This window comes from Pezoporus occidentalis, unplaced genomic scaffold (assembly GCF_034315485.1).
Source record: "Pezoporus occidentalis ecotype Australia unplaced genomic scaffold, CSIRO_AGI_Poc_V1 ctg52, whole genome shotgun sequence".
NCBI classification, from domain to species: Eukaryota; Metazoa; Chordata; class Aves; order Psittaciformes; family Psittacidae; genus Pezoporus; species Pezoporus occidentalis.
This window is the reverse complement of record NW_026915858.1, coordinates 1,562,911-1,782,830: the sequence shown is the minus strand read 5'-3', so window position 1 is coordinate 1,782,830 and position 219,920 is coordinate 1,562,911. Positions and strand designations below refer to the sequence as shown.

The 219,920-nt window shown below is 37.2% G+C and overlaps 2 protein-coding genes across 5 annotated transcripts; one reads left to right on the top strand and one right to left on the bottom strand.

Annotated features, from left to right (window-relative positions):
• The first annotated feature begins 2,239 nt into the window (after positions 1 to 2,239).
• Positions 2,240 to 163,420, top strand: FMN2 (formin 2). Of its 2 annotated transcripts, XM_062637366.1 has the most exons (20): positions 2,240 to 2,258; positions 5,207 to 7,209; positions 24,358 to 24,524; positions 36,554 to 36,701; positions 43,045 to 43,106; positions 56,334 to 56,366; positions 59,495 to 61,320; positions 62,360 to 62,504; positions 74,702 to 74,789; positions 95,820 to 95,881; positions 102,573 to 102,664; positions 102,817 to 102,946; positions 103,881 to 104,027; positions 106,473 to 106,532; positions 106,731 to 106,851; positions 117,635 to 117,727; positions 130,582 to 130,633; positions 146,634 to 146,783; positions 160,123 to 160,204; positions 161,591 to 163,420. In XM_062637366.1, the coding sequence occupies exons 2-20, from the start codon at positions 5,265 to 5,267 to the stop codon at positions 161,615 to 161,617; spliced, it is 5,430 nt and encodes a 1,809-aa protein (XP_062493350.1). In that variant the 5' UTR covers positions 2,240 to 2,258; positions 5,207 to 5,264; the 3' UTR covers positions 161,618 to 163,420. The 2 variants fall into 2 exon arrangements, with proteins under 2 accessions (XP_062493350.1, XP_062493351.1); XM_062637367.1 differs by lacking the exon at positions 56,334 to 56,366.
• A 3,353-nt stretch (positions 163,421 to 166,773) lies between these two features.
• GREM2 (gremlin 2, DAN family BMP antagonist) lies at positions 166,774 to 204,406 on the bottom strand. Of its 3 annotated transcripts, none has more exons than XM_062637363.1 (2): positions 204,018 to 204,406; positions 166,774 to 169,659 (listed from the first exon to the last, which is right to left on the bottom strand). In XM_062637363.1, the coding sequence occupies exon 2, from the start codon at positions 169,656 to 169,658 to the stop codon at positions 169,152 to 169,154; it is 507 nt and encodes a 168-aa protein (XP_062493347.1). In that variant the 5' UTR covers position 169,659; positions 204,018 to 204,406; the 3' UTR covers positions 166,774 to 169,151. The 3 variants fall into 3 exon arrangements, with proteins under 3 accessions (XP_062493347.1, XP_062493348.1, XP_062493349.1); XM_062637364.1 differs by lacking the exon at positions 204,018 to 204,406 and adding an exon at positions 203,565 to 203,843; XM_062637365.1 differs by lacking the exon at positions 204,018 to 204,406 and adding an exon at positions 202,056 to 202,078.
• Positions 204,407 to 219,920: the final 15,514 nt, after the last annotated feature.

Below are 219,920 nucleotides of genomic sequence, written 5' to 3'. Positions count from 1 at the left end.
TTGAAATGTTAGTTTTCACTAGACAGAAATTACACAGGAGAAGGTTCAGTAATACGTACCAGGCATTTGAAAAATTCTAGTCATTACTCTCTCGTGTACCTAATAAAAGCTCCTAGGTATGGTTAACACTTGCCTAGGATCATTGCTTGTTAGGTTCAAGCTCCTTATAAAAAAACCCTTTCAATAGGTAAAACAGGTTTCTCATCAGCTGGATCACCTCAATTTACTATAAATGCAATATATGAGGCATGATTTCATGCTGCTCAAACAAGTAGTAAAAGAAAAAGCAAAATCTCATATCCACTAGAAACTCAGGCAAGGGCAGGACCAACTTCATCCCTAGCCACTATGGTCTCTTAACCCACCTTATATTTTCTGATCTCCTGACTTGGCCCTTGCCAGTCAGAGAGGGGACAAGAGTCTGCTAGAGCTTGTCAGGTCACATAATCCTCCCTATTCTAGAGCTGAAAGATGTGGGGTGTGGGCACAAGAAATGATTTTCAACTGCTCAGAGCACAGTTTTGGCACTATAAAGGAGTATTTAATGGTAGCTGATTCCTTCTGAGGAGATAACTTTTCTGGCATGCTCAGAATGGCAGCTGGGGGAAGCTGGAACAGGGAACTGGTGTCAGCACCAGACTAGATGCGAATGAGCCCTTTGCTTGCTAATGAAAATTAAACATTAGTAACATATAGATGGCTAGGACTATCCTAGTCCTCTTAAATCTTTCTTTGTACCATCTGTATTACTTTATTACAATCAGTTAACTACCACCAGAGTACTTTAATACAACCCTGTTAATCTATGTGTCTTTATCTCCAACTCAAAACTAGGTACACTGAGACACTAACGAGGAAATAAATATCTGCAGGGTGTGTATGGCACATGTGAGGATCCTCTGGCCCATTCCTTCTCTCCCTCTCCAAGCAAGTAGCCCTGGTCTCTCAGGATGTGTGAAAGGATGGTGGAGGAGCCTCAGTGCTGGGGGGGTGGGCCCTGCAGTACAGTGATGTGGCTCACTCTCCTGCCATTGTACCCACAGCTCTCCTCTGCAAAGAGGCGAGGCATTATTGTCTTCACTCTCTATGGACTTGCTCAACGACTGCTATTGAGAGCAGGAAGAAATTATCACAATAATGGTGAAAATTTGTCCACCTCAAAAAAGCATTGTCTCCTCAGAGCAGGCTTCCCTACGCTCCCATCTTTTCCCCCAGGCAGCCCGTGTTTGCAATGGCCTCAAAATACCAGGATGTTGGACAGTCTTTTGCTACATGGTCTAGTGTGAGATGCCCCTGCCCATGGCAGGGGTTGGAATTAGATGACAGACCCACAGAATAGTTAGGGTTGGAAAGGACCTTGAGATATTCTAGTTCCAACCCCCTGCCATGGGCATGGACACCTCACACTAAACCATGTCACCCAAGGCTCTGTCCACCCTGGCCTTGAACTCCGCCAGGGATGGAGCATTCACAACTTCCCTGCGCAACCCATTCCAGTGCCTCACCACCCTTCCTTACAGTAAAGAACTTCTTCCTTATATCCAATCTAAACTTCCCCTGTTTAAGTTTTAACCTGTTACCCCTTGTTCTATCACTACAGTCCCTAACGAAGAGTCCCTCCCCAGCATCCTTACAGGCCCCCTTCAGATACTGGAAGGCTGCTATGAGGTCTCCACACAGCCTTCTCTTCTCCAGGCTGAACAGCCCCAACTTTCTCAGCCTCTTTTCATACAGGAGGTGCTCCAGTCCCCTGATCATCCTCGTGGCCCTTCTCTGGACTTGTTCCAACAGTTCCATGTCCTTTTTATGTCGAGGACACCAGAACTGTACACAATACTCCAAGTGAGGTGTCATGAGAGCAGAGCAGAGCAGAGTCCTTTCCAACCTTACTGGTCTATGATTCTGTCATAGGCTGTCCCCAGCCTTTCTGGGGGGAATTTGAGGGCAATGCTTCTCTCACTGTCCGAGCCTCACCTGGGACAGTACTGTGCCTTGGCTGCGCTCCAGGAGGCCGAGGCCTGCACCCAGGTGTAGGCAATCGGTGCTGCTGGCAGCCATTCCCCACCCAGCAGGGCAGGTGGGCAGGCAGTCAGGCAGGCAGTGCTGGGGAGATCAGGACATCTTTCTGGAGTGGCTGCAGTAAATGGTAACTGCCTTCTTGAAAATAATTATAATCTCATAACAGGGGCTTACTTTTCTAACAGGAATGTCTTACTGTGGAAATCTCTGGGAGTGCCAAGTTCAGTACATCTAGAGCTGTAAGTTTTGACTCTTCTGTGTGTTGCCATTTGTGACTCCTGAGCGTTTGAGGGAGGTGAGGGGTATCTCAGGGCTATGCCTGCAACCCTACCCCTTGGTAATTTTAGTGGACCACTGGCAAATATTAAATGAGGTAGGCAGGCAAGCTCAGTTATTTGTTAACAACTTATAGCAAGCTGAGTTACAGTTAAAAATGAAATACTCTTCTTGAGCATCTAAACCCCTCTCCTTGCCTCATTTAATTTCTGTTAAAAATGTCTTTTTTAGTGTAGAATAATGAACATATTCTTAGGTTTTAAGTGTAGCTTATACTGGTGCTAAAATGTTCTGATTTTTTGATGACTTTTAAGAACATGGTTTTTTTTTTCAGAAGCTAACAAGCTTCTGAGAATAAACAGCCCCCTAAGTATTAACAGTTGTTTTTATGTTTGGCTAATATTAACCTTTTGTACTTTACGAGAAATGCTGATTGAGAGTTGTATCTATCACTGTCACTTTGGGGTAATTTGTGTTCTGCCCCCATGCTCCCTTTTTTACTTTTATTTTCCTTTTTTTTTTTTTTTCTTTTAATGTACTTTCCATACCTTATGTGGTGGAATAACCAGAATAAATCCTTTGATGTTCACGTGCATACCTCTACTCAGATAAGTATGCCCATTTTAGTGATAATCTTTCCACAAATAGATCAGAAATTATGGTCAGAATCCATGAATGTTAGAATGCCACATTCAGAGGGACTATCTAGAAAATGGTTTGACATTTTTCTTATAGTTCTTTTAGGATTACAGCCTCGGGTTGAAAAAAATAGATATTTTTTAGTGTACTATATTTAAACTCGGGTCATATATATGTGTCTGTATACTTATGTGGTTTTTTGAAGAGTTTACTCATCAAGATGTGCTGTCTAAATACTTCAACGAAATAGGGCAGATACATTATTTAAACCATGATAAGTTTCTAGGTTGCAATTAAAAATCAAGATTATTCTTTAACTTGACTGTCTCATAACTCCGTCTTTGTCAACAGCTGGAGTTATAATTGGTTGTAATTGGATTTTGTTGAGTTTGTAATGCAAGTTTACAGAGAAGGAAGGAAAAAGAATGTTTCAGACCGTCACACTATTTTACATTACCCTTATTCAGTCCACAGTATATATTGCTTCTGCATTATGTTAATTTCTGGCAGATTTTAGTGCAAGAAGAGCTTTTAAATGGTGTTGGAAGCTACAAGTACTCCAGTTGTAGTCAAAGGTTAGGTCCTTGCCAGTTCTAGTCAGTGAAAATACCCCTCAAGGTACTATTCTACTACTACGTTTTTCTCAAACTGTGCCTTAAGTAATTCTTACCATGTATCTTCAGGGCTGAAATTACATACTTTGCAAGTATGTAATAAAGCTGTAAAAGCTAAAATACTGCAACAAGTTACAAACTAAGTAGGATAACAGAAAGCAAAAGCAGGAATGGGGTAAGAAAGCAAAATTGCTTCACATGCTCTTGCAGGCTTTGCTATACTAGCTCTTTCTTAGCTAGTATATTTATGAACACTGAATGCTAAAAATGAAAAAGAAAAAAACAACCAAAGCCCAAACAAACCAACCAAAGAAGAAAAAAAAACCCACAAACCCCCACCCCACCCCCCCCCCCGACACAATCCCCCCAAAACACTGAGAGTATGAAGTCATCTCACGTACTTAGAACACTTGAGTTCTTCTAGACAGAAGGCTTTTGGTGCCTTAGCCACAGGCCCCTCAGGACAAGACTTGCATCAGAGCAGTTTGCTACCAAGAAGAACAAATGAAAATGATGATAGTTGAAAATAATCTGATTGCATGTATTATAGACAATGCTATTCTATCCAGACTGAATTAACAACAATTTTTTAACAATGACCGCAGCCCAGGTTCATAAAGATATGAAGAGAATGACACCAAAATTAAGAGTTAGATAAACCAATAGGATGTATTTACCTAGAATACTGTATAGTTTTATGCAATCTCTGATGAAAAGGAAATTCATAGTACAGAAGCTCAGAGGAGGGAGGAATGTGTCTTTCACCGAAAATGCACCTCATAGACTAGGGAGTTTAGAGATGATAAATCATAAGCAGAAATATATCGAATTACTTCTTGGGTGGTATTGAGCCAAGGTATTGAACTGCTGAACTGATCCAACTTGGCAATTTGGCATTCTTATGCCCTTTTTTTTTCTACTCCAATTATTTTAAATCTAAATTTTAAAGTGGAAGGGATTACCTGTCTAGAAGTTCAGGAAATGTATTTATGAAGTATTGATGCTTATACAACTAAAGAAAAAAAGGAGGAGAAAGAGCAACTGATTAAACTGTTGCACAAGATTCCAAAATAGTTAGCAAGTGATAGTGTCTAAATTAATTATTAATTTTATAAGATGAAATAGTAATGCTTTACTGTATCATTTTCCTCAGTAGCATTTGAATACTGCTATTTTTCTTGTTTGTTTTATCTTGTTTCATGCCAGATGTTCTTACTGGGAAAAACAATGGTGGTGTGTTTTAATATTGATGAGTTGATTCTCCTGGGAATAATAGTTTATCTGCCTTCTCAGAATACAAATTGTAAGAGCTTTTTTTTTTAGTGTAATTACCATAATGCATTGCATTTTGAGTGCAACTCTTTTTAAACCTGTGGAAAGAACTTCTTGTTTATTATCTTTCTTTCTTCTATCTACTTTCAGAGTGACTTTCCTTTTAAAATTATGTATTGTATTTTGGTGGCCTTTAAAAAGTAAACATGTAAATCACCAGAGGTACTGTGTAATCTGTCAAAGTAGCATATGCTCAAGCACCTTATAAACTAGTAAATAATCATAATATTTCTCTTTCCAAGGTTATTAGTGTGTTAATTTAAACAATTGCAGAACAATTCAGGAGTAATTAAAGCACCTTGCCTTAACTTTTTTCTTTTTTACAGGCACTTGAACATTTAAGTCCTGAAAGTATAAATGATTTGATGACGAGCTGAGTTTGCAATGCAGGCAATAAAATCTGTGGAACAAGAAGTGATTTTTATAAAGGAAACACTTTTCACAGAATCCTTCCTCAAGAAACAGGAGTGCCGCAGAAACCCGGAGAGCAGGCAGCTCTGCGAACAGCAGCCATTGGAAGGAGCTGTCTGCAGCTCTCAGTGCTGTACTGAGCATGTCCCAGCGGAACCCAGCGCTAGCAGCACATTATGCGAAAAGGCAGCTCTAGCAGATGGGAGAGAGCCACAGCAAGCGTTTGCTTCACTTGCATCATCACCGCTTGAAAACAAACCTGGATCGCTAGAGGGGATCTCGCCGGCAGGCCAATGGAATGAAATCCGAGAGCATGGCTTGATTGCCGAAGGTGTTGCACTGCGAAAAATCATGGGGAATCAAGATGGGAAGCTAAAGAAAAACACAGGTGATGTGCATGAAGGAGGAGAGGATGCCTCTGGGCCTAAGGATGTGGATGCCACAAAGAAGGTATCGGGAAGCAGAAGGGGACTGGGGAAGCATGCAAAAGGAAGTGAATCTGGTAAGAAGAAGGGTAAATCAGACTCGAGGGCTTCAGTGTTTTCAAATCTGAGGATCAGAAAAAATCTGTCCAAGGCTAAAGATGGGAATAGTAGTTCACGGGAGGATGTTTTGGAAAGCCAGGCCTTGCAGGCTGGAGAGCTGGACAGTACTCATTCAATTGTTACCAAAACTCCTGATATAAGCATCTCTGCAGATGAAGGGGGTCTCTCAGACACAGATGTAGAACATTTTGAAATCAGGAATGAAACTGTTCCAGCTGCTGCAGAGACACAGGATGGACAAAGGACCAGCTCTGGCTCTGATACGGATATATACAGTTTCCATTCAGCCACAGAACAAGAGGATTTGCTTTCTGATATCCAGCAAGCTATTAGACTGCAGCAGCAGCAGCAGGGGGCAATTAACATTGGAACTGAGGACCTTGTCACCAAAACAATGGGCCGACACATGGCTAATTCGCAAGCAGCCCCCTTAGATTTTGAACGGTTTCTTTCACTGACTACCACCGACAAAGAGAGGAGCCCAGACACTGAGGGTGCTTTTCCAGCAGTATCTGAAACTGTGGAAAACATTCCCGTCTCCTGTGCAACTGAACGTGAAGGGAAGGAAGCAGTAAATGGCACAGGCTCTCCTGGTAACGGCTTATTTGAAACACAAGAACGTAAGCTATTGATTGAGAAACAGGAACAGCTTATTGCTGGAGTGGATGCTGTAGCTAATGAATTAGAAGATGATTTATATAGAACTGTGGTGGAAAACAGGTCTCGGACACACAGCTCCACACAACCTTTTCCAACCTCTGTAGCAGACACTGAGACTAAAATTGCTGAAGTGCAGGCCGTTGATTTGCAGGGCTCAGTAACAGAGGATGGTATTTCAGATGCAGGCCCTGATCATGCTGCTGAGACTCAGGAAGGGAAGCACACTCTGTCAGCCAGTCAAGAGGACCTGCATAATGGTTTATCCATGGAAATAAAAGATGGCATTTTGTCCTCCCAGGGGACAGCAGACAGTCCGATGCTTGGTTCCCGATGCTTTAAACCCTATCTTATTAATCCTTGTTACATCAAAACCACAACTAGACAACTGAGTTCTCCCAACCATTCACCTTCTCCCTCCCCATCCCAAAGCCCACTTTCTGTGAGGAGGCAGGAGTCCTTCCAGAAAGCAGAAAAAGTCTCAATCAAGAAGCAGAGGTCTGCTAGTTTGGCAGGTTTATTTAGTCGTTCTGCAGACTGGACAGAAGAGGTATCTAACCACAAATATGAGGTAACTCAGAAGGTGGGGTCTGCAGGCTACTTGGAGCACAAGGGGTTTAGAGAGAAGTTTCAAACAGAAAGAGTGCCTTTGACTCATTCAAGAAAGTCCTCAGGGGTGCAGGCTTCTACAGAGACATTTCCCAATGTCTTTTCAGGTGAGTGACATGTATTAAGTTGGTGTTAGCTATTTGTTTCCCAGAGTGTCTTTGAAAATATATTTAAGATACTTGAATTCAGTCCTTTGCATATAAAATTGTCTTTAGTTGTGCTGACAGTTCTAAAATTGAAGGCCTGATATTACAAACACAGTCACATTTCATTAATGAGCATAACCTCTCCATTCAGTGTCAGGCTGGCAGTACTGCCAGTAAAGGAAGTGTACAATTCTTTTGAAGTTTTTCTTTCTGTGTTTCTCCTTTGTCTAAATCCTGTAGGAAAAAGCTGGATGCCTTAAATTATTCAAAAAATGCTAAGAGCTGCACTGTTGTAGGCAGACCAGCTCTCTGCATAAAGAGATCTTTCATATGTGAAGCTTTTCGTAACTGTGATCCTGTTTGATGTTTTCTTGTGCTAGGCACTGTTCTGATGTACTGTAAATATTTGAGAGCTGCACCTGGTGTTAGACTGAGGCAGTGATGAAGATTTGCTTAGTACAAAAAGCAAAAAGCCATGCAAGCACAGATGGACAGCACTACAGAAAGGAGCTAATTTCCCCTTCAGAAGGGGGAAAGAGGAGAAGAAAAAAATGTTAATGACTTGAAAAGGCAGCATAAAATGGAGAAAGGAAACTGGGGGTAATACAGTTTGGTAGCTGTGACAGGCTGCTGCTCAGGCTACATAGGGTGACTCATTCAGGAAAGCATTCTTTCACCTTGCCTGTTAGGCATCTTACATCCTCTTATAAAGGCATAGGGATATAGAGTTTACAAATGAGATAACATGAATATCTATTCACACTCTATGGCTATATTTTCCTGCATTTTGAGCTGTTTTGGTTTTTTTTTTTCTCTTTTCTCTCCCACATCTGAAGTTTCTATATAAAGCTAATGTATTCACAAATAGAGAAGGCCTCTGTCACATAGGAGGTATGTATACAGAGGAAACTAAGCAACCTATTCCATTTATTTTTCACTTAAGAAAACTGTAGAACTAAGAATATGGAAAAAATGCCCTACGAGCATCTGTTACAAGATTAAAACAGCTGAATCTATGATCAGGTTTGTTTTGAATGTAAGTCTGTTCTAGATTCATGAGCATGGTAACCATGTATGTACCCGAGCTATTTGCGAAAAAATGGAGTGACAATATCTGTGCTTTTACAAAAACTAAACAAAATAGTATGGTTTATGAAGGGAACAATGATGTGATTTAATAACCACACATAAGAAAAAAGTTGAGCAATCAACAGCTTTTGCATAAGACTTATCTTGTTTTATAGATATTGAAAAATATAGAACTTGTAATCATTTGCGTTCATAGTTGCTTTCTTTGTGCACATTCTACTCTGTTTAACATTACAGTAATATTGGTGAATTAAATTGTCAGGAAACTAATTAATATTAGCGGCTTTTTTGCACAGCAGCCAACTCCAGGAGCTTGAAATACTCAGGTAAAGAATTAACATTATTTTCCAGATTCAGATCACATGAATACTTTAATTCTTCAGTAGCCTTGAATAGAAATCTCCAATTTCAGGCTTGCAAGTTAGAATTTAAGTTTTTAACACAAAAAAAAGCCAGCCCCCTCTGAAGGAGACCAGCCCCTGTGAAGTGAGCTGGATTTTTTGTTTGTGCTTTAAATCCCTTCCACTTGTTTTCTAAGATTTTGTTTCAGACATTCCTACCTAAAGCTTTACAATTTGAGGTGAACACTGTTTTCAGATTTATAGCATATAAAAAGCACTTTTTTTTTCTTTAGACATTTGACAGCTTATAAACAACTGTGGGAGCAAAGCTTTAAATTGCATCATCAGTAATTAGATTTTCTTTATGATGGTGCTGTGATTGAAATAAATTTTATGTGGCAAACTTCAAGAGCATGGAATTACATTTTAGAGTCCTATTTCTCAGGAAACAGACTTGTTCACGTTTCCTCTCAAGATTTTGATTTACTTATAATAATTTTTGTTTTATCGTGTTTTCCTACCACCACTTTAGACTTATTGTGAAGGGACCAATGCCCAATGCAACAGTGGTTCTGTCTCTTATGGAAATGATGGTGACCCTCATTTGCATGTACATACTAGCTGTCTTCATAGGCAGAGGACAATTATACCTTTCAGTTCCCACAGAAAAACTTGAAATGAGGCAACTGGAAGAGACTTGATAATGCTTCATCTCTCTTTGATCTTTCTTCTTTTTAAGAATGTACTTGCAAGCTGTAAATTATCAATAATATAAAAATAACTAGTGTACATAAAAAAGGGAAATTAAACTTGACATTAATATTCCCACAAACTGGCTGTCATTGCTGCAAGAGCAGAAAAGCCTCTTTATTTAAATCAGTCTGCACAGCAACAATTACAGAAATAATTTCCTTGTAATTTGAATTTTGCTTTTGACAAATGTTGTATTTTAATTGCATGCATGAGATGCATCAGTCTGGGGATTTGCCATCAGGCTTTTAGGGATAAAATTCTTCATAGTGGTTCACTCCTATCTTTAAAAAAAAAAAAAAAGCTTCTTGCCTAGAGCAAGTGACTGTTGTGTTGTTCTACATTTCTAACTAGAATCAAGTAAAATATTCCACAACAGTTTAGTCATCAGTTTTAATGACAGCAGGTTCTATGCAGATGACTGGCCTACTTTTGCAGTGTATTGTGGTCTGGCTGTATTCCATTTGGTTTTCACAATGATCAATATGAACTTTTTTAAGTCTGCTTTAATGTTAAAATGTAGATGGAAGCCAACAGCTTGAATGGTAGAGACTTTGTGTATTTAAATTTTGCTTTGTGTTAAAAATAAGCATGGTATTTAAAATTTGATACCTTGGCTAAGAATCTCGCATGAACAAAGTTATGGGCATTTTGTAATCCAGGCATCTATTTCTTTAATGATGAGGACAGCTGTATTTGAAATTGCAGTGACAGTAATTACAAGTTCTAGATTACCTGATGGACAGTGAAACCATGGCTTTTATGTTGTAGTCCCAGGAGGACAAGAGCTGAAGCTGAATGAATAGGATTGTCTCTCTAGCTTTAGTATGTGTCAATGAATGATTCACACTAACATTAAGAGAGTATCTTGGTGGGAAAATTAAATTGATGTTTCCAAATATTAACTGCAATGTAAAAGCTGATAGAACAAATTAATAAAAAGGAGTTTATCCTCACATTAATTTGAAGTGCAGGGACTGCAGAGGAGCTAGTAAGGGTGTCTGTTACATAAACTGAATGTGAAAGTCTCATCAGCTGCCCCAGATGGTTATTAAACTCTTCCAGACAAACCCAGGCCCTTTCTAATCTCTGTTGGCTAGCTGTAACACACTTGATGCATGCATCTCTTTCAAACAGATCATTTATCTTTTAATTTATCTTCAGAGATTTATATTTATCCTGCTGTAGCTGTAAACAGGTGACAAATAAAAAGTCCTGGTTACCATAAGACAGGACCTGTTAGTCCTGTGCTTGTGTGCTCACAGCTGCTTTTTGATTTCTATGGAGTGCCAGCCTATTTCTTATAAAGACCACTTTATTTCACCTCTGCACTGTGTGAATGTCATCTGCACTCACTTGCAGTTCAAGTACAGAGTGTGCAGGCATAAATGTCTCAGTATAGATAAGTATGTGAAAATTTGAAAAAAAATAGACGAAAATTTGCTTATAAGACAAAATAGATATTTCTAAAGGATTGTTTTGGGTTTGTTTTGGGGGTTGGTTGGTTTGTTTGTTTGTTTTTTCATTGTGATTCACGTGATAATGCCACGATATGGATTTGTATCTATTGGCTTCTGTAATATAGGAGACTTTTTATCACACAACTGTTATTTAAGACTACTTACGCTTTATTGTTTCACTGATGATGTTTGTTATCAGTAGTTGTAGAATCATAGAATGATTTGGGTTGGAAGGGACCTTAAAGGCCACCTAGTCCCAGCCTCCTTGCCATGGGCAGGGGCACCTTCCACTAGACCAGGTTGCTCAAAGCTTCATCCAACCTAGGCTTGAACACTTCTGTGCGTGGAGCAGCCACAGCTTCTTTGGGCAACTTGTTCCAGTGTCTTACCACCCTCACAGTAAAGAATTTCTTCCTAATGCCTAATCCAAATCTCCACTCTTTTAGCTTAAAGCCATTCCCTTTTGACCTGTCACTCCATGCCCTTGTAAAAAGTCTTTTCAGCTTTCTTGTAGGCTCCCTTTAGGTACTGGAATGCTGCTGTAAGGTCTCCCTGAATACAGATGTTTTTTTTTTTTTAATCAGATGGCAGTACAGACTCCTCTAGTGGAGCTGCCCAACAGCAACTCTTCATGTGATAGAATCACGCATTATATTGAGTGTTGCTAGTAAGCATCTGAAGGGAAAGATCTTCTTTTTGCCTTGTAAACCTAAATGGGGGAGAGGAGAGAGAGTAGGGCTGTAATACTGCAGTCCAACCACAGTAAAATGTGTTTGTAAATGGGCTGCTATATGTTCTTGAAAGACTGCTGAATGCTGGTAAGTTACTTTAAAGTGCTGCAATATGGGAATCAGAGCAATATGAATAATGTCATTGGAATGCAGTGCTGCCACAGGCTTGTTTTCATGGGGTCTCATGATTAATGCTTTGATCTTTATCTAGAACTTCACTGGGAGTAGCAGGTTTTGGTCGTGGGTTTGAGTGTTTGCATCTCAAACGCTCTCAGCAGCAACCCCATTCTGAGGTCTGACTGGCAGTCTGAATCATGTCTGGTTGTCTGCTAAACTCTTTTGGGATGGAAAAGGGGCAGCTTATAGCTGGAGGTCCATGCATCTCTTCTAGGGTCTGAGACATAGTCACAGTATAATATCCACACATGGGATCTGGGTAGAACCGGTTATTAAAGGACATTGTGTGCTTCAGTGATTTCATTTCTGTGAAAGAGCAGTGGATTATTCCAGAGGGAATAGCTTTGAGAAGCTGAAGTTTGAAAGTATTTCTTGGATCTAATTGTGCTTTATTATTTAAAAAAAATATTTATAAATCACTTAGTGGTTTGGGGGCTGGTTTGTCCAGTGGTTTTGGTTTGTGTTTTCGTTTTTTGTTTTTTTTTTCCTAAGCCGGGTAGACTACTTTGCAGAAAAAAAAAAATTATTTCTTGAAGCAGGCCTCATTTTTACTTCATGCTCTAAGAATATTTTCTTCTGCCTATATATGAGGGATCAAGTTCTAATGTGAATCATCCTGACAGAAAATTCGAAGATACTAATTGCCTAAGATATTTTGTTTGTGCTGTAGTTTAACCAGCCTCACTCAGAATATGGCCAAGTGCATTCGTTATAAACTACTCCTGCCAAAATTTGGACTTGCATAAGGAATAGTGGTGATGAAGCATATACGTGTAGGTGTTTCTGTGACTGGCTTTATTTATTTTTAGGTACATTTCAAAGCAGCATTCTGTAGCAGTTAGGTGGAATACAACAATTTCTGGAAACTTAGATGCATATGTTTTATCTTTTGGGGAGATGAGGTGTGTTGATACAAGGGTAACAGGGCAAATGCACTGAGAAGCAGTGAAAGGAAGGTGGTGGTAGGATGTTAGTACTTTACACTGTGTCACCTCCTCCTTTCCTCTTCATTTGACAAGGCTAGTTGCATTTCATTAAGTGCTTTGGAAAAGACATCAATGTGGGTTCAGGAGCTGTGTCACACTGTTGTTTCCTCTAAGCAGCAGCAACTTTCTGATTTGCTACATTGCAGTTCATGCAAAGGAACTTAGGGAAGTTGAGATGATCTGTGTTACATTGAGTACCAAATGACTATTCTTTATTTCTGTATTTTTCTGTCCTGAATAAGTTTCTTTCATGTTGATGGAAATAGTTAGGCTTTCTGCCCATGAAAAGGAAGTGGGTTATGTTTTCTGATGCAAAATCTTGCTTTATTGTCAGATAAATACAGAATATGACTTCTTTCATCTGCAGATTCATAGATGACAGAACTATTGTCACCTGTTTTGCAAAAGTAAGAAGCAGTGGTTATGAGGTAGTGTGTGTATATGTGTAAACAACATCACAGTTGTAAAAGTAATTCCTAACATACATAAAATTAAACATCTGCTAACATCCATGGAAGAAAAGGTGGTTTTCATTAAAAAAAAGGGTGTGTGTGTGGGAACAACAAAAAAACCCAACTAGAGCAAAACACTGCCTTCATAATAGAGGGTGTGTATCTAAACACTCTTCTGTCATGCAGAGACAATACAGTATGCTGAGAAATAGAGGGAAATATTTTATAAAATCAATGAAAGAATATGAAGGTCAAGCTACAGCAAGAGAGATATGCTTGGGCTTTATTGAGACGAAGTCTAGAGGAACATATCTGCACAAATATTTGGGTATGCATGTATTTTATTCTTTTTCATGAAATGCAGTTCTGATTTTCTGCTTTTCCCCTTTATCATACTGTTTTTTGTTTATGGATACAAAGATTAAAAGCTTTTGTACATCATGATAAAGATTAAAAAATCAGCAGTTATTAAAGTTGGAGGAGTTTCAGACTTTGTGTGCACAGGTCCTGGAGAGGAAGGAAATCTAAGGCATGCTGCAGCTCTAATAAATAGGCTGAAAGAAATTTGTTACTTGTCTCCCGCTTTAGAGGCTTCCTAGTTCAGTTCAGTTTCAGTTTGTGACCTGTGGCTGCTTGAGCAAATACTTGGATTTGCCTCTAAAGTAGAGGTGGGCCAGACTGTATTAAATGTCAAGTGAAATGGAGAACTATTGAGAATAAAGAAGTTTTACAAAACTGAATTATAAAGAAATGTGTACCAGTTTCAACTGACAAAAGTTGCTGTTAATAGTAGTTGCCCTAAAAGACGTCAGAGAAACTTCTTACTTTAAAGAGCTAGACAGAAAGAATTGTGGCTTTCCAGCAGTCTGTGAGAACCTGGCACAGTATACTGCCTTCACATTGCAAATCACCACAGAAACTAAAAGGGTAAAGATGGACAGAATTTAATACTTGCTGAGAGGAACCTAAGTACCTGGAAAACACAATATGGAATTTGCCAAAGACGCATATGGTGCCTAAAAGGTTTGGTAGACAGACACATATAGATGCTCTTTTATCATAAACCGCTATAATTGGGAAAATTTTAGGAATATACCTTTACAATCTGCTGTAATACTGCACTTGAACCTGAAGAGCATGCTGGAAAAGTTATCTCCTCGGAAAGCATCAACTACCATTAAATACTCTCTCTTCCTGAAGAGAAATCAAGGTGAAAGGAGGCATGCCATGCAGTGTTGTGGGAGCGTACATCTTATTTATATTTTTAGAAAAGTATTTTGTATCATGTACAACTGCTGTATCATATTTAGCAAATTGTTTGGTATTTCAAAACTTCAGCTTCTGAAGGATATTTAGTGACATGTGACATATAGTGAAATGTAAGAAGATATATATAGTCACATATACAGTGAAAAGTAGGGGTAAAAGCATAGTTTAATACTTTGTGTCAGCTTTTCCTGTTATACATATGTCATATATCAGAAAATTCAGTGTGGGGGAAAGGTGTAAAATCTTAGTCACTGTGAAAGCAAAATTTCAAGGAGTTTAATGTGCAAGTTAGGAAGACAGAGTGCGTCAGAGACTTGTTAATCTGCAAGTATTCTAGAAGAACTGTCACAGGCCATCACAAATATTTTAATATATTTTAAAGCTCTGGTGATAGCAAAGTTATAACATCTGCGTTAGAGAAAAAGTATTGTTGTTATTGCAAATGACTGAGGCAATTATCATCTTGATTTTGACTGCAACAACAAGCAAGGCTTTGGAATAAATCCTAAAGGAGGAAATTCTAAGATATAATTAGCTATTGGGTATATGATAAAAGGATGAAGAAAAATAGAACAAAATACAGCATGGTTTTAGCAAAAATCAATAAAACTACATTGATAACTTTTTATGTACAACTGCCTTCTAGACAATGCAAGAATGATAGGAAGGAATTCAGCTGGCTTTCCTTACAAAATGGAAATGCTGCAAATCGCTCAAAGAAAAAAATACTGGTGGTTTTGATAAGGGACTCTGTCATGTTACTTCACTGCCACCAGAGATGAACAGCTTCATTTTAGCCTACTTCTACTCCATCTGTTGTGATACATAGGCTCGTTCAAGCTGTGGAAATTCATTGCATAATTATTGCGAGAGTAGAGCTGAGCCTTAACCTTTGTCCTGATCATAGTGTTCGCAGGACAACATTTTCATTACCAAGTAAAATTTTTTGGTAAACTTTCATCTATCTGTATTACAACACAAATGTCAAAATTGGGAACTGGGCTGGCATTGGGAGTTCATTCATCAGGATGGAGGTCTGCATTGAATTTCAGCTTGGCTGCTTAGCTCTTTCCAACATGATTTGTGCAAATAAGGCATATGGTTAAGTAATCTTGTGACACAGCATTGGGTATATGCTGCAGTTGGTGATGCTGCCATGTCCCATAGCTAGCACAAGTGGAGCAAGCTGTTTTAAAACACATCCACTTGTTTTGATCAAGGGATACTATGGTTAAAGAGTGAGATGAGGTTTTTTGAAACCTCTCTGTAACATCCTTTTTGGAGTGGCTTTTTACTTCATTAAATCTGGGATCTTTTCTTGTCTTTTTTTTTTTTTTTTTGGAGAATCCCATTTTCAGGTTTTGCCAGATCTTCACTTTTTCCATGAGGGCATTCCTGGAAGAATTTCAGGAGTGTTTGTATGAGGTGCTACATTTGCCCTGAGTATATTGTGGTGGCCCTGGCAGCAATCAGCAGGGTTCTCTTGCCAGGGGCAGCTTGTACCCTTGCTTCCAAAAGGGAGCATATTAATGTGTGTTCCCTGGCTTTTCTGTGCTACTTAGGGCTGTTAGCATTATGTGATTCTCTTTCTTTAACTGTGTAATGGGTTGCTTGTTTAGCTGAGTAAGTCGAAATCTCAGTGATACAGTTATTCAAGCTTTCACAATCCAGAATCTGTTGAAATGATTAGTGATTATTGTGTGGCTAAAATGGATGGGGAGGGAAATAATTGAGTTACACAGGATCTGATATATTGTGGTTCTAACTTAGAGCTGGTCAAGAGATTTTGTGGAAATTTTTTAACAATCAAGAAGGGTACTAAGAGATGGGACAGCATGAAATTGAAGATTGAGATGCCAAGAGATCCAGACGGCTTGGCAAAAGTAACATGGTGTTTACTGTGATAATCAGCTACAGAAGTGATAGGTGTGAAATTAGTAACTGATAGTTTGATTCTATTTATTTGAAGAGTTTGTGAATGTAAGAAATCAATCAATACATTATCCACTGGAATTTGGTAAATATATATTTCTGACTTTGAAATTACAAGCATTACAAAAATTAACTGTGTGTAAGCAGGTGTAGAAAACTGAGGGACAGAGGGAGATAGTGTCAATATGTGTTTTTTTTAAAATTCTCTTGTTTAAATAGTCTTTCTGCTTTTGAATGAGATGGTACGTGGCTTCTGTTCCTACCATCCATGTGAACAGAGCCAGGAAATTTGAAGACAGAAAATCAGAGGACTCTGAGACACTTGCACATATCCCTAACTTCAGTAATGTTCTAAATACTAAAATATACAATATAAATATATATGAAGAATAAACTTATATATATATATAAATGCAATACAAATATGTGAAGAAATCAATATTTAATCTCTTGGGTTTTTTTTTCCTTAAAAAATATTTTTGTGTACAGGCAGTGAATGTAGATACTAGCTATTACGCTGATAGTAAGAACAAAAAGAAATATTTTTATGCCAGAATTATAGTAATTTGTACCATAACCCTAGACCTTGTCTAGTTTTATTATTTTTAAGGTTTATGTTGCCTGGAAATTAGACTTACAGAAACTAATTTGTGTTTATTTATAGTAGAAGGATTAGGTTATTTTCTTCTAGTTATGCAACCACATTGTGCGCACAGGCATGTTGCGTGGTCGGTTTTCCATGTTTTATGTAACCAAGCTGTGAGAAAGCTGTCAGGTGGTTTTATGAAAGTATCTGTCAATGAAAATTCAATCCCTTTAAAAAAAAACAAACCAAAATGCAAACAAAACAGCCAATGCAAGCTCACAATATGAGATATCTGGAAGAGTTTCCCAGTCTAAATCAGCAGAGTAGAAACTCTGCAGCAAAAAAAGAACCAGAAATGAATTTTCTAATCCTGGAATTTTGCTCATAATTTCCCAAGTTGTTCTTCAGGCAAGCAAGAGGCAAACTTGTTACTTTTTTAGTGCAAATTTATATTTAATATATCCAGGACTTGGGCTTGTCATTTGAAGAGATGACTAGAATACTGATTTCCAGTTCTGTTTCATTCCTGAAGTTCCATACACACCTTTAAAAAACACGTCTTTTTCAGCAGTCACGTGTTGCGCTTTATATCTAGGCAGACTGGTGTAGGTTAGCTGAAAAACTTGCGGTATGAAAAGTTTATGAAATTAAAGTAAAATATTAAAGAAATATAATACTTTTAATCCTTGAAATGTTAGTTTTATATGTGAAGTATTAGCTACTGAGTGCTTTGTATATTTGAGAACCAGGAAAGCACATTAAACTGCGGAAAGGTGAAAATGAAGTGTGATTGACTTGCCCCTAGGAAATGATTCAGCAAGCTTTTGCTGTATAGTTTGGGGAGATAAGATGAAAGACTAAAACTTGTGCTGCAAAGTATATAAGAAATTACATGTAGTTGCAATTACTAACTCATCTGTAAATACGGAAATCTTTACAGTATTTATGTGTCGCAGACATGTTTTCCCTCTTCTGGTATTTTGGGAAATGTTTGGTGCTGCGCAGTTCAGGTGCTTTGCCAGATTATTTAGGCTTCACTTAGCTGTGACCTTGATGGTGGTATATGTAGGAAAAAAAGGGAAAAATGGAAAGGAGGAATGATGTAGACATATATGGGGCAGCAAATATCTAAAGTACAGTGTTTCTTAACTTTTGAAAGCTGTAGAAATCAGATTTTCTTTTTCTCTACTTACTGTTCCTTTTGTTTTGTTCTGTTTTTTTTTTTTAAAGGATTATTTTAACAATTGTAATCCCTTCTAAATAAAAAAAAAAGACTATCTTTTCGTATTTTGTAAGACAAATAGAAAACATATTCTGAACAGAAATACACCATTTTGCCCATGTCTTCTTCCTTTTCCTTTTTTTCCTGCACTGCCTCCCAAAAATAAAGCAAGGCCTATGGTACTTATGGCTTCAAAGCTTATAAAATCTCTTTGCTGTGTGAGCATTTCTAATCTCACTAAACTGGAAAAAAAATAAGAGTAAAGTGGGGGGAAAAAAAAAGCAAGTCAATTTGAGCTTTTGAAGATGTAAGCAGTATGTGCATGAATCAAGTTACCCTTGATGTGACTCTGAATATGGTGTTCAGAGCTGGTGGTATACTGACTCTGTTCACTCTATATCAGGAAAAACTAAAATGGAAAGTCTGTCTCCAGTCTGTAAAGATGTGCTGATACAGCTGCTGTGCTAACGGTGAAAGTGTGGCATAGTGCTCTGGTTGTTAGAGGAGAGAATTGCAGGAGAAGAGCAGAAGGGAGAGCTTTCAGAGTATAACTCATTTTTATCATTAGTCTCAGCTTATGCTCACTGACAGCTGTGCTCCAGGCTTTTGCAAATGCAGTGTAAGGAGGATAGGAGACAGATTTTTAAAGATAAATGTGAGTTTATAACACCAGGATCCTTAGGGAAACATTATTGCAAGTTCTGCTGCAGTGCAGTGCCTCAGTGCATGTGTGTTTTTTTTTTAGTGTGACCGACTACTGTAGTTTTCTTCTGTTTCTCCTTTCTATTTGTACCTCTTTTTTTAATAATTAAGTAAATCCAAAGCCAGAAGCAACATGTTCATGATATTGCTAGTTCTTAAGGATTTTATTGCTTACCTCATAGCTTTTTGAAAGGTTGGTCTTCTAAGCAGATTGGACAGGAAAAGAGCTATAATGTGAATTCATTGAGTTGGGATTTGACTGTATTTCTCTGTGAAAAGTACTGTACATGCTTTCAACATTCAGTAATTCCATAGACAATAAAGTGTAAGGCAGACCTGCGTTTTGGAACAGTGTAAATGTTTATTTTTAGTGTCTGCTTGAGGAGAAAAAAGGTTGCCCTGGAATATGAGGTAATTGTAATAGACCAAATGTGCTTCCTGCTAAAATAGGCAACCTCTTCATCCAAAGTGACTCATAGTGCAGCTCATGACAGGCAAGTTGGTTCACATTACATTATCAGTATTGATAGCCAAGGTCTGTAGCAGTTGTTGCTGTATGTAAGGCAAGTTGGTTCACTTTATCTGTACTGATAGCCAAGGTCTGTAGCAGTTGTTGCTGTATGGAAAGAGGTGTAATACATACACACAGATACCTCTCCAGGCCAAGGCAGAACCTATGGCTGTGTCAGGGTGGTACCAAGTGGGATTCTTATATGAAATATGCATTTTATATAATAGTTGAGATTTTAAGTTTCATTATTTATTATATGAAATAATGTTTGTAAGAATGTCTTTTGGTAGGTTCTTTCTCCTTCCACCTTGCATTTGAGTAAATGCAGTTGCGGTAAATCTGAAGTTGAAAATGATCGGTCAAGAATACAATTATGTGTGTTTTTTTCAAAAAGTATGAATAGAAACCGTACTGGAACTTGTGAATTTTCATTCTGCAGTTAATAGCTTACATGTTCTACAGAGGAGGTTTGTATGAACAGTGTTACTGATAGGGATAGTATGAAGACCTGTAATGTCATACAGGAGAGAACAAGCTCAAAGTGCTTCATCTTCATAGGAATGGGAGGAAGTGACAATGACATGGAAGTGGAGAATATGGAATTTGGATGGTGAGCCAGGAGACCCAGACTGAGCCATGGCAACAAAAGTGTCACAGAATATCCACAGAAGGCCAGAGTACCCAAAATGTCCAAACTTATTTCATGTTTACGTTCTTTTAGTTTATTAATTGTATAATTCTTTGTAAGAAAAGAAAAATCTTTTTATCCCTCTCTGGGATTTAAGAAGTCATTCTAAGCTCCTAAAAAATAACTTAAGAGTTTATAGTCATAATTTACCAAGGGTTTTGTCAGGGTCTTCAGAATACTGATTTCATCTAAGGCTGAAATTTAGCTGCAGATGTTCTCTGATTCAGAACTTAATATGCCTCCTATCTGAAGCCAAACTAATACTTAGGAGGAAGGCAAGAATAGAGTTCAGGAGCTTCATGATCTGGGATTTCTAGGAAGAAGGGTTGTTTAAAATATAAAAAAGGGAAACTTAATCTGTTAGGGGAAAAAAATTGATCTGAGATATCTTTGTTCTTTACTATTTTTCGTAGCATGTAAAAGAAACCAAGAGAAATTGTTTTACCATTGCATTTAACCTGTAACAGAAATCAGCTTATTATTTGCTAATTCCGAAAACATTAATCATATAACTATCCTAGGTTATTTGCAGTCATCTTCCTATTGAAGGCGTTACCTCATGTAAGTTACAAACATGAGGTAATTAATGATGTCTGAGGAAAAAAAGCTGTTGTTGCTGCATTTTATTTATAAACCAAAGATGAAAAGGTCTAGCTCAGAATCTTGTGGTTGAAGTTGACAGGAATTTAACCTATGCATTACATACAGATATGGTTTTGGTTTTGCTGTTTAACAGATAGATGCAGGGGTTGACATTGTGCTGTCAATATATGATGCAGAATCATTTTAATTTGAATTAGTTCCAAGCATGTGTAGTGCAGACAGGATGCTGGAAAACTATTTCTGCTTCCAGGCAGAGGTAGTTACAAGCCTATGGAGTCCAGTGTTAAAGAGGTATTTCATTATACCAAAACAAAAATTTCACCTTTGTCTTGCCCTAAATCAAAAACATGATTTCTGCTGCTTCATGAAGATCGCTTTGACATCAAATGTAGTCAATAAGACGGGCTGATTCAGCTGCAGAGGACTTTGGAGCTGCAATGCTTCCACTGTAGTGACAACTGGCGTTTAGCTAAAAGTAGGTGGGGAAGAAAACATCAGATGCCCTTAACATGGGAGGAACTACTTCTTGGTAAGTGATGGCTTTCAAATGTTGTTTTCTCATGTAAAAAAGCTTCAGCCCTGTCTAGAACTGCAGTGCCATAATATTGGAAGGTTCATCATGGCTGGGTGTTATCTCAAGGAAATGAGTGATGTGTCTCAAGGAAATTAGACAGTACTGACACACTTTCTTTTGGTAGGGTTTACCTTCTCACTTCCCTTAAAGGAAAATATGTATTGTACCTTTCATAACTTTCATGGGAGATGGGTGGTTCTGACACTTGTAATAAACATTCAATTATATGATAAGCCCTAGCTGATTAGGTACAGAACTTCAGTGGCTTAACAGTCTGTTCTTAATATATTGCCCAGAAAGTGCTTTAAATATAATAACCCATTTACTATTGATACAGAGATATTTTTTTTTTCACAGCTGTTCCCTGTGAAGCTCTTTCTGTATACCTTGAAAATTAAATTTTTTTCCAGCTTGCGTTTGGTAAAATATGTTAACTGAACAGGCAAAATGTATTTCTGTAATTCAGATTTCTATGTCTGTCCTCATATCTCCATAGTAATTGGAAGGAACACACAAGCAGCTTTAGAACGCAGCTTTATCCGAACATGATTACCTTTGTGTGGAGAACCTTTATTTCTTTGACTCAACATATATTTGATGAAAAAGGACAGCTTACTGGTACTAAAGTTAGTCTGAATTAAACTGTTGATTCTTTCAAGTTAAAAGTACTAGCTAATATCGTTAAATAACTTTTACTACCCTATTTATTATAAGACTGCCAATACACTGGGGAGAATAATTCAGGTTTGATGGACAAAATGAAATGAGTAACACATGGTACAGTAAGAGAAATTAAGTTAATTTTTTTCATACATGTATACTTATATTATCTGAATGCTAAAGTGTGTTTAGACAATAGCTAATAATCACTAAGCAATGATAGTTAATAACAACTATACAAGTTAAATTGCAACTGAATAGCAACTAAGATTCTGATTCCATGTTCACCAAGACTGTTAAGAAGTGCTATGAAAATTAGCAAAAGAATGGGTGGATTAAGGGGGGGAAAAAAGGGGGAGGGGTGGTGTATTTCCTGTTTTGTCATTTATGGGTATTATTCCTGTTAATTAGGTTAAAGCAAAAGGAGGCAGGGGGAAGAGGGTGGGCTATTTTGCTTCTGTATGTGCAGAAGAGTCTAAGCATGACAGGATTATTTAAATGTTGAAATATACAGACAAAAAAAAAGATATTTCAAGTCTGACATTCAGAATTCATGGATAATATTTAAATTTTTAATGTAGCATAGAGAAAAGTGTAGTCCTGGTTTTGGTTTGTGTGTGAAGTGCTCTTTCTCTTGTGTATTTTTTCATTATTTTTTTCTTCTGTGCACTTCAGATAAGTGGGGAAGTCAATGCTTTAATGCTTATCCTCATCACTTGCAGTCTCTCATTTAACTAGACAACTTTCCATGTTGTTGAACTTAGTGAAGTAAGTTGGTATTATGGTAATACGGTGTTCTTTGCCCCAGAAGGGCTAGTGGAAGTGCCATCTATTGGTGCTCTAGTGTCAGTGTGATGCCAGTCTTATGTTCTTATTTTTCCTAAAATTTGCTTACATAGCTTAACCTCAATATTTATAGCTAGGAGTATCCATTTATTTCAGTAAGAGGGCAGTAGCTAGAGGTTTTTCAGTGTTCTTTTGCAACACTACTAAGCATTGGCAACTACAGCTCCAAAGAAACATTGCTGAAATCACAAAAATATCTGGTGGCAGATAGCTCCATATTTGTGCTTTATTTCCATGGTTTTGTACAGTTGCTTTTCTTCACGTAGGGAATTGCTGTACATTGCTGCAACTGTGGTATTTTGAATAAGCAGTTTTGTTAACGTCAACTCATATGTGGTGAAACGAAGCACCAGAGGCAAATTAATCAGCAAATGTAACAAAACCTGTATTTCTTACAAGTTTATTCCCTAGCTTATTCTCTTGAATGTACTGTATTGTGTCTAATAAAAAGCTAGGAAACTTGGACTAATAATTCAGGATTAGCAGATCTTTAGATGTGGAGAGGAAAATCTTAGAAATAACTTCTAACACTCTATAATGCATTGTTTATTTTAGGCTGTATTGCCACATGAAGTTAAAATAATACAGAAACTTTGAGCTAATGTCACAAGATCCTTTTTAAATTGGATCCAGATGTTTGAAAGAAAAATCTTTTTATGTTCAGAAAGCCTGGGAAGTTTTAGATTTTTAATAAAATCGACATTCAAACAGAAATCTTGCATTTTTATGTAAAATCCAGTAGTATTATTGTTACTGTTGTTATTACTACTTTAAATGACACTAAAATCCTTTTTAGTGTAGTACATTTTTTTGGAAAATACCTTTGGCTTCCAGTGAGTGGGTGGAAAAACAGGCTATAGAAACTGTTCTAGGTGAAAATTGTATTCACAGCTAGCCCACACTAAAACATGAAATTAACTTCATTACTCCATCTGCCTTTTCTCCTCCAGTAGATCTATTTCATATCTTTATCTATACTGATAAAAATCAGTAAATCTGAACTTTGACATATTAGAGCTTAATCAAGCAATTTAAAATTCTTGCAATGTAGATTTTACTGCAGCTTGTGTGTACAACTGATTTTTGTAGTCTCTTTCTGGCTAACTGCACACATCATAATGGTATTTCAAACCTCTGTCATTGTCTCCTGTAATATATTTTATAGCATAAGGCCTCCTTTCATGCTGAAGTGAGATAACAAAGAAAACACTTTGATCATGAAATCTGGCTCTATAATAGGAATAAGTCTCTTCTCACTCTTTAAGTTTTACTTCTCTGAATTGCTGCTTGTGGCACTGCGTTTTGGTTTGGATCACTCTGGTCCCCTAAAACTATATTAAATAAAGCTAATGCAGAATAGTTATCAGTGGCTTTTTGCTATTGTTCTTTTATTGAGGGTTTCCTCAAAGAAATTATGTCGTATTTTTACTTATACTAATTGAAATGCTTCATACACATTTGTAATGCCTAAATCTTTGTGTCCTGTAGATAGCTACAAATTCTTATTGATCTGTGCCATCACCTTGGCAGGGCGAACTCTGCTGGAAAAGCTCTTCAGCCAGCAGGAAAATGCACCACAAGAAGAAGCTGAAAAATTATGTTCTCGCATTATTGCAATGGGTCTTCTGCTTCCATTCACTGACTGCTTCAGAGAACCATGTAATCAGAGTGCCCAGCAAAGCACACCCACATTTGATGTAAGTACTGAAAATGTTATCTTTTGTCTCTTTTGCCAAGTAGGACATAATTTATCAATGGCTTATCATTCCTGAGAGAATTCTGTTAGTCCTTTTAATGAAAATTACCCTTATGAGAGTGGCCAACTATTTTTCTGAGCTCAGATGTGTACTTTAGATACTTTATTATCCTGGTAAGCATAAATTTCAAGATTCTCCCACAACCTGATTTCTTAACTTTTTAAATCATATCTTAGTCTGCTATACTATCCTTTATCTATTGTATCCATTATGTCTTTTTCTTTGAATCAAAGTACTCTATTTCAGTCCAACAGCTGCTTCACCAAAACGTAAGACTGCATGTCACAAAACTTTACAGAACTTAAAAAGGATGCCTATGATAGACAATTTTTCTCCTCTGAAAAGACTTTTGAAAAAATGCACAAATATTAACTAATCTACTTAATACCTTACTCATATAGTTAAGACCATCCTTATTCTACACATTAAGCTGAAGCTTGGTTAGAAATACTCAAAAAATGATTGGCATAGATATGAAAGAACATGAGTCTTTAACTCTTTGAATCTTTCTCATCTTTCCTGAAGAATAATTTAACACAACTGGGGAAGGAAAAATCAGTAGAATAAATTTATCCAATGAATTCTTAAAATAAACAACTTGCCTAGATAACTTAGCTTAGCTACAGAATGACTCCATAGTCCCTCTAAAAGTGTTCAATCTTTATGTTGTATTTTTGGGGTGGGGTTTTTTTGGTTTTGTTTTGTTTTTCAAGAAACAAATGTTTAAAACATTTTCAGACTCTTTTTGAAATTAATTGAAAAAATAGAGTGTGACTATAAAACAGGCTATTCAGTCAACCTAAATTCATACACTATGTGAAAGTTTTTATGGTTAAATCTAACCAAAGTGATTGGAAAATACATGTTTCTTGTTTTTCTGGCTGTTTAAAACAGTCTGTCAATGTTTTAAGTTCTCCTGGCTTTACCGTGTACTCAGCTAATCTCTTTAGAGTATTGAACACAATATTCTTTTTACAAATTTGATTCTCACTTATAAACAGATTTTACCAAAGTAACAGTTTGGAAAGAAGCAGAAGAGGCTCTTTTCCGAACTGGTATTCCATGCTTTGTCTGAATAAGAGAATTAATCTAGTTATCTTTCATTGACTATTTGACAGGATGGACTTCCTGAAAAGGAGCAGTAGCCTTGGGTAGTGTCATGTGAATGGTGTGTTAAAGGGAACAATATAAGATATTGCTGGTTTAGCAATAATCTTAATTTGGACTATCAATAAGAAACAAATGCTCTGTTACTCTTTTTATGTGTAAATCCCCTAAATAGATTATGCTCTGCAAAACAACGTCAGAAGTGGCGTATAGCCCTGTGCATGCAACTGGTAGCACATCTGCTTTAAAGGAGCATATATTGGTCTTAAACACTAAGATCTCAACAACTGAATTTTACATGTCACAAAGGCAAGAGCTGCTGCTATTGAGTTTGGGAATATGTTTCTGCTTCAGCCTTATTGACCACAGTAGAGGAACACCTACCTGTTTATTCATTACATGCCTTATGAGGGTGAAAACGTTTAGACCTCACAGTATAAACTCTAGTGGCTGAGAATTTCAAACTGGACTTCTCCTAGCTGATTTTGCTTCTTGGAGTAAATAAAATATCTTGCTGAATATAAATGGTAATGGTTAAGTAAAGAAATTAAACAATTAACAATTAGTATGGAAAAAACTTATGGTGATACTGTATATTACTTAGAACAGTACATTTAAGATCTGTGACTTGTCTCCCCTCGTGTCTCTCTTTGTCTCTGTGTTTTGCTTTTTTTCTTTAATTTTCTTTTTTTTTTATTGTTTACTTCATTTGAACAGAATTTTAATGTTGATCTGACCATTTATTTCAAAGACAGAGGACTCAGACTAGCCTTAAGTAATAGTTAGATTTCACCCATTTAGAATTAGGAGATTCATCATGTTTGACCTTACTCCAAAATTGGGAGCACAGCCAGTCCCATATTCTTCCTTCATCTCTGAGTTCATGAAATGTGCCTCTAGTTCATCCTGGATTGCCTCCAGTTTGGCTGCAGTCCTTTTACTCAGCTGAAACTGCGACCAACAAAGCTTCTGTAACCCCGTCCTTGTCCCAGGTTTGTCTGCCACCTTGCTGTCTGTCCTTTCTCCTACATCTTGTTCTGGTGCTTGCTTGTTCCTTAATGTTACTCATTTGGCTGTTTTGATTTTTATCTTAGTCTCTTAGATCACTCATGTAGTATGTTTTTTTTTTGCAGAATTGCCAACATTTTTTCCTTGAAATCCTTCCTTGAATCCCTTCTTTTCCCTTTTGTGACTGATCCCACGTATTTCTGAGCTTTAACTTACTTTTTTTTTTTTTTAATGTTGGATAAAATCCACAATTCCCCTTTTCCTTAACTGTGGTCCCACAGACTTTGTTTTTTTGAAGATGTTAAGTTACAGTTTATGAAAATAATTCAGTAAGCTTTGTTCACTCTATGATCTATTGCTCATGGCTTATGATGAATATAAACAGATTATTTAAAAGTCCTATTCCCTCACTCTGATCTCCTTTTCTGGATGTCCTCCAGTGAATTTAATTTAACATGGCTAATGCTGAACTCTGCTGTATTGAAATGTTTGCAGTTGCACACTGATTATATTCTTGTCATCTTTGTTACTCATGCCTGGTGGTAACCTTTAGTTCTCTCTGTCTTACATCTGTGTATCCAAATCTTTTGTCTGTTTTCTTCGTACCACAAGGGAGATCTGTTGTTTTTATATGTGTCCTGCAATGTTTCAGAATTCAGTGTGGGCTTGCACATCATGCCATTAAATAACTGTATACAGCCTCACTTTCTTTTCTCATTGGATCCTATTTCTTTCTCTTCCACGCTTTCTGACTGCAATTAGGCAATGCATTAAGAGTAAAGACAATTTTCACAGCTCTTAGTTTCTTGAGCTAGTATTATAGTGGCTCTTGGAAGAGAGTGTAAATTAAAATCTTAGACTTTTATTTCTGGTGTTTCACTTTGTGGATTGTGATGCTTACTTCTTTGTTAGTATATGATAAACATGAAGAAGCAACAAATACCCAATGAAAGCATAAATTTTCCAAGAACTATCAGCTGTCATCACATTTATGCTGAGGGTGGCATCTAGTTTTCAGAGGCTCATAACTTGGGTAGTTTTTTGATACATTTGATGATGATTGGAAATGGCATGTTCCTGAAGTATAGCAGAATTTTCTGTCAAATTTCAAGTCATAGCCCAAAGCACAGAAACTTCAAGGCTGTATTAAAAACTCATAAGAAAGCTTTTATCTTCTCCCTTGTCCTGTTTTATCAATTACTTCTTTCCAAACAGATTGTGGCAGATGACCAGAATAAAAGATTAGTCTGAAAAATGAAAGTTGACCAAAGATTTAGGAATAACAGAAGTAGACAGGGTTGTGATTTTTTTTTAAGGTATTTACTGTTAACAAAGCAGTAGAAGCTTTCATTATAGTTCTTCCTACCTATTCTTCTTAAAATGTAAAGAGTATCTTAAAGACTAAGTGAATGTAAATGGCAGATGCATTTTTTGGAAATATTAAGCCATTTTTACTAGTTTCTCATCTCCTGGAGAGACTGCTAGTTATTGCATCATGCATATCATGAGTTCTTACTTGTCAGGCTATCTTTACAGCCTTTCATTCTTCAGTTAGCATGTTATAAAAGAAAAAGAGGTTTAAAAAAGAATAAAATAATAAAAAAAGATGGCCAAGCAAGAAAATGGGCAACTTATTGAAGGATAGATTAGCAAAGGCCTGTTTAGAAAATGTTCTCTGAAAAATTACTTGCCTTTTGAATGACTATTGCCTGCTTGCCTTTTAAATGCTTCCATTTTTAATGGTTGTACATGCACAAGAGAACTTCTGTTTCCTATCAGTGCAAGGTAAATTCATTTAGTTATGTCATATTAAGAAATATTGACTGTACTTGGTGTTTGTATTTTATCCAGTAGTTGCACTTCCCATACACTGTGGATGTCCGGTCCCTAATTATGACTTCACATTCCAGATTTTCCAGTTTACACTCTGAAGTCTTGAGCTATGGGCATTTTTTTTTCTTTCTCGTAAGAGATTTCTGCTTTTTCTCTGACAAGCTTTCCAAGTAGTTTTGTGTGTTGTTTCTGAACATTAGATTTAAAACACTTAAATACTCTGTGAAAACTTCAATGATTTTGTGATAGTCTTTCTGTTGTGGTTTTGTAAGTTCTTTTGAGAGGAAAACTGAGCATACCTTTATATCCATATTACACTATTTTTCTGGGGGAACTTTATCCCTAATGTCTGCTGAAAGGTCCAACAACTATTTTTTTCATCTGGAACTAACAGTCAATATCCTCTTCCATGTGTCTCAAATGTATACTGAGCTTTCATCTTTTTTTATTTGTGGTGTCATTTGATTGGGCTAGCTCTCTTGGGATCTTTTTCAGTGCTTTTATTGAATGATGTTAATGTGTTGACTTAATGTTTTCTTGATTTATAAATTATTTCAGCACATTCTATAATGTAAGAGCTAAACTGCAGCATGTCTATCTTTACTGTGTTATGAAGTGATTTTATACATAAGCTTGTTTGACAGGTTGTGATAGGGACTGTCCCTTGTGCAGTTTGTAGCTACGATGACTGACTAGGTTATCATCATTTTCTGAAATAAAGCTCCCTCAAGAAAGCAGAGAGACAGCAAAAATGGGAAATGGTATAAAAATGGTTGTTTTTCTAATATCTCCTGGCCACCTGTGGTGATGCAAATGCTTTTTAAAAAAATGAAGATGCTCCCTTCTGTCTGCTGAGTGGTAGCAGATGGTGGGACTTTGCAGGTCAGATGGCAGATGAGTTAGTAACATGAAAACTTTACTTAAAGTTACCGTATTTGCACCATTTACACCAGTCTGAAAATTAGTAGTTAAACAGATTGCAGACTGACTCCTTTTTCAATTCAGAGAGCCAAATATCTGTTTGTAAAGAGCAACTTTCCCAAGACTTGACTTCAGCTAGAAGAACTTCTCTTCCAAACTGCAACACAAACCTGACAACAGCACAGAATTTTTTCAGGCGTTCTTGCAATGCTCTTGAGTAAAATGTGGAAGACTGAATGTAGTCCGTCTTATGAAATCTGTGAGGGCAGTATACTGGGGGTCAGTAGCTAGTAAAACTTTAAAAGTTAACAAGTGAAGATTGTGGAATACTGCAGAGAAAAGATTGTTAGTCAGCTCTCTTAATCTTTGTTTGTCATGTAATTTGCCATGGCAGTTGAGCTTGGCTCAAAACCCCCGTGTCTCCTCTTCCTTTTCCATTGCCCAATCACACTTGTAGCACTTTCTCTTTTGTGGTGAGCAACTCTGGATATTCCTGAGAGTAGTAAAATGGAAACAGATTATCACTGAGCTGAAGGATTCCTGTTACACTGTTTCCCCACTTCCTTTCTAAAAATTTTAATTGCATATTCATTTCATAGTTATTACATCTGGTCCTGTGGTTCCCTAGCTGTGTATTTTTCTCTTTTCTTGTTTCTGCTTACTTGTTGTAATGCTACTGTATACACTTTTGACTGCAGGATGTTGCTAAGTTTTTATGTTTCTTATTGCAAAGAACATTGCTTACGTGCTTGTTATTCCAAAGAACTGCTTCAAGAGGCACGTACTGATTAAGTTTACACCACCTGTTTGAAATGTTCACAATCATTGTGCCTAGGGTGAAGGTGGTGGTCGCCCTGCCACCTCAAGAGATCTTTATTTTATGGCTTCCTGTACGTTAGTTCTGTCGTGGTTTGAGCTCAGTCAGCCACGCAGCTGCTCGCTCACTCCCCCCCTCTTTCCTCCCCCTAGCTCCCGGAGGGATAGGGTGAAGAGTCAAAAGAATGTAACTCCCACAGGCTGAGATAAGAGCAGTCCAGTAACTAAGGTATAACACAAACCACTACTGCTACCACCAAGAATCATAATGGTAAGGGAAGAGAATACAACTGCTCACCACCTGCCGACCAATATCCAGCCCGACTGAGCAGTGATCTCACCCTTCTGGGTAACTGCCCTCAGTTTATATAGTGGGCATGATGTGCTGTGGTATGGAATACCTCCCTGGCCAGTTCGGGTCATGTGTCCTGTCTCTGCTTCCTCCCAGCTTCCCCTCCTCCCTGGCAGAGTATGAGACTTAGGAAGTCCTTGGTCAGAGTAAACATTACTGAGCAGCAACTAAAAACATGGGTGTTATCAGGCACTGTTCCCAGGCTGAAAGTCAAAACCACAGCACTGCACCAGCTACTAAAAAGGAGAAAAATGACTGCTACTGCTGAACCCAGAACAGTTCATGTAAGAATGACAGGTATATTACAATGCCTTTTTTTCTACCTAGGAATTGAAAATACAGTGACAGTTGAATTTGTGTATATTGCATGTCTCTTCAAGTGGAAGTTTTTACAGCAGTGATAATTACCTTTTCAAATGGAATAGAGGTGAAAGGAATGTTCTAATGAAACAGATTTCTTCAGAAAATTCTAATTTATCAGAATCCAAACTCATTGCGTAAGTGTGTCTGTACATAAAAACTCCTGCTGGAGAAGCTTCTTGCCTCAGCTTAGAATTTATGGAAAGGTTAATGCTAAAGGACACACCGTCAGGTGGTCTAAGTAGAAGCTGATAACCTAGAGGTCTTGGGATGTGGTCTTTCTAGAGGGAGTTCAAGTTGGATGTGTAAAGAGGCTAGATCTAGAGGTTCTTGCGTTTTATAGAAGGCTAGCCACCATTCCCTCTTCTAAGGACTGTTTGTTGTTAGCTCACCAGTTCAACCTGTTCAGCTATATTAAATGTAGAAGCTCTCAGAGAATAAAAAGACACAGAAAATAACTCTGGAACAGAATGAGAATAGATGTGGAAATCTGAAGTATAGTTTTCTGATTTCCTTTCCCCATGAGGGACCTAACTACAGAGCTATTGGCCTCTCATAACCCCCAGATATGATGTTGAATCCTAAGCAAAGTTTGATGGGATTAACCAAGAATGCTCTCTTTTGTTGAGAAGGTTTAAGTCATTTCATGGGAAAGAAAAGTTTCATGGTTTTTGATACTTGAAGTATTTTTAAATTAATGTTGAGACATATCAGTACTCTTAAAAAAAAAAACCACTGAAGTAAAATGCTGATGCATCAAATTTTGTTAATGAGGGTAAAGTGCTACTTCAGCCATATATTACAATATTATGACACATTAGCTGTGAGCACAGATGCCTTCCAAGGCTGAAAAAAGGCAAAAGGTAGTGCAAGCTGAGAGCCATGATCTGTCAGTGGTCTGTTACTGAAACTCTGTTCAAAAAGTAAATCGCTTTCCCCACTCTTGATAGTATTGATTTCTTTATTTTAAAAGCTGCTTAAAATAAAGCAGGCTCCTGCTGATACGAGCATTTTGAGGTAGTCTGGCTCTAATTTCTTGAACTAAAACCTTGCTTGTCCAATTAACTATTTATATACACTGGGAACATGAAATTGGCTTTCTTTCATTTTAGAGGTTGCATGCTAAGTATATTAGAATGATTAATCTTCCTGAATCAAAAAAACCCCACCACCAACCAATTAATTCCTCTGTGAGTTTACCTGGTTCCACCTTAAATGCAGTTATACTTTTTGCTCTCCCTCCTCCTCCAGCTCTTCCCATTGGAAGACTGTCCACATCCAGACTGATTTAATGAGTAGGCGCATTTATACCTGTCTGTGGATATGCCAATCCTTCTGTTGTCGCCTCCTCTTGATACCTTTGAACGTTTGGGATGCTAATGAAAAATTCTCCAAGTTTACTATTTGAAAATAAATGCTCTGCAAGAGAGGGAATTTAATACCAATTTATTCTAGTGTGAGGAAGTTTAAAGGTACTGCTAATGTGCTTCCCCCCTCTACTGCTGTTCTGAGCTGAAGAGGTTAATTGTGATAGCAGCATGCTTCTGTACTGCCCCACTTTTCCCATCCCACCACATGATCTGACTGTGATTTTTCTTTTTTTTTTTTTTTTATTTCTTTCTTAAGATTTCTTGACTTCTGGTCAGATTTTTATTTTCACCTTGCTAATTCATGCTTTTACAACTGGTTTGGGCTGATGTGTACATATTTATTGCTATTTCAATTCTGCCTCTTGTAACTCTTTTAAACGTTTCTCACAATGGCTCTCTTTGTCCTTTGAACTGGAAGCAGATGAACAGTTGATTAAAAACTGAAATGGTGTTGAACTGAATGTCATATTACCTGCATGTCTCCAGGAGTAATACAGCTGCCAAAGTATAGGTTTAAGGTTTACGTTATATTCCTGCAGTAGAATATACTAATCTCTGATTTTTGTCTGTGGTGCAGGGAACAAACCTGGTCTCTCTGTGTGAAAAATGTGTGACCCATTTTCTGAAAGCTCGAGCTCCACCAGTATGCCTTCTGATGATTGCTGCTGATCTAGCTCATGTCCCTAGTTCTGAGTCCACCAGCCTCTTTCTACATATCATTTGCTGTAGGCCCTTACTTTGAGTATCTTACAGTATTGCCTTCCATCTTAAAGATTAGCAAGCATGTCATTAGCTCAAGCAGTGAAGGAATATAATTAATATTTAATCTATTATGTACCTGAATTGTAACACTGTGGTACCCAAGAATGAAAATTTGTTACAAAAAGCCTTTCTTAGTGCCTACTGAAAGCTGGCTGGGAAGAGAGTGAGTTAAAATACAGACAGACCTGACTGTGACTCAGTTTTACATGCTAACATCTATAAGTGGTAAAATGTCTATTGATTAGGTACCATCAGATCCTGCAGGCACTTTGCCTCGCCCATGTTCAAGTGCACTGCAGTTTTAAGAGCCAGTGGAAAGTGCTGTGTAAGGATGTGTGGAAACAAGAATTCTTCTTGATATCATATTTAGTGCACTGGACTCAGACAGCTTTAAGCTTTCAATGTCCACTCAGAAATGAGTCCGAATACGTAAGACTGGGATCATTCATTGCAGGAAGATTATTTTTTTTTTTTCCCTCAAAAGAAGTGCTTAGTGGAGTCTAAGCAAGATGAAGTGGAAATTACAGATGTATTCAAAGCTTGATCACGGTAAGAGAATTAACTGACTGTACTTAAAACTATATCTAGTAAAAATTTCCTCTGGAAAGAGTAAAGGAGAAAAAGTTGGATGTGGAAATCCAGATTTGTGGAGGCCTGTATTGTAATTATTAATAATAAAAGAATCTATATTTTATTTGGATTATTCTGTTTCTTTTCTTGAATAATACTTTGACATCATAAAATTGCCTGCATATATCTTTTTTTCAAAATAGTCTAATAACCATGCACATTTATGGCATTACCAGATTTGTAAAAGGAGAAATGAGATGGGTTAGTATGTTAACTGACAAAGAGCTAAAGACAAAAGGTAAAGAGGTTTAGATTTTGGAAAGTAGCTTGAGTGGGTAAGAATTAATACGTTCAAATGATTCATCTCTTTTAAAGAGCAAGAAAGTGGAGACAGGGTTAATCTTTTCCCATTTCAAGTGCAGTTTATGGACTATCAACTTGGTGTCCAGACCTTCAGACTACCTTTATGTCATGTTGTTTTTTCATATTTTAAATTATGTTTATAAATTTGCAGGTAATCTAAATGTAGCTTTTGTTAAATACCTTGTTTATGTGTTGAATGCATTTTGGTTGTAGTGCAAGTCCCTTTCAAGTTTAGGTTTACCTCTGTAAATTTCTATTGCATTATCCTTCTCCATATTGAATAGTGAATGAAAAGAATCCCAAAACAAAAAAGACCACACAAACAAAAAACTACTGTCTTTTATACACACAAACAATGCTCCCATGTTGGGTTAGGAGTCAGTTATGAAGTTGTGAGGTGCCTTAATATGTAAGTGTTCATAGTTTATATGCTGGAAATGCTATCAGCAGGAACATAGGTACTTCATATTTTATTATCTTCATAATGCATCCCACCTGGACAATAATTCTGAGGCATACATCCTAGTTCATGTAGGTTAATCATACTTCAAAAATTTGTTATTAAAGGATTGTACTGTCTTTTAAGAACTGGCATGGGGAAATACTGCATCCAGGAACAGTTTAACTATTTATCTTCCTCATTCATGTTATGTCAATATCATCTACAGTCTGTTGTTTTCTGGTGTATAGTCATATAATCCTACATGTAATCTCAGCTAACCCTCTGTAGAGCTTGCTCTTTTCTATTTTCCCTGAAGTGTGTAAGGTAGTAAACTGTGCAAAAAGAGTTGTTCTGGGTTTCCCTTGATGGCTTTTTCGAATCTTAATTTCCCCTGTGTTTTTGAGATTTGGATGGTACAGAAACAAGACTAACAACAAAGTCCATCACTTTTTCTTTACAGTATGCACAGGTATGACTCTTTCTTTTACTCCCACAGTACTGGAAATTCGACAGAAACAAGAAAGAAAAATATCCTCTAAAACACTGGAGTTAGACAAAGGGAAAGTACTAAGTGACTGAAAAAACTGCATTAATCAAGCCTGTTTGCATGTTCAAATGCAGTAGCATATTAATGGGGAAAGGATAGGCTTTTCGAGAAACGCAATTTTTGTATTAAGCTTTTTACCTTTATTTGAGGTCTGTGTATAGGGTTGGATTTTTGTCATGTTTTTCATGCTAGAAAGATCTAATGAGTTTCCTTTGACCCTGACTGATTGAGGCATCCTCTGTAAACCAAAGCTTTTTACATTATAACTAGCATTTGTCTGTTCTTAGCACATTGCTCTCAATAGAGTGTTATCATTCTTATCACAACTTATTTTTAGGCAAGTAAAACCTTGCTCACATAGAGTAGAGATTATCCCAAAAAGGTGTTAAATTATCTTGTTCTTTCCTTTGGATGTCTCTTCAATGCTTATTATCTTTGTAAGAAGATACTACTGAATGATAATACTGTATTTTCATCCTGTGATTTGATTTTTTTTTTCCAGTTCTGTACTATAATATTTGCACTACAGTATTTGTATATTTACAGATTACTTACTAGATTACTCACTAGATTACTCATGGAGCTGCTGCAGTTGATCTCTCTAGAGGTTGATGCGTATTAGGAGTCACAAGAATAACTACTTGAATTATGGTCCATTTCTGTTGCCTTACAGCATAAGTTTGCCCTCCTTTTCATCAGACAGCCTGAGTGTCTCCTACTTTTAATAAGTGAATCAAACTCAAATCTCTTGAGTAATAAGTGTATAATCTAATCTAACCCAGAGGGTTTTGAATACTTTTATCTGTTGGGCTGGTTTGTTGTGTGTTGTTTTTTTTTTTTGTTTGTTTTTGTTTTATTTTTAATTTTATTTTGAAAGCAAACCAGGCTTTTTAGTCACCTGTCTACGAATGTGGAAACATAAATGACAAAAACAGGGTGGGGGTGGCAAAAAATAAATCTCAGTATAATTTATGCTGAAATAATTCTGTTTCTTTACTTTGCTTGTGCATTCAGTGTAAAAAGATTACACAGTGTGTGGACCAAAATGTTTTTATTCTAACCTATAAGCTAGCTATATGTAATGAAGTATAGTCATAGAATCAACTAGGCTGGAAAAGACCTTTAAGATTATCAAGTCCGATCTGTTATTTCTCTACGGAAAAAAGCAAATAGTTCCTTATGCTCAAAAATGTTCTGAACTGTATTCTGGCATCTCATTGTGCTGTAGTTAACTAAAACATTAGATTTTCTGTTGTTAATGTTTCAGTCTGGAATTATCTCTATTAAAAGCTTTTTAATATACATTTATGTTAAGTCTTTATCAGGAGATGAAGATCATAACAAGAAGTGTGCTTTGATATAGGTAGTGGATATTGAGCTATTTGTGTTGGAAACAAAAACTTTGATATTTTGGCTTGTCTTTCTATATGAACTTCTCAACTTTTTGCTTGTTTGTTTTTCTTTTTTTTTTATTTTTTGTTTGTTTGTTGTTTTTCTTTTTTTTTTTAATGACCACAGCAAGACCAGCTTTATACTTGGGCTGCAGTTAGCCAACCCACACATTCATCAGATTACATTGAAGGAAGCTTTCCAAGGAGAATTCCATCTGTGTGGCCCCCACCCAAACCTCCAGATGAAGAACGAAGAATCAGTATTACAGAAGAAGGTATAGTTCTTGGACACAGACAAGATATATATGTACAGCACGGGGGGAGCTGCTGTGTTTTAGAACCCAAGATATAAGCTTAATATTTTAACTCCTAACAAATATCTGATTTTTGAGGATACTGGATTAGCATCAGAAATAATGTTAGTTAGCATGAATCTAATAGAAAATGTTCAACAAAATGAATGCTTTTCATTAACAACCAAGATATGCACCTGCATCTGCTGACTAATGGATTTTACTAGGCGTTGTGACCTTTGTTCTTTTCCAGTTTACATTCCTTCAGATCCATGAAATATGGGTACTTTTCTCTTCTTAAAAATATGGAAAACTTCAGAGGGCCACTGGTGGTATACTGAAAGTTATTAGAGTGGTGTAAGGTATTCCTTTGTGGATTCAGCAGTCCCCTGCTGACAGAGAGGCAGGAAAAGTGTATCTGGGAAAAAAAAAATAAAAAAAAATGAGGTCTTGTTTACAAAGTCAGTTTATCTTAAAATTTGTGAGGTTACTCTGCCAGCCAAATTTCAGAAATCTTCTTCAGATATGTAAAAATACTATTTAAGATGAAAATTAAAGCAAAACAAAACCAACCAAACAAAAAACCCTCTTTCTGACAAAGAAATTTGGAAGAAAATTTTTAGCCTGTTTTCTGTTAGGAGTGTTGACGGGCAAATACCATAGGTTCTTGGAGGCTTAGCTTTCCTTTACTTAGTATTCAGTGGCACTCAACACTTTTAGGCTGCATTCATTCCCATGATCTCCACGAAGAGCTGCAGGGTGTTCTCAAATTTTCCATTTCCTACCACTCCTTTTTTTCATTGCTCAGATTTGAAAAATTGAGTCATAATTTCAGCAGATCTCTTTGTATTGCTTGTAGACTTTGGGTGGAGTTAAATTCAGATTTACTTCTCTTTGGGACTTTTCTACCACTTCCTCTGGAGCACAAGCAAAGTATTCCTTGGATGGACACCACTTATCATGGCAACACTTCACTTTTATTGGTGTCATAGCAAAATAAATGGTGCCAACAAAAATGCAATAGTACTATATTATTCTGTTTGTGCTGTGGCTTTTATCAAAGCAGTTCTATTAGAGGTTAAGAAAACATTTTTTCATCAACCTCATTGATTCAATTCAGAGTGTGGAAAGGTGCAGTCCCGTATTGTTGGTCTTGTCTATTTTTTGGCTAATAGCCTACTATTTCATGCTGTATTCAGTTAAAGGGCTGTCATGCACTAATACAATTCATTGCCCTGTATTCTTAGAGGACAGGTTGTGTTTCTCAGCTTGGAGGCTTGGGCAGTGGATGTGTGATCAGAGTATTCATGAACATATCCTGCATGCGAAAAACAAAGGGTGAATATTTTATTATTTTACTTGAAGGCTTAGCCCAGCAGAGGATTGTGTAAGTTAGCAAGAGTTTTGTTGCTCTAAAATGTAAAAGAACATTGATTACGTAAAACAATTTGAAATGTCAAGATTTGTATTGTTTTAACAAATTTCAAGAGTATTTCTACCAAAAGTATAATACTAAAAATTCAACAATGTATTTATTTTATTAATGGTGTGTTTCTATCCTGTGTTGTTCTATTTAGTATTATTCCTACATGGATGTAATGTGTACAGTACTTGTCTGTTCCTTATCTCAGCCACTGGCCTCTCATAACATGTAAAGATACTAAAAAAATAGAATTAGAAGTAAAATGGAAAGTTACATATTGTGATTATTTCTAAACGGAACATAAATAGTTCCAAAAATCTATCTACTTGAGGTGGTGACACTTAGAAATAGTATTGAAATTTTTGGTTTTGGTGTGAATTTGTAGTGCAGGGCATGGAGGGATGAGGAAAAATTATAACTCTTCTGAATGAAATTCAGGTAGATAAATAATTTTTTTTGGGGGGGTGTTTGCATGCTTGCCATGTGGAAGAATCTAGAGGTGAGTTTCATGTGAAGCCTGAAAGACAAATATTTTCCCCAATATTTTTAACTGAATTATTTTATATATACACGTTTGAAAAGTGGAGGTGTCAAGCATATTCAAAGACTTTAAATTACTCTGTGTAGAGTAGCTCTATTTCTCATTATATGTAATTATTGTTTTATGGATAAAACAGATACAATATTAACATTAGAGGCAACAGTTTTTGAACAAAAGCATCCATTTTAGACAAAATGTTGATCTGGAAAGGAGTGTAATGGGATTTTTTCAGAGCAAGAGTATTCATTTTCGTTACACATATTTTTAGCATGAGGACGATACTAGCCTCAAAGTTTTAGGTAAGGCAAGAGGAAATTCTGCAAGGTCTTAGGTAATTGTTCTTAAATTAGCAAAGTAGTTAATCATTTATTTAAGATAGTATTTATTAAACAGTTTTGCTCTGTGCTCTGTATCATGTGGAGCATTGTTGGATGTGAGGAAAGGGCTGTTTAGAGTGGTCAGGGGGTTTTGTGGAGTTTTGGTTGGTTTTGGCAGGGGTTGGTTTTTTGTTTTTTGTTTTTTTTTTTTTTTTTTTGTTTTTTTGTGTTTTTTTTTTTTTTTTTTTTTTTTTTCAGATTGGCCATTTATTAGAAAACTGAAGTTTGGAAATACCTAATAAGAATTGGGTTTCAAGTCAGCAGATGCTTATGCCAAAACCACTCTTCAGTTCTGGATTTGGAAAACTTTTTAGACAAAATTAATCAATATCACCAAAAATATCAGTGCAAATTCCACCAATTTTCCATTTGAATACCAAAATCTGTTTCTGTTACTTTTTACAGTATTTGACTTTACTACTCTCACACTCCAGCACATTACCTGATTCTAAGCACAAGATGATATTTGAAATTCAGTTGTTTTATTGTTTTGCTGATGGTGTTTTTCCACTTACCATCTAGGAAAAGACAACTTGCAGGCACTAGAGCCCCATCATCCTGTCTCCCATGTGACTGTCCTAACTGCTTGGGCAGAGACTCAAAATTTTGCAGCTTCTCCTGCAAAATGAAACAGTTCTAACACATTAAATCTGTGTGGGTTTACACCCTGAAATCTAAGTTACATCTTTAACAAACTGGTTTTGTCCAGACACTTATTTCCTCTTATGAAAAATGAAGAAAATAAAATATTTGGTTTGGGTTAAAGGGAAGGTTTCATTCATCATATTCATTGTACAGCACTTTTTCCCGTTCCTTAATTCCTTTTGCACTTTTGTGTGTGTGGTTTGGTTTAGTTTTTTGGTGGGTATTTTTGTTTGTTTTTTTTGTGTTTTTTTTTTTTTTTTATTATTTTTGCCTTTTTTAATTTATTTTTTTTTTTTTAGTGAAGAAAGATAAAACGCTGTTAGTTTCCTGCAGATAAATTGTATTTGGTGAATTTTGGCAAACTAACATTATCTGCTCGTGTCATCCTGAGCTCAGCTTATATTTAGAAAACTTTTTAGAACAAAACCTCCCTGAGGTCAAAATAAGCTAGACAATTCTATCAAATTGTTTAATATTGACAAATATATAGGAAGAATCTGTTCCTATTTTTCAAAGAACTTTTGAGGAAGGGAGGTAGTTTGTTCCAATTTGCATAATATGAAACATTACTTTCTAAGTTGTGTGTGTACCTGTCTTGTCTAGAATATTAGCAAAGAATAAAACCTGGCAAGGATCAAATTCACTTTAAAGTGTCTCTCAGCCTTGCAGAAATTTAAAGTCATGTACTACATGGGCCCTGGAGCGATCACCAATGCCCAAATACTAGTGAAGTTTTTCTAGCTTTGCAGATCAATTGAGGTAGGATTAGCCAACTATGTTCTTTTCCAGATAATTTGTAAAAACAGTATCTCACACCTGCTTAGTTTAAAAATATTAATACTTTTCCCTTCCTTCAGAAGAGACATTAATAGCTTTTACCAGAAAATCATCATTCACTGTTTCTGTGGGTTTTTTTTTTTGGTTGCAATGAGGAGTGAGTGTGGAATTCATTAGTAGCATTGTGAATTTTCTTCAGTAAATGGACTTATCTGAAAGTCAGCCACAAAGCATGATTTAATCATACTAAAAACTTGTCAAAGTGAGACATAATGAGTTATTTCCTGTTTTAGACAGCCTATCCTCACCCTCCTTTGACTGGACAAAATTCTGTCAGATGAGACTTGAAATGCTGTTTTAGTAAATAATTAAAAAAGTAAAAAAGGTTGAAGACTGTTAATTTGCAAGGGGTAGCCTTGCAGCATAACTGCCACTGGCAATGAAACTTCCCCCTTGTATGTCTCGCTTCCCAACATCTGGGATTGTCAGAAAGCTGTGAGGAGGCCAAATGTCTAGGAATTCTGAATGCAGAGGTTTTGGACCACAACAGTTTCACTGTTCCTGCAAATGGTCAACAGATTTGCCTGCTGTGTAGTGGTGCCCTTGAAAGATATAAGAAGGATGCAAGATGCATGTGTTTCTTGGCAGGTATAAGGAAAAAAAAAATCTTTCTAGTTCTGGCCTGTGTAAAAAAGCTAGGCTATGACCAGTTAAAGTGGCATCATTAGCAGTAGCTGCTAAGCTGATTAGAGATCTTTGCACTGTGTAGCTGCTGGCGTGGCGCTTTTTTTTCTTTCTCTCATTTTCCCACCATTCCACTGTCCCTCTCTCCCGCTGTTCCCCGCCACCTGGTTATTTCCTATCAGGCAAGGAAACTGAGGCATAGAGATGTTCTTTAAGGTCAGAAATCTGTGGAAAGGCCAGAACGGAAAACAGAGGTTTTAATTCAAGCGCTTATTATTTTTAATATTTAATATAGTTTTTAATAGTTTTAATATAGTTTTAAATTTATTTTATTTAAAAAATAGAAAATATTTAATATTAATTAAATCTGTGCTTTAACTACAAGACTCTTTCTCATAAATACATGAAAAATAAATCTTTGATATTCTCTGCAGTGGCTTACCAAAAGACTTTTGAGGGTCCTGAATGTGTATTGGGTTGCTAGATGCTTGTATCATTTCCAGCATAACCAAACCAGCAGCCAACCAAAATACAGCACTGTAGAAACAATGCAGGAATGTACAGTACATGTCTCTCACTGAAATAAATATTAGCACAATCAAAGTTTTGATGTAATTTCGTTTGTGCTCAGGTTTGGTTTAAATTGAAATGTTTTTATGAAAACAAAGATCTCAAAGCCAGTGTTTGTAGAATAATTGTTATCCAGGGCTTAAATTAAGAAAAGGAATCTAGTTACGGAGTAGAGGAGATTTCTTATGTTCAGATGCTCATTTTCCAGGTAAAATGTGCAGATAAAAGCTCTTAGACCCACTGCCATTATATTTTTCGTTGTCACAGCTGAAGATCTATAGTTCTCTTTAAAACCATTATTCTAAGACAAATAATTTTGTTTCTCCATTTAAAGATAGTCATTAAGCCAAAGAATGCAAAGATATTCATTAGGAGACTCGTTATTCCAAAGTAGAAAATAATGGAAGAAGATACAACTAGAATGAAGTTACTCATTTTCCAATGTAAATGAGTAACGTGTTCAGAATGCCAAAAGTCACATTAATGCTGGTATTTTGCCCAAAAGAGAGGGTGTAGAATTTAGTACAAAGGTGAAGAATTACTTTTGCATCCTCAGTTTGAATGTCCCCAGTTCTGGGAAGCATTGACTTAGACAGTAAGTGCATTGTCCTAAACTATTATCCCTTTGTAAGGCTGGGATGTTGTAGAAGGCAAATAATCAAGCTCGGATGAAACTGAGATTTCTCAAAATCTATTTGCAATAGTAAGGCCTGTTTTGTTCAAGCATTCTTTTTAAATTATGAGTTTAGGTCTGTATCACTATCTGTCTCACTATGGGCATTTCAAATTTTGATGGTAGGGCAGAGGGAGGGCTATTGGCCGATATGAAAAAGGCAATTCTGCTCATGAGTTCTTTTGGCCTTTTGTGAACAAACACAATCCACAGACCTTAAGGACAAAAATACTTCTTAATGAGATTGGATGGGAAGAACAATCATGAGAACCTTCCCCTGACCTTCTGTGGAATGTGCATGATAGAGGCATAAATAACTGTTTTTCTTTGAATCAGAAATTTTGGCAATTAAAATGGACTTATTTCAAATTTTAGATGATAGCATTTAATCTTGAGTCATAATATATACATTGTAAATTGAGATCAATATATACATTTGAGAATTGAGATTGGAATATATACATTGTAAATTGAGATTATGCATATGACCTGTTGGGTTAATTTTAGATTGGCAATTAACATTATTTTTCAACTCTACAAAGTGTTCATGAAATTTTTAATGTGTATTTCAAAAGATGAATAATTTATACAGATATATAAGACTTTTAAAATCTGTATCTTCTTTTCAAATTCAGAATTGAAATCTGCTGGCCTAGAAACTGAGAAACAAGGCGTAGATGGTGTTCAGCTGGTACAGGTAAGATTCTAACAGAAATGTTTATCAATTTGTAAAAAGGCCAGAAAAGCAGTACTTCAGACATTTTCGCAATAATTTTGTGTACTGAATGTTCTGAGTACAAATATTCTGAAGTGTGGTTTTGATTCTAAATTTTTATTTCAGAATACTTATATGCTCCATAATGTATCTAGTTACAGAGATTCAAGGTTCCTGCTGCTTAAGGTGATTCTTATTAGATGTTATTTCTCACTCGGAAGTAAGTTAACACTTGGTTCTGAAAGTCTGATAGCATTACTAAGGAATGGTTATAGAAGACCTGGTTATATCAACTGATCTTCAAAAGTTCGCGCTAATAGTTACAGATTTTTTTTTTCTTTCTCCACTGAAGCTTGTAGCAGTGTTAGTAAGAGAACAGATTTGCAGTACTTGACTTCAAAAGGTGATAATGTGTACTGGGACAGTGGAGACCTCGTCTGGGTTGGATTTGTTCAACATAAACACAGCCCTTTTTTCACCATTTGTGTTACATTCCTCATTAAATGTGGTGTAGTTTGATGGAGTTGGGGAGCTTCACATTATGTTTCCTCAAAAGGCTAGCTTATTTTCTGTGGAAGCACTCCAGTCACAGGTACCAAATTTATCTTGCTAATAAAAAAGGCTATTTAATTTCTCTGAAGGTCATGAAGAGGAAAACTAAGTCCTTAAATCTTGGTTTGAGCAAGGAATGCCCCAAAGTTCTTAATAGAATCATAGAATAGTTAGGGTTGGAAAGGACCTTAAGATCATCTAGTTCCAACACCCCTGCCACGTGCAGGGACACCTCACACTAAACCATGTCACCCAAGGCTCTGTCCAGCCTGGTCTTGTACACTGCCAGAGATGAAACATTCACAATTTCCTTGGGCAACCCATTCCAGTGCCTCACCACCTGCACAGTGAAGAACTTCTTCCTTCTAGCTAACCTGAACTTCCTCCTCTTCACTTTAAGCCCATCACCCCTTGTCCTTTCGCTACAGTCCCTGATCAAGAGTCCCTCCCCAGCATCCTAGTAGGCCCCCTTCAGATATGCAAGGCTGCTATGAGGTCTCCATGCAGCCTTCCCTTCTCCAAGCTGAACAGCCCCAGCTTCCTCAGCCTGTCTTCATACAGGAGCTGCTTCAACCCCCAGTGAGCAGCTGGTGCCTGAAGAACTACTGCGAGCCCACCGTCCCCAGGCATTCAGATTTGTTTGTTGTTTTTTTTTTAATTATCTTTCTTTTCTTTTTCTTTATTCTTTTTGGTGCAGTTTGTTTTTTGTGGCTTTGCTTTATTTGTTTTTTTGTTTTTTGTTTTTTTTAATGAGTAGATGGTTCTAGCATAACTGCATTGACCAGCGTTTGTGAAAATGGTCAGTGATATGCTTTTAAGGGAAAAAAAAAAGGAATGCCTGGTGAAAAGCATGCTACTGATCTTCAGACCCACAAATTTAATCCAGGTTCAACCAAGTGTTTCATGAGGATGAGTGGGGAGAATATGTTTATTAACTTTATGGCTCTTGTCTTGCCAAACAACATCAAAGGAGTTCTTGTCAGGTACCTGAACTTTTTCACCACCATAATTAAGAACATCTATAAACTAGATGCCATTAGTTAAAATATAACAAAATTATTCTACATTTCAATATCTGAAGTTTAAACTAAAATATATTTGTCCCATGCTATTTCTATATTTCAGCTACCCAGGTTTCAGTAGCAATGCTTTTTCGTATTTCTTGTGAAAATGAAGTTTTTCCTGTACTTCCAGAAAGGTATTGCATATAAGGACTATAATCTGTCTCTAGGATTTTATTTCATTGCAAGAAATAATCTATATAAAAGGGTTTGTTTTGTTTTTTTTTTTAATTAGAAATATAATTAATGGAAAACGTTCCATGAATACTTAGGTACTTTACCCGAGGAAAACCTGATTCTTTTGCTATGAGAATGAAGTTTAACCAGCAGCACTAGTGCGCTCTTCGGTAGCATGAACGAAATTTTACTTCAGATTGTGGGTTTTTTGTTATTTTAAAAATTAGCCTATTATGTTGTCCAATTACTGAATTACGATTGCTACTGTTGTTAGAGATCACCATTCCTCTTGCTCAGTGTTGATCTCTTATCACAGTAATATGAACTCGTTTCACTCTGTACTATTATTCATCAGTGAAGAACAGAAATATTTTGGACGCACGATGACCTCACTTGCAGAAAATAATCTCAAATTTTTGCTATGTCATCATCATTCTGGTTTATTTTGAAAGTCAGAGTGGAAGTTACTTCATTTAAGGAACTGTTTGTGGGTAAATATTTTCATGTATTCAAATTATTTCTGTATAGTCCCAAACAGTTGAGTATATTCTAGCTACCTATGTATATCAATCTTTACAATCCACCCATTAAACACATAGAAGGTAGAAGGATCATACTAACTTTTTGCATCATGTTTGTAGATTAATCATTTACTGCAATCAGATCATTCTTGGTGTTATTTGTACTTCAAAAAAAGTGATGAAATACTATGAAATATTTCTAGCAGACATCTAGCCTCTTTTATTCTTTGTCTAGTTTGTCCATAGTTTTTCTTTCTGAAGAAAGCAATCATTAGCTGAAGTTAGTCAAGTAGGAATTTTTTTTTTCTTTTGATACATGGCAAGGAAGACAGCCCTAGCATGTAATTTGAAACTGATCAACTCTACTTACAGACATCTTCCTTCTTCTTTCCCCAGGAAAAGACATTTTCCACATGCTATTAAAATAATTGGAGATGGTCAATATTGATATGGAAACAAACATAAATGTTACATGTTATTGACTAAAAGAGAATAATTCTAAATTAAAAGCAGAAGTAACACACTTACTTACTTAGAAGGTTGGATTCTACATTTTCTTGCCACTGGAAGAGGCTTATTTTATCCTCTTTGTTTTCTTACCTTTACAGTGTTAGACATAACCTTCCTATTTTGCAGCATAATTTCCTAAAGTTTTTAAAACAGTTTTTTTCAAGTCCAAGATAGCTGTTTTTTTAAAATAACAATAAAAAAAAAAAGGCTTTGTGGGTGTAATTGTTTTTAGTGCAGGAAGAAATCATAATAAAAACTGACAGCCATTTCAAGTCCTGGTTTTGAAATCCCAAAGAGGAGCAACAATGTCTGCTTAGTCTTCTCACTGTGAACAGAGAAAGCTCTGTTAGACCTAGCTCCTTTAGTGAAGGAAGAAGAGGAAAACTGAATGTTCTAATTTAGAAACTCCAGCTTCAAACCTGATGTTTAGATTTAATAGCAGTACTTTTGTGCAAGAGCCAGTTTCCTTTTGTTTCACGCCCCTGATCTTTTTTGCTACCCTTGTAATTTTCCCTACAGTCTAACTCAATTTTCAGGTTTCCTTGATTTTGTTTACATGATAGATAAAAACAGACTCATAGCAGAAAGAAGAAGAAAAAAAAAGGAAAAAAAATCCTATAATTGAAAATGAATACATGAAAGCTAGGCTTTGGTTAGTAGTGGGACATCACAGAACCAAAAAACAAAGTTGTTTGAAAGTCACTTATATTCTTTGTTTTCTTGAAATCCCCCCCCCCCCTTTTTTTTCCTCTTTTTTTTTTTTTCTAACAGTTTGTGAAAAGTGTCTATTCTGAGTATCACGCAGATTTAAAAAGAAAGCCCTTATTACATTTATTTAAAGGTCAGTATCCGGATGTAATGAATTCTTCATGCCATTGACTAAGCCTGGTCTCTAATCCTGTTTCAGGAGATGAAGTTTTGCCAGACTGCTCCAGTTTCTAGCAGTTTGGTTATGAGATAGTTTACACTGGGTATTTAACCTGTATTTACTGCAGAAAAGCTTGCCATCAAAAAATACTTATGCCTGTATCATTTCCAGGTCTGATGTTCACTTTGGTTTGGTTTACCCCATTTAAACCAATGAATAAACCCTCAACAAAAATTATGTTGTTTCCTTGAATGCCACGTACTTCAGCTGGTAGTAACAGCCAGACCAAATTTTGGCACTTCTCAGGAAATTAAGACAGATTTCTACTGCATGATCTATTGGTGCACTTTCCAACAATTTCTTAGGGAAATGATGCTACCCTTAAAAACCTTGAATTACAGGACAAGTTTTACCATGTTGAATATGCTTCCCATTTTGAAAACATTATAAATCTGGATCTTGGAATGTCTCCAAAGTATTCTCAACTACCACGCTTTGCTGGTAATCCCTCAGCCTTTCAGGCATTTGAAATGTTCTGATTTTGACTCTTAGCGATACAAGAAAAAAGGTGGCAAAATCCTGTAAGATAAATAAATAATGAGTCTAGGAAGAATAAACCACTGGTGAGATTGGGATTTACTTTTCATTATTATAAAATATCGTAGCTAGACTTTGTATAAGAAACAGGCACACTGATCAAAACTCTTCAATGAAATTTCAGGAAGATGATTCTTTACAGGTGAAGGTAAGAGAAGGAAGGTAAATGTAAGATTTTTCTGAAATGTGAAATAATTCTACTATACATACAAAAACAATAATATAAAAAAAGGAGATTTTTAAAACCTATTTTGGTATTACATAGCTTTCATCAAGGTAAAGTCTACGTGAGACTGATTAAAAATTGTGTTCAACTGAAGTTGGTGGAAAATAGGGAACTCTTCCTTTATGCACTCCTAAACCATTCTGTGGCTGTGGCTCTTTTTACACTGCTTCTTTCTATGTGTTCTTCCTTGAGATATCCATTGATAAGGAGCTAGTGATTCTGGGAACTTGGATCACTCCTCTTCCATCCCTTCATTACTTGGGTTACCTTCTGTAAGGGGGAAGAGAAGACTTGGAGAGGCAGTGAACAGTTCTAAAATAGTTCTTTTCCTACAAAACTATATTCAGGAAAGAAAGGAGCATTAAAAAAGCAAATTTTTTTTGAAAGTTTTCTAAATGAATCAAATGATAGTGAAGTCTGTACTTATTCCATTTTTCAAAGTAAATACTATAGCTAACTGATGATCTCTGTCTGACAAATAGGACTGGGTATATTGTTTTAAGGAGTATCAACGTAAGCTTCCTGCAACATCATGCCAGCATACCCCAATCTCAGAAAACACAAAGCTAAAAAACTGAGAGGTATAAATCTGTTTTGTCCTTATCTTGCAAAAAATAAAGCCAGGCTTGCAATTTGTGATGTGCAGGAGATCATGTTATAATTGTACATCTAACACGAGATATTAGAATTGAGTTATCTGAAAGTGGGTGAATGTTAGGAAGCACATGTAGGTATAGTGTTTTCTTGTTAGCCATGAGAATAAATTATACGTTATTAAAAATGAACAGAAAGGAAACAGAATTTGTGTGAAGCAAGAGATGATTGAAACCTGGCAGAATACTATACTGCTGGGGTAATATGAACTGCTGACATAGCGACTACTTTACTCAAGAAATAAAGGGGAGTCTAACTTTTGTCAGACTTCACTCCAGGCCATGATAACTTCAAGTCAGGTACGCTCAATTTCTTTATGTTCATATTCATGAAATATAGTTTTTACACAGAAGTTTCCAACTTTTTTGATATTTACACTTTTCAACTTAAACATAATGCAATTTTTAGTTTTTTTGAGGGGTTGTTTTTAGAAAGCCTAATAAGCATTAATAGATTTTTCATGTTCTAGAACTGTAGCAAATGAATTAATTGAACTTTTTACAGTATGAAGTTTTCCTAGTTGAGATCTCTACATAATTTAAACAGAGGTTGTTCTAGTCTGTTCTTCTTCCTGTATGACTAGTAATGGAACTTTGTTATTAAAACACTGTCTTATGAGTATGCTGGGATTCTTAGGCCTGAAGGAAGGCTGAGAATGCAAATAGAAATATTAGAAATGAGGGAAGAATTATTTAGTTGAGTCTGAAAAACACCATAGAGAAGTTGGCCTACTCAGCCACTAGATGGCAGTTAAGTATTTTTGAATGGTTTGTGTAAGTTTCTTGTGAACCACTGCAGCGGGGGGCCGGAGGGCGCGGGGGAGGAAGAGAGCGTGTGATCCTACAGATACCCTACAGTGAGAACATGAATTAATTATTTTTTTTAGTAAGTCAGAAAGTGGTGTCCTTCTGGTAGTTAATAAATGTATGCACACTGTTTAATCTGACCAAGGATAGTAATTGGAGCATCTCTCGGAGATACTGAAATGTGAATCAATGATTAAAAAAACCAAATAGAAATAGAGCAAAAATCTTGAAACAGTAGATTTTTAGATAGTTCTGTTCTGTCACTGTTTTTTTGGTTGTGGTTTTGTTTTTGTTGTTTTGGTTTGGGTTTTGTTTGTTTTTGTAAACAGTGAAAGGAACACATTTGATTTAATCTGTAAATGTCTGTAAAACTTCTGAATCACTGTAGTGATAATTTAAAAGTTACTGCTGAATTACTATCATTTAAATAGAGGTCGAATTTTTTTTTGGATATGAAATTAATTTCTTCAACCATAATCCCAAATCTTTTCCATTTAGTCCTGATGACAGAGAGATTAATAAAAGGGGGAAAAAAAAAAGAGGGGGATGAAACTGCATCAGACATAATTTTTATTGATTCATTGAGATGGAGTATAAATCATAGGCTCCATATTTAAATAAAAATCAAAAAAGGAGTATAGCATGTCAAGCCTGTGTGGTAGAAAAATAAAAGCAGTTAATTCTCAGAACAAATGTTAGTATTTTGTATTAAATTCAGACTTCACAATACTTGGATTGACTTCTGTTATTTTGCTTGAAGGCAGTATTTGCTTCTTTAAAAGGAACAATATGTTGGTATAATTTTCTTTGGAGTGACAATAGCACATTCTTGCACTCTTCCTCCTGGCCATTGTGAGACTAAAATTTATTTTGTTCTGATCTGTGTTCTTGATGGTAATGTCAAGATGAAGTTTAACCTACATGTTCATTTCAATTTGAAAGGCTCTTTATTGTGTTCTTCCACTTTGATATGTGGCATGATACCAAAATCATAGCTCTGGAATAACATAAAAATCATAGCATAATTTAGGGCTGAATAGACATCAGGAGGTCATGCTGTCCAATCACTTCTGTACCAGCACCCTTCTTCAAGCAAGGCTAGCTCGGATGTTTGCCTGGTTTTCTCAGGACTTTCCTCACCTTTGAGGATGGGTATGTGGTAATACTAATGCTAATTTTTGTTTTGCCTAGTTAGTGGTCAAATGATAAGTCTTGCTATGTTTCTGATGTGTTGTTTTGATAACAGCTTAGAGAGATAAAAATGCATGCTGTGAAGCCCATATATTTTCCATGAGTTGCCTCTAAGTCAAATACTGTATGTTTTCAAGCTTTGGTTAAAATTCTCAAGAATCTGCTCATTGGGTTCAAGTGATTTACCTAGTTTCACTACTTCTATATCACTAAATTTTATGAGAATGTGGCAGAGCATAATAAAATTTTTGCATCTTGTAAGTATAATGGATATTCTGCATTTTTCCATTTTCAACATGCTTTAAACTTGGACAAAACCATGCAGACTTTTTTGTCATTTTAGGTACAACAAGTAGCACCAACCTTCAGGTTCAGGCAATAATAATTCTCTTATGTCTGAACAGTGTGTTTGCAAATTCTGTGCAGTGGAAGCTAACTTAGGATTTACAGACTTCCCTTTCTTCTTTCTTTGATGGGAAAGCAAGGAGAAATGAGAGTAAAACTGAGGAATTTATTTATTTTAACCTGAATTACGTTCTGGTGGTACTTAAGATCTTGGCTATACTGTAAGAGACTTTCTCCTTTTTTTTTAGAAGATGAATTATTGTATGGGATAGGTCTTGGACAGGAAGAATTGCTTCTTTTCTGTCTGCACGTGTATGATTCTGAGCATTAGTATGTTTCTTGTCTTGCCTTTTACAGCAAACTTCTTATAAAATCCTAGTAGAGCACTGTAATTTCTCTGAGGGAGCAGTGAATAGAAATGCATGATAGGCATTTATTGAAAATACAGTTTTAAATTGTTTTCCATTTTCTCCTCTAACTCCTTGTTCTTTTTACTTGTCAAGATAGGTAAATTGAGATAGCGTTCATTTCATCTATGCGTTCCTGGTCAGAGCAAAATTCATAACAGATCTGTATTTATTAATTGTTAAAATACAGTTGATTTTCTTGAATTCTCTTTCTAAAATTGGCATAGTATTTCAGATGAAAATCTATAAATTCCTCTTCTTCCAAAATGTGGTTTAAATTGGAAATTTATTTACATATGTAATTCCTCTCACCTTTTGGAGAGAAGTGAAAACAAAGAGGTTTTGTGTACTCAGTGGTACCCTACTGCATTTGGATTATATAAAGTATTTTAGGTACTAAAGTATTTACCTACCTTCCAAACTTTTTAGAAGAACTCCATAGAAATTGAACAGATGAAGAAATCATGTTAAATACAAGAGAGCAGCATGCAAAAGTGTGTGTGCATGTATGTATATATATACAAACATACACATACAGATGCACATTCCATAAATGTATTCAAAGAATATCTGGTCATTGAAATAAAATTTCTTCTTGTGGCATTCCTAGCAGAACAACTGATCTCAATTGTCAAGTTGGGTTAGCCTATTTGAGAGATCTCATTCAGTCAAAAGTGAACCAAGTTGTAAAGATTAAATTATTTTATTTCTCTCGGCATTAAAGATCAGGTGCTACCTTACAGTGGTGTAGATTTTGAGAATTTCTACAGGCCCCTGTGTGTAGAAGAGATATAAGAAATGTTTTTCTCAGTAAAAAAATGAGAATTTCTTTGACTTAGAAATATCAAAAATTATTTTAAAAGAAAACCCGCACAAATCCAAACAAACCAAAATAAAGAAGAAACCCAACCATAAGCATAGAATCATAGAATAGGGTTGGAAAGGACCTTAAGATCATCTAGTGTCAACCTCCCCTGCCATGGGCAGGGACACCTCACATTAAACCATCTTACCTAAGGCACTGTCCAACCTGGCCTTGAACACCTCCAGGGATGGAACATTCACAACTTCCTTGGGCAACCTATTCCAGTGCCTCACCACCCTCACAGTAAAGAACTTCTCCCTTATATCCAATCTAAACTTCCCCTGTTTAAGTTTTAACCCGTTACCCCTTGTCCTATCACTACAGTCTCTAATGATGAGTCCCTCTCCAGCATCCTTCAGATACTGGAGGGCTGCTATGAGGTTTCCACGCAGCCTTCTCTTCTCCAGGATGAACAGCCCCAACTTTCTCAGCCTATCTTTATACAGGAGGTGCTCCAGTCCCCTGATCATCCTCGTGGCCCTCCTCTGGACTTGTTCCAACAGTTCCATTGTCATACCTGAATGAGAACTTAAAAGTAAAGCTGAGAAGAATTTCTTCTCTTTGGATACAAAACAGTCTAGCTGGTTTAACTTCTACTTACAATCAGATCAAAAGGCAGTTTTTACTATGCTGTCCATTTTACGTTGGTATAAGTAAAACCAATAAAACCATTTATTTTCTGTATTTTTAAGTACATGTTTTTCTTCTTATTTGTTTCTTACAGAATAAACACAAAACTACTGTCAAAAATTAGCTTTCATATTCCTGAATATTTAATTACTTTGTTTTCAATATTAAATTTCTCCTGAAGAGACAAATGATTTCTTTCTAATGTCCATGATACCAAAATTTTTACTTAACCTTTGAAAACATAAAACTCATCTTTGATGATTTGATTATGATTGGTTTTATTCAGTGTTCTCTCATGCAAAATGATACAGTTTTGCTTTTAATATAGCCTTCACACCTTCAAAGAATTTGAGAAGCTGACTGACCTCCAGCCCTTTGCTTTCAGCATGTTCATGGATATATTTGTGAAGTCTCTGATTCCATTTCTCTAAACTTTTTCTGTTGTGAGTAGTAGGCTCATATTTCAGGGCAGTGAAGACTATTCATCCTTTTCCACAAAGATTTATTCTTACTGTGGATATTTTTTTGCTGCTTATTCCCTGCTGGAAGCCTGAAATAAAAGGCAACATCTGAACCTCCCATTTTGTGGTCTGGCTGAACTCCTGGGTAAAAAGGGCAAGTACTGTGTAGAAACATCATACTCTGGACGGTTGCTTATCAGGATGTGTCAAAGTTCACCTGGAAACTCATTAGCTTTTTATGTTCTTCAGTACTGGAGATCAAAAGCATTACATGTCCTTCAAATTTAGATTATCAGTGTTGACATAGAATCCTTACTATTATTTCTAGCATAAAAATTAGTATAGTTTCTGTATATAAAGTACACAGAAATAATAATAGAATGAGACAGTTTACATGAGACTAATTCCCAGGATGCTGGTGAATCTCAAGTTGAATCAAAAATCAAGAAAAAGCTTGTTATGAAAAATTTCAACTCCTTCTCTTCAATATGTGAATGTAGTGATGTTCAGGATATACCAGGATTTATTTTGTGTTTTAACAGAATGAGAATCGTGCTTTGCCTTGGCCTAAAAAGAACACCTAAAGAGACATAAAAAATAGGCAGGATAAGGTTATATTAAATAAAGGTCAACCTCTTTTTTCTTTCTATGTCCATTCTCATTTACCTACTTGTTTTACACTGCGTGAATGATAGAACAGTTAACCACCTTCTTAGCCTAAATGAAATTATGTGATGGGATAAGCCTTTTTTGAAGTCTTTATTGTTTAATGTTGTACTGCTTCATGCTTCTCTAATAAGGTTATTTCTTTTATGCTAGGCGAGAAATCTTCAAAACTTGGGGGGGGGGGGAGGGGGCTGTTTGTTTTTTTTTTTTGTTGGTTGTATTGTTTTTTTTAAATAAAACAGGTCTAATATTTTGTGTCGGAAAAATGCTACTTGTGCAAGCTAAAAGTAATATACTATGTAAGACGACATGTAATTATAGTTGACTGTTGTGTAGCTTCTAGGGTGGTCAGTGGTTCTGTGAGAGTTTATTTTACCTTGTCTTGTTTGCAGTCTACAAAAATTCTTTTGAGCTCCCTATTGTAGCAGAACTTGGGGATAACCTGAGGTTATGTTTCAGCTCAATTAAGAGTCTTGCATCTCAGAGAGAAAACTTTCCATCTTTGATGTATCTCAGGTTGGTTTTTCATTTTTATTTTTTACTAAAATGGGAACTGTAAAAACCTGGGATCTTATCCTTTGAAAAGCTCTTAGCTCAGAGATAAAGTATTCAAAGTGTTTAGGAGCAGAAGTTTCAAGAAACTCAATCTGCTTTCTTCTGACTTCCAGTTTTACAAGCTGGCATTTGTAATGTGTGCAGTTTTCTTCAAAGGTCCATGCTCCCTGCTTATCCTATGTTTATTGGAACTATCTGGATTGCAATGATTATTGATGTCTGCAATTAGTGGGGCTTTTTCTGCTGTTGATTTAGTTTTGTTTGTTTTGTCAGCTATGATAGGTTATGGCAAAACCTCTTGGTGATTAGACTTGTCCTAGATCTTCAGCTTAGGAAGAGCTATATAGTCCCAGTGCCAGCACAGTGCAGGCTGGTGCAATACATCTGTTGTAGTATGTCACTGAGCAAGAGATTAGCTTGCATCCACTAAAACTGAGCTGATCACTTCAGGCAGAGCAGTGCACTGCGCTGTTTCTATTTCAGGGCTTGTTTGTTTAGTGCTATCCTGGGGAGCTTTGCATCATGTTTCCGTGTAATTGTAGGAAGAAACATGGACTGTTGCAAAAACCTATACCCATTGTCCCCATATATGCACCTGCAGTATAATAAAAGCTTTGATCTCATAATTTGAGGAAGAAACCAGTATCCAATGCTAGTTCTACTTCTCAAGCAGTTCTTCCTGGTATTATTGGCAAGCTTGTCAGGTTTTGATTCAGCTTCTGCTGCTGTAAAACTAAAATGCTGCAATAGCCTTTGAGGATTAAGTAAAATGTGAGAATTAATTAGATGGATACTATTTTGTTTGAATGCGAACCGAGTGTCCATCACTACATTAACAAATTGATATAGCACTAAAAATACCTATTAAAAAGTTGTCTCTCCTATTTTTAAGGCTGTTAAATGAGACAGCTTTAGAGAGAGAAACCTGAATAGAGATCCCATTTCTCTGACTGAATTAAATTCTTGCTGTGGCTCTATTTTGCACCATCCAGTGAACATGCTCATTCGAAAGTGTTTCACTTTGAGTAGAAGAGAGGCGTTTATTGGAGCAGTTGGAAAGACCATCCTTCCAAGTAGCTGATCTCTGCTAGTAGGTGTTGACTTACTAAGAGACCTGAGGGATCTTATCTTGCCATCTTAATCCTGTTTAATTGTATGCTTCTATTCCCTGTGTGTGCTTGCAGTCAGGTAGTAGCATAAACTGATTCATGACTGCTGATGTAGACACACTAAAAGGTTAAGTTTAAAAAAAAAACAACAACAAACCAAGAAATATAGTCCTGTCATCTAAATACAAATTCCATCCAGAGAGGAAACTTCATGACACTGACAACACTGAAAACAATCAAAATGCTGATGCAACTTGTTGGCTTGTAGTAGTATAAAGCATGACTTTCTAAAACTAAATTGTAATATGTCTTTATTTTTCAAGTGTTCCAGAATTACCAGTAAGAGCTGTCATTCTGTTTGTTTTCAGAAAAGACACGTTATAGCTGTTCGTAAAGCACAGAATAGTGGATACAAGTTAAGTTGAGTACAGATAAATATATAATATAGATACATATATGTGTATGTATATACATACAGACTAGGGATAGCTTTCACAGATGTGTGGTTTTTTTTTTTTACATGGAAATTTTCTTGTAAAACGGTCTGTAGGTTTCAGTCACTCATCTGAGAACTAGGATGTCAGACTTGGTAGAGAAGGTAGATGCAGTCTGAGTTTTTACATGTTTGAGGATCCTGGGCATGTTCTATCTATACAGATAAGCTTTATGCTGGACATCTGATGTGTTCATGTAGAAAATATGACAAGATTGGAATGAATTGGATGTAGTTTACAGGCTTTTGGTACGTGTGCAAATCCCAGTGTACAACCTTTACCCAGCAAAGCAAGTGTTCTCAGATCAGTTGGATACTGTACACATACAAGCCTATGAGAGCAACACAGGCCCTGATTGAGCACGGAGAACATGTAAAACATGTTTGAGAAATACTGGACACAGTTCTATAGCCACAGACATACGGATTTTTTTTTTTCCTACACGCATCTTTCACACTCAAGTCACCTGGATAAAGCAAGGCTTAAGCTTCCACCTTTCTTTCTTTCTTTACAGAAAGAAGACTGTTCCACAGTACCTGGGTCCTGGGTAAGAGCTCTAGACAAGACAGAGTTCCCTCATATCTCTTTTAAACCCTGTAGATTTCTGCTGTGGAATTGTCCTCTGGATTAAAAATGAACCTTCTTTTCATCATGTCAACTTTTCTTTAATCTGAGTCTTCTGGTTCTTATCAACAGCTTTTGACTGTCTTTTACATGTGTGAAAAACTTAAGTCTTCCCCTGCTTACTCTTCTAAGAAAACTGTCTAATTTTCATTTTGGATTGGACTTACATATTTTAGATTTGCTTCCTTGTTGAGGAGAGTGGAAATGTGCTGTGTCTTATGTTTGTTTGATACAGCCCTTTCTGATCTAGAGGAAGACTTTAAATTTCTTGCTAGGGTAAAGGCAGAAAGCTAGTTAAACTAGTCTGAGGACATCCTAGAAGTCAGAATAAAAAGTATCTAAAAAAATTACTGAAGCACATAAGTACAGAGGGGCTTTGGCTTGATTTTGGTTTATTTTAAAAATTAATTTTAAGTATGTAATTTCCTCTGGATAAATATGCTTGCATTCACAGCAAGTCTTATTTGTTCTTAATATGCTGTTTCGGTAAAATCCTGGACATATTTGTGAGATAGATATAGATAACAATAGCAAGTTATCAGGTTGTTTGAAAGGCATGTCTCAAGGACAGCAGAAAAATTGTTTCTTACAGCATGGGGTAAAAAGTCTCTTAATTCAATCAAGACATCTTTATTTTGTTGTCTGAAGTGTTTAATTAATCTTGATTGCCCATTCTAAACTTTAAAAAATGCAACTTCTTTTGAAATAAATTTTATGACCTTCAGGGTAAATTATTTTGTAAACCAGTAAATTCTGGGATTTTCCTGTAGTTCAGGTAGAAATTCAGGGCTCAAGGATTAACTTTTTCTTGTGAACAGTTGAATCCAGTCACCTGAGTAGGTGAATTTTTAAACAGTGAAATGTTCCATCATTAAAACAAATCTCTTCAGTACCATTTAATATTGTGTCTAATCCTGTTGGATTCAGTTTGTTTGTGTCAGGAATTAATTTTTCCATTCAGATACAACTGGTAACCTGTATCATAAAACCGTTGACAGTGTTCTTGCAGTGGGAGCTTAGGAAAGTTACAGTCTGGAGAGACTGGATTTGCTCTCAAATAACTGAAGACTGGTGTGTGACCATAATAACCCTCTGAACACATTTCCTTTGATAATGTTGCCTTTTGAAAAACTGATATGCCTTATTGTATTTGCAGGTGACTGGTAAGGGGATAAGAGCAGATGAAACAGGGATAATGGACAATAGAATAAGCTTTCTTCTTTATAATTAAGTTCTTCAACAAAACTGTTGTTGCTAGAAAGTATTGAGGTATTAAAGGAAAATGAGTGGACTGAAGCACCATGAGTAGCCTGTAATGCATATGTCTTTTTCAGCCCTTTTTCTTCATTATAATACTGTTTGTTAAAATATGTCTGCTGCGTTCATTCCTTCACTGTTCCCTGAAAAACATTTTTTCTTCAAAGTTTGGTAGGGAGACGTAGTTGTATTCCATAACTTTTGGTTCAAAGTGCTGTTCCAGAATGTTCAAACAACATAGGGGTTTGTAAGTTTTTATAAAGGTGAGAAAGCTAACAATATTTGGTTTAAATGTAGTAGTTGCTGGTTTACTTCTGGGATTGCTTTAGGACAGCTGGGAAACTCTAAAATAAAGACAAAATTGCATTTGAAAACCAACTGTATGCAGAAACAATTTTTAAAGTATTAATGAACATATATTTCATTAGTAGTCCCCAGCTGGAAGTTACAACTTCATTTTCCAGAAAGAAAAATGGCTTTTAAATGTTTCATGTGTCAAAGGATGAGATGAAAAACATCATCTTCCAGAAACAAATCAAGGCAATTAGTATATCAGGAGTTGTGTGTTTATTTGTAGGCTTCTTTACGAGACCTGTAAAATACGAATATTTGAAAGATTTCCAATGAGTTAAGCCTACAGTCTCATCCATGAAGCTTGTGAATTTACGAAATAGAACAAAAAGGCACTAAATTGTTTTGCTGTAACTTGGGAAGCATATTGCATGACAAAATTAGTCTCAATTCTTGAAGTGCTGACTAATATTTCAAATTTAAAGAAAAGAAGAAAAAAATACTAAAAAGTAAATGGGTGCAGCTATAAAATTATTTCTTTATTACAAGATTTTTGTATTGTAAAATCACATCTGGTCTTACCTTCTGTTCTCCTGGACTAGGTTGTTTTTTTTGGGGGTATCTTTTGATAAAAGTACAAGGCCATTACATTTAGTATAGTTTGCAACTGATATTTCTTTAAAAAACATGGAAATTACTGTACCATTTAAGCTTAATGGCTCCTCTACTCAGTCTGCAGCAGGCAGGATCAGATGCTTCAGAGAAAGATATAAATTTGTGGAAACCGTCAAATACGGAATAACCATTCCAGACAGGAAGCTTTTATAACGTTACTCACAGTCTGTCACTTGGCAGAGGAGTTGCAAATCTTGGGTGGGAGGAAAGTTCTCCCTCAATTTTGTCTTGCTTTTCCTTTTCAAGTGTGGTGGCTGGTGAAAAGCATTGCTGTGTTCTGAGATTAGCTGTTTTTTTGAGAAGTGAACATTTGTTACGTTCTGCATTCCTAATCTGAATTGTGTCATTAAGGTGTATTGAAACCCAGCAGTTAGTAGTAGTTGAGTCTCTTAATGCACAGTGCATCCTTTTGAAGAAACAACATATTTTCAGTTAAGAGAATTAAAGCAGTGCAGTGCCCTTCCCTCCGCCATGTCTACGTATCCATGTGTACAGAAACACTTGCAATACTTGTGCTCAGTGGTTGGTTGGTTTTCTTGGCCAGAGTATGTGGAGGAGGGGTTGCTGGTGATTTTTTGTTTTGCCAAATATGATTACAGTCTAAATCATCCTCATAGTGACTAAGGTAGCTCCATATTGAAGCTCATCGTTTTTCTAAGCTATCTTCTTCCTCTGTAAGATGCAGCTAGCCGAAACGATACTTCTGTCTTGTCATAACTGGGTTATTTCTGGACCTCTGGAATACCAATATTCTTGATCTAAATTTAAAATTTTTATATAGTGATGAATGTTACCTGGTTTATGCTTCTTATTTGTTTTCTTTATAAGGATGATTTTGACGTGAAATCTGAGGAGCGCGCCAGTGTTATCCAGCAACTTGAGCAAACTATTGAGGATCTGAGAACCAAAATTGCGGAACTAGAGAAGCAGTTCCCTGCTGCAGAGGTACAGACTGCTGGGAGGGAGCACGAAAAGGAGCACACACATGCAGTCTGCAGGGAACTCAGCAGCGTGACTCTTCAAACAAATGAAGAGGAGGTCTTACCCAGGACTGTGTCACAAGCAAGATCTGTACAGACGTCACCAACAGAGGATTATTTAACACACGCAATGCCTTCAGCCAATGCACTGCCCCAGCCACCCCTACCACCACACTTAGAAGGGGGCAAAAGTGAAGGGCCAGCTCAGAAACTGACAGCTCTAGAACTACAGCCCACATTTTGTTCTGAAATCTCCTTAATTCTGTCACCGAAGCTAATCTCGGTGCCACTGGATGCAAGCCAGTCGGTACAGAGTATGCCACAGTCACCTCTTCCAGGACCCAAAGTTAATTTGTCCCTCGCATTTAAAGGAGAGACTGAAATGCCAGCTTCCCATCAGCCTCTAAGTACTGTAGATGTGACTTGTAGTGAACATCCCCCTTCTCTGCCCCTGGAGCCCACATGTAGCATTCCCCTATCACTGCCAACACCTGAACCAGCTGTAACCCTGTCTGGAGCACATGGCCCTTCCCTTGCCACTTCCATGTCCATGGCAGGAGTACCACCCCCACCACCCCTGCCCGGCTCAGGACTCCTTCCTGCTGGCTCATCAGTGCCGCACCTGGACCACTCTCGGCCAGGCATGATGATGCCACCACCCCCGCCTCCTCCTCCACCTTTGCCAAGTGGGGAGATACCGATGCTGCCTCCAGCCCCTCCTCTCCCATGTGCTGGAGTCCCACCACCTCCACCACCACCTTTGCCTAGGGTCTCACCCCCTCTGCCTGGTTGGGGCATCCCACCTCCCCCTCCACCACCGCCACCTCTACCTGGGGCTGGTGTCCCTCCACCACCTCCTCCTCTGCCTGGCCTGGGAATGACATCCCCACCCCCAGCACCACCTCCCCCACCTCTGCCTGGAGGGGGTATCCTAGCCCCTCTTCCACCACCTCTGCCTGGTGCTGGTGTCCCTCCTCCTCCTCCTCCACCACCTCTGCCTGGTGCTGGTATCCCTCCTCCTCCTCCTCCACCACCTCTGCCTGGTGCAGGTGTCCCTCCTCCTCCTCCTCCACCACCTCTGCCTGGTGCTGGTGTCCCTCCTCCACCTCCTCCACCACCTCTGCCTGGTGCTGGTGTCCCTCCTCCACCACCTCTGCCTGGTGCTGGTGTCTCTCCTCCACCTCCTCCACCACCTCTGCCTGGTGCTGGTGTCCCTCCTCCACCACCTCTGCCTGGTGCAGGTGTCCCTCCTCCTCCTCCTCCACCACCTCTGCCCGGTGCTGGTGTCCCTCCTCCACCACCTCTGCCCGGTGCTGGTGTCCCTCCTCCACCACCACTGCCCGGTGCTGGTGTCCCTCCTCCACCACCACTGCCCGGTGCTGGTGTCCCTCCTCCACCACCACTGCCCGGTGCTGGTGTCCCTCCCCCACCCCCTCCATTGCCTGGGTTGGGGATGCCACCTCCAGCCCCACCGCCTTTACCTGGAGGAGCACCAGCCCAGGGCAGCACCTACCCAGCAGTCCCACAAGGCTGTGGGTTTCTTCCTCCTCTGTTACCATCTGGTTTATTTGCAATGGGGATGAATCAGGAGAAAGGGAGCAGGAAACATGTGATAGAGCCTTCTCGGCCAATGAAGCCTCTTTATTGGACAAGAATTCAGCTACACAGTAAAAGGTAAGTCACAGAGTTGTGTAGGGAGCGATGTTTTTAATTTATGGCTGTCCTGGTGGTGTTGTATGTTACAAGCAGGTCTTTATTTATTGCTAGGCAGGTCTTTAAGAGAACCTCAGTGCAAACAGGATTTTAGCTGTAGTTGGATATGTGAGTGGGATACCTGTTTTCGTTGCAATTCTGAGTAATATTATCTGTACATGAAAGCTCTTTCGAGGGTAGTGTTCTCAGCTGTCCTTTGGGGTTACATACCATGCATTGGTCAGAAACCCCGGGGTGAATGTGTACCATTAAGCGTTCCATGAGATGGTTTTTAAAAATGTCATATTTGTGTTTCCCTTCAAATTTCAAGATGCTGTTGGTCTCTCTCTGGAGCAGCTTGCAAGTTTTATAGCCTCTTCCCTCTAGATGAATGTATGCTGAATGCAGTTTGTCCTCCTCTTTCCTTTCTCCAGTGACCTAGAAATATTTTACTTTTTTTCCCCTTCATCTTGCACACTCAACAGACAGCTTCAAATGGCAATTTATTTTCATGGCAGCATAAAGCTATTCTTATAACCCTTACTTTGATATACTTTATTTTGGTTGTTGATGCTTTTTTGCTTGTAAAATATTGTCCTTGATCATGAAAAAAGGTTTCCTTCTTAATCTTTTCTTTATGTCTCTGAGTGCCGATTGTAAAACCATTCTGCTGTTCTCTAATGTTGAATTTCTCTTTCTTTCCAAGTTCTTGCCACTGTCACACAGGTGGCCTGCAGATACCTATTTCTAAATGTCTATGTTTCATAGCCTGTATACGGCCTATTTATATTCCTGTGTATGTAAAGTAGGTGAATATCAATGACCCTGACCACTGCCGCGTGTGAGTAAAGCATCAACAAAAGAAGTACGGGGGAGAATCAACAATATATCTTCTCAAAATGCTGCTAGTAGAAGTTAGGCAACAACTTTTAAATTGCCGCTATTTTATTTTTTTCATTCCTCCATTTATGACCTTATTTAGTTTGACATTGCCCTACATAGGTCTTTTGCTTAACTTTAGAGATTCTAGTGCTTCACTTGTGTGGGAAAAAATTGAAGAACCTTCCATAGATTATCATGAGTTTGAAGAACTGTTTTCTAAAACAGCTGTTAAAGAGAGGAAGAAACCCATTTCGGACACCATTACAAAAACGAAGACTAAACAAGTGAGTACTCATTTAATTTCAGATCTTTCCTAGGCTGGTTTTTACATAAGGACAGATTTTTGCATGCAGCTGAGATGAATTCTGCTTGGTGTGAAATTCTAAACATATATATATATATATACACACTACATAGAAATGTAAGAAAAGGAGAGAATGTAGGGTGGGTTTCAAAGCTACATGTGTTAAAGACTGAAGTTTTTCTTATAAATTACTTTTAAGTATAGATTCTCTTAAGAAAATCTTTGCTATATCGACTTTAAAATTAATAAAAAGAAAGCTAAAATAGGTGCATGTGACACTTTGAAATTGACTGTGCATGTGTGATGAGTAGTATGTAAATTATTCTGATTATAGAGTGGCGTATGAATTGCCATGAATATGAATGACTTCAGAGAAAAAAAAATATGCTTAAGAGCCGAAGTCCTAACCAGTTGTAACAGTTCTAAGTTTGTATTGTGTTTATATACATATATATAATGAATATGAAGTTTATGCATACAATAAAAGACAAGCACATTTTGGAAAATCCAGCATTAACCAAACTGCTTTCTTTTTCTTGAAATTGAATGGTGTACAATAAAATAAAAACAAGAAGCATATTTTAAATGTAGAAGATTAAACGCTGGGATAAGAGAATTGTGCCTGCATGTTTACATGACTAGAGAGCTATAATGTTCTTTGTCTGTGTGAAAATTGAACTGTGGTGTTGTGATAAGTAATTTGCAGTTAAACTTTCAGGCTATAGAGGAAAATGTTCTTATGTAGAATCCCAAACAGCAGTTAAAGTTGTTCATCTCATCTTCACATCCCTATACTTAGTTCAAGGCTAGGTTGTTCTTTGCATCATCTTTTAACATACAGGTTAATGCTATAAAAGGTTTTTATTTTTTTCTATGTTGGATATACAGTGGGACTCTTCAAGCCTCCACACAGGAGATGCTATGTTTTAGTATGACCTCTCCATCTAGTAGTTCTAGAGATCTTGCCCCCGCAGACACAATTTGATCAGTAATATAAACATGCAGGTGCTCTCTATTGTGCTGGCTACATGTTGCATGCAACAGAACTGGTAGTAAAGTTAGGATGATTATCCTAAGGTGTTGGATAAAACCTCTATTGGGCTGAAGGGGAAGGACAGTGCAGTCGCTTTTGTGGCTGTTTATCACATACATGTGTGCTGTGCTAGGCTGTACTTACTGGGATAGGAGAAAAGGTAACAGTGCTGCTCCTACCTTGCTGTCCTGTAATAAATGTGCAAGACATTTGTTCTTCTAGAAAAAGCCCCTTTTAATGGCTATTCTTAACTAAATAAGTGTGATAGTTCTTCAAGTAGAAAAAGGAGTGCAAAGGTATAGCTGATGCTTTGCCTATGAACTGTTGATCCCCTTGCATTTCATGAGGTTTGGCTGTGCAAGTGTCTAAACAGAGTAGAAATGACAGCTGTTTTATTTTGTAACATAAACAGTGGTTAAAGACAGGCAGTGATTATGAATAAACATTAGATGTGGATTTTAATACTAAGAGTATTTATTTTTCTTGCAGTGCCAAAAATTTAGATACATTGTCAATAAATAAATGTAGATAAAACTAAATGAAAATGATTGTTTTTAACTTCTTTGAAAAGAACAAGTTGTTTATGATAGAAATTTACATACAGAAGTTTAAGGCAATTTAAGTAGGTGCCATCATCTAGAACAAACATTCCTTTGGGCCACCTAAATTGACAGAAGAGAATCCCCTGTGTATTTCCCTCCCTCTGATCAAAGGAATGCACTGCTCTCCAAAAGAGAAATTGCGTAATGGAGAAGTCTGATTTGTTGAACTGTAGGATCTGGGGGGAAAAGATCAACAAAACAGATAATTGCCAACTTTCATTAGAACTGCAATGAGATATATCACATATTGCAGGTGTAAAAGTTAAATGTTCATGTGTGCAAATCTAGTTTGGGCTTTTCATGGTACTGATGTGAGACAACTGAAGTAGAACAGGTTCACAAATATGTTCTGTCTGTGCTCTCTCAGCGGTTTGGAATGCAGGCTTTCATTTTTTAAATTCTCCTCATTTATACCACAGTAAACACTTGGATAATAAAATCCATCCATATTTAGCAGAAGAACAGTTACTTGTGGAAAACATGGCTGTAATTCCACAAGTATGTTTTTATAGGAAGCACCAAGTGCTGTTTAAGTGGTTACTGACTTGCATGGCTTCAGTGATAGTAACGGGTGTTGTAAAGATCTTACAAATGGTGTTTTTGTAGTGATTTTTACAGGGATTTGTTATGCAAAGCAGATGTGTCCTGTCACCTGTTGATTGAGCTAAGGAACAACATTGTACAGAACAGAACAAGGACCTGCAAAGCTCATTCTGCTGCTTTCCAGAAATGCTTTAGTCCGGCAATTGGATTTCCTCCTTGCATTGATGTGCGGGTGTTCTGAGTGGATGTATTGTTTAGATGGATTGGATGTAAAATACTAGCTGCACTGGAAATAGTAGTCAGGAAAAAATGCTAAGATAACTTTCAAATGCATAAAATATTTAGTACTCTACATAAACATCTGATTTTAATAACACAATGTTTTTACTGTAACCTGAAATAAAAATGTATTTACAGAGGAGGCCATATGGCAGGGAGGGAAATTCTAGCTAATCTGAAGAAAGATTTGATAGTTTGGGATGTTTTGGTGGGTGAAAGATGAATTATTTTAGAGTACAATGCTGTTCTGCACACAGCTATTTATGCTATATGCCACAGAACATATGCATATGTTTGCTGGTATAGATATATATATATATAGATATGCATGATGTAATTCCTTCTAAATTATGACCCCTTTTTAAGTGGTAAAGTTACCTATATTATTTTGGGTTGCTTGGAGGGTAGGGGGTGTTGAGTTAACAACTGGGTAAATTTCACCCTACCCAAGTATTGGTTCAAATTGTTTTTCCCTTTGCGTGATCATCTGCAAATAACTTAATACAATATAAATCAATAACGGTTTAAAAAAGCAATCTATATTGCATCTAGAACTGATTGAGGGCCACATTAAAATACATCTCATAATTTTAAAGAAAGAGAAAAAATTAAGTGTTAATATCTGTTTGTGAATGCAGCTGATTTTATTCTTACTGTCATTGGCACTACAGCAAAAGCTGTGATTTATTTTGCTCTGTTAATATGTATATGTCAAATTCTCAGCTGCTCTAAATGTGTGCAGGCTCAGTCAATGAGAATGCCTACTAAATCTTCAAAGAAAATCCTTTATGGGCTATATTATAGGTGGGGCTGCCATTTCTACCTATTAAAGTGGTCTGGCTTTCATTATAACTAGCTGTTGTTATAACTTTGCCAAAATTTAGCTCTTTAGGCTGCAAGTTTTGTTGGGTTAGTTTCCTCCCTCAGCTCCCCCCAACATTGGGTGTCTCCTTCATTTTGCCAATGTTAATAAAGAAAACAAAGTCTGGTTTTGCTCATGTCCTTGTGGTTTCATGGATTTTAATTATGGAATTTTTTTTCAGATACATCTCTTGTTGGTTGTATAAAGGGTTTCTTAAATTTTGCCACTCTACAGGCTATATCTTAGTTCCTGTTCTTCAGGAGAGACTTCAGGTACAATTTATAGAATCATAGAATAGTTAGGGTTGGAAAGGACCTTAACATCATCTAGTTGCAACCCCCCTGTCATGGGCAAGGGACACCACTCACTAAATTCTAGTTCTGAAGATTTTTTTTCCTAGCCTTGTACTAGCAGGTTGGAAAACAGGGGCCAAGGGGAGAGAGGCAATGGAAGATCAAGATGAGTAACTGGGGAGGGAGTGAAGAACCGAGGAGATTTGACAGGTGGAAATACATAGCAAAATAGGTCTGATTTTGTGTCACCTATTATTCTGTCTAAAGTAATTCCTGTCAGAAACTTGTGCTCCTGTGGTATTCTTGACCTGGACCTTTCAACAAATAGTGGATCTCATAAAACCTACAGAGCTTGACTCAAGTAAAGGGTGAAAGCTCGCTTGTGGAGTGTCTTGCTCAGCCATGCCATGTAGTTTTGGTTATATGGCTGATAGTATTTTTCTTAGGACCCTTTCTGTAGCTAGCGTGGACTGTAAAATGAGCTAGTTAATAATGTTTATTTAGAAAATAAGCTGTTACCTGAGGGAAAAAAATACTTTTGTCCATTGTTGCATCACTTAAAAACTATGATTTCTGAAGCAGGAAGAAAAAGGCTGCTCTCAAGATTAAGGCCACATACTCAAGAATGAGAGTAAATGCAATATTAAAAATGTTACATAGCAGATATTAGCCAGTGTGTGCTGAATGAGTTCAATGGAAAGATGGTACATAGTCAGAAAATGTTTGTATTGTTGTCAGCATAATAAGTATACAGAAAGGGCTGAGCTGACTTGCATATATTTTTTTCCTAACTATTGAGCAATCATCTTAGAAGCCCTACTGATAATCTTCCAACTGTATTTTTGGAAAATAATATACATGTAGCTACAGTGAACTTTTCAAGAGTAGACCATGTGTTTATAATCTATCATGTAAACGAAATAGTAATGTTAAAAATATTCTCATATGGAAAGTCCCCTATTAATCTATCGACATTAAGATTTTAATCTCCCTCTTCCACCCCTGAAAATAAATAATAGGTTACTTAAATTTCATTTCAAAAGCCTTAGATGCAAACAAGATGTATCAGTAAAAGATTTTAGTTAATGATTTCAGCATTTTGAATTTTTAAGTTGAACATAAAGAAGATATAGCAATAGAATATCCCTAGAAATAAAATGCCACAGAAGTATAAATTGGTAAATAAGGTGAAAGTCATATTGAGTTAACAGATAAAAGTTTATTCATGTTTATTTGAATGAACAAGGAATGACATTCTGAAAACGAGGGTTTATTCCCTCTGTGAGCAGTGGAGACACTGTCTTAAGGAGCTTTCTCTACCCACTTTTGTTGATCTATTACCTGTGTCAGTGGCACAACCATTGCTGTGATTTTATGTACTGTACAGAGACACAGTTAGGGTTCTGCTGCCCCCCTTCCCTTTGGGATTTTAGAGGACTTATGCATTTCTTTTATTTATCTAAGCAAATTGTTAATAATGTCATGAAGCTATTTATGAAATTAAAATAATATCTAATGGCTTGTAAGAATAATTTTTTTAATGAGGTGCTGTGTGAATGTGATCTCTGGTTTTTACCTCTCATTTTCTTCCTTATATAGCATGTTTTTTTATTATATTTTTTGTTTTGTAGTTGTATCTGGGAAGTTCTCTTTGTTGCAAGCACAGTTTTACCTGACTGCATATATATATATGTCTCAAATATCTCTGTTTAAGTTTCCCACATTGATATCCTCTACTAATCACATGCATTTCTTTTCTTATTTCCTTCCTGCTTTCTTTTCTTCAGATCATGTATTTGCAAGTTTAAAAACAAACACAAGCTTGGCATCCAACAATCTTGCAAACTCATTTTGTGAACTAAGAGCTCTGTGGGTTTCCTTATTTTGTTCATGTATCCTCATTAGCACAGAAAGGCTCTGCTGATGTAACAGCTGGTTTTAGATGCTGCATCTGCTGCTTACAGATTCTGTATGGGCACGAGAGGTTATATTTGTTTCCTAACCAGAGGAGCTATGTGGAGCATCTAACGATGGCCTTATTGTTTCTCTGTTCTCTGAAAGACCTCTGGAGGGGAAGGTCCTACTGAAAGTTTGTTCAATTAAATTGAAAAATGGGCTTTGGAGGTGGACTGTGTTTGTTCTGTGAGGCAGTGGTGCAGGCTGGCCAGAGAAGTTGTGGCTGCCCCATCCTTGGCAATTTCAAGGCCATGCTGGATAGGGCAACCTGGTCTAGTGAAAGATGTCCCTGCACGGGAGGTTGGCAGGGGGGTTGAAACTACATGATCTTTAAGGTCCCTTCCAACCCTAACTGTTCCATGATTCTGTGGTACCTAAAAAGCAGAACCCAGATCTTAAATCCCAGCAGAAGGATAGCTGCCACTCTGGGCCGTGTGCAATGCTTGCTGTACTTGACAGCACTAAATAGATGTGTCTTAGTTACAGCCATCTTTCCAGGGAGGTTTGCAAGCTTGCATTTCCAGTAGGTCTACACCTTGCATATACTTCTCCATCTCTCCATGGTGCTTCTGACACTCAGTGTAACAGCTCAGAGCATTGGATATTGTAGCACTGGATGACACCAAGAAAAGAAGAAAGGAAAAAAATATGGAGATAGCAACACATATTTCTTCTCCCATCTCTCTGTCCACATTGATTTTGCTAAGGAGACAAGAATCATAGAATCAGCTAGGTTGGAGAAGACGTTTAAGGTCATCAAGTCCAACCATCTCCAGGACTGCCAAGACCACAACTATACCATATCACTGAAGGCCTCCCCTGCATGTTTTTTGAACACTTCCAGGGATGGTGTTTCCACTGCTTTGCTGGGAAGCCTGTTCCAGTACCCGATTACCTTCTCTCTGAATAAATTTTTCCTAATATCCAGTCTAAAACTCCCCGGCACAGCTTGAGGCCATTACTTTTTCGTACAGGAGGTTTTAAATCTGATCAGGAAAACTCAGTGCTTTTAGAATTAGATGTGCATATGGATTGAATTTGTTTCACCTAGAAATTAGGGTTTAGTACAGTGGTCATGTTGATTTAGTAAAAAATCACTGTCTGACTTATGTGTGAACACATTTGTATTACTGTCAGATCCTGAATTACGAGTTAAATAGACTTTTACTGTCAGCATGAAAATCACGGTTTTTAGATTAAGTTATTTCTTTATTTGTGGAAAAGTATTGATTTTTGCAGATTTTTCCTTATGGCTAGATTTTGTTATGTAGTACTGACTTCAGTACAAATGGCAAAACCAAAAAGAGTTCTTATATTTATTTGGAGTAGGTACTACTCCAATGCAAAGCAATGTCATACTTTTGACTCTAACCATATGTCCCTCTTAAAAAATAGGAACACTGAAACTTTTACAGAATGGGGGTTTTATTGTTGATATCTCCTACTAGATATCGTAGTGGGTTTGCACCTTTCTTTGAGATTTTTTTGGTTTTGTTTTCTTTCTTTACCCTTTCATACCCTCCCAACTTTTTCCATGTCTGTCTCCCTGATTTGATGTGCTAACTTTGTATGAATAACTACAACTGTTAATTTCAAATGTGTTTGGGCATGAAATGCATTTTGCAACAGTTTGCAAAAAATATGTCTAATTGCATGCCTGATTTGGATCCATAGCAGTAAGACTGCTCATAGCAGTTGGGTTTATCACCTGTGAAAACCACCTGCTGAATGCAATGCAAACCATGCATGAAAATTCTGGCTTTTATACAGAGTTTCTAAGGAAATTTTAGTTTTGGGGGGTTCCTGTTTTGAGAGTTGTATAGAAACTGAACTTTAGGTACCCTGATCCTTTAGCTGATGAAAGATGGAGTAACTGTAGTTGTAGTACATAATAATGACCTAAATTCTCCAAGAGGAGCTTTAGATATGGAAAAATAAAATCCTTGTGACCTATTTTTAAACTGAAGAATTTAAATTTTGGTTTTCATCTCCATCTCCAGTCCTTAAAGTTAGAATATGGTTATTTTTTTTATTAAGAGACCTTTTACCATTGTTTGGCCTCTTCTTGAAGAACATCATACTTATTTAACTTAGTACTGTATATCTGAATGTAAGCAATCAAAGAATTTTTTAGTGTAACATCATAATTGAGGAATATTAACTGGGGTAGCAGTCTTTTAGTAGAAGATTAGTTCTATAGTAATAGTTCTATGATACTCATTTCAAACACTACCATTTTAGTGATAAAAATATCATAAAAGGACATGAACTGTTTATCATCTGTACCATTAAAAGCTTTATTTATAAAAACACAGTAAAGTAATAATATGAATGAAAAGTAAATATTATGTATAATCTTTACACTCAAGCATAAAGTTACAGCATCCACAAACTGGCAAATGCGGCTGCTTGACTGCATTAATTTGTGTAACATGTCAACATCTTGCATCTAGAAGCTTGTGACAAAGAATTTTGAAACTGTGGGTGTATCCATAGAGATTATGAGAATCTTCAGTGGGGAAAGTAACCAGTTACTTTGCAGAACGGGTTCTAGGTTTGATTAGGTTAGAAGAGAGGAGGTGCTCAAAATTATGCTTTATGATTGACGTTCTGTGCTGAAAGTTGAGTTCGGTTAAATCATAATGTTCTTTCAACACAAATATGCTGTTTGACAGCCAGGACTGGGTGTTGGTTGTGGGGGCTTGGTTTTCCTTTTCTAAGTATTAAGTAGAAGTGTTTGATCTTCTGTTGTACCGAAATGACCTCACTACTTGAAGCAGTCCCTGTTTCAACTCCCACAATTGCCATTATGAGCCAGAAGTAATTTTTGATTTTACCTTTAACCACCTCCCCTCTCATTTAGTTAACGCAAAATTCCATGCATTAACTAAATATTATTCTGGGGAAAGGGAATCTTCATATTTTTGCTTCGGGGTTCCCATCAAACATGTGTTTTGCATTACCTTTCACTAAATATCTCTTCAACTGTTTTTGCTTGTGTTAAAAAATCGGGAACAAATTTGGCATGTAGTTTGTTTACTGCTTAACAATGAAGACCACTAAACAATTAGAAAGTTTGTCCTAGACTTCAGGCTGCAGATAATATCTCTAGTTTCCTTCTGATTTATTTTTTTTTAAATTTATTTAAAGCAGAGTTCCAGAACCCAAACTAAAAAAGAGCTGTCTATTGTGTCTGGGGCTTTAGATCTTGTAGAGATTGGATTTATCTAACTTTTGTTTTTCCGCTTTTAAATGGCGTCACTCGTCTGTAGCCTGTAGGCTCAGACTATGCAGCTGATTTACTGTTTTATTTTGAAATGTGGGAATTACGTTAGGCATTTATGTTAATAATCATATTTTCTGAATTAGGATTGTATTGTTACAGCCATTCTATTGGAGGAAACTATAGTGTTCATGCAGTTGACTGAAATGGGAATGAAATGCATAATAGAGATTATTATAAAACTTGACATAAAACCTAGATTTAAGTAAAGCCAGACAAAATCGGTAGCTGCTACATAAAAACAGTCTGTTGCTGTTCTGCACCCATTCACCTGACAGCCATGTTCTTCCATACACTTTTGATGGTATGGTTTGAAATTTTAACAGCAAAGAGATGTTATTTTTCACAGGGCAGTGCATTTTTTTATGGTTTTGTTTGTTTGTTTATGTTTTGGGTTTTGTTTGTTTTTCCTTCTCCCCTCTAATCACTTCCAAAATGTTGCCATTAGTAAATGATAATTCTCCTGTCCATCAACTCACTTTCAGAAAAAGCAGCTTCTTTTTCTTGCTTTTAGGCCACATTCCTTTTAGAGCATAGGACAGGGATATATTAGGCCACTAAACCTGGCTTATAGATTATAGACCTGATCTTGGTAGCTCTCTGAGCGTTATTGCTGATGGGCAGTAGAAATAACAATTTCACAGTCTGGAAAATATGGAAGTATATGGGTGCTGACACAATTAGAAATGGGGAGAGTACCTAGAACAGACTCCAGATCATTCTTGCTCTTCAGGCACTTAAGGGGGAACAGTTTAGTTCTTTTGGAAAGGTTAAGTTGTGGACCCTTCCTTGTTCCTAGATACATTCACACCTGAATGCAGTTGTAGCACTGTTTTGGGGAAGACCACTTAACAAAGCTACCTTATCCTATGTTTTCTTCTTTTGTTATGGCCAGTATAGTAGCCTGCATCAGTTAGTAGCCTGCATCCATTCCACTTCTTTGTATTTGCAGAGTAATGGGTGACAATAAATATGCAAGCTTACTCCGGATGAGCTCTTGCCACTTTGTGCAACTATTGTTTTTTTTCTTGTAGGACTTTTTAATGTTTTTTTTTGTTTGTTTGTTTGTTTTTTGGCCAATGTTGGGATATTGGGATAGTTTTCTTGTTAAAAAAGAAAAAGGCCACAAAGGACTCCCTCTATATATTGATGACAACAGCAAGCTTAAGTTATTCTATTATTGTGAAATGTTTCACACTTGAACAAAAGCAATAATGGTTGGGACTGGAATCGACAGTTTCCCCAACATTTTCCATACTGAATTCCGTCTTGTCAGTGTTGAAGCAAACAGCTTTAAGGAGAAGTTTTTGAACTTCTGGAGAGTTTTTTGAAGAGTTTACATTCTTTTTTAAATTTTCTACCTACTTTTTTTTTTAAGAATTTTTTTTTATAGAATGCAAGATATTTGTTTGGTGGTTACTAGAAATGTACATTGCACCATAATTGTTAGAAAGATCTGATCCATGTGTTGCTACCCAAGATCTATTTTACAAACCCTTTGTAGCTGCAAAGAAGTAAATAGAAAATAGCTTCTTTTTACAACACAAAAATCTACCTCAGGTTTATATCAGTTCCAGGTTTACGTGAACTTAATGTTCTATTTAAAAAACATTTAGAGTTATGATAGCCTATTAGAAAGATAGTGCAGGATACCCTAATTATATTTTCTGAATTAGGTTAGTTTTTCCATTGAATTCAGAAAATATGACTATCAAATGCTATTTCAGTCTACTTGACTTCAATTTGAAATTCTTCATAATGCATTACATGGATTAGACAATTGCATGGGTTTGGGTTTTTTTGCTAATTTTTGGCAGATAATGTCAATGGCTGTGCCCTGAATGTAGGTCTTTAACTTGGGAACAATAGTTATGACACACTTGGTTTCTAATGTTAAAATTTTCAATTCATGAGCAGAATGCTGTGTTTTCATCTTACTGTAACTAGGCATTTACAAGGAAAGAAGGATGAAATACCTTCATAATCAATGGTGCTAAAGGTTTAATGGGGGGAGAAGAATATCAATAAAACAGTTGACCAGCCAACCACAGTCCCAGTGGTGGAGTTCTGTGTCAGACTTTCACTATTTCTCTTCAGCTATTGCTCAAACGACAGTGTGCTAAACCTGTGTCCGAAACCGGAAATAAATCAAAAGTTGGCCCCAGGGCAAACGTCTTGTGGGTACTTTTTATGTTTGGTTGTTTTTTTTTTTTAAGATGTGACTTGTCATATTCTTTACTCTGGCTAAATTAATTCTGCTTTTTCTAGTCTCATTTCTACTAATTAATTTCTAAATCATTTTGCCAGGGGGGCTGTAGATAATACTGCACATTGGTGCTAAGATGTGACCTGTGTAACTTCCTAACTCCAATGTGAAAAGAACCTGAACTTAGTTCTAATTATCTGGATTTTCTTCTTTCCTCTAAACAACCCACAAAGGTTTTATTCAGTGTGTATTGTATAATATGAAATTCAGCAACATCAGTAGATTAAATATTAGCTTCTTCCATCTACATAATTGCTGTAGCCCTGCATTGAAAAGGGCTTCATGTAGAATCATGTTTTGCAGATAAGGGTCTTTGCCTGGCATTACTTGCTTCTCATACCAACTATACAAAGTTTACAAGTTTAATTCAAACAGCTTAGAGACTTGTGGAAGACAGTCTGAACTACTTGTTGCTTTTATGCCTGCAAAAGAAATATGTACAAAAGTTCACTTCAGTGGCTAAATTTACCCCCCTACAGCACGATGTTTTCATGGCTTGATTTTTATTTTTTTGTTTATTTTAAAAGCAAAAAAGCTTTGAGACCTTTTATATTCCTTAAAAAATGATCAAAGAACACCCCAATATGTACGTGGTTATTTTGCTTTTTAAATAAAATTCATCTTGGCGCCTACTACGTCAGACATTCAAATAAAATATGAATTCTCACAGTTTTAGCTTACATCGAGATGGAAATCATTGTGTGGTTTTGGAAACCAAAGCAATTCCAAGATAGACACAGTTGGAATTTTTTTTATGTGACAGCCTGTTTCATACACTTTGTAACATCAGTGTGAAGTTGAAACTGTGCATCTTACTGAAGAAGGAAGTCTACAGGAACTTTTACAGTGACTCTTTTTAGGATTAAGATTCAACTAGGTGACATAGTTACACTTGCAATGAACTTACGCAGCTGAAGCACACACAAAATAATAAAAATACTAATTTTTAGATGTGTATATAAACTACAAGATACTATTTCTTGAATTTGTCATTAGTAATGTGAAATATCTTCTGCATTTTCCTTCAGATTAATACTAATAGTTGGGTTTCTTTTGGCAGGTTGTCAAGTTGTTAAGTAACAAAAGATCTCAAGCTGTTGGAATATTAATGTCTAGCCTTCATTTAGACATGAGGGACATTCAGCATGGTAAGTCAAAAAACTATTGTTGATTCTAGCTGAGATCTCAACATTAACAATTTGGAAATGCTAGTTATTTCTATCTTTTGGTATGTAAAAATCAGTAAGACAGTTCTTTTACACTCTTATTTTTCTGAAAATAGCTTGTTATGGCAACTTTTTCCCCATTCTAGTAACATATCTGCCTTGTCCTGTATAGAAAATAAAACTATTTGCAGAATTGCCATTTACAGTTTTTGGCGTCAATTACCTAGGTGATATGAATTATACACACTTGGATTGTGGTGTTTCTGAGGAAGCATGATATGTTGTTTATTTTAATTCAGATAGCCTCAGAAAATACCCAGAAAAAATAATTATAACATTTAATTGATTTGTTATTTAAAATAGCACATACATTTGGGTTAGCACAAACTGCGCACTTCTTTCATCATGAACAGTAATTTCTATAAAGGCAGATTTTTGGGGTGTGTGTAATTCTTTTCACATTTATGCTAAGAGACAGTAGTGCAAAAAGGTGAAAAGTGGAATTGCATTTATGTTCAGAGCATCCCTTATGTTTCCCAAAGGCTTTGGATAGATTTGAAGCAGATTGAATTATCCTGTGAAGTGCCAGCCTATCTGTTAAATAAATGTGGTTTCAAGTATAACACAGACTTCATAAATCACAAAAAACATCTTGTGAACTTTCTAGGTTACATATTTACAGCCATGCATTCAGTTTACTATGATCTGCTTATTTTGTGAAATTATTCATAAATAGAACAAATTTCAGAGCACTCTGTCAACTAGTGAGTGACTCTTAATCACAGTTTTAAGTTTTTATTAAACTGTTTTGATGGTTACTAGACTTCCTCAAGCTGAAGCACTGAAGATGGTAGTCATAGAGCAAGGCGCCAGTACTGGCGCCAAGAAGTACTTGGTATTTCCAAAGCTGGCAGATGTAGTTCAGTTAAGTCATAGAGCAAAATCTGAAAACAATGATATGGTCCTTTCCTTCAGTCAAATATTCAGCTTGGTTTCAGTTAATAATGAGAACCTTATGAACAAAGGAGTCCGCCTAACATCTGTGTCTGTGGTAAAGCCAACACAAGTTCATTGAAAATTTGCTTGCTTAACATGCAACACTAACAATAACATGGCATGAATGTCAGTAGTTGAAGGGGTCAAACAATATTATGCTTAACCTTTATCCTATTACATTATTAAGCACACATGATCATCTAAAAGCTGTGTACAGATTTTGTATATTCCTCTCTCAATAGCTGTTTTCTAAAACCAAAATTCTTTGCAAAGGAGAATTTAGTACTGCTCTTACTACCTTGCTGTGCAGAAGTGATTGAACAAATACGAGAGAGTTATTGTGTGGTGGGGGAATTTGTGGAAATGGTTGGAAGATCCTCGTGTAAAAAAAAAAAAAAAGCACAGAGGAAAAACAGGAGCAGAAAATAAATTTGCATTGTGGAGGCAAGGAAAATAAAAGATCTCACTAAGGAGTATTTATGGCATCAGTAATTCCATGCAAAATTCTCTGATCTAACCAGAGACTGTGGAGAAAATATAAAACCACAAGCCCAAGTATTTAGCTTCACCTTTATGTATGCCCTATGTTTGCTTCGCTGTAGAAAGAAAGGGTTTTACATATTTCTGAGTTTTATAGCTGATTTATCTGCTGCAATTCGAACATACTTATGAGAAGGTACTATGAAAATTAAAATAATGTTAAAGAGTGCCTATATTAACAAAGTAGGCAGTTGATATATTTGCATTTTTATACATTAAGATTTAAGACTTGTAAGAGTAACTACAGAAAAAGTCATCAGCATTGTTTGTTTTCTCGCCCAGGGTTTTAGTGGTGGTCTTGAGTTTTTACCATGTTTAAAGTACAGTGATATGTATGTTTACTTGTATCTCATTCAGTACAACACATGCAATGCTTCTTCATTAATTCGAAAGGCAGCTTTTTTGCCCCCCACTGACAATTTGTGGTACTCAGCAACTTTATAGGCTTTCTTGTAAATAATCCCTATATTGTATAGAAAGCACATCTGTGGGATGCAGTATTCATGCAATTGCATGCACATTGATGCATGCAGAAGAATTGTAATTATTTTTTTTCTTATGTCTTTTTTCTATTGGCCATAGCAAAGCACCCAGAAAGAGGAACTTTCAATGCAGTGTGGTATTTGGTTAATTTATTGGCTTACATTCTCTTGTGTTTTATTTTTCTAACGGTTTAGACAAATTTTAAAGTGCTACAGGATCAGAAGGGAACGTAATTGTGCTGGGTATTAATTCACCTAGTAAATTTAGGATTTCAAGTTTTAATTCATATGGTGTTTAACTAAGAGCTTAAAATAACTTGAAACCTGGGTAAATGTATTTAATACCTTGTAACCTTTTGGGGGGAGGGACAGCACGGGAGAGGCTTGTTTGTTTTTTTTGTGGGGTATCTTTTTGTTTGCTTTTTAAGCTATAAACCAGTGGTGCAGTACTGTCTGCAAGAAGCAATCCTTGATGAAAGTTTGTTTTGGAAGCTCTAAAATTTGAGTCATTAATGATTTTTTTTTTTTTATTTTTTTTGGACCAATCTTGAACACTTGGCTACTTTTTCATGCATGTGTGATCATATGGCATTTAGTGGGAGATCTCAGAATATTGTAATATAAGCTAAATAGTTTTTTTGATAGATTTTTTTTCCTTGTTAAATGTGTGTTTGTAGAATTGCATTTGTCTGCTCCCAACTTTGAAATAGATTTAGTAAGACAAACTCCCAAACCCTGGCTACTTTTAAAATACTTTTACAGTTTGGAAGGAGTAGTTGCAATGATCTCCAGTATGTACTGAATTCTAGTATGGTTTTCTAGTAGTGCTTTAAAGGTTGATCTGTGCTGTTATGTTTGAGTAGATTCTAACTGCTAACAGAACTCCCAGCTATTTTATGCAGTCTAGGATAGAACTGTCAGGAATGTTGATCTCTTTAGTCGCAGTGCCATTTCTTTACATTACTAGTACAAAAATGAGTTCATTTCTCATGGTTTCTCTGGTTTCACACAAGATTTTACTGACGCCTATTTTTTTACAATCATCTATCAACTATGCAAAGCACTTTATCCAGGCGTTTAGCTTGGTTTTTTTATTTTTCTATACCACAAATATCCTTTATCCTGTATAATGTTCCCACTAGAAGTATAGCTGTATTTGGCTGCATGATAGAGCCAAGGCTTTAGAAATGCCTAACCAGTACTTCTTACATATTTTTTCTTTATAGCTCAGATTTTCTTCCTAAAGACAAGACTTTAGCTTTAACATTAGACTTCTGGGTTTTTTTCCTTAAGGTTTCAGAGATGCAATGTGTGCTTAAATTAGAGATCCAACAAGATTCCAGTTAACTGCATACAATAATCTATAATGAACACCCTACACATTAATATATAATTGCATGTTAGGCCTGTGTGTGCGTTTAGGGACTATGTCTGTTAAATGAGATATCTCTAATAAAATTGTCTGTCATCACATGAAATGTAACAACTGTTTGAAATTGTAACTGTTGCGGAGAATGTGGTTGTCAGTGCCTTCCCTAATCCCCTTTCTTATAAAGATACAGTGTATCCTTTTCTGTGTTTAAGCTTTTATGGCTGTTTACAAGTGCAGCAAGAATAGCAAAAAATTCTTGTGTTTAAAAACAGAAGGAAAAAATTGAACTGAAGATGTCATCTAGAAGAAAAGCAAATTTTATATTTCATGAAGATAAATATTACATTTAAAACAAAGATTTATATCTAGTATTTATTTCCAAAATTGAAATGAGTATTTTTTTTTGTTGTTGTTGTTGTCTTGTGTTGTTTTGTGGTTTTTTTTTCACCAAAATCTTCTTAGTCTGAGTGTGCCTTGTGAATGTTGAAAGTGGAAGTCTGGCAAAAACAGTACATGCAATTCTCTGTCTTTTGAAGTTGACTAATCTTTTCCAATTCAGTAACTTTCTCTTAATGTGGTTTATCATTTCAGGGACAATGTTACCCCTAGTGTGGCTGCAGTACTCTGAATATATTTCTGTGAGGTTTTGTGTAGCCTCTTGTGGTTGCCCTGGCTCCATCAGAAGTAGCTGGGAGGTTTCTGCCTCAGAATTTTGGGCCACCTTTCTTATGTCACTTTACACCACTATCCCCTACCCCCCTCCCCTGGGGAGCACTGGTAATCTACAAATAAGATCAGGGCCCTTTTTATTACAGCCCTCAATTTGTTGCTGGTCAGTAATATTGGGAAAGGAGGCTGTATGAAAGAATGTAGTAAGAAAAATAGCTATGGAAAGGGCAGGCAAATTTAACTGACAGCTGGTAAAGCCCAACCTTTTAATCTGGATTTGAGATTATTTTACTGAAAGTTGTATTTACAGCAGAGCTTGCTCTGCTAACAGAAGCATAACTTCGAACAACAGACACATCGCTGCCCTGAATTCAAGACAGATGTGCAGGAAGTGAATGCACTCTAAATGTTAGTGGGCAAAATAAATGTTTATTTGTTAATATTTGGCTATTGGTGACAAAGGAACATGAGAAGATCTTTGGTTTCTTACTTGACTGCATACACTGACACATAGAAATGATGAGCTAGAGAAACTCTCAAAGGTTTAACTGAATTATTTCACTGGAGCATAAAATTTCTCTTACGCTGCATTATTTAAATGTTCTGTACTGGAATTCTTGACGCATTGAAGTATCACGTAGCCTTAGTGCTCATAGGTCCAAGAGATACTCTAAATGGAAAGCAATCAGGAAAGAATGACTCAACATCTGGAAAATAAGACTTGTGATTAGTTTATGTTATGGGAGGTCCAGAGGTGATCTGAACATTATTTATTCTAATAACAATATATGTGCGTAAGCATAATTGTTTGAAACATACAATACTGAAATATTTGTCAAGAACGGGTATTTTCCCAAAAGACATTTTGCTCTTTAAACAAGGTATGAGGACAAACCATTACACAATATGTTCGAGTTCTTTGGACATTTTTTATACTGGAAGGTAAACCAGCTGCCCCAAAATATTATTTGTTTTGAACGCACAAAGATACAGAACAGTTTTTCTGTCAGGTGGCAAGCCTTTATTTCTTTGTTAAAGGCATGATCCCTAAAGCAACTGTAGTCAGTGCCAGTTAATTACAAAGTTTGAAACTTTTGCTGTTAGTTCTGGCTTATTAATTGAGAACTGAAATTTTCTAAACTTTTTTGTTTACCTTTGCTCAAATATTGTACATTCTGACACCTAAGAATTTAAAAGATTGTCACTTACTCTTGCCCTCTTACAGCCTTTCCAAATGTGTTTGTATTCTTCTGAAACACCAAGGAAGGATTACTTTGTTCAGCATTTTTCTGTCCTGTGAACTACTGCTTCCTCAGAACTTCACACCATAATCCTCAGTCTTATTCCTTTATTTCTTCTTAGCTTTATGCTACCATATTCATTACATTGTGCCTGCTGTTAGATTTCAAGCTCACACAGTTTGTTTATAATTATTTCACAAGCTCCTATTGTGAAATTATTGGTAAGGAAAACAATGGAATACACAAAATGGCTTTTATAAAAGACAGACTAGAGTTAAATTAGAGTGCAACACATATGTCTTGCTGCAAATGTTTCTATTGCTTTGATGCTATTAGTATGTGTACAGTATTCTGCGCTGAGCAGCCCAAAGCAAAACTGAAGCCCTCATCCGGCCAGATGAGGAGCCCTCACTCCTGCCAGAGACAGCTAGTGAGGAAGTACATTGAAGGTTTTTGGAGACAGCCTGGGTTTCTAATGGATGTGCCATAAACCCCAAAGCTCTGGGTAAAGGCCCTGAAAGCCAGTCTGGAATATTGGGAGTATGCCTTGAGTCCTCTTTCTAGCCTCTGAGTTTTTTTCTGAAGCTCAGTTCAGTGACCAGAGGCCAATCAAGCAATAACAGCAGTTGTTAAGGAAAAAAATACAACCTTGGTTATCATTTTTCTTTAACTATGCATGCAATGCATCAAGATAGTGAGAGACAGCAACATATCTTCTAGAAAGGAACTGGATGCTTTATGTGATACATGCTTTTAGAATTAAAAATAAATTTTTAGAATTAAAACAATTTTCTATAATGTAAAATACATTTTGAAGATTTTTTTTTTTATTTTAATGAGGAAAATCAAATTGAGGGGTATGTTTTGGTTTTTTTTTTCCCGATATTTGAATCAGCAGAGACTAATTACTACCACATTGGATAGCTTAGATAATTAAAGATTTTTGTTCTTAAGAACATATGAATGTAATTTAATTGAGAAGTTTGTAAGAAACTAATGCATTGTTTTTCTGTAGTTTCAGTTGAAACAGTTTGTTGTTGGGTTTGTGTTTTTTTTATTTGTTTTGGGTTTTTTTTGTTCTTCTTAGAAGATTAACTTCAAAATGTTGAGGGAGAAGTTTCAGGAAAGTTCCGTTCTCCCAAAAGAAGAAAAAAAAATGCAGTACTGTTATTTCTTACTCGTGTTCCGCATAGTCACGTCTAAGAGGGGTGATCAAAAAATCCTAAGTATAAAAGCAACAAAATATATGCCATTAGCAGCAGTACCATGCAAAAACTGGGGGGAAGAAGGAAGAGGGGAAAAAGAGCACTTGGTCTCCTTTCCATAGCAGAAATATTTTCCAGTGGTCATAGTTTTATACATTGCTGAACTACAAAGAGATTTTAGCATATGCAAATGAAGAAAAGCTTGTTAGTTGACTAAGACCTTCCAATAACAGAGTCACACATTTTTTCATTAAGTTAAAAGGTTTAGAAGAAAAGGATATTTGCCATAATAATCTGTGATGTGTTCATATTTGTTTTATTTGAACACATTTTATGCACAAAAAGAAATTAATTAACAGCACTTACATGTCTATAGCTGTTAAAATCTAATTTAAATACAAGGTAGTTGAATATTTAGTACAAACTTGCACAGTATATTCCTTTTTTTCTTTTTTTTTTTTTTCCTTTCACATTCAGTGTATCTATTTTTACTGAGTTTTTCTTATCATCCCTCTTTTAAGGAAGCAATTAAAATTACATGCTGTATTTGATCAAATGGAGATCTATCTAGCTTAGTATCCAATCTCCTGTGTGGATAACCAGAAGAAAAAGAAAACATAATAATAATAATAATAAAAAAGAGCTGCACTGACTGATCATTGTATAGCTTTTATAGATTTCTGTTTCATTTCATCTTTTGCAGTAGTTGTCTTTCTCCAAATTGAAAAGTTTGTTTGGAATGACTTTCATGCAAGTCTGTTCTTTTTATTTTTTTTTTTGTTGTTGTTGTTGTTGTTGTTTTCCTTTGTACCACCTACGATCCATAGTTCGGTGTCTTTCTTCTCTTTGCAAGTGAGGTGACCAGCCTTGTACAGTTTTCAAGATTTATATGCACCATATGCCTGTGCCATGGTATCGCGTCATCATCTATTTTAGGCTCATTTTTTTTCTGTTTTTTTTTTTTACTACCATTCTGTTTGCTTTTAACTGTTGCTAATTATCGATGTTATGTTTTCACAGAACTATGAAAACAATCTGAGTGTCTGTTTTGGAGCAGTAGTTGCTAATTTTGTATCTGTCAAAGCGTTTTTACAGTTTGGTTCCTTTGCCTCCCCCCCTTCCCTCCTCCCCTCCACCTACTTTGCATGTATTGACAGTGAATATCTAAGAGAACCTTTCGTAACTGTTTCTGGTCAGCTTTAAAGAGGCTAGCTTTTATTATCTGTCGACATTGCCACCTCACGTTCTTTAAACAGCATAGGAACCTGCAAACACGCTAGTAAGGCTTCACTGCTACAGCTCTGTACTTTGAAAACTGATCATTCATTTTTGTAATTGATATCGTGGGGGGGTTGGGGGTTTTGGGTTGTTCTTTTTTTTGTTGTTGTTGTTTTTTGTTTGTTTGTTTTTTTTCTGAGGAGTTTTTATTTTCACTCAGAATAGACCTTTCCTCTTATCCTTTGACAGCATGATTTTCTTCTGAAGCCTTAGGTAAGGATTGTGAGGAGTCTTTTTGCAAATCCAGTATCACTTTGATCATTCTTACCTGTGCCTTTGTTGTCTCCATTAAAGCAGTAGCATTTGATTTTTTGATCATGAGTGTCTACTATAAAATGACATGGTATGTTGCTTTCTGATTACATTAGTTTATCTGTATGTACTTCAAAAAAGCTGTTCTTACATATAAAACAGATGCTTTCCAGGCACAGAGGCCAGGCAAACTGGTTTGTAGTTTCCAGCATCATCTCGGGAATCCTCTTGCAATTTGTATTCACCTGTTCTGAAACTTGTTCGAGTTTGAGACAGTGTCCAAACCTTTATTGCTTGAGAGATATAGAACTTGTCTGAGAACCTGTTTGACCTTTTCTGTGGTTGTGAATCCTAACACAAATACTTTGTTTAACCTTTTCCGATTCTCTTTCTTTTGTGCTTGTTTTACAGTCAGATTATCTGAAAGCCCAACTGTTTCCTGTCAGGGTTCATACAGCTGATGTGTTTGAAAGCAGTTTTATTACTGGCTTTATGCATTTGGCAAGTTGGGTTTAGACCTTTTGGTGGTTCTCCAGTTTACATTGAACTAATGAGACTTTGCTTTTCTATTTTCTTTGGCTGATTAGCACTTTTTGAAGAGTATCCTTCATTTACAGATGTCCCCCATGCTCTCATGTTTAATCATATATGTGAGGTTTGAGGAGTAGGAATACTGGGGAAGTGAAAAGCCTAAAGGGAAAAGGGTGCTTTGAATTTTTCAGTTGACAATTTTTTATTTTTCCTCTGAACCTGTAATGGAAGCTTCCTTCTGACCTCTAAGCTTTTTTACCCATTTAACTGGCTTCTCATTTGCATTCTTTCTTGTAAAGTCTAATTTTATGGTGTTACTTTTAAAAATCTTTCCCTTGTCCTATAGTCATTTAAGAGTGTTATGGTGTCTCTTAACTGTTTTGTACGTTATTCAGAAGTAAATCTACCGTTGCTTCTCCTCTTTTGCTATTTCTTCCCAGTTGCTTTGAGCAATAATTACAATACCCTGAAATTTAGATTCTGCATGATGTCTCAAAAATATACTTAACAGATTAAACTTTTTGTTATGTTTTCTATGTTGCATATTATCTGACAGCTTTTACCATTTACAGGTCATGTTTAACATGCTTGTTGAGTGGTCTGTTCCAGGGCACTAACTGCTGTGTTTCTACTCGGGCATGAACTTCCGCTGTAATGAATGTGGTAGGTTTGTACAGACTCGTGCTTCCCTGGGTGTTCATTGCCACCCTTCTGCAGTAACGAATTATGGCACCATAAAGAACCTTATATTATTAGTGTCACTGATTATCTTCCTTCTGTTATGCTTAGAACAGCTATTAAATCTTTCAGTAAATATAAATTTGCCCATTGCCAGTGTTAGATGCCTGGAAAATATATAGGGTTACACCATACACACAGTATGGACTTCGTGTATTGACCGCTGTTTATCCGTGTCATTTTTCTGACTCGTCTCGCTTGGTTTACGCCCGGACTTTCTTCCTCTCCGCCACACCGCTTCCCCCTCCGGCCCGGCCAGGTGATGTGCCGCGCCGTCCCTGCCACCCTCCTCCGCGCGAGGTGGGCCTCACTTCTTGTCCTGCGCTGCCGGGCTCACTGCCCCAGGCGGCCCCGCGCCCGGGCCCGGCTCCCCTCTTCCAGCAGCAGGTGGCAACAGCGGCCCACGCTGCCGCCGCCGGCGGGAAGTTCCGCGGTCCGTCGCCGGGAGACGCTGGCCCGGGTTTATGAGCTACCTAGGTTTATCCTACCTTTAACCGTTCTTCCTCTAGTTTTGTCGTGATCCCTCAGCAAAGAAGGATCAAGGTTATTGCCGTTGTTCTGCTGTTCCACAGGAGACCTCCCCAAGCAATATGTGCTAGGCTCTGCTTCAGTAATTACTTTAGCTACCTGGACACAAAACAGAGCTCAAAGGTATTGAACTGAAGCATTACAGAGTGCCTCTTGTAATCTTAAAGTTCTCAGTAGGCTGAATCCAGTCATGATGCTGAAATAAATACACATCAGTGATTCCAAATAATAGTTGGTGGTTGTTGTTGTTGTTGTTTTTGGGGGGGTGTTTGGTGGTTCTTTTTTTTTTTTTGGGGGGGGGGGGTGTTGTTTGTTTTTTTTTTCTTAGAATGTATATGTTCTGTTTTTTCATGTATCTAGGAATTTGATTTTGTCGCAATCCCAGCCCTTATTTCCTTGAGTTATTAATACCAGCTTTTGAGAAGCACTTTGGAGCATGAAAAGAGATGGAACTTAAACCATAAACATGCATCCTTCTGCCCTCAGTTATCACAGTATTGTGATTTGAATTGTAAAGCTGTGTCATCTGTCATCTATCTAGCCAAAAATGTTGCGTTATTTTCATAATCCCACCACACTTAGAACATGGACTAAATATCACAAGATCATTACATCATTTTCTTAGCATCTGTAGCTCTTTAATACTATAACTTCAGAATATTTGATGAAAGGCTTAATGTGCATTAGTATGATACAATCCCTAATGCTTATCCACATATCAGACTGGGCAGACATATAGAATACCAGGCTACATCCAGTGTGTTCTCTGCTGTGCCAAATATAAAATTGAAATTTGGTTGGGAGAATAAATTGAGGGTATGTCATTTTAATTCAGTGAAATACAACCATCTGATAGAGGAAAAGGGACATTTGATTTTGAAATGAAACTTCTCAAATATTTTGTATTTCTGTATTTTGACTTGTGACTGTAAGAGTTGACTGTACTGCAGTTACAGATAAATGGCAACTTACTTTGCCTGATTTCTGAATCCCTTAAGTTTCCATGTAGTATTTTCTAACCAGCTGTAGTACTGTAGGTACTGATGATATAATACACAATTCACTAGCTTGAACCATTAAGCAGGGAAAGCTTGTTTCTGAATGATTCTGAATGCCTTCATGGGTAAAAGAACTTGCAGTACTTTCTGTTGTAAATCATTAAAAAGTAGCTACATTCTGTGCAGTCTATGTAAAATTATACTTGGCTTGTGGATGTTAGAGAAGACTAAGTAGAGAACTTTGGAGGGACTTCACAAAAGGCAAACACATAGCTCAACTCTGTATTTTAAAAAGAGCATTCTAGGCGCTTCGTCTGGCTGCTAAGGCAAGTCAGTAATATTGCCTGCTAATTTCTGCCTCAAGCTATTAGTCTGTATAAATACGAACATTTTAGCAGTATAAATTATCCTAAGTTTTAGCTGAAATTCTGACCCTTCAACCTTTGCTTTCTTTGAAGTCGCCGACCATTTTCTTATGGACTTTGGTGAGTCTAGGATTTCGTACTAATACTTTAAGTGATGGAGAAGTCAATATATCCCATGAAACATTGTTCAAAAGATTAATATCCCTCCTTTTAGCACTTAAAGTGTTCTTTCCATAGTGAGTTTGTCAGATTAATTTACAGACATCCTTCATTCTTTTCTGCTTTTGGTCTGTGAAATTATGGAGCCATCTACTTTTGGCTATCTTCTCATGCAGGTATATGTAAGAACTGTAATCAGATTGCTTCTTAACTTTCTTTTCTATAAGCTAAATAGATCAAGCAATTCCATAGAAAGACAATTCCTGAGGTTATTGAGGCTATTCCCTTTGTTGGTGTTCTTTGATGTTCCATCAGCTATAGCTCTAGTCCAAAGACTGTTTTGACTTCTAGTCACTTCTTGAGAGACAAGGGGTCTTACATTAGTTATTGATCATAATTACTGAGTGTAATCAAGATAGTTCTTTGAGTGACTTTGAGTCTGCTCAGAAAAGACCAGCTTTCTCATTGCTATTGCCAAATGGACTTCACTGAGGATTAATAACTATTTTTAATATCTTTCTTTTCTGTGTTGGTAAAGATGTATTTAATTGCAGTAAATTGAGAGCAGATTCCTATGGAAGCCAAAGATACTCTTCTTTCTGGTGGTGTTTCATGAGCCATTCAGTTTTCAGATCTATGAGTTATGCAGTTGTTAACTCCTGCACTCAAAACTAAATTACTTGAGTAATTTAAGTATTCTGAATTGCCAACACCAACACACTTGGAGCTCCATTAACTGTATACTAGCTGTGGGTAAATTGAGAGCACAAAAGCACAGATCTTAAGTTAGCTGCTTAATGTCGCGAATATTAAAAAAAAAAAAACAAACCAAAAAGTACATTTGGTATCTACCCTGCTAACTTCATCAAACAAATATGCAGAGTGCTATAAAACAGGTATATCCTTGCCATTATTATGATGGATTAATTATGGCCACTTTGTCTCAAACAAATACAATAGCAAAAAAATTGAGAGGTTCAGTAGTGGAGTAAAAGAATGATTGAAAAGTGGAATGCACATAAGGAGCATGGAAAGGCTGGGACTGTTCAGAGTTGCACAGGGTCATAGAGTAAGGCAAATAGTTCAGAGCCCCTATACAAAAAAGTTAGCATCCTCCTAGAGATTATGATGTTAGAACAACAAATAAATTATTCTTCCAATAGTTGCAATAATGTTAATCTACATCTATTCTTGAGTTTGCACTACTTTGAACCAGTGTTTCATCTTTGCCAGTGAACTACTGCATGATTCTAAATAAATCTCTTGGTCCTTCTCCTGCATTTTATTTATCTTTTGGTATCATTTAGAAAGAGTTCCATAAAGCATGAAAGAAAAATTTTCTTTTTTGCTTATGGACTGGGCTTATCAGAGTTAGCCATAGCTTTGTTACTTTGAGCCCCTCCAATGAAAATAGCTAATTTGGAATTAAACCAAACTCCAGGAAATTTGAATTCTGAAAAAAATCCACACATAATTTGTATTCCAAACAAGTCTTGCTAACTTCTTCAAGCAGCACTCAGTAAGAGATGCTACCTTGTTCTGCAAAGTTTGACTTGCATGCATCCTTTGACTGTCATGGGTACACCATCATTGTACCATCACTTGAACCACAGGTAACGTGGAAATCCAGACCTAATGTCATTGAAACAGAGATTGAAAAGCATTAGAGCCTATGTGGATCTGAAAGAAAAGTCAAAGACTAATGTGCAGGAAACCCAAATTTTATTTCTCTTGACTCATGAATACAAAGCTATAAATCGTATCTGTCTGCAGACAAATCAATACACAGTGTCAGGTCCACTGCTTATTTTGCCTTGCAGCTGATACATTTGTCCAGCTTGTTTTTATAACGTGCACTGTAAATACATACTGTCATGTAAACATCCAAAAACGTTTTCCTCAGGTATCCAGTACTAGTAGTCTCCCCAGCAAAAGTGGTATAGTTGATAGGTATGACAAGTTTTGTTTTGAGAACCTCTAAATGGAATGCCTGTGGCATGTTATACTACCTAACCAGTGGAAAAGCTTAGTATAAGCTGATACTGAAGTAAAAGCCAATAGCATTGTTTTTTATACCAGTAATTTTATTTTCTGTAACAGAACTTCTTACATGTAAAATATGTCCTTATGCCAATGATTAATTTTATACAAAATTCTTGTTCTTGAAACACTTTCAAAAATACATTTAAGGGTCAGGAATCTTGTCTAGAGAACAACCCCCTACTATAAGCTTAGAGTACTTTTTAAAAAAATTTATTTAAATGTGTTGTATCATTTGCATTTGTGTACTATGCTAAGCGTTAAGTAGCATTTTGGGAGTTATTATGGTAATTGTTTCCAGTCTATTGAAAATCTTGAATCCTGCCAGTCAATCTTGCAATCCAAATTCACTCCCCAAAGACTCTGGCAGGTTCATTGAGACTGTTTGCTTCTCTGTGCGTTATAGTTTAAAATAAGCTTAATCTGGTGAAATGCCAGCCTTTTCTCAACCTTCCTATATTCCACACCCATGTTTTTTTCACCTGCCAAATTCAAACAAATCTTATCTAAACAATTAAGATAAGCACTGAAGCACTCTCTATAGTCAAATCAGCAAACCTCTCAAAACCAGAATTGAAATACAATCTCTCTAAATTAAACAGTCTACAATGGCAATCATGTTTGTATTTAAACATTTTATTCTGAAAGGATTACAGCATCAGTCTCCATTTTTTTTTCCAGCCTAGACAAGAAGGCGACATAGTGAGTCAAACAAAATATATTTGTTCTTTAAGAACTGAACTTGCACACTTTTTATAAACAAACTGTATAGGTGTATGAAGTTAGACTTCACATAATCAGTAACTGCTGTTCTTAACATAGGAGTCAATTGTTTGAAATGTATGTAATGTAACTGTTTATATTAACAATGTATAGCTATATATAAAACCTAGTTATATATTTTGTTGAGTGTGTATATATATTTATATGTACATAAAAATCTCTATCGATACAATTTTGTTGCTGTAATGTAGGGGTACAACATTAAGGAATAGGAATTTTAAGGACAAATGTCTAAAAAACTGAATTGTGTTGGTAAGAGAAGACTCAGTACAAAAAGTGATACTAAATAGTCACTCTTTTCAATGAAGTCTTCTGCAAAATTTCAAACTTTGCAAACGCATCTTCTTGCCTTACTGCTTCCCAGAAACGTAAGTGCATGTTCTTGAAGGTATTTAATAATTTCAAGTCCTTTAAAAACAATCTGAAGCAACAGCTAAGCTCAGTCCATGGCTCCTGCTTGGAAATTTTGTATATTGTTCTGGTTTTATACATAAACTTTAGATCAAGGTGAATTACTGCCCCAGTAAAACTTTGTGCAAGCAGTTCTAATTGCTGTGTCTTGCCTCTGATTCATGCTGTATGTACTTAGGTTGAAGATCCAATCTCCATTGTGCTTTGTGCAATGAAAGTTTTGGTCCTGAGAAGGCTAGAGTATTTGCTAATAGATAAACATTATCACAAAGGTACTGAGGGCAAGCAGGTAGGTAATAATATGAAATTGTTTTCATTTATGTTAACTCTCCCTAGTTCAGCCATGCCTCTACCTACGCATTAGCAGCAGGGCTTTTTTAATGCAAGTTGTGTAAGACCTGTTTTAAAATTCTGTTCTTTCACTTTCTGAGAATTGTATAAAAATTCTACAGTCACTGTCATTTTGTGTTTTTTCCATATTTATGTAGACAAAACATTTATTTTGGAGGCCCATTTGGGGTTTAACTTTCTGCATTAGGGGATTCACATTTCTCTTTTTTGAGATAAAGAATAATCCCAAGAGAACAGGAGTAGTTGTCAAGTTGTTGGAAGTATCGCAGACAAAAACATGACCTTGTACAGTAGGCCTGTGTTAGATGAATGATGCCAATAAACTCACATGGGGAAGAAAAAAAGACAAAGGATAGCAATTTTTGAAGTCGTGGGTTTACTATGCAACTGAAAATAAGACTGCAAACTTTGTATCTTAATTGATTTTTTTAAATATAAATAGCAAGTTTGATTGAAATCTGGGTTTACTTTGCAAGCAGCTTGATATTGTATCATACCATAATCATTATAGTAGGAAAGGAAGCCAGTTCACTTTGATCTTCTTCTAAGGCTCTCTTGGTTCTTTTTTTTTGCTAAGAACATTGAGGCAGATATTGTTTCTTCTACTTCTGAATTGAGCAGTTCAGCTGTCAGTCATTCCAAGGAACTTGATGAAATTGTCTACTTTGAACCTTTCTTTTTTTTCTGGTTTGCTAGTATTTACATGTGTGGTGTTCTTGCATTTTCTTCCAAAGACATCTCTCAGTGAAGACTTCCATTCCGTATTCAGCAAACAAACATATTAGTTCTTTTTTTTCTAATTTGTTGTAAGCACCATTTCATAAGTTTATCAGGATATATATTGAGTTGTCTTCCTTGCAACAGAATTTTCCACTGTTTAAGCTTTACCAGTATGCTAGTTTCCTGATGATGCTGAATTTTGACTATTTGAAGTTTCCTACTTGTATGTTGTTCTTGGAGCAGGTGTGTGTTTGTTTTTTTGTTTTTTATTTGGTTTTGTAATTTACTCAGAAATAATCAGTCAAGGAAGATCATACAGTGTGCCACATTTGACCTATTCATGTAGTCCTGTGTGTTTTTTTCTTCCAAATATACTTTTTATATATATGAAAATGAATGTCTCATCAAATTTTCCAGTACAATTACTTGAAAAATTTTAGAAGGTTGAATGACTTTTAATGTTACCATTCTTCCTCAAAATCACGTAGTAATTTTGAGACTTTATTTATGCTTATGGTTTCTATATAATATACATACAGTTTCATGAGATCATTCAGTGAAGAAGAATCAGTGCCTTTGTAATTTGCTGAAGTGACTGTCTGTTGCTCCATTTGAGAGAGCAGAGGTGAAGTCTTGCAAAGACTTGGTGCTCTTCTGGAGAAAATGTAAGTGTGAAAGGGAAGAAGCAAAGAGAAGCAGCAAAGATGTTCAGGAGGAAAAAAGGAGTGGCCTCTTGGAGTGATACTGCTTGTTTTTTTGAGAGCCATGGAAAAGTCATTTGTGGTGGAAGTCAGCATTAAGAACTTGAGTGGGTAGCTTGCTTGTTGGTCTCCCTGAGACATGGATCTGAATATAGCAGGATTGGTTCAGAATTCCTTTTGCAAATTAGAAGTGGTTTTGCTTCAGCTACTGCTTCTTTTATGGGGAGTTAAACTGTAATCGGTTATTAATTAAGTTGGAAATTGCTCAGTCATTTTTGGGGGAGACAGCAGTGCTCCTAGGCGGTCTTCAAAGAGGACACTCACTTTTAGATGGAGACTGGAGACATAAAAGCTTAGGAAATGTACTTGGAAAGGCCAGAGAAATGTAGTGTGATTTGAAGCTTGCCCTGAGAAGAGGGAAGACATAAACCCAAGATTTGGACTGAAAACCAGCTTTCTGAAAGTCACCCTTCTGAAAGTATGGTTGTTCTAATGGGAGTTTTATGACATAAAAGTTGGACTAAAGGATGGAGTTGATAATTCCTTTTTTTTCCCCTGAAACTCTACTCAGTGTGAAATTCTGAATTTTGGCCACTTCATTTTAAAAGGAAATTCCAGAGGTTTGGACTTGCAAATAGAATAGAATTTCCAAGTACTAATGGTTTATGTAAGTGGTGCTATTAGATTCATAGCCTCAGGCAAGTGTAGGTTTGCTGTGTCTATATTGCCTATTTTGTTCTGTTGGTAGCTGGTAGTTCACAGTGTAGACAGATGAATAATTGACTATAATGATCTGTCTTACAATTAAAAAAAATGTAACTACTTCCATTTATAGTGTTCCTGAGAATACACTATATCCTCCAACTCTCTGCTGGTCTTTTCTCATGCCTTTTTTCTTCAGGATTATATTTACAGGGAAAAACTTTGATCTCATTGGTGGCTTGGTTACATACTGTGCTCTTCTGAAGATGTGGGTGATGATTATTCATTGTGTTGTGTTTATTTTTTTGTGGTGTTTGTTTGCTTTTTTTTTTTTTGGAGTCTGTGTTCTAAACTGGCTTCTATGTATGTGGGAGGAGGTCTGGTTGTCCTCAGAGTTTAAGTATGCCTCTGAAAATAGTTGTGTGCTTTACACTAATCCCACTTTTTTTAGCACCAGTGTTCTGCTTCTGTCAGGTGACCTATCTTCTCAGGTGCCTAGCCAGACTTGCAAATGACTTAGTATTACTAAGAATAGTAAGTCTTTGTCCCGCTGCATATATTTTATCATCCTTCCAGTTTGAAAATAATACCTAAGTTGGCTTTGTTATTGTGTGTTTGTGTAATTTATTTTTTCATTCAATTTATGTTGTAGAAACAAGGACAGAATGCAAACTCCTCCATTCTGCTAAATCTTCTATATTCTGCAGTAGCATAGAAAAAGATATCATTTCTGTCCCAAACATGCCAGTTTAAATTTCCATGTAGATTGTGATAAAAACAATGAAGGTGTCAAGAATATTTAAGACCAACAAGAGATTCCTGAACCTTTATTTTAGGTAGAAATCTTTTTAAATCCTTTCTCCCCCTCTGTCTTTTAAATTATCAAGAAATCATTTGTGATTGCTCTTCAAACCCCTCTTCTTACTGCGTGATTTTTTTTCTAATCATCTGTTGACTAGTGCTTAATTTAAAAAACAGGTCATTGCTTTGTAGTTCTTTTTATTTTTACCTGTGCATATTTGTGTGTCTAGACACACTTGGTTCAAATTTTATTTTATCATATCTATATATTTGTATCCATATACAGTTATGTACATGTACATCAAGTAATCTTATAGCATCAGGGCTTGAGATGGGGCTGGCTTGCTGGTTTTATTGGCAGCAGTGTCAATAGGAATGCAAGAAAGCAGCAGAACTATGAAATCTTGAAGGTAAGAGCTAAATGCCTGAGACTGATGTGATTAAAAGTAAGTTGTTCCTTTCAGGTATTCTTCACTGCTTTCTTACGAATGTATCAGGAAGGCTGGGTGATGGGCTGGCTATTAAAGATTGTTTCATAGTAGTCAAGACCAGGAAATGGCAATATCAACTTTGAAACAAGAAAATCGTTTTCTAAAATAGTGACATGAGCGAAAATATCCAGTGACTGCAAGACTATTATAAACCCTTCTCCAAAATTTTGCTTCAAAGTGTACTGGAATTGTAGCATAGCTCAAAATATTTTCATATGAGGAAATTAATGTTTGTCTGTATTTTTTGTCATTATTTTGCCACCACATGTGGAATCCTTTGGTTAGAAATTTGTGTAGTCATGCCGATTGTAGGGGGTGTCCATGTTTAGCCGTTGAGCTTGGCTACATAAAGAAACATCATTGTTTTTTATCAGTTCAAATTGTCTAGATAATTGAATTAGATGTGCAACAGTCATGATTTATTTTGCGAGCTATCGTGTTCTGTATGACAGTGCTGCAGTACTGCCAAGGAACAGAAGCTCATCTCCTGACTCCCCAGAGTGAGAGCAAACCTAGAGTGAACGTTAAAAATCCTAATGGGATACTAGAGTGCTATTTATGAACATATACATCTTTAGATGAAGTGTGTAGAAATATATTTTTCTTGGGAGGCAGGGATGTGAAACATATATACTAGGATCTAATTTCTTCAACTCTTTGTCTCAGAGTGATTTGTTTTAAGTAGCTCCCTGAAGTATGTACACTCTTCTGCATACCTGTTTTGTTGAAAGTACACAGACCTGGCACCATTGTGTTTGCCAGACATTCTCTTATCTCCTGCAAGCATTCAAACAAAAGTGTTCTATTGCTCCTTGAGTAATCCATGGGTGATCTTAATATTGAGCAAAAGTCAGAGCAGGAGCTTATGTCATATTTCTTAATGCAAGATTAGGCAGTCTCTGGAAGGAAGTGGAACAAGGAGAAGAGTCTCTGGAAGGGGGGTGCAGCAGGGAAAAGACAGCCACATCAAAATAAATAGTTGAAGGGTCGTGTGTTCATATATGAAATCATTGCATAAGCGCAAGAATGCTGAGATGTAGGGAAAATACAAACTGATATCCACAATCCTCGTTTTTATTAAGCTGTTTGTACACAGGCTTTGATATACATGTTTTTGTAAAGTCAAGCTCTCAAACCAATCTAGACCCATTTTCTATTTGTGTGTTAATTTTAGTCTCCAGTTCTACAAGGCAAATTTGGCATATTTTTAAGCATGCAGATAGTCCTACTGAGCAACAAGGATTATTAAATACAGCATATACTGCAGTACCTTGTTGGGAGGGCATCTTTAAGCAATAATTATTATGCTTGGGGGGGTGGTAATTATAAAATATATCAAATAAGTAGTAGCAGGTTTTTGCATATGCCTCTTCCCAGAAAAACAAAACAAACCCCATCATTTTCTAATATTGATATTATTTTCTAAATATGGATATTATTTCTGAATATTGAAGAAGTTCCTAATTAACTTTTAGTCAACCCTAGAATTTAGAGTTGTGTCATGCTTAGGGATACAGTATAGCCTGCTGAATTTAATCAAGATCAACACTACTGTCATTGTAATTTTGTTATATTGTAACTAAAACTATGTCTCAGGCCTGGAAAGTGGAACATGATGAGTCACCGGTTCAGACTGGTATTTTTAATTGCTATGGAGCAATCCGAAACACATGAGCTTGAATTCTATTGTCTGCAGTATAGGTATATACAAAGAATTTGTATTTAGAACAGAGATTCTAATGCAACATTCTAAATTTCTTGCAAAGTTTAAAACCTGGATGAGGTAATCTGGATTTATCTGGCTTTTAAATGAATGGTCAGTATGCTTGTAAAAACTATGTAAGAGGAAGACTAAAAAGTACTATTTGAAAAAGATTTTTTTTACTAACTGAGAATAATTCTTCACTAGATTCAAGAAACATTTCCTACATTCTATGAAATTTTCCTAATACAAGTCAGGAGTCAGGGATGTGTTCCTAAAAGTGTGTATCTCCTGATTTTTGGGTGTGTTTTTTGTTTTTGGTTTGTTTGTTTTGTTTTTTTGTCCAGGTTAGGTAGATGGAAATCGCTCTCTCTGTGCTGTTTAACTGATTTTTTGATGCTGAAAAAATACTGTATGTGTGTGGTGCCAGAATTGGTTGGGAACAGGAAAAGCGTATTTTGTATCTGTACTAAACATGTCGGCTTAGTGCATAGAAGACTTGACCCTTGTCAGGTGTTTTGAAGTTAACTGGCTGACTTACGGATTAATCAGTTTAAGACTGAAGCCAACAGTGACAGGAATGAGCTTTGTTGTGTGAATGTGTGTGTGGGGGGCTGTGGTGCAGATTTACAAATTTTTATAATGCTTTCAGTTGGACCATGAAAGTCTGATGTAGAGCTTATCTCTGATCTCTGGCTATGGCCATACTCATGGGATCATGTTTGTGTGTCTGGGGGGAGGAAGGTGAATTCTTTAACACTTGACACCTGGTTCTACCAGGTTTCTAGCCCATAGTCTTAGGAATGGCACTATTCAAGGCATAATAAAGTTAAAACCCTTAAGCTGTATGACCAGTAGGTCATAAAAACTGTTGCTGGGTATTGTGCTCAGACTTTCTTTCACAGCTGGATTATCATCCTGACAACTAATTCTTTTTTCTTTTGTCTTTTTAATAGCTGTTGTGAACTTGGACAACTCTGTAGTTGACCTAGAGACCCTCCAAGCCCTGTATGAGAATGTGAGTAATCAGAGGAAGTCCATATAATGTTGGAATACTGTAAGGCCATGTGAAGGTGTTTTTGGTTTGCATCAGTAATACTCAGCAAGCTTGTAAAACGTGTCTATTTTGAGTGACTTTATTTTCCCCAAAGCACTGAAAGCATTCAAGTTGTATTAATTATTCATTGTGTGTTTTGTACAAGTAACACAATCAGCTTCTAAATGACTAAACAGAAATTGGTTTTGCTCCTTTTTTATTCTTCTTTGGTGGGCAGTCATTGGTCAATAAGTATCAGACCTTGCATTTTGGGTCTTTGGCTTCACTTTGTAACTTCACTGAAATAACTATGCTGTTCAATACAAAAAATTGTTTTAATGACAGCAATCATGCCATTTGTGGGACTCTTTTATTTCAAGGATTCCTGCAAAATAATTTTAACTCTTCAAAAGGAAAAGGATTGCTTAAGTTAATGAAATGAAAAGCAGTACAAAGTGCCAGAGGCTTCATAAATGTCTGGTAATCATCAGAGAGTGTCTGACCACTAGGTATGCAAAATCAGGGATTCAGAATATACTCAGGCATGTTCTAAAACTTTAGAATGCCATTCATGCAAAATTCAAAAAAGTGGATCTCAGAAGCACATTTCTGCCTTCAGCTGCAGCCAGTGAGCATTACTCCCTTTTCCGAGCACATTATCTGTATACATGGAGTTCTGGCTAGGCCTATCTGGAAAGAGCAAGAGACCTTCTATTTACCCTTCAAAGAACCCAAAAATATGAAATGTAGATCTGTGAGCCACAGAATGGAATTGAAGGCCAGTGTATGCTATTGTACTGGATCATTTATTTCCTTCATGTTATAGTTTTGATATTATGTTAATTACTTCAATATTTTTCAGATTTTGGGGTTTAGAATCTAGGTTTTTTTTTTATAGCCTACATAGGAGTGTTTTGTTGATTTACAAAATTTGTCATAAATAATCCACTTTGGGACCTGAAAAGAGAGATAGTATGCTCTAGTCCACTTTATAGGAAAAAAAATCCAACCTAAACAAAATGAAAACCAAAACTCTAACAAGAACTAAGGAGCACTTCAGATCTTATTTCATCCCTGAAGAATTAACTTTCTCAACACTGCTTGGAAAATAATGGTCAAATGGGAAACCTGTTCTAACTACCGCAAAATTTTTATGTTTCAAGCACTTCTCATCCTTAACCCACTGCATTTCTGCTTTGGCCTGTGTTATTTTTATTTTACATTTATCTTTAATCTTCTCCCTTACATCTATATCCCATTCCATGCGTTCTTTAGCATGAAAAAAATTTCACTAAGTTTACATATTACATATGTGTGATTGCGAGAGATTGTGTTGTGGGAAGCACAGAATAAATATTGCCCTCATGATCATTTTTTGCATCCTTCCCTCTTTTTTTATTGCATAAGCCCTCCTATGTGGCCTGGTAGGGTAATTTTCAAATGTTTTCATAAAGTCACCTCTCATATACTTCAAAGATCTAGTATAATAAGTTACCTGCAAATTTGCAGTTCACCGAAATAACCAAATGCCATTGTCTTCCTTTCATCATTACCTTCACCAATTACCAAAAATGTCTGGGAAATATTATCCTGATTGAGGAAAATGTTATATGTTAATCTCAGGCAAGACTCAATTGAATGACTATAATAAATTTCTTTGCTTTGAATAGAAGACAGATCAGACCAGCTTTCTAACTATATTTGCTTGGGTAGAAGACAGAAGAAAACCAAACAAACACAACCAAAAAACAAAGAAAGAACAAAAAAACCACACCCAGTTTATTTTGGGAGAGCTTCACAAGGGGACCTGAATTTTAATTCTGGGTCCTTTATTTGATAAAGCTGTGTCTTGAAAGAAGCATTCTTTAAAATTTCATTTTATTTTCTGTTTTTACTACCGGTCTTTGATCAAAACACATCAGACTTTGCGCTTGCTTTCCTTAGTAGTTTCACTAATTATAACAGCGTTCAAATAAAAGTAAGCAATGTGTGGGTACCAGAAAGGCTAACATCTTTGACTCCTTCCTTATTTCTCAGCCTCATCTTGTAGTGTAAGTGGAGAAAACTTTGCCACATTTGGCTACTCTGTAGCCATTAACTTAAATTTTTATTTATTGGATTGGGATTTTTTGTCTGCATATTTAAATATTGCTGTACTGTTTGTCAGTCTTTATATTTGATCTCTACGGAACATATGGGAGCATTTGTTTTACAGTCTTCCCTCAGAATGTAATCATTTTTTCTGATTGCATATGTCTGGCATGGTGCTTTTCCTTCTTAAATGTGAATGAAATTTGGGCAGTCTCCAAACCTAAACACACCCTAATTTCAAAAGCCACATTCCTGAGGGCTCAATTCCTGTTTACTGAGGAATTAAAGTCTTGTTAAACCACAAAGTTACTGTATACATCTTAGTGACTTTTTATAAGTGGAAGAACCCACGCCCCACCAAAGACCCAAGCCCTCAATAATTTATTTAATAGTATTAAGTGGTATTGCATCAAATGAGAAGGGCTTTGTTACTACAGCACTGTATAGTACAGTCACATAATTCTTACACATGCTTGTATAGTATGCTTTATAAAAAGTTGTTTAAGCATGTGTAGATAATCAGCTATGTATTAAGATCTAGGCAATTTTAATAGCAGAATCTTAAAAGGTAAGACTACATGTGAAACAGTTAATTTAATATGCTTTTACAATTTCCCTAATAGCAGTGCTTTCAAGTGGCAGCTAAAAGTAGAGAGGGAAAAGGCAGATAAAATTCAGTAGAGTTGTCAATTTGCTGTATGTGGTTAGGCCATATTGGTTGTGATGAGAAATGTACTTATTTGCGAATAAGTGAATTTTTGTTTTGGAAACAGGCATCCTCTTAGCAGCTGAGGTTGTAGCTGAAGTATCACTGCTTGAAACAAGATAAGCCTGCTCCTGCTTATGTCTTCACTGTATTGTGAAACATAAGCTTATAAAAAATTGATTAAATTTTTAATCAAAGGATTATCTTTGATCTACAGATTTACCCTATTCAAATCTCTTTACATTACAAAATGCAACGTGTATACTTTCTTAATTTGATTCCTTGTAAATTGTCCACCCTGTATCTCTTTAAAATGCTTTCAAGTGCTTTCAAAAATCTCTAAGTGCCTTTTGCAAGAATGAAAGGCATCCAGAAGTCTGAAGCCCATGCTTCTGCTCTGTCACTGAGATTCAGACCTTCTTCTCAATTATTTCTTGTGATTTCTTTTAATGGCAATTACAATGCAATGTCTTACTTCTTTTATGCAAAAACTATAGATTGTACCTGACTTCAGATGCATGACCAAGCTTCAAAGCAATATGATAATTAATAATCTCTTTATCTCTGTTATAACTTAGTTTCAGTTACTTTTGACAATATTCTTAAGACAATTCACTTGATGCGTTTGAAGTCCGTTAAGATTATCTTTGAAAATCAAATTGACTAAAAAAGAAAAATTCACCCCAAGATTCAAAAAAAAATGCACATATTTAAACTGATCCAAATCAGAGCTAAGGTTCTGTTGCCAGGAAGATTGAAAATAATGAGGAAATGTAAAATTTGAGTTGAAAAATCACCCTTGTGAACTTTGGTAAGACCAAATATAGGATAAGTTTATGCTATGGCAAAAGGGGGGAAAGAGCTAAGCTGAATCAGTATTTTTTTTTAAATAATTTCTATCAGATTTATTCTGTCTCATTTCAGGTAGAGTTAATACAGAATCCTAGTACATGATACTATTTTGTTGCATTTACGATGCTATATAGTAGCTAAAATTCAAGGAAATAAGGAGCAGTGACTCCTGAGGTGCTGATGTAATCAGATTAATGATTTATGAGAAGTATCTATTGAACATGTCTTTTGACACAGATGTGGATAGTTATATAAAATATTTTGTTAACTATCCACCCGCAAATTAAGAATTAGGTAAACATTAACTGTAAAGCTAACTGGTAAAAATCCTGAGAAATAATCTGTAATACCTGTGCAGAAGGCATGTCAGTCTTATTGCTTTTGTATTGCAATTTAATATAGACATAAATCAGAATTCTGCATAGCTGAGCCAAAATTAGTGATTTGAAACTCAGGGTTCATTCTGAATTTGCACCATATACTTGGACCTCTTGATTTTGTGAAGAGAGTAAAACATATTGCTTGAGCTTCACTCAGCCTACCAATGAGTGGATTGTGCTTGGTCCTTGTATCTTTGCCAGTTGTTATTTCTTTGCCTACACAATCTGAGAATAATGGCTTAAATAAGGAATAGTGAGTCTGCCTAACCTTTGCCCTTGGGATTTGGTGGAGAAGCATTAACAGCTTGAACATGCATGTATATAATTGCTGTGTTAAGTGCTCTAATATTTCACCATATGTAGAAGGCCAGAAGAGAGAGTACTCTATTTATACTAAAGAATTTGCAAATAACCATTTAGGTTTATGCTCCTTGCTAAAATAATTTCTCCCCTTTAACTATTACACAAAAATTTCAAGTGATTTAATTTTTGTTTAACAGAAGAGAATATACTTTACAGATTGGCCAGAAAAAATAGAACATAATTTTAAAACTGTTGATGCAAGAACTTGTTTACTTTAAAAAAAAAAAAATTTACCATTTACAAGAGTAAATTGAATAAATGAGAAATTTCTGCCCTTAGTTGGAGTTTTCCTAGTCCTCACCCTGTGTCCAGATGTGTCTTAAAAAATTAAAATTGATACAATTTTCTGATCTTAGTATCTTGAAAATTTTCTTCTCATGATAGAATTATACAAGAAAAATTTACTTGACAGAACCTTTATGTAAAAGGTAGCTTTGGAGGATGAATCTCCAAGTTTCTTTTCTCACACTAAAGCGATACTGGGAAACTAGGTGTTACGGGTGGGTCAGTACCAGTATACCAAAATAGAAAACTAGTTTGTGTTAACCTAGCCCTTGTTAACTGAGAAAGACAGGTATGTATACACAAATAAATCAAAGAAGCATCAAGCAAGTCGAGGGAAATGATTGTTCTCCTCTTCTCAGCACTGGTGAGACCACATCTAAGGTGCTATGTCCAGTTCTGGCCTCTCTAGTGCAAGAGACATGGACTTATTGAAGTGGATCTAGCACAGAGCAACTTGCTCTAGCTGCCTCTGCTTGTGCCAGAGGTTTTGACTAGACAATCTCCAGAGGTTCCTTCGAACCTCAATTGTTCTATTAATCTGTGAAATGTGCAATACCACTAATAGAATTTCATACTGTCAAAAAAAAAGTTTACTTTGGGAGAAGAAAAAAGTTGTTTGCAAAATTTCCTATTAATAGATAAGATCAGAATACTTTAGAGAAGGTGACCCTTGAAGAACATCCACATAAATGCTGGCTAAATATTAGGATGTATACTATTCAAGACAGGTGGTCTTGCAGTCATTTCCAGACTTCTTGAAGTAATCAAAGGAACTCTGAAGTGCTTTTGCTCTGAGTCGCTCTTTAATCTCTTCATCTTTCTGTTTCATGTCAGTATTTTCTCCCTTTTCACATAGAAAGATGCTCAACAACCTCAGAAGGACTGTCCAAACCTGACTTTCTGCTTTAGATTGCTGATGGAGCTGTGTCAGTATGATTTGAGATAGTTCCATACCTCTTCTGCTAATCATGCAGAAGCATGCGAGAAAGAATGCAGATGCAGTCCATCTTTTGCTTTGCCGTTATTTAAGTAGTTTGAATGTAATTTAACTAATATAATGTTGTTTTCGAGTTCTGTAATGGAGTAAGTTTAACAATATGTGTGATGTTTTATTAAAGGAATAAAGGTAGCTATTTAATTCCTTTTTCATTTTTGCACAGATTCATGTTTTATTTTGAAAACCACTATGGATGTCAAAAGAAGGGTCAGAAATAGAAATTTCCATTCCACTTCTATTCCTTCCCATGCCATTCTGTTTTCCAGTACTGCAGTTGGAAAAAATAATTTCACTGTAGCATGGAGCACAGAAAGAAGTGAGGCTCTATTTCTTTTGATTGGAATACTGAAGAAAAGACCGCACAGTGTGCTACAGGGTTCTCCAAGAAACTAGGCACTTTACATGTAATTGTTTTGGCTTATTAAGATAAAAATGAAGATCACTGTGCACCAAATTAAATATGCAATAGTTCTTATGTATTATGGTATGCATGACAGTTCTATTATAAATCAACTTTGTTGTTGTTGTTCTATAGCGTTTTCCAAATACCAAATAAAATTTAAATTGCAAACCTATTTTCATTTAATTTAAAAAAGATACTACTTAAATATATATTTCAAGATCAGATTGCATTCAAATGTAACCCAACAGATTTGGAAAGAGAAATAGAACTCGGGAAGAGAGTTCTTTGATCCAAAGACTTTATAAATAACCAAAGAAATGGGATTGGGAATGAAGATTATTGTCTCAGTGCATGGTTGAATGAATAAATCTATTGCAGATTACTAGTAGTCAATAATATTATTTGGAAAATGTTATGTTTTCCATCAGATGTATTTATATATAAAATCTCTCTGTGGACTAAGTTGTTTTACCATAAGCAGATCTAAAGTAAAAGAAAAATCCATGAGCGTGATTTGTTCTAAGGTCATCTTTATATGTTTTTTGACTAAGTTTTTAATTAACTTTTTTTCAATTACTTTGTTTCCTTTATTCCAGAGAGCACAATCAGATGAATTAGAAAAAATAGAAAAGCATAGCAAGGCATCCAAGGAAAAAGAAAACGCCAAATCATTGGATAAGCCAGAACAGTAAGAACACACTTATGAAAAAACAGTTTTGCCCACTTCAGAAAACTTTCCCTCCTAGAGTAAACTATCTAGAGGTTTTATAAAAGAAGAATAAAACCAAACCTGTACCTACTAGCAGTGACTTACACAATTTTCTTGAATCGCCCCTACAGGTTCCTCTATGAACTCTCACTAATTCCCAACTTTTCTGAGCGTGTATTTTGCATCCTGTTCCAATCAACATTTTCAGAAAGCATTTGTTCAATCCATCGCAAACTTGAATTGTTACAGAAACTGTGCGAGGTAGGTGTGCTCTGTCAAAAGCTAGAGATAAATTTCTGTTATTTAGTCTTGTTCAGTTGTACTCATATTTCAAAAGTTTTTGTTTTATTTACTCTAAACACTCATTAGATCTGAAGGATAGCAGAATAGAATGTTTAATGATTGTACTTCAACATCAAAGTGTATTTTAAGATTAGCTCTTGATACTGAACTATGTCATGTTTTTGACATCAATATATATTTGTATCAATATAAAGCAAAATCTTCCCTTTTTATAGTCACCATTTCACTCCTTTCCAGATGAATGTAAGTTCAGTCCACCTTGTATTTCCTCAGATTTTGTAAGTGTGCAATTTGATAATATCTCTATCTGAAATCAGTTAGAGAGAGCAATGTTCTCTCTAGTTAGATTACTGGAATTTTGTGTTCCTATGTAAAACAAATACATAGCTTTGAAATACAAGCTTCATCAGTATTTTAATAACTGAAAATTATTTGAAATATTTAATTGTTTTACCATTTAATAGATGTTTATATTTTTTGTTTGATAGATTAAGTTTTAATTGTTCCATGGGGGGGGTGTTATTGACTTCTTGCAAAATTCTCTCCTAAATTAAATATAGCATTCATGGTATCAGCATCAGTTAAGGAATTACTATTTTGTTTTTCTCAACAGATCATCACTGATAATATTGTTTAAATTTCCCATTATTTTTAATAAGTATCCATTATGGGGAAAACATTCTCCATTCACAACAAATTACGTATTTTTATTTATATTTATATAATTATATTTTATATATAAATTATTCTACTTCTACATGTTGCAGAAGGTTACTTCCCTTTATTTGAGCCTTTATATAAGTATTATTTCTAAACACAGTGTCAGTAATACTGTTAACTGTAAATATTATTAGAGTTTGAACAAAAAACTGTTTGTCTTTCTGTTTTGTAGACACTGAAAAGTGGGTCAGGGGTTATGCAGGTCCTTGGTTTGGTTCTTGCCTTTGGAAATTACATGAATGGTGGAAACAGGACACGAGGACAGGCTGATGGCTTTGGACTAGATATCCTGCCAAAATTGAAAGATGTCAAGAGCAGTGTAAGTTGATTCTAGACTTGCTATAGGCCCAAGAATGTTAAATTCTCAGAAAATTACTTTGTCTCCATGTCTGAGTAAATGGTGTGAAATTTAGGAAGGCATGTCAGTGGGAACTGACATGTTGTTGTTGTCCTTATCTGATCATACTTCTAGAGTTGGGTGTATTTCTGTAGAAATATGAAAATTCTATAGAAAACAAAAATATGTTAAAAATATGTTAAATCTAATATATATTTAATTTTTGATAACTCTGCATATTTCTAACTTTTTCTGTATTCAGAAGCAGTGCTATTATCTTTACCCTTAAAATGTTTATTATGGAAGTGAAAAGAATTGTAAAAGAAAAGTTAACTGTGATTGGATGGTGATTCAAACTGTTGGGGGTTGGGAGGGAGGAAAGTCACTCCTAAAAATTATTGAATAGGCATTCTCAATGTTTGGGATAATCCAAAGTTCATTCTTTATATGCATCATGATTACAGAAAGTGCTTTTCACATTAGATCACAGAACCACCTGAGTAATCATAGCAAGTACATGTTGATTTAAGATTTGTCTGGTACAGTCATCTAAGTAAAGGAGAATGATAATTAGTTCTGTTTCTTGCTCAGTGCTAAACTGGAGCTTGTGTGTTACCAGCATTTTTTTGGTTTTGATTAATCAGATTGGAGTTGTATTCAAATATCTGCTTTTATTTACAAGGAAGCAATAATCTTTAAGTCTCTATGGCTATGATGAAAGACTCATCTCAATGTGGACAGTGTTATGAGAAAGATGTAGGGGCCAATTTAAAGTCTCAAGAATTACTGCTGTAACCTCTCTAGTGAGTCATTGTCAAGGTCTGCTATTCTGAAAGTGGCAGAAAGAGAAGAGTTTGTTTCTCTGCTTGATCACTTGCCAAATAAACGTCCTTTAGCTGCTGGGTTAGATAATGTAAGTGAACTTTTTTTATCCCGAGTTTAGATTAATTCACCCATTTGCCTTTAAAAGGGTGGAGGAAGTTAATTCCAGCCTTCTGGTTTCTTTGGATAGCCAAGGAAATTCTGAGGTGAATGAAGCCTTAGCACAATGTGTTTAGAGGAGCATATTTTAGCTGAACCTTTTGGTTGACTCTAGATATATGTCGTGTTTTAAACCCAGTCAGGTAACTCGTTCACTCACTCCCCCCCCTTCTTGCCCTCCCCCTACTCCCGGAGGGACGGAGAGAAGAATCAAAAAGAATGCAACTCCCACGGGTTGAGATAAGAACAGTTTAGTAACTAAGGTATAACACAGATCACTACTGCTACCACCAGTGATAATAATGATAAAGGAAATGACAAGGGAAGAGAGTACAACACCTCAGCACCAGCCGACCGATAACTTGCCCCCCTCAGCCCGACCAAGCACCGACCGATACCTCCTCCAACCCTGCAGTCTCCCAGCCCTTCCGGCTAGCTCCCAGTTACATCCTGGGCATGACGTGCTGTGGTATGGAATACCTCTTTGGTCAGTTTGGGTCAGGTGTCCTGTCTCTGCTTCCTCCCGTCTTCCCCTCCTCCCTGGCAGAGCATGAGGCTCACAAAGTCCTTGGCCAAACCAAAACATCGCTATCAGCTCTGTTCCCAGGCCGAAAGTCAAAACACTGCACTGCTGCCAAGAAGGAGAAAAATGACTGCTACTGCTGAACCCAGGACAATATATCACCAGTTTTGGAACTCAGCTCAGTAGAACATTTAGACACACTAAAGTGGTTTGGTAACTTGGGTATTTAGTATGTAATTTGCTGGAAACATTTTGACCCTGTTATTAACCTTGCAGTTACAAAGTACATCTTCAGTTTATTTGCTACTGATTAGTCAGGGAAGTCCTTACAAAACAATTGTTTGAAATTATTTGAAATGTAATTCTGTCAAAAATCCTCTTTAAATCGACGATTTTCTGCTGAAATTTCATTACAGAGATTACATATTGGTAACATGAGAAAGTTCACCTGAAGATTCCCAAAATTCCCAAAATTTCATTTAGAAGGATGACATTTTTAATTAAACTTTGCTTTGGTTGTAGTTATAGATTAATAAAATGTTCTGAATATTGCGAAAGAAGTTGCATACATCAACTCAGAAACAATTTCTCTTTTCCTTCTTGAGAAATTTCATAATGTAAGGGCTCATTTTACAATCAAATAAATTTCAAAAATAAGGATTGACTTACAGGAGTCTTGTAACATATCTTTCTAATATCTTTAATGATTAAATTATATTTCAGAGTTTGGAGGGGTTTTTTTGTTTGATTTTTTTTTTTATTTTTTAGTGAAGGCATCAAATCAGCAAAGTTTTTTTCTATACTTGACACTAAACATTTCACCTACTTGAATGATTTCTGAATTTGGTTTGGTTTTATTTGTTTTGTTTTGTTTTTTTTTTAGCGAGTTTCAGTAACAGCAAACTTTATTCTCTCCTATACAGGACAACAGTAGAAGTCTTCTATCTTACATTGTCTCATACTATTTACGTAATTTTGATCAGGTGAGTGGGAATTAATTTTGCTCAAGTTAATTTAAGTTATAAAAATCAACTTACTAAATTCATCCCACTTCTGGCTTAGATGACAAAATGTAAAAGAACACTCTTATTATTTCCACTTACATATTTTAGAATAGAAAAAGTAATGAACACTGTGACTGTTGTGTTTGTTTGTTTGTTTTTTTTCCCCTTTTTTGTCAGGATGCTGGAAAAGAACAGTGCATTTTTCCTCTTCCAGACCCACAAGATCTCTTCCAGGCTTCACAAATGAAGTTTGAAGACTTTCAAAAAGATCTCCGCAAAATGAAGAAAGATTTGAAAGGTACTGAAACTAGATTAAGTACTAAACATATGTTAAAAACATATCCCTGCTGTTATTGTTTACATAATTTCAAGAAACTGGATGACAGTGTAAAAATAGTTGTATATGTTTGAGATCTCAATTACTATTTTATTCCTTTAATTTGTTTTTTGCATGACCATTTAAGCAATAATTCATAATTTTCAGTAGATAATCTGGAAGAGGTTATTAAAATAAGCATCATCAAACCAGTTAGGTTAAATATTTTGTTTCAAAAACAAAAGAAAGAAAATTTTAAACAGAATTAAACAGTCTTTCACTATAAATTAAAATGCTGGATGATTTCCATGACAAAAAGGTCCATATTCAGGTCCAAATACCATTTAGCAGATAATACATATGACATGTTGTTCAAGACAGTTGAAATAACCTGTCTTTGTTAAAAAGTAACATGCAAAGAAAGTATTTTTTTTCTGATTATGGAATTATTTTTTAAAATGAATTTAGCAGGCTTAAAATAAGGTGTACTTGCTAGACTTTACTAAAGAACATGTATCACATAATACATTTCTTTTTAACACTGGGAACAAAGCATTGAGTTTAATTTAAGCTGGAGTAATTCGTACAAATTATAGCTAATATCATGATCTTACTATTTTTGCTACAAGCCTCTGCTGGACTAGCCAGTTATGTACCATTATGTTATATCTTGGAGAGAAGGATTCAAACCAAGGAATGAATATATCTTTATATTTCTGTTGCCTAGCTGATTTTGAATGCCATGCTTCTAGAAACCAGGGAATGGTTTAGTAAAACATTAGTCCCTGAACACCTGGAACACAAGTTTCTCTCTTAAAACAAAACATAACATAGCTACCAAATGTTCCTTCTTGCCTTTATCAAGCTTTCTGTTTGGATTTTTTAATTATTACCTCCAGAAGTTTAGAATAGATTTTAAAGGTTGTGTCAAGGTGATTTTTGTGATACTGAGGAGTGAACTGCAGCACCATTCGTTTCCTGCCCCAAAAAATCTATGAGGCAAAAATCCTCAAATTCGTATGAAAACTTGTTTCAATACTTACATCTTTCAGATAATCTGAGGGCTGATGTTATTTTCAGGCACTTGTTTATGAACATCCACGGGTGCACTTCACAAGTTCAACAAAAATGTTTTTATATTAATGAAAGGTTAAACATTTTTAGAAAAAGGTTGAAATTTTTGCACAGACATAAATCTTTTATGGAATAAATCCACACTGTGCAGTGATCAAAGCAGCGGTTCTGTAAAAATTGAAATTACACGCTTTGCTCTGCATCAGGCTGCAGTTGAATTCTTTCTGTGCTTCCAATCCAGCCTTACTGCTGGAGTCTCTGTCAGTCTGTTCTGTAGTTAATGACACTGAAGAATAACTGCAGACACCCTCATTCTTTTCCTATGCCCTTTGTTACAATTTTTTGGTGGACAGTGTCAGCTTCCTTACGCATCCTCTTCTGGATATGAAGTGACAATTTCAGTTCTAGTCTGTAATCTTATTCATGACTTCTTATCATCCCTGAGCGATGCAAAAATGCTTTGTGTTGGTTCTTTTTTCCAAAGAAAAGTGTCACTATAAACTAAAAATATTTTGTATTAAAAAATGTTATGAGTGCAAGAGCATTCACTAAAAATTCTGGGTATTCCAATAAGTTAATTGTTGCAATGCTTTCTGTGAAATAGAATAGCCAAGTTTCATGACAGTCTTTCTTAAACAGAGTGAAAGTTTTAGCTGAATGGATAAATGACTTTAAAGTGGGTTTCCTCCTTTAGTTTAAGTACGCTACCAGATTTGCTAATCTGGAACCTTATGAGTTACTAGAGTTAGCAAGAGCCTCATTAAATGGCTGAGAAGCTGTAAGATGCTGAGCAAATTCTAACAAAATCCTAAATATGATGTGAAGTCAGTGAGACTAAATGAGTATTGAGTATTCCTGGGAAATACTGACTTTAAAGCCATAGAAATAGCTGCCTATATGTGCATTTCAGTTTTATACTGAGATGCAGACTGTAACCTTGGACCTATTCTTATCAGAAATTAGAAGATTTCATGAGAGGATTTTACCATTTGGGTGGGGGGGTGGGTGTGTTTGCTTTGTTCTTTATTATGGAAAAAAGAAAATTGTACATAACATTGATGCAGGCAATACCACTGGTATAAGGGTAATCTGTCCATGTTGGTTTCAAATAACCTACAAAACAGTTACAGTGAGGTCATGCTCAGTACAATGGAGAAAGGGGGTATTGGTTCACCCAGGAAGAAAAGCTTCTGAATATGTTTTATTTCTGTCTTAAAAAACTTTCCATGATCGTTATTCAAAAGTAAACTTCTTCCTAGAAGAATTTTTATGGATAATTATGGAAAAAAAGCATTGAGAAAGGTCGTTATTATAAAAAAAAAAAAACAAGCTTTGTAACCATAACAATAGCAGTTCTTTCCAGCAATGCTGTATTTTTCCATCTAAATATGTCAGTACCATATACAGAGACATGTAGATATAAATAATCTTTATGGTTCTGTAAAATAATTCCGTTGTCATGCTCTTTCACAGTTCTGAGTTTGGCCTTATGTTTGGATTAAAGGAGCTGTTAAGCTGATTGCTTTTTTTTTAAAAAAAAAAAGCACTCATGGTGTTCAAATTTCTGTGCTTTTTTCCCCTGTGACTCAGGGCTCTTGTCCGTTTTTTATGAACTGTATTCCTTGAAGTTTGTACATGTTAGAAAATCTCTTCTAAGATTTCAGTTTAAAAAGTGTAAGTCCAAAAGACTTTCAGAAAATGTGCCGTGTGCCTGTTCCAAGATTAATAAGACAGAATTTATCAATTTTTTTTTTAATTAAAGGAAGAAAAAGTATCCCCAATATTACAGTGGAAGCTACCACTAGCCATCTAATATTGAACTTACAAATTGTTCAGTTTTGGATATATAGACCCCTTGGATAAAGTCTGTGTACTAGATTTACCCCTCTACCTTCTCCCAAGATAGAAGACCAAAGAACAGGTAGATCCTTTTACTAACAAACCAAGTGAGTTTGGCTCCATCTGTTGCTCCCAGATTTCACAGCTCTCCAGGATTCTTACTTTAGCCTTTTTGACTTCAATGACATCTATTTTGTCAAGCAACTTGATCTGCTTTTGATCTCTCCTGGCTGTCAGCAATGTTCCTTGATGCAGTCATGCCAAGCAATGAGCTCTGTTCCCATGTCATTCCACAGAAGAAACTTTAGCACTTGCCACATGACTTAAATCAACTCACCATGTAAAGAAAATTGGGCATCCAGGGTCAGAAGAGCAGTGTGTGACTCTTACTAGGACCTGTGTTGTGTATCTGTTATTAACAGTATATTTTTCTAGACACTTCAGAATGCTAAAGGTGGGGCAGCAAGATGTGGAAAACATGTATTGAATCAAGTTTTAATGCTCTCTGCTCTGACACTCTCTTGAGGTACAACTGTGGTTTAGGAAAATACTGGATTTGTGGCCCATGTAGTTCTTCAAGACGTGTGTTTAGTTTAGGAAATAACTAGGACACTAGAATGGCAGTGAGAGTTGCACTATGTCAAGTTCAAACTGTTTAGAAGCTGTTCTCTGGCTACACGTTAACGTTTTAGCTTTACAATAGCAAGTTTATTCTTGCAAATCAAAAACTAATGCATCATTTGTCATTTATGGCAAAACTTTCAGTGAAGCTCAGCTAAGAGGGAATTAAAAACAATGTCAGGCAGAAAATAAATCCAACTAGTAGAATGTTGAAGAGATGAATACCATATAATGCAGACTGTTATAAAATGAAGTTGAAATCAGTACTTGTTTATATGTTATGATGTCATATTTGATATCTTTGAAAAGTAATTACAAGTGATGGTTATGATAATATTATTTTTGTCGTGATATTTTCTTTTCCTGCTATGAATATTTGCAACTAATTGAAAAGCCTCAATCAATAAGAAACTAGGTTGTGTGGCCCAGCACATCTCTCTGATTTGGAATAAATGTGACTAAGAATGTTTATAAAGTGTTAAGCATTTGCAGAACACTTTGAATTTTAAAAAGTATGTTCCAAGAAAAGCCCCACAGTAATTTGGAAAAATACACATTTCTTATTTTTCTGTGCTTCTTAGAGTCACCTAAAATTATCCAGTCAGCTTAGATCTGCTAGTTGTAGAGTTGATATGTGCTCTCTGGTTTAACACCTGCTGTGTAAATCAGAGCGTTAGGAGAACCATCTTTTGCAATAGAAAAACTCTTAAGAGTTGCATTTGAGGTGGTGTCAATGTGTGACTGAGTGAGATGGGATAGTAGTAGGCATGCTATGGTTTGACCCCCTTACCTTTTTTTTTTTCCTCCTACCGTGTAACTATTTAGCTTTAGACAAATCTTTCCTCTTGCCTCAGTAACTATTGTCCCTAACACGGAGAAAGAGGGCCCAACCCTAAAAGTGCAGTTGGTGTGTAGTTTGAGATGGAATTTTCCTCTTTATGGCAAACTGGGGGGTGCATGGACTACTTAACAAAACAAGGCTGTAGCCACTGCTAATTCTTTCATTGGTAATATTAGTGTTTACAGGCTAAAAACAAAATGCACAATTCTATTTTCACATCATTCCCTCTCTCACACTCATACATCGACATATATTTTCATATTCACAGGACTCTGTTTCCGTCACAGTTCTGATGGTGGGGCTAAGACTTTGGCAACATTTCAGTGCCACTTCTTGATCAAGAACAGGAGGGGTATTAATTTAAACTTCAGTTAACAAAGTTAAGCAGCCTAAGACATTTAGGGTCTCGCTACAGGTGACAGAAAAGGAAAGGACTACTCTTCTAAAATTGTCCTCTCTTAAAATTAAGTGCTAAGGAAAGGTGTTGAGTCTAATCTGGTGATCTCTCTTTTAAATACTAAAGTTTGATGAAATTAAGTCCATCCTAAGAGGTTTCCCAAAAAACTAATATTTTTTTAATGTGTTTCTATGTTGGTACTCCAGGTTGTTTCAAGAGAAGAAGGCAGGGAGCTGGAGGGGAGAGAATTGGGGTAGAGGAAAAAATATATTTTTGGAGAGTTTGAATTCATTATTTCATCAAAAACTTTCTGGTTTAAGATACTTTGAAACGTCTGTGTTTATTATTCTCTGTTAATAGTTTTTATATAAATGGGAGTGAAGGTTTTTCATAATTAAGAAGTAGATCTTTTATTTTTCTTATATGATCCAGAGATCCGTATTTTGATGAAGATACACCTTCAGTCTTTTATAATAAAATGTCTGATCTCTCAAGGTACTTATTAACAAAACAATATAGAAACATTAGTGGGTTTGGTCAATCCTACAGTTATCTGTACAGTCCATCATTACAGAAACAGCTACTGTTTTAACTAATTCTTTACTTTTGCCTATTCATTAACAGCTGTACATCCACAAATTCTAGTTGTTTGTTCAGCTCTCACTGAAAGGGTTAATTGCTGCAGTCATGCAGCATGCAGACTCCTAAACCTAAACCAGATGTAAACTAAAGCCAGGCTTTCAGTCAATCTGTGAGTCATATTTTATTGTCCTTAAAACTCCAAACAAGGAGCTGTCAATGGAAGCCCTTGAAGACTCAGCAGTCCTTAGTGTAAGTCTTTACAACTCAAAAAAAAAAGGGGGAAAATTAAGAGCTCGTTCTGTACTTGTGGCTGAATTAATCAGAGTTTGTCTTTTGGTGAGACGATTATTGTTTCCTTTAGGTAAAGTCTAAGCTTTCTTTTAAAGTCACAGATTGCAGTTGTAAGGAATTCAGAAAGCGCTGAGGAAGTTGTGAAAAAAGGGGTTATGCTGTTATATGCTTTAGATGATCTTAAGGTCCTTTCCAACCCTAACTATTCTATGATTCTATTCCGTATCCATGGCAGGGGGGCTGGAACTAGATGATCTTAAGGTCCTTTCCAACCATAACTATTCTATGATTTATTTCATCTACTTTTCAGGAAAGTAGGAGGCAAGCATATCTTCTACAGGAATCTGAGTACTCAGAACCTCTAAAATTCAGGACATAATTTTAAAACTTCCTTAAAGATTTAAAAATAAATAGTCTATCAAATCTCAGTGCAGCTTGTGCTCTCAAGTCCCTTAAACAGTCTTGAAAATCCACATAAATTCTGTAGGACTTCTATAGATAAGTATGTGGTTTCAGAAGTGGTAAATTAAAACAGCCTAATGGACCTTTTAATTACACACACAAGATAATTGCCAGTGTTTTGGTGGGCTGGTTTGTTTGGTTTTTTTTCTTGTTGTTTTTGGTTTTATGTTTGAAGGGTGTTGAAAGAAAAATCATGCTACCCATTATTATCCTGACCAAAGACAATACAGTAAGCCTGGGAAGCAGCTGATCATCTGCTCACACATTTTGTTCAGAGACATATTTTGGGCTCAGAAGAGATATGTGCTCCCAAGGGCTAGAATTTAGTATCCAACAGAACTAGATGGAAAATGTGCAGTAAAGCGATATTCTGAATTTTGAAAACATTCTTTTTTCTCTTTATCAAAAAAAGAAAAGCAGCTATTTTTGATGAGACAGTGCATTTTGGATCACTTACCAGAACTGATTACTTGAAGTGTTAGTACAATGCACATAACATTTTATGACTTTTCATTTTCTGTATGGATGTCTCTTAATCAAGTGTTGTGAAATCTTAATGAAGGATGTTGTGAAACCTTTTATGGTTTTAATATATTGACCTAAAAAAAAAAAATGATATGAAAGCTAACACAGTACTTTGGAAAATGGCAATTAATTGTATTTTAATATAAAAATAGAGAATAAGGTTCTTGAGATATTTGATATGGCTGGAATAATAATTTTTTTTTTGAAATCTCTAAATTGGTTTTGAACATACATTTTTACATCAAATTCCAAATCAGGAGTCTTTGAGAGATATGGGCAGAAAGATACCAGTTTGAATTTCCCAAAATTTAGAAGGTACTCCCACAAGAATCCATTGCTTCTCTGGAAAATCATGTACAGTCCTCTGCAGCATGTATTAGAGAGAAGATTAAATAAGATGACCTATTGGTCTTCTCCATTGTTGAGATATTGCTTGTATGTTAAAATTGATTTAAAGGGTTAGAAAAGGAGTGTATCTGCCCACTCCAACTTCTGCTTAGGTTATGAGATCTGATAAAGGTAGATCAGTGTATGTAGACTGGGTATTCAGGACTACAGGGAGCTGAAACCTTCACCTTGCTGCAAGTTTTTCTCTTTCATTATTCCTGTTCAGGCAATTCCAGGTTGAAATAAGATTCTATGTAGTGCTTGGCTTTTGTGACTGCCTACATAACTCATTTGTGGTGCCTTGGATACCTTTCAGTTCTTTCATTATAAGAAAACTTTAAATCTGCTTAAAGTAAACTAAGCTTAGGAATACAATAGGTTTGTCTGAGTTTTTCAGTTGTGTGCACATCCCCCAAGATGACAGAATAACTGAATCTGTAACAAAAGGGATAACAGAGCAAACTTTAAGTCTGTTATCAAAAAAGATGCAAGCTTTTGTTTCAGACAAAACTTTTACAAACTCATCACATCCAACCCTTTGCCAACCTGTTCCTTTGATATCTGGGATATTTAGTTGGGCTGTTTCTTGGAGAGAAATTTGTTTGAGAAATGAAGCTGAGGAAAAAATATCAAATATAGAAGACTTAGTATGTCACATAGCTGGGATTTGAGGCTTGAGGGTTTTTTTGTTTGGTTGGTTTGGTTTTTTTTTATTTCTGTTTGGTTTTGGTTGGCATTTTTGGGGGGTAGGTTTGTTTTGTTTGTTTTGGTTTTTTTTTTGTTTGGGTTTGGTTTTTGTTTTTTAATTTTTCACATCCACTTTGCTTAGAAGTTATTAAATACTTTTCTGTCACAAGCATTCAATCTCATGCAAATAGCAGGGTTTTCTACTCTATGGACAAATTAAAGAACATGCTAAATGAGTGCCATATTCAACAGGTTCTGCAGGGAGACCACAGTTCCAGATTTGGTGCTCTGGAGGACTGTGAAACTTAAGAAGCGTTTACAGGCCTGTAAATTCTCTAATGAAGAAAGCATCTGATGAACTGGTTTGTTTTAAGCATCATAGCACTGATATATTAATATGATCATAATGACAGATTTTGTCCTGGTTTTAAAGGCTAGATGCTACATATGATACCCTACTTTTTGTAAAGAAGCAGAAAAGGATTTTTCCCTGTGTTTTGTTTTGTTTTTTAAACTACTTAGACATCATTTGCAATTCAGGAAAAGGGTCAAAAATGGACCTGAACTGTTGTTCTTCTGACCACCACTTAATTTAGTCTTTTAACAGGGGGAAGGAAGGAACAAACAAACAAAAAACCCACTCTACAAAAAACTGGAAAAAGAAAAATTTCATTAACTACACTCCTGCTCCCCCACCTCACAAACAAATCAACGAGGGAAGAGTTTCCAGTGTCTGACTGGTTAAAGAACAGACATTTCTTTCTGACAATATTACATGTTTCTCTTTTCCTAAGCAAGTTGAATATGAAGTATAGTGTATCCCTGGATTTCCTTATAGACTTTGAAAAGGGACTGCTTCAGGCTGTTGGCGTGGGTGTAGGCTAAGATTTTTGGTGAGTATATATCTTAAGATCTATATGTATCTCAAATCAGCTGAGGGATCAGGAGTTCATTGTGAGCTGCAGACATAAATTAGAGTATGATGTTGTACTACTGTGAAGAATGTAATCTGTATTCTGGAGAAAGGTATGGAATTTCAGTGATACGAAATGTTATTGTATGTTCTGCCCCTTATTTCTCAATAATAGAAAAGAATAATAGAAATTATATCATACACTCTAAGTAAAACTCATGGTCATTTGAATCCCCTCCCTTATTTCAGATATGTTGATGAACATTTGTTTAAAAATTACAGGCTTCTCAAGTGACTATTTGTGGGGTTTCTTCCCATTTATTGCTCATTTTCTGATTTTTTTTTTTTTTAGTATTGCTTCAGAAACAGGGTTACCTGTTTGTTAAAATATGCTATTTTTTTCTTCTAAAAATCTTCTGTTATTTATTTCTATTTTGCTCTAAGATTAAAAAAGTGATAATAAAAGGAAATTTAAATGATTACTGTCACCCTGGCTTTAGTGTACTTGTGTGGTGTTACCAGTTATTTGGGACAGTTTGCTTTTCAGTAGATGTGCATTTTTAAAATTGTTATCTCTAATTGTCATTAATATATTCACAACTATGAGAAAAATTATTAACCAGTCTCTATGATATCTAAAGTTGCATTCTTCAAAGATTTGCCCCAGGTATAGCAGGCCAGACAAATAGTAGAGTAAAGGTGAATCAATTTATATAGCAGTGATGTGACTACCATAATATACTTTCAGTTTCTTGTTGCTGTAGCTTGAATGACTAGGTAGAGATCTGTAGTGGGTTGGCAGACCAGCATTTGCCAAAATTAATGAACCTGTGGATCTTTGTCTTTAACTATGTTGTCCTTAATTGCTGTATCATGCCCTTTTGGATATGTTATTGGTTTCTTGCTGTAAACTAGAGACAGATTATAAATTTGTGCTTGATGAACAACAAGGTGACACTGATCTAAAATATTACAGAACCACATTTTTAGAGCAGATAATGGTGGTATATGAAAGGCTAATACCTGTTATTTCCAGTTTTCAAAAGCAGAGTATAATTCTCATCTGTAGATATTTTAATTTATGCAACTCAATTCATAATTTATATTTAAAGGAGATAATTAAGATAGTACATTTTACTGTTTAAAAATCTTTTATTAAATGCCTAACTAGTAACCTGTATTTAAAGACATAATGATAATCTTGTTTTTCTGAAAGAAGCTCTGAAGAGTAGACAAGGAAAATTTGGATTTTTTTTTTTTTTTTTTTTGTGTGTGTGTGTGTGCACTTGTGGAAATTTTGAGGCAGAATCAAGCAGGATTCATTTCCATTGAATGATGGGAAGTTACCACAGCCTAGAAAGATTTCTTCTATAGCAGAAACGAGAACTTAACATTCTCCTAAAGTAGTAGCATTAGGTCTGTTTTTTGCCCCAAACTAAATTAGCTTGAATAGTTGTGGAAGCACAGTGGTACTACCTCACCAATGACTAATCTGTCAGGTCTGCTTCTGGCTCCAGCTTCTCTCTCCTGGTCTCTAGTGCAATAAGAACAAAGTTGTCCTACAAGATCTGTCACTGAGCTCAAGCCATGATAACTGTACTCTTATAATCTTTCACTTTAATAATTTTGTGTTTTTACTTTTGAACAATGCAAGGAACTTCGCTACATCTGCAGTTTTATCAGGTGTCATGCCCTCATCTGGCCTTATTCACTAAATTAAGGTCCCTCCTACTATGTGGTTCAGCTTTTTCAACTGAACTTTTGGTTTGATTCAGTTACTGATACCTGGGGCTAGGTATATCAACACAGCCTGGGATCTGAATTTATAATTTAGTTCCTGTACGTTTAAGGTCCTTAAATTTGTCTTTCTCCTTCAACACAATTGAATACTTTTGTTAATTTTTGTTACTACTAACTTAAACTAAACACTGGCTGTAAGTTATCTGTATATTTTGGTCAAAAATATTTGACTGGGAATGTAACTATTCCTGAACATATTATCATAGTGTTTGTACTTGAAGCAGTGCATTTGAGGCACATATTCCAAGAGTTTCACTGGCTGTGCATGAAGTTGTGTCTTTTATTTGAGTATGCAGATCCATACTATGATGTGTCATCCTAAACTAATCTATTACTTCAATTTCAGTATGTGAGACAGAAGCAGCAAAAGTTTATCAGCTATCACTAGAAGAGCACCTCCAGCCTTTCAAAGACAGCATGGAGCAATTCATTAGTCAAGGTAAATAATGAAACGTAACTTAACCTTTTCATGACATTTCAAAGGAAAGTTATGGGAACAATGTTTATACGTTGTGGGAAAGGGACTGTTTATTTTGGCATTATAGAAAGATGTGGATTAGTTTAATCAGATGCCACACGGTTCTAAAAGATTTGCAAAATGATTCTGTTGTAGTGTAGGTGAGTCACTTTGTTTTGCATGACAGCAAAGACAAATGCCATTGGCTTGAGTGCATGATCTTCTGATAAGTTCAGCATTCCATTAGAAAACAATTTTACAACCTTTGTTCCTTGAAAAATTATTGAAGCTGGATCTGTTTCATTAACTTCTTTCCAAAGAGATGATTCTTTTTTATGTGCCAAAAATATGGAGTAAGCATAGAAGGAGTAGTTAAAGGTTTTCCAGATATAAGGCAAATCCATATGAAATATTTGGATGCGATTAGTGGAAAACACTGCAAGAGAAAATAGATTAGAAATACCCATGATGAACTAACAGCCTGATTGCTAGTAGGAAAACACTTTAAAAATGAGACTATGCTTTTAATGCTTTAATAGACCCTTCTTGTGCAAGACTATAGGAGGTATGGATAACTTTAATTTTTGACTAGTGGAATATCAGAGAATCTCCTGCAATGCTACTCTGAAGGAGTATACCTTACATTTATCACTTTTTGATACAAGTCAGAATCCAGTGCATCAGAGTGACAATGGATTCCTGTGCACACCAATGTAGTTTTAATTTTCTTGACCACTTTGTTGCTCCTTCTGCTTTGATATTGCATATTATTATAAGACACACCTGTTGTCTCCTGAACAGGTAAGTTATGTGAAAAATTGATATCTAGTGCTGATTTAATGGAGCTGTTTGTTAGCCTAGAGCTGTGATAATAAGCTATCGAGTATAGAAATCATGATTAACTAAATGTACATTATGTTTGAGAGGCCAGTCAGATATGCATTAATCTCTTGGTTAGAATACCCATGACCATCTATCCAAACGTTATAGGAAGTGAAGTACATATGTTATAGTATATACCTATCCATGCTACAGGACTCTCAATTACAATGACTAAACTGAGCAAAACAACCATTTTGAGCCATCAAATATGAATTGATGTTTTCTAAGACAAATGTCTATTAACCAAACCTAGTAAACTGGTTGTTGTCACCAACAGTAGTAGGTATGATGTAATTTAAAACTAGATTATGATTATGTACATGACATATTAAAGTTACAGTAGTGGCATGATTAAACATGTAGCAAATGTTTTAAGTTGGGTTTATAGTATTATTTATATAGAGAGATAGGAGACAATCACAAATTACAAATCAATCAGAGATCACTAGGTATACTGAAAATCATGGGTATATGCTTGCATATTAACCTTAATAACAGCAGGAAATACATGAGGATTATATTTCATCAGACTTCATCTGCTAAATGTCTTTCAATTCTTTTAGAAAACATACTTTTAGAAGTATCTGAATCTACACTTTAGATTGCTTCCTGATTCTGACTATAACTTCCAAAGCATAATTACATATAAACTATAGAGTAATTTGTTCTGTTTTTTAAGGAGATGGGATTTCCTTTCTTGATTATGTGCCTGTACTTTAGGAAAAGTGAGAAAAAAGAGGGAAAAACAAAAGAAATGCATCTCAGCTATTAATAACTTTACTGTGTTCCCTTTTTAACAGTGGATATTGTCAGGTAGTTGACAAAAGGAGAAACCCACAATGTCATGCAAAATATCACTGTTGCATTTTATTGAAAATAATTGGTAATGTGTATTGTGAGCCCAGTGGACTGTGACTGAACAATTTCTACATTTATTTAAAACTGTAAGGCCCATTTTGCAGAATTCTTTCCCAGTGTAAGAAAGACAAAAGGTTAACATATAGGAGAAAAGAATCCCTGGTTAAGTTCCAAAAATAAAGTAATTTTAAATACCTTTCATTATGAAATCCTTTGTTTTTACTTCATGGGATTGAATTCAGACTTGAAAGAGGCCATGTTTAAAGCAGGATTTCTCTTTCCTGTTCAGTGTTTGACAGGCTTTTGATCTAGATATTTTTTCTAAGGGCTTTTGTTGTTTATGTAGACATAATCGATGAGTCTTTTCAGCTAGACTGCACACATGATCATTTAGAAAAACAAAGGGACAATTCTTGGCACCTTTTGGGGATTTGTGTTTATATAACATATGCTTTGAGCAAAGAAAAATCAAGCTTTAAGTTTTTTATCTCTTCAGGTTCTAGTTTCTCTAAAGTCAGAAAGTTTTAACTTATAATTCAAATGAAAAGCATTTTTCATAAGGTTGAATAATTTGGCATGTTTATACGATGCCTTTTCAGAGTAGATAACTTGTGCCCATAAAGGAACCCAGAAGTTAAAAGCAGCTAGTTATTTACACCATATTCACTTCTACTTGTTAATAGCAGCTAAAATGGAAAGCTGTTTTCCCATAGGCAAGAAAACTTGGACGTCTAATTAAATATCCTTGGCAGGGGGTGAGAAAGGCACTGCTTTATAAGAATAGTTACTGTCTGGCACAGTTGTATAACTTTGAATTAAATTACTGTAACTAGTTGAGTTGTTTGTTACTATTGATGTATAAATAAAACCCCTTTTTTAACATTAACACTTTTGATTGATTCATCAAAGACATCAAAAAGCTTCTACATTACTAGCTTGTAAGGAGAATTTTATTTGAGCGATAAAGAAGAGGAAGAGGCAAGAATTTGCTCAGCTGTAATGTTTGAGATGAAAATGCTAGTGATATATATGACTGAGGCTGTTTAGCATTTGCCTTGCCAGCCTAGCCAGTAGGTGAAATAATTCATTAAAATATGCAAATTAGTGGAAGAATGTCAGTCCTTTTTCTGATGGACTTCGGGGTCATTATTAAAATGATCGTTCAACTTGACTCAAACTACCTACACTAGCTTAGCAGATATTTGCAAGCATGCTTGATCCTACGCATTTGATTTCTGAGGGTTTATTTGCCTCAAAACCTCCAACACAATCATCTCTGTTCACCCATGTTTTCCATTCTCTTTTTGGGAACATATACTGCAAATCATCAATCACAAAGTGTGGTTCCTTTATTTTCACAAATATTAAGACTTTTTTTTTTCCTGAAATTCTCCATAACCACAGTTTTTTTTTAAAAAAGAGCTACTTCAAACAAGGAGATGAGAGAAAAAATTTCATAGAATACAAGGCTTTAAAAATTGTATTATTTTGTTTGTTACATATTTCTAACCATTTCTTTAAGGGTTTCCAAAATTTGAGTGATATAAATATAAGCATGAAACCTGAATAATAGTCCTTTTCCAAAGAAAGGTTATTCAGACTGAACTGCAGGAATTTAAAAAGTACTCCCTGATATAAGGTATCTATTCCCTGAAGTTTCCTGTTCCTTGAGTTACTCCCTGCAAGTTATCACAATTTGAATAAGATAAATTGTGAAGAAGTGCACTATTTGGGAGCCTTGTCTCCCTTGTTCTATATGTGGTTGTGGGTAGATAGGGACACAAAGACATCAGAGATCACATTCACCAGTTTAGAAAGCTTCAGAAATAATTTCTTTTCCTGGGGGAAATGTCTCACACATGGGATGGTTAGGAAATACTGAGGGTGCTAATCATCATGCATTTTGTACAGGATTTTCATTAGCAGTTAGTAATCCTCTAACCTTGTCCCCATTTGATAGGATAGCCAGCTCATGTTGAAAGAATCGTGTGTGCATAAACCTCAAATGAGTCTCAGTCCCTTGGTCTTAACTGTAGTTAACTCTTCAGTGAAAAGCCATCTTTGGGTGTTTGCTGTTGGAATTCCAGTCAGGATGTGCAGTCCTGTCAGCCTGATAAGGCAGGAAACTTATGATAGGAGGCAGCAACCATCAGTCCCTCAGAAAACTAAATCTGGTTTGGGAACTGGGAAGAGGCAATATATTGGAATCATAGCTTTTCCACTGAGATTCTATAAATTGTGCAAATGTCACAGACTTCAAATCTGAGCAAGTAATTTGATACCATATCCAGAGGCCAAACCAACCTGATTGGTTTCAGACTTTAGAAACAGCTTTATGGTGTAGGAAATTTAAGCACTAGAATGCATTGTTTGTAGAAGTAAAAACATAATTTTGTGGTGTTTAGCTAGTTCATTTAAAAACATTGGGAATAATTCCAGTATGATTGTAAGTCTAGGGGTACAAGGGAACCATACAACCTTTGGCTCTTTCAAGTCTTATTTTACAAAATTCTGCAGTTCTGCTCTTGTTAGTAAATGCCAGCCCCAGGTTTCATTCTCCTGGACCCAAAAATACAGACCCAGATTCTCTTGATCTTGCACTGTAAAGATGCTAAATTTATCCTTTTGGGTGAACTGTGTGGAACCATCTCCCTCTCTTGCCAGGAAGAGCATTCAGGAATCCAGTTTCCAAACTGTTAGTAAATGAATGTATAAATCACAAAGTGTGTTGTGTTTATCGTTGTAGCTGCAACCAGAAAGTTGGCCGTGACTTTTTCTTTTAGGTCAAGCAGCAAAAGGCTGTGCATCGTCAAATGATGGATTGTGAATGAGCCTAAAGTATCAGACTGAATCTTGGATGGCTGGGCTCAGTTCCTGGCTCCAGAAATACTGTAGATGATTGCGAAATGAATGCTGCTAGGGTAATCTTAATTTTGGCTTTTTCTAACCTAGAATGATTGATTTTACAGATTCCATTTTCTTGAAATGTTGTTTTTATAATATGATTAATATAAGGGAAAGCATAGTGCCACTTCATATTTTTTCTAAAAATAATTTGAGGAAAATATGACTAAAACACCATTAGGAATATATATATATGTATGAATAAATGTTTTTCATTTTCTTTAAAAAATGCACAGAACTTTAAGGGGTTGGTTGTTGATAAACTTACGTGGAGACACTCATCTTAAATATTATTATTATAACAGCAAAAACATTCTCATTACTAAGTTTTTTTTAATTTATTTGTTTTTCATTTTATTAAAAAAAGTTGGAGGGTTATAAAAGGTGAGCAACATAAAGTCACTAGAACAAAAAGATGCTGGAATTCCCACTTAAACAATTCCATGATTGTTTACCTTTTTATGTTAGCATTCTTTTTGCTGGATTATTGAAAGACATTTTAAAACTTGTTGAGTGCTGAAAGTATTTTTTTAATCTCACAATGACATCTTAATGCTAGTAAATAGTTTAATGTCAGTATCGTATAAACTTGTCCCTACCTCAGATGTCAGCACCTCCACCAGTGTGCATTATTACATAAAAATCCTAATTCAGATTGTGTTGTATTTGTAGCACTAAACAGGCTTCACTGAATTAGCTGCACTTCACTTCGAAGTCCATGAAAGGCCAAACCTTTTGACTGCGGCTGGCAGCTTCTTGTGCCTTTGGCACAGGACCTTATTTAATCATTTTTGCAGGCATTAATATGATTTGCAGACCACACAGGAGTGGTAAAGTAAAAAAAGTATTTCGGCACCCCTTGAGGACAGATCAGTGCACAAGTGGTCACAATAGCATGATACAAGTCATCCACCTTAAAATGTTCTGAATAAATGCGTATTCAGAAATGGGTCATCCACAAGTTTTCTGGGCAACCTGTTCCAGTGCCTCACAACTCTCATAGTAAAGAATTTCTTCTTAATATCTAATCTAAATCTCCCTTCTTTTAGTTTCAGGCTGTTACCTCTTGTTTTATCCCTATGTGCCCTTGTAAAAAGTCCCTCTCCAGCTTCTTGTACGCCCCCTTTAAGTGCCGAAAGGCTGCTGTAAGGTCTCCCTGATGCTTTCTCTCCTCCAGACTGAGCAACCCTAGCTCTCAGCCTGTCTTCATAGGAGAGGTTCTCCAGCCCTTGCATCATCTTCATGGCACTCCTGTGGATTTGCTCAAACAGGTCCACCTCCTCTTGTGCTGGGAGTGCCAGAGCTGGATGCAGTATTCCAGGTAGGGTCTCATAAGAGCCGAGTAGAGGGGGAAAATCACCTCCTTTGACCTGCTGGTCACACTCCTCTTGATGAAACCCAGGAGACAACTGGCTTTGTGGGCTGCGAGTGGAAAGTGACAGGTCATGTTGAGCTTCTTATCAACCAACATCCCCAAGTCCTTCTCCTCAGGGCTGCTCTCAATCCATTCTCTGCCCAGCCTATATTTGTGCTTGAGATTACCTGATCCATTGGCCCACCTCTCAAGCATGTCCGGGTCCCTCTGAGTGGTATCCCTTCCCTTCAGCATGTAGACTGCACCACAGCTTGGTGCCATCAGCAGACTTGCTGAATGTGCTCTCAATCCTACTGTCCATGTCACCAACCAAGATGTTAAATGGCACTGGTCCTGATACTGGCACCCGAGGAACACCACTAATTGCTGATCTCCGCTTGGACATGGAGCTGTTCATCACAAATCTCTGACTACGACCATCTAGCCAATTCCTTATTCACTGAGTGGTCCATCTGTCAAATCCATGCCTCTCTAATTTAGAGAAACTTCATCCACCAGTTCCCTGAAGACTTGCGGATGCATCTCATCAGACCCCATGGATTTCTACACCTTCAGCTCCCTTGGTCTCAAACCTGATTTTCTCCTGCAGTGGGTGGTTCTTCATTCTCAGTCCCTGCCTTTGCCTTCTGTGACTTGGCCATTGTGGCTGAAGCACTTTCGGGTGAAGACTGAGGCAAAAACATCCCATCTTCTTACCAGACTACTGCCTAAGACGTATTAAAAACCAGTAAACAGCAAACACTGGGGAGAGTTCACATCTTGAAACACAACATGTATGAGATAGGACTTGCCCGGAGATTTTTTTGTTGTTACTAATTAATGTAGTTATTAATTTGAAGTCAGTCTCCTTTTACAGAGTTTGTTGTTAATTATTTTATTTTTTAACTTTCAACAAAGATCAGTTTTCAGTGCTCCTGTATTCACTGAGAGTTTAAGCTGTGGTTCCATAGATCCTGATCATAATCTATAGAACTAGCATATAATTTGAGTTGTTTCTGTTGTGTGAGAGTGTAAAGTCATTGGGAAAGTGTAGTTTGTTGGAGTCAGTACAGATTTTTATGTGTTTAATTTACCACAGGTGTTTAAAAAATGGAATAACATAATTAGGAAAATGTCCAGCGTATTAGATGCTCTATCCCCAGTTATCTTCAATAGATTGGGGCCAGAATGAAGTATTTAAATTGTTCTTTTTCTTATAGGTATGAAAATATTAGAAAATGAGGGAGATTGAGTGGGTATTCTTCATGCTTACAGCCTTCTATGACTTTGTCATAGGAAATACAGAAGGATGTAGGACTCTTTCTAGGATTCCCCAAAGAAATCCTACTTTCTTAGCATGAAAGTACCTGATAATAAACCATCCAAATGTACTTGGACCTTTGTTCCAAATGTTTACAAGTGTATATAAAACTTCCTAAAACTATAGCAACGTGCTTGAATGACTCATTGAAAAGGCACTGTATCTGTCAAAAAAAACAAAGCAACCCCAAACCAAAACAAAAAAAAGCCAACTGGCTCCACTTGAAAGATATTGGAAAGCACATTCATAGCTAATTATAAACAAATACTAGTTAACACTTTAAATTAAGAAAGAAGAAAATAGCTTGAAGATTCAGGACATAGACAAGCAGATGAAAGGATTCTTGTTGCCTTCCATCTGAGATTACTCAGATGTATTCCTGTATTCAATTACCTGAGAAGATGTGATATTCCCTTAAGAGAGATCAGGAGATCAGAAGAAGGCAGTTTCGTGCATCTTCTTACTCATAGCCCTTTGAAACTGGTTCAGCAGAAATAGCTTAACTTTCAACAGGGTTTGAGGCCAGATGTGACTACAGACAGTAATCTCTGGGTCAGGATAATACCACAAGCTAAAATAGCAAAACTTTCTGGTGGAACAAAACCTCTGAGAGTACATTTGAATCCTGCTTGAGTAGATCTGCAAGGTCTACTTGGATTGATTTCTGAATTGAAACAGAAGGGTCAACTTGTTTTGTGACTACTTTTACCCAGTACATTTGCACATAAAGTTTACTCATTCTTACTAAATTGTTCGCTTTGAGTCTTTTTTAAATGAAGCTCCTGCTGTTATTGCTTATTCAATTTTAAGCTTAAGTTTTAATGCTTTTAATTTATTATTTTTTTTTTACAAATCACTAAACATAAGCTGCTGTCATCATTTAAATATTAATGACCATCTAACTTTTCTGTAAAATATTCCTCAAAACCCACTTCCTTTTTGATAGTTTCCACCTAAGATGGCTACTTATTTCTTCCGATTGCTACTCATGTTCCCAGTCATGTTAGTCTTATTAAATAAAACATGCAAAGAGAACAAAGAACAGCAAAATCCAAAAACTGGGGCGAAGCACATTCAGAAGTATAAAAGGGGTTTTCTCAAGAGCTTTCTGCTGATCCTAGTGATTTGCTTATTCTGCTTTTGTATTTCAAGGTATTTAAAACCACAGTATTGAATAGTAAGCTGATTGCCAAATAACTGTAAGAATAGCTGTAAGTATTATTTTGGTGTCTTCTGGGGCATTTGAAAATACACATACTACCAAAGAGAATGGAGGAATTCTCTTAGGAGCATTGGCAGAAATCTTATAAACTTGAACCTTAGGCCCTAATAATACCAGTGTAATTATCTGCCCTTACTCATGGTGGTGGTTCATCCAGTATCCTCATGACCTTTGTCAGGCACCTCATGTCCCTCAGATCTTCATGGATCTGGGTAAGCAATTACAAATGAACCACCAGATGTTCCATACACTTTTAAAGAAAGTATGTCTTTTTTTTTTGTCTGCCAGAGATGATATTGGGTATATTTTCAAAGTCTCAGCTACTATTCACTAGCACCACTTTTTGATCAGGCAGTGTTTTTCAATATGACCTGAGGTTATTTTTCAACTATATGGTTCAAGTAGATTTTACAAATATATATGCCTTCAGGATTATGAAAGCTGCATATAAAGCCCTACAATATATTGAGTGTATGCAGGCAGAGACATAAAGCTAAGTTTTCCCTATGCTTACTGATGCCATACATGAAATATAAGGGCTAGTATTTCTGGGTATGATAGCAGAAAATGATCTGTCAGAAAAGTCTGCAAACAGTCACTGCTAGGGTCAGCTGTCAGATTCTGAATATAAATGAAAGTAGATGCGGCTACTGGATGACTGCAAGACATCTTTTGATGTTTTTCAAAGAAAATCAATAAGGCATTCTGAAGTAATTCTGCTTATTGAGGGTAGAGAGAAGTTTTAGTGGCTTAATGGAGTGTTCATATGTGCTCAGCTAACATGGCATCCCTGGAAATGTCCAGTTTTCCTGTATCAGCAATTGCTATAGTAGGATTGCTGTGGTGTGGTTAGGGATTTTCCCCTTTTTACTTCACCTGTTGAAGGAGTTCTTTTTTGTAAAAGGAAATCCACTTTTCTTTGAAGCCTGTTCTCCCAAGGTGGATACCTTGCAGCTGCTATTTAGCACTCAATTGATACAGGCTGCCAAGAAAGAAAAATGCCAAATCGGTGCCCTTCAGGTACTCTCTTTGCAATTACGATGAACTGTTTTGGAGGAAGAAGTGACAGTAAAGATGTATTATATTGAATTAAATGATAAAGTCTAATTCATTCTGGGACACTTCAACTAAATCTGCCATAAGTCTGATTTATTTTTTTTTTTTCCTCCCCTATTCCAACAGAAAAGATGGGTTGAAAGCATTTTATCAATGGGGTGATTAAGAGCCAAATGCAAGTAACCACTAATATCAAGTGATCCTATTACTGGTCAGTTCCAAAAGTTATAGGAACCTCCAGCTGCTTCAACGTTTATTACTTATCCCCTGCTTCAATGCTTAATACTTATTCCATTGTAACCAGGTAATAGTAGGAATTCCATGGTTTTGATAACAGGAAGCTTTCTTCCCTTGCTGGATAAATCTCAATGCATGTCTTTGACAAGCCATTGTCTACAGCTTTCAGATGTTTACTATGGACTGCAGTTATCTGAATATTTTCTTTGAAGAGAGATAGATCCCTGTGTGTACACACCATATTTTCTTCTTTCATTGGTGCCACCTGTCATCTTGTGAAAGCAGAATAGTTTTCATACTGTTCTTTAACTTTTTATGTCTAGAAAAATGAGACAGCAAATGGATTGCAAATCAGATTTATACTTGAATAATATCCTTCTGATAACATGCAAAAGATTTAGAAGTGTCATCACATATTTGGAACAGACTACAAGGGAATTCTCTGTTAGGGAAAGTTCTTCCCTTGCAAGACCGTTTAATGCCAATAGGTGATCTGATGCAGGATGAAATCTCTTTCTGTGGGTTACATTAGCTGCCTTATGCATATGTGCTTATTACTTTTTAAGAAAATGCTATTACATGCACCTGTATTATTCAGGGATTCTCAGGATTCTTTTTGTTGTATAATACCCATGATCTATGAAATGATTAAAAGTACAAATACCAGAAGTTTTGGTGTGTTGTTTCTTCTTTGGGTGTGGTTTTGTTCGTTTTGTTTTGTTTTGTGTTCCTCTTTGGACCATAGTAAGTTTCCTTTTTAATTGAAAGAAAACTTGCACTCTTTCAAAAGTAAATTGTGAATATTTACTCCTTGTTGGTAGGTAAATGTTTGTAAGCAGGTGCAGAACAGTTGAAATAAATAAGAAAAAAAAAAATCAAAACAAAACCAGAAAACTAGACAGCTTAGGTGGTGTTATATCCCATCAATTCGGGAAATTACAAAAAGAATTATATGCTATGAATATAATGTAGGTACTAAAAGACTGTCCTATGCTGGAACATGCTAGCCTCTATTTCCAAGCATTGTTTAATTGCAAGGGGTCAAAATTGCATTTTTCAAGAACAGAATTATTTATTTTAAAAGTTGTGTCTGCAGACACTTAGTGAAAGTGTTAATGCAGAATTAGATATTGGATCTCCCTTCTGCCAGGGAGCTTGCATGCAGTTTCTTCTCTCTTAAACCATATGGATTTATAAGTCATACCTTGACTTTCAGAATTGAGGTATGAAGAGAAAAAGAATAAATTAATGGAATTCTGTCAAAGCTGCCAGGTTTCACCTGGTTTCATATCCAAAGTAAGGCAAGGCTTTCAAAGAAAAATTCTAAGTCAGCTGAGATTCACTCAACACTGGGCTGAAGTTCACTCAAAAAGATTGTGAGCCTTCACAAACCTTTTGAAGAATCTGGGCTGAGTTTCAAGTCGGTATTGAAACCTGTAATCAGGCAGGCTTCACGTGCTCTTGAATTTCCCTGAGAACATTTACCCAGCTCTCCCTTAAGTTTTCTGTGGTTTGCTAGAATTATTTCACTTTCAGTATAACAGTGATGGAGCCTGAGTCTTCACGTTATGGTTAGTAGATACAATATCTGCTGCTGTAAACATTCAGGCACTGCTCACCCTGCTCAGCAGACTACAATACTACTAATAAAGAGAATCTGAAGCACCAGGCACAGCTCTGATCCTTGTTCTTATTGGGGAAAGAATATGGAAATTCCATTTGCTATAGATTTTGAGTATCTATTTTAGTGTTAGTGTATGGTTTTAAAAGTGCTGTTGGATGAAATATTGTAACAGAAAATAGTGGCTATTTTTGATCCCTGGTAATTCCACTGTTTTCCTCATTTTTGCCAAGTGTAAAATCAGGATTTCCTTTTTCAAAGGTTGTGTGTCTAAAATGTAGAAAAATAATTTTAATTAATTATTGTTGTAGAACTATGTAGGGAAAGTGAAATAAAAAAATAGATTTAAGGTTTTTCTTCTGTTTTTCGATTTCAATATGAATTCTGTACCACTGACACTTGATTCCAGAACAGTTCAGAATCTCTTCATATCCCAAACCCCACTGATTTTTGGGAGTCCTAAAACTCCTAGCAAATTAACAAGCCAGTAGTCCAGCAGAATGAAAAGCAGGGACAAGTTCCAAACTAAAAAGCTTTTGGCTGAAGTACGCAAATTTTAACTGGGATTTAAGTTGTGCAACCTGAATGAGTATATAAGTGTAAATCTCAGCTAAGCCCACATGCACAGAGCAGTTTGTACTATCTATTTGCACACTGGTGATGCCTAAGTTAATATGCGTGTTCTTACAGACTTTGTTCATCAGAATACCCACCTAAGTAAAATAGGTACAAAATAAAATATGAGTGAACACATGTTAAATAGATCAATGACAGTTTTGTACTTCAATCACCAAATATTAATTTCCTTTATATAAAAGCAGTCATGTTTTCGACATGGGCTCACTGTATCTGTAAGGCTTCACTAACTGATGTGTGTGTAGAGAGATGGTGAATGCAGGGAGAAGGAAGAGAGGTTTATTTGTAACTATCAAACAATTTTTAGAAAAGCTGAATCTTTCCTGATCTTCACTCAGCTTTTCTTGGTAGACCAGTTCCTGTATTTGTTAAGTTTTCACAATCATTTTTTAAGACCTGCTTTTAAATCGCTTTCATTACTTGGTTGTTGTTTATATTACTGTGAGATCTTCTTTTGGTTTTCAAAACTTGTTTAGAGTTTTCTGTTGTGTTTTTTTTTTTTGTTGGGGTTTTTGGTTGGTTTTTGTCTTTTTTCTTAATGGGGATATGCTATAAAAATTCATGTAGTTTTGTTTATGTTTTGTTGATGTTGGCAGTGGGATTTTTTTCTTTCAGAACTGATGCACATGAGTATATACTTGTGTGGTTTCTATTCACTTTTTACATTCAATATTTACCAGGAACACTACCTTGAAACAAAATTATCTTTTGCCTTGTAGTTAATTCTTTGATTGTATTTTTACAGCTAAAACAGACCAAGAAAATGAAGAAAAGTCACTGACAGAAGCGCATAAAAGGTAAGAAAGAACAATGTAGTAAAACCTTTCTTTGAAAAGTATGTTTTGGTAGATGTTGCTGTCTTGGCAGACAGCATTACTATATTTTTGAATAGTGAAAGAAATGCACTCAAAAATCCAAATGATATTTATTTATTTGTCAATTTGAATGTGATAATTAGGAAAAAAGAAATTGGAGGAATATAGGCATGCAGACTACCTTTAGAGAAATATTGCACATGACTTCTGTCTTTTGGAAAATGCATGTGCCTTACATAAGAATAAATTCAGAATATACTATTTGGAATGAGAGAAAACTGTTCATACTACAGCAGAATTGTGATAATTTGAGACACACATAGCATTTCCTATACAACTATTCATTAGGTACCGCTTTCTGCGCTTATAAAATGCTTCAAAATAATCTGGTTTTTAATATACTAAAGGTTTGTATAATTTAATGTGACTTCCTTTGTAGAATTGCTGTTAGATCTTCAAATATTTCTTTTGTGGCAAAAAGCAAAATACCTCATTAAATGTCATTACAGATGTGTGCAGTTGGGAGAGTTTTCAAAATTGGGAACTTCACTGCATTCCACAACTTGTGGTTTCTTCTGATTTTTGCAGTGTTCTCCAGAAACAGTGTTTAAATGGGACAGATTTTTATCTGTCGCAGCAGAAGACCTAAACATAACATGCACCATTTTTAGTCCAGATTTAGTGAAACTGACAGTCTGCATTTGTTTTCTTTTCATCAAAAATAACATTCTCTTTTTCTACTAGATACAACTGTCACTGAATATATGCTAATGAATATAATCTTTATATATGCCCAAGTCTGATAAGTCCCTCAATAGAATTCCTGTAAAATATACCGCTATAAAAGGTTCCAGTTTCTACTATAGTTCATTAGCCATGCTTTGGCCCTGATGCCCAAATTTGCTACCTGCTGTAATGCCACAATGCAGTTGATGTCTGTCATGGTATAGAACAACATTTTGTCTGTATTCCCTTTGGCCATGTACTAAAGATAGTACCTGAAAGGAAGCCAAGGGGAGAGTAGCTGTTCCTATGCCACAAGAACCTCCATGTTACTTGTAAAGAGACGTTAGGTCCTTGAGTGGTACATTGGTGATGCAGGGTCATGACAGAAAAAATGGAACAAAGGGAGTATTTCTTTGGCTTAATGTCATACCTCTTGCTCAAGTATATGAAAGGCATTCCTGACATTTCTTAGGTTTCTTTAACTGTGGAGTTACGGAAGTCTTATCCTTAAAAATCTGTTTCACAACAAAACTTTGAGAGAAGAAACTGCAGTTAGGAAAGATATTTTTGTGATCTCTGACTGCTCTTTTAAGGAAACTTTTGTCTGTGGAAAATGGATTAGCCTACATGTCCAAAACTGACTGGTAACTAAGGACAATGGGAATCTGCAGATTATTTAGAAGTCTTGCAACTTTTCACTGTCTTCTGGTGTCTAATTCACTCTCCATTCTTATTTTTTAACCCAACTGCACTGGAGCCATCATATCAAAAACTTCCTCTTGGTATATCTAGCATCTACAATGTGTGGAAGAAAGCAAACTGCTCCCTGCATTCTCATTCAGCTTGGTCTGCTTCTTCTGACTTGTCCTAATTCTTTCTTGTCCCCCTATGCTGAGCACAGCAGCTCCTTTGCCGTAGTAGTTTGTCAAAGAAAATTCAGCTTTGTTGTTCCTCCTTACTGTGAATATCTAGCAAGAGTAACATCCCATGCAAAACCTTTTATGGAGCACATGAGGAATTATGCTAAGACAACATTAGTGCGAAGTTCTGTTTTACTATTTCTGTATTTTACTATTTCTGTGTTACTATTAGGCTACATAGCTCTTTCTTTCTTCTTTCCACCTTTCCTGAAATTATCAATCCAGATTAATGGCATTTGTTACAATATTGAAAACAGCTTCATTGTATAGTTTTGGTATGTGTATTTATTTGATTAAGATCTTTAATTGGGCTTAGAAATAAAATGCTTGGGAACTTGTTTGGCAGGGGGTGGGTGAAAATGATGAGAGTTTAAAAAGCTAAATAAAAGATTAGTTACATTTGGTTAATCATAGGTAGAACAGCAATGCATAGGATAACTAGACAAGCAAGTAGTGAAAGGAAATGTGATGGGTTAGATGGAGCAAAATTAATGTGATTAATGCGCTTGGGTTTTCCTTTTTGAAGTGGATAACTTCAACCCATGTATAAGTTCAGGTCTACCTCATGATAGTATTACTTTAGCTTTCAGGGGAAACTACCTCTTTTTTTCTTTTTCCACAAAATATTAAAGCTGATATCTCTATAAAAATACAAAAGTCTGAAAGGAAAGCTCTTGCAGCAGTAACAACAAAAATGTTTCTAAAATGAATAATGATTTGGGAAAATGCAGCAATGTGTATTTTAGAAAAGCTCAATTGTGCAATAGAGGAGCTGAAATGGAAAGTTAATCTTCCACACAAAATAAAGACAAAGAAAATGGAATGTCTGCTCCAGGGACTCCATACAGTGTATAGCTGTTCATTTGTCACAAATGAGAAAATGTTTAATCGGTTTTGAAATGATGTATTCTCTCTTTATTTATCGTGTTTAGTGACTTTAAGAGTGTCAGTATGTAAAGTGTTTATCCAAGGAATGGATTTCTGGCACATGGATAAAATGAAAAGTGAAATGTTTAGCTCACAATAGGCATATGTTCCAAGATCTCTCTGAGTAAGTATCCTGAGATGAGAAGAAAGCATACAGGTCTGTGTTTATCTAGCTTACACAGGCAGACAAGGAAGGCTCCAGCCTGGTATTAACACTGAAGTGACATGGAATGTCTTCACCAAACCCCAAACAATTACATCATTCCCTGAACAATATTGATAAAGTGTAACAAAAAAGAACCTGGCACTTTCCAATTAGATCCTCATTGTTAAATACTTGAGAAACTGTGAAATACTTGACAAGTGAGAGTAAAAAACACAGGTTTAGGGGGAGAGGAAAGAAGTAAAACAGGAGAGGGAGAGGAGGAGGGAAAGAGATGCTTCTATACTTCTATATTTTAAGAATCCACAGTTTGGTGGCTGATTTCATTTTTTATTTTTTTTTTTAAATTTGTTTCATCTTATATCGTGTCTTCTGTCCCAAGATGCATAGTTGGATGATTAATTCACACAGTGGCATACAACATTTAAATAAATTTATAATTAAAATTTAGCATCTTTGAAAATTTAGAGTTACAGCACACTTTCTACCAAGCAAACAAATACATTCTCTGTTTTCTGATTTTCATTTACTTAAAGAAAAATTTATAAGCACTGTTGTTCCCAGTTATGCTTAACACAATTTTAGAATGAGATAGTTTGATCACAGTATCCACAGCAAACAGAAACCAGGAGTGCATAAAAGTTATTGTCAAAAGTAATATGATAGCCGATGTGTTGTTTACCATGGTAGGATAAAAAGCAATTACAGAAGCAGAAATATAGTCTTGCCCACTTATAATCAGAAATGAGATAGTTACTCCTCTTGCAGTTCATTCCTGAAGAAATAACAGCTGAACAACCTCACTAGAATTACTAGAAACAGCATTCACTGAAGGTGAAGGTCTGAATTCTCTGCTTTGCTAGCTCTCTTCAGCTGAATAGCTATGAAGGAAAAGTATGTAGCTTTATTACTTTTTTATAATACCTTATCCAGTGTTGGGTTCTGATCTCATTGAAAGGCTTCCAGATTAGGATCTTTTTTCAAGAAGAAAATAAATCCAGACTGTAATACTGATCTTTCTTCCACTGAAATAGTTAAGATTATCTTTTTCTTTTTTTTTTTTTTTCTCTACATGCAGTGACTTGTCTCTTCTTGGAATAACACCTCAGGAATCATTCATAAATTGAATTGGAGATGTTTGCTTTAGATCTGAAACACAGTCATCTTCAGTTCTTCCTGCTGTCTATCAGTCAAACAATGAAGCACTGGATTTTAAATTCAGTGCAGTAGCACTGAAAATTGCTATAGATCTTTTTCTTTCTGATAGTTCAAATACTGTAACCCTGTTTGAAGTGATAACATAGGTCACTAAGACAACAGTCCCATATAATGGTGGCTGGATTTGGGGTGAAACTGTTCACCTGTTTTTCCTGCTGCGATGGCTAATGACAGCTGGATAGACAACTGCCCCTCATCATGGCTTTGTGTACATCACTGATTTAAAAAAAAAAATCTGATAGTTTAATGTGTTTGTTAGTTAATCCCAATGCATTATATGAATATATATTTGTTTTATAAAAGGTTCAACACAGGACTTTCTGCCTTCTGACACAAGTATCAACTGGGGAATTTAGGATGTGTGTAGCTCAGTATGGAATAGTTACCTTCCCATGTCAGGATATTTTTATTTGGTTTATTTTATAATTTGCCCCCATTACTTGCACATTCCAGTGATTTTTAGGCTTTTAAGTGCTTGCTGAGTGCAGCCTCCCAGGCACCTCTTCTGTTTTCAGGACTTTTAATAATCCATTTAGCAATATGCTGTTGCTTTCTTTGCTGTAGCAACAAATTACATTAATTTTGAAGAGAAATGTTTACCTTTAAATTCCCTGCAAAAAGCCCTACTCCTGACACAACACTTTGCAGACTTCCATTGCCTTCACTGAACATGAGACCTGGGGAGGAACAACGCTTTACACCTGCTTAGGACCTGACAAGTTGATGACACTTAGAGAAATAGCAGACAGTATGGTACAATGGCACTGCTGAAAAGCAACACCTCGAAATGTAGCACCTAAGTCTGGTAATCCTTTAAAATAGTAAATGTTCTTCCTGCCTCACTACCCTCCACACAATAGTTTGGATTGTTTCCAAAAGTGAACTGTAAAGTTAAGTGAAAATTGAGTAAATGATTGAAATAAAGTGGTGAAAAGCTCAGAATGGAGAAAGGTATGTAGTTAAAAACTTTTAACTGAAAGGCAAGAATATGTTGTTGGACTCCATCTTTCACTACCCTTTGGCCATTCATCCTTTGTTGGTTCTTTACTGCTAGGTCTCTTTTCTCACTGTGTGGCTCCCAGCATACAGACTTGAAATGCTCATAGTAATACATTTCAGACTGTAGGTATACATTAGTTGGATCAGCAAAAAGTAAATACTTGGTGAGCAGAGGAAATGTGTATAGAAGAAGCTTACAGATTGTTAAACAGATTGGATAATTCTAGTTTAGTATCCTGCCTCTGACAAAATATCAGGGCCTGTAAATATGTAGTAATGGAAACTTAGCCAGCAGTTTAGTTATGTCAGAAAGTCTCTTCTGACATATGGGTAACTGGCTTTCCCTGGAAGACAAAGACACTGGCATTTTCAGAAAATATTTGCCAAATGACTGCAAGTTTGTAAGCATTTGTACAACTTTTGCGTAAGAGCATTTTCTTTTCAAGATATTGGGCTGCTTGCTTAAAAATAAATTGTTTTTTAATTAGTTTGCATTTAATGGCATTCAGTGCTAGTATGAACAAATTGTATCAGAGCTTTTAACAGACAAGGTACAATTCAGAGATCTAATATTCTGCAATATAAACTCATATTTATGCACCTTATTCTGCAGTTTATGTAGAGGCCATATTGTTGCATCTTACGCTAAAAGAGCAAAATATTAGTTTAAGACACACATACAGTTACACAGCTAAGTAGCACTGATAACAGTACAGCTAAGAAACACCCTGATAACAGTACAGTTAAAATAACTGGAGTCTGATCATAATGCTACAACATTAAATTCAGGATTAAAAACAAAAACAAAAAAACTAAGAGAAGAAACATGTAGTTAATAAAATTAATATCTTTAAATGTGGCACATTGTTTTGACCTCCAGTTTAGGTCCAGCAGGTGGTTTCACTGAGAAGTCTTCAAAAATTCATATTCCTCTTGAGCTGTTACAGCTGAAGTAAAATGCTTGTGTGTGTGTATACATGTAATTAGTTCCAATGCCTCTCCCTTGTGAATCAGTTTCTGATTATGTTCAGTAGGTTTTTTCTTTCATCATATTGTCTACCTGAGCTGCTTAGTTAAGATTGTTTCCTAAGAACCTCACCATATATTGTTCACATTTGCAGTGACTGTGACTTAAATGTGAATAACATTTCTGCATTTAGTCTTTTACTTTGATTTGCCACTGCAGTCGTTGCTTTCTTCCTTGTTGTATTTTAAGATTTACTTTAAGGATTATTATATTATATTACTATTGTCATGTATATGCAAATAGAAAAACAACTTCAGGGATGTGGTTTAATTAGGTCACAATTGCATTAACTCATCTGGGAACTATCCAGTAATAACTTGTACAATACAGGTCATTCCTGCAGTAATCATTGCCAGCTGATGGAAGGCTGCCGTCAGCCATCAGCCCTTCCACAGCATAGGGTTTGCCTCAGGCTACTGCTGAAACCCCAATGTGCTTATATGTGGAGATTATGTGACTAGCTAAAAAAGTTTTGCCTCTTTACTCTTGCTCAGTTTGTTCCTCAGCCTTGTTGTCTTGTTTCTTGTCTTTATTAACATGTTAGATCCCTTCTGCACTGTCTTAAATGAATGCTTTTCATGGGAGAACCTGCACCCACTTCTTTTCTTAACTGATGCCTGAAAGGTGGTTCTATCTTCATCAGTCTGTTGAGGAGGTAAAAGTACCTTCTCCATGCCAAAGAAAATAACTAGGGCAGCGGGCGCTCCAGACCTGAAACACCATGAAGCCTTTGTGTAGTCCTTGGAAGGCATGGGAAGAGCTCTTCCACACATGAGACTGTTCTTAAACCAAAGGAGCATGGTTTGCTTGGATGCGTGAATATTGGTGATTTGCATATCCAGAGTGATACGCTTATTTATTGCAATTATTTCATTAATTCCGATGGCTGCCATGTCTTCATTTAAACTTGATCCTTATAGAAAATGCTACCCATTTTTCTCTACTCATCTAAACAAAGATAACTGTCACTCTATGAAGAAAATATATTGGGATAAATTGGGAGTTTAGTCATAATTGCCTAATGTTTGAAAAATGCGTGTAAAAGCCTTTTCAGTCTGACGCTTCATCAACCTAGATGTTGAACCTAAACTTTCATGGGATTATGTTGAAATTGATTCTAAGAATATGAAACCCCTGTGAATATTTCTGTCTTCCCAGAGGCTAGATTTCTTCCGTTCATAGTTTGTTGGCTTTTGATGATATTAGGAAATCCTGTGTTCGTGAATGTTAACGGGAGAGCTCTTGCTCTTGTACACTGAATTAAAATGCTCTTCAGAGCAATCCTGAAGGGTTAAGGAGAAACTGCACCACAAAACATTTACAATACTAGCAGATTCTGTGATACTCAAGTATTTCAGAGCATTTTTTTATGCTATAATTTTCAATTAATAGAAACTGAAATCTAAGTTTGACTTGAGCACAAAAATAGGACGAACATATGACAATACTCCCCATCAGACCTGTAGATTCATTTCACCTGTTATTTCTGGAGTGTGTTTTTGTAAATGAACATGTATAAAATTTAATCTATGATGGGTTATATTCTTAGAGTGTGGGTTAATATTTTATATACCTGAAATCTGGTAAAGCATTTGTGTGTTTTTTGTCTAGATATATAATTAAACTCCTCTAGATTTATGGCAAATTACTTCTTATTTTGTTAGATAACTGACCTTGACCCTGCATGAATTTCAGTTATAAAAGTGAGCTATACCATGGGAGTAGGCAGAGTACAAGGCTGAGATTGAAATCAATAACTCAAAAAAAGCATAATAAAACTTCTAACACAAAAGTCAGTGCACAACGATTATACTACATATATAATATAACCACTTTAAGTAATAATGATTGCTCAAAAAGCCTCCATTGCACTAGACAGTGAAGATGAAGTGTGTTAATAGAAACGTCTGGAGACAGCTTGGGCTTTAACGTGACACATTTAGCTGTTTCTAACATCACTGAGATGAGCAGCTTGTGTGTCGGATCACTGCTGTTGAAATTCATTCTATCACTGTATTCTGTGTCTACTGGCACCTTATTATTTCTTAAAGCTCAGCTGGCCAAGGGTTATTTAATATGTTTGAAACTCATATATTAGTCTTTTCAAGAGAGAAAAATAGTTTTCTCTAGGATATGTTACTGGATCTGACTTTCCAGTACACACAATTACATGACATTGTTTTATGCATGCTCATATTGTGTATGCCCAGTTTAGTACAGAGCTATCCATGTGTCTACATAATAGCTTAGCTGGCATACCTTGGCATGATACACACTAAAATAAAGTTAAAAATATTAAACGCTGAGAAAGAGAACCTATGTCTTCATGCAAAGTATGCAGATTACAGTGGATTGCATCTATGGAATTGGAATTATCTCAAGCCAAATTTTTGAGACAAAGTTTGAACCTGTTTAAAACTGTCAATATAAAATGACAGGAGAAAGCACATTCAAATCAAAAATGCATTAGAAGAGTCATGCTAAACAATGCTTGCTGTTTTTTGTGTGTGACCTGTTAGAATACAATTGTCAGAGACAAAAAAACCCACAAGGTTAGCTGTTTCTAGTGCAGTATCTCAATTCATATTTTATTCTCAATAATACTCTTGAACAGAGACATAACCTTTAAAGGTGCATAACAGCATTGGGCTTCACATAAACCCCAGTTCCTAGGTGAGCTATGGCTGACAAATACTTTGTACATGATACAACAAAGTAGCAAAGATACCTCTAACCTCCACTTCCTGTGGAGGCTTTTTAAATACTTTTTTTTTTTTTGAATCATTATTAGAAAAGTTCTGTCTGCCAAGTTAGCGCCTAATCCGATACTGCCTCAGATAGAAGATGGCATTGTTACATCAGCAGAGCAATTGCTTACATCATAGTGTTTAAAAAAAATCCAACCCAAACCATACATATAGAGGACCCTAGTTGTAGCCTAGTGGTTTAGAGAAGAATGAGAATAAGAAAAAATAAATCATACAACCAAAGAAGGAAAATCTTGAAGAATGCTTTTAAGAGGTATTGTTAACTGTGATCCCTGATAACTTCAGGTTTCCAGAAGGTACAAGCAACAAGAAGTGATCTGGCAAATTTCTTCATTTTTCCCAACCAATGTACCTTAGACTGGACCTGATAAAATTAATGTTTAAAATAGACTGTGAAAATCTCAGTGCTCAAATTCACCTTCCAACAACACTATAAGTTAGTTATGGCCATATTATTTTGCTACCTCTATTATGAGGGACTTTGTTCCTGAAGGACAGGGCTAAAGCAATACTCACCTATTGAATGATGTAAGTACAAGGATCTGGAATAATAGTATGAGCTGAGCTTGAAATGGCAATCTAATATGTGAAGGTTTTATTAATTGTTAACTCCATGAGTTCATCAGTCCTCTAAAAATTTTTTGTTTTCCTAAAATACTTGTTTTAAGTGCAAGGTTGTATTTGCAATACCTACTGAATTCAACAGTCTGTGTCACAGTGTGTGCTGTGCTTCACTTACGGGCTCTAATCGATGTGCGCAGCTGATTGATCATTGTTGATGAATGCGAAAGCTGTAAATAATTCTAGTGTTAGGGGGATACAATAAAATTCCTTATGAAAAAGGCAGATTGGCTTGTCAAAACAGAATTTCCTATTCTTCACATTGGATGCTGCTTGTTGGGCTTTTGTTGTGGGGGGAAAAATGGTAGCACAAAGGTAGAAGATTTTTTTGGTTGGTTGGTTGTTTTTTTTTGGGGGGGGGTGGGGCGGTGGAGGTGGGTTTTTTTTGGTTTTGGTTTTTTTTTTTTTGTTTTTCTCGAAGTTGTTAATTTTAATCTAGTTGGAGCAATAAAACACTTCTCTGTTTAATATGAGTTTATAGGAGGCAAGAGACTAGAGTTGAGGGAGATGATTTAGGATTCAAAACATTGCATTTTTTAGAGGAAAGAAAAAAATCTCTTGAGACCTTTGTTTTCTAAGGAACAATGTTACAAAATCCACAGTTACACAATCTAAATTGGCAAGTGAAAGAAGAGATTAATGATTCTGGCAGCTGGCTTAAACTGGCATGTTATCTCAACTTTCTCTTTAACATAAGAAAGATACTTTTTTCCCTAAAAAAAAAAAAAGAGGGGGAGGGGGGGGAGGACCACAAGAAATTTCTTACCAACATTCCAACATTTAAGCACTGGGTATTTTGGATGAGCCTATGTTTATTTTTATATTTCTTCTAATTATGCAGGACAAGGGACAGCACTGAGGAGAGGCAATGATATTGACAAAAAAAAAAGAGAAAAAAAAGGGTGAAGTGATGTAAACTTCTGGTGCAGAGAGGATCTCAACAGAATATGCCAATAAAAAATGAGAGACTTCTTAAGATACTGAGCGTGTTAAGTTTGCTCACAGCTCTCTGCTATCACAATAACCAGGAGTTTGGTTCTGTTTCATTTTATATAATTTTGTGTGACCTTAATAAAGTGTTTTGTATTCTATCTTAAGACTAACTCTCGTTAATGCTTTCAGAGTTTGAAAACACAGACAAAATACGTACAGAGCCTTTTCCTCTTTGTAAAATAAGAATTGTATGACAATTCACATGATTAGCTTTTCCAGGAAGCAAGTACTGTTACCTGTGTACTGTAGTCATCTATACTATACTATATGTCCATATATATATGTATATAGTATATATAGAGTATATACTATCCTATATGTATACTATATTACTATTATACTATTATTACTATTATAATATTATACTATATTACTGTTATACTATAGTATATATATGTATATATAGTATAGTATATACTATGTGTATAGTATATACTATACTATATGTCCATCAATTCAGGATCAACACTCTGAACAGGCTTATATGCTTGCCAACTCAGTTTGGCTTTAAATATAACCCATGTCAGATTAAAAGTAGTAAGAGGCGCATATAGTCTTTCTCCCCTTTTTACTTCTTTTTTTTTTTTTTTTTTTTGCTAGACTATCCTCAGTTCTAAATTTTATTTGTGAGTTTAATCAAACTAAAATATACTTTAGCAGCTCCTGCCTGACTCAGAACTGCTTCTGAAACACAGCTGCTTCACAAAACTACCACGGTACCACCAACAATACTACCTGATCTTAATCTCAAATGTACATAAACAATGCTTAATAATTTATAAAGCCAAACCAAAGTACTGAAGAATATTCAATTTTGAACTTCAACCAAAAATATGTAATCTGTTAAACAGTACAGAATTTTTCTTGCAGAATAACAGAAACATCTTTTCTGCTTTTAAATTCACATTGAAACAAATCTTTACTCTTCCAGGTGAAATAGTTTGCTGTATGGGGAAACTAGATGAGTGTGTTTGTGCATGTCTTCAGCATTTCTGAGGTCTGCCAGGGCATGTCTGATCCTATGGTTACTTTGCTATTTGTTTGGACACAGTCAATGATGCTGAGGTGAAACTATTGCTGTCCATTGTTTACTACTGTTGATTTGTCTCCTTAATGTGTTTTTGTGGGTTTTTGGTTGGTTTTTGGTTGGTTTTTGGTTTGTGTTTTTTTTTTTTTTAGCAGGAGAATTATTTTTGTAGTTGCCAGCTGCTCTATCTCCTTTCTCCTTTTTTTGACATTCACATACGTACGTACATGCATGTGTACAAACTCACATACATATTTATAAACTGGCTAATGCATTGAATGCAGCAGACTTGAATCTGAATAATAGTCTGCAACTGCTTTCTAACTGGCTTCAGAATGGAATGGAAAAAACCTGAATAATCCATAGCTGCTCTTAAAATATTCCTGATGGATCAGATCTCTTAGCTAGAAATGCTGTCAGTGAGCCCTTTGCAATGTGAATGTCTTCTTTTCTTTCTTGTATGACTAAATTTGGTTTGGCTGTTAGTGCATCCATTCCTTCCTTCCCTCTAGATAGAAAAATCATTTACATAGTCTCATAGTTGTACACAAGAGAGCACACAGAAGAGTCCAGTGATTCATTCATCAAATTTCCACATTTGAGTAAGCACTGAGTTCACTCATCTCAGTTTGAAGTGATTTTTCTGAATTAAATAAACACTTGAACCAAGGAAATTAGAAGACGAGAAAGGAGAAAAGGAACGAAACATCCTTCTTGATTTTATTTCCTTTCTTACTTATTAGGGATGAGCATCTCTTCCATTGTTTTGAGAGAGTTGATGTTATTTAATTCTCTTTCAGGGCCAGCATGAAGGATATGAAACCCAGTCTCAAATCTTTCAAAGAATTCTGGGGTTTGACATGTCAGGATAAGACAGTGGTGTGAACATCACTGCTTAGAATCATGTTTGCAAAGTCAGGCTGTTTGAAGCAAAGCCAGTGACCTCCTTTACCTCTTTTCATCCCTGAAAATAACTTACATGCACTTCCTTCCCTCTTCCATGACTGCTCTCTCTTCTCCAATGCACGTTCTTTTATTTTAAGACATTTGCTGTGAGTATGAAAAAGTAAGAACCTTTTCATTTGAGAAATGGACACTAAATAGGATTTGCAATTCCTATTTGTAATAAATGTTTGATTTTGCAGATAGGTGAAATTAAATCTGGAGAGGTCAGATTAATTTCCCAAGGTTGTATGATGCAGAAATTAATTTGGATATAGGAACACTTCAGCTTTAAACTAAAAATTTAAACTTTAGCTTTTAAACTTTTAGTTTAAAAATACTTCTTAAGCTTTCTGAACTCCAGTCCCTTATTTGCTTCAAAATGTCTATGTGCCTACACATATAGTCAGGAACAGTATCAATGGTATTTGCAGATGTTTTGTTTCAAAATCTGGTGAAGGATCAACAGAAAAATTTGAATGGGCTGCCCCACTGAAAAGCACCAGAGAAAAGGTATTTGCTGCCTGGCTGAAGTATGAAAGGATGATATGCAGTCTTGGGGTTATGGCAATGTCATCTAAATTTCTCTTTGTATTTAAAATGCGTGTCCCCTCCTGGAATCAACTTTGAGATATGTCTAGTTTGACATATGTAAACATTTTCAAATCAAATCTTTAGAAAGTGCGATAATATAGAGGATTTATTGCTGTGCATGTTTTATTATTTGATGCATTTGGATTCACTTTGTTTTGTCTTTCATGTGTGAATTATGCCACTTTTTTACTACAAAAATGACAGCATCAAACGTATAGCAAGCAGGTTTCCATATGTCTTTTAAATGTACTCTAAGAGACTTAACTCCTAAATAAGGGTAGACCTCTCTGGTTGGAAAAAAAATGTAGTAAATGTCATGGCTGTTTGATCTGCATATTTACAAAAAATATTTGATTCATGGAGAATTGTGCCCTCAAGTCTTTCTTGATGTCTTGTGCATTGTTACTGGGCGTTAGAAAGGTGTGATGTATTAACAATGACAACCTGCTATGCTGCTGCTGTTTCACATTTCACAAACAGCTTATTTCCCGTACCTCTCAAAGTAACTGCCAGGGAAGCAAGAAATCTGGATGAGCATTTCTGTTCTCTCTATAAACCTAGAAAATAAGTTACAGCTCTTAGACACATTTGTATACATGTGTAAGGTTGTACTGGTTATTAAAGTGGTCCTCAGGGAGGTTTTCAGTCACTAGAAACAAAACTTTGGCTATCTCCTGCTCCCAGAGGATAGTTGGAATAATTGCAAAGTCTGTAAAAAAAGGTTAGTGCTGTTTTTCTGTACAGTATGAATTTCATTTTGTCTTGACTTGTTTTTTGGGATGTTTTTTTGTAAGGGAATTCTAGCTTGTTACCTCAAATTTAAAAGCATTGCTTAGGACAGCCATTCACTGTCAATTTCTTTTCACTTGTTGTCAATTGCAGAATGGTTTGAAGACACATTTCTCAGAACAAGGCTTCTTATTTTAACTTCTGATCTTTCTACGTTCTGTGAATCATTAGTGGCCTTCATTCAAAGAGCTTCCTTAAAAATAAGTCATTGACTCAGCTGATGCCTCCAGATTTCTTCATGTTCCTTCAAAAATGCTGCAAAGTTATTCTGAAAAATCAAATTCAGCTTTTATATAACTTGCAATGAGGGTGGTAAAATACTGGAACAGGTTGCTCAGAGAGGTGGTGCATGTGCCATCCCTGGACACATTCAGGGCCAGGCTGGATGTAGTTCTGAGCAACCTGATCTAGTTGAAGATGTCCCTGCTCATTGATGGGGGGTTGGACTAGATGACCTTTGAAGGTCCCTTCCAACCTAAACTATTCTATGATTCTAAAGTTCCCCACTAACCAGTTCTAGAGCTGTAAGTCTGGGGGAAGAGGCTGGGAAGAAAACCAAATGATCTCCCTGATGTATTTGCAGTTCAAATGAAAAGTTCAAAATATGTTGAAGTAGGTAAAAAGTTCAAAATATAGTGCAGATCACTAATGGCTGTCAGGGATATTATTTTTTATTCTATTTAATAACTAAGTGCTGGCTTATAGAACAGTGTGTCATGGTAAGCTGAGAGAGCTGAAGAAATGGTACACTCGGGTAAGGTGGCATTGGAGTATCAACACAGTGGGTTAAAAATGACAATTTTTTTGTCTTTTATATTTTTCTGCCTTACATCTTTGTTGCTTTACAGCTTAATTTTGCTTCAGCTAATGGAAAAATGAATTACACATTAAGAGGGAAAAGTGTGTAGAATTTGATTGGTAAACTGATGTTACATTTTTAAGCTGTAGGCTTTTTTATTCAGAAATAGGATAACTGATGTAGGCATTAGTTTTCATATTGGGGAAAGCGACTGGAGTATTTAGTATTTAGGACAAACAGTTTCACAGAGACTTTGTGAGATTAACCCTTCTGAATGGTTGAATCTTTGTATATTATTGTCACCATTAAATACTTCAAATTACAACAATTATCAAAACAGTCTATCTTCAGTTAGAAAAGGCCATGAATGAAGATACAACTTCTGTGACTAAAATAACATTTTCATTTTACTGGAGTTGCATTTAATTTCCCATAATTAAAGTGATCAAAGATGTGGTGTGTATTTCAGAGAAAATTATCATTGGAGTCAACAAGTAGTAATAGATCAGTGAGCAAGGCATCTACAGTCATATTTCAAGAGACAACTTTCCATAGAATTTTTCATAAAATAAACAGTTCTTCAGAGGTTTCCATGTTGAGCTTCACATGAGAAAAATGTTCTTAAAAGCTCCAGTATTTACAAAACATTAAGTCAGAAATCAAAATGGAATAATAGTTAATCAAGCAATTAATTTTTGAAATAATTCTTCCACAGCTTCCTGTAACTTTCCTACATATTTTAATATTTCAGATAAACCAGAAGCAGTTCAAACTTGGAAATTTGTAAAATTCAATTGCAGTCACAGTCCTCACTGAGTGTTGGAAATATAACCTTTGCGTTTCAGGATCAGTTCTTGTTTTTGATGTAGCTATTGTATTCAATACACTATTTTACTCTTGCTGTGCTGAAAAGGGGTTGTCAGTTCACTCTGATAGAGTCATGATGGGCACCTGTTTTCTAGCGCAGTTACTCCTGGCCCTGTTTTCTGTGGCATCATTTCTTGTTCAGTGCGTGACAGGTTTGAGGTTTACTGTTTCTGTGTGAGCTTCAGCCTAAGCCGTCTACCCTATTGTGCTATGTTACAGGTCTAACAGAACTTGAAGAACTTTATTTACAATCCTTTGACTCTGTGGTTTGAAAACAGCTTTAAACACAGCAGAAAAGCAGTATAAGGGCAGGTGTGGATATCCAGATTTGCAGGGCTGTGGACAGTGCATTCAATTTAGCTTTTGAAATGGAAAATACTTAGGTCAAGCCAGAACCTATGATAGATGCCAGACCTCCACTTTGCTAAAAATCATCTGACATTGTGTATCTGTACACGAAGAGCTCAGAACTGTTCTGTTGTTATATTCTTTTAGATCTGCTACCAAGAATAATTAAGTATTATGTGGGTATTAAGTAAGAAAAAAATAATGTTTGCATCAGTGGGTACTGAAACATTTGTCGTTTTTGCTTTTTTTGACAGCTTTTTGGAAACTGCAGCCTATTTCTGTATGAAAACGAAAATGGGAGAGAAAGAGGTTTCCCCACATTCCTTCTTCAGTATTTGGCACGAATTCAGTTCCGACTTCAAAGACTTCTGGAAGAAGGAAAACAAACTTATTCTTCAAGAAAGGTACATTTGTTTGTTTGTTTAAAGGCTTTTCTCAGATAATGTTATTGAGAGCAATCGCACAGAAACCAGTCAGCTTTACTTTGTTAGCACACAACCTATTGAATGCTTTTTGGAGTTTTTTTTTGGTTTTGTGTTTTGTTTTAACAGATTCCACCACACACCCCACGCAGTTGTCATGATTCTTGAATGGGACATTAATATGAATTTATGCTAAGTTTTTTTGAGACTGTTACTGGAACTGTGTTTTTATCAGAGCATGTAACCACTGTACCTATGAATTCAAGGTCTGAAAGTTGATTAAAGATTTACCATTACTATATTTAGTGAAAATAAGGCATCAAGGCATGATATATAGTAAACATTTGTCTAATGAAGCTAGGGAAAGGGGAAGGGAAGCAGGAATAAAGAAGGAATAAAGTCAACTGACCCCATGTTAAGAAAAGTCTGAGACTGAACCATATTGCAAATCACAGCCCATGGACATGAGCACGTATGGTATATATGGCACAAAGAAATTACACAGTAGTTTTGAAAAATTAGCTATAGTGTCTGGTCCATGTATTAGAAGAGCTATGAAGTTTGCTTTAATCTGCATGCAGATACTGCATTGTGGTTGCCCTTGTTTATAGAAGTCATGCCAAGAATTAATCAGTTGTTAAAAAAGTAATAGATGTCATAAAAGGACAAATTAAACAAATACAAACATGAAAACTGTAAACAGTTATATAATCCTACATCTGTTAGCAACTGGAGTGCCTTTGGGATACAGATAACGAAGCTACTTCTGAGCCTTAACATTAACAGGATAGAAGCTTTATGTTCATTAAACGATTGCTATCTGACAAAACCAAGCCTCTCTTTCAAGAATACTCACCCTATGTATTTGACACAGTCAGAAGATTACTTGTTTAGGAGTTTATGGAAAGCTTGCCCTAGATACCTATGTGACCAATATCATGTATACTATATGTATTTTGCGTAAGTGAGTACATTTTGGAACAAGTAGCCTTACGGTTAAGAAAACTATTGCAAGAGTGTGCTCCAAATGCTAACACAGTACAGCAGCTCTCCAGGGATCTATTTAACTTCACTGACTGATTTAATTTTACGTAATTAAGTATATCTCTTTGGAATTGAGTTGACAGTTAAATACTATCTTTGGTTTCCTATGCAGGGATTTAGCTACTAACTTAATACAGGTTAATTTAATCTGTTTTTTATAGAACAATATTTAAGAAAAATGTCCTTTCAGTTCAAAATAGTAGGCTATTTTTCTAATAACAGATCAACAAAAATCTTCCAGATGCTTCTCACTGTGAAATATTTTTCTTTAAAATACATTAACTAGAAAAAGCACAAATCCTTTTCCTCCTATTTTTCATATACATCCAAAGCTTAAAAGAATGGGATTGTGATACAATCATTTAATGTCATTTTAGTTCAGTATATGTGTATGCTTAGAGGATATGCTGAAGCAGCAGAGGAAGAAAGTGTCTGCCAACTGGGCCCTTCTAGGGCAAGGGTGTTTTTAGCCTGAATAGAATTGAGCATGTATAACTTACAAAATGTCTCTAGATACAGGATGTGACAGGGAAGGGAAATGACAGTGAAAAAGGGCCTGCAGTGGAGTGTATTTTGCCTTCAATCATAGTTCAGCCTAAAATCTGAAGTCGTTCTTCAGGCGTTTTTTTCTTGATTTTACATTTCCACTTTTCTTAGTAAAAGACAAGATGCTATGATGTGAGATATTGAGAAGTCAAAGGAGAAAAATCTTGACAGAAAAATAAGTGTTACTCAAAGGTGTAAGAATGTACAATGAGGTTTTCAAAATCTCAGCCTAGATCAATAGATCTGTAGGTGTCAGAAATACGGGATCTGCCTATTTCCACCAAAATAAAAGTTATTATTTCATGAAACTAGGTTTTCCTCTTTAGTTGGTGTTCTTCAAAGTTTTTATACTGCTAAATTTGAAAAGCAGGCTAGAATATTAATGGTCAAAGTAACTATAGTTTTCCATTGGTGGCAAAATCAAGTGACATACAGTGAAACTTCATTTTAAAGTATTACAGTATGCCACCTTTGGTAAATCCTTTACCTCATGCCTCATGAAGCATGTTTTAATTACTATAAGTATTTATTAAATGTATAACTTTTTTTTTTTCTTGGTTTGGTCATCTTGGTTTCTTACCCCTGATTGGTTTTGGTGGTTTTTTTTTGCCTTTTCCCATTACACCTTAGTGTTTATTTTAATAAACTCTTATGCTCAATGATTCTAAAATATTTTATATCCCAGTTTCCATATGGACTGTTAAGAGAGGCTGTTCCTCATTTAGTCTCTGCAAATATGAGTCACACGGTTTTACAGTAATTTATCCAAAGGCTTTTTTCATAAATGGTATTTCCTAAGGTGGTCCTACTTTTTGTTACTGATAGATTAAAAGTGTATGTTTTAAAGAAAGCAGTCAGCCAGTTCTTACTTTAAACACTTTTCACTTGGCATTTCAACTTGTATATTGGTTTGCCAGGAATTTATACGCTACAGATAAACACTGAAGTGTCAGGCTTCGAATTTCCTTACAAGAAGAGGAGAGGAAAAAAAAGAAGAGAAATGGTGCAAGGTTAAAAACAAATTAATTTTTCTGAAGTTTTTTACTGCTTTCACTCAGTTCTCTCACTTGAAATAAAGCAGAACTAGAAAATACCAGCTGTAGAGAAAATTATCCATGATAAACTGTTAAGTACAGTAGCAATAAAAAGAAAAAATGCACCTGAAAATTACAGTGAAAGCATAGGTCTGCCAAAAGGTTTTCTGGACAGCACTATTTTTTTATGGTCACGCTGCAGTCGAGGCTAACTGGAGCATTCCAATAGGAATGTTATCTGGGTTATTTATAAAGTTCTCAAAAATATTTTGTGGAGGTTGAAATTTCTGATGCTGTGTCTTCCATAAAGACATAATCATTTTAAGTGAAAATTTTCACTTAAAAAATCCTAACTAAACTTAACAGGACATGTTCTGAGTTTTAAAATGTTGCTGTTAGCATTTTCATTACATTATGTATTTAATGTATCATATGTAATCTATGCTTTGCATTCATTCTTTGAAAACTCTTCAAAGGTATCTATCAGTATAGCTTGCACTTTATGTGTGGTAAACAGGGAAGCCAAGAAGAGCTGAAATATTTTCCCTAATACTTTTTCAATGCTGTTTGAAAAAAGAAGTGTTATTTTGAATCTTGCAAGCCTCAGGTTCAGCATCCTTATTATCTATACATGTATTTTGCTTGCTGCATACTTTGAGATGCATGTTGCTCTCTGAATATGTACTGTCAGGTAATACACAGCTGCAGTGGCAGCTATGCAAAAGTGTCACCTTCTTAGGAAAACTCAGGGAATCACACCACCAATCTTCAAATGCCTTTCTTTCTCCTGTAGTGAGAGCAAGTCTCTTGTACAAACTGACATAAATATATTGACTCTTTTCTCATTAATCTCTGTCTTTAACTCACCCCCACCCCAGTTTCTTTATATTTTGGAGGTAGAGCTATCCAGTGTTATATGCACTATTCCAGTCTAGCAATTATGCGAAAGCAAGATGTATTTTAATTCTTCTTGATATTCAGCAGAGGTCTACAAAACTGTTGCGCTGACACTACTCTTTTCCTAGGAAACAGGAAAAGATAGCCTGTCTTAGGAATTTAAAGATAAAAAAGCTGATGAGGCAACATGTAATATAACCTACAGAGGGAAGTCTTGAAAAGTTATGATCAACGTAAAAAAAAAAGGGAGGGGGGGGGAGGGCAGAAGGGGGGAAAAGGAGCAACTGCTGGGCATGTCAATCAAATATGGAATTTGCGAATCCGTGGTAGCTAAAAATACAGTTATTTATCAGGAAATATCATATTGGTGTGGACAGCAACGATCCATCTTTAGGACTACAACTTCAGGTTTTCTTTATGGCCATGAAATACACTCTGGCTCATTGCAGTAACAAAAAGCAGTCCTTTAAGAAATTCTGTGTTTTAAAGAAATGTTCTGTTGCTGTCAAAAGTTAATACCTATATCATTAGACCTTAGATGCCAGTTCAGATCTTGCTAGCAACAGATCAATAATAAGACAGAAACATGTCTGTAGGGCCATAGCTCCACCTTTCCTTTCTCTGGGTACAAGTGAGGTATTGAATTTGTCCTCTCCAGCTCTGGACATGTTTCTATTTCTTCAGATTGTTTGCTGTTCCAGAAGGCTTGCAACCCTGCAAAGATACACCTAAAAAGGGGGAAGAAAGTTGCATTTTGGGGCAGGGGAAGAGAAAAAGGGAGAAAAAGAGAAAAAAGATACAAGTGCCCTCTAAGTGTGTACATAAGGCATATACTGCTCATAAGCTCAGTTTGGCCCTTGCATTTATGAAGAATCATGTTGCTGAACAAAGACTGTCAAGAATGCCAGCAGAGGAGAGTTCATAAACAGGATCAAGTCCCTGATATCTTTGCATCATACTAAGCTTGAGAATTTCTTTTGGCTGACTTTTTCGACCCTTTAACTCCCACGATAAATCTTTGACACATTCAAAATAATCTATAAACTCAAAAAAATGCACTCGTCTCTCAAATATAAAAGTTGCCCATTCCCATAAGAATAGCAGTTAAGCTGGCACCTGGTGTGTCACACTGTGTATATCTAGATGAAAGGGAGATTCCTGGCCAGCGTGTCTCCACAGCTCATTGATCTCCCTCTGCAAAAAGACTGGTATGTCTCCCTACAGACTCCTCGGCAGGATGATTTAAAACTTGCTGTTGAGCAATTTAAAGTCTGGCATTGGATATCTGTACATTGCACAGTGAGGAGCATATTGGTAAGCTGCCACTTCTGCTTGCAGAGGAGGGCATTAAATCCCATAGCACGAGCAATGTCCTCTTAGAATAATTTAAGGGATATTTTGTTAACGCTTATAATAGGAACCAGTGAGTCAGACTTGAGAGTGAGAAATCTGGGGACATGGGAGTGTGCACTTGCAAAGAAATGTGGAGATGGAAGGAAAGAAGAGAAGAATGTATATGGTGTGGCAACGTGAGAGGGAAACGATGAACATGGAGTATGTTTACTGGGATCACATTTTGCTTGGTGTATTGTTGCAATGCCAGCTGAAAGCTCTAAGCCTTATGTTCATAAGTGGTTATGGAAAGATACATTTTCTGACTTGGGAACTTTAATCTCAATGTCTTTATTGCTCTCTAATCAACTGAGTTACATGCCGGTAAGCTTGGTTTTACGACTAATAGTTATAATGACATTTCAACACAATGCAGCTTACATGATTTTTAGTTGAATAATTAAAAGGATCATCAGGTTTTGGGAGTATTCAAAAGATGTAACTTAAATAAATTAGCTTTCTGATCAGAAAATACTGTTAAAGGCATTGGAAAATCTACTTAAAAGAGACCTAAACACACCAAAGATTGAGAAGCTAGGAACAGTCCTTTGAGGCAATGCCTCACAAAGAGACAATTTGCTGTCCAGCTGAGGGAAATTGCTCAACATTTCAGTACTTTTTTTTTTTCCTTCCCTTGTGCACTTTCAGCAACTAGTCCTTTCTTCAGTGAAATCACCACCATTTCTTGGTTCAGGGAGGAGAGACATGACTTTAATTTTTAGCATTGCTTTTGAAGGAAAAGTTTGTAAAAAATAAGAGCATTTGGAGATAAGTTTCTCAATCTGGATCTTTGGTGAAAAATCTTTTAAATACCGCAGTTTAACATTTTTAAGTAATACTGTGTTTTGTAAGGCAGAAACAAATATTTCGCTTTGCAATTGCAACTGTAAGCGAACTGGTGCATACAAATAGTAAACTTGAAAAGAGTGAAAAATCTAGTAAAAACTTAATTAGAAATCTGTTATCTTTCCCATTTTTTGTGACTTGCATGAGGCCAAATTCCAGAATGCCCCACATAAACAGCAAAAGGACTTTTCAGCAGTCTTTATTTACTTGATGGTGTTGTAGTATGCTGGCATGTTACATTGCATCCTAATATGTGTGTTGTGCATAAAAGGAGATAGATACCAGTCATATCATTATGAATTTTGCAGGTTGTTCTCACGGCTGTAATGTCAGACTGGATGTGACATACAGGGATCTTTTCAGTTATTTTAACTCTTTCCTGTTCATCGCTTCTTGAAAAAAGAATGACATTTGCTTATGATAAAAATCAGCCCCACATACTCCATAGATATTTGCATACTGGTGAAAAATATGATACCACTAAATATTTTAGCCCCATTTTTTGACAAGAGGTTACACTTTCTATACTTGTGATGTTTTCATTCCCAGGCAAAGTGATCACTGGCACTTGAGGTGCAATAAAATATTACAATGTTTTACAAATGAGCAGCATTTGTCACTAGAATACTAGTTCCCAAAAGTTTGCAATGCTCACAAAGACTTAAAATTTACCAGCAACCAAGACTGGTCCTAAACTACCGAAGATGTTAGATTCTTTGGATACTGAGAGTTTGCTTAACCAGGGCATGGAGTTGGCATGATAATGGCAACATCCATTAAGTGTAAGTACATGGCTGTGTTCATGTTTTATGGTATGAGTACAGGGATAGTCTAATATCAGGGAGTTTTGTTTCACATTTTTGGGAAGAGCTTCACAATGTCTGCAGTCATTTTCAGTCATTACATGATTATGTATGGGCAACATTTAATATGATTATTTTCACCTGATGCAGCAAAGTTGGAAGCCTCTCATGTTCCCACCTCCTGCACTGCACTGCACGGCACTGCACTGGAGATCTCTAATTCTGTGGCTTTCTAGCTGACTATTACTTTTTTTCGTTTCTTTTTTTTTTTTTTCCCCAGTGATCTCTTTTATTCTCATCTTCGCTCGTACTGCCAGTCTTGTAGCTATAAATTATGCTATGTAGTAGCACCAGTATACCCAGTGTAGTAATTCAGCTATCCAGGGTATGCTTCCATATCTTCTTTATGGTAGTCGTCTCCTCCACATAGTCTGTTCATTGAGACTTTTTTCATTCTGTTTTGTGTACTGCATTTTTCCCTTCTTTTACTTCATCTGATGCTTAAAAATGTTTTGCAGCAAACTTAGTTTCACATTTCCGGTCACTCACAAGTTTCCATTCTTTTGCTTGCTGATTATGTTACCAGTTTTACTTCACCTCCAGTCTTGTTCCTTTCCCTTATCATTTCCTGTTGAATTTCCTAACCAAATAGCCCAAAATGCAGCCAGCTTCTTTGAGAGCTGGCTTCAGTTCCAAAAAAACAAAGGAAGGTGATGACTATCTTTTCTTAGAGCAACCTCAAGTTTCATATGCAAAGTCAGTATGAAAGTGATTTCCATCTTGCCTGAAGGTAGCCAGGTATAGCCTGAAATACCGATCACTTTGACAAGAAACAAATATGAATTCTTCAATGGCAGAAATCAAGGAATGCATTTAAGTGGGTATATGCACATCATAGTTTGTTTGAATCATAGCAACACTTAACAATTTAATTCTTTACATCATCATATTTTTGAGTTGAAATTTTCTTTAATGTTGGAGTTATCATTTTTAAAACATGTTTCAACAAACTGACATTTTTGTATTTATGCACATCTGTGTATCTCTGCACAGCTAAGAGTGGAATCCCTAGATCATCAAGAATATGATTACCAGATAGAACTGAGTGAAACTGAATACTTCTGAATTGAAATTCCTTCAGAGTATTTTTAAGTGTGTTATGGATTACAGTAAGACTGCAAGTGGGAAGACCTCATTTTCATTTCAGTTGACCTCAATTTCAGTTGGCCTTGAAACCTTATTTTAGGCCCACTTGACATAATGCATACTGAAGAAAATCTGAAATGTATTCCCCAGAGTGTACTCTACACTGTTGACAGAAGAGGGATCTTATTCAGGGTCCTGCTACAGGTTAGTCTCTGTGTTAAGTGGCCAGATTAAAACATTTAAATTTGATTTAATTTGATTTTAATTTCTCCTTGGTTCTCTGAGCCAAAGTATGATTAATCACTTCTTCTTTTGGGCAGCCATTGTCTGCTTCGTGTTCCTTGAAGTAAGCATGCAAGTAGCTGGCAGGGGTATCAAGGTAGTTTAATACGTATTCTCTTTGTTGGTAGGCAGTAGTTTCATCAGTCAGTTTGATGGGACTGTGTACATTACAGTGTGCTTCTTATCTGTATGAAGTCTTTGCAGTCAGTTACTGAATCAAATCTATGTCATCACTTTTTTTTTTTTGCTAAAAAGAAACTCATTTCAATATTTAGTAATTGGATCAAAGAATCTGGAGGAGTTTTCAAAGAAAGAGTTTTAGAATTTTATGCTCCTGAAGTCTTAAAGATGCCTGGCACTTGATACTTTTGCTGAGGATTTTTTAATTAATTTTTATTTGTGAAGGCACTGTAATTATTATATACAAATTACCACTAACCCAGGCAAAGCTAAATAAAATATTTGGCAACACCCCTTTTGGTCATCTGATAATAAGCACTTAGTAGCATAAAGAGTATTGCCTAAGCTTTGTTTTATGTTAGAAAATAGAGAATATCTGCAGAGAAATGTCTTTTGGGTTTCATGAGATACACTGTCAAACTGTAAAAGTAATGCCTGAGTTTATCATGGGAGTTTTTTAAATAGCAGAGCTGCTCACAGGAATATTATCTTCCAGTCTTCTCACTGTGCTTACATTTGTCATACTGTAGTGCTCACTAGTGAAGTGTAAGGCTACCAAGCCTAGATGGAGCCAGTAGGAAATGAATCTGTCTACCGCAGATACTTTGGACAAAATTATTAATGTTTAGTGGCAGCGAAGTGGCTCCTCTCCCCCCTCAATGGGTTGAATGATGACAGAAAGTTTCTAACCCTTGATAAGGTTGTGGCCAGGCTGGCTTTTGGTCTAGAAGGTAGTTAAAGATACTTCGTCTTTTGGGTTTGTAAGGATGTCTGCTTTCTTTTTCCTGTGTGTAAGCCAAAGTGTAACTTGCTTATTCATCTTACAGACTGTCTTCTAACTTAATCATAGGTTGAACATTTTTGTCTCACAATAAAGAGCGGTAGGAGGTGAAAGCGCCAGAGAAGTGTTTTTTTGTTATGATGGAAATAACAAACTATTTCTTTTGTTACAAGTGACAGTGATTAGACTCTGAATCTTAAGTAGCAGATTTTGAGACCTGAATTCTCGGGGGTGTGTAAGAGACCAGCTCTTCACTCACTTGTAGATTTTATTTTTTTTTTAAACTGATCTGTGGATTGTCCACTGTTATACATTCCCTACATGTTTTCTTATTGTTGGGGCTGTTTGAAAGTATATCCTTTCTGAAATAATGCAAGCAGTGCTTTAGCTGAATTCAATATTTAAGGACATATATTTGTCCAGATTCAAGTTACGAACACTTCCAGAAGTATTTATGGAATGTGCCCTGGGCCTGATGTTGAGTCCACTGCTGTTAATACCTTTGCTCTTCAGGTTACTGCAGTGAGAGTTAAATAACTCTCTGCTTGTCTAGGCTGACAACGCAGAGCAGCAGTGTCACTTTGGCCTGGAGCCTGGAAATAGGTCATTGTCTACAATTGCTTCCCCTTTTGTTTCTGCTAGGAGATTCACAAAAGCTTTTGTGTTGTTTTCTCTAAATATCCTCTTCCCTCCTCCCAGTATTGAATTAGATCCATTAATTTCTTCATTAAGCTCTAGCAGCTCACCATAGTTGAATAGTTAATCCAACCGTCCTGATATAAACACTAGTGTTCATATAGCTTTTGCACCTTTTGGTCCTAGATTATTATCTTGCAGCTCCACGCTGATCAGGGTCTCACTGAAGTCAGTGGGGAGTAGTGCAGGAAAAGCCTGAGCAAGGGGAAGGTATGTGGGAATTTACCACTGTGAAAAATACAACTTGAACCAGTCATGAACTGACAGAAGCAAAGTGGTTTTCCCTAAATCTTGTTAGTTTCATGGATGGGAAGATGAAGAAACATTCAGGGTCAGTGGAGAAAACCCAAGAGACTGACAAGAAATTGACAGTGGCAATTATTTTCTGATTGAATTAAGACTATTGTCCTTACTTCAGAGGTTACCTTTTGTCTGCTTTTCTAGATCTTGCAGCTTAGATGATTCTCTTCATATCAAAACTCATCCTTTTGCTCTTCCAGAAGAATTAGATTATTTTAATTGTATATTTAATAAAATCCTAATTTGGTTGAATGATCAACCTTCAGAAAATACACTTGCGCACTGCAGAAATTGATATCAGTTTTACTGCTTTAATATTTAGCCCTGTGGAAGGAGAATGATTGCCTTTATCTCTATATTTCACCAGTCTGACGACTTTTATAGATACAGCTGTAGATTTATACAGTTCTCCACACTTCCAGTTTTAATGCGATCATAAACTAAGTCTCCCAACAATGAGCCATTAGTGTGCTAGGTTGGACTTGATGATCTTAAAGATCTTTTCCAACCTAGTTGATTCTATGATTCTATCTTTCAACTTCTAATGACATTTCTTGGTGAAGACGTATACATGGCTTCAGTGAATCTTTGTCCAACCACTTCAGTCTTCCTGCACAGGGAACAGGATGGGGGCCAGGAGACAGCAAACTGTCCCAAACCCACACAGTGAGTCAGTGATATGGTTGGAACTGAGTGGCTGCTAGCTTTCAGCTTTAAGTGCATTAGGGAGTAATCCTTCTCATCTTCTGCATTCCCCTCGGTATGAATAAATAGGCTTAAACTCCAAGGAATTTTGCAAAAACTCCCAAAAACTTGAGGACAGCAACCATATAAGTGAGACAAGTACGTAATCCTAGAAAAATGGGTAGCACAAGCTTGATGTTGTCATTTATCAGTCTGGAGGTTGCGGATCACTTTTCAAGTGCAGTCTAAGGGAAACAGAAGTTCAGATGTCCTCTCTCACCTGACTTCCTCTCTCAGAGTGGAACTGTTGTTAACATTGTGCTGTTTCAAGCAGAGACAGCTTTTCTCCAAACAGCTTTGTCTCTAGAGAAGCTGAACATCTACAGATGTTATGCTTGCAGTAGCACTTAATGGGACCTGCTCTTTTAGAAAATAAGCCCTATCACTGCATTATCAACATTCACTTTCTGCATGAGGACTTCTGTTATGAATTAAAATTAGACACACAGAAATCTGTGCTGTTTTATGTCCTGGTATGTTAGACAAGCAGTGGATAATCTGTCCTGGAAGGGCATGTTTAAATGGGACAAAGACTGGAACTAAAGATTCCCTGACATTTCCTGAGAATAACATCTGGATCTGTCTGAACTGGTTTGGTAAATATTTTTGTGTGTTACGTATGCGGTCATGACGAGTAGTCTGAATACCTGCATATATTACGTTTCTTCTTTGACACAGTCATTTTGATAAACTTGATAGTACTCATACAGCCCCTGGGATTTGATACTAATTTACTCCCAATTAACATTTTCTTTTCTAATTTAAATTATTTCTGTCAGTGAAGGAAACGCTATAGCTGTATTGGGAAAAAAAAGGAAATTACATGATAGACATGATATTTTATATTTGTCTTTGTAAGAGTGGCTTCTGATGGGTTGGAATGTGTCTGACACCTCCTTTGGATGTAAGTAAACATGAAGCAGAAGAAAAGGTGGCATTTTAGGAATGAGAATGTGTCTTTGAATTTTACTGCATTTTGTATCATTTCCGTAAGCATCTATTTAAAGCTATCACCACATTTTGCCTGACACTTTTACTGGATCTATTTAAATACTTTTTAAAGGTGAATTACTTTGCTGTTTGATGGTTCTATTCTGTATTGTTCTGTATTATGCTGCAGCAGTCTATCTGATATGCACTCAGAAAATGTTACAGCTTCAAAATAATAGGTTTCAAAACCTTTTTTCCCCCACTTGTGCATGTAAAGATCTTCCTACATTAATAAAACATAGGGCCATCAAATGAAGAGAGCAGCTTGTTGGAAATGCTTGAAAAGAACTGATGTTTAAATTAATTTTTGAAAGTACAAAATTGAAACTTATAAAAAGAACGAGGTGTGTCTGGTGAAGTTGGATAAAGGAGAGATGAATGCAAAGGCGGGGTTTTTTTAATGTGCTTAGCAGACCCAGCTGGAGTCTTATTTTCAAAATCTGGTCCTTACCACGCACACAAAAAATTTTTAAGAATAATAATAACACAAAGTCAGATTCTCACGTTGCCCTGTGTAGCCTCAGTGAAATAGCAGACATGCAAGTGGTCTGGAGATGAACCGCAAGGAACCAGCCAAGGATATATCATTACTTCAATATCATTTTACTGTTATTTCTTTTTTTTTCCCACTGTTGGATAATGATGAAAAGGCAGAGTAAGTGCCATCTAAAGTCTATATTGTTGGCAAGAGCAAACCAATACAGGACTTACATTTTTATTTTCTACTTTCTTATTTATAAATAATATTCTCATCTGTCATAAACAAATACACATCTCACACCATTTAATGCTATCATATAAAAAAGTTTTTATGTAATTCTTTGAAGCTCAGAGAATTCATAACTTAAATCTGTATTATCAGTGTTTCAATAACCATGTCTGTTTGTAAGGTTGATCTATAAAATGAGTAAAGACGGTAAAGAAACATTTTACAGTGTGCCATAGAATACACCAGACTGACTCTGGCAGGCTGCCTTTCTGACTATAGCCCTTTGCTTTTCATAGTTTGTTCTCTATCTGCACGGCTAAAAGGACACGTATCAGAAATGTGGCATTTGCTGGCATTTTGCTAGGCCCTAATTTGGTACCGTTTGCCAAGACAGGAAGCTTGCTCACTTCTGGAACCTGCTGGTCTTTTTATATCCGAGCAGCCCAAGTGCATTTATCCCTAGTGGCCATGTAAGCCTTGCTGCTCACCCTCAGCTTTGGAAAGAAAGGGTTGTGTACAGTGGTGTGCACCACCTTGGTTGTAAATCGCATGTTACATGTTAATCTTCCATTTTTATTTTGAGTGAAGACTGGAAATTGCGGTTAAGGTATTTTGCCATTTAGCTGCAAGCAAAATTGAGTGAAAGGGAAGATAGGCTGGTGGGAAACTTTGTTTTAACTGTTGTTAAATTACTGAGGTAGGGAATGGATGAAGACTGTGCCATTGATTATGAATTTCCTTGTAAGTGCCAGACTCTGAAGGTATGGCAACAACAGCCAGAGTGCAGCCGCTATTTTATGGAGCATGCGAATGAAAATATGGGGAATAAAGTTACCCACTTGTGTCCTCAGGCCTGAACTTGTAAGCTGTATACTGTATTTGGAAATATTTTTGTTCTAAAGGAATATTTATAAGTTTTGTCTCTCTTCAGAGTTAAAGAAGCAGAGGAAGTCTGCAGACAGAAAAAGGGGAAGTCACTATACAATATAAGACCAAAACATGACTCTGGAATTGTAAGTAAAAATCATAGCAATGTTTCTGTTCCCATCACTTATGCTACCTTTCTCTCTTTGCATTTTATACGTATGTTACTCTTGATGTACCTTTTTGCTCTGAGGGGATTTTTCTTTTTTATTTTTTAATGTCTAAAATTTTTATAAAAGGGGTTAGACTAACAAACTAAAATGCTGTCTATAATGTTTACTCCACAAAATCAATGTAGCACAAGCAGGGTGAGCATGCTATCGTCCCCCTCTTCTCCCTCCCAGATCCCTCCCCACCAATCTATCTGCATCCCAGTATTGGTGTGAGATGCACCTAGAAGACAGAAAGGCAGCTCCAGTTTTCCAAGCTTATTCAGTCTGTATTCACTCTGTTTACAGTTATAAAATGTAAGGAAGAATTGTGATAGGTACACATTTTTCAAGTTAGATCCCTACATCAAATACTATTGGCTTCTCTTCCACTGATCTGGACTTGTTTGGAATAGAAATCCTAGAAAAAGATAATCCTGTGCTCTCACTGTTCTTCTGAAAACAGATACATAACTTTAATAATAGTAGAGGAGCAATTCTAGTCATTCTGTGAAACTTTCCCACTATTATTGTCTAAGTATTGCTAGGATCATAGCTGATTTTAGATAAAATATTCTTCCAGTAAAAAAATTAATCTGGCACTTCCTATTTAAATTGTACCAGTAGCAACTGCCATCAGTTAGATTTGTAAAATACTATAACAGAAGATTGTTTCATGTGTCAGTGTCCTTGTCTAACACCCCCAAGGCACTATTTAATTCTTTTGTGCTTTGTAGTCATGGCTCTATTACCGTGACACATCCTTGAAGTGAAACAGGTGGTAATTTACTATATTCTCACTAACATAATCTAACACAGGAAGAAATAATACTGCATTTATAGTTTCCTATTCTGAATACTTAGGGAGAGTTGGCTGTCTGTGGTTAGTGCCACAAGAAATGTATATAGAGGAGTAGCTTGGTTAGAAATGATAAACTAGATTTTATCAATTCTATTTGAAACCATATTAAGATGTCATTTTTAAAATAACAAAGCTAAAATTGATTTGGATTTCTCTATCTCACCTACATCTTGCCATATGTAAAGACACTGAGAGCTGGGGGTTTTCTTATGAAATAACTATATAATTTGACTGAAACTGGGACTATTATCGTTATTGAAAATTTGATAGAGTGAAAGTAAACAAATATATTTCACAAGCAGTATGTAGTTGCAGTCTACTTCATTTCCAGCTTCAAAGGAAATTTATTTGTGAAGTCAATTGTACAGTAAGTATAATTAAACACTAGCCTATATCTTTCTGTGCTTTCCACATTTTCAGAGGTGGTTTTATGTCTACTCATTTTTCTGCCTTTTTATTTTCAGAAAGCAAAGATAAGTATGAAAATCTGAGAGAAGAAAAGCAAAAGCCATTGTTACCTGGTTACCAAAACTCAACATGCCTGTGGGTGGGGAGCGAGGGGGAAGGAAACTACATCATCCTGATCATTTGCTTTCTTGACCTTTTTAAATTTGCTTTTTGTTCTCTAGAGTTTTCCACCAATTGATGTGTTATTGTACATTCATTCATGAATGTAATCACTTTAATGGAGTGCCCAGCAATAGGTATGGACTTGAAACACCTTCCCTGTACTCTGTATCTCTTTTGCCACTCAAAAATGATATTTTTGTAAAGTGTATGGTATATTACAAATAGGCCAAGTCAGCATGCATAAAAAGTGACATCTGCATCAATTCTGAACATGCTGAAGCATTACGTTGAACTTCATAAGAATGCTACATGATAACAGTAAAACATTTCCATTCCTAATGGCAACATCTGTCTAACACAAATACTTCATGGCACTGCACTTAGATTAGGAAAAGAAATGTTATTCCTAGTGAATTGTTTGTATCCGTTTCATGTTGGCATTTGTAGTTTGTATTTTGAATCGTTAAGTGCTGTTTATACAGTATAATCAATGCTTTCCCAACTTGTTTGGTTGCCCTCCATGACTAAATATTTGTGGAACAAGTTGTTTACTGTAACTATCTTTAAAATCGATAAGACAGCATACTTTTATTTCATCTTTTGCCAGATAGTGAATGCCAGGTGGTATGGGGGTCAGACATCCAGCATTTAGGAAAAAAAAGAAAAAGAGTGAGTGAAAAGCAGGAAAACACAGAAAAGCACAGAAGTATGATAGAGAGTATGAGAGAGAATTGTCTGTTACAGTTTGTTAATAAATAAAGCAGCTAATACTTTTACATGAACTTTAGAAGGTATAGTATAGTTTTAACTGCTGATCACTTAAGTCAGACAAGCTTTTGGCCACATGTACATGACTTCCCTTTTGAAATTAGCTTTACAGTAATTTAAAACTCCTTTAGAGAGCCATTAAAAGATGCACATGGGGACTGACATTTATGTAAAAGTAGCTGATTCTAGTGACAGAACATAAACTACCAACTAACTGACATCAGTTTCACACTTAACAGAATTGCAGACTTTTCCTCCAGGCTTTCAGTGTCCCTGACTAGGAGGTTAATGATTGAAATCTATGACTTAGGGCTTCCATTTTAGACCACATGCTTAATTCCTACTTGCAATCCTGAATTTACTGTATCACTTTTGACCTGCTCAACTGGTAACAATCCTTTCCTCCAATCCTAATTTAAGAGCCCCAAACCAATCTGCCCGATTGACAGTATTTTTCTTTCAAAGCGCACTTTTCCTGAAAGGGGGGGGGTGTGTGCATGCAACTGAATTGGACACGTGCTCACAACCTTGGAGCCTGAAAGACACTAGGGTAAGGCAAATGAGCTCTAATCTGCTTGGCTGCATTATTCCCTGTTTAATTCTAGCTCATCAAGAGTCATTCCTAGCTTTCCAGGGGCTAATATACCCTACAGGGTGTCGCAAAAGGAAGTGTGAAATATGACCTCAGGAATCTGTTATTCTTCACATATACCAAGCACTAGAAAAGATGTTTTTTTTCACTATGTGAAAAGCAAGTCTCCTGTTGCTGATAAAACTATGTGAAAATCTGTACTTGTAATAATTTCTAGCAGGGATATATATTACCAAGAATGGAGTTCTAAAATTTTGTGTTGATGGGAGTAACATTACTGTTTGGGGAAGTGAAGAGATTATTTGCTGTTACAAGTAACGTATGGAAAAAACTTTAAAAAATAAAGCTATTTTAATGGCACTGATTCAAATCCATGTTTGTATTTATGTAAACAATAGTCTTTTCCTCTTAACTTTGCTCCTAAGTGCAAGAATACAGTAGCATGTTTTCATTTGTAGCCTTCCGGTTTCCTTCAGTACCTGCAGTATGTATATTACGATACTAAATGAAGTAATAGATCATCTAACAAAGATCGCTATGTGCAATACTGTATTTAGTGTTTCTATTTCAATTTTTTTAGAATGTTAATTTATAAGAAAATAAAAGGAATAATACTGAAATAACTGCCTTCTCTCGTTACTATCAGGGTTTCCTAGCAACCATTTGCTCCCTAAGCACTGCATCCCATTCAAATTCCTGTGATTAAGGAAAAACTTCTGTGAAGGCAGTGGTGGAAACAGGGCTTCTCTTTCCTTGCCTTCTGAAAGCATAGTGACAGTAATTTCCAGTTATGTTGATATATTACCTTTTCCCCAGGTGGTGGTAGCGAGGAGTTTCAGAGTAATTCACCCAATCTTTCACTTGCTCCTCTGGCTTGTGCATTCCTTCCAGTAGTGCTTTTGGCTCAGGCTTGTAACTTGTCCCTACTAACACTGCCTAACGTAGCAGTCTCAAGGAATTGATACTAAGGCAGAAACATGCACTAAAAAAAGTATTATCTGCATATTATAATGTCTTTATATACATATATACATACACAGATCATTAAAGTGTTGTCCAGCAACCTGGCAGGACTGTCACATACAGACATACTGCCCTTTTCACTGCAGCATTGATGCTAAATGCTATTTGCAAACCCCTCTTCCTGAAGAACAGTGTCAAAGGCTGACTGCAGCTGGTGGTACTGTGTTACAATCTGAAGATACAAGCTGCTATACACGTTTCCTCTTTCATCTTATTAAGACTCAAGCTATTTGATTGAATGTCTCTTTTGCTCTCTTGTAGCTTTTCTCCAGCCTGTTATCAAACTTCCATACAGAGTAAAGTCACAGCACTAACGTTGACCTATGGCTCTCCCAGAGTGGATTCCCAGCATAAAAGATTCACCACTACTCTTTTTTCCAGTGGCACACTCATCTTTTTACAGAATTCGAGACTAATGTTCTTTTGTTTGATTTGGGTGTGTTTTAAAGAGGTTGAACACCCCATTGCTACCCTCTCCCCATTTACTGCAACATCAGGCATACTACACTTTTGAGTTGGCTGTAGCCCTACAGCAGTTCTCACAGACAAAATTCTGAACCTTTTCATCACCAACACCACGTATCACTCATCATTACTTAAACAGATGCAGCAGCTAAATAAGTACTTTCATACCTGAACAGCAGATATTACTTATGGAAAATAACAGTCTGGGGTTTTTATGAGGAGCTGAGAAGATTCATGTTGTTTTGCTTCCAAATTAAAGCCTTTCATAAGCATCGTACTTTGTCATGTGTCATGAGACAGTAGGGGTTAACTGCGTTTGTAGCACCTTTCATCATCCCAGAGCATTTCCAAAACTTGGAAGTATTAACCAACAGTGGCAGTGAGAATACAATTAGTGACAACTTCCGTAGACAGAGAGATTTTTTCTTGCGCAGTTTTTAAGTGATCAACTTAAAAAGTTGGAAGTAGTTACTAATTTCATTAAGAGAAGCTATAGCAAGTCTCTGTATTACAATTATTTTGTTGCATAGTCCAGGTTAATAACAAAAGCCAAGTTTGTACTAAGTTACTTAAGATACGCTATTTCAAACTGCTATGCGAAGAACAAGTGAAAACTGGTGGAGCTGGGTTTTTCTGAAGATAGTGTGAACAGATAGGAGAAAGAAAATGCCTCACACCATTCAGGTCTGCCACACATCAGTCAAGTGGGATTCACATAACAGAACAGGTTTTCCAAGCCACTTGCTTGCTTATGACAGAACCACCTGTACCTGAGTTTTGTCCAACCTACCTGTGAAGGCATCCGCTGCCCACTGCCTCAGAAAGATGGGATCTGTCTGAAGGTCAAGGGTCCCTGTTTAGTCAGCGCTGTTTTCTCATTTATTCCCAGCTACAGCTTAAATAATCTCTTATAAACTTCATTTCTCACCCCAAATTGGGGCAGTGCCAACATGGCAGTTCCACGGTAATAGAGCTTAACATTTACTGTCCCCCTCCTTCCGTTGTCCCACAGCACCACTCTGCTTTAAGAAATACTGGATCATTCTGACGTAAAGTTTTTCTCATCTACCCTGACACTTGCTCTTAGATTGCTTCCACAAGGGGGAGATTTTTTGATTATAGTCTATGCCTCTGGTATGGTGGTTCAGCAGGCACACAGCATGAGGCTGGGAGAGCTGGAGCTGGAGCCTATGCTGTGTCACAGAAGAGGTTTGGATGGGTTCTTGGCAATGAAGCTACCTGCGAAGCAGGAGAGGGACTTAGAGGTGTTGCTTGAGCTCCTTTTGAGCTGACTGGCATGGGCACTTTCAAGTTCTGAACACCTGATCCAGTAATTCTCAAAACCAACAGCCACAAAAAAAAACAAAAAACAAAAAAAACAAAAAAAAAAAAAAAAAACAAAGCCAAACACAGAAATAAAACCCCCAAAACAAACAGACCAACAAAAAAAAAAAAAAAACAAGTTGCCAAACTCATTAAATTGCTGAACTGTGAGCAGACTTGGGGAAGAGAGCAAAAGGCTTCTGTAGGCAACAGTTACAGCGACATAAAGGATAAAACCCTCCCATGCTAGTTGTGGTCTAGGCCCTCCTGCTTCTTTCAAGACCCATATGGAGGCTCATTCTGCTGTGTGAACAAACTACCTCTCCCCAGTGAAATCTGCCTTCAAGGTTATTTTGCAACTATCTTTCCCTGGGTTGGAAAGAAAAACAAAGGAAAAAAAACCCCAAACACTACTGCCCTACCTTTGGTGAGGCGCACACTGCACTCATCCAAGAGATGAGAGCAACCATTAAAGCTCACCTGTATCTTCAGATTTACTCCCCCCCACCCCACGAGTAGTTTGATGCCTGTTACATAAGGATCTTGTTATATTTTAAGCAAACCCACTTTGGTCAGGGTAATAGTTGCTTCTCTTATCAGGAATCATGCCAGCAACTCAGCCAGTGATGGAGCTTTGGTCGTCTTCTTGTCAGTTAACCAAAAACCAGAATTTGTGCATGCAGAATTAACTCCAGAATCAAGATTAGCGCAGTTTAGTTTTCCCTCTTGCCTTGCAGGTACTTTTGAGGGGAGTGGGGGATAAGAAAAGAACTAGCTGGGTACTCCCAAGCTGTCAGGCTGAGACATCATTTACCTGTTTCTGGTAGGGTCAAAAGGAAGTTGGTGTAGATACTGCTTAGAGACCAGTTGGACACAAGGTGTTGAAGCAAAGCCCATACACCTGGATGCCATATAACCCTAAAGTAGCTTTATTAATCTATAATTTAATAGTAGACCTATAAAATAATTACATTATACTTAAAGCATTTCTTCATTTTTTTTTTGTTTTCACTTACTTACTTATAAAACAAGAATTAAATACAGTTTTAACCATTACAAGCTCAACTCAGTTTTTACATAAACAAACACAGCTCCTAGAAGGAGCTTTAAGCTGCAGCATATTCATATTGCAAACTGGTGAAAACCCCAGGCAGGGCATAGCTTAAAGGTAAAGGTTCTTGCACATTTTTCTTAACTGAAGTTACTAGGGTGCGTTTCTCTCTAGAGTCCAAAATGTCTGACTTTTAATTTCAATTTATTTATTTCAAGTGGAGACTGAGATCCCTGGAGTCTTAGTAGACTTCAGCTATTGCCGCCTTCCCCCCACCCTTAACACTTAAGCCTAAACAGAATGGTGCCCATTTGGTGGCTGGTACAACACTGGCAGTGCAACAGCAGCAGCCTCTAAGGCAATCCCTGCATGAGGAGTCTCCCTGTGCACTTCTGACACGCTGAAAGATCACAGCAGAAAAGCTACGGCTGTTCATGTAATAGGGCTAACAGATCTGCTCAACCTCATCCTGCCCATGCCAATCCCCATAAACCGCTTGGTAAGCTCTGGTGGAGCTCAGTCCTGAAAGCCTCTTAGAGCAGCTTGTCTCACATAATAGAGACCTGTGGCGCTGAGCCCTTAGCTGGTGACAGTGCTAAACACATTAACCCCTTCAAGCGGCTACATGTGAAGAGGCTGGAGAGAAAGAGCTCCCACAGCAAGCTGGTTTCACTAGCTGCAGATGCTGAGCTGTGAGACATGCATCAGGGAGTCAGCATGTCATTTTTAATTTGTAAGCTTCAGACAATTGAGCACGCACAGGCTTTGGTTTGGGAGAAGGAGCTGGTTTGTTTTCAGGCACAGGATTTTAATGCAGCTGGGACTAATACAGATCATATCTGTAACAAATGGGATAAACGGGACATGCTAAACTCCATCAACTGAATAACAACATGGCATGATTTAAAATGAACTTCAAGCATTCACCAACACTGATTGTGTAGGACTGAAAAACTGAGTGGACCACCAGTACTGTTGCAATTACAACTTGCTCTCTCCCTGCTCCTACAGCTGTGACCCATTCCAGCACCACTGACTGATGGATTTGTCCTTTAACACTAGCACATTATTTCCAATCATGGGAGAGACACCACTCCCAAAACCTGATGACACTGATGTAGCTTTTGTATTCAGTCCAGCAATGACCAAGTTTTGTCCTTCGTGCGACAGTGCTTTTACACCTTAAGGGAAACAACGTTCCTTTAAGTGTTCTCAGCTCCTCTCCCACTACCCTCCCACCTTCCTCGGTCTACGCAGGCATAAATAAAGGTCATAAATGGATGTCCTTTTTGGAGTAAGGGACACACCTATATCTAGCACACAAAACCCTACTGAAAGCCTAGTTAAACTATGCCCATTTTAAGCTAGGCAGCTGACCTAGCATCCGAGTCTCTTTGTCAACATATTTTAATTTCTGGCATATTCTGCCACAAGCAAAATATACATGGCTAGGTCTGTAATACTTTAAACAGCTGTTTACCCATAGCTAGGTTACAAAATAAACACTGCTGCAGAGACCATGTGTTCAATATACTCTAACCACAACAGCATCAGAACCCACCCTCAGTCTGCTCTGTGGTTGCAGTGGCTGACCCAGCTCCTCACCCTCTTCCCCTTGCTTCTTATCATCTGCTATTCAGACAACAAGCCGGAAACGTCTGTCATTGCACATTTAAAGTTGTCTTAACGAGATGAGCCTCATCGAAGAGTCTCGCTTGCTTTTCGCACGTTAACTCTCCCCCATCTGCATCCCCCAGTCCTGGGCAGAATCCCAGTATTTCAAGTGGGAGCAGCAAGCTCCAGACCAAAGCGTGGGAAAGGTGTTCTTATCTTTTGGAGGGGACTGGAGTGTAGGGCAGAGGGCTTTACTCCACACAGTGGAAACATGTGATGCCAGATTCAGCCAACTGGTCACTTTTAGATGATCAATCCCAGCTTCTGGGAGCCTGCTCCACTCCAGAAGGTCCAACTGCCAGATGATATTGGAAATACAATGAAACTTGATGGTGAAGTGCCTAACAGAGCCCATTAAAAAGCGCTATTCCAGTAGGCAAGCAACAAGGAGCCTTTCCTTGCTGGAGAGATGCCTCCTGAAGGAAAACAAAACACAAAAAAAAAGAAAAAAAGGAAAAGAAGAAATAAACCAACAAAAGGGACAGTCTGCTCCGTGGAAGGTGAGAGGCAGCAGTAAATCTGATCGGGGCAAGAGCAAGCAGTAGCTACACGCCCGCTCTCACAGTTTGCCCGAGTTGTTAAGATTCACAGACATGCACCGGCACTGCTTGACCTTCTGAATTTTCTTGAGTCGAAAAGGTGGGTCCAGCTCCGGGCACTCCAGCTGCACAGTCGAAGAGGTGACCTTGTGTGGCTTGCAGAAAGCACAGGACTGGAAGGACTCCTCCTCCTTTTTCACGTGCCGGGGTATGTAGAAGGAGTTGCACTGCCCATAGCAAAAGCGGTTGATGATGGTGCGGCTTATGCAGCCCTCCTCACTGACAGTCTGCCGCAGGGGCTGCGTCTTGCACCAGTCGCTCTTGAGGTACTTCCTTTCGGTGACCACCAGGGCCTCCTGGCTGGAGGCCAACACCTCCTTGTTCAGCTGCTGCCTCCGCTCGGAGTGGTTGCTGCTGCTGTCTTTGTAAGGGGAGGGAATGGCGCCCGCAGGACGGTTTTTCCTGGTGTCTGTTACTCGAACCAGTGCTGCCACCAGAAAAACGGATAAGGCGAATTTCCAAATCATCCTGCAACAGTAACACAAGTAGCTGTTAGGGGAGACGCGTTTTCAAACCACAGAGCTGCAACGGAGTTGAACTTTGCGCACACTCGCAGGAGAAGCGGAGATTTTACCGCCTTTGTAATCCCACCACTTTTCCTGGGAGATTAGCGCTATTCTAGCGTGATTATTTATCATGAAGATGCCAGGCCCTGTGGAAAGTCACACCGCTCCCCCCCCCCCCCCCCCAAGCTTTCCAACTACTTGCTTTTCCCCCATGGGGACACTGCTGCTTTGATCACTGAAGCAGTGATTTTACAGAGGCTTCAGCCAGAAAGGTTCCCTCCTACTCTCTGAAATCCTAGGCCAAACAGCTGGGCAAACTCCTGGCTAGCGAAGGCTCAGGAGACTCCTGCCAATACTGTGACAGCTGATTTGAGGACAGCGGGGGAAAGGGGAAGGGAATACCAGGTTACACAAGGTGAATTCCCATCTCCCTGTTCAGCCCGAGTCCCTGCCCAGCTCGTTCTACACAGAAGTAACGAGAGGTGTCCAAAAGCCTGTTTTTATTGTTTTAAATTGTTTCTGAAGTTTCTTAGGGCTTTCATGGCACTTACAGGATTGCGTTTGTTGTCTTTGTGGGAGGCTGAAAACTTGATGGATTTATTCTTGCAGTAAGAGGAAATGCTTAAGCACAACTTTGAGGACTTCATTACTGCAACGCCCCTTAGGCATATGGTTTAAGAAGGTTTGTAAACAGGAGAGAATTCAATATTTATTTTAGATGTTAAGGAATAGGGTAAAGCACAAGCCAGTTGCTAAGCTAAAATAGTCAGCCAGTTGGCAAAAATATGTTTTCCTATGGTTGTCTATTAGGATTTCTTGTTCTGTGGAGCATCTCTTACCAAGCTCTTGGATTTCCATCAACTATTTGTCCAATTCATTTTAGTAACGTGTCTCGATGCACTCCTAGGATATCAGAGTAAACGTACTAAATTTCCTCATGAAGTCAATGCTCACCAGTGAACTGCCACAACTCATTCGACAGCTCATTTCACACCATTCTCCCTGGGAACGAAAACAGAGGGGTGCTAGGGTGCCGGAAGTGGGTGCAGCCCAGAAACTTACCATCTGAAGGCAAGAACACTTCAGGTCTTTTTAAAAGTGCTCTGTTCACCTTTGTTTTTAACGGACTGTATTTGTATAATAGCACACAGATGACAGACTCACCCTCTCTTCCCAGTAAAGCTTCAAATCCTACCAAGTAATGATTTTTTTTTTCCCTTTAAAGAGATGCCAAGACAAAAAAATACCATCACAATGATAAATACAGACACGTCTAACATTATCGACACTTGAAATGCTGCATAAATACTCCTAACATGAAAACATGCTATTTCCCAAAAAGGACAACAGCAATAACAAATCATTCTCACCTAAAAAAGCAGACCAAAAGTATTTAACCCCTGTGGAGATAAAGAGAAGGAACTACTTGGCAGACAAGGTGAGATAACATCCATTTAGGTGATTGTCTCAAGTTCACAAGATCTCAGTGTCAAACTCTGACTAAATTTCTAAGGGTAGAAACTTGAAGTGCTGAAGGAAAGTGCTAATCCTACAGCCCTGAAAGGAGGGTGTTGTGATGCACAGTTACATTTCAACAGAAACAGCTTTAAATGGAAGCCAGTATTTCTAAATCCCAAATAAGGTCATTCATCTGCCCACTGACACCCTCTGTAGCCATGGGTACTTTAAGTCAGTGTCCTATTTTCACACTGCTCAGCATTCAGCACACAAGTCCAGAAGTTTTGTCCAGAGTCTTTAAATGAAGCAAGACTAGACTTGGCTTTGCTCACAGGTATTGTCGCCAAGACCACTGGATGTCAACCCACACAGCCAGGCCAAAACCTAATCAGGTAATTAGTTTCAGTTGAATATAGTGTTCCACGCTTCCTTTCAAACTGTTCTCATGTTATTCTGCACTGATGGCTGCATTTCAGTAGTAGATAAAACAACTGAACCCCAGCGCTCTGTGTTTTATATAGAAAGGGGAGGAAAAAACTCAGGAGTTACAAGCCTGCACCTTTTAGAGAAAGACAGAGGTGAACTGTCCACAAGATGCCTTATGCCAACATCCCTCACACATACTCTTCTATTCTTCTCTTGAAACACAAGCCCACAAAGCAATTGTGATAACTCCTTCAGGAGGGAATTTGGTCCTTTTCAGCAGGGATATGGCTGCTCCAGTCTTCTCTGATCTTGGCTGGGAAGAGGACGGTTCAGGTCCAGAAGCACATCAGAAGGAGACACAGAGTCTTTTCCCCAACCATTCCCCTTTTCTTTAGGAAACCCTGTCTTATCACATCTGCCCTTTCTCATCTCAAAATGCAAGTTGAAACCATTTCCCTTTCGTGTCAAGGATGGGATCAAGTACAAAATCCTATGTAGGAATTCAGGAAAGCTGACAGAGAGCTAACAAACAGCTCTAAGTCTACAATACAGAGAAATATTACAGTAGCTTTCTAATTACTGAAATAGTTTTATGTAGGCATGAAGAGCCATTCAACAAAGTAAGTAGGATTTATTCAGTAAGTCTATGTTTATAACTAATAAAGCATTGTTAATCAAAGCCACTATTGTAATGTTATAAACCAAATGCTGCAGTACACATTAGCAAATACTTTTACAGGCAGGTAGCAACGCACCACCTATTTCTGTCATTGATCCTTATCAAATCTGGACTTTAAAATATTTACATAACAGGTTAATAATCTGTTTTACACTAGCAGGTCAAACGTGCATTCTGTCAGATCATGGAATTTCTAATCACAGGGTTGCCCCTTACTAGCCTGCAAATCACCCCTTTCTAAGCCCTGGCACACAGATCCCCTATTCAAGCAAGTAAGGGTGCAAACAAGGTCACCTGGTGCCAACAACATGCTAAGGACTACATATATTTTCAGTGCTCACATGCAAAGAGAAGAGTAACCTAAGTATTCTTAGAGAAACAGAGCATTTTGGTAAACTCAGTCTGAATGCAAAGCAACATGGGGAATGTTGCCTGTCTGAAGACAGAGTGAGATGAGAAATGTACTGGTGAAGAATCTGGCTTCTGGCAAGAACAGGGCAGTTCTGACCTGCTTAGATGTCACAGAATTGAACAGCATGTGGCTGAGACCAAGTAAGAAAGAACTGTCTCAAGAGACCAATGACTCTAAAACTTGCACAAATTCCAGCCTGGGACCACCATTCCTGCTGCATGGGGGACTCACAATGGCAGAGGCGGTGGGAGCTCCCATGTGAAAGTTTCCAGCTTCTTCAAGCACTGTTTCCAGCTGCTGCCATGTCTCGCCACCACTTTTTTTCCAGTGCATGACTGGGAAACTTAACTAGATGCCAAACAAGGCCCAGCTGCAATTACATTTCACATGCTAAGCTTTTATCTCTTTGAGATAACAAAGTCAGCATCAAGTATGAGTTCATAAACTCATCAAACCCATCATGCTGGAACTGGGATATCAGGTACCTAAAGGACAGTAAAAACTCCTTGGCCAAGCAGGCAATATCCAGCTCTGCAACCTGGTGAGGTCGGGGCACTCAGCTGGGAGGGGAAGACCCAGGATCACTGTGTCTGCCCTTAGCTTTATTTCTTCTTTGTATCCAGTTACTGTGTAACATAAAATATCTACCAAGGCAGGCTCCCTCTTGCATACCGACCTTCTGGCCCTATAACTCACGCATTCTTGAAAGCAATCCAGCTCCGGAGCAGGACAGGCAGTAGCATAACCCCCAAAATAGCCTATAGTTTCGTGGTTAGGGCACTTCTCTGGGAATTGGAGTATTGGATTTGACCTCAGAATTCACATGCATCATTTCTGGAGATGTTCCCCAGTGCACATTGTCAGTGCTACGGTCTAAAAGACAGGTCACAGGGTAACAGTAGCTCTCATCTGTGCTGAGTGACTGCTTCACTGTTTCCTCTGGTTTTCAAAGGCATGCCCAGTTTCTCATCTCAAGATGTAGTTTCTTACTAGGAATTCCTGTTCGTAGATCAGACTATTTCAGGGTTGCAGGTGGACAGAAATAGAGAGGGATGTAACTGGAAGATTGCAGTGATTTTTTATGTTAGCTGCCCAGGCAATCAGCAGGTGTGAGCCCCATTTGTTTGTTTTAACATGCAACACCTACAAAACACTCTGCATTATCAGCATTCCTGGAAGCATCCAACTCTGATACTGGTATGACACAATCACCTCCTCTTCACCAGGCCTGCCTGGGAAAGGTTCAGAAAAAAAGCCACAGCCAACGGTATAAGGAAATCCCCAAAACCTGCAAAACCTTTCTTACGAGGGAACTTGAAGGCCTACCTGCTTAGTCACAGGATGGATTCACCCTGTAAATACATGTGGAAGAAGATTTAGTACTATTAACCTGCCCTATGCCCATAAAAAGCATCATAAGAGCCAAGGCTGGGAAGGTGGCAATCAAATTCAGAGATGCTTTACTTTTTGAAAACTGAGTTTAATGAACAGCTGAACAGTTTGCCTTAGAAAATGGTTTCTCTGTGACTATCAGCAAAGGCAGACATCATAAACCACATTAAATCGGGTACAGTTCTGTGGCACGGTACATACAGCGATACATTTGACCGTGTGCATCACTTTATTCCAGCTTCCATCCTGCAAAATTCATAGACATGAGAGCTCTCCTTTAGGATCAGCTATTCAGCTGACTGTGAGAATCCCTGCTAACAAAATCTATTTTACCTCCCATTTACTTTTGCAAGTCAAAAAACAATCTGTATAAACCAGCCCTATGTATATTAATGTAAGAACATGGTGTACATGGTTAGTTCTCAGCATTTAAGATGGGACACAAGAAGTGTTCCTTGAAGACAAGCCAGGCAGTAACTTTTCAAAGAACTAAAACTTGGCTCTAGCAACAGATGTGGGAAGCCAGGAAATATCAGATTCTCTACCAGGAAGCCAAAAATGCTATTTATTTAATTTATTAATGGCTAGGCATGATTTTAATGGTACAGTGTTCACATAAAGACTACACAAATCAGGCATCTTTGTGCAAGGGAGGTATTTGGTGCTAACTTATCCCTTTTCAGTATAGTTTGGAAACTCTTTCTCCAGTGTCTCAATAACACCAGCAATAACTGAAGACTGTACTGTATCTTTCTTTTTGTGGAGCCATGGTCCTCTTAGTAAATCATTCCATCATTAAGATTCTCATTACTAAATTGCCAAGACTGAGGCCAGCGATAACAACTAAACATGTAGGAGGCAGAGGGAAACTAAACTTAAAAAACGTCAGAAAACCCAGTACTGAAGCTAGAATGTGTTATTCAGATATTCAGATATTCAGATACAAAATCTCTGCATTTTAGCAATAATGAAGAGTTACCGTGTACTAGGAAGACTAAAAATCCCTTTTTAAAACCACTGCACGCAACACCAGAGGGAATAATTGCTTAAAAAACAATAATTAATGACATTACAAGCAGAATTTTTTCCATTCTTGCCCTCTAAGAACCTTCTATAGTGATCTGAGAGAAAGCTATTTAGTTGCATCACAGCCCTAGCAGTTGGTTGTAGAGGGAGAAAACTTCAGACTTAATAAACTCCTTGCACCCTTGCTGGCTGGCTTGGATGGAGATCCTTCCTTCCCTCCCCCTTGCTCCAAAACCCTTCTCCCATAGAGGTGCAAGCATGTCTGCAGGGAACATCACAAAGCTTTAACAGAGACAGGAAAGGTCTGCTTGCAGGGTGGATGCCTCGGGAACCCCACTGTCCTCTCCCGGCTCTTGTTCTGATTTTGAAATGGGAAAGTGGGGCTGAGTTTCACCCACCCCACACTCTTCAGGAAAAGAAGCATTTCTGCATCCTGAAGTTCTCCTTGTCAAGACAGTTCCTGAAGACACTAAATTAAAATATTGAAAAACAGAGGACATCACTGACAAAACCAAAGTACATAGAACAAAGACACTGGTGGCAATAGTCTATGCTAAGATAAAGCTAGTTGTAAGCAACTCAGAGGATGTCGCTTCACACTAATTTCAGCTCTCACTACAGATTTCTTGCAATCAAGAGCTTTATCTTGAATTTCCCCTGAAAAAGTTGGGTGTTTAGAAGAATTCCTGGTCCGTGCACAAAAAATATAAGAGGAATCAAGGACTTGACCAATTACTCCTGTCATATTCAGTTATGTGTAATGTGTCAGATAGATATGGTATTTTTTGGACAGGAGCAATTAAAAAGAAAACTCACCCTTGGCACTGAAACTAACAGCTCAAGTGTTGGGGTTTTCCTTCATTTTGCCCTCTATCTTCCTTATCTACCTTTTACTGCCTTCAGAAACTCATGTTTGTAACTACTGAACCATTCCTTCTTTCAGGAACTTCAGACAAGCTCATTTGAAACAGGTTTGAATGCAGACACTCACTTCATCAGACTTAAGAGATCACATTACTCCACTGCTCCTCTTTGCACTGACATCCTGCCAGGAAGTATATCGATTTAAATATTGTATTACTGATCTATTATATTAGGCTCTCCACAAGCTGAATCCTTCTTACCTTGCATAGCTTCCAAACCTGTTCTTCACTTTATCTTTTTAAGTAGTATCAGTATTGGAGGAACTGAGAGAAGGTTTTCATTTTTTAAAGCCAGGACAAGGAGTTTGTGAGAAGAACCACTGAAGAATTCAATAGCTGAGATATCAGGTTTTATCTATTATATCCAAGATATGAACTAGATTTCCAGAAGACTAGAGAGGGGTTGAGAGGGAGGGAACTGGTGAAGCCAGCCATGGAATTTTTCTTTGAGATACATTCACTAACACTTATAGCCATTAAATATCATTAAATAAATGCCATTGCTTCTCAAAAAACACATATACATATAACAAAGGCAATACTCGATTAGAAGAAAATAGTGAAGGAAACCATGCTCCAAATTTGGGGTTTTATTTTTTAAAGGCTGAATGTTAGCCAGGCAGTGCAGTGAAGCAAGACACTATCAACTTCACACTGCTATGTGTTTATCAATGGCAAAAAATTCAATTCAACAACTCCGTCAGCGTTTGTCATTTTAACACAGGAAAACTAAAACAAAGAGGAGGAAGAAAATCTGCAAGAAATGTAACAGCTAAGTCATCCTACAGGAGCTCTGGTAATGCAGCAATGCCATTTTTAGGAGAACGTGAATATACAGAACTTCAATTGAATACTGTAACAGGTAACTGGACAAAGGCTTTTTGGAATATTGTTATGATTAAAACTCCTAATTTCTGTCGCAATTTCAGTTTCAGGAACTTGTGGTTTTAGAGCCAACCACAGACAAATGTCTGCCTGGTGAGCACATGTGAACTGTCCCAAGCAGAGTGAGATGTCCTACTCAGAAGTGTCTGGGTAGTCATCAGAACTGGCAGCACATGCAACACCAGGGAAAAAGGGGGAGTGGGAGGAGGGAAAGAAAACCACAAAATAAAAACAGATTTCTGCTTGCTGTCCATGAGGTTGATTTTCTTTCTCCCAACCTGGTTTTGGAGAATGCTACAGTCAGGGGGTGGGGGAACAAACACGGAGAACAGCTTTCTGGAAAAGACTGAAAGTTAGCTCTTCTCTGAACCTAAAAAATGTCTCTTTGCAAGAATGAGCCAGGACATGGTTCTCCTTCTCAGGGCTCCTCAGCTTTTCAGCATGGGATAAAACACCCCAAATAGGCAACTCAGTTCTGTCTACACATGAACCATTTGTCCAGCAAGCGATAATAGTCTACATCTAACTTTTTTCTCCTGTGCAGGAGGCAGCTGGTACAATCCTATTTGGCAGCGATCCATTCAGGAGAAAACAGCAGACTTCTGCCCTTGGGAAACTAAAAACTAAATCAGAAGGGAAGCGGTGGCTTGAGCAAATGTCTTTATTTGTGACCATCCCTCAGTCTGTTGGAAAGGAAGACAGTCAATACAAGAATGCGGAAAGTTCAGTGTTTAAATACAATAGCTCATTTCATTGCTTCCTCACTGGAGAATCGATACTACAAAAGACTATTTTGCAATGAGTAGTCTCCATTATATTTTTGTTGCTTGCACGACAACAGAACATAGAAATCCTATCCAAGACTAGTGCCTGACTAAGCAACACAACTTCAAATGTTCGTAGACTAACTTGGTGAGCAACATATGGTGGGACTAGCACTGAGCACAAAGGGGAAGTGAGTTATTGGAGGTCAGAAATTAAATGAGAATGAATCATTTCCATGTCTTTCAATTGCACTGCATGGCACCAATGTTCTTTTCGCTGATCAATCAGATTTGTTACCCTTAGGCAAGCTTTTCTCTAAAATCATTATACTTTTGTACACAAAAATAGTTCTGTATGAAATTTTCCAATCCAGTTTCTATGAGTTTTGATAGAAGAGAAATGGAGTTATGAACTTTATTGCCCTGCAGCCTCAAACAATGCACTATTTCCAGAGCACGCAGCTCATTTTCTAGCTCACCATAAGAGAAAAGACATTAGCCTTTAAAATACATGCACCACTCCCAGAAGAGGGCATCTGGATGAGCTCTGTTCTGGAAGAAAACTGAGGCCTGTATATTAAAGCATCATAGAAGTGCTCAAAAGAATTTCTGCTTGCTTCTCTTAATGGCTAGAAAAATGCCATTACTTCTAAAAATCAATAGGTGGCATATAATCTTGTATATGAAAAACATTAGATTAATCAACAGAAAAGTAACATTTCAATTTTCCAGGTATTCTGGGAAGTTCAGACTCTTGTATTCTTTCAAGCTCTCTATTCAAGATGCTATCCTCAAATACTACATTATGACTCTTAAAGTAGTCATATTCCTATCTGAAACATCTAAAATGTTATTAATGGTCTAGTGTTTATATTTTCATTGTTTGTAAGCCAATATCCTATTTATAGAGCTGAAACACAGATGGTTCAAATAAGAATTGCTCTTATCTCAATATCCTACAGGCTAGTCTTTATATTAGGTAGTATGCAAATTGCAAATTCCCATACACACAAAATTTCAGCTATGTATTCCACAATTTTCCAAAATGCTGCAGCTGTATTTTCATAAAGTTGTCCTAAAAATTGAATAGATTTATTGCTTGAAGAGTTTTTAATTTACATTTATGTCTGCTTAAATCCGCTTGACAAAATATCAGCCTTCCTGACTAACACTTAGAACAGTTCTGGGGACAGAGTGCAGAAGACCTGTACTAATGAGCAAGTAAAACAAGTATTAAGCCCATTCAGCCTGTTAGCCACACAAACATATAACTAAGTGCCTTACCAGAACTATCTGTTTCACAGAAAAGCATCTTTCCCCTCAGTGAGGCCAAATACAGGGAATCCTCTCATCCTTTTTTGCCTTTTCTTTGGTTAATAAGCAATATCCAATTACATATCTGACAGCTCCTCATAGTTTACATTGTTTTAATCCACTGACCAGATTTCAAATAAGTTGGGCAGCAAGGCGGTTTTGAAACTCCTGTTGCATTATGCTGTGTTTTCTCCTAGGGTATACAGGAAGGCATGAAAAATATTTCAGGGAAGGAAAAGGGGGGGGACCACAAGTCAAAGTCCTGTGGTATCCAGCTTGGTACCACAGGAGGTGTGAATAGTAAAGATGCCGTTTAGGGTTACTGTGGACTGGCACACGGAATACATATATAGAAAACCAGAGTCCACGAGCTCTAATGTTCATGTGTAATACAAGACACCTCGAAACAATAGCAGGTCACCTCAAAGTTTTTAAAGCATGCTCTTGCTCAGGGTGTAAACTGGCCCAACAGTTAAAACAATTACTTGCATTATGTGTAGCTGGAAGCCAGGCAGGAACAAGTCACTGCTGCACACCATGCATGATATTACCCATAGACTGATCCTGTAATATTCTGTATCCCCCTTTGTTCACGAACTTGCTTGGAGAGTTACAAGATGTTTTCTTGTTTCCCTAAGAACACCAGGCTTCTGCTTGTCTTACTTCTGCAGTGACTTCTAGAGGATTAACTAATGGCCCATCAGAATCCCTGATTAATTACTTTCGTTTCACATGTTTAACTCAGCTGTGGGCTTGGCTCTGAAAGGAAGCCTGTTCATTAGAGGTCTCATATGAGAAAATTCAGGTATGCAACTGAAATGCAATTCAAACCTGTGGGGGCTGAGAAGCATAGCAATCACATGCTCTGATGGTTGGTTGTATATGTGCATATGCAAGCCTGTAAACAAATATAGCATCTGGAGTTCAAAACCTTCAGAGTTACATGGCTTCTTGGCTACCCTAGCACATGCATCAGTTGATGTCTTGATGCAAGTTCTTCAGTTTGGAAGTACTCTGCCCCTTATTTTCAAGCTTTTTTTGTACGATAAAAAAAAATTATTATTATTTATTTAACTACACATCTATGGTATTTCCAAATTGACAGTAATGTTTATGACTGTCATAGCTGTCAGCTGGGACAAAATAAACCCCAGCAGCTTAACAACTGTCAAAAGTACAGAACTTATGAGGTGTTATAAAGTCAGGATACAAATAAAATTGTACTTAGATATGCACTATCAGCATAAAAATGTGAAATACCTTAACATTTCAATACCACTTTCTAGATGTACTGGAAAATGCATCGCACACAGAATGAATGGACAAGCTACAGTTTACTCACTGTTATCGGCAGTGTGTGTCACAACAAGAAGATGAATTTTAAGTTAAATGCTGCAGGATGACCTGTACAACAGGAAATTTCACATCCAAGTACTGGAAACTTACTCCATCCCTCCCGTTTCACACTGATGGCAACACGTGGCTGTCCCACATCTATGTTCTTGTGGCTTTGATTCATGCTCTACTCAGTGATTCTCCCTCTGTCATTGCCCAAATAATGTGAATATTTGCTCTGTCTGTATTCTGGTTTACAGACTTGGCCCATTATTGAATATGAAGGCTGTAATTCAATCATAGAAGGATCTGTTGCCATGCATAAACTGGGATTTTAAGTTTTATGACTTGGGCTTTGCAGAGCAGCCGTCTTTCTACTCACCTCCCCCTCTCCTTGTCCATGACTGAATTATAGTTCCGTCTCTAATTGAAGCCTAGTATTATTCTATTTCACTTCTGCTGAGAGGAAGACCAGAGCTATCATTCTGAACACACACCAAGCCACAGGAGCCTGGATGAGGTACTCTAATGACAGGTCCTCCTACACAGCACATTTGCAGTCTTTCTGCTAATTAATTTGATTTCCTTTGTCTAGACTAACATAATACAGCAAGTTATGCTCATTTAAAGGAGGATTGTTAGGCTTTCGGTTCACTCCAAATGAGGAAGAAAGAAGAGTCAATAGACTGGAATCCAGGGGAGTCTGACTTTGTCCTTGACTACACCACTGCTTGTTTTTCACTTGACCAAGACTTTGTCTCCAGGAGAACCCAAAACAGCACTATCATCACAGGAGAGCCTATAATCAAAATCAGATATCGTTGGTATGTGCATGGCAAAGAAGTGGCAGTTACACAGAAGGGTTCTGCCTACGATGCACTGCAGTCCGCAGCTTTCCTCCTGGCAATCACTTGGCATTTACTGTTCACAGCTCCTGACATCCTCAGAGGGCTGAACAAACATGTAATTAAAAACATACACAAGTGGTTTTCTTCAGAGTCCCTTCACAGAATGAAAGAGGTTTCGGTAGTGTGCTACTGGACTAGTAAATCAGAGGCAAAGCTAGTAATGGGAGTTACACATAGCACATAACTATTTGGAAGGAGAGTTTTGATGCTGATTGAAACTGTGGAGCTGGAGAGAGTCTCAGAGCTGAGCTGTCAGTCAAAGACAAGACATGGGAAATGGAGTGATGCATAATAAAGAGATGAACCAACTTGGGATTTGAAAGTTCAGCCTTCTAAGGCAGGTGGTCAGATCCAGTTTTAGTACCCAGAAAGAAACGTAACAAAGCTTCCCACATCATACAGGTGCACAGTGGAGTGCAATGATACCACACTTTTCTTAATAACAGCAGGGAAGATCTTTGCTACAACAGAAGAAGAAGGGAGGAAGCCTACAGAGGCAATTACTAGCCAGAGCTTGCCTTCTGTAGGCAATTTCAGGATCATTGCTAGCCTGGTAACCTCAGTTGCTTGCTTTGATCAAGACTTATGAAAACTATTATTCCCACTGTGTGGAGAAACAAAACAAAAGATTCAACTTTGAACCCTTGGGGCCAGCTACTACAGTTCATGTAGCACACTGGTCTTCTATGGGTCAAGGATATTCACAGCTCTATGGCATTTTTTCATGCTTGTATTTTGAAAGGAGGCTCAGTAAAGAATTTTGCTTAGCAAAACAAGACTATGCATCCTCTTTTGCCTTAGTCTCAGAACAAGAGCTTTTGCTTTGAGTGATTATTTCAGCTTCCATAATTTTTCTCCAGCACAAAACTGAAGAGAAGCTCCATACAGATCAGATCAGCCATTTGGGCAGCATAAGAACATGGGTAATGTCAGAGTGTCATAGAATAGTAATCAGGAAAATCACTACAAAAAATGCACCTAGAAGAAAGACAAAGCTAAAAGTAGCTCACCTGTTGAAAAAATCTGTTAACTTGGCAAAACCCATTTTTCTTAGAGGAACCTAAGAAGCTCCTAATTAGCACAATGAATGAAGAATACTAATTGCCACTTGGCAAAACTCTTCTCATTAAAAACACAGGGCACATTTGTGGGTTTTTTTTTCTTCCTGCCCTCAAAATCCAACTCCTGTTTTACGACAGAAATGACATAAAAGGCTACATCAGAGCAAAAGCACAGTTTTATATCTACATGTTTGTTCTAAGGCCGAAGGGGAGAACTCTTAGCTTAACTAAAAGGAAAAAAGGAGTGAGAATTAAATCATTAAACTGTATGGTTTAAACAGAATACACAATGGTACTGCAGACTTTAACAAGGAAAGGAAGCAAGGGAGGAGCATCTGAATTAATAGAAACAGGCCTAAGAAGGCAAGCTACTGAGTGGATTTACAGCATAACAGTACAGAAGACAAAGAGCTCATCTACATAGCACAGTTCTAACTGTGATCCTCTCTATGACTGTTCTCCACCCATCAAAAAAATATTATTTAAAGCTGCTTGCCAAATGCATGGCAAAGCATCTAACAGAAACCAGAGATGAGATTTAGAGACACTTTAGAAATAGGTGACAGGGACATACATGTCACTTGAATCAATGGGAGCAATCCAGAAAACTGTTCCCACACCTACAAGGCCTCCAGTTTCATTCTGGACTGCACCACTGCTTACGCGGCTACACAGAGGTGCCTCTGTAGGGTGCTGAGATGTATGACTGGGTAGGTGGCAATGCTGTCTGCTGCCACTCACACAGAAGGCAGACAAAGCCTGTGAGTCACTCAGCAGCTCCACAACTGTCCTGCTTTATCATGCATGTTTCACATGCACCCAACCAACACCACTGAGTAGAAGATGAACAGCATCTGGATTACTACCAGTCATCCAAAATTTAGCCAATGGGACATGTTACTTATCTTTCTTGTAACCAGCTTAGCACCAAGATCTTCCCCATTAATGAAATATGCTCAGAGTTTCAGTACTTACATGAACTGGAAATAATCTGACTCACGTTCGCCTATAATCGGGAAAAAAAACAAGAAAAAAACCCCAAAACAACACTAAAAACTGTAGAAAAGGCTAGTAGGAAAGTAGAAAGCACAGAAGCATAACCCGTTCTTTCTATTAAAGCTGGGGTATTAAATATGGAACAAACACAAAATTGCTGGAATTATAATACTATAATTATAATTATTATTACAATTATAATACTATAGCCAACTTTATTTTTCTGTGATTAGGCTTTGTGATATGGAGCTGAGGTCCTCAATTTTATCATCCTCCCCAACACATTAAGAAGGCCATTTGTTTTAGGTCTTTTTAATCCAAATGAAAATAACCACAGACCAAAAGACTTAAAACCTATGCCTTTTTCTCTCTGTTCTACGTTTCTGATAAGAATATTGCAGGACTTGTGTCCAAATATATATTTCAGGTATATATACTCACTGTAGAACAGTGCAACTCCACTTTCAGGTAAACTAACAGCATAGAGAAAACCCTGTATCTGACCTTGAGAAATAAGCAAAACAGCAATTAATGTCAGCTGGATGTATTTCTGATTTCAAGCCATGCTCCTCTGAGATAAGCTTAAATCATCTCATGCTGTCACCCAGTCCAGGGTGCAGTTTGATTCACTTAAACTATGAGCCACGGTCCCCCTGTTCCTGGCCCCCAGCGGCATCACCTTTCCCCCACCCAGCACACAAACGTGTGCACACACCAGCACGCGCACACACACTCTCCCTGGTCCCTCTGTGCCAGTACTAACAACCAAGCAGCCACACAGTCAGCAAGACAAGCCTGCTGATCCAGCCAAAAAGGTATTCTTTCTGTTTCGCCGGCCAGCTTTCCAGCTGCAGGATCAGTAGTGCCGCCAGGGCCCCCGTGCCAGCCTACAGGCAGGCTGCCTTCAACCAGCTGCGAAGCCGCACCCTGATACTCCTTCCAAACCGGGGCCTGGGAACGCTGTCACCCAATTTACCTGTTTCAGGGTGGAGGAGGCTAATGTAACTGGAAGGGTGTGGCTGATAAAGGTGGCGTTGACTGACAGGCTTGCATGCTTTTGGTTCCTGTATGAGATGCATGGTCCTTGTATCATATGGCTTGGTGTCAGGACTAGTCTGACTAGTCTACCACTAGACTACCACGGTGAAAATCTAGAACATGATGGTGCCCAAGGGCATTGAAGATGTTTGTACCAGCTGGCACATGAAATAGACCCTATGGGACATGCATACACCCCCTCAGTGGCTACTGGAAGCCAGGTGAGAGATGTGGGGTATTCCAACAGGTACCAGCCACATCTATTGAGGCAAACAACTCTGCCAGAACCATATTTTGCTCTAAAGACACAAGGACTTGATTTTTTTGAAGGGTCTTAAACATTACAGCTTTACTTATGTGTACATTTCCAAAAGAGGTATGCACTATTTATCTCAAGTCCTCAATGGATATCGGGTACTTAAAAAGAGGAACTTTTATCTTATCTAGAAAATGTGCTCTGCAACTGTAGTGCAAAACTGAATATTAAACATGGAAAAAGAAGCATGTACTCTAACTGCTGCATCCTACTATCTGACTTTTGAGAGTCTTGCCTTGTAAGTGCAAAGGTTTCTTCCACCAAGTCTTTGGGGTTTCGAGTGATTAAACACAACCACAGTTAAACTGCCCAAGAATAACCTACATGATATATGAAGCACTGATGCCTTCTTTATCTGTTAGTAATATAGCCTCCTCATCCTCCCTTTCCTAACACCTACCCTTGTGGGATCCTCCACACCTGATGCAGAACCTAGCACTGGTGGCAAAGTGGCTCTTCTTCCTTTGTGTGAAGATGCTATGTATCCATGCAATTAGTGCATTGCAAAATTGAGCAAACCTGAATTTAAGGGCAAGCCAACAAACAAGTAAAATTGTATGGTAATAGACATTAGAAGAAATAGTTTCTTGTTCTCTTTCCAGGTAACAGATGAGCCAAAAATGCTCATGAGACAGAATTAATCTGCTGGCTAATAATCTGGGGGAAAAAAACCAAACAATCCATCAGCAGTTATAATGCCATTTGAGTACAAATATTTGTCCAACCTCCTTTTCAGAATAGAGCTCCAGAACTGTAACAAAAGTTGGTCTCTTGTTCTGGCTATTGAATTCACATAGATTTTTGCCCTCATTAGGCAAAAGCATAAGTTGTTCATGCACACAACATGGCAAGAAACGGAGTGATGATGTTAATACATGAACGAGAAAAACAGGAGACAAGTTTTTAGGAGCATTAATTCAGCAGAAGTCTGAAACAGCATTTTACCACCAGTCAGAGTCTAAGGTAAAGCCTCCAATACCAAAGAACACCAGCTTGTAGCTCTGCCGCGCAGTCAAAGGGTACAAACACCACAGTGACTCTCCATCCAAATGGCACATCCATATGCACAGAACCTGTACATTAAGGTTCTCCCTTGTGACTGAAGGCAGCTTCATTCTCCAAAAGCCCAGAGGATTTTGAGAATCATGTGGAGTAATGTTTTCCACTTAATTACAGCTGCATTCATGCTTAAATGTAATGCACTTAGTCGTCAACAGTCAAGACTAAGCTCTCATACAGGTATGAGCTCACACCATTTTAGTAATTAGGGCTCTGATTAAGAGAGGACAGCTGTCCTGGGTTCAGTTTAAACCACGACAACAGCTTTAAACAAACACTGCAGAAGTTCAGCAAATACTTAACTGGCTTCCTGTATTCAGGTCCAAAAACCTGTTGAAGCTACTAGACCTTAGAAGAAAAGCATGATAATGTACCCTGCATAGTAGCACGTCAAAACCAACAGGGTACACACCCTACCCACTTGTAATTAAAATTAAGAGATGGAAATTGTATCAAGGTTGGATAAGTTAAGTTTGCAGTTCGGATCAGATGGCACTCACACAAGCAATGTCCCACGGTAGAACAAGAGACTCCTCAGCACCTGGAAATATGAGGAAAAACCCCAAAAGAAGCTAACCCAACCTATGCGCAACTCTCAAAAAAAGACCCCCATCAGATCTATGCCCACCACACTTTGTTAATGATACACTGGGGACAACCAAGGTTCTGGTTTTGGAGACTTGAAAACAAGGCTACACAAATACAGAATGGAAAGTGGTAGCTTATGAGCCAGTTCTGGACACCACGCTTCAGAAAAGCCATGAAGATTTGCAGAGGGGAGACAAGGAAGGAAAACTAGAATATTTATATACACAGAAATGATAACTCAATTGGCAAGTCTGCAGAAATCAGAGATTTGATACAAAGAAGCAAAGACCAGAGGAGTGATATTAATAGCATTCAAATGCATAAAGGGCTATTGCGAAGAGTGAAACAACATGTCTTTACTTTTCATGGATGCAAATGGAATAATGTCAGCAAGTAAGATTTCAGACAATATTCCTATTAGCAAGCACCATGATACAGACAGTGAGGAATTGGAATTGATTTGCCTAAGTCTGTAGACTCATCATCAAAATTATTAAGCAGAAAGTGACGCAAAGAAAAAAGAAAAGTCACATCTGCAACAGATTACATTAGATAAAATGATCCTAACAGGGAGATGAGCCAGATGACTTCTCAAAGTCCCTTTAATACCCTTTTAAATAAATAGTCATATATATGTTATATAGAACAACTATTCTCCTCCAAGGAACCAACTTTTTAATAGTTTTTTTGCCTAGTTTTCTGTTAGCTCTCTTCTTATATACCTAGCCTTTTAGGTTTTGTGCTAGCCATCACAGAAATAAATCATTCTTTTTGCAGTACACCTTAAGGTACATTTGCTATGGGGTCATTAAACTGCTACATAAAGCCAGCCTTATGATTAAGACAATGGAATCTGCTAATTGTGAACCTACCAGGTTTATAATGCAGATACTATCAGATGCTTTCAGAATTAAAGACTCAGTTTGATTTCTTTTGCTGTAGGCAGAACACACCTTTGTTTAATGCACCTCTGACAAAAGAGGTTAAGGCTCAAGATTCTGCAGAACGAATGTTTTGAGTTTTCCAAATATTTAAGTTATTTAGAGGAACAAATGCCTAGTTTACTTGTCTAAGAAGATGAATGCAATTTATAAATAATTAGAAAATAAGTTAGGTTTCATAAAGCATATTTAAATACACATAAAACACATATCTACTCTCCATATAAGGCTAATTTGAGCATGGTTTAAAACTATCTTTGAGGACTGATTTCATGGCAGAGAAGTCAAACTGCTTAGCCAGTGTGAGCAGATGATAACATGCCAATATTGTGCCATGTCATGTTTCTTCCTTTTGCTCCCTTCAGAGCCAGAGTGACAGGCACACTGAATTAGGAGGTGGGCAGTGGCAGCTGCACCAGCTGATGGAGAAACCAAAGCCCACAACCACCAACTGAATGGGGCAGCTCAGTGGCTGCTCATCAGTCAGCCTAAGGATAGTGGAACACACCCAGGAACAACCACATCCTTGAAGATCTGAGGCAAACCACAGAGGTTTGCACAGAGCAAAACATCTGTATTGTCCTCATGGCAGCAAACACCCAAATTCCTCTTTGCTGTATTATATTATACATATGCCTCTTGTAATAGCTGTAATTAACAGGTGTGGAATAGTTTGTCAACAGCTGTCATCATAAAGCTATGGTATTTATCCTGCAAGCACAGCAATAGCCTGTGAAGATGTATCCACTGACCAACCTTCCCTTTCCCACAAAACACAATAAATAGATAAATGAAATTGCCCTCAAACAGAAACTGAACACACACTGGCATGTGAGGAACTGTTCCCCTACCTTGATAAAGTCTGATTACATTAAACAGGTGGGCTGATATTGCAGTATGTGGTTTCCTCCAAGTCAGGAAAGAGTCATTCACCTAAGAGCAACTTACACCACCAATACTGGTTATTTGTTTACTGTTATTTAGTAACTATTATACAATTGTTCTCACTACTGCTATTACTGAAAGAAGACAGCTGCTCTGGAACATTTTTTCTAAACCAATGCTACATTTACTCTCACTTGTAACTCAGCGCAAAGCAATAATCAAATAGATATAAATATGTTTAGATTCCAATGAAAAGTACATCACTCATTACCAAGGAATTACCATAGGACTGAAACAAAAAGAAAGTTTAATACAACACAGAATCCTGAAACATTAGTACAGCAGAGGACAAGAAGAAACTAAAAAGCTTCATGCACTAAGCAATACTGCAATGTTTTCTGTCAACAAGAAGCCCCACACACCTTTTCACTGCATCCAGTAAGCTTGGGGTGGGGGGGAAAGGAAATAGGGAGGGAGGATTCTCTGAAAATATGTATTTAAAAATGATTTCAGAGGATTTGTCTGACAAATACTGTCTTCGGTGTAGTGAACGGAAAAAAATAACTTCATTTAATGGAGCCAATAATTTTACTTCGTGGGAATCTCAATACAGAATCCTTGAGGTTTAAAATATACAATCATTTAGACCAGGAAAGTATCTGTCTTAAGGTAGACTCACTGATATGTTGCACACTCCATGTGGACAAAAAATATATTGCCATTAAAAATACTTTATCGGTTTGAAGCAAATTCTTGCAGATAAACTACTATGACAGCTAACATGAAAAAAAAAAAAAACAAACTACAAAGCACCATCAAAAGTGTTCAACGGGCAATAATTTAAAATGATAGATTAAAAACATTTATGTTTGTAGAATTTCTTGTCTATCCCATACAAATTATTTTTTCATTTCTAGCTAGTATTGTGCTGCTTCTTTAGCTATTCTGCATATTTTAAATTGTATTCTACTTTTGATTTATTAAACTTCATCTGGCTACAAAGGGAAAAAAGAAAGATGAGAGAACACAAAACTTTCTAAGTAGCTTGAGCCTTCAATAATTAAATATCAACATGCTGTAGTTAAACAGATCCTTGTGTTCTCTTTTTCTCAACCTTAGGTATCAGAATCTAGTAAAAACTCAAGGGAAGACCACTGCAGGTAAAATACTGAGGTCAGTGAAGAGGGAGAAAGAGCTGTAACACAGCACTGGGGGGGACAGACAAGAGACATAAAGAAATGAACAGTTTTTCATTACATGACTGCCATATATTCTAAACCAAAAAATATGGAAATATAATTGGAATCCCCCTGAATTCTACTGATTTACACTCCTGGCTGCAACCAAATTGAGATCTGATGAAGGTCTACTACAGAGACACCAAGATAAATGAAGTCACTAGGCTCAGTTTTGGTAATGGTGACAATAACTGTTTTTCTGAATGGTAACTTTCCCACAATGCGTGCATTAATTGTAGGCTTTGTAACACAAGTGTCTTGTTTGGTACAGTTTCCTGGCTGGAAGGAACTAGTTACTGCCAGTTGGCTGTACCAGACAAATCATATAAGCAAAGAAGGGCTGATCCTAATCTCTCCTCATGAAATGCTAATATTACAGTATCAATGAAGAATTCAGTACCTGTGTTGCTTCGCATGCACAGCTCCCAGCTGAACTTTGGACTTGCAAAATTGGTTGTTATATAGGACTTTCTCATCTTGAAGTAAAATCATGTTCAGTGATCCTAAAAAGCATCTGGGAAATCCCAGTGGCCTCTGAGAGGCTCACCAGCTCTGAACTGTGACATTCTGGTTACTGGCTCCAAGGGCCATTCCCTATGTAAGGGTTTGACAGTAGAGGGGAGGGGGTAAAATGTGTCTAGCTATACTTCAGATCTAATTACATCTTCTTATAGCTCTGAGGATTTTATCACCTTTAGTTCCAGAGTGTAATTTAACCTATGCATTAAACCCTCACAGTAATCCTCCCCAGCCTCCAGCTGCACCTTTTTCCTTATGGAAGGAAAAAATCTCAGCAGATACATCCAAAGATTGGAGCATTAAGAAGCATTTTGCAGCATTTCTTAATCTTTCTTCACTCTTTCCTTCCCAGCACTTCTATGAGTCTCCACTCATGAGAGGCAGCATTTTGGAAACACTAATTTCTTCAGTATTATCTGAATTTTAGTAACTCCTCACCTTGGCACACTGATTTACGTACATAAGCCTAATCCCCAAACTCTCACTATCAGAAGCACAAAGAACGCAGGTGTCTGTCTGCCTTATCTATGGGAATTCCTGATAATGGACATCTAATTTTATTTTCTTCGATAGTCCTTAGGGTGATGCCTCTACTGAATTATTTAAGTCACTCAGTTCCACATTCAAAAGCAGCTACTTCAAAAAATCAGGGCTTGCACTTCCACAGTACTTTGCAGCTCAGTTCACAGAGCACTTCATTTGTTTGGAAGCCACCTAGGCAGGTTACCACAAAACAGTTCACCTTAGCTATTACTCTCCTTCTCCGAAAGGCTTATCAAGTCTAGACTCTGTAACCTTAATTTATCTTCACAGCTTTGCACACTAAGCAAGGACCTTGCAAATTTCTTAGCCTTTGTAATGCTGTGAAGATGCATGTCTAAGCACTCTAAGATACAAGTTTAAGGTGAGTTGTCCAAAAAGAAACAAAAAGTCCATGGCTCCCTGATCCCAAACTGAACTCTAGACATTGTTATTTGTAGAATTCATTTGACCTTCATAATAGGCCAGTCTTCTGCATAGTGAAAATAGGTGGAAGGAAAGAAGGCAAAGGCTACTTTTACCCTCCACATATCTAAGCAGTGCCAGAGGGGCCAGATACATTTAGATTCTTCTTAAGTTACTCAGAGACCATTCTGAAACATCTAGAATAAAAGCAAAATGCTCCTTTCATTAACTTATGCATGTGTCAAGGTTTTATTGCAAGTCATATACATATACACACAAGGTTGGCCTAATAGGCATATTTTAAGTAAAGGGTAAGCTGATATGAGGTGACCTAGGCAGAGTGGCAGTGTCACAGTGGTTCTTGATTTGTGATTTTTGTAGTGGGGCAAAATAACACAATCCTATGAGCAAAAACAGTGAAAGAAAAAATGGCTAAATACTTAGCCTTTCTCTCCCCACACCCATAGTAAGTCCTGGAGAGCAGCCCAATAAACAATAAGCTACAAATGTATAACCCTCCTCTTCGCACACACCAACGACTGCTGTCTTAAGCGCAGATTCAAAAACATGCCAACATATGTCTTTCTCCCTTTTCTCCTGCACATTCCTTCTGCAGACATCTAACTACGGCTTCGTATCAGGGAACCAGTTGCCTGCCACAAGGTGATTTGGAGAGACTGCTGTCTCAACAAAGCACGAAGATGACTAAATAGTGACAGAGTAAATAATCCCTCAAAGATAAGTCAATAGTGAATAAGAAATTTTATCTGTCAAGAGTTAACATTCAATGAATACTTGCAAAGGTTACACAACATCAAATCTACAAGCAGTTAGACATGAATTCCCTTACGTGTGCTCACCAAGGAAGCCTACAGAGGAATAGATCCCGTTTGACTTCTGGATAAAAAGCCTTGACAACAGCAAGTTGTATGTATAAACTCATAGAGAAAGGGATTGTATCCTAAAAGATTGTTAGTTTACAGACAGATATCTTACAGTAAAGATGCACTTTGTAAATATTTCTTAGGAAATATGTTAATTTCCATTAAAAATACTTTTTTAAAAACAGTTATTGAGGAGGATAGTTTGTAATGAGTAAAAAAAAAATAAATCTGTAAGTGGTTAAAAAACCGAAAACATTTGTTGAACATACACACATCACCACCCTCCTCCTGAAGCCATAAATAGTTTAGAATTTGACTTGTAGTTAAAGCTGACAGACCACTGAAAAGCTTAACTCAGTTTTCACTTCTGTCACTATTTGCATTTTTCTTTTTTTCAGTTACATAAAAGCATTAATCTGTTTGGATTTTCCTCTTGAATATACTTTTCAAGTTCTCATATATATTTCTATCATGACATGATATTTGCCCGATAAACTTTGTGAACACATAGCTTATGATGTTATAAACATTCTATTTAATTAAAAAAAATTAAGAATCCTCCTAAAATGTGCAAGCAGCAGTTGTATATTCTGAAATTCAAGCTGTAAGTATACATCCCTTAAATTTTCCTACCTTCTTGAATAAATAGATCCTCTGAGGTTTCTCAGATAAGGTATATTTTGGATTACTTAGGCTATCCAAAGAACTTTTTTGCCACTCTGTGCAATTAGAGCTGAAAGTGCATTTAACTTGCTATAAATAAGGTAACTCTTAAAGAATGAAGTTCAGAAGTGTTAATGTCAACTCTTTAGCGGATATATCTTTGATAGGGTAATTCTGTATCTCAAAGTACCTAGTCTAGTTTAACTCAAATTTGAAATTACTTCTGACCTTTGTAATATACCCAAGCCAGAAAAACTGGTGGAATAATTCCAGAATTAAATTATAAGAGTTTTATCATAAAACCTAAGTATTTACAGAGCTGTTTTGAAAGTTAACATTTAAATATGGTGTTAACTCAGAACTAGCCCCAAAATCATACAAAGTATAACTGAAATGTTTCAACAATCTATGTATGGAATAATTCAGTTCATCATAAACAAATCCTCTCTTGCCAGTCTTACAGTACTTGGGTTTAGGTCTGCTGCTTCAAAAGAGAAAAGTGCACTGGCACTTAGCTGTTGCTATCTCTTTCTTTTACTGCAGTGAAGGATATTTTACAGCTATGGATGACCTTATTTAAACTATAAACAAAAGCTTTGGATGTCCCAGGTTAGAAATGTTAAGTAATGAAGAAAGCAGATCAATACACAATGGGCAGAAATTCCTACTGTATGGAAGGCATGGTTAACTGTGGCTTTTCTTAAATTATAGAAGTATTTTTGCATTGTCTTGAAGTAATATGCTATTCCTCTGTGCAGGAATTAATTTAAACCACTGTATACAGATCTGCATTAGAATCCACATCCTTATGGGCTTTGCAGTAAACCAAAACATCAAATTTTTTTGCATTTACATGTAAGGTCATGGATACCTCTTTTACCTGTTTGCTTACATACACATATATCACACTGTTACAAACAATTTATAATAAAAGCATTTTAGCTTTTAGCAATTTTTTCTTTAAAGTGTTCAAGGACAGTAACAGTTTTTACAGCCTGTAAAGAGACTCATAAGGCTCTGTTCAAACAATGGCATCATTATACAATCATAGAATCACAGAATGGTTTGGGTTGGAAGAGACCTTTAAAGATTATCCAGTCTATGGGCACGGACATCTTTCAACAGATCAGACTGCACAAAGCCCTGCCCAGCCTGGCCTTGAACACTTCCACGAACGGGTTCATACACAGTTTCTCTGGGCAACCTGTTCCAGTGCCTCACTATCCTTGTTAGCCAGTGTAATTGTTCAGAAAATTTAGGATTGCTGGTCTTCAGACTGACTCTTAAATAGCAGCCTTCAATGATCTTCCACACTTAGCAACTCAGCCTGTCTATCTAGACTACTAAAGCCACCCAGTACTAACAGGGTTTTCAAGAAACCATGCAAGGAGTCTGCACCTATGAACATTGTCAGCTAGAGGCCATAGAGTGTTTTGAACACTTGAGCCAACATTTACAGCACAATTTCTGAGCCAGTTTCCACAGATGTCGAGTGTACAATTTCACACATGCGAGATGGCACAAAGAAAGTCCGTAACAGAATTAAGACAGGATGACCCTTTCAGCATGACTTTAGACCTATGCCAAGCTAAACTGACACCACAGGCACAGCTTTAGACAGCATAACAAAGCAGGAATACACACTGGACCATTAATACTTTGTGATGGTTTTGGCTGGGATAAGAATTTTCTTCATAGCAGCTAGTAGGAGGCTATGTTTTCGATTTGTGCTGAAAACAGTGTTGATAATACAGGGGTGTTTAAATTACTGATGAGCAGTGCTCACACAGGGTCACTGTGTGAGCACTGTGTCACCCTTCTCACCCCACTCCACCAGTGAGTGGGCTGGGAGTCACAATAAGCTGGGAGGGGAATAGAGCCGGGACCCAAGGAATCCCATACCACACAACGTCATGCTCAGCATAGAAAGCTAGGGGAAGAAGGAAGAGGGGGGATGTTCTGAGTGATGGTGTTTGTCTTCCCAAATAACCAGTAAGTGTGATGGAGCCCTGCTGTCCTGGGATGGCTGACCACCTGCCTGCTGATGAGAAATGCTGAATGAATTCCTTGTTTTGCTTTCCTTGCATGTGGGGCTTTTGCTTTATCTATTAAACTGCCTTTATCTCAACCCACAAGTTTTGTCACTTTTATTCTTCTGATTCTCCCCATCTCCCACCCTAGGGGGAGTGAGCAAGTGGTTGGGTGGTGATTAGCTCCTGGCTGGGGTTAAACTACAACACACTTTAAAGAGACTACTAGATTCTACCACCACAAAGAAATTGGTCATGTGAAGAAAGCAAAGCCACCACAGAAGCTTTAGGAAAGGTTTACAATTAGCAAGAAGAGAGTACTTACTTAAAAGCAAAACTGAAGCATGACTCTCACCCAAAAAATTCCACCAGCATTGCTATCTGACTAACTGCTATATATGTTAGCTCTTCATATCATACAGCTGGAAGATCAAAAGTTACAGTGCATTTGATGTCCAAATTAAGGCACTGGCCTTAGTCACAGTAAAATAAGCAAGTTTTCAAATGTTTTTAAAGGAAAAATAAGTATCGGGGTGGGGGAGAGGAATCGAATTTGGAGCAGTTAAATTACAGTTCACTTTTACTGAGAAACTAAGCTTCTCCTTCATTTATATAAATCTAACCACGCATATTCTAATTGGACAATAAAAAAACCACAACCAATTTTGCATTGTCCTGTAAACAGTAAAGATAAATCTAAACCCATGATAAAGAAAATGTATTTCTATATACTCAAAAAACACATGTAAATTTCGGGCTGGGAGTAGGGGAACAAGCACAGCATTGCCATCTCATGCTCACTGTATTTTACACGTTCAGAGAAAGTAACAGCTTAAGTCAATCACGTTTGACTGCTATCCAGTTATTTATACGACTAAATGAAGCTGGCGTCCAAGTGGGGAGATGAACTGGCAACTTGCCGCAGTCTTGAATTACAATTTGTATATAATGGAGCAAACTGCAAGCACTCTTAATTGTAGCCTATCTATGTGGATGAAGCTAAGCAGAAGAGTTCAAATAGGCAATATTCTCCTTTAATTAATGATAAATCAAGATGGAGATTTCTTCAGACTGCAGGCCAAGTTGCCCAGGACAGATCTGCAGAAGAACTCGCCCTCCCTCATTACCTGAAGTTTGGGCCAACAGTGGAGTTAGATACACAATAGTCTTCCCTGAGACAGAAAACCCTTGGTACGGTCTTCTCACCCCTGCATTTGCAGTTCCACTGTCTGAACAGACCACCTAAAACCAAAGCAAAACTTCCCCAGGTTGCTGTCAGTCTCAGAGACTCCACAACACGCTGAACTGTACTTAGTCCACAGATACAATAGAGAGGCATGGGCCACAATGAAATAATAACTCAGCCTGGGAAAAGTCATTTCCAGTGATTCTATAGACCTTTAAAGATCATTTTGGGTGGGAGAAGAATGCAGGAGAAATGAGATTATTCCTCCTCAGAAAGGTCATTTCTACTGACTCCATGACCTTTAAAGATTATATTGGGTGGGAGAGGAATGCAGAAGTGAGATTACTCCTTCTCAGCACAAGTGTGTTGAATGGGATGAGACAGATTTCTTCAGACTTGAATATTTCAGAGCAGATTACTAACTCAAATTCCCATCTGGAGATGAGGGGAATCAGGAGAAGAAATCAGTATTTGGGGGTGACTTCATGAATAGGATAAAAATTCATAAATTTCATACAAAGCATGATCCTTGGGTTTTGGTCTCTTTTCTAAGTAATTCAAAGCTGAGAGCAGCTTAGAAATTAACTCATTTCCCTAACCACCTATTTATCAAATAATTGTATCACCATATGCAGCATGAACAGCTCACAGGAGTAGCTTCCGTAACTGTTATGACTCCATCCTGAAGCTCCTACTAATTACCAGCACATGCAGGAATAGTCCGCTGGCCTCTTCTGGTCTTCAGAAGTACACAGTGAGTAGCTGACCACTGTTGTAAGATATCTGACGTTCTGGAGCGAATGAAAAAACTTACAATAGTCACTTGTGTGTATCACTGTGATTGTGCATTCCCCTCTACTCCTGATACTCAAAAAAAAAAAAACAACAAACACCCCAAAAACAACCAAAAAACCTGCATGCATTTCATAGCAAAATTACTTCATTCTATTTTACTGATTTGTAAGCAGGATTTGTGTCCATGTAAAAATGACCTCTTAACATGTACTTAGGAATAGAAAGTCATTCCTGTAGCCTTTTCTTTCTCCAGAATTCACTCTCTAACTGAAACACTGGCCAAGGAACAAATAAACAAACATTAGTAAATACGAGACTGAACTGCCATTGCTTCTCAACAGTAGAGCCTGCCAATGCCAGATATGGATCCAAAGATGCTGCTGGTTTCGCCTCTTTCAGAATAACTTTTCCAAGGAGCTACACCCTTGCCTAGCTTGCTCAGATTCTGAAAAACACTGTTTATGACTGTGGCTGTAATAGTTGACCTAACCAGAAGTGCCAGGACTCAAACCACAGACTTGGGACAGCAATGGCGTCCATAAGCTACAGACTCCTTATTTTGAGAGTCTATGGTATGAGAGTCCCAGTCCTAAACCACATAAAATGGCTACGCCAGAATAATAGTTCAGATTCTGAAAATCACATCCATATTGTTCAGTCTTTCAATGCCTGGCATAGTTTTAAGTGGGCAACAAATCTGTTTGTTGGATAAAGTCCGGACTGCTAAATAAATAATGATAAATTTCCTAATACTATCGGGCAGCACGTTTCTGCACGTACAACATGTGTTTATCAGTTTCCCACTGAGTTAGAGCTGACTTTCAAATTTCCTTTAATCTTATTATAGTAAACATAGTACAGCTCTCTGGCAAACAAGAGTAACATTCCTCCTGTAATATCATATCCTTCTTTTAAAGAAACCTTAGAGATGTCCAGAAAAGAACTAGGCTCAACTTGGAATGACACAATAAACTTGTTTCCAAAGAAACTTGAGTTTTATAAAATACTAGTTTTTATACCAAAAAAAGAAAGAAAAGAGACTATTTTTACAAGGAGAAGATTGGAAATTTCTGATAGGCACTCGAAATAGCGTTTGCATACATCATACTTTTAAAGTCAGCTAGTGAAATACCAATATAAAAATACTTTTCTAGTTGGAAGCAGTCTACCTGAGCGGAAGGATAAAGCAAGTGGCATTTGGGATGCAGAATTCAGAAAACAGTAGACTGTAGCTTGTGAATAGCAGACTCAGTTTTTTCAATGCTCCTTCAAGAAGAAAGAACATCAAGTGCAGACGATTCAAAAAGAAAAAAAAAAGGCGGATAAAGAAAACCAAGTGGGATTCATTATAGTACAATTTGCATTGAAGGCTTCTCTCCATTTGGGAGGAATTTATGGCAGCGAAAGGTGGGATGTGTCTTACAGTTAAAAAAAAATAAATAATAACCTACATTGTGCTGTTGAATAACCTTGTATAAGTGACTGAAGGGACTTTGGAAACCTGAAATCAAGACAGTTTCAATGACAGAAATTAGGTGCTTTGTTTGCCTTGCTTCAGGGTTCCTATAAAGAAAAAGGGTCATTATGTATCACAAAAAGAGCAAACAAAAGTGCTATTTTCACATCTTTCTGTGATCTCTTAATAAGCCAATAAATTTTCCTAATTATAATTTTCTGTGATATTTGAATCTGCACTTCAGATATGCTCAAGAAGTCAGAAATTCTGGGCTATGACTTTACTTAAGGCTCAGCTTCAGTAAGGAATGGACATATTAAAGAGACAGGTCAACAATCTTTCCCTGCCTACACAGAATCCAAGGTGCTTACAATTTGTTTCAAAGCATTCACTCTCAGGAACACCTCAGCAAAAGCCATTCTCAATGAAGGATCAGGCAAAATTTCCATGGGCTTCATTAATGAACAATACAGACCAAAGTCAGCAAATATGCTTAGTATAAAGCCATTGTGTGTTGTTATCTGACAGGTGTAAGCCAGAGACCAAATTAAAATGAAATACAATTGATAGCCATCTCACTTTTTTATAGGAGACTTTACTGGATATATCCATTAAGTCATGCAACATGTTCACGCAGTCCCTTGTCTTCTTTACCTGTCAGCCTCTTCTTGTTCTCCACAAAGGACACTGAGCTCCAAACTATGTTGATGGAACAGGAACTGACAAATGATAGATGGATCATAACAAAAACCATGCATAGAGCACGGACATCTGACATCTGAGAGCTGGGATGTTTTCATCTTGGATAGAAGCTCTGACCCACTATTTATACCCCTATCCCAAGTTCTCCCACATCTTTTTAAATGACAACTTTCCAGATGTTATCAGGATGGAGACTGGCCAGATTTATGGTCAGGATCCCACGTAGCTCTAAGCCAAACTAGTGTTTTGGCCTCACTGGAAATGCAATTAGATTTGAGATTTGCATCAGAAAAAAAAACCTGCAGTATCTTGCCAGAAATGGTCATGAAGAATTTTTACAGGGCTGTTTTTTTTTTTTGTTTTTTTTTTGTTACCACTACTGTAGAACACCAGGCTATTTAGTATTATGATAATAGCACTTAAAGCAGAGTAATAGGATAGACTAGACATGGCTGGAAACCACAACAAAACTGCACGGAAATGAGGGAGGACAGCTAGTTCACTAGTAGCACCAGCTCAATACAGTTTTCTAACGCTAGCAAGTGTTTGCACAAGACAAGGTCAACAACGCGTTCTCCATGAGCTGTACAAATGCTGCTTCCAAGTTTTAAGAGAAGTTAAAAATTCAGGAAATTTTTAAGATTTATTGCTGTTAAATCCACAGTCTGATGTTTTATTTGTTCGCTGCCCATCACACTCAATAAAAACTGGTTCCAAAATGAAATTTGGAGGGTAAATAATATTTTTCCTTTCACGGTGTACTTTACTTCTCCCACTTCCTTAACACAAAATAGTCAGAAGTCAAGTGTTTATGAGACTTTTCTATTTTGAAAGTATCACAGTTTTCATTTCTTCTTAGTTTCTTTTCAAATTACGGTTTCTTAAAATACTCATTTCCCAAACAATAATGACTGTAAAACTGGCTGGAATGAGAGATGAACTTACCTTTTTCATTCTATAAAGAAACTTGAAGTAAAGACAGTAGCATGCAACATACAGTTAAAGTATAATTCTAAATGGCAGTGTAGCCTCTGAGAAAAACTGACCTTAGCAAATCCCCTTTAGTTTTATGACTAATCTAAAATATGCTGCTATAACTCTCACAGATACTATGTAGACAGGAACAAAGAAAAAAAAATATACAGAATCTCATAGATAAGGAGATTTCTTCTGGTTATACCCAGAAGAAAAAGATGAATGTGAAAAGTAGATGCTGTAAAATGACTTTTTTGACAAGGACAGGTTACAACTGAAGTTGCCATGATTGTATCACACCAGATATTGCAAGACAGATTGCCCTGTTTTAATGTCCTGGAGCAAGAGATTTTTATGATCTGTTTCTCCTTCTGAAACAGGCTTCAAAAACCTGCTTAAAAAATGCGAATAAACGGCTTAATGCACTGAGAGCAAGAAATACCATGGTTTCAAGTGACATGTCAATAGTGTACACAATTCAAATTAAAATCTATACTTCAACTCAGAACAGCTATGCATTGGAATAGGGTTTGCAGTAGACAACCTCTAGCAATAGAAATACAATCATCTGAGAAGGAAAAGCCCTCCTGTTTTTCAGTTCCTGTTCTGAATAGCACAACATTTTCTGTGATCTAAAAGCAGCCTTGGAGCAGTCACCGTGAACCAGGAGGATCTTTTATCGTTCATGCTATACACATGCAACCCTATGATTTCTATCATGATCTCATGAAAATGTGTGCAAAAATGAAGAGTTGGTAAGAAGCCCAATTTCTGCAGCAATGACCATCTTCTGTTGCCAAATAAAAAGGATCTGATCCCTAATTGCTCCAATACTACATTTTCAAGTTAGAAATGCTTTCATACAAAAGATAATAATTTGTAATTAACAGAATCTTCCTTTTCTATTTAAAATAATTTTCCCAAAAGCAGCAAACTAAAGTAAAACATACGACTGTAAAGAGACAGCCAAATCACCAAATAACACAAAATGGCAAAGTCTTCTGCTTTACAGTGAAAAGTGCAGAAAAGAAGTATTTTAACGTGTTTTAATCAAAAGCTTCAGGTTTTACATGGATGTTTCTAAATATCTCCATGGGCATCGCACTTCCCCACCTTCCTGGGGCAAATGGGCTCAAGAGCGAGAGCATGTTTCCCATCATGTGCTGGGACCCCAGAACTGCCACCACAGATGGCACCTTCTCCAAAGCAGTAATTCTGGTGCCTTGTGGGAAGTGCAGTCGACCACAATGCTACACCCAGGAAACATGGTGCAGCATTTCTAAGTGACAGTTTTTAAGTTCCAAGTTAACATTTCTCATCAGTTCCATAAGCCATGAGGAACATAAACACGGCCTTCTGAACCTTTATATACAGGAGGGCTACAGCCAGCGGCAGGCAAACAACCATGAAGAAGCACCAGTTATCCTTTCCTAAGCACAACTGCTGTGTGCATGGTCATCAGTCAAGCACAAGGCTGCCTCATCCCAAGTTCCCATGCAACAAGTAGTCCACTATCACATGCCAGACTATTAAAAACAAAAGCCATTTTCATTTAGATCTGAAGAGATCTCAGGCCCTACACAAGTAGGGCTGCCACAGTTTTTTGCAGGGTTGCGGTCTCCAGCTGAGCCAGGAGTTTTTTGGTAACACATGTCTAGGCAATGGTGCAAGAAGCAGGGATTAGCCCACACCCTTGGGAAAGACAGTACCAGTTCCAAATGGCATGGTGGTGCACTGGTACTAGTCTGCTGCAGATGGACCAGGTCTGTGTTAGCGCAGTCCAACAGGAACAGACATACAGCGCAAAACATTTAAGCATGGAAGACACTATCTGTGTTTTACAGGGTTTTAGTTCAGGCTAGTTCTGGTCTGGTCCCACAGACTGAATTTCCAGCAATGACTCAAGCACATCTTCTAGTTTAGATTCATCCTAAAGGAATCCAGCTGGCCCACCATGAGGTATATGAAGATGGACAGTAAGTGGGAACAACTGGAGGACTGGCGTCAAAAGTACACTCCTGACACGAACCACAACACTAATATAAATGCACAACCACACCCATAAGCGTCAGCAAGAGCAAAGTGAAAGACCTTTTCGTGCTGCTCTTGAAAAGACTCTTCGGATGTCTCTAAATCTGCATAGTGCCTTGAACTGCTCATCGAAACCATTCTAACGCAAGAATCAGAAACTGGTAAATGCCAATTTACCCGTTCCAAAATAGAATTTATCAGTTTCTGATGTTTAAGTTCAAATTATTTCAATGTGAATTTAGTAGTAGTGTATAGAACTATGAAACTGAGAAGCTGGAATTTACCAGTTACCAAATTTATCAAGCAAAACTACAGCAGGAATAAACTACTTATTACAAAAGAGAGGATCTGGATATACACGATTTACACTTCTCACAAGCATTGACAAATGGTGACTGAAACCAAGCATTTTCCAATATATCAATATAGTTTAGGTGGCAATTCAGTTATTAGTTTTTTAACCATAGCTACTGCCATGGAAAAAAAAAAAACAAAATCTGCAGAGTTTAATTCTTCAACTTCTCATACCTTTGCTCTATTCCACACTGAAAGTTATGTTTCACGACAGCACAATCTATTTGAAAGACAAACAGAAAGCAAACAGGTTAGCTAACCCAATCAGCTCAAAATCTAGAGTTAATGGCATTTATTTTTGTGGCACCCTTTTAGAGGTCTCACTGATGCTTTTCACTGTCACATCTTTCACTTACTTATCATGCTGCAATGGAAGGCTGAGCAAATCTCGCTGCTACCAGATGCACTTCCTCCCCATGCAAAAGAGCTCTGCATGAACAGCTGGCTGCAAGAGAGGCAAGAAGGCAAAATTCTACCTGCTATGTTTCTCATGCATCCTACAGCAGTGATTTAGGAAATCAGGCCGCCTTCTTTAGCTGCAGGGTAATTACAGACAAATGTTTAGAGTTTAGGACTTCACTGCGCATCTGGGATGATGGCAGTTCATGAGGACCACGCAACAAAAGTAAGAGAGAGGGGTCCCTTGCTCGGAGCCTGAATACCAAGACAGAACCCTCAGTCCTGGCTCTCAGTAATAAGCAGATTGTTGTTCCTTACTTCAGTTATTTTCTCAGGGCATTTCTTTAAAATCCTGGGGTATTATTTTTCTTTACCTTTTGGAAAGAAATGAGGGAAGGCCAGCCTAAGAACTAAGCATCAAGTTTAGCAAGTGAAACATCTGCATCCAGATATATCAGGTATTCTAAGCAAATATTTCAGGCGGTGTGTACTTTTGGAGTTCAAGCAACAAACTAATCCCCCAAGGGAATACAGTATCTGTTTCGTATTGGCACCTGTGGGAAGACAAGACTGACGTGATGTTGATTTCTCCTTGGTTTAAGCAAGAAACAGCCTTGAAGTGGCCTGATAAGCAGCTTGCTAACTGGGACTCTGCACAGACATTGCTTGCACCTGCTGCTTCGTGAATCTTGGGGGAACTTAACCTGAGACATTTCCTTCGGGAATCTCAGTCACGGTCATTTGTCAGGCTGAAGTTCACCTGACTGCTCACTGAGCTTTCATTCTGTTTATTTCTCCTCTTTCGGAGAAATAGGAGGTTTAACTTGGTATGAGCTGCTAATTTTGCCCTCAAAACTCCACCAAAAGTTATATAACCACTTTCACAATAGCATGCTAAAAATAAGAGTTGTTCAGTCAAATGCCACTGCAATTTTTTATAAGACCTGCGACTCCAATTCTGCAAGACCTGTGAGAGTGCAAACATTTCCTTAGCTTCAGCAGTCAAGCAGGAGCCCCTTGTGAGGCAGACATGGGTTTGTATTATTATAATCCTCATTTGCAAGGGGAAAAAAAACCCACATCAAAACAACACAGTGCATCTATACACAATATAGATATTTCCAAATCATGACTTAAAGTAACGCTATTCGCTTTTGGAGCTGATCCCTTGCGGGGTTTCATAATCGCAAACCATCATTAACCCAAAGCAAAGAAAGAAAGGTACAAAGGGGCACAGGTTTCAAGCACGACGTGATTTTTCACCCGTTTTATTTTCCTCTTTACTTGGGAGGCAGCGCGGAGGCGCGACGCTTCAGACCCAGAGGGACTTGGCCATTCAGGTAACTTCGAGAGCGCTCAGGGCAGCGCACTGACACGCAGTCGCCGCTGCAGCTGGCGCTCGTTAATTCAGCTACGCGCCCCTGCGGCGACCCCACGGGCGGCAGCGCGGGCGCGGAAGGCGCTGTGCCCAGTGGAGACGTCCGGAGGCCACAGCCCGCCCTGGGCCCGCGGAGCTCCCGCGGGGCCAGGCAGGCGCGACGGGCGAGGATCCGCTGGGCGGCCCCGCGCTGTCAGTCGCCACCGCGCCCGCGGGCCCTGCGCGCCACCCCGCACCGCTGCCTCGCTGAGGGGCCGTAGTGTAAGAGGGCAGGGAAGGAGAAGGAGGAGGGGAGCAAGGCGGCCGCCGGAGAAGCGGGGCCGGAGCAGGCGGCCGAGCGCCCCCCGGCCGCCCCATACCTGCACAGAGGCGGGGAAGGGTCTGCAGCGCGCGCCGTCCTGCCAGCTATAGATCCCAAGGGGTGATGAAGCGGGGTGGCGGTCGTCGTCCTCTCGTGCTGCCGCGGGTGCCGCTTGTGCCGGTGGCGGTGGTGCGAAGCCCTCGCTGGCTGCAGATGCCCATAGGCGCGCAGTGGCGGAGAGCGGTGCGTGGCGAGAGCGCGGCGGCTTCGCCGGGTCCCGGCGGTGGAAGGGAGCTCGGCACTGGCTCCGCTCAGCCGCTGCCCGGGGAGAGGATCAAGCCCCAGCTTTCGATTGGCTCCGGTGGCCAAACAGCTCACACCAGCTTGCCCGCCCGCTGCCCGCCTCCCCTCCGCCGCCCCACACGCTCCGCTCCCCCGCGGCTCCGCTCCTCCCTGCCAGTCTCCAGCAACCTGGTGGGCAGACCTAACCCCCTTTGGTTCCCCCCCCACCCCTTCCCGAAGACGATGTCCAATCCCCAGCCTTGTGTTTATGCAGGGACATTCTCGCCCTGGATCTGACAAAACACCCTCCTTCCCTTCGCATCTTCCTCCTTTGGCTTGAAGGACCTGCAACTTTAAGTGTTCATGACATTTTGTGTCATGCTCAATATTCGGAAACGTTTGTTCTCTGAATATTTTTTAAAATATCCTTAGCTAGTAAAATTGAAAGCATGCAGTGCTTGATCACCTAAGGGCTAAATGTGAGGTAGGACAAAACATTCTTGGCCTGAGTTGAGTTTGCCTTTCTTACACTGTTTGGGTTCCCAGCCCTGTCTTGGTTAACTACACATCAAATCATGGCATGCACAGAAAATAAAATCAGGATGCTAAGCCTTCCCTTCCTGACTCTAGGGTTATTCCATAACTGCAGCTGTGATTGGCATTCCTTGGTGCATCTTTGATGTTGGTATACTTTTTGCTCAGGATGACTTCAGTGGCCTGTGGAGAAGGATTCTGCTTCCTGCAGACATGCTGTAGTCTTAAGTCAAATCTTAGACCTGTCTTCTGGGCAAAAGGGCAATCCTTTGGTTTCAGTATGACCCTCTGTTTAAACAAGAATACAGTTGAACCAGATAAATAGGCCCTTTGGGTTTTCTCAGCTCAGGAAGATGTTGTAATGATTCCAGTAAACACGTTGGCAAAAATGTGTATTAAAATTAGGGAGAACAAAATGATCAGTTATAACAGATGCACTCTTAATTAATGCAGTGACCTGCATTTAACTGATGCTGTTACTGATGTGTTGAGCAGTGTGTTGGTACATCCCTTAAAAGTCAACATTTACCCAAATTTGGCAGACTGTAGCTGTTGAAACAGAAAGAAGTTGCAGAGATACCCTTGCATGACAGCAGCATGTACTTTTTTAAATGACAACCTCCATCACATTTTAAATTGATTCTGTATTTAATTAAATTTCTTACCCCAAATTGTATTCTATTTTTCACACTCTGGAAAGCATGCATACTTCTGTCTCTTTGGGGGATACAGAACTAGTTAAAAAAGGGGGGGGGGGGGGGGGGGTAGGGGGGGTGTTCTTGGTGTTTTGGTTTTTGTGTGTGTGTGTGTTTTGTTGTTGTTGTTCTTGTTTGGGCAAAAATCAGAAAAATAGAAATATAAATACTGAGAAACATATAAAACCAGACATACTTAGAAATATCCATACTTGGAGTATAATCCATCCCTCATTTTAAAAGCTCTATTAGCAAAAACATCCCTCAGTGACTTCAGGGGAGCTACATCTCTGGAACACAAAAGTAACCAAAGAAATCCTGTTTCTTTTTAATTATATATTTTTCTTTCACATATTGCCTGTTTAGTTTTCCCTGGGAGAAATGAAATTACTAATTTAGAGGTCAAGCTACATTTCTAGCTGTGGCCCAATAAGCTCAGTGGCCACTGCATCTTCATCACCCCCAACACCTCGACAGCAGGTGTATTATTTCTTCCTGCACACTCCAAACCAGATGACTGGCTGATTATCTTTCAGGATTTCCTAAGTCAGAAGGTGGTGCTTTCCTTCACCCTGACTTTTTCCTTGGACGAATGCTTTCTCTTGAATCGTATTCCACTTTCAAGCCCTTTTTCAGGCTCCCATTTTTGTCCCCAGGCAGACAGATAGCTGTGTTGAAGGAAGGGGTCTGGCCCTCCAGCTGTGCAGTTGTTGAAGCAAACACCATGGCAGGCTGTTCCCATAGGCTTTCTTCCAGCCACTGGTTTTCAACCACATTACCTTGTTATCTCTACACGAGTTTGATATCCTGCTTTGTGTTATTTCAGAGGAAAACTCTGAAGTCTCTACAGAAGTTTTCCTGTAATAAATTCTTTGTGTTCCTCCTTATAACACAAGAACTCTCTGGTACAGATGACTTGGGACTTTACAAGATTTTGTACTTCCAGAGTTGCTGCTTCCCATTAGCCATTCTCAACACTGTTTCCTTCTGCGTTAGTTTGGATTCCTTTACAGCACTGATAAGTTCCCCTCTAGTCTTGTTCAATTTAATAGCTTTTAACCTGTCTGTTTTATTTATGTCTGCTTAAGTGCTTATTTAATCTTTTCCCTTATAACTATAATGACCTTCCACAGGTTGCTATAATCCTAGAAGGTATGTGGGGAATTTAAAGATTTAAAAGTCGTTTGACTTCATAAATAATTTTTATTTTCTCATTACACACCTTGTTTTAAAACAGGAATGTTACATTTTCTTTTTGATCAATGTTTTTTTCATGCATATTGTTTTCACATATCTAGTAGTAAGGATAACAGACATTTTGGATTCAAAACAACTTTATATATATATATATATATATATATATATACACAATTTGGTTCATGAGAACAGCAAAGGATGTTGATCTGACATAGAAAATACATAGCATTCTTTGCTCTGGTCTACAACCAGAATTTTATTCCATTAACAATACTTCAGTTAGGTGTTCAGGTTTTGTTTACATTTTTAAAACTGAAATAGTTATATGCTACAGATAGCAGTTACCCAGCAATGTCAGTGTAAAGCATGTTCATATTGATATTACTGCCTCTTTCCTCCAGCGTGAGTGCCTGACTTCTATTGTGTGCTCTACTTACACAGACTAACCTTTTAACATCCCTTGGCAATTACAGAGCCATTAATTCAGCAAGCTGTTGAAGCATATACCTACTTTTAATCTACAGATTTCACAATACATTCTACTGATGTGGCCACACTTCAGGAATGACTGTAATCCATGCCTTTTGTCTCACACTGAGACAAAACACAAACAACTGGTGCCCATCTCCTTCACAGCAAGGACCACATCTTTGTCACCGCTGTTACAGAAAATCTGTTCTGCTTTGGAGCCCTGAATGCAGAGCTTGTCTTGATCTGTGAACACATCTGGCAGGAGTGCCTGGAGTGCGTGAAGGGCTGCAGCACAGCCCCAGAGCCAAAGGAGGCCTGAGAGATGGAGCAGCCCATCATATACCCCAGTCTCATTCTTGTCCCAAGACATGATCCACAGAGGATGGAAAAGAAGAAACCTGAGAGATCTGGTGATTCCATTATACAATTTTTCCCTGATTGTGAATTGACTTATCTACACTGAATGAACAAACTGATCATTTGCTAGGTTAGGCATGTATGCTCCCCCCCTCAGGCCCTAAGCAGCCAAGCTCTGTAGCTAGGAGCTGGGCTCAGTACTCTCCTAGGCAATTGATGTCCTGAGAAGCCTGACTGAGTGCTGGCATATGTTTCTGATTCAGGCACAAGGAGTAATAAATGCTTTCAAACTGCCCACAAACTGCTTTCACTGCCTTACATCCCCTTTGGTTCTGCATGGCTCCTGCCTCTTGGCTAACTTCTATCTTGTTCCAGTCCTAACTCATCTTTATCCAAGACTTTTAGTACAAGCTCTTTGATTTCCTGACGTTGCTCTTGATTTGCTCTTGAGTTTTGGGTAGCCTTGATTTCTGTTTTTCTGAGCATACTTTCCATATGGAGCCTTGGGCTGGTCTGTCCTTGGTGACTGACTCCTGGTCTTGAGTTTCCTCAGTTTCAGTGTCTGGAGCCACCCCAGCTATAGTCACTTTGTCCAAGTATTCCACTTGTGACTCCTTAGTAACTCCCATTCAAAGCCACCTTGCTGAATGGGAGTTATAAAATGTGATATCCCACTGCTGACGCAGAGCATTTGGCACATAGCTAATCTGTGTGATAATTCAGCCGCCTGTGGAATAGGTTGTAGCAGCAATATTGGGTCGTGGCTTAGGAGAAGCTGAGAGAATGCAGGAGAATGTCGTGTTCCCTTAAGATTAATCACACTTGTCAAGATCTTCAACAGCTCATAGTGTTTTCATAGACAGTTAGGCACCTAAATGCCTTTGGACATAGTGCACCTGTTTTTTAATTTGGAGTTCTTTCTAACATTGTGGATTCAAGCCAGAAAAGCACTCTAAGCAGCAGTAATTTGGATCCTGTTTTTTTCAGTACTTTGCTGTGCAAAACAACTCTAAAATATGTCTCTACCAGAGACAGGGCAACATCCCATCCCAGGACATGAGTCAATACTTCATCAAACTCCAAAGAATGATCTTCGTTAACATGGATAAAACTATTCCTGTCAAAAAGGTCGTCTTTGTATTTCACAGCAGACATGGATGAAAATTCCTCAATCTTGCCTGATTCTGACTTCAAACATGAATTACTGTGTGCTCCTTAGAAGGAAAAAAGAGTGCTAGCACCTTTCTCAACCTTTACCTTCTTTCATTTCATTCCCAGTAAAATTTAATTTGAGCCAAGCTCTATTCAGATGCCCTGAGCCCATCTGTATGCTTCAGGGACTTGGGCTTTAGGTATTTGAAAGTTGCCTCTCATTTGTGTGTTTTCTTGGAGGAGGAAATGATTGCTTTTCACACATCTACCTTTGAAAGCTCTCCAGAAGGCTCACAAATTCAGTTTAACAGATTAAAAACAGGAGTCCACACAGAGCCTGACATAAACTTCTCCTTAACTGGATATTTTTTTTCCAGCCTAAGGATGATGCTCACTTTGCCTGATGAAAGCTTAATGATACATGCTGCCATAGTGTTTTTGAGGAGAGCATAGTAAGAAAAGCGGTAACTAGTGAAGAACAGAAAAAAGCAGAGGGAAGGTGGATGTGAGATGTTAATGCAGTCATTCCCTTTTAAGACAGAATGAGTCTGTAGATATTCAGTGTCCCTTTTTCAGAACATGGTAGCCCAAAGTGTGCTTCTCAACACTATTTTGGAAGCTGTAGTTCATTATGTCGTGAACCCTTTACAAAACCCTTGAACTCTCAAAAACAGTTTGGGGAACCTGAGCTACACAGAACCCTTTGAAAATTGCTCATCTAGAGTGAAAGCAGTGATCTCATATGACAAAGCATGACATTATGCATGTCCAGATATGTATTTTCTGTTTCATGCACTCTATGACATAGATCTGGATTTTTGCTTGGAACTACTTTCAATGGCAATTAAAAAAATAAACTCCTAAGCCATCTGAGGTCCGTCATTGCCCTTCTCTAAATTGACATTAGATGCTCCTTTTTTTTTACCCTGTTTTGTTGATGCGCTAGTGGTTTTAGAGCAGATGACCTAGCCTAAATCCAAGATGATCTGAATGAATGAGAACAGTTAACCTCCACTCCATCTGTTTTCTCTGGTTGGATTGAGACTACCTAGCTGAAGAAGAGGGATGAACAAGAGCAGAGAGCACAGACCATTTGAGATGAGTTCTCTTCCTTCTTCACTGTCATGAGGGGCTGTGGGGACATGTGGATCTCTAGGGAACATCACTAAATAGGACCAGATAACCTCGAAATATTAGAGCCAGACCAGCTCTGTCATGTATGATTCACTTGCCGTATAACGACTAATAAAGGCAATATGTGTGGAACCAGGAAGGCAGCCAATATAGCTTCTTCCAAGAACTGTGAGTAATTAACTGGGTCCCTGGTTAATTTCTTTCATGAAAATGTGTTGAGTGAGATTCTTACAAGTGCTGCTTTCTTTATGACATCTCCCAAACAGCACAAGTTCATGCAATTGGAAAGGAGGAAAAAGTAAAGTACGAAGTTTCAAAATCTTAAGGATATTTTTTCTCCAGCTGCATCAGCTAACTTTTCTTTGCTCCTTCTTAGTTCCTAATCTCCTGGTGGTTTTCCTCTCAAAACCTGGTCTATAACCCAGCCACAGATACTACATCTTTGTATAAGATGCTCCAGCTTCTTGCTTTAGTGCAAGGTGTTTCAATCTCTGGTGTTTCAGAGGAAAAAATTGTTCAAAACTTCCCTAAGATGAAAGAAAACTAATTAGTTGCTGCATATCCCAAAGAAGAAAAAAACTCACCCAAAATACCATGCTGTCCTTTGTGGATCTCACATCACAGCAGTTATGAAGAAGAGGAAAAGGCAATTCTCAGCCTGCTAAATCACTGTTGCGCCTCATTAGGAAAGCTCCAGGTACTTCAGGTTTTCCTGTTACTACTTTGAGGCAACGCATTGCTGTCCATGACTGAGACCACATGTCCTTCAAACTTTAGGAGCATATTCACTGTCCCTTTTTCAGAACATGGTAGCTCAATGATGGAGCTATCAGGCTGTGGGAGAAGACTGAGTTGTTCGGAACATCCCCAGCCTAAGCAGCGGAGGATGCTCCAAGCAAACAAATAATATGATGGATGGTTCCTTCTGACAGCAGAGCAGATTTTAAGCGACAAGAATCACACCAGGGATATGTTAAAGATGGAATACATGTGATAACAATTTAATATGTACAGCACACAAGGGGAAAATATATTATTGCCACATGATGCAATTGAATTAGATATTTTAATTAAACCTAAATTTATCTCACTGGTAATGACTGGCAGTGGATGTTTTGGGAAATACACAAGCATTTCACTGAAATCATCGGTTTAAACAAAACAGTAGTATTCTCTTTCAATACTTCAAACATATTATGAACAAGTCAGCTAAATGTTATAAAGAAATAACATTAAGCAGCTACTGAATGAAGTAATGAGGTGGCAGAGCACAGAATATCCTAAAACATTGCATCTGCTACAGATGACTGTCCCTGCAAGTCCTGCTTTTTAGGAAGCCTCCTAAGCGTAATGTCCGGTCTACATTCCCTTCTGTTATTTTCTTAAGATGCTTTTTCGTAACCTGAAGAAATAAATAGATGTGATCATGGACCAGGAAAACTGAACAACAAAATTTGTGTCACTACAAAAACATTCACTTGTATTGCATGAACTAGAAGGGGACTGAGATTTGGCCAAAACAAGTGGAATCTATGATTTGTTGGGAATCCAGCATTATTTCCGCCTTTTTTAAAGTGAAATGTACCAGTTTGAATAGCACCAGCTTGTTTTTATTGCGTAATTTGACGCTGTGGATTGAATTATTTTTGCCAAGTTTTGTCAATCTGCCTGGCCTGTTTTGTACAATTTACGCACAGTTAATACATCATTCGTCACCTCCATGTAAAGGATGGGATTTTTTTTCCTTCTCTCTGCTCCTAGTGTCACACGCTAATGTCTGCCCAGTTCTGACTGAATTGTCCAGCTAAATTTTGAGATATATATGTGAATGAAGTATTACAGCATTTTCTTCTTCATTCCTTTGGTTCCTTCTTTTTTATTATTAGTTAATAACAGATCTTTGTCAGCTATGGGTGGATTCACTATGAATCTTCTTTTAAATAATGAAATGATCCCAAATACTGTGTATTATGAAATGAAAATGGTGTCTATAGAGAGAGAATATTTACACACAGTGAATATGAGAAAAAAAAAATGAAGATTTGTCTTTTCCTCTTCTTGGAGAGACTAGGAATTTTTTTTTAATTTGAGCTGGCTCTGTCCTTTTCCCCAAAGGTACAAGTATAAGGGTCAAACTGAGAAGTAAGCAGAACCACCAAATAAGATATGTCTCAAGAGCAAGTCTGGCATCTGAACAGCTCTGTCACAAATGCTAGGAGCAAGGTGTGCCATCTGCCCACTTTGGGCCAGGACTCAGGGGAAGCCTGAGTAGTTCTGCTGCCCTGACTTCCATGAGGTCTTCTTGCTGCTCATCCAACCCCCCTGCTGCCTCCTGGTTGGCTGACCTGGAACCTGAATTAATGCATGTGTCTGTCCATTCTCAAAACACAATTAGCCTTTACGAATATTCAAATAAATTGATTAGGGAGTTTCATGTTGATGACCTGGGTTTATTGCCAGAGTATTAAACACCAAAGAGTGGGGTGCTTCAGGTAGCTATATCTAACAACTACTAAATATTCAGTTTATAGATAATGAGATGTCTTACTATTCACATAAATGGATAGTGAATGCACAACCTAAATATATCAGTAAATCCATTTTGATACCAATAACACATAAAATATGCTCTATATTTTGATTCATGTTAAATTATGCTGGGACAAGAAGGGACTCATCCATACAGAGCACAAAGCAGTCAAGGCAGTGCAGGAACATTTATTATTTTACTGGGTCTGCAGGTGTCATGAGTACTTGACACTGCATTTTGAAAAGCATTGTCCTTTCTCCAAGGGATGCATTTCATTACAACCAGGTATCTGTACAGCCTCCAGCTCCAAAGTACTTGAGTATCTTCAGCAAATATAAAATGACAGTACTGCTGTGCATACTCATCTCTCTTTCCATGCCATGCTATATAGGATCTGAATAATCCACTTTTCTATATATGACAGTAAGCCTGGGTAGGAATAAGGAGAAATTTGCATGCTAAAGAAACAAGATTAGATCACTAAAATCAGAAACAAGAAGGCAAGACCCCCCGTTTTTATCTTTCTTCTAGTCCTAGACCTGTATTTTCATTGAACAACCTTATGAGAATACTTGTTGAGAAGGGAGAGGGGTTTGGGGGGTGATAAAAAGGTACAGTTCAGACTATTAGCTCCTCTTAAGCCAACTTAAATAATTAAAACAGGCAAACTTCTGACTATATAAGCACATCTTCAGGACTGCTTTCAATACTGTCACTGTCTATTTAAATGTTCTATAATCAGACAGGCTTAGTGCTGTTCCCAGTAACCATTGCAAAATTCAGAAAGAAGCTTTCTGGAGCTCAGTGTTCAGAGATAAGGGTTAGGACTTCTACAGCTCCTGAGGTGCTGTGTAGTAGTGCAGTATTACTTCATGTAATGAATACTGTGTGCATCAAGCACTATTAAATTCATTCAGGTGCCCCGTTCATCTACAGTGGAAAAATGCACTCCAGATGAGCAGAACTTCACAGTGTAGCCACAGCAAAGTGACTTGCACATATGCCTCCTCATTTTCACAAGCAATATACTTTTCTAAATCTGGGATCTGTTGGCATGAAATAACCTGGAACTGGAGTGGGCAGGATGGAGGAAAACAGGCATGAGGAAAAGCCTGAGAAAGTTCTGGTGACAGAAGGATTTTATAATTACAAAGTTAAATTGAAAAAGAGATGGAGCAGCAATAAGTAAAAGGAGAATCATAGCACCTAGAAAAATGATGTGTAAAATAGAAGAGGGCACTGGAAGTCTCTAATGTATCATGCTAGTTGCCTCTGAATGTTCATTACCCTGATGTAAACTGCTAAACATATTTTTAAGGCTTTAATTAATTTCAGTTTTGATCAGGCACTTTTGCATATTCTGGTTAAATAGTGAGGTTTTATTCTAGCAAACATCTCTGGATGCCACACTTCAATCTGAATGTGCAACTATTTGCATTGGGTGTGCTAGACCACTTACCCGCTCAAGTAGATTAATACCAGGTAATAATTGCAGTAAGTATATCAAATATCAAAACCATGAATGGTCTCAAGTATATTTACAGTCAATTCTTTAAATGAAAATACAGCTGAATGGCTCTAAATACTGATCAAATCTGATGAATTTATGTTTTGCAAGTGGATATTGAATAAGTATGGAAAGAAAGAGTCCTGGAATTAATAATTTGCCATAGTTATTTTTTTGCAGCATAACCTCTTCTCCAGCTCTTTGAATTTATAATATGTTTGAATTAGAACTCACATCTATCCTATGAAAAAAAAAACAAGCAAAACCCCCCCTCAAACCAGCATCTAAGGTCACAGTTTAAAGTAACCAATTATCAGAATTTACCTAAAGCTTGGCTAAGGTTTTCCTTTGAGTATGAGACTATTGTACCAACTTTTACGTGCATGTTAAAAATAAAATGCTTGAGATTAAGTACTTTACTTTTCATTGACTTATTGCTTACAAAGACCCAAGAGGATTCTGATGAATCTTGCCAATTCTGGGCTCAAATCCATAGCAGAGGATAATTTTTTTTTTACAATATAAAGCAGTCTGGATTCAAAAGTTTGCAGTGATGGAGAATCTATAAGTCCCTCCCTGGCTATGCAATTCTCATACCCTTATTTCTAATCTGAATGTTTCAAAACACAGCTCTCTGATACTGGATCTTGTTATGCCTTTGTCTGCTGGATTAAAGAGTTCTCAAAGCATTCCTGAAGCAGTTTCCTGAATGCTTTCCAATTTTTCAAAATCCTTTTGAAGGTGTGGATGCTGGGGCTGGACATGGTATTCCAGCTGACAGTTGAGTTTCATTACCCTGAAATAAGGATTAACTGGGAAGTCAAAACTACACAACTTGGTGTAGTGACATTTCACCCCTGGTGACCTGGGTTGAAATTTCTGTTTGTTCAGCAATGGAAATTGTTTTGCTAATCTTATCCTACCCCCTTCTGACGTTTTTCCATATCAAAAAGGAATCGCTTTCATTGGCATAATTTTCTTTCCCCACTAAGGACCGTCCTAGCACCAGGGTGGCTGAATAACAGGTTTGAACAGCAAGGACACTCTGACAGAGCTGTGTCTGTCCCGGGTGCACGCAGTTGGCTCCCCTGCTCCCAGGCACAAGCATGTTCTGAACAAATGATGTGTGTACATGAAGCGCAGCCATTCACTTTCCCTTGCTCTGACCTCAGGCATAGCCCACACAGCCCCTAGCAAGATCCTTTCTCCCCTTTTCTTGGTGGTCCTTCCTGAACAACAGAGAGGGAAGCAATTTTCTTTACAGCCTTAGAATGAAATGATATTTCACAGATGCAAAATTATATAAAGACTTGAGGCTTACAAGCTGAGCAACAGGAAGCAACCCAATTTTAAAACCACTTTTGCGCTATAGAATAGTGCCAAGCAATATACAATGAAGAGAGTGATATGTTTCCAAATGCTTTTTCTTCAACAAGTTAAGAAAACTATGACCACATACCAACTATTTAGGCAATGACGTCTTCCAGACTATGAAGAGATAGAAAGGTAGGTCAGGAGGGAAAGAGACACAAAAAAACCTTATCTTGAAATAAATATACTTGGTGCAAATAGTATAATGTAGGTGCACCTGTATGGGGGTTTAGCTAGACTCACTGATATGCATAGCTATATTTCTGATACAGAGCTTTTTTTCATTGACATAATATCATTTTGTCACTAGATGCTAAAGTTAACACATAGCTGTTGGGATTCATCTGAACTAACTTTAGTTTCTAAAAAATCAGTTATCTACTTCAAGTCAGTCACCTGTGTCCCTTTTTATGACTGGCAGAGAGATAAAACAATCCCTAGAGTTACTGATACCATAGCCTTACTCGTGTCCTCAGAAGAAATGCTTCCTCTGAAAGTGCTTCTTTCTTTCCCCCAAGTGCCAAAAAGGGTAAGTCGTTTCTATATTTGATGTCCAAATTTTAGGAAACTGAAGTTAAATACTTGTGGTGGAACCCCCTACCCAGGAAGATGAGAAATGTATATGGATATTAATGTCTACATTCAAAGTATTTCATCAAATCAACAGATAATCGTCAGCTCCTTTGTAGCAAATTTTTATATAGTGCTGCCCAGTTTTGTGTAGAAACTAGGATGAGGAATTGTTAGCAGATTTGTATGAGATCCCTGAAAGACAAGCCATGTTAATTACAAGAGCTATCGATGCACCTAGTGTTCATAAGACTTACTACTAAGCTAATACTCCAGCAGGGATGGCAAGGAAGAGGGAGCTGACAATCATAAAATTATTAGTGAAGAAGGGTAAATGAACTCTTAATTTTTTGTGTCAGAGAGTCCTGTAGCACATACTCCAGCCAATCTCCTATTTGGAAAGTTATGATATGCCACCTCCATCCAGTTTACAATTACAGTAAGAAAAATAATCTGGTTGCTGAGGGATTCATGCCCCTTGGTAGCAGAAGATGTGTCTCACCTAAATTCTGAGATGGGACCCTTGAAGTGAGGAAAGTAAATGAATTATTGGTCAATCAAAATAAGAGCTAATGGTAGGTTTGGGCAAGTTGCTTTGGCAGGATACTACCATGGAAGAGAGATGGAGGGGGAAAACAGACTCTGCCTACGCCAGAGGTCTAACCTGGATGTTTCCACTGCTTTGCTGAAGAGCTGGGATGCGGGAAGTTGTCACAGTCCTGGGCTGGAAGCAGCCCAGCTGGGCTCAGTTTCTCTGTCCCTGTGCAATCACCAGGAGCAGCATGCCTGAACCACTAATGCTTTCCCTTGGCTCTTTCTTCATCTCTCTTATGTTCCTGCCCACTCTTCTTCTCCTGTCTGTGACAGAAATCCTGGCACTCTGCTCAGCAAAAATCAGCTTTGCTTGCACAGCTGAGACCTCACAAGCCAACTCTTGACAGTCTTGAAGAGGTAAGCATTTGGCATGGGGAGCTCTGCAGCAGTTGAAATATTCTTACATGCAGCAACACTGGTTTTATCAAGTTAATGTCCTCTACACTGAAATGGAAACCTTTTTGGCTGTCCAGATGACCTGTAATTTCCACTAATCAGTTTTAAAATCTCAAACAAAATCGTGTTTTGATTCAAAAGATCAATTCATATAAAACACATTTATAATTTCTCGTTCTGTTCTAAGCGGTAATTTCACTGCTTTCTTAAAAAAGACTGCAAAAATCCCATAACACAACATTTCAAGTAGAGACATCATTCTGCTTCAAAGTTTCTATTTTTTCCAAATCTATTCAAAACTTCCTGGAGAATATACAATATTATTCTTCAAGCAGAAACATTCCTCACCAACATTTTCTTTTTAAAAGTTCTTGATGAGATATATTTGGATTTCTGACCAGCTATTGCCTTAAATCATTTCGTCACTGAGTACAGTAAAAAGAAGCCTCACTTGGTGGAAAAGAAATAACATCCAAGCAGTCTCATCTGGAAGAGTATTAGTGGTAGCAGATCTGCAAGGCTTTCATTTGGTTAGCAGAAGATCTTCAAAGTTTGTGAAGGAGAAATGTTTCCTGTTTCAGAAAGAATAAAGGTAAAAAATAGCTTTTAATCCAGATTCAAGGAAGAGTATGGATGAATTGCTTACTTTCTTGCCAAGAAAAAGATGTGATAGGAGATAAAGGTTCTCAGGACTGGAAAAGATACCAAGAAGGTGTTCAAACACTGGAACAGGCTTCCTAGAGAGGTGTTGATGCCCCAAGCCTGTCACTGTTTAAGACGCATTTGAACAGTGCACTTAACAATATGCTTTAACTTAGCCCTGAAGTGCTCAGGCAGTTGGACTAGATAATCGCTGTAGATCACTTTCAGTTGTAATATTCTTCTCTTCTCTAAGTAAAACAATACACAAAGCACCTTCAGGCTTACAGCTTCATGAGTATGCAGAATTGTCACAACTACAAAAACAACAGTGTAATGAGCTTGCCGTGTGTATGCTCACCATTCAAACTGCACTGTACTTCTCAAAATGCACAATGTATGCAGTAGGTTTTCAGAAGCTATAACTGTTATCTTATTGTCAGCTGCCATTTAAGGCAACAGTAAAACCCCTAGTTGGAAACAGAACTAGGGCAATGCTGAGCATGCCTGGGAATACCACCTGTGTTTTGAAAACTGTGTAAGTGATAATTTGCTGCACCCCAAGAAGAAATATTTTGTTTTTTCCTCATGTATTATAAGTATGTAATCAGTTAGGTAGAAGATGGGAGTTTAGGTGGCTGCACAGACAAGTGTAAAAGACACAGAGTGAAAGAGAAAAAGGGAAGATGGACTACTGATAAACTCCTTCAAGGATGTCAGCACCATCAGGTATTAATGACCTGCCTTAGAAGCCTAAAGAGAGAACCTGTGTATCTGCACAGTCACAGTACAGAGGCTGTCCCCATAGTTTAGACTCCTTGTTTACTCATCTCAGTTGAGTGCTGGAAGACAAATAAAGTAGCCAGTCTTTTAAGAATTTGACTTCAATTCTCCAAGGTACAAACTGGAAAGTTCAGTGAATCCTTTGAATGAACCCTAGTTACAAATTGGTACAGTGTACAAACATAAACAGGGCTCTTTCACTCTTTCTAGGGCTAGAAAGGTCGGGTTTTCAGCTCAATAGGCTCATTTAAGAGAAAACCTATAGAGGAAATGGATGCGCTTCTATAGCAAGACTAATTAAATGTACAGTTTTGGCCTTACTCCATCTAGTGGCAACCGGGCAGAAATTCTCCTCTCTCCTTCCGTCCGAATGCAACATTTAAGTTGAGGCTAGAAGTTTGTGTTGATGTGCTTGGCATTGTTTGGGCATGTTCGTAGTCAGTGAAGCGCAGATGAAATAAATGAATGGGCTTTGATGTGTTCACCACTGACAGAACATGGTTCCCATTACGCCACGCCACCCTTGGTACCTTGTACAAGGCATTGTTAGAGACAAGGCAGGAGAAAAAGTGCCTGATGTGGGTGGAAGCAAAGGTCTGTGGAGTGCATGTAAATAGGGGATGTTATCTTAGAAAGGTTGCAGAGGAATGAATTCATAGCTTCTGCTAAAGATTTCCTAGGCAATAGAAATCTAACAGGGAGGAGACAGATTCATTCATAGCCAAATGCGTCCTAGAGTCATCAGCCAAAAATCCTGGGTCAAATATTGTTTTCCTGGCGTGCTGGAAGCAGACCAGATCTGGACACAGTCTTCTAAGTATTCATGCTCCAATTCTTGCTCTAAATTACTTTTTCTTTGATGCTTTACCTGAGCTTGCAACCGTGAGTTTTCGAACAGGACAGAAACCACAGGAAGGGAAAGCACATCTCTGTCTGAGTCGAGGTCCACATGCAGAATCAAAGGATCCTTTCTGGCCATTTACTTTCATTAACTTTCTCTTATTAGAGGGTTGGATTTTGTGTTGGATTTAGATACATAAAATGGTGTCTGTTCAAAATGTATCTGAATCCAACACAAATGGAACACCCGAATTTTAGGAATGTTCAAATACCACTGGGATCTGAAAGCTTTAATTAAAGTTTAAAAATTGATTGTGTATATGTATGTATATACACACACAAACACATATATATATATAAACACTATGTATATTACTACCCATATATACATAATGTAGCTGTTTCTTAGAGATCTTAGCAAAGGATCTGTGTGACATTCTGCTGTATTTTGTATAATGGATAACTAAAAAGCAATCCTGAGATTCTGGATGAAAGCAGATATAGGAAAACCTCTTACATGACCCCTCTATTAATCAGGGTAAGAGAAAACTATATATAGTAAGAAAATGTCTATAAAACATCAGTGAATCATGCCTCTGTTTTCATTCAAATCATATAGTAATTAGTAAGCAGTGATCTGGTTTAGAAGAAAGAACATGCTGTTTTTGTCCCCTGTGCTTTGTGTACTGTTTGGGCTAAATTAAGACAAATAACCAAGACAATATTTTGCTTTGATATCAGTAAATATTGGCATCAAGAAACCATTGCCCCATTATTTTTAATGGGAAAAATTCAGTCTAAACCTTTTTTCCATCAAGTTAAGGAGGTGATGTCATATGGTAAAGGCTGGATATTCCAAATAAATCACTAACAAGTCATTTTGGCCAAGTAGTATGTGTATCAGATATG

Excerpts from the sequence above, each read along its gene's own strand:
- FMN2 (XM_062637366.1), top strand. The coding sequence starts at position 5,265 with ATGCAGGCAATAAAATCTGTGGAACAAGAAGTGATTTTTATAAAGGAA. Across the intron at positions 43,107-56,333 it reads ATGGTGTTCAGCTGGTACAG|AAAGAAGACTGTTCCACAGT; the intron begins GTAAGATTCTAA and ends CTTTCTTTACAG. Across the intron at positions 62,505-74,701 it reads CAAAAACGAAGACTAAACAA|GTTGTCAAGTTGTTAAGTAA; the intron begins GTGAGTACTCAT and ends TTCTTTTGGCAG.
- GREM2 (XM_062637363.1), bottom strand. The coding sequence starts at position 169,658 with ATGATTTGGAAATTCGCCTTATCCGTTTTTCTGGTGGCAGCACTGGTT.